General features: G+C 45.5%; 1 protein-coding gene across 7 annotated transcripts; it reads right to left on the reverse strand.

The window, feature by feature from the left end:
- Window positions 1–83,754: 83,754 nt before the first annotated feature.
- Window positions 83,755–217,305, reverse strand: ZFAT (zinc finger and AT-hook domain containing). 7 transcript variants are annotated; one of them, XM_053248962.1, is made up of 17 exons: window positions 216,936–217,305; window positions 205,767–205,949; window positions 194,323–194,589; window positions 182,363–182,536; window positions 169,444–169,597; window positions 166,853–168,312; window positions 163,615–163,847; window positions 150,252–150,339; window positions 148,407–148,556; window positions 141,156–141,329; window positions 135,775–135,863; window positions 123,935–124,073; window positions 115,346–115,464; window positions 111,218–111,341; window positions 109,926–110,059; window positions 86,274–86,537; window positions 83,755–84,102 (listed from the first exon to the last, which is right to left on the reverse strand). In XM_053248962.1, exons 1-16 carry the CDS (start codon window positions 216,955–216,957, stop codon window positions 86,292–86,294), a joined length of 3,756 nt encoding a protein of 1,251 aa, XP_053104937.1. In that variant the 5' UTR covers window positions 216,958–217,305; the 3' UTR covers window positions 83,755–84,102; window positions 86,274–86,291. The 7 variants fall into 7 exon arrangements, with proteins under 7 accessions (XP_053104937.1, XP_053104936.1, XP_053104939.1 ...); XM_053248961.1 differs by having other exon boundaries at window positions 83,755–86,165; XM_053248964.1 differs by having other exon boundaries at window positions 83,755–86,165; window positions 205,779–205,949; window positions 216,936–217,304.
- Window positions 217,306–259,548: the final 42,243 nt, after the last annotated feature.

Genomic DNA, 259,548 nt, shown 5'->3' on the forward strand with positions numbered 1-259,548 from the left:
CCACCCTGGTTGCATTTGAATGGGAAACTTGATGTGTGAGCACTGTAAGATATTCCCTTCAGGGGATGGAGCCACTCTGGGAAGAGCAGAAGGTTTCACGTTCCCTCCCTGGCTTCTCCAAGATAGGGCCGAGAGAGATTCCTGCCTGCAGCCTTGGAGAAGCCACTGCTAGTCTGTGAAGACAATAGTGAGCTAGATAGACCAATGATCTGACTCAGTATATGGCAGCTTCCTATGTTCCTATGTTCCTATCCTCCTCCTCCTCAGCCACCCATAACAACTGCAGACCTTGCTCCAAGGACCTACTGCTGTTTATCTATGGTCCCTAACCCACCAAACACCCCCTGAGATGCTCAGGGGTGTCTACTATGTCAAGGTAAGGCATCCATCCCCTGACACAAAGGTTGTACAGTACATCATTTCCTGGTGGGGATTATAGGGCTGGAAGTCAATCAACTGGGTTCAATCAATTGATCATTTCCAGCATTCTTTTCAAATGCCTGAAATGCCAGATTGATTTTCAGGCCAAGTACTAACATGCTTGCACATCACTGGGCAGTGTCCAGGCTTTGAAATTGTCTCCCTACTAGCTTTTAGGTCCTAGGTCAAGTTGCTATTGATCAGACATGCATTTCACCTGGGTGGACACTGAGTACTCTTAATTTTCTGTATTTCACTGGTGTTGCTTTTGTTTTTTAAACATTTGTGCCTTTTCCCTCTAAGAGCTAATGGAGACATTAGACTTAAGCACATATGAGCAGATCACTGACGTGTATATTCTTCACTGATATAGATCGCTGTCATGTGAGAAGTTTAGCTGAAGATGACATTCTAAGGTTGTTTAAAACAGAGGAGGAGGAGGAGAAGGAGAAGGAGAAGGAGAAGGAGAAGGAGAGGAAGAAGAAGAAGAAGAAGAAGAAGAAGAAGAAGAAGAAGAAGAAGAAGAAGAAGAAGAAGAAGAAGAAGAAGAAGAAGAAGAAGAAGAAGAAGAAGAAGAAATCCAGCAATGCATATCCTGTTGATTAGGAGGATGTTATCTAAGTTCTTCTTTAGTGTCTGTCCTTTTCCAAAATGGTGTCATTGCACAAACAGCTCCATTACAGAAGGGGCACCAGTACTTTAAGAGGCTGCTACATCTTAATGCCTACATAGTCTCTGTAAGATGAGTAACTCTGACAGCTGCAGAAACTGCTCGAGCAGACTAATAATGTTCTCCTGAGCAGTGTCCCATGTGATCATAATACAGACTATCAAAATGCCATGAGAGAACCTGAATATGCCAGATAATCACAGAAGTCATGATGTAGACTCCTGAGGTGTAAAGCAAAGGACTCAGTACATCTCTTGCCTGTGGTATGCCTTACAAACAAACAAAAATATACTACATGAAAAGACCAGATATAACAAGGTAAATGTAACAGAGCTAATGCAGAATTTTATTTATTTATCACATTTCTATACCACCAAATCATGGGGTCTTGGGGTGAATTACAAAAAAAAAAATTTGGCCTACTGATTTTTAATAGCTATTAGCAAGTGATGGTTGATAGTTCCTTTGAGCATCCCATTTAGGGATGGAAATGTTAGGTATACAGGCTTTAACCAAGCAAGTACAATGCACCACCTGCAATCTGAAGTGGTAAAGTCCAGGGAGAGTTGTACCATGTGATTGTCAAGGTTGGCTCTAAAGCCAAAACTAGCAAGCCCCATTAATTTCAATAGGAATTAGTTATCAGAGCAAACTGTTGCTGGATTGTTTTCCAATGGTTTTGGATAGCGTGCACCCATGATACATGACCACTGATATTTGTATGCTATTGTATGATACAATAAAGTGAGGTCATTCACACAATCAAAAACTGTGTTCTACCTGGGTTTGGGAGCTGTGTGTGCTTCCAATTCTTGGTTGTGTGGCAGCAAGGTAAGAGGAAGACCTGAGAAGAAATGATTGTGTGGAGGAAAACCTGGGTAGCTTTTCCTCCTACCTTGCTTCCACACAATCACTTCTACCTAGGTTTTCCTCTTGCTTCCTTGCAACCGAAAACTGGGAGCACACACAGCTCCCAAACCCAGGTAGAACACAGTTTTTGAGTGTGTGAATAACCTCATTGTATCATACATTGTATGATTAATAGTAGCAGCTTTTTGCACATTTCACTAACTGGCACAAATTTTCTGTTTTGCTTCACTTTGAGTTGTCATTTATTTCTGCACCCAGTATTAAGGTTTCTTTAATCAAGAGCCTTTTCAGATCTTCTAGGTTGAAATTAATCTCCCTTTTAGGACTGCAGCCTGAATTCAAAAGAACGGAGACAGCCCTGTGCTTTAAATTATACAAGCTGAATGTATTAAAAAAAATCAATAATCCAAACTAAAACAAGAAATAAATCATAGGATGAAGATGTAATTCTATAAGACACATTGAGAAATAACGAGAGTAACAATGGATAGGTCCTGAAACTGAAAAGCAATGTGGTACAGTGGATATAATGCTTGACCAAAAGAGAAGCAAGGGTACCTGGGAAGGTCATGGAGCTCACTGGATGGTCCTGGGCAAGCGTCAGGTCTATGCAACAATCCATGGACAGACACTCAGTTTCTAGGACCAGAGGGTGACATTTCGGTGTGCACCAGGACATGGGCAGCACTGGCGGTGAGGTACCAGATGCTGCCTTGCTCCACAGCCCCGATGGGGTGGCCCCCTTTCAAGACTGGCCTTTGCAAGCTTTGAAAGTGGCAAGAAATGGGCAGGAGGTTGACCACAGCCTCCTTTCTCCTTCTTCCAAGCTTTGCAAGGGTTGTGAGGAGAAACTCTCATTGCAAAGATAGCAAGGGTCAGATTGGTCCCAAAGAGATACCTTGATGGCAGTGGTTGGGGAGTGGGGGTTGGGGCACAACCTGCCAGTGCTCCAATAATCTGTTGCCTGAGGTAACTAGACTGCCTCACCGAAGGGCCATCCTGGCTGTCAGTCCACATGGTCCAGAAGCAGGTGGTGCAAAATGGACAAGGCTTACGTTCTAAGGCAGGTGTGAGGGAAATGGTGCAGAAGGTCCCAGGTTTGATCATCAGCTTTTCCATGGAAAGAGACTCCAGTGGGAGGGAAAGACTTCACCCTGAAGAGTCACCACCAGTCATCATATTGGACAAGATGGATCAATGATCTGAATCCATACTTCATTTTTTAACCCACTGGTACCACTTCATACTTTAGACCAGTGGTTCTCAACCAGGGTTCCTCCAGAAGTTGCTGAACTACAATTCCCAGCATTCCCAGCTACAGTTTATTGTGGTTGGGAATACTGGGAGGGAACCAGGCCTGTAGCCCCTTGGTGGCATGGTGTGTACATGCCACACCAAAAAAATCTCTTTCCTGCCCAGCCTCACTGACAGGTTTCATTGAACATTTTACTGTATAACCTGCCTCCCCTGACTTCTGCAATCCACCACCCCCCTCAAAATTTCAAGGCTGGCTATAGGCCTGGAGGGAAGCACTGCCTCATGCCTTGTGAGCTTCCAAAAGTATCTGGCTTGCTGCTGCTGGAGATGGAATTCTGGACCTGATGGACCACTATTTGTCTAATCTCAACAGGCAGTTCTGATGCTCTAGACAAATAGTGGTCCATCATGTCCAGAATTCCATCTCCAGCAGCAGCAAGCCAGATACTTTTGGAAGCTCACAAGGCATGAGAAACAGCTCTTTCTCAGTTGTTCTAGCAGGCACAGGTATGCGCCCTCTGAACATGGAAGTCCTCTGATTCTGTTTTCTGCCTCTCCTTTCACTGGGATTGCAGAGTTGAAAAGTACCATTCATTTCCACTTTGACTCCCCGTTTTGACCTTGGAAAGCTACTAGTAGTCATAATAAACCGTGCTGAGCTGGATGGAGCCATGTTTTGACAAAGCGCAAGGCATTTTTGTATGCTCATTATGAGGACAAGGCACTTAGACAAGGCTGCATACTCAGTCCACTGCATCTTCAGTGGCAGTACAATTATCTGTCAATTGTTGATGCCAGACAATATGACTCTTGTCAATGGCTGTTGGTAGGTACTCAAAACCACTTGAATTTGTGTAATATCCAACCTGCCTGGAGAGATGGAAGAATGAAAGGAACAGATTTTTCAGTCTTGAATTTAAGCCAAGAAGAAAACAGTTTTTGAGTCTGAATCTGGACTGGGAAAGGTTGCTAAGATATTTCTGGCAGGGAGAAGCAAGTTGCCAGGATACTGAGATGCTGATCCAATGTTGGTCTGGGACTATGAAACCGCCTATGTGCATGTTTGCTTTGCATCTGTTCAGCCTGTATATTTGTAAATGAACAGATATTACAGTGCTCTCTTCTCAGAAGGAAACAGACCTCATAAAGCTGCTCTGGGACTCTCTAATGCTGATGGAAGTGGGAAGTCTTATTATTTTGCTCTGTAGCGCCATGCCCTGGCAGATGACCACTCTACAACCACCTTCTGCAGCAGGACAGATGTACAGCCTGAATTAGCTATTAATTTGTAGCACATTTATATACTACCCTATATAAAATCTCAGAGCAGTTTATGGTCCAATCAAACAAGATCCAATCAATGATCCAATCAAACAGGGAAGGAGAGCTAATCATGTGGTAGCAAGCATGACTTGTCCCCTTAGCTAAGCAGGGTCCGCCCTAGTTGCATATGAAAGGGAGACTAGAAGTGTGAGCATTGTAAGATATTCCCTTCAGGGGATGGAGCCACTTTGGGAAGAGCATATAGGTTCCAAGTTCCTTCCCTGGCATCTCCAAGATAGGGCTGGGAGAGATTCCTGCCTGCAACCTTGGAGAAGCCGCTGCCAGTCTTGTAGACAATACTGAGCTAGATGGCCCTGTGGTCTGACTCAGTATATGGCAGCTTCCTATGTTCCTAAAAACCATATAAAACAGATTAAAATTACCATAAATGAAACTTTGACACATCACACACTTAAAGCCTGATAAAACAGGTGTGTTTTCAAAAGTCGTTTACAAACAACCAGAGATGGAGAGATTCTGATTTCATTTGGGAGTGTGTTCCAGAGCTTCAGGGCAACTCTCAAGAAGGCCTGGGTTTTGGGTTGCCACCAAGAGCACCTCCCCCTATTGTCTGAATAGGCAGTGGGGGTCATGAAGAAGGTGTTGCTCTCTTAAATATCTTGAGCCCAAGCTGTTCAGGGCTTTATCGGTAATAACTAGCACTTTGTATCTTGTCCAGAAACTAATTGGAATTTGGCAGCCAGTGTGGTTCTTTTAAAATAGGAGTACTGTGGTCTCTACGTGTAGCCCTGGAGACCAACGTGGCTGCCGCATTCTGCACCAGTTGAAGCTTCCAGACTACATACAAAGGCAGCCCAATGTAGAGCACATTGCAGTCATCAAGCCTGGACGTTACCAGCATATTCACCACTGTTTTAAGGCCGTTTTTCTCAAGAAATGGATGTAGCTGCCTGGCGTGTCAGCCAAAACTGATAAAAAGCACTCCTGGCCATTGCCTCAACCTGATATATTAGGGAGAAGTTTGGGTCCAGAAGCACTCCCAAGCTATATACCTGATCTTTCTGAGGGAATGTAACCACATCCACAACAGGCAGATCTAAACCACTTCCTAGCTTCTCCCCTCCCACAAGGAGTACCTCTGTCTTGTTTGGACTCAACTTCAGTTTGTTCTCCCTCATCCATCCCATTACGGATTCCAAGCAGACATTTGGAGAGGTTAAGCCATCTTCTGAAGAAGCTGATATGAAGATATAGATATGGGTGTCATCAGCATATTGATAGCACCCTGCACCATATCTCCTGATGATCTCTCCCAGCGGTTTCATGTAGATGTTAAAAAGCACTGGAGATACAGTGGAGCCTTATGGGACTCCATACAATGGCTCTGGCTTTGAAGAGCAACAAAATCCAAGAGACACCATCTGGAATCTACCTGAGAGGTAGATTACCCATGTGAATGGATCTTTGAAAACACAACTACTTACATTACAATATAAATCTATGATGCAGACACATTTGGAATATTGTGTACAGTTCCGGTCACCGTATCCAAAAAGGATCTTGTAGAGCTGGAAATGTGCAGAAAAGGGCAACCAAGTTGATCAGGGAGCTAGAGCACCTTCCTTATGAGGCAAGGCTACAGAATCTGTGGCTTTTTAGTTTAGAACATAAGAACAGCCCTGCTGGATCAGGCACAAGGCCTATCTAGTCCAGCATCCTGTTTCACACAGTGGCCCACCAGATGCCTCTGAGAAGCCCACAGGCAAGAGATATATGCACATCCTCTCTCCTGCTGTTGTTCCCCTGCAACTGGTATTGAGAGGCATCATGCCTCTGAGGCTGGAGGTAGCCCACAGCCACCAGACTACGGATAAATTGCCCTTGGTTTGGGTTCACAACTGTTTTATCTCGAAGTCCCCAGGACTTTATGTCTTTATTTAGACAGCCCTGTTGGATCAGGCCCAAAGCCTATCAAGTCCAGCAACCTATTTCACGCAGTGGTCCACCAGATGCCTCTTGGGAGCCCACAGGTAAGAGGTGAAACATGGAAACATAGGAAACAGAAACGTAGGAATCTGCCATATACTGCATCAGATCATTGGTCTATCTAGCTCAGTATTGTCTTCACAGACTGGCAGCGGCTTCTCCAAGGTTGCAGGCAGGAATCCTTCTCAACCCTATCTTGGAGAAGCCAGGGAGGGAACTTGAAACTTTCTGCTCTTCCCAGAGTGGCTCCATCCCCTGAGGGGAATATCTTACAGTGCTCACACTTCTAGTCTCCCTTTCATATGCAACCAGAGCAGACCCTGCTTAGCTAAGGGGACAAGTCATGCTCGATGCCACAAGACCAGCTCTCCTCATGCCTTCTCTCTTGCTGTTCCTCCCCTGCAACTGGTATTGGGAGGCATCGTGCCTCTGAAGCTGGAGGTGGCCCACAGCCACCAGACTAGTAGCTGTTGATAGATCTGTCCTCCATGAATTTGTCTAAGCCCTTTCTAAAGCCATCCAAGCTGGTGGACAATACCACATCCCATGGCAAGGAATTCCATAGATTAATTATGTGTTGTGTGAAAAAGTACTTCCTCTTGTCGATCCTAAATTTCCCAACCTTCATTTTCATGGGGTGACCTCTGGTTCTAGTGTTGTGAGAGAGGTAGAAAAATTTCTCTCTGTTCCCCTTCTCCACTCCATGCATAGTTTTATACACCTCAATCATGACTCTCCTTAGCCACCTCTTTTCTAAACTAAAGAACCCCAGGTGTTGTAGCCTTGCCTCATAAGGAAGGTGCTCCAGGCCCCTGATCACCTTGGTTGCCCTCTTCTGGACCTTTTCCAGTTCTACAATGTCCTTCTTTAGATGTGGTGACCAGAATTGTACGCATTACTCCAGGTATGGCCGCACCATAGATTTGTATAAGGGCGTTATAATATTAGCATTAGAAGAAAGGTGCCTAAGAGGAGACACAACAGAGGTTTATAAAATTATGCATGGTGTAGAGAGAGTGGATAACAATAAGTTCTTCTTCCTCTCTCACAACACTAGAACCAGAGACCATCCCATGAAACTGAGGGCCAGGAAATTTAGGACTGACAAAGTATTTTTTTTCACACAGCGCATAATTAATCTATGGAATTCCTTGCCATGGGACGTGGTGATGGCCACCAGCTTGGATGGCTTAAAAAGGGGGATTAGATAAACTCATGGAGGACAGGTCTATCAATGGCTTGTAGTCTTGATGACTATAAGCTACTGCCAGGATCAGGGGCAGGATGCCTCCGAATACCAGTAGCAGAGTAGTAGCAGCAGGAGAGGGGGCATGCCTTTATCTCCTGGAAGATTTCCACACAGAGCTTTTAAAGCCCTTTAACTCGCATCTCATCCAGAACAGAGAGAGTGTGTTCACATATCTGCCAGATTTACCACGAAGTCCCTGTGAGTTATCGAGGAGCAGTTCACACACAATTCGGGTTTTTCACTGCACGTTAGAGTGTAGCTCGATTTATATCCGAGGTTAAAAAAATCCACTATTTGCATCGGGTTTTGGGGACAACTTTGAGTTTACTGTAAAGCCACCCAGTAAACTTGCAGTAAATCCTGCTGTCTGTAAAAGTCAGTCCCTGGTTGTGTGGCTTCCCATGGCACCTGGTGGGCCACTGTATGAAGTAGGGTGCTGGACAGAAAGGCCTTGGGCCTGAGCCAACAAAGCTCTTCTTATTTATGTAATTTATATACCACCTGATATGTGTATCTCTAGGCGGTGTATATAATTTAAAGTACAACAAACGTAAAAAACAGAATAAAAAACAATTAAAACAATTTTACAGACTAAAAACAATTGAAACAGTTTTGTGTTCTAAACTAAGCCACAGATTTGTGCCAGTGGGAATGTTGCCTCAAAAGAACATTAAAAGTCAGACATTCCCAGGAGAAAAAGTATTCTCCTTACTTAGCTGGTCAGTGACAGCAGAATGAACCATGGCTCTAATTCTAGGCACATTACTTAAGAGTAAGCCCCACTGAATGCTGTGGAAATGACTTCTGAGTAGGGATGTGCAAACCGGCTCGAAATCGAGCCAATTTGCACTCATACTGGTTTGGTCTGAGGTCGAGCAGAACCTCACAAGCTGGTTTGGGGTTGGTTTAAGGGGACGGAGGCTTCCCTAAGTGTTATATTATTTAGTGAAATTGAAGTTCTTACTCCCGCAGGTGGCTGCGGTGGGTGCTGTGGCAGCCTCAGGGGGTTGGCTGTGGCAGCTTCCTCAGACAGCCTCCCCCTGAATCTCCTGGGCCTGGTTTGGCCTGGTTTGGGCCTCCACAGATGTGCACAGGCCATTTGTGTGGTCATGCAAATGTGTGGAGGCCAGAAACATGGCCACCCTGCACGCACAGAGGGCCGAAACAGGCCTGGGAGACTCGGGCGGAAGCTGGCAGGGGGAGGGGGAGCCGCTGACACCCCAACCCTCACAGCCACCACAGCACCCCCGGTGGCTGTTGGAGCTGCCACAGGAGCAATTTAAAAGAATTTTACATTTTAATGTGTGTTTTTATCTCTTATAATTTTTATCTTTTTGTGAATTTTAAATGTTTTATATATTGTGTTTTAATTCTGTACTCTGCCTGGAGATTCTGATTTTGGGTGGTATATACATTCAATAAATAAATAATTAAATAATAAGTACTTCAGTCTGACTAGATAATATACCCTTAGGGAAGCCCCCTGCCCCTCCCCCCTGAACTGACTCTCGAATTTGAGCTGAGTCCTGATCCGGAGGGGGCAAAACTGATCCGGAAAAACTGGTTTTGTGCACCTCCCTACTTCTGAGTAGACAATCCATGGACTGCTCATAACGGTGCATGATGCAGCCATGTGCTTATAATTTCCTGGCTGAACCAGATAAATTGAGACACAGAGGAACCAAACTAACGAGTCAAAGGAATGCCAAAATAGCATGGCAGTGTTCTGCAGCAATCTATCCTGATGACAGACGCGAGCTGCCATAAAGTCTGTCCTTGTCAAGATGCCCTGTAGCTGAGGCTCTCAGCAAATGATAAGATTATCATCCTCCTTTCATTAAATGCACAATCTCCTTCAAACCTCCAGGCCTACAGCAAGCGACGTTCTGGCTTCTTTAATTTCCCAGCTACAATATCTAAGTCACTATGTACAATCAATAAGGTTATTGATCAGTTTTGGATGGTATCCGTAATAAGCTCTTCGCAGAATGCATTGGCAAAGAGCTTTCCCTCTACAGCAGGCCGCATTAAAAATGTAGGCCACTTTAGCACTTGCTCTTTCTTTCTCCCTTGGCCCCTAATCTCTTTTTGCAGAAAATCAAACCTCAAGACTCCAAACATGATGATCAAGATATCTCTTTAGTCCTGTTCAGGCTTTATGTTGTACAAATGTTTAGATGTCTATATGTAATGTAGGCCCATTCACATGTCGTGTTGAACACTTGTATTGTGTTGAACACTCGTACAAGTGTACAGTGTACACAGACACAGCCATTCACATTTTATGTCCAACACAGCTACAGAAGTAAAGATAAAGTGTGGCTTTCAAGACAGTGTCAACTCCTGGCCACCACATAGCCCTGTGGTAGTCTCTGGTAGAATACAGAATGGGTTGACCATTGCCATCTCCTGCACAGTATGAATTGATGTCTTCCAGCGTCTTCCTATATTGCTGCTGCCCTATATATATATATGTGTGTGTGTGTGTGTGTGTGTGTGTGTGTGTGTGTGTGTGTGTGTGTGTTTCCCATAGTCTGAGAAACATACCAGTGGGGCTCTGAACCAGCAACCTCTGGCTTGCTAGTCAAGTCATTTCCCCAGTACACCTATTTATTTATATTTTTTATATACCGCCTGACTCCAAAGATTCTAGGCGGTCCACAAAAATAACTTCCTATCTGTACCATGCATTTGAAAGGCCTGTATCCCATTTTACTTTTAAAATGAACACAGGTACAGTCATTCACACAAACACATGTACGAGTGTACCGACATCTGTACACCTGTACAGCACAATGCCTAAATCGGGCTTGTATGTGCATGTCTTTGTGTGAATGACCCTATATGCATACATTTTAAAGGGCCCAGGTACAGGCCCTTCCAATGCATGGTACAGATAGGAAGTGTGCTGCTATACCTGTGTTCAACATAACATGTGAATGACTGCACCTATGTACAGATCTGCATCTGTGTACACTATACACAAATTGTACAAGTGTTGGGCATAACATGTGAATAAGGCTTTTGTTTCCAAGCATCGGACATTTGTGTATACTGTATGGACCTAGCATATATGTCTAGTGTGCTGGTAACATAGGACCCAGTTCACACATACTTACTTAGGAATGGTAGATGACATCTTCAGAAGGCCGCCTGGACCTAGAGGCCTTGAACTTGCAAAATCGTGGGGTGGGGTAGGGTGGGTACAGCTTATTAGAAGCCAGCCTGGGCTGCAAGCCCACTACCACGAGAGGAAAACATTGTAAAGCATTCCTGAGGGAGCAATCTGTGCTGGGCAGGGCAGGGCACACTTACTTGCCTGGGGCACACCCGATAGCTTAACTTGCAGCAGACTGGGGCCTTGAGGCCTTCCTGCAGCCTGCCCTTTTCCCAAACTAGATGGAGGCCTTCCCACGTTCCCACCGCCACCCCGCTTCTCATTACTTTACCCCAATGGAGTTGGCAGTGGCTGGGGTGGCATAGAGGCTTCCATTCAGGTTGAGAGGGTGCAGGCTACAGAGAGGCATTCGCCTCCTTCAGGGATTATTAAAAAGCTCCCCCATAGCTATGCACAGTGGGGCAAAGGGGGAGAAGTCCCATCCCTGCCGTGTCAGTCACCCACATGCCCCATAGCTCATGGTTATGATGGAGTCCAGTCTGAAGAGAAAAGAGTCCTCCCCATGATGGTGAGCACTTCCATGATTGCGAGGGTCATGGATGTGCCCACCATCACAGGGAGGATTTCCCCCTCTTCAGATCAGCCCCATTGAGATTGTGAATGGCTGGGCGTGTGGGTGAGCGATGCGTTGGGGGCGGAACTTCCTCCCCCTTTGCAGTGTTGTACATGGCTACAGCAGGGCTTTTGGATAGCATCTGAAACAGGCTATTGCAGGGTTTCTTAACCTTGGGCCCCCAGATGTTGTTGGACTACAACTCCCATCACCCTCAGCCACAAAGGCCATGTGTGGGGATGGTGGGAATTGTAGTCAAACAACATCTGGGGGCCCAAGGTTAAGAAACCCTGGGCTATTGCATTTTTTCACATATACGTGGTATATCAGAGGCATCTGAGTGTCATGGGAACTACAGATCCCATGGTATCTGGTCATCCAGGCTGGATGCCTTGGTGGGAGACAAACCCATTAAATTATTCTGTTTTAGGAATGTGCAGAAAGGTTCGTGAGAAAGTTTATTTATCCTACAAAAACTCATTTGACTTTCCCTGAAAATGCTCAGGTATTTCTCTTCAGGAAGAACCCTGAAGAAGAACCCTTCAGATTTCACTATGTATGAGTGAAGTGTTGGGGCCAACAACTTTTGCCAGCCAGTTTGGAACTGGAGGTGTGTCTGCTCATCACTGACATGTTTGGAAATGCTGCCTAACAATCCCATAAATAGGTCTTTCTACCACATGAATTGCTTTTCATTCTCTCGATAGCATCCTTTGTGAGCTACTCTGCCGTGGTGACTCAAGCACTTCTGGGCATTTTTTTGCCTGCACAGTAGAAATCAGGAGGAGAATGTTACTATGGTCTTAATGAAGCCAAATGAACTCCCATCTGTGGGAAGGCTATGCTGGCCCATATCTTGGAGAGCCTAATTGTATGATTGGGGTCATTGGCCCGAGACAAAGTTCTACCATCCCTGATCATTACTAGCTAATTAGAACTTGGAGTTTAGTGATCCATCACTGGCCAAAGAGAACAGAACAGCCTGGGGTCCCTATTTAAACCAATGCAGGGAAAGGTTTGGATGTATTTATTTTCATCAGCTACCGCTTCGCAGTAATAAGGCACAGAGAGAACTTAGTACTCCGTCAGTTCAAATATTTAGACATGCTGCATTATAGCTGTCAGTTCCTTGACCTGGAAGTTACCGCTACTCACTGATGTTATTTTACTGAGGGCAAGTTGTTCTGGTAAGAAGTGAACTAATCTTCCTACTTTCCTTACATCATCCCTACAACTGGACTAAATTTGGTCCAAATTGGTTAGGCAGTTCACATGTTATCCCACTTGCACCTCAAATGTTTACACATCCGCCATCTTGAATTGGGGTGGATGACATCACAAACTACACCTTTGAGTTTCCCCTGTAGCTGTAGCAAATTTGGTTCATATTGGTGCACACATTGCAAAGTTGATAGGGACACAGACACACATCACACAATGCTGAGTGATCTCATAAGCTTACTTTCCTTAAGGAAAGTAGGCTAATAAAATAAAGTCCCAAACCTGCAGCTGAAGAACATAATAAGCGCCCTGCTAGATCAAACCAAAAGCCCATCTAGTCCAGCATCCTATTTCCAACAGACAATTTTAGGAATTTTACAAGCAGAATATAAAGGCTATAGCCGTTCCCTGTCATATGTCCACAGTATCTATTATTCTGAGGTATACTGCCTCTGAATATGGAGGTCCTACACAACTTTCATAGCTAAAAGCCATTGACAGATCTATCCTTGCTGGCTATCCAAAGGTTTTGGCCCCATCAAGATTGTTGCTAGCAGAAAGTTGGGCCTATAATTTTTGCAATTACCGTAAAAATTTCAATCGTACAGATCCCTATCCTACAGACTTTGGATTTTACAGACAGCTTCCAGGCTGGTTTCAGGGAGGAGGGGACTGGAGCTGCGAGGCAGGGGATGGAGGAGGAGGAGGGTTGTTTCCCACTGGCAGCAGTATGGATGAGCATGTGCTTCCTTCAGAGAAAGAAAATGCTTCTCAAGGGCATGCACTAAGCAAGCAGGGATAGGCAGCCCCTCACAGGTACCCGACAACAGCCCCTGGCTCATCCAACCATCTCCTTCCACCTCAGCCATCAACCCCCAGAGCTTTCAAAGTCTGCTTTGAAAGACACAATGCACCCCTTCCAACTCCTCATCAATCCCCCCACTTTAAAGGAGTATCCGATCACTCAAAAATGACAGCAAAATGAGCAAAAATGACAGCAAAACTCCAATCTTATGGACTGCCACCTAATACTGATATTCACCCATAGTCTGCAGAATCAAGGTTTGACTGTATTCAGATATTCCTAAATATATATTCAACCAAGGTCTTTCATATTGCCATACTTTAAGGCTGAAGAGTAGATGTATCATTCTGTTCATCAATTAAATCTGTCCATCTCTTGCTAGGTTTGCCAACTAACCACCATTAGGATTTTTCAAGGTCTGTTTGCAGGACCTTAGATCAGGAGCCCCACCAAAGGGATGGGGTGGGGGCAGTAAATGAGCCTCAGGTGTCTCTCATTCCCACTCAGTCTCCTCAGACCTTACTTGTGTGTAGCAGGGCCAAGCAGCCTTGTCCAGACCCAATCCAGAGCCCACATTAAGTTTTCAGGCACCCAGTGGAGATTCAAGAAATTAATCCAGTTCCAGGGTACTATTTCCCAATGGGAAAGGTTGCCCAATTATGTTTCCACTATGTCCCTTCGAAAATGGGAGGGGGGGAGAAGAGAAATACAGCAAAGGCATTCCAATCCTAGTCTAATCCACCCTTGATATGGACCAAAAAAGTGTGCGAAGTCAGAGCAACAACAAGTCAAAGCACTAAACTCCACCTCCAGGTCACCTCCGACTTGACTACTGCAATATGCTCTGTGTGGGGCTGCCTTTGTACATAGTCCGGAAACTGCAGTTGGTCCAGAATGCGGCAGCCAGGTTGGTCTCTCATCTCAGAGAGACCATATCACTCCTATCTTAAAAGATCTACACTGGCTGCCAATAAGTTTCCAGGCAAAGTACAAGGTTTTGGTTATACCCTATAAAGCCCTAAACAGCTTGGGCCCTGGGTATTTAAGGGAATGTCTTCTTCGCTATGAACCACACCGCCCATTGAGATCATCAGAAGAGGTTTGTCTGCAGTTGCCACCGTCTGGTCTGATGGCTACTCAGGGATGGGCCCTCTCTGTTGCTGCCCTGAGGCTTAGGAACACACTACCTGCTGAAATAAGAGCCTCCCCATCTATAACAACTCTTTAAAAGGCAGTCAAGATGCATTTGTTCACCCAGGCTTTTAATTAGATATTGTTTTAATTGTGCTTTTAATAGTTTTAACGTTTTACCTTTTAATTGTTGTAATGTTTTAATCTTTTTATCGGTTTTTATTGCTTTGTTGTAAACTGCCCAGAGACTTGCATTTTGGGCGGTATACAAATGTGTTAAACAAACAAACTAGGCAGTGCAATCACCTACCTGCAACCAGCTATCTTTGTCCATTGTAGAAACTGTGATTCAAAATGCTTGCAGAACAACTTAAACAGGCGACATTGGCTCTCTAAAAGATATTACCGTCAGGCAGGCACATACATTGCACTCGGAAGATCTTGTAGGGCAGCCACACTGAACCTTTTGTTCTGGTGGTGGTGCTGCGAACAATGTTGTAAGGCTTGACAGCTCAAGCAATGTGGCTCTCCGCCAAGCTGCAGCCATGTCCTCTTCCCTTCCCAACAGCAGTGCTTCCAAGTACTCTCCAGAAGTACCACAATGTCATTACTGGGTAGTTCATAAATCCCAGAGTTGTTGGCATTTATTGATTAAAGCTCCAAGGTAAATTGATCAGTGGCTCTCTCTTGCCAGCAGGTTATTAAAATAATACACTGGGATGTAATAAACACCGTATCAGTGAGTCATGGAGCGAAGACTCTGGGTCCGGTATTCGCATTGAACCTGGGCCAACAAATGGTGAGAATCTCCCCTTTCATCTTCTATTTTTTCCATAAGAATGGGTGACTTGCTCTTGCTTTTGGTTCACAACTGTTTTATCTCAGAGTCCCCAGGACTTTAGATAAGGACAGCCCTGCTGGATCAGGCCCAAGGCCGATCTAGTCCAGCAACTTGTTTCACACGGTGGTCCACCAGATACCTCTGGGGAGCCCACAGGCAAGAGCTGAGGGCATACCCTCTCTCCTGTTACTCCCCTGCAACTGGTATTCAGAGGCATCCTGCCTCTGAGGCTGGAGGTGGCCTATAGCCCTCTGAGTAGTAGCTGTTGATAGACCTCTGCTCAGTGAAGTTATCCAGACCCCGCTTCAAGCCATCCAAACTAGTAGGCAACACCACATCTTGTGGCAGAGAATTCCACAAGTTGATTATGCATTGTGTGAAAAAGTACTCCCGTTTGTTGGTCCTAAATTTCTTGGCAATTGATTTCATGGGATGACCCCTGGTTCTAGTGTTATGTGAGAGGGAGAAAATTTTCTCTCTATCCACTTTCTCCACACTATGCATGATTGTATAGACCTCTATCATGTCTCCCCACAGTCCTCTTTTTTCTAAACTAAATTGCCTCAGCTGTTGTGGCCTTGCTTCATAAGGAAGGTGCTCTAGGCCCCTGGTCATCTTGGTTGCCCTCTTCTGTACCTCTTCCAGTTCTACAATGTCTTTTAAAGATGTGGTGCCCAGAATTGTACGCCGTACTCCAGGTGTGGCCGCACCATAGTTTTGTATAAGGGCATTATAATATTCACCGTTCACTTGTATCCAACATCACACATGAATAACTCAATTCACAGAGAGAACTGTATGCATGTATGTACACTGAACACAGATTGTATGTTCATTGAATATAATGTGTAAAGAGGTACAATGTGTATGTTCATCCTGGATAGGGAACACATTTTTGAGTGCTCCAATTAAAACACACTCCTTGCACATAGAAACTAGCAAATCGAGGGAAAGGCTAAGCTGGAACTTGATTCCCTGAAGCGCAATATAGGCTACCTCTAGGCTCAGAGGCAAGATGCCTCCGAATACCAGTTGCAAAGCAGCAACAGCAGGAGAGCTGGCATGCCTTCATCTCTTGCCTGTGGGCTTCCCAGAGGCATCGGTGGGCCACTGTGGGAAACAGGATGCTGGACTAGATGGACCTTGAGTCTGATTCAGCAAGGCTGTTCTTATGTTCACTGCTAGCTTGGGAGTTTGCTTCTTACTTGGGGAGGCATTCAAGACATTATTCCCCACTTGCAGTCTAATGTGGTAGTCCAGGAAGGACTCCCCAGATGATTTTGCTGGATGTGTAGCTTGACCTTTGACATTACAGCTAACTTTCAGAACTCTTATCTCCTCCTCTCTTCCTGCCCATATTCTATAATTACCCTCATGCGTAAAGTTGGGTAAAGTTGATCTAGAGGTTGGGGTGAGCAGCGAAGTGGCCAAATGTGCAGATGACACTAAACTGCTTAGGGTGGTGAAATCCACAACAGATTGTGAGGAGCTCCAAGGAGATCTCTCCAAACTGGGGGAGTGGGAAATGTGGTTCAGTGTAAGCAAGTGTAAAGTGATGCATATTGGGGCAAAAAAAACCCACCCCAACTTCACATATATGCTGATGGGATCTGAGCTGTCTGTGACTGACCAGGAGATAGATCTTGGTGGACAGCTCATGGAAAGTGTTGACTGTCAGACAGCTGTGGGAAAAGGCCAGTTCCATGCTAGGGATCATTAGGAAGAGGATTGGAAATAAAAATGCTAATATTATAATGCCCTTACACATATCTATGGTGCAGCCAAATCTGGAGTACTGTGTACAGTTTTGGTTACTGTATCTTAAGAAGGACATTGTAGAACTGGAAAAGGTGCAGAAGAGGGCAACCAAGATGATCAGGGGCCTGGAACACCTTCCTTATCAGGCAAGGCTACAGCATCTGAGGCTCTTTCGTTTGGAAAAGAGGCCATCTCTCACAACACTAGAACCAGGGGTCATCCCATGAAACTGAAGGTCAGGAAATTTAGGCCAGACAAGAGATAGTACTTTTTCACACAGCGCATAACTAATCTATGGAATTCTTTGCCATGGGATGTGGTGATGTCCACCAGCTTGGATGGCTTTAAAAAGGGCTTAGACAAATTCATGGAGGACAGGTCTATCAATGGCTACTAGTCTGGTGGCTATAGGCTTTTATACTGCTCTAATGTTCTAATATTCTTATGTTCCTATCTTGGTCTGGTATTTCAGCGGGGCTGTACACAGGCTCATTTTCCAAATGAATGCAGGTACAGAAATTCACACAAAAATATGTATGTGTGTATAAATATTTGAGCACAATTATTGTGTACTACCTGAATAGGGTTAGAGTCCCCACTGAATATAACAGATGCATCCACTGAATATGGGACACAACACACAACTTTAAAAAAAAAAAAAGACCTATAGGTTTTATTGTGTTGTTTTAAAGTCTCTGTCTCTTAAGGATCATTAGGAAAAGGTTTGAAAATAAAACTGCTAATGTTGGGTCCAGGCTACTTTAGAGAGCACCTTCTTCTGTATGATCCCCATCGCATGTTGAGGTCATCTGGAGAGGTCTGTCTCCAGTTACCACCGGTACGTCTGGTGGCGACTCGGTACCAGGCCTTCTCTGTAGCTGCTCCTGGCCTATGGAATGCACTCCTGGCAGATATCCACAGTTTAGGCTTGCTGTTGGGCCTTTAAGAGAGCCCTAAAGACTTACTTGTTTGGCCTGGCCTTCCAAGGTGTTTAAATTGTTTTTAAAAGTATTTTACTTGGTTTTAAATGGTTTTAAATGGTTTTTGAATTGTTTTAATATTGTTTTTAGCATCTCACCTCTAGAAGATATTGTGGAGCTGGAAAGGGGGACCAAAATAGTTTAGGGGGACAGAGCACCTTTCCGATGAGGAAAAGCTAAAATGTTTAGGACTTTTTGGTCTAGAGGGCTGGGGCATGACAGAGGTCTATACAATTGAGATTGATAGGTTTTCCTCTCTCTCCCTTATCTCAGAACACTAGAACTAGCCATCGAATGAAATTGATGGGAAATAGATTCAGAAGAGATAAAAGTAAGGACTCTTTTCACACAACACACAATTAGTCTATGGAACCCAATGCCACAAGATGCATTAATGGCCACTAGATTATATAGTTTTAATTGGGAATAGGACTTTCAAAGGCTATTAGTCATAATGGCTATAGGGAACCCCCATATTTGGAGACAGAATGCAATTGTGTGAGGCAGGGAAATAGTAGGGAAGCTCTGTTGCCTTGGTTCCCTGCTTCCGGGCTTTCCAGAAGCATCCATTTGGCCACTGTAGGAAACAGGATGTTGGAGTAGATGTATTTTTGGTCTAATCCAGAAGGGCTTGTCTTATGTTCTGCCTTTGGGATGGTTTCAGTTAAGAGCCTTTAATAACTAAATCAACATTGGCTCTTTTGTCTTCTTTTCAATAATGATCTGAGATTTTTAGGTTTCCCAGGTTATTTTGCATCAGATACCAGTCCTCTGGGAATGCTCTGCTGGGTTTCTACCTCTTAATTCCACATTTATCATAGCATCTTGTTGTATTAAGCAGCTCAGCCGCATGTGAAACGGCATACCGTGAGACTCTGCAGACAAGCGACAGAGTTGAATAAGTCAGTGTTATGGGGGAACCGTTCTGTTTTCCAGATTGTTATGTCATCTTCTTGTTATTGAAGAGCAGAAATTGGAAGGCTTTTTTGTTTGTTGGTTTTTAAAGGATTTAGATAACTTAGTAATCATGCACATTAGCAATCATTTCCCTTTCGAAGGATTACATTGGGGAGAGCGACAGCTCCAGCTTGGGCAATGTGAATCCCTGGCTAAAGCAAAGAGAAGCTTTTTATCTCTGCAAGACCCTCCTAATGAATTGGGAAGAATTGGCTCATTATGAACACCAGGGCATACGGGAGCTAAACTGCTTCATTTGGCAATATATTCCGGGACAGAAGAAACATACCGACGACCGTATAACAAAGCAGACCCCGCCCCCCCCCTTTTTTTTTTGCAAGCAGCAGGGCTTATGTAACTGGATTGGGGAGGATCTTAAACCATTCTCAAGGTGGGAGGATGGAAAAACCTATTTCTCTTAACTTGGGATGTTCCTTCATACAAAGCCTAATTAATTTAGGGATTTCACTGCTGCAGGAAATGGTAATGGTCACTAGCTTAGATGGCTTCCAACAAGCACTGGGTAGGTCTACTAACAGCTGTCAACCATGATAAAACCTTCATGTTCACAGGCAGTCTACCTTCATATACCAGATGTTAGGGATGGACAACAGGGAAAGGCTGTTACTCTCATGCTCTGTTTGCAAACGTCCCAAAAGCATTGGTCTGGCTAGTGAAGAGCACAGGATGTTGGACTAGATTGAAGGATGGTAACCTTGATGCTCCAGCTGTTGTTGAACTACAACTCTCATCATGAATTGTGGCTGGGGATGATGGGAGTTGTAGTTCAACCGCTGGATAGCCAAGGTTGCCTTCCCTGGTTGCCTAGACCCTCAATCTAATCCAGCAGGTCACTCTTGCCGAAATAAAAAGCAGATGTTAGATTTTAAATACAATCACAGTGGGTTCTTCAGCAGAGCTTCACAACTTGCAATACAGGCACAAATACCAGCATATTAATGGATGAATCCACCCTCAATCATGCCCCTTCTCTAACATACTCCATTTACCTGAATCCAATAATAGGTTTTTTCAAAGTTTTTTGATTTTAGAAATTGGGGGTTGGGAGTTGTCTTAAATTCAGAATCCTGACCTTTGGGTAAACACAAATATAAAGGTTGTGCCATCGAGTCGGTGTCAGCTCTTGGCGACCACAGAGCCATGTGGTTTTCTTGGTAGAATACAGGAGGGGTTGACCATTGCCTTCTCCCCAAAACACAAATATAATCTGTATTTATATTTTTAAGTGGGTCGTTTCTTAAATTCAGAGTCATCTTCTATTCTGGTAAATACAGTACATGTCAGACTGTCTGTTAAATTAATTCTTAAAGCAGCACGTGCACTTTCATCTACATGCTATCTACTGTATTTATCTGAATGGAAGATGACTGAATTTAAGGTAACCCTCTTTAAAGATACACATTAAATACCGGTTATTCCTATATGTACTCGAAAGCAAGTGGACTCTGAATGACCCCTCAGTTTCTAACATCAAAGAACTTGGAGAAAACCTAGCTTTGGATTCAGATAAATATGCTTATTTTTACATTCATATTATACAGGCACAATAGTGCTTGTCTGGTTAAGGTGAGAAATAAAATCAGCATTCTACCATTATAAGCCCTGAGTATTCCACTCCTCATAAAATCTTTCATATCAATCCATCCAAACCCACCCCCACGCTGAAATTTAGTGCACAGCTCTTAAAAATGGCCAAGATATAGCAGTTTTAAAAGCATCTCCTAAAAAGAGGGAGTTTGACTGTTCTCAGCCATTTTTTTGAACATACAATGAGGTGCTTCACATGTTTAGTGTGAAGGGCCTTACCTCTGCGGGGAGAGATAGCTATGTATGTATGTATGTAATGGATTTTTATACCTCCCTTCCGAAATAGCTCAGGGTGGTTTACAATTAAAACGAAACCATTAAAATCAGTTAACAATTAAAACAAAAATTATAAAACAGTATAAAACAATTAACAATTAAAACTTCATAAAACAATTAACAATTAAAACATCATAAAACAATTAACAATTAAAACATCATAAAACAGTAATTAAACAATCACAACAATAAAAAAAACCCTGAAAGCCAGGTTACAACATTAAAACCAATTACAACTATTTAAAAACCCTGGAAGGCCAGCCAAACAGATAGGTCCTAAGGGCTCTCCTGAAAGACAGTAATGAACTCAAATTACGGATTTCTGCAGGGAGCGCATCCCACAGTCCAGGAGAGGCTACAGAGAGGGCCCACCTCTGAGTTGCCACCAGACAAACCGGTGGTAACTGGAGATGGACCGCCTCAAATGACTTTAATGTGCAGTGGAGATCATGCAGAAGAAGGTGCTCTCTAAGATAACGCAGACCTAAGCCATTCAGGGCTTTAAAGGTAATGACCAGCATTTTGTATTAGTGCTTTGCCCACTCTCCCCACAGATGATCAGGCCTGCAGCCCTGGGCAGACAGATCGGCCGCCCACACAACTACCGGCTCCGTCACAGACCCAGTGGGGGCTGCGGGGATCCGGGGTCGCATGGCCCCCAGAAGTCCCATGATGCATTCTGGGGGGACCCCAAGACTGGGAGGCTGCTTGTAGCCTCCCGGTTAGGGATCTACTCATGTGTCGCCGTGCACCACAGCAGCACATGAGCAAAAAACCCAAGGTTAACGGAGCGCTCGCTCGGTTAACCTCATTGGGGGGGGGATTTTGGTGGGCTAGCTGCCTTGGAACCACCGGGTTTGCCGGTGGTTCCGGCGATCACTGGAAAGCCGGGTGGACTCCCTTAGCCCACTTTCCAGTGATCGTGGGAATAGGTTCATAATGTATCTTTTAATTCCCCCCCCCCTTATAAATATAACCAGAAATTCACATGCACCTTGGATTCATACTAGTGCTTTTGGTTTGTTTAAAAAACACTAGTCTAGCATTTTTTAAATCATCAGCATCCAAAGTCCAATAATAACAAGTAATCATCTAAGGCAGGCCTGCTCAACTTCGGCCCTCCTGCAGATGTTGGCCTACAATTCCCATAATTCCTGGCTATTGGCTGCTGTGTCTGAGAATTATGGGAGTTGTAGTCCAAAAACAGCTGGGGGGCCTAAGTTGAGCAGGCCTGATCTAAGGGCACAGATCACAGATTCTAACTGTTGATGGATTTGAAGCCAGAGTTGGGAGAGGCAGGTTCTGGCAACATATATGGACTGAGGTTTCACAGCGGGAGGCATGCTGTAGTTTGTTCAAGAGTACCCTGTTGCCCTGGTGCAACACTGGACTGAAATGCAAGCTCCTAGCCCAGCAGAACTAGCTAGTGCAGCATTAGTCTGGATGTCAGGCACTGAGACTGAAAGAGAAGCAATTAGTCTAAGGCCAGATGTGGCAGAAATTGTGTTTCACTTGCAGTGTTACCGGCTATTCTTAAATGATCTGGATTCTGAAACCCTTACCGCAAATCTCCCAAAGATCTACCAGTAGAACCCAATCTATTTCCTGCCCTCTCTTGATCTGGATCCTGAGAGGAGTATAGCATGGACTTGAGCTTTCCATATTGCTCTTGATGCTGGCTCAGGACCAGTGACCTTTGAAGCATATCTTGGCCCATCTGTCTTAAGCTTGATAGGCTGCCTTCCTGCTGTTCTGGTCCTTAGCTTGCAGGCTGATGGATTAGAAACTTCCAATTGCATTTCATTATGCCCAGACTGCTTAATGGCTTGGAAAAGAAGAAGGGGAACATTTTCCCATAGCATCTGGAATCCCCACCAACATGCCTTCAGGACACCAAATCAACTGTCTCAAGTGCCACTCTGCTCCACTTCATCCTGTTCTTGGACATTTCAATGTGGATTATTTCTAGGACCCTTCTGAATAATAAAACTGTAGAAAGGCAAACTATGGACACTAAAATACAGAGTCATCTTCCTATAAGACAAGCCTCAGACAACAGAAACATTGCTCCAACAGGAGTTGGCTAACAGATATTGAAGGAGCTTTACTGATGTTTAGTGGGGAGGCACACAAGCGATCCTCATTTATCACAAAGACACTCAGCATGAGGAGAAGGTAAGTACTACCCCACTTTTGTAATTTTCTTGGACGACAGAACTTAAAAGCTTTACTTAGCTGACAACTGCCACTAAGACCTAGCTTTCAAGTAAACAAGCTCTATATGGCCCTATCCACCCCCAAGACAGCACCCCTCTGGTGACTGTTGCTGGTATCTATCTTTTTAGATTGTGAGCCCTTTGGAGACAGGGATCTATCTTTATTTATTTATTATTTCTCTATGTAAATGCTATGAACTCATAGATATAGTGGGCATAACAGAAACCTGGTGGCACAGTGAGAACCAGTGGGACACTGTTATTCCTGGATACAAACTCTACAGAAAGGACAGGTAGGGGGGATTGAGAGGGGAGTAGCACTGTATGTTAAAGAAGGGATAGAATCCAATGAGCTTGAAAATGTAGAAGGAACAGAGTCCTCCACAGAATCATTATGGGTGACAATATGAGGACTGAAAGGAAATGTGTTACTAGGGACCTGCTCTCACACTCTGGATCAAAATGCTGAGAGTGACCTGGAGCTGGAGAAGCACATCAGAGAGGCATCAAAGAGAGACAGAGCTGCAGTAGTGGGTGACTTCAGTTACCCTCACATAGACCTGGCAAATTCACATGTGGGTATTGACAGGCCAAGTTTCTAGACATGCTAAATGACTGTGCCTTAGAACAGTTAGTCACAGAACCAACCATAGAGAAGGCGACCTTGGATTTAATCTTGAGTGGTGCCCAGGACCTGGTGTGAGATGTCAGAATTAGAGAACTATTGGGGAATAGTGACCATTGTGTAATCCAATTCAGTTTATATGTGAGTGGAGCATTGCAAAGGCAGTCCAACACAAATGCCTTTCTCATGGCTCTAATCCTGCACCCAGCCTTGGCCTATCTGAATCTGCTCTTTAGAAAAGAAAAAGCCATCAGAAGTTCCCACATGTCTAGTCCACACCTCAAGCAATCCCAGGGAAGGTGCCCATATAACTTCACCCTAATTGCACCAGCATTTAAGCTCCGAGCTACAAACATCTGAGTGTAAGGTCTGCTCTGTCCTGCAGAATAGGTGCTCAGAGGACAACATGGCTACTCCCAACAAACTGGGGATCAGGTGACAATGAGGAGAGCTGGTCTGGTGGTCACAAGCATGACTTGTCCTCTTAGCTAAGCAGGGTCCACCCTGGTTGCATATGAAAGGGAGACTAGAAGTGTGAGCACTGTAAGAGATTCCCCTCAGGGGATGGAGCCACTCTGGGAAGAGCATCTAGGTTCCAAGTTCCCTCCCTGGCTTCTCCAAGATAGGACTGAGAGACATACCTGCCTGCAACCTTGGAGAAGCCACTGCCAGTCTGTGAAGACAATACTGAGCTAGATAGACCAATGGCCTGACTCAGTATATGGCAGCTTCCTATGTTCCTAACGGCCAATAGGATTCTGTCATGTCCAGTAACGGGCTCCCAAATTTGATTCCTTAGACGTTGCTGGACTGCAACTGCTATCATCTCCAGCCACAATGACCAAAGGGATGATGGGAGTTGTCATCCAACAACATCTAAGGACTCAAGGTTGGCAACCCCTGTCCTATAAAGCTGTTTATTCCGGCCTGGCTCATTAGTCCAGGCTCATTAGTCCAATAGTCCTGGACTATTTTTGGACTGCCCACCCATGAGCTTGCTTGCTTGACCAGCAGCCTGTTCACCTCTAGACCACCAACACTGAAACTGAGTTCAACCCACATTCCAGTTCACATATCTTCTCTACATATCAGTGTAACGATAAAAGGGGGAGGGATACAAAATCCTGCATGTAGCTGTGAGGAGTCTTGGGTAGATTGCCACCATCCACTCTTTATGTGAACAGTTGTGCATGAACAGTTAGTTGCCGAACTGGTTCATCTTTAACCAGACCAGTTCAGAGGTACGATTGCGGGCCGAACCGGGGGCAGTTTGGTCTGCAGTCACACTGAGCCAGGCCCGGTTCAGGCAAATTGGTTTGGCAATAAACAAGTGGCTGGTAGTAAGATCCTTACCTGGCTGGTGCAGCCACTGGTGCCACTGCTCGCCCTCTTTGGTGTGGCCTCAAGCATGTGCTGTGCCTTCTTTAGGAAACTGCCTGAACAGCGGGAGAGTGGTTCCATCATCCGTCATTTGCATGGCTATTCTTAATGGAGGCAGAGTGCATGTTTGGGGCCGTGCCAAGGAAAGCAAGCCGCAGTGCCAGCAGCCATGCCAGCCGGGCAAGGATCTTACTACCTCCCTTGCCCAGCTGACCTTAATCATTGCCAGGGTCCCCCACCCCTGTAGGTGTAAAGGGGAATCCTTACCGGATTCCCCTTTGCAAGTATATTAGCACCCCAAACCACTGAACTGCTTTGGTTAAATGGACTGGACCAGCCAGTCAGCTCAACTGAACCAGTTTGGCAGCACTATTCGAATTCAAGCCGAACCACGATTTTTGGTTCATGCACATCCCTAGAGCAGATTCACCATTCCACAGGAATATTTTGGGAGAGTAAAGAAGCAAAACCCTCCCTACAAGAAAGGCTTGAGCAGTTTTAAGCCTTCACGAGTGTGTGGCTACTGTTGGAACCATTAAAGAACAACACTCTTTAGCACAAGGATTTATTAATAATTGGATGATAAGGAAAACTATAGGGACATCAACAAGTAAAACTTCAAGCTGCTTCAAGTAAAACCCTTCCCCAGGGAATACAAGAACCATGCAGTCAGTTCTGAGCACTTAAACAAAAATAAATGTTCTGGTGCATCTAGCTAAACTGGTCCCTATCCTTACTTCAAGTTGATTCCCAATCCCAGCCCAAAGCTGTTAGTCTTCCTTTTGTCCTACAGTAGTTGCTGATCAGACCTCACTCGAAGGACGTCAGGGAAGAACTTAACTCTAACACGTCGCTCCCCTACTCCTCTATAGGCTGTTGTCCAGTAAACCCTGCCCCTTACTCTGGATTAGGCCCAAGGGATTTGATTTTCCCAGGCTCTCTTACTTATTTGGAAAGGTCCACCCTACAAGCAGTTTAACTGAGCGAGGGTTCCCGACAGTCCCACACTGGGCAGGACATCCTGTTTTGGAGCCAAAATTGCCCCATATGGGACACTGGTTTCCCCACATTTTGGGAGCTCCCTGAACCTCCCTCTCATCCCTTGCCTCCTTTTCCTTTCTCATCTGCATCCTCCCCATTCCTCCCTCCCTCCACCTCCTGAGACCCTCCCACAAGGGCAGTCAGTGCCAGCCACCAATCAGATTCTCTCCTTCTCTCTTGCCTCTCCTGCTTCCAGCCCTCCCCTGAGGAAAGTGGCTGGAGCGCAGAAAGAGGGAGGGAAGGCGGGAGCTCAAGGGCTCTTCAGCGGGGAAAGAAGAACTCACCAGTAAAGTTATGTATGTGTGTGAGTAGCACTGAGCTGGGACAGGCCCTCCCCTGCCCAACAGTTCTCTCCTGCAAGGATCAAGGACAGAGGAGCAAGCAGGGAGGCAGGCTGGTCTCTTCTGCATTCAATTGCTTGTCCTCTCTCTCCAGGCAGACCTCACCTAGACAACCCCATTCTGCTGGGCTCTGCCTTGCCCTGCCGTGCATGAGGGCATCCTGAGGAGACTTCACTGCTCTCTTCACCAAGCAAGGTGGAAAAGGAAAGTCTCCTGCCCTCTTCCAGACTCCCTTCTCAGTTCACTTGCTAAGGCCAGTGGAGAGACGCAATTGCCATAAAGCAACTCTCCCTTCGCTTTGCCAGGCTGCCCAAGTCCCAGCCGCAGGCACAGCCAGACATGGGCGCTTTCCAGGTTAGCCACTCAACAGCGATAAAATGCTTCCGTTCAAGCAAATTGCATTCAAAACATAAATAGCAAAGTGCCCATCAGGGGGAGCAGTCTTGCGAAAACTAACAACCCGAAAAAACAGCAACCTTTTTACGCTGGACATACAACGTTTTATCAATAAATCGCAGCGATTAAATTCGAAACAAGGCATTGGAAATATGAACAGCACCCTGCTGTCAGCGTAGGGACTGTGGTGTCACAACAGAGGAAGTGCGGAAGCACACTTCAGAGATACGTCATGACCTCATCGCAGGGTCTAATCTGGAAAGCGCCAAGATGCCATAGAGTCAGACATGTGGCATGGGGTTAGACAAAGGCGGCCTGGGTGAGGAGCTTCCCAGTTCTGCGTGGCTGTGCTTCCTCACACTGGCTGATGACCCCAGGGCTGGGGGGAGGCAGCAGAGGGGTCTCTTCCTCGCCACTTCTCAGGGTGGCAAGTAAGCGGGTCCCCTTGCCTCCCATGGCCTGCGTTGCATGCCTCCCCACACGGGCCTCTCATTTTCTCCTTCCCTAGCCGTCCACAGTCCTGCCCCAGAGATGGCCTCGCCTGCAAGTCTCCCCCCACCTTGTGGCCCACATTCAGGGAACATAAGGTTGCTGGCAACCCTAATCCTAGTCCTCCCTCCAGCCTGACTATCATAACAGCCAGGTACAATGGGAAAACATAAATCACATTTCTGTGATGAACGGCATCTCACATTATGCCGCTTGTTTGGCAATGGAATGAACCTCCATTGAAACACAATCCCGATCTTGCTTCATCCGACTTTCTTTTCTCCCGGCCACCCTTAAAGTCAGTCTGCAAACAAAGGCAGGTGATTGCATTCACAGTGGGGATTATCAGCCACCTCCTTCCAACCCATTAACCATGGGCTCTAACAAAGAGCACATAGCTTGTTGTAATACTGGATTTGTGTAATCCATCAAACAAGTCAAAACACAGAACTCTGGAAAATCTCCTCCAACGGAGTCACCCCCACTGAATTATAAATGCAGGAGAGCAACTTGAACTTGAACTATGGGAAGCTTAGGATGCATTCCAGGGCATCATTTCCAATTTCAACAGAAGAGCAAGATTCTCATGTTTAGAAGCCTGCTTGTGGGTACGTTCAAGATTAAACTGCAACATCAAAATGCATGTTGGTACTTGTTGGGGTTGCCAGTACTGAAAGGCGTACGTGCGAATTCAGAAACTGAACTCCCCCATTTTGGAATTCTCCCTCTAATACAACCAAGAAAAGCATGCTCCAAGGTTTAGGCAGTGCAAAGGGTATTCAATGCATGCCTTTAGGGGATCCAAGGGCGTATATATTGCATAACCTCAGCTGCTCAGCAAGGTCACTTTGGACATTCATAGCTCATGATATATGAGCTGGGAATGAGGACGATATCAGTCATAAGAACATAAGAAGAGCCCTGCTGGATCAGGCCCAAGGCCCATCTAGTCCAGCATCCTGTTTCACACAGTGACCCACCAGATGCCTCTGGAAGCCACAGGCAGGAGTGGAGGGCATGCCCTCTCTCCTGCTGTTACTCTTCTGCAACTGGTACTCAGAGGCATCCTGCCTTGGAGGCTGGAGGTGGCCTATAGCCCTCCGACTAGTAGCCATTGATAGACCTCTCCTCCATGAAGATATACAAACCCTTCTTAAAGCCATCCAGGTAGTTGGCTGTCACCACATCTTGTGGCAGAGAATTCCACAAGGGGATAATGCACTGTGTGAAAAAGTACTTACGTTTGTTGGTCCTAGATTTACTGGCAAACAATCTCATGGGATGACCCATGGTTCTAGTATTATGTGAGAGGGAGCTTTTTAGTTTAGAAAACTAAACTTTTCTTTTTAGTTTAGAAAAAAGACGACTGCAGGGAGACATGATAGAGGTCTATAAAATTATGCATGGTGTGGAGAAAGTGGAGTGAGAAAAATTCTTTTCCCTTTCACACAATACTAGAACCAGGGGTCACTCCATGAAATTGATTGCCAGGAGGTCTAGGACCAACAAACGGAAGTACTTTTTCACACAACGCGTGATCCACTTGTGGAACTTTCTGCCACAGGATGTGGTGACAGCCAACAACCTGGATGGCTTTAAGAAGGGTTTGTATATCTTCATGGAGGAGAGGTCTGTCAATGGCTACTAGTCGGAGGGCTGTGGGACACCTCCAGCCTCAAAGGTAGGATGCCTCTGAGTACCAGTTGCAGGGGAATAATGGCAGGTGAGAGGGCACGCCCTCAACTCCTGTCTCTGGCTTCCAGCGGCATCTGGTAGGCCACTATGCAAAACAGGATGCTGGAATAGATGGGCCTTGGGCCTGATCCAGCAGGGCTGTTCTTATGTTCTTAGGGAGAAAAATTTCTCTCTATCCACTTTCTCCACACCATGCATGATTTTATAGACCTCCATCATGTCTCCCCGCAGTCGTCTTTTTTCTAAACTAAAAAGCCCCAGGTGTTGTAGTCTTGCCTCACAAGAGAAAGGTGCTCTAGGCCCCTGATCATCTTGGTTGCCCTCTTCTGCACCTTTTCCAGTTCTACAATGCCCTTTGTTTATTTACAACATTTGTACACCGCCCCAAACTTTAGTCTCTGGGCGGTTTACAATAGTATAAAACAAGTTAAAATATATACAAAAACTTAAAACAATTTAACAATTTAAAAATTAGCCACAAATTAAAACCTTAAATTTTTAAAGAACAGAAAAAGCTTGGGTGAAGAGGTGGGTTTTCAAATGCTTTCTAAAAATTGTCAGAGATGGGGAGGATCGTACCTCAGTAGGGAGCACATTCCACAGTCTCGGGGCAGCAACTGAGAAAGCCCATCCCTGTGTGGCCACCAGTCAAGCTGGGGGCAACTGGAGATGGACCTCTCTGGACGACCTCAATGGGCGGTGGGGATCATAATGAAGATGACGTTCTCTTAGATACCCAGGGCCTAGGCCATTTAGGGCTTTATAAGTTATGACAAGCACTTTGTATTTTGCCCGGAAACCTATTGGCAGCCAGTGTAACTCTATCAACAAAGGAGTGATGTGGTCTCTCCAAGATGACCCAGAGACCAACCTGGCCACCACGTTCTGTACCAACTGAAGCTTCCCGACTACGTACAAAGGCAGCCCCACATAGAGCTCATTGCAGAAGTCAAGTCTGGAGGTTACCAACATATGTACGACTGTTTTGAGGTCGTTCATCTCAAGAAACGGACACAGCTGGCGTATCAGCCGAAACTGATAGAAAGCACCCCTGGCCACCGCCTCAACATGAGAAACCAGGGAGAGGTGTGGATCCAGAAGTACTCCCGGACTGCAAACCTGTTCCTTTTGGGGAAGTGTGACCCCATCTAGAACAGGGAGATCAAAATCATCTCTAGAGTTCTGACCCTGCACAATAAGTACCTCTGTCTTATCTGGATTCAGTTTCAGTTCATTCTCCCTCATCCAGCCCATTACTGCTTCCAGGCAAGCATTTAGGGAAGCTATGCCATCTCCTGAAGAAGTTGACATGGAGAAGTAGATCTGGGTGTCATCAGCATACTGATAACACCCTGCTCCAAATCCCCTGATGATCTCTCCCAGCGGTTTCATGTAGATGTTAAACAACATTGGAGACAATACAGAGCCCTGAGGGACACCATACTTAAGCTCAGATTTCGAAGAGCAACAGTCTCCAATCGACACCATCTGGAATCTGTCCAAGAGGCAGGAGCGGAACCACTGTAAAAGATTGCCTCCCACCCCCAACACCCTCAGACATTCCAGAAGGATACTATGGTCAATAGTATCAAAAGCCGCTGAGAGATCCAAAAGGACCAACAGAGTCACACTTCCTCTGTCAATTACCAATTGGAGATCATCCATCAGGCTGACCAAGGCAGTCTCCACCCCATAACCCACCCAAAAACCAGTTTGAAATGGGTCTAGATAATCTGTTTCCTTCAAGACTGCCTGGAGCTGAGAGGCCACCACCCTCTCAATTACCTTGCCCAGCCATGGGAGATTGGAAACTGGCCTATAGTTGCTCAGCTCTGAGGGATCTAATGCAGGCTTCTTAAGAAGAGGTCTAATAATTGCCTCCTTAAGACAAGGAGGCATCCTGCCCTCCCTCAGGGAAGCATTTATGATTTCTACCAGGCCGCCTACAACAGCCTCCCTGCTAGATAGAACAAGCCATGTTGGACAAGGGTCAAGAGAACAAGTGGTAGGCCTCACTGTTCCGAGCAGCTAGTCCACGTCCTCAGGAGTCACAAACTGAAACCAATCCAGTCGAACCACATAGGAGGAGTTGCCAGACACCTCCAGTTTAGACATCGAATTAATTGTGGAGTCTCCATCTAGGTCGGCCCGAATCAGAGAGATTTTATCTGCAAAAAACTCTTTTAAACACATCATAGCCGGTAACTGATGGCTCCAAATTCTGATTCAAGGAAGGGGGGGCACATACTAGTCCCCTCACACCCTGAACAACTCCGCTGGACGTGAACTCGCAGATGCAATACGGGCAGAAAAGAACCGCTTCTTTGCTGCACATATTGCCTGAGCATAGATCTTTACATGTGCTCTATGTCATAATCTGTCGAATTCGAGTCGAGTCTTTCTCCACTTGCGCTCCAGTCACCTACCTTGCCAATTCTGCCCCCGTAGATCTTCCGTATACCAAGGGGCCTGTTTTGAAGCGGGTTGGAGAGGACGCTTAGGAGCAATCGTGTCTACTGCCCTGGTGAGCCTGTTATTCCTGTTTTGCACCAGGGCATCAACAGGATCACCAGCAGAGCCAACATTAAATCCCCCCAAGGCTTCTTGGAAACCTATTGGATCCAACAACCTCTTTGGGTGGAGCATTCTAATAGGCCTCTTGCCCCTGCAGAGATGGAAAGTGGTTGTAAGCCTAACCTTAACCAGATGGCGATCCGTCCATGACAATGGGGAAATCACAGGAGTCCCCACCCACAGAACACCACCCTGATCAGAGTAAAAGACCAAATCAAGTGTGTTACCTGCAATGTGCGTCAGTCTGGAGACCACTCGGGATAGGCCCATAGTTGTCATGGCCGCTATGAACTCCTGAGCTGCCCTGGACAAATTGGTCCCAAAATGAACATTGAAGTCCCCCAGCACCAAAAGTCTGGGAGACTCCAACACAAGTTCGGCGACCAAGTCCGTGAGCTCAGTAAGGGATTCCATCGGGCAGTGGGGCGATCGGTACACCAACAGAAGTCTCAATCTATCCCTGGTCCCAAAACCTAGGTACACACATTCAATATGGTCAGATACCTTGACAGGGACCCTGGTAAGGGAGGTGTTATCCATATAGAGCACAGTCACTCCACCTCCCCGCCCATTCCCTCTCACCCGCTCCTCTACAGAATACCCTGGAGGAAGAAGCTGGGACCAGACTGGGCCACCAGCCTCCCCCAACCAAGTCTCGGTGATCCACACCAGGTCAGCCCCTTCATCCATAATCAAATCATGGATGAGCTCAGGTTTATTTTGGACTGACCTGGCATTGCAGAGGAGCAAGGTAAGGCTATGTGAGTTGTTGGCAGTGCTCCCCGAGGTCATAGAGCTGGCGGGACAGCCGGAAGGGGAGACAGCTATTAAATTTCTGACTACTCTTCCCCTGGAACAGCCTGCTGACCTGCAAATGTTTCTTCTTCTATTCCCCACCACCACCGGAATAGCTGCCTCCACATTCAACCAAGGTGCCCCCTGTCTCCCCATCTCCAGACGAACCCAAACACATAACTACTTCAACCCAATCTCACAAACAGTGAAGTGAGCAAGAATCTCCTCTAACCGTTCAAGTTAGTATGTCAGCCCCAGTCCTCAGTCCCACCTCTGAAGTTTGGCTTTGGCGGCCGCCTGCAGGCAGCCTGCACCAGTGGCTGTGCCTCTGGCTGCAGCCCACTCTAACAGAGGCGTAACTATAGGGGGGGCAGGGGGGGCACGTGCCCCGGGCGCCATCTTTTCTGGTCACGTGGGGGGCGCCGCCATGACCAAATTTTTTAATTTTTTTTTTTAAAAAATTCTTAATACAAATGTTTCCTCCTCAGTGCAGCAGCACTGCAGCAGTCAAGGGAGCGCGTTGGTGCCCCCTTCCCCACGAGCGGTCCCTTCCGCGCCGCCTGCGGGCCCCCCCCCCATTGCTTTGCTGGCGCCTGGCGGCCAGTCAGTGGCCTGGCTTGGCGGCGGCGGGCGCTTGTGAAGAAAAACCTAAGTATAATGTAGTATGTTGGGGGGGCCGTGGGGGGGCGCCATTTCAGTGCTTGCCCCGGGCGCCGTTTTCCCTAGTTACGCCTCTGCACTCTAACAAAGGCCAAGATCTCAGAAGCCCAATGGGTGAGTCTCACATCCACACCAATCAGGCAGTTTGACCAGGTGCAATATCTGAACACAGATTTTTAGTTGTGGTGACCAGAATTGTACGCAGTACTCCAAATGTGGTTGCACCATAGTTTTGTATAAGGGCATTATAACATTAGCCATTTTATTTTCAATCCCCTTCCTAATGATCTCTAGCATGGAATTGGCCTTTTTCACAGCTGCCACACATTGAGTTGACACTTTCAACGAGCTGTCCACCACGACCCCAAGATCCCTCTCCTGGTCAGTCACTGAAAGCTCAGATCCTATCAGTGTATACTTGACGTTGGGGTTTTTCGTCCCAATGTGCATCACTTTACACTTGCCAACTCTGAACCGCATTTGCTATTTTGTCGCCCACTCCCCCAGTTTGGAAAGATCCTTCTGGAGCTCCTCACAATCTGTTTTGGATTTTACAACCCAAAAGAGTTTGGTATCATCTGCAAATTTGTCCACCTCGCTGCTTACTCCTGCTTCTAGATCATTTATGAATAAATAAAAAGCACCAGTCCCAGTACAGATCCCTGGGGGACCCCACTTCTTATTTCCCTCCATTGTGAAAACTCTCCATTTATACCCACCCTCTGTTTTCTGTCTTCCAAACAGTTAGCAATCCACACGTGTACTTGTCCCCTTATTCCTGAGTTTCCTCAGGAATTTTTGATGAGGAACTTTGTCAAAAGCTTTTTGGAAGTCCAGGTTAGACTATGTCAACTGGATCACCCTGATCCACACACTTGTTGACACTCTCAAAGAACTCCAAAAGGTTGGTGAGGCAAGATTTAAGAGAGTGGGGCAGGAGGAAGGGGGAGGGGGCAAGAGAGAGTGGGGCAGGAGGGAGGGGAGGGGGCAAAGAGAGAGGGGCAGGAGGGAGGGGGCAAGAGAAAGTGGGGCAGGAGGGAAGGGGCAAGAGAGAGGGGCAGGAGGGAGGAGGAGGGGGCAAGAGAGAATGGGGCAGGAGGGAGGGGGAGGGGGCAAAGAGAGAGGGGCAGGAGGGAGGGGGTAAGAGAGAGTGGGGCAGGAGGGAGGGGAGGGGGCAAGAGAGAGTAGGGCAGAAGGGAGGGGCGGGGGCAAGAGACAGTGGGGCAGGGGGGAGGGGCAACCAAAGATGAAGAAGGGGGGACAAAAAGGGAGACCAATTTCCTTTTCCCCGCCTCACCTTGTCCTCAAACTGCTTCTGTGTTGCAAATCAGCTCTCAGCACTGCTTTATCTTATCAGAAGCATCTGTCGGGATTGTGCTCCATGACTTCTGTATAATGTTCATTTTGAACCTCAGAGAAAGGGCCTTTGGTACGAGGTCTATCAAGCAGTCCCCGGAGAACTGTCGCTAGTCAAAATAGACAGAACTGGGTTAGATGGGCCATTGATCTAACTGGGTATAAAGCACTTTTCTCAGATCCTTTTATATATTGCTTATATTGGTTACAACCTTCATAAAGAGCACACACAATTGGATAATATCTCCTCTGATTCCCATGTACTTGAAAAACCTGGCTTCTATTTATTTATTTTTTAAAGGAAGGAAGGAAAGATGGGGGGGGGGAAGCTGAAGCAATTACCCTCAGGCAAACATTTAAAATCCTATCTTGCTCCTTTATTACAATTCCAAAATGAATGGCTGTGAAAAAGACCTGTTACACCACCGTAATGCTAGATACAATTGGCACATTCTCCACCTTTTGAATACAGAGACATCCAGTAATCATTCTCTCTTTTCTCTTTTATCAGAGCAGTCATTGCCATAAGCACATCCAAAGACCGTTGCTGGGCCAGTCCAAAGGCTGACCAGCATCCTGCTTCCCACAGGGGCCAGCAGATACCTTTGGGAATCCACAAGCAAAGCAAAAACCCTCCCCCTGCTGTTGCTCCTCAGCAGCATTTAGAAGTACACTGCCTCTGAACATGGAAGTTCTATAGAGCCACCATAACTAACAGTTGTCAATTAGCCTATCCTCCATGAGCTCTAAAAGGCACATGCCATGAGAGAATTTGTAGTGTGGGGTGGCAATAAATAAAAACAATGAAAAGTAAGGAGTTGGGTCAACTGACCAGAAACTAAACTATGCTTTCAGGGGCATAGCTAGGGGAGAAGGGGGCTATGTTCGCCCCTCACCCTGGGGGCCCCTTGGAGTGAGGGAGATAATGAAGAAAATAGGGAGTGGTGGAGCTGGGGGCGGCCCTCAGGAGCTGGTGGCCCGGGTTCTTTGAACCCATCTGCTCAATTATAGCGACACCTCTGTGTACTTTCACTGAGGTTTGCAATTCAGAAATAAGCTGGCTGAGATTTTTATGGCATGGACCTAAATGTTCTCACCTGTGAAGGGCTTTAGATCAGCTGTTATCAGAGCAGCTACAGAGGCAAGAACAAAAACTGGCAACAGCGCCCATGAACCCCAAGCCCCAACACTCAGAGGAAGAGCCTGCTGCATCTGCATGACTCACTGGTACAGCTTGGCCACCTTCCAGTCAGTCTCCACTGTGGACAACCACATCTTTCTAAGAAGTGTGATTATTGTTGTGAGGGGGAAAAGGAGAGAGAAAGCCATATGTATATCTGGAGCTGCCTGTTGGGATCACATCATACCCATTTTGAAAGAGCTGCACTGGCTACCAGTTTGTTTCCGGGTCCAATCCAAGGTGCTGGTTTTGACCTTTAAAGCCCTTAACGGTTTGGGCCCGGGATACCTGAGGGACCGCCTGCTCCCAAGGGTTGCTGCCTGCTTAACGAGATCATCGGAGGGGGCTCTGCTCCGGGTGACGACAATGAGCGAGGCTCGGTTGTCGTGCACGCGGGACAGGGCCTTCTCTGTTGCTGCCCCCAGACTCTGGAATGCTCTCCCGGTGGCTATTCGCTCCTTGGTCTCCATCACAGTTTTTAGAAAGCATGTTAAATCTTGGCTTTTTACCCAGGCTTTTATAGGATTGTCTCTGCTGCTGCTCCTTTGTATGTTGTACAGTTTTTATGCTTGTATCCTAAATCTTTGTAGTCAGATTAGTTTTATATTTTAGCTTACTATTTTAATTGTCATTTTTATAGTCTGGTTTTAAATTTTTGTGTAAAATGTCTTTGGATTGTTTTCATGAAAGGCGGTATACAAATTAAATAAATAAATATGTACCATTGTGAGCTCCTGGGAAGAAAAGTGGGATTAATATACCCTTGCATACCAGAGGCCCTAGGTTCAATCCTTGCCAGCATCTCCAGGTAAGGCTGAGAAAGATGCCATCTGGAATCCTGAAGAGCTGATGCCAAGCTAGACAATGCAGAGCTAAATGGACCAGCAGCCTGAACTCAGTAGAAAGCAGCTTCATATATTCAGATACAACCAAATTTCATTTTGGCTGAAGTTCAGCAGGACTAATCCAGCATGGATCCAGCATGGGTGTCTGGTAGAGGGCAAGGGGGGGCAGCCCCCCACCAACCCCCATATTGAGCCAGTTCCCATTAAATTCAATGGGGCACACTTCCAGGAAATGGGGGATAGCACTGCTAGCTTTGTGCTCTCAGAAAATGTCCTGTGGATGCCTTTGGGCCAGAGGGGGGGTGCCTGCTGCTATTTACTGAAAGTAAGCCTTTTGGGGTATATGAGGGCCTCCTGGTTAAAAAAAAGAAGTGCCTCATCAACCAGGCATTTGGGAAACAAATTTCTATCAGAGAAATATTTGCAGTCTGAGGTCCTTCAGGGCAATTTTCTTGCGCAGGGATGGCCAACAGAAGATCCTCCAATGTTGTTGAACTAGAGCTCCCATAACCCCCAGTCATAATTTATTGCCTTTACTGAGAAAGGCAAAGCAAGCAAAATAAATAAATAAATAAATAAATAAACAAACCCTAGAGTGGGCAAAATGCCACCTGATGTTCCAATAAATACAAAGGTTCTAGCTTTCTAAAACAACCTAGGGTTCTAGCAGAACCCTACTCTGGCTTTCCCTTTTTCTCTAAAGGAAATAATATGGGTTAGCTTTATCATGCAAATCATGTTCCATAAGTAAATTCCATAACTCTGCAAGTGTTCTATAATTGTTTACTTTGAACATTTCTTCGTTCTTAGATCTTTCTTTTATTTAAATTCACTTATGTGCAATTGTGACAAACTCATTTTAACGATATTGAATGTGATAGATTATTACTTCATTATTTGCCTATTAAATAAACAAATATAAAAATGTGCCTGAAACATTCATCATCCCCAGATCACCTTGAGCTTCACTCTCACCTGAAAGATCCCCAAGATCAGCCCTAGATTATTCTTTTATCTGCCTCTGTGTTAGCAAAATGAAAACTCAGAAACTGGCCTGCTGTCCATAAATAGGAAACTCTACCTCTGTGGTACAGCAGGATGCAGGTTATAATCAGTCAATCAAGTTTCATAACTGAATTTGACTGGCACAGGTGCAACTTCAGGTTGACAAATAATACACACCTCATTTTAATAGCTGTTAATTAAAGGAGGAACATTAACATGTGGAAGCCTAATTTACCATATGTCCTGGCAATAATTGAAGGTCAGGGAAAGGGTAATTGTGCATTAGATCATAGGAATGGGGCTTCTTATCCCTAATAAAACGCATTCGTATCATCAGAATTCCTTGGTGTATTTACTATAATGGTTGCCACAATTCCAGCAGCATCTGCAGGGATTCAATCATGGGAGGTGCAACAGTTCTGTTAATATTGTTTCAGGCTCATCTTGGCTCAGCGTTGTAACCAGTACAGATTTTACAAGGTGATCAGGATGGAAATGGGCAGAATGTTTTTCAGAAGCAAAGTAATTAGAAGCTAAAGAAAGAAAGAAAAACATGCAAAAATAGAGCTTTTTAAAAAGGATATTTTTTTCAGTGCAAAACAAAACACTTATTTGTCAGTCCCATTATAGGTGGTATTATTAGTGGATAATATCTAGGCTAATTAAGCACTTGTACAACAAAGTTGCACATCTGCAAGATAATTGCATAGCCATGGGCTTCTGCAGGACTTTTTCTGGGGGTGGAGCAAATATACACATACAAACGATGTAAACAGAAATCAGGTTGTAATGTGGTAATATTACTTCAGTCCAGGGAGAGCCCCTACCCTAGATGCCCAGGCACACTGGCGCTTTCCAGACTAGCTGCTCATGAGCAACAAAATGCCTCCGTTCAGGCAAGTCGCATTGAAAACTAGTGGTGTGCACGGACGCTGGGCGGGGATGTTGCTTTAAGGGTGGAGGGGTTGTACTCACCCCTCCTGCCGCTTTCCCCCCTCCGGTGCTGTCATTTTTGGCAAAATCTTCGGGGCGGTAGTGGTCCTCCCTGCCTCCCCTACCCGCTTGTTGGTGCTCAATTCCGGAAGTAACAGGTGTGCATGCACCTGCCACCACGTGTGCCGCCAATGTGCCCCCCCTGCCCTTAAAGCAACACCCCCACCCGCCAACGGTTCGTTGGACCGGGCAACATGCGAAACGGTTCGCAGGCCTCCAACATGGCCTGCGAACCGGTTCGTGACATCCCTATTGAAAACGTAAACAGCAGGGGGAGCAGTCTCGCAGCAACTAACAACCCGAAAAAACAGCAACTTCCATATGCTGGATATACGACATCCCAGCTCTATATTACAGTGAATAGATTCGAGACAAGGCAGTAGAAACATGAACGGCACCCTGCTGTCTGCATAGGGACTGAGGTGTCACGATGCAGGAAGTGTGGAAGCTTACTTCCAAGATCCAACGTGACCCTGTTGCAGGGTTTAATCTGGAAGGCACCATAGCCACACAAAATTATGCTCTTGCACTCTTGAGTTATTGTACACTGAAGAGGGGAGGGCAGCAGGACAAGAGCCCACATGGCACAGTCCACAGAGCAGCTCTCCTGCTGACCAACTAACCAACTGGAGCAGCTTTCAGCTGCTTTCAGCTGTGGGTCGGTTTCCGTGGTAAACGTGACAGCCTCCAGTGATCTGCCTGACTGCTGCTGAGCCATCATCATCCTCCTTTATTATAGTCATAGACCAGCATAAAAATACATGTTCGAGAATACGAGTAAATAAAAGTGGAAATGGAAGGTAGTTACATATGTGATGATGCATACTAACATTAAAAGAACTAATAGTACTTAGAATTTTTATTTATTTATTTATTTATTTATTTATTTTTCATTTATATCCCGCTCTTCTTCCAAGGAGCCCAGAGCTCCTCCTACATACTTAAGTTTCTCCTCACAACAACCCTGTGAAGTAGGTTAGGCTGAGAGAGAAGTGACTGGCCCAGAGTCACCCAGCTAGTTTTATGGCTGAATGGGGATTTGAACTCGGGTCTCCCCGGTCCTAGTCCAGCACTCTAACTAAAAGAGCTAAACATACTAAAATACTAAAAATGTAAATGCATATTATTATTATTATTATTATTATTATTATTATTATTATTATTATACTATTACTATGTTTAAAAGTCATAATTTGCTGAGCCATTGAGCCAAAGTCATGCAACGATTCTTCTCACCTTAATTTGACCAATTAACACAAAGCCTGCTGCTTTCATTACTCCCAAACGAGACATGATGGTGGCACAAACACACTTAGCTCATGACAAATCCCTTGTGGGGTGTCGGTGGGGTGGGGAGGTCCACATGTATGGAAGGATCTGAGGTTTGTTCAAGGACCCTCAGCCACGAAAGAACATGCTCTCCACAAGAGCCTCGACTTCCTGTCCAAGTGCCAATAAGCCGAGATTGGTCTTGTCATTCCAAACCCACCACCCTTGACATATCCTGCCCTACTTCCATCAGGGAATCCAACATCTGTAACTTAATTCAAATCTCGGTTACAATAGGGCAGGATATGCCAAGTTGGAAGTAGGGCAGGATATGCCAAGAGTGGTGGGTTCAGAGGACATGGCCAATCTCAGCATATCAGCACCTGGATAATTGAATGAATGTTCACAAATATCCATTTGTGATTACTGTTCATTGTTCACTAACCATCTGTGCCATTTTCAAATGAACCAGTGCACCATCATTCACACAAGAACATGGACGTGTCTCAGTATGCACATACAAAAAAATTTCTAAATAGCACTTCATAAATGAGCACATAATGCAGCACACTTCACCATTTTTCAAGTGGGGGCATTTTGGCAAAACATCTTCAATTTGAGAGCCATTTCTTGTGCAGATCTCCACAGAGCTACACTTTTCCCAGTGCCAGAAATGGAGCCCCTTAAGAGAACTGAACCCTGTTGAGCTTCAGCAACATCTTGGAAGGCATGCAAGGAGGAGCATTGGGAAATGTAGTCCTTCCCAGAACATTCCCCATCGAGCTCTATGGAGGAAGAGCTGGGAAGGATTACACTTTGCAGCACTCCATGAGTACCATCCAAGACCGCACTGGAGCTCAAGAGAGTTCTGTTTTCCTTACAGGAGCTCCATCAGCCCTGGACAGAACACAACACTGCATGGTGGAAATGGTCACCCTCCAGTGCTTGAGCAGAGCTGTAGTTGTGTGCATGGGTTCCAATAACCCATGCGCAGTTGCTGCCAGGGCCGCCATGACAGGTTCTTGGCAGCGGCCCCTCCATTCCTCTTCCCTCTCCACTGTGCACAGGATGCCCTTTTTCTTCCCGCCATGCGGCAGCGGCCACAGCAGCAGCCTCCCCGAGGAAGCAGCCTGGGGTAGGCTGCCCTTCCCCTGCCGCTTAGTTGGTCACCAGCATGAACAGCCAGCTGAGTGGTAGGCACGGCCCCCAGCTGCTGTACCAACCACTCAAATGGCCGTTGTGGCAGCCAGCTGAGTGGTGGGGGCAGGACAGCCTACTCTGGGCTGCTCCATGAGGGAGAGAAAGGGACAGGGGCGTAGCAAGGTTGGAGTGGGCCCAGGGACAAGATTTTAAAATGGGCCCCCCCTCGCTGAAGCTCAGCTCATGAAGTAAAGAAATCTTAAATGAGGCTGAATAGTGGTAACAAAAAGCATAGTAAAATGTTTTATATACACACACACACACACACACCCCTATGTGCCACAATAGAACATCATCCTAAATTATTATTTTTTTAAGGTTTTGTAAATTGTGGATGATGCAAGTCATTTAACGGTACTAGAGAAAGACATGCTGTTCTGGTAGCTCCAGGTCTTAACACTCACATCAGTTGTGGAGGATGAATACAACTGAAGGAAGCCCGGGCGGGTGCACGGCTGGGGGAGTCAGTCATGTGACTTTCCTCTGGGGCTCCCCCCCAAGGCAGTGGGCCCCCAGGCAACTGTCTTCCCTTGCCCTATTAGGGTTATGCCCCTGGAAAGGGAGCCGCAGGGGGCCTACTACCACTGTTGCCACCACCAAACATGGACCACCGATGCCTTCTCTATGCCCCTGCTCCAGTGTTAGGGGGGCTGTGCAGAGGGTTCACTTTTGACCTTCACACCTGGGCTTCACACACAAATAAACCATTCATCAGGAAACCACCACTGGCTCCCAGGCCTTGTAGTGAAGAACATTGACACATAAAATAAAAATAAAATAAAATTTAAAAGCCCACACAGAAACGCGTAGCTCTCTCTGATGGAAGTACAGAAGCTAGTTTTCTAATTGTGGAGGAAAAGCTGTGAGCTTCTGAGGCGCCCTCCTTCAGTGTTACACTGCTCACCTGAGTAGACTACTCGCTTGAGCAGTTATTTGGGGTAACCGTGACATCTGTAATAGCCTTTCCAAAAACAAGAATGAATCTTCCCAAACCCTATTCATCTGAGGACAAAGCCTTGAAGGAAAAGAGAATGGATTTGTGCTACACTGAGCCTTCTGGCTGTTAATGATTCAGTGCCAGAATAAATAATCTTGGCTATATGTCCCGATTTAAGATTGATGAGTTGCCGAGCTGGTATTAAAGATATTTAAGAATTACCATCTGTAATATAAATCATCCAGTCGCTACCCAGGATGTCACCATGCATAACAAAAATGGGGGTGTGGAAAATGAGAAAGGAGATTGATGTCATGTGCTGATACTTTTGACCTTAAAGCATTTGATGTTTAGCATCCACCTGGCTTCATTTTCCCATGCAAAAGGCAAATTGCTTTATGGAACACCCAAATGACATGTAATGAAAGATTAGACACTGTAAACATTTAAATTACTCTGTCTACTCAGTGTGTCCAGAATCAATACATAAATATCAGCCATTAGCATCTGAAAGTTGATTACCCGTCTAATGAGAATCTTACTTTTAATGTTGTTGCAGTTGTTTGTTGGTCTTCCAAACAGCCACACCTGCTATCAACATTCCAAATTACATGGGGAAAATCTCAGTGCATTAAGCTCACACTTGCAGACACCAAATGCACAGCTGGGGAGGGGGAAGTAGTGGACACAGCTGGGTGCATGTCTAGCAGGTTTGAGCCTCCTCTGCTCTTGCTCATTTGTTGAAGGGAGGGGTGTGGTCCCCCAAAGACTCATGATTGCAACATCAAGTGACGGCTTGCACATAGACCTATCCACAGACAGAACTTTTATGTTGCCTGGTGTCACCTGAGATGTGGTACTCTTCACTTGAGTCAGTTTTCAGTGTTATTGTGTTTTTTTAAAAAAATGGAAACTGCCTTTTGAAGATCTCATCTTAAAGCGCAGTATATAAATATTTAAAATGCTTATATACATAAGAATGTAAAATAGCCATTTTACTGTCAGAATATCGATTCATGTTGTATTCTGTCTAGTAATCTTTTATGTTTTGTTGTTGAGAAGTTTGTCCCAGTGGGGATCCTATAGAGAGTGTGGGGGATGGAGTCAGAAGGGAAGGAGGAGAAAATGGAATTACTTCTTAATAAACTCTTCGCTAAATCTACATAGGATTACTTTGTGTTTATGAGGGAAGCAGCTACAAAACAGTTAATTTAAGCCAGAGGCTCCAAATCTCAAGTCCCCAGAAACTACTGAACTACAACTTGAACTACAGTTGTAAAACTACCACTTCAGCCATTGCGGCTGGGGATAATGGGAATTGTAGTCCAACAGCACCTGAAGCCCCAAGATTGGAAGTCCCTGATTTAAGCCACTGTTGCAGCCATTTGGTCTGTTGCATTTCAGTGGGTATTTCCCAACCTGTTTTTTACTTAGGGACTTGACCTGGGGCAATTACCAAATGAATCTATGCTTTTTCATTGCACTAAGGTCCCTCCGTCCATAACCTCCTGGTTTTCTGGGGTCAGGGGGAGAAGCTTTGGTGCCTATAGTGGTCTACCCCTCCCGTTTGGCTGCCCAACTCAAGACCTCACCTCAAGCCAATGTCTTTTTCATTAGTGTTATCAGGGGCATAGCTAGGGGAGAGATGGACCATTAGAGTGAGGGAGGTAATGAAGACAATAGGGAGGGGTGGAGCTGGGGGGCGGGTTCTTTGAACCCATCCGCTCAATTATAGCTACACTCCTGAGCATCACCAAAAGGCAAGGGAAACTGTATTTCCAGGTGATGATGTGACAGATATGTTGTACTCTTGAAAAATAGCACCACCACCCCTCCCCACTTCACAAAAAGTTCGTGCCTTTTACTTTGTACCTTTGCTGGGATATATTCTTCCCATACATTTAAATGAAATGCATTTCAATTAAATGAAATAGCCAATTAAAGAAAGCTCTCGAGCCCTTTCCCTTTCCAGATGCTTTGCCTTTTGCACTGGTTTTGTTTTCCAGTGGAAATATGCTAGTAGAAGTAGAAGTTGCCAGGGGCAAACTGGGAGCAATTTTCAAGGATGATACAATGGCCTTTCTCATCTGACTTAGACCTGCTTGGATTTGTAGCTTGAAATAAACGGGCCATTAGGTTATGTGACATGGCTAATGAGACGATTGGTTTAATTACTTGAGAAAATAGCTTCTAATCATCAGAGTTTGTTTGTTTGTTTGTTTTAAATATTCTTTAAGAAAAAAACACATTAACTGGGAGCAACAGAACTGCTAATTTTCTTAGCATGGAACAGTTTCTAATAACTCTCCTGTGTTAATAATCAAAATGTTAACAGAGGAATGGCATAGGACAGGAGATCTCAACCTGCAATATCTGGAGGACGGCAGGTTGGGAGCCTCTGGCATAGACTGATACCCAGCAGAACTGGTTGATGCATGTTGACCGCTGCTAACTTGGCAAAGAGGCACTGTTTAACATGGTGATTCTCTTTATTTAGCAGGGGGAGAGTAACTGGCCCTATCCACCCCCAGCACACTACCGCCAGTGACTGTTGCTGGTGTCTATCTGATGTTTCTTTTTAGATTGTGAGCTCTTTGGGGACAGGGATCTATCTTATTTATGTATTATTTCTCTGTGTAAACCGCCCTAAGCCATTTTTTAGAAGGGCGGTACAGAAATCAAATGAATGAATGAATGAATGAATGAATTAGATGTATGCAGCCTTTCAGCATGTGGGCAAAAGCACTGGTAGGTGTGACAGGGCACCAGGCCATGCCCATGACAGAAAGCATGTGCAAAATGCATGGGTGTAGGCTCAAAGGCCTTCTGCAGGTCTCTTGTTTGCATCAATGGTTGAATTAAACCAGCATTTCCCAGTGTGCCGTATTGACTCCGCTCCAAACATGAGCCATTTTAAACACCCTCTTTGGGAGCCAGCTCAGTCCCTTATGCAGAGGTGCTCTTCTCCCCGGACCTTGGGGCACCGGCCCGTGGCCTCCAAGGTCCGGGGGGGCCTCCAAGGTCCGGGGGGGCCTCCAAGGTCCGGGGGGGGGCCTCCTGCTGCCACCCCACACCTGCTGCTGCCACCCCACACCTGCTGCTGCCGCCCCGCCTCGAGGCCGAACTGCCATTTTCCCCAATACTTCTAGCCAGTGTGGGGTGAGCCGAGCAGGCCTCCCCCCGTCACCATGGTGGCGGTAGTGGGTGGAGCACAGACAGCTGCTAGGCCTGACCATCCAGCCCAGCGGCCCCTGAGAACGGCGAGGTCAGGCAAGGCGGCTGCCTCAGGCAGTTCTCAGCACTGGCTGCTGTGCTGCTGAGATCTGGCCCATGGTTCCCCACTCCAACTACCAGCTGCCATGTTCAAGGCCCTGATACCAGATTCCCCATGTTGAAAACTCTGGTGCCTTACCTTGTATAGCTGAGAATAATCCTGGGAGCTGGGTGCAAATACAAAGACAACAAATATTCATCTACCGCTTTTCAACAAAAGTTCCAAAAGCGGTTTACATAGATATAAGTAAATAAATAGTAGTTCCCTGTCCCCAAAGGGCTCACAATCTTAAAAAAGAAACATAAGATAGACACCAGCAACAGCCACTGGAGGGATGCTGTGCTGGGGATGGATAGGGCCAGTTGCTCTCCCCCTGCTCAATAAAGAGAATCACCACTTTTAAAAGGTGCCTCTTGGCTCAGTTTGCAGGGGCTAACTTTAAGGTCTTCGTGGCTCTTCGTAGATTCAAAGAAAGATGGCAGCTGGCTGCAGGGTATGGGATAGTTCTTAGCATTTTGTGGACTCTGAAAGTGCTTCTGTGGCAAAATGTAAATTAAATTAAAATCCCCTTCAGCACCATGTATTTCGCCCAGCCCCCCAAATTCTAGGTTGCCAACTGGGCAAGCGATTCGGGACTAGTCTAGACTCTCGAGAAATCTGAATCTCATCTGCAGTGGATCTGAGGTGGACAGATTCCAAAATCTAGTGCCCAGCACAAACACTGCCCCAATTTCACCCCATGCCTAGGAACATCACAGAAATGTCAATTTCATTCACATCTTCTGCGCTGACAGTTCCTCCAAGGGCCTGTCTTGGCTAAGCTCCCTTTAATGAGCTCAGGTGCTTCTTGCGCCTTCATCTGCTCTCTCTAGGAACACCATGTAATTAACTGCCTGAGCAGCATAGGGTGCTGCGAGAAGGCAGCATTAAGTGATGTGACTCTGTGGATGCAACTTGTGCAAAAAATGATGGTCACAATGGGGGAGTAAGATCAGATTGCCTTTTATGTCAGCGCTGAAAGCTTAAATGAGATCTAAAAGTTTAATTGGCAGGTGGGGTGGGTGGAGGCCTTTGTAGATAGACATCAGCAGTACTAGAGGTATGAAACATATTTGGAAATGGATTGCAATGCACCATTCCAGGAGCTTGGCAAATCAGTCATGGAGGTTTTCTGCCGACTCATGCTCTCTCATTTCCATTGTTGCACACCGCCCAGAGTCACCTTAAGTAGCGCAGAGGGGAAATGCTTGACTAAAGCAGAAGGCTGCCGGTTCGAATCCCCGCCGGTACTATATTGGGCAGTAGTGATATAGGAAGATGCTGAAAGGCATCATCTCATACGGAGTGGGAGGAGGCAATGGTAATCCCCTCCTGTATTCTACCAAAGAAAACCACAGGGCTCTGTGGGCGCCAGGAGTCGACACCGACTTGACAGCACACACCGCCCAGAGCCTTTGGATGGGGCGGTATATAAATGTAATAAATAATAAATAAAATAATAATAACAATAACTACCATATTTGGACATAATGCATGAAGTTGCCCCATGCTGAGTCATTGGCCCATCTTACTCAGTAGTGTCTACAGCAGGCCTGCTCAACTTAGCCCCGTCAGCTGATTTTTTGGACTACAACTCCCAGAATCCCCAGCCGCAGTGGCCAATAGCCAAGGATGATGGGAGTTGGAGGCCAACATCTGCAGGAGGGTCAAGGTTGAGCAGCCCTGCTCTACACTGACTGGCAGCAGCTCTCCAGGGTTTCAGATGAGGGTCTTTCCCAGCCCTATTCTGAGATGCCAGGGACTGATCTTGTGAGCTTGTTTTATTATGCATTATTTATTTATTTAACATATTTTTATACCACCCAAAACGCAAGTTCTCTGGGTGGTCTGCAAGACGATTAAACAACCAATAAAAAGATTAAAACGTTTCAACAATTAAAATTTTAAAAGTTAAAAGTATTAAAACACAATTAAAACACGATTAAAACAGTATCTAATTAAAAGCCTGGGTGAACAAATGCATCTTGACTGCCCTTTTAAAAGTTGTAAGAGATGGGGAGGCTCTTATTTCATCAGGGAGCGCATTCCAAAGCCTCGGGACAGCAATGGAAAAGGCCCGTCCCCAAGTAGACACCAAACGAGCCAGTGGCAACTGCAGACGAGCCTCTCCAGATAATCTCAATGGGCGATGTGCTTCATAGCGAAGAAGGCGCTTAAATACCCAGGGCCCAAGCTGTTTAGGGCTTTATAGGTTATAACCCAAACTCTGTACTCTGCCCGGAAACAAATCGACAACCAGTGTAGATCTTTTAAGATAGGAGGAGTGATATGGTCTCTCCGAGATGACCCACAGACCAACCTGGCTGCCGCATTCTGGACTAGCTGGAGTTTCCTGGACTGCATTCTGGACTAACTGCAGATAAAAGGCACCTCTGGCCACTGCCTCAACCTGGGATACCAGGGAGAGTTTTTTGTCCAGAAGCACCCCCAGACAGTGTACCTGTTCCTTCTGGAGAAGTGTACCCCACCCAGAACAGGCAGATCAAAATCATCTCCTGAGTCCCGACCCCGCACAATAAGTATTTCCATTGTATCTGGATTCAGTCTCAGCTTGTCTCTCATCCAGCCCATCACTGCATCCAGGCAGGCATTTAGGGAGGTTATGCATTCTCCTGATGATATTGTCATGGAGAAATAGATTTGGGTGTCATCAGCATACTGATAACACCCTGCACCGAATCTCCTGATGATCTCTCCCCGCGGTTTCATGTAGTGCAAAATATGTGTTCTACCACTGTGCTATAGCCCCTTTTCATAATTAATATTATTTAAGCCCCACTTCTTTTATGTGTTTCTGTCCCCCTACCTCACTTTTTTTTCTTTCTTTTTAACAATATAATGGAAAATAAATATAAGCCAACAAAATGGTGGAGAATGGGGATCTAAATCTAGCACAATCAATTGAGCAAGATTGGGAAACTGGAGAATGTGATGGTATGGGGTGTGGAATCTAGATTCAGATTTCCAGTTTATATTTTAAGGAAGGAAGTGTATAAATGTGGGTCAAAACTGAATCTATGAAACATGTTTAGGTGGAGGTGGAACTTATTGGACACAATCCTGCTCCTCTCTGTAGTAACTGTAGAGAAGGAAAGGTTGTGCCATTGAGTCAGTGTCGACTCCTGGCAACCACAGAGCCCTGTGGTTTTCTTGGTAGAATACAGGAGGGGTTTACCATTGCCTCCTCCCGCGCAGTATGAGATGATGCCTTTCAGCATCTTCCTATATTGCTGCTGCCCAATATAGGAGTTTCCCATATTCTGGGAAACACACCAGTGGGGATTCAAACCAACAGCCTCCTGCTCTCTAGGCAGGTTACTTCCCCACTGCACCATTAGGTGGCTTGTTGTAACTGTACATGCTTAGAATATCTGCATGGGGCAGGTGTTATGAGACTGTGGATAATGGTTCCTATTAACACCGCAAATGAACCCTTGGATAATTAGGCTCTGTAGAGAACAGTGCAGCAAAATCAAGGCCCAAAAGTTGCGTTTTAAAAAAATTGAGGGAGCTGAATATTCATATGGGGAGGATTGGTTGAATCATCCATTTCAACAAGCTCCTTATTGTTTCAAGTGGCCTTTTTGATTAATCTTACATATTCAGCCAGGGACTCGCCATTGCACTCATTTGCCGACGGCTGTGATCTGAAATACATTCTCAGAAGGGAAATGCAAAATGCACTGATTGTGATTTAATTAGAGCTTGAGCATATTTGTGGTCATTTAGAATAAAGAGGATTGGAAGGCGGGGGGAACAATACAAAAGTTGTATTGTGTACAAAACTTGTTTTGTTAATTCCACAGAATGAAATTTAATAGCCGCAATTCAGCCACGAGGATTCCCACATGGAAACAGATTTCTGCAAGTGGATTCTTCCTATCATATGTACAAAAGCTTGCCAGGCAGGAGAAGGAGGCCACCTTTGCACATAACACAGAACCGGAGTTTCAGGGACCAGAAAATTTCCTAACGTTATGTCTGAATGCCTGAAACTCTGATCCGAAGTGATTTGAAGCTTTGCACAGTCCTACTAATTAAATGTTTGGCCTTTGCTGCCACAAGATGTGGCAATGGCCAGTAGCTCAGATGGCTTTAAAAGGGGATTAGACTCTCTGGGGGATTGATCAGTGGTTGCCACTAGCTATGAGGATGACTATTTGCTGCCTACTGGTTCAGAGACAGCACACCTCCAAGTACCAGTTGCATGGGAGCAGTAGCAGGAGAGGACCTGCCTTCATCATCCACTGCTTGTGAGCTTCTCAGAGGCATCTGGTGGGCCACTGAGGGAAACAGGATGCTGGATGAGATAGGACTTGGGCCTGATCCAGCAGGGCTGTTCTTGCATTCTTTGATGCCAGGTAAGAAATATTTTTAAAGTGCAGTGTTGGCCTTGCCTGGTCTCTTTGAGATAAGAGTGGAACCTCAGTATAATTGTGCTCCATATTTTGAAGTGAACTGGGTTGCAGTCAGCCTGTCATACCCAGTTCTGTAGAGTTTACATCTACCATGCATTGTCTGGTGCATGAATAATGCATTGTACCTGCTTCGTTTGCCATTATCATCATGGCAGTTTTAATTAGAGAAACAGTCTGCCCTGTTTAGGCGCCAGTTACAGGTGATGTTTGTATATATTTCCAGGCAGCCCCTAACAGTGGAGTTAAATGGCCTGGAACAACAATTCCACATCTCACTCTGAGTGGAGGATATATGAAATGGTGGCATCTACCGGCCATGTGTGAACAAGATACATATAGGCTGCCAATAGGTTTCCAGGCAAATATCAAGTGCTGGTAATTGCCTCTAAAGCCCTAAACAACTTAGGATTGGGTTACCAGGGAGAGGAGAGCTGGTCTTGTGGCAGCAAGCATGACTTGTCCCCTTAGCTAAGCTGGATCCACCCTGGTTGCATATGAATGGGAGACTAGAAGTGTGAGCACTGAAAGATATTCCCCTCAGGGGATGGAGCTGCTCTGGGAAGAGCATCTAGGTTCCAAGTTCCCTCCCTGGCAGCATCTCCAAGATAGGGCTGAGAGAGATTCCTGCCTGCATGCTTGAGAAGCCGCTGCCAGTCTGTGAAGACAATACTGAATTAGATAGACCAATGGTCTGACTCAGTATATGGCAGTTTCCTATGTTCGTATGAGAGCGCCTTCTTCAGTATGATCCCCACTGTACATTAAGGTCATGAGGAGAGGTCTGTCTTTGGCTGCCACCGACTCACCTTCTCTGTAGCTGCTCCTGGACTCTGGAATGTGCTCCCAGTGGATATTAGAGGCTTAACTCTTTTAGCAGGCGTTAGAAGAGCCCTAAAAACATATCTTTGATAGCCTGGCTGTTAGTGATTACTGAAATAATCTTAAACTGGTTTTACTTTTATTTGTTGTTATGAGTTATTTATTTTGCTTTTATCTGTTTTTATAGCCTTTTATAGCCTTTTGGCTAAGGTGGTATAAAAATAAATAATAATAAATTGGAAAATGAGCAATACAGGGAAAGAGAGAGACAGGGCTCTAGTTCAGTGGGAGAGCATCTGCTTTGCATGCAGAAGGTCCCAGGTTCAATCTTCAGCAGCTCCAGGTAGGGCTGGAGAGAATCTTGCTTGAAACCTTGGAGAACCACTGTCAATCAGCACTCTTCATTGCAAGTGCTGGGGGCCAGTGGTGGCCCCCATCAACCCTAAGTGCTGCTCCCTGACTAATTGTTTATTGGACCTGTATGAAGCTTTGGCCCAAGCGGACTACTCTGCACAGTCCTGCTGGCACCATGAAGAGATGGCCATTCCCACTTGCCCAGCGCTGGTGGGGCTCCTTTAAGGGAAACGGAGCCCTTAACTTCAGCCCTTGCACCCTCTTGGAAGGCATGCACAGAGTGCTGGGAAGTGTAGCCCTTCCCAGGGCTCTCCAGACAGGCGCTTAAGAGAGGGCCGCATCTCTCTTAAAGGGCCTTCCCAGCACTGAGGGAAGCACAGTACTGTGCAGAGGTCAACACAATGGGCAATTTCTCTCATAGGAACATAGGAAGCTGCCATATACTGAGTCAGACCCTTGGTCCATCTAGCTCAGTATTGTCTTCACAGACTAGCAGGGTCTTCTCCAAGGTTGTAGGCAGGAGTCTCTCTCAGCCCGATCTTGGAGATGCTGCCAAGGTGGGAACTTGGAACCTTCTGCTCTTCCCAGAGCGGCTCCATCATCCCCTGAGGGGCTATGGCGGATTAATGTAGTAGCAAATGTAGCATTTGCTATGGGCCGCACGTTTTTGAGGGCCCCGCACCCCTGGCTTCCAGCTGGCAATTAAAGTTAAAACTTTATCTGTTTTATTTGGTCCATGTTAGATAAAATATCCCTTTTCTGCTAAATGTGCCTTTTAAGAGAAGGCCCAGTACAGCATATGTCTAGTGGCTGTTGCTGGTGCCTACCACATTTTTCTTTTTAGAGTGTGAGCCCTTTGGAGACAGAGAATCATTTATCCACTCTTTATTTTTCTATGTAAACCACTTTGAGAATTTTGATTGAAAAACAGTATTAAAATGTTCACTGTTGCTGTAGTAAGTGTGAGTTTGTGGCTTGGTCTCCCGTACTCCAAAATATAGCAAATGAAAAAATTGAATTACTTTACTATGCAAGTAAATAATGTATGTTTTAATATTTATGTGCATTTTTTTAAATTTAGGGCCCCTTTCTAACATATGCTACAGGCCCCGGACTAGCTTAATCCGGCCCTGTGCTTAGCTAAGGGGACAAGTCATGCTTGCTTGCTAGTACAAGACCAGCTCTCCTGTTTCTTCACAGTTCACAGAAGGTTTTTTGCCCAAGTGGCCCCTGACTGGGAAAAAAAATGGCGAAGATCGCTGGGGAGGCAAAACTGAGCTAGATGGATCAATGGCCTGACTCCGGATAAGGCCATTTTTCTTGGAGATGTGATCTAACTTACTGCACACCACCTATTCTTGTGGTAACAGTCTTCACAAAATACAACCCTGTTCAATGCAGAGAAATGTTATTCTGAGGTCTGTTGAGAGATATATGAATGAGAGTCTGGCATACTGGAAAAATGGGGGGGGGCATTCTATCTCTACGATAAATGTGAAAGAGTCACAGAGATTGGGAGGGGAAGGAAATGAAAGAGGCCACTGGGTACCAGCCATAGTTCCTGAAGCACAGTCTAATTTAAAGGCCATGAACTTCACCTCCTCCTGGATTTGCTTCTGAAGCAATTCGAAGTTCTCCTGGGCTCTGTAAATCAAGCTACTTGGACTTATAAAGTATACCCAACCACCCTAGCCGAAGGAAAAACCCCAGGTGGGTGACTGGCATATCATGGATAGCAGATAGGATGGCATTGATTTTAAAAAATATATATGCACCTTTTGTAGCAGAAAATCATTGTAAACTATAAGGAGCCAGTGGCAGACAGTACTATTATTACGGTCAAATGGTTTCTTGAAATGTGATGGAAACGCACTGTGCTCCCCGAAAGGGAGAGTATTTTAAAATACTTTTTTCAAAGTCTCCAACCCCTAAAATAAAAGGTAGTTGCTGCAAAAGTATGTCGGTGCAATCCATAGGAACAGAAATTGATTTGCCTGGGACTCCTAGGGTTGTGACCTGACCTCTTGCGGTGAATAAAGAATAAAGGGGAGGAGCGCTGGTAGCAAGCATGAATTGTCCCCTTTTGCTAAGCAGAGTCTGCCCTGGTTTGCATTTGAATGGGAGACTACAAGGTCATTCACACAATCTTTGAGAGCGTGGGGAGGGTGGGAGGTGGGCAGGCAGGATAGCACTTAACTCCCCCCCCTCACAGATGATCAGGCGTGGTCCCCTGCTGCATGGCTCATGCACCCACATTATAGGGTTGTGAACGGAACTGGCTGGTACGGTTTGGTTCGAATCCGAACTGGACCCGAACTGGACCAGGCCCCAACCAGTCCGGTACGGGGGGGGGTTTCGTGGATTTGGGGTTCCCCCCCTCTTAACCCCTCTGGGGGAGTTGTTCAAGGTGGCAGGGGGGTGTTGGAGGAGGTTCCGCCTCCCCCCGCTGCCCTCCCTTGAGCCATACTTTGGCCGTACGGCCGCTCTTCAGCTGCTCGTCATCCCTCATCCCTCGGCGTGGCCATTCTGGAGGCCGCCACGCCTGCGCAATGGGCCTCTGCATGGCCAGGGTCATTATTATGGCTTAAGGGAGGACAGCAGGGGGAGGCGGAACCTCCACACACACACACCCCGCCACTTCACACAACTCCCACGGAGGGAGTAAGTGGGGGGGAACTCGATCCAGGGTTGGACAGAACAGGGGGTGGTTCGGTTCGACCCCAAACAGTTGAATCGAACTGGTTTGACGTTGAACGTGTTTGCACATCACTACCACACAGCCAGCACTTTTGTGAGCTGTGCAGCATTCTGGAGGCTGGGAAAATGCATCCTGGCCTCCAGATATCTGCCTTGATCCTGGCACTTCATATGAGCAGTGCTATCCAGCTAGGGTTGCCTAATCCTGGGTGGGGCTGCTCATGTGAACAGCCTCTATATGTGCAAGCAGTATAAAATATTCCCCTTAGGAGATGGGACTGCTCTGGGAAAAGCATCGGCATGCTTATATGCAGCAGGTTCCAGGTTCCCTCCCGGGCTTCACTGGATAGGGCTGAGGGAGATTCCTGCCTGCAACCTTGGAGAAGCTAATGCCAGTCTGTGTAGACAATACTGAGCTAGATGGACCCATGGTCTGACTCGGTATATGGCACTTTAGCTTCTTACATTCCTGTGGCTTTTGATCTCTTGATGCAGCAAAAGACAAGTGGATGTAGCCCCTTCCTTCCTTGTGTCCCCTGCTCCCTCACCTGCTGTGTGGCACACCTGGAGATCTGCTTGCTGCAGCAGGTGAGGGAGGGGAGCAAATGACATTCACAGGAGTGTAGAGGGAATGGGCTGAAGCAGGTGTACTTGGGGGCTTGCAACACTCTATTCTTACTGCGCAGGCCTGCTGGAGCGCCTCGCAGTTCTCAAATGCTGCTGGACCAAATGGTCAAGGCCAAAAGCCGCGCCTGCTCCACCTGCTGGTGCTGCCAGCAAGGGGGTGGGGAAGGCCTGCTCAGCTTACCCACTCCACACACACACACACCTTGGCTGCACACATTGCGGCTAGATTTCTTGAAATTTTTGGTGCCACAGTTCGGTGCCGTGGTGCAGTGGCAGGCAGCAGTGGGGCGGGGCAGCAGCAGGAGGCCCACCTGAGACTTTGGAGGCACCCCTGGATCTTGGAGGCCATGGACCGCGCTCCCCAAGGTCCAGGGGTAAGAGACACAATGCCGCCTTCAAACTTGAGTTTTCAGTGGTGAAACGCAAAGAAAACCAAAGGTTCCAATTCAGGTTTGGGGTTGAAAACTGACCAATGGTTCAGTGATGAAACTGCAGGTAAGGATTGCATGAATGACTCATGCAGGTGCAGGTGAGGCAGGCATCGGTTCCCTTTAAAAGCAGGTGAGCAGGTTCTCACCCGCTCCGCTGTTACCTTACCACTTTTTCGGGCGCAGCACTCACTCTACCAAAGGCTGCACCTTTGGTAGAGCAAACATCATGACTAGAAAAGCAGCAGGGCAGCAGTGGAGCAGGAAACAACCTGCTGACCTGCTTTTAAAGGGAACCACTCCCTGGCCCGCCGAACTGGTTTGGCACTTCCCAAAGGAGGCACCGAACCAGTTTGTACACATCCTTAACAGTGGGTTCACAGATTTGTGGTCATCTTCAACCTCTGGCACGATTGCCTCCGGTTTGGCGTTATGTCCGAAGGCAGCCATAGTTTAGGTCCTCAGAATGTCATAATCTGGCCCTGATTGCAGGAATTGGGTGGGGGCTCTTCTGCAGACAAGAGGTTTCCTGGTCACTTGCCCAATGCTATTGAATCCCATATGTATCCAAGCAGAGGAAACTGGGGTTACTATAGCTTAAAGCTGTAGCAATTTCCTCTTCAGCATGCTTATATTTCTTGTGATCCCAGAGAAGGTGAAATCTCATATTCCTTCCTTTATTTCTAGCTAAGATGCCCTATATAGTACATTTTCCTTTTGACAATATTTCTATTCACATCATTTATATTCACCTGCATTTTCCCATCATCTTCTTATTCAAGCCACAATACCGTCTTCAACAATTTAAGATGAACAGTGATAACATCTGTCTTTCCTTTTTCCTCTTTGATCTCCTGGCTCTGTAAAGTCAGTCCTTTCAAAAGGTTCATGAATAGGATATTTTTCATCCATGGACATCAAAGCATTTTATTAGCCTTTATTGATTTAAGCCCCACAACTCCCCTTTGAAGAAAGTAGATTTTGTTACACCTGTTTCTTTTTCCTAAGACAAAAAAACGGAAAGTAAATTTGGAGCCAATGAGACGTTTCTTGTGCTTTGAATCCCAGACACTTGTGGCTTATGCACTCACAACTCTTTTTGAAGCAACTTCTACTGGGCAGCTGGATGAATTTTCAACGTCTCAAATTAAAGGGCAAGCTCTCATTGGCCCACTGATGATCGCAGCCTCACTGTATCCCTAGAAACTCATGATGGTTCCAACGACAAGTCTCAGAGAATGTAAAGATTGCCTTGCTGATTCGGCTAAGGAACAATTCAGAAGTAGTGCCAAATTATGATTTAGCATCATGTGCATGAAAAGGCATCAACTTCAAAGTCAGATGGATTCCACCTTCCTTTTCCTCCCTTCATCAAGCATGAGGGGAAGAGGTTTAAAGCTTCTGTTCTGTTCATGCCTTAAAGGAAACTACAGTTTCCTGTTTGTCCAAACCTGTGCCAGGCAGGTCAATCTCTGGAGACAGAAGCTCTTAGGGGAAGGGTTGAATGAACAAGGAGCAGGCAATGATAGCAGGAGGGTTATGGATAGCAGGGCCTGCACCCCTGCTGGACCCCTAGGGCAGTCCTTCTCCTAAGGAGAAGACTGGTCATTTGGTGGCACCAGGAGCTTTCCCCAGACAGCGAAGCTCCAATGCGCAATGAAAAATCCAAATCGTGTATGGAGTGCTCTCTGATAACTCACAGGGGCTTCTTAAAGCTGGATGAGATGTGAATGCACACTTGCCCTTCCATGGTTAAGCAAAGTAAAATCGCCATGGTGTTTGCCCCCTTATCCCCCACCCCTGGGGCCACTCTAGATCAGTGTTTCTCTACGTTTTTGGAGTCATGGACCGGTACATCCTTTCTGCACAGTTTCCAGGACCAGCAGTTAGTAAAGGGGTCATCCCCCCTCACCCTCACCCCCAGGCACCCCCCAAAACAATTTCAAGCCGGAGGGGCACCGCCACTGTGAGCTCTCCAGAGCTCATTTCTAGGCAGGCAGCCCTCGCTGCTGGGATAACACTCATTTAGCTTCCTCAAAATGAATGTTATCTGAGCAGTGAGGGCTGCATGCCTAGAAGTGAGCTCCGGAGAGCTCCCAGCAGCAATGGCCCCCACCGGCTCAAAATTGTTTCGTGGGGGGAATAATTCCTAATGGACCAGCATGGATCGGCACTCAACACCTCAGGGACTGGCACTGGTCCATGGACCAGTGGTTGAGAAACACTGCTCTAGATGCTGGCCACCCCCTCCTCCTGAGGAGACCCATCACCAGGGTCTTTTACATACAGCAAGCTTTACCGTGAGTTTACTGGAGGCCTTACTGCAAATTCGAAGTTGTCCCAAATAACCAACGCAAATAGTGGATTTTTAAACCCAGGATATAAATGAGGCTACACTCAAACACGCAGTGAAAAAACCAAATTGTGTGTGAACTGCTTTGGGATAACTTGCAGGGATTTCGGGGTAAATCTGCCTGCTATGTGAATGCACACCCTCCATTGTGAGTTAAATGTGAGTTAAAGGGCTTTAAGAGCCCCATGTGAAAAACTTCCAGGAGAGAGCAAGCCCAAGCAGCCAAGCATGTGCTCTGTCTTCAGAGATGGAGTTTGGTCTGGGCTTGGTGTTGCCTCTGCTCCTGGGGACCCGGGGACAATGGAGGGTAGGGGCTGGAATTGCATCAATGGTGGCCAGGCTCTTCTTCAGTGCTCCAGGCTCTGGCTGCTCTGGTTCTGGTGATTCCAGGGGGTTGTTGCCAGGGATGGAGACCCAGGCAGGGGTGGATTCTGTTGGAGCTAGGACCCTGGCAGCATTAGCTCTCATCTGCAATGTCTCATAGCGACCACTGGGGTGTGTGTGTTTAGGGTTATGGATAAAAGTGCTGGACTCTTCCCCTCCTTGTTCTTCCAGTGTTAAGCTCCATTTTGTCCCTCCAGCAATGGCTGTTTGTTTTGGTCTCTCTCTTCAGCCGCGAGCTACAGCTGAAATTAAGCTGCAGGCTTATTCACATTTGTTTGTAACCTTTTCCTTAAATAAATCCTTGTAGTTCTTCAATCCTAAAGAACTGTCACCAGATCTCTTGCTTTGCTGCTTTCTCACCAAACTGGCTTTGCTCTGCTAATGGGAGCTGAACTGCCATTCTTCCCCTACAGATTCCCCCTTGCCTCAGAATCAGACACCCCAAGGTCAACTCAGGCACCATTTCGCCCAGATGCTAGCAACCGTGGTTTGCTCAAATGACAATTAGTTAAGAAATGAGGTTAAGATAAAATGGAAATTTGAAATCTCTTCTCCTCAGAGGTAAAAGAGGGAGGGAGGGAGGGAGGGAGGGAGGGTGGGGAAAGTGTGAGAGCCCAAATCATGGTTTAACATTGCTTCTGAACCAGGCTATTGCATAGTAAATGAATAGAGCATACAACAGACAGAGGAGAAACCCTTTAACAATGTATGATGCTCATGTGGGTGGGGCAAAGCTCAGCTAGTGATCTTTGGTATGGCAACCAAGGTGTTAAAAGTATGCCCTTATTTTCATCTGTGAAATATTAAGAGGTATTGTAAAGAAAAGAAGCTAGAGACATTGAGTGACATCCAGACTAATGCTGCTTCAGTGCCATGAACAAAGATTTACCCACGCGGAGGTCAAAGCTGCACAGTCTCTTATTGTCTCGGTCCACTTGTGCGAGTGTTGAGTGTGTGTAGCAAGGACAATGGATAGTTTGCATTCCCAGCAACATATATGGACTGAGGAAGAGAATTTCCAGCAGGAGGCATGCCACAGATTGCACGAGCACACCCTGTTGCACTGGGACCAAACTAGTCTGGAACGCAAGCTCCCAACTTAGCAGAACTAAGGAGCGCCACATCCTCACACCAATGCAAAATGTTTGCATGAATGCAGCATCTGGATGTCAGCCAGGGGAAAAAAAAAAGAGAAATAGCATCCTAGTCAACCCTTGACCATTAACTATGTGACTGCTACGCAGTTTGTGTCACATTAAACATGGGGATGGGAGGAGGAGGAGGAGACAGGGGGCAGAGCTGGTCTTCTTCTTATCCGTTCACCTGTGTCCGACTCTCGGTCACTCTATGGTTCAATGCATTCCATGCCATTCTATCTTGTAGACCTTTAATTCCACCATGGTCATTCTGGTGTCATTTTTAATAATATCCAGCCACCGAGTACAAGGCTGTTCCCGTCTCCTCCTTCTGCGGCTCATTCCCAGCATAATTGTCCTTTCGAGTGAATCAGCTCGCATGACATGACCAAAATATGTCCATTTTGTTTAGTAATCTTGGCTTCTAGCGATATTAATGGTTTAACTCAATCTAAAACTTCCTTATTTGTGACTCTCGCTGTCCATGGGATACGCAACAGTCCATGGGATACGCAACAGTCCATGGGATACGCAACTTTAGGTAGGAAACATGACTTGTCCCCTTTGCTAAGCAGGCTCTATCCTGGTTTGCATTTGAATGGGAGACCACATGTGGGAGCACTGTGAGCTATTCCCTTTAGGAGATGGGGCCACTCTGGGAAGAGCATCTGGGCTTCCAAGTTCCCTCCCTGGCATCTCCAAGATAGGACTAAGACAGCTTGGAGAATCCGCTGCCATTCTGTGTAGACAGTACTCAGCTAGATGGAGTAAAGCTCTGATTTGGTAAAGGCTCCATCATCGGCATGCAGAATGAGTTTTGTTTGGGGCGGCAGTATCAAGGCAGTGTGTGCATATGTGCATTCAGAGTGAGGCCTTCTTGATTCAACCTGAGCGGGATCTAAAATTAACTGAACAGACATCAAAAAACTTGTGAGCGTGTGCACTTGCGCACACTGATAGGCACATAGGAAGCTTCCTATGTTTCTGTGGGGGTGAGGCACAACAATTTAATTTGCTTGCAGCAGCAAAAACCTTTGGGCTGGCCCAACTCTGATCTCTGTTAGGCCTAGGCTTGGTGAAAAAATGTCTAATCTGGTCTGATCCAACCTGAGAGGGAAATTATCAGGAGGGCTGACACGGTCTCCCCAAACTGTCAGGTTGGAGTCAGAGCGGATGTGACATTTCTCTGCCATTATGTTGGACCATTCCCCTCCCCCACTGCCCTCTCTCCACCCTCCTTCCTTCTTCTGCCTTCCTTCACCCTTTCCTGGCCCTGTTGCCCTCCCCACTGCGAAACTCATTCCCTTAATGCCAGGCAGAAGGCATATCAGATATGACGACATGGCTGGTGCTCTAGTTTCTGGTGCAGAGTCTCAGCATCTTGAAAATCAGATGTAATTATGCTATGAGAAGGTCCGCCACCTTAGGGTGTGCTCAGAGGTGCTCTTACCCCTGGACTTCGGGGCTAATGTCCAGGGCCTCCACAGCCCCTGATTGATTGATTGATTGATTGATTAAGTGCCGTCAAGTTGGTGTTGACTCTTAGCGACCACATAGATAGATTCTCTCCAGGATGATGATCTGTCTTCAACTTGGCCTTTAAGGTCTCTTCATGGTGCATTCATTACTAGCGTAATCAAGTCCATCCACCTTGCTGCTGGTCGTCCTCTTCTTCTCTTGCGTTCAACTTTCCCCAGCATTATAGTCTTCTCAAGGGATCTGGGTTTTCGCTGCCCCAGCCCCTGGGGGCCCCCAAATCCTCTTTAGTCTGTCCCAGGTGGTGTGGTTGCCTGGCCAAGCATGATTATGCTTAATTTGCAAGGGAGGAGGGCCTCCAAATGCCTTCAGGTCCAGGCTCCAAAATTACCTAGGTGCACCTCTGGGTGTGTGCAATCAGTTTTTACCACAAGAGGTCTACATCTTCTTTTAGTTTTAGTGCAGCATAACCTGATCCAGGAGTGTATTAATGAGGAAGAGTTCTGTTGCCGTTGTTTGCCTTTGTAGTCTGCACTAGAGAGGTGTGAGCCTCTATTGATCAGAGGTGATGTACAGGACACATTTCAAGTTGCCTGATTGATCATGGAAGCTGGGAAGAGTCAGCCATGTCTAGATGAGGCGTTTCTCTTCCGTTGGCTCTTAAATATATCCTGCAGTCAAAGTGTGCTTTTTAAAAGCAGAGACCCTGCAGCAAATTCATATACCTCTATTGAAATCTCTAAGATTTCACTAGCAACAAGAAGAAGATAGAAACATTGTGCAAAGGGTAGGGCTATGCAAGGAAGAAACAACTTTTTTGTTTTTCTTCAAAAGACTGTTTAATTAAGTGAATGAGAAACCGAAGTTTTAAAATGTTGCCCTTATTTTCATCAGTTTTCGTTTCCTTCATTTTTCCCTATAGCACTGCAGTAACCCTTCTTTGGTTTTTACTGCCCTGTATACTGTCCACACTGCCCTGTGATGCTGATGCTACATTGTGAGACATGTGGCTCATTGAATCGGCTGCAGAAAAGCTCTGGCTGGAAGCTGCCTGTTACCCGTATGGAATGCTGGCTTCATCCAGACTAATTTGACCCTCACATTATAATGTTTCTTATGTGCCATGACTTCTACCAACCTCCACTTCTCAATGCCACCCCTAGTGCTTCCTGCAAATATGTCCCTGAGGACTGGAGCATCCTTAGGGACGTACATCCAGGGGCAGCAGGGGGAAGGTGAGGATTAACAAAAATGGTTGTGCATGCAAAACATTCTCCAGTGAGGGCTGCTTTGTTGGTGGTTGTGATTTTTGATTGATTGATTGATTGATTGATTGATTGCCGTCAAGTCAGTGTCTGTCATGGGCATGCTATCAGACTCCGAGGATGAGGAGGAGACAGGCAGTGTGACAGTGGAGGAGGGAGTGCAGCACCCTCAAAGGCAAGAAGTTGCAGAGGCAAGCGGGACCGACTCACAGGACGTTGAAAAAGAAACAGAGCCTAGTACGACAGCTCCTGTGGAGGAGGCGCAGCCAATCTCAGCTGTAGAGAGGCGTTAGTCAAAGAGACAGGAGGAGATAAGGAGATGCACGTGCAGAACGGCTCAACTAACAAGAAGAGCTGCTGAGTCAGGGACCCATGAGTCAGAATCCCTTCCTTTCCCCTTAGAGAGCAGATGGAAACATTTTTCTCTCTCCCTATCTATTCATTATGTAGTTCTATAGATTAGGATTAGGTCTTTCCTTTCCAAAGTTGTACTTTACCAATAAATACTTAGTATTTAGTTCTACAAGAATATCCATGTGTCTTCTCTAAGTAGCTGCGACAACTAAACTCTGCATTCTACTCTGTAACTGTAGGGGGGCTTTAGTGCTCTGCTAATTAACTGGGGGTAAAAATTACAACTGGAGACAAAACAAAACAAGCAGGAACACAGCTGGGTAGCTCACAAAAGCACGATATTGCTACCAGCAATGCGGCTGAGGCGAAGCCGTCTTAAATAGGCTGAAGCCATGTGCTTCGCCTCAGCCGCATTGCTGGTAGCAATATCGTGCTTTTGTGAGCTACCCAGCTGTGTTCCTGCTTGTTTTGACTGTGCTTTGACTCCGGACCATTTGGACTCTGTTTGTGGAATTCGATTTGGACTTGGTTTGACCGACTGGATATTGTAATGACTCAGATTGGCTTTGGTTTGGAAATTGCTTACTTCTTGGCTCTGGCATTCTCCTTTTGACCCTTTGCCTACTTCACACTCTGTCTGCTGATATATAGCTCTAGATTAGCCTGACAGGTTTACGACAGTGTTGACTCTTAGCAACCACATAGATTCTCTCCAGGATGATCGGTCTTCAACTTGGCCTTTCAGGTCACTCCGTAGTGCATGCATTGCTGTCGTGATTGAGTCCATCCACCTTGCTGCTGGTCATCCTCTTCTTCTCTTTCCTTCAACTTTCCCTAGCATTGTAATTTTGTAATTTTGTTTTGTCTCCAGTTGTAATTTTTACCCCCAGTTAATTAGCAGAGCACTAAAGCCCCCCTACAGTTACAGAGTAGAATGCAGAGTTTAGTTGTCGCAGCTACTTAGAGAAGACACATGGATATTCTTGTAGAACTAAATACTAAGTATTTATTGGTAAAGTACAACTTTGGAAAGGAAAGACCTAATCCTAATCTATAGAACTACATAATGAATAGATAGGGAGAGAGAAAAATGTTTCCATCTGCTCTCTAAGGGGAAAGGAAGGGATTCTGACTCTCACAGGAAATACCTGAGGAGCAAATCAGGGGTCATAGAGTAGAGACAGGTAGAACAGTTAGGGAGACCCTTACTCACTATCTCTACTCCCAGTGCCCCTAGTGGTTATTAGGATGGTTGGTGCAAAAGGTCAATGCACTGGAACTCCATCTCCAACATGCTTTAGTCTAGATCAGTGATTCTCAAACTTGGGTCCTCAGGTGTTATTGGACTTCAACTCCCATAATCCCCAACCAAAGGCCACTGAGGCTGGGGATTATGGGAGTTGAAGTCCAATAACACCTGAGGACCCAAGTTTGAGAATCCCTGGTCTAGATGCTGCCCAATGTTTCTTATTTTAAATCAGGGCTGTGCAACTTCAATCCTCCAGTTGTTGTTCAATGCCAAGTGTTGAATATATTTTACATAAATAGATGGGCTTGTAGAATTTGTGTTTTTTGAGGACAGATCAGACATTTCCTTGGCACAGATATAACAACTGATCTCTTGATATGCAGCCTACATTTCAGTGCTGTCCTGCGATTTCCCTGCTGGTGTGCCTTCTTTTCAAAGCTTCATGTCAAAGTTTCTCCAAACGTATTGAATTGTTGGTACATTCAGCCCAGCAGGGGAAAAGATGCTTTAAAGCTTATCAGAATCGGGAGTGAAAATAATGTCTGGTTTGCTTCCTATTTCAGTAGCTACTGGTAGATAATACAATACTGGCAACTTGCAAGAAATCATTACAGGAGGCACCCCCCAGCAGAACCCCCTCCTCAGGTAGTTATTCTTTCCCCCATGTAAACAAAGTCACTGTTTAATGGTGGAGACAGATGAACAGTTCTTTCGCGCCTTACTTATGGGAATTTGGAATGTTGATTTTTTAAAAACGTAATTGTTAAACACTTCTACTCCACTTTTCTGCTATAAAAGGTCCTCAAGGCAGTTTAGAACACAGATGACTAATGGACAAAGATGTTAAGATAGACCAAGATGGGGGAAAGTCCAACAACCCAAAAGATTTTTTTTTAATGGACGTATAAGAAAATGAAGTGAATTAAAAGCAGCAGTACCATTTTGTGAAACCAGCAATGCAGAATAATAGCAGCAGGGCGGTGGGGGGGAACAGTAAAACCACTTTAATTAAAAGCTTCGGCAAATAAACTCAGCCTTTGCCTGGTGCTGAAAGGATAGTAAGGAGGTGGTTACATAAGAGAATACCTTTTATTGAGTCAGACTGTTGGACCGTCTAGCTCAGTATCATCTACTGAGGGTCTTATGGTAGCAAGCATGAATTGTCCCCTTTGCTAAGCAGGGTCCACCTTGATTGCATTTGAATGGGAGATTACATAATAAAAGTGTCTCCATCGCTGATTGCTTTTATAAAGACGCTTTACACACAGTTTTCTCAGGCTTTTAATTAAAACTAATTTTAAACTGTTTGTTTTACTCTGTGAAAATGTTTAGATAGATAGATAGATAGATAGATAGATAGATAGATAGATAGATAGATAGATAGATAGATAGATTCATAAGCCTGTTAAGATGTTCCCCTGAGGGGATGGGGCCACTCTAGGAAGAGCACCTGCCTGCTTGAATGCAGAAGGTTCCACGCTCTCTCCCTGGTATCTCCAGATAGGGCTGAGAGAGAGATTCCTGCCTGCAACCTTGGAGAAGCCGCTGCCAGTCTGTGTAGACAATACTGAGCTAGATGGACCTATGGTCTGACTCAGTATATGGCAGCTTCCTATGTTCCTATGACTGGCAGTAGTCCTCCAAGATTCTGAATGGATATTTCCCAGCCTTAGCTGGAGATACCAAGGATTGAACCTGGGACCTTCTGCATGCCAAGCAGATGCTCTGCTACTGAGCTACAGCCAGGCAAACAGTGCTCTTCTTACAGATGCTGGAAGAGGAATGGGACTGTGCATTTTTAGATAGCATAGTTTGATTCCAAAATCTGATGGAAGGCCCTATAGTTCCCTGGCAGCATCTCCAAGATAGGGCTGAGAGAGATTCCTGCCCGCAACCTTGGAGAAGCCGCTGCCAGTCTGTGAAGACAATACTGAGTGAGATAGACCAATGGTCTGACTCAGTATATGGCAGCTTCCTATGTTCCCAGTTTCATGTTGTTTACGTCACTCCTGGTTTTTTGCTGGGCCCTCCCAGTCTTGACTTCAGGCTCTGACCTACCCTCCAGTGTCTGCCAATGAATCACTGCAGACATCGGCCTGTTATTAACACATTTATAACCAAGGCATCGCTTAGCCATAATGGGATCTCATATCCTATAATCAGTTTAATAAAATTAAGAATATTGTTCCTATTCTCCTTCCATTTTATAATCCCACCAGATCTGAAAAAAGTTCCGTATAACATTTACGTCTCCAGGAAATATCATGAACATTTCCAAAAATCCATTGCAACACACTTACTGCTCTTGATTAGATTATTTTTATCTTCCAAAAGTTGACCATTATTATTTCAACCCTACCCATCGATGTACCCAGTTAATGAAATTAGTATTAATGATATGACACTCATGCTATTGATCTATTTATTGTTCATGGGGTTCCAGAGTGTGACACTTATTTCCAGCCAACTTAATGGATGTCTCTGGTTAATGAAGTTAGTCTTTTTATTATTGTTATTAATGGCATTAAATCTGGACCGACCGAATATACGTGTGCAGCCTGCCTCTCTCTCTCTCTCTCTCTCTCTCTCTCTCTCTCTCTCTCTCTCTCTCTCTCTCTCACTCTCGGAAAAAGCCATGGTGACATTTTAAAAATACTACCGTACAGCTGCTCTTTTAATAATTCATGGTGGATTGAAATGACAAGAGAGCGGATGCCGGCGTGTATGTGGGCGGACGGCCAACCACGATTTACTCTGCCTGAATGACAGCAGTGGCTCTGACACCCAGCCCGTATCTCTGACTATCTGCCCACAAGACACTTTGCTGTCCTTCTTTTGTCATTCAGAGCCCGAGATTGCAGTGACAAGTGTGACACCACCTGTCAGCCTCTCCACCTTCTGATAACAAACGGATGTCACAGCCTGGCAGATGCCTTGCACTCCTGTCCTGCCCCCCCACCCCCCAAACAATGCTCTGTATGTTAATGAGACTCGGTAGTCATGGTCTGCTCCTAGACAGCGCGTGGGCAAAAGCACGGTCCTTTCCCCCCTCTGGCTCTGTATCCGGAGTGACCATTTTGAAAAGTCCTCCCTGGAAACCGTCCCTGCCAAAGCACCACCAGAAGCCTGCGGCATAATGATGCCCTTGTTGGGCGGGAGAATGAAACACTCCCTTTTTGCTGGCAGCGAAGTATGCAAAATAGAACTCAGATTCAGAAGACAAGCAACTCTGGGTTGGTTCACAAAAACGCAGCAGTAAAACCCAAATTGTGGACAGGGGGCTGCAGCCCATCCTGGCTTGGTTGAGGGCAGGTTGGTTGCCTTCACATGTTACATTTGTAGTGGTATGCCCAAAGAACATAATGCGTGAAGTGATCCTCAGGGTATGCTCATTGTCATCTCGGACTCTGGCAGCTAAACATAAAAAGAACATTGCCGGTTCTTACCAAAGTGGGCAATCACCTGTGCCTTGCACAGCAGCTTTGGTAGGAAATAAGTTGACTGCCAGCATGGTGGAGTTATTAGCGTGTTGGACTCCAACCAGGAAGACCGGGGTTCAAATCCCTGTCCAGCCATGAAACTCACTGGGTGACTCTGGGCCAGTCATTTCTCGCTCAGCCTAAGCTACCTTGTTGCAAGGTTGTTGTGAGGATAAACATAACCATGTACACCACTTGGGGCTCCTTGGTGGAAGATGGGGACATAAATGTAAAAATAAATAAAGCTGAGCTATTTTCCCCAAAACTAGAAAGTAATTTGGCTTACTTCCAAGTCAAAGCTGAATTCACACCCCTGTGAAGCCCCATCTAGGATGCTGATTCCTGAGCCCTCCTCCACCTATCTCTTAAACTCCACTTACCTTCCAGGCCAACAGTGGTGGCACTCTGGTTTAAGGGTGTGAGAAGGAGGGAGGTAGCAGGGGAAAAGGCCTCGAGGACCCCTGGGAAATGTAGTTCCCAAGGGCCATTTCCTAAGGGCCACCAGGACTTTCATCCTGGTGATACCTTTTGCTGGTTATTTTATTGTGTATGCTGTTTGATTGGTATTGTTTATTGGATGGCTGTTAGCTACCTTAAGAGGTTCCTATGAAGGACAGAAAGGCAAGGATAGAGATATATAAATAAATAAATTACTTTGCACGTGCAAAAGGATGCACACGTAGAGGCTATGCTCACGATCACATGGGCGGGGGGAGGCTGTGCAGACCTTACCTCCCCCCCCCCCCCAGATGATCAAAAGACTTCTGCTGGGAGCTCAGCTTGTGCTCCCAGACAATCTGCACTGCTTCACGCAGTGCAGATTGCCAGAGGCCAGGATGCATCGTCCTGGCCTCCAGGCATCCCACAGTGCACCGTGCAATGAGTGCGGTGCATTGGGGGAATACCCCTGTGGGACAGGCAGTCTAGGCCCCCATCTCTATGTCCACCTTTATCTCTGTGTCTGTCTTTATATTCTGCATAGAGAGACAAAACGGGGGGGTGTTTCCATGCCAATACACCATAGAAAATGCTCAGGGAGGTGGCCAGCAGTCCATTGACGTGGCTAGCCAATATGCTCCCATTCCTCCCTCTCCGGATAACTCAGAGAAGTGTTGAGTAGGAGAGTCCATGGCTAGATAAACTAATAATGAAAGGAGCCAAGACTGCTGGGTGATCCTGAAGGAGGAGGTACTAAAGACACAGTGAAAGAAATCCCCACAAGAAAGAAAAATGGGAGGCATCTAAAACAGCCAATGTGGCTGCACAGACGACTTAGTGATGAGCTGGGGGGAAAGAAAAGAAGTGGGAGTTAAGACAATCACCAATGGCAGTCTAGACCTATAGGGAAAGAAGGCTGGTGAGGGATGCCAAGAGCAACAAAAAGGGCTTTTTCTGTGTGTGTTTGAAGGGAGAAGAGGAGGAAGGAAATGGTAGGCCAGCTACTCAATAAAGAGGACAACATGTTAAGAACTTAAGACGTGATAAAGAAAAGGAGAAGTTGCTCAATCCCTATTTTGCCGTCATCTTCTCACCAAATGGAAACTGTCCAGTCACACAAAAGCAGCATGGAAGCAGAGGACTCAGAGCCGCAGACCAAGATGGACAGTAGTTGGTCAGGTGGTGCCTCTCTGGGCAGCTGGTAGCCTCTATCCTTTCCAAGAAATCCCCTAGGAAATAAAAATGGTGGCTATCAGCCAGTGACCACCAGGAAATGCACTGCCACCACAGATATGACCCCCTTTTAACTCCTGCCCCTGATCATCATAAAAATGTTCCCCATTACCACCATCTGTGAATGGGACAGCAAAACTGGGAAGAAGGGGGATGAGTTTCATTCCAACCTAGTACTCAAAAGTGGGGATTTTGATGGGTTGGAAACTTGTCCTGAAAGATGCTTAGGTTTCTCCCATCCCTGGTCTCACTGCAGCCAAGTCTGTGGGATAGCATTTGTTCACCTTCAGTCCTTCTTGTCCTCATCTCTCTCATCCTAGCCTTCCTTTCCCATTATCTTCTCTCTGTTGTAAAACTAGGGCCATGCCCTAGTGTGCAAAGGAGCCCTAGCACAGAGACCTCTTTGCATGCCGAAGGTCCCCGTTTCATTCCCCAGCATCTCCATTTAAAAGAACCAGAGGTTCTAGGATGGGGAAAGACCTCCACTGGGGACCTGAGATAGTTGCCCCCAGTCACAGAAGACAATACTGAGTTAGGCAGACCAGTGTTTGACTCTGTCAACTTTAGACTGTAACCTTCTTGGGGAAGGGACCTGGTCTCTAAGCTAGATGTCTTTAAAAGGAAACTAGCTATACCCAACAGAGCTCTTAAGTTCTTTGAGTCCCCCCTCCAATAATAATAATAATAATAATGATAATAGAAAGAAAAACAAATTAAAATAATCGACATAGCAACACCAGGGGATAGCAGAACAGAAGAAAAAGAAATAGGAAAAAAAATCACAAAATACAAAGATCTACAAATTGAAATTGAAATGCTGTGGCAGAAAAAGACCAAAATAATCCCAGTGGTAACTGGCGCCCTAGGTGCAATTCCAAAACAACTTGAAGAGCACCTCAACACCATAGGGGCCACAGAAATCACCATCAGCCAATTACAAAAAGCAGCTTTACTGGGAACAGCCTATATTCTGCGACGATATCTATAATAACCAACAGTACTGATGATAAAATTCAGCCATCCCAGGTCCTTGGGAAGGACTTGATGTCTGGATGAAACAAACCAGTCAATAGCACCTGTCTGACTGTTTAAACAAGAAGTAATAAGGGGCCACAGAAATCACTAAGGGGCCACAGAAATCAGCATCAGCCAGTTACAAAAGGCAACTTTACTGGGAACAGCCTATATTCTGTGACAATATCTATAATAATAACAACAACGATATTGATAATAAAATTCAGCCATCCCAGGTCCTTGGGAAGGACTCGATGTCTGGATGTCTTTAGTGATTTCTATGGCACATTATTATTATTATTATTATTATTATTATTATTATTATTATTATTATTATTTCTTGTTTACACAGTCAGACAGGTGTTATTGACTGGTTTGTTTTATCCAGACATCGAGTCCTTCCCAAGGACCTGGGATGGCTGGATTTTATTGTCAATTGTTATAGATATCGTCGCAGAATATAGGCTGTTCCCAGTAAAGCTGCTTTTTGTAATTGGATGATGGTGATTTCTGTGACCCCTATGGTGTTGAGGTGCTCTTCAAGGTCTTTTGGAACTGCACCCAGGGCGCCAATTATCACAGGGATTATTTGGGTCTTTTTCTGCCACAGCCTTTCAATTTCAATTTGTAGATCTTTGTATTTTGTGATTTTTTTTTCTATTTCTTTTTCTTCTATTCTGCTATCCCCTGGTATTGCTATGTCGATTATTTTGACTTGTTTTTCTTTCTTCTTGACTACAGTTATATCTGGTGTATTGTGTGGCAGATGTTTGTCTGTTTGTAGTCGGAAGTCCCATAATATTTTTACATCTTCGTTTTCTTCAACTTTTTCAATTTTATGGTCCCACCAATGTTTGGCTACAGGTAGCTTGTATTTTTTGCAGATGTTCCAGTGTATCATCCCTGCTACCTTGTCATGCCTTTGTTTGTAGTCAGTCTGTGCGATCTTTTTACAACAGCTGGTTAGGCGGCACACTGTTTCATCTGCTTCTTTACAAAGGCGGCACTTGCTGTTTGTTGTTGACTTTTCTACTTTTGTTCTTATTGCATTTGTTCTTAGTGCCTGTTCTTGTGCAGCCAGTATTAAACCCTCAGTTTCTTTCTTCAAGTTGCCATTCTTAAGCCATTGCCAGGTCTTGGTGATGTCTGATTTTCCACTTATATTGTGCAAATATTGACCATGCAGGGGCTTATTTTTCCATTTTTCTGCTCGGTGCTTGACTTGTTCTTTCTTGTAGGCCTGCTTTGTTTCATTGGTGTTGAATAGTTTTGCATTATTGACCATTTGAAGTGCATCTTCTTCACTGTCCTTTATATGTTCTTCAAGGCCTCTTTTCTCCTCCTCTACTGTTTGATGGATGATGATGATGATGATGATGATGATGAAGAATTTGCTTTCTATACCACCCTTCCAAAAATGGCTCAGGGTGGTTTACACAAATAAATAAGATGGCTCCCTGTCCCCAAAGGGCACACAATATGAAAAGAAACATAAGATAGACACCAGCAACAGTCACTGGAGGTACTGTGCTGGGGGTGGACAGGGCCAGTTGCTCTCCCCCTGCTAAATAAAGAGAATCACCACGCTAAAGGAGCCTCTTTGCCAAGTTAGCAGGGGTGTAATGGTGCATGGTGCCACATATATTGACAGCTCTGTGTGAATAAAATTGCACTGACCAGTATTTAAAGCACAAAGCCCTTACAACTTACATGTGTATATCAAAATCACTAGCATCCCTGGCCAAGCCTTACTTCACTACTTTCTGGATCACAAACGTTTTGCCTTTTCCACTTTTGATTCTTGCTCCAAGCAGTCGGAGGCAGGTGGCAAAGGTTCACATTCTGTTATGAACAGTCGATTAAAGCCACTGAGGTTCCTGTTGGCGTACAAAGATGCTTGTTGCCCTTTGCGCAGGGGGCTTGCAAGCAGAAAGGTCACCCGGCCTCCTGAGTGGCGAGATGAACCTCGCCGAAGTCGCACTTTGGCAGTGGCCTGGCGTAATTACTTTTGCGAGCCTGCGAGAGGATTAAACTGACCTCATTAAGACGACTCCAGCATGAACCAACCATGGCCATTGTTTCGGAATCATTAATATGCAGATTAGCGCATATAAAGTAGGATTTATTTATTTCTTTTGCATTAATGCAAAGATTTCCTTTCAAAATGCCAAGAGAATTTTGTGTCTTATTTTAGCACCTTTCTAGTAACAACTGTTTATACTGAGTGATATTTGCTCTGGGCAGAGTCTAGGCGGCTTGCATGTTTTTTTCCAGGCCTTTTAAGAACATATCGAGTCCTTTCTCAGTTGTTGCTGGCTGTGCAAATCACATGGCAAGATGATCCACTGCTGTCCCAGGCGGTGCAGAGCTGCAGGGGTCAGGATATGTTGTCTCAGCCCCCAGAAATCCCACAATGCACCACACAAGTGTGGGGATCCCTCCAGCAACGGGTGGGCACCCATCAGTGTTCCAGCGCTGGCTGAAAGCAGCTGGCACTGACACACGGTCACGTAAACGGGAGTGCTTGCTCCCGTAACCTCGTTTAACTGCCCTAGCCCGGTCTTGGCTGCACGTGAGAACAGCCTCATTCTGTGCCGTCGCTCTACTGAAGCTATAGCTTACTGGGGTCAGGAATAGCGTGGATGGGCCAAAATAGGGGCTGATGGATAAATGACATGGAGAGTAGAGGACAGCTGGTCTTGTGGTAGCAAGCATGACTTGTCCCCTTAGCTAAGCAGGGTCCGCCCTGGTTGCATCTGAATGGGAGACTAGAAGTGTGAGCACTGTTAAGATATTCCCCTCAGGGGATGGAGCTGCTCTGGGAAGAGCAGAAGGTTCCAAGTTCCCTCCTTGGCACCATCTCCAAGATCGGGCTGAGAGAGACTCCTGCCTGCAGCCTCGGAGAAGCCGCTGCCAGTCTCTGAAGACAGTACTGAGCTAGACAGACCAATGGTCTGACTCAGTATCTGGCAGCTTCCTGTGTTCCTATGACATATGCCAGGAGTCATCAAACTGGAGCCTCCAGATATTTTAGACTATGACTCCCATCATCCTACCACACTGGCCTCTGTCATTGTGGCGAGGGATGATGGGAGTTGTAGTCCAACAGCATCTGGGGACCCAAGTTTGAGAATCCTTGGCATATGGAATTCATTGCCACAAGATGTGGGGGAATGGCTGTTAACTTAGGTGGCTTTTTTTTAAAAAAAGGTCCCAATTCATGTAGGAACATAAGGATATCTAAGGCTATTCACCACAGTAGCTACAATAGAAGGGCAAGTTTCCTACCCGTGACTTTGAGTGGTCTTTTGTGCATTCACACTTACTTGTGCATCCAGCAGTTTCTGTGAAGAGGCAAGCTGCTATTTGGATTAAGGGGAGGAGGAAAAGGCTTTCCTCTTTGGCAGTAAGACCAGCTCTAGAGGAAACTTCTAAAACAAAGTTTGAGTTATGCAAATCCCTTACTCACTGCAAGTTACTTTTCTGAATCACAGACCATGAACAGTGCCAATCGAAGGGAAGGGCTATATTGAGGCCAGTGAGGTGGTGAGGGGTTGGTGTGTGTGAATGGGCAAGGACAGAGAAGTACTCACAGCTTCTCAGGTCTCCTCAGGCAAGCAGTGAATTCCTGATAAAGCACTGATAAAATGCCTCCTTGACATTTGCACCAGAAAAGGCTGCTTTTCTTCCCAACAGCAAAATGCTTTCTTGATCAATAGGAATACACCCAGTCCAGTTGTGGGAAGAATTTACAGCATCACGGTAAATTAAGGCCAGGCCCCAACACAATGGCTGGGAAATAATTTCCCCTTCCGTCCCGTATTTTGAGGAAATGGGGATATAAAAGTAACTTTTATGGAGGATATAAAAGCATCATTTATAACTTTGTCCAAAATGTCCATTTACTCATGCCCGTAAGTTATTGCCAGGCATGATTCAGTTGTGGCTCAACACAGGAATATCCAGGGGTGAGAGGCACTGCTCTGTCTGTAGAGGTCTGTACATTCATACACGTTTGTGTGAATGATTGTACCTGGGTTGGTTTTTAAAATGAACCTGGACACAGGCCCCTCAAAAGCATGATATAGATCGGATGTGGTTTTGTTGGTCTTTTTGTGAACCGCTTGGAGCCTTTGGAGTCAGGTGGTATATTAAATAAATAAATAAATAAAATAAAATAAATGGAATAATAAGTGTACTAGCTGTACCTGTGTACAGATCTGTATCTGTGTACACTGTATACTCGTATGAGTGTTGGATGTAACCTGTGAATGGGCCTCTAGAATCCTAGAATTGGAGGGTTTTGCAGGCCATTTAGTCCAACCCCTGCTTGATGCAAGATATCCAAAGCAAGAGATTGACAGGTGGCTACCCAAATTCTGCTTGAAGACCTCCACTGAGGAAGAGCCCACAACCTCCTGAGGTAACTAGGCAGAGATGCTTTTCAAAGTGGTGATTCTCTTATATTTAGCAGGGGGAGAACAACTAGGGATGTGCAAACTGGTTCAAATTCGAACTGGTTCAAATTCAAACCGGTTTGGTTCGATGGTTCGAATTTGAACCAAACCAGCCATCAAGTTCGAGCTGCAGGTTCGAATTCAAACCAAATTGGGGGTGGTTCATGTTGAACCGGTTTGAACAGGTTCAAACTGGTTCGAACCTCAAAAATGGGTGGGGTGGTAGCTGGTACCCATGGGTACCTACCACCCAAACCCCAAAGCAATCGGAAACTCGTATGATATTTATGGATTTTTGAATTTTATTTTTATTTTTTTCTCATAGGGTATAATAGGTATAATAGGACTTGAACCAACCCATTATTCCCTATTGTGGAGCACCCATGGGTGCCAACAACCATCCAAGCCCTGAAGCAATCGAACACTCCTACGATTTTTAATAAATATTTGAAATATTTTTAATTATTTTTCTCATAGGGTATAATGGGACCCGAACCAGCCCACTATGCCCTACTGTGGAGCACCTAGGGACACAAAAGTAGGGTGGGTGGTAGGCACCCAGGGGTACCTACCACTCACAAAACCCCAAGGCAATTGGACACTACTCCGATTACTGGTGAAATTTTAAAATTATATATAGCTTCATGTCGGGGGAAAAGGGGCGGGGAGAAAGGGGTGGCCTAGAATGGAGTGTGGTGGGTGGTAGTTCCCAAGGGGGCAAAGAAGCTATCAGAATTATTTGAAAGGGATTGGGCAAAGGGCTGGTTTTTAAGTGATTTTTGACGTTTAGGCATCTTTAAGATTTTTTCCATAAAGAATCATGGAGGTGTTAGCAGCCCCATAACTGTACTTGGGGGGTGCTGGGGTGGCCCACAGTGAGTGGTGATGTAGTGCACAGAGAGTGCCGACCACTCCCATGGGTTGCTAACCCATGAGGTACAGGGTTTTTTTTTCCTGAGGTCTTCTGAGTGTAGATTCTGTGGTAGCAAATGCGAGTGGATTCATGGTTTGTCATTGAAAATCCGATATGCTACCAGAGAATCTACACTCAGAACACCTTAGAAACAACGAAACCCAGTACCCCATGGGTTAACAACCCATGGGGGTGGTTGGAACCCTCTGTGCACTACAGCACCACTCGCTCTGGGCCACCCCAGCACCCTCCAAGTGCAGTTATACCCTATGAGAAAAATAATTTAAAATATTTCAAATATTCATTAAAAATCGTAGGAGTGTTCAATTGCTTCAGGGTTTGCGTGATTGTTGGCACCCATGGGTGCTCCACAATAGGGAATAATGGTCTGGTTCGAATTCCATTATTCCCTATGTGAAAAAATAAAAATCATTTTCAATTTCCCCCCCAAAATTCATAAAAAATCGTACGAGTGTCCGATTGCTTTGGGGTTTGGGTGGTAGGTACCTATGGGTGCCAGATATCACCCCACCCACTTTTGGAGGTTTGAACTGGTTCAAAGTGGGTTGAAGGTTTGAATTCAAACTGAAGGGGGGGGGGGTCGAGCAAAACCAAAACTGAACCTCCCCCTCCTGGTTCGAACCTGGTCAAAATTCTAATCTAACCAGGCAAACTGGTTTTGTGTACATCCCTAAGAACAACTGGCCCTATCCAACTCCAGCACAGAATCCCTCCAGTGGCTGGTCTCTACCTTGCATTTCTTGTGGCATATAAATAATAATAGCACTAGGCAGTAGGTTCAATGTGCTAAAATGTTCATGCTTGCGGATTTCTGTGCAGGTGCACACAGTTTGGACATATAGCCCCTCCTTTCATGTTACATCCATTCTCTTTGCACAAGTTATATCCTTGTTGCTGTGTTCCGATCCTGGGAGATATCCCATCCAGTCTGTTATACCTATTAAGTGCAAGCTCAACTTGCTTATTTCTTGTACGATTGGCAACAGTGTATAGACATCACGAGCCATGGCTATCATACTTCAAAGCAGGATAGATACTGTTTTACTGTGGGGTTTGCTAGACAACACACCATTTCCCCAGTTTAGCACTTCATGTTGGGCTTTTGTCTCCACCTGGTCTAGTTTAAAGCCCTCTTGATCAGGTTCATCAGGCTTCTGCCAATGAGTCTTCGAGAGGTGCAGTTCATCTCCTTCCAATAATCCGTCATTTAGAAAGCTTAGACCAGGGATTCTCAACGTTGGGTCCCAGATATTATTTGTACTTCAGCTCCCATAATCCCCAGCCCCAATGGCCTTTGGTTGGGGATTATGGGAGTTGAAGTCCAATAACATCTGGGGACCCAACATTGAGAAACCCTGGCTTAGACCATGACCCCAGAAACTCACCATCTGCATAAGCAGTCATTCACTTGAGGTATTCTTCTCTCTCTTTGTAGCCCTCTATCTTTTACAGAAAGAATTGACAAGAGCTCTACCTGAGCCCCCCGAGTCCTTCACCTTCCTTCCCAGACCCCCATCATCAGATGCCATCCATTCAGTGTGTGCCTGCCTGGCAGCAGTGCCACAGATGTGCAAGGAGGAATAATGATCAATCAGCTTGATATAGCCAATTGTCACGAACCCTGTCACCTATTAAGATCTTCTGGGCCGGTCCGGTTACGGTTTCCGCCGGCCCGTTTGGTGGCAACTCAGGACTGAACCTTCTCTGGGGCTGCCTTGGGGCTTCAGAATATGCTCCCTGTTGAAACAAGAGCATCTCCTTCTCTGCTTGCTTTTAGGAAGACCCTCCTAAAACACATCTGTTTTCTCAGGCTTTTAGCTGAAATTAATTTTAAACTGTTTGTTTTTATCTTATATGAGATTGTCTTTACTTTACTTAGTGAGATTATAACTGTTTGTACTCTGTTTTTATATCATGTTTTATATTTTTGCATGCCACCTAGGGATATACATATCAGGCGGTATATAAATATGATAAAATAAATAAATACATATATCTGGGCAGCCTGTCTCTCACATTCCGGATCCGTGTACTGGGGAGGCAGCACACATCAAGAACCAGCCAGTCCAACCACCTTCATCCCTCTCAGTAGGATGTCACCAACCATGACTTCCTTCCCTGCAGATGGTGGTGCAGTCACCTCACTACTGTCTGCATCACCCATATTAACTACCAGGTTTGCTTTATTATTATAAGCAGGGAATTCTTTGTTAAAGATCAGCTTTCTATTCTAAGAACAAAGGATAGGGCTGGTTTATTAAGCTGTGACTTAATGTCTGCCAGTGGCCAACATCCAAACAAAGCCCCATGGTTTTGTGAGATGTGATGGTGAGATTTCATGGTGTGAGATGTGTGGGTGAGTCCCCAACTAATTCAGCACCAGAGCTCATGGGGGGTGGACCTCCCCTTCCCTCTGTGTCACCCAAAAATGAGTCCCCAAGGGCTGCGTGACCCTTAGGGACATATTTTCAGGTGACATGGAGCTCTTCCAGGGGAAGGAAAGGTCATTGTAAATCAGTCCGTACCCCCACCAACGCCGGTGCTGAGTTAGTTGATTGGGTACATCTCACGGAGCATCGACACTTTTGTTAGTCAGAATATTGGCCAATATCTCAACAAGGCACCTCTTTTGAGAATGTGCCAGTATGTAAATGTTTTTAATTTTAATTGGTTAATTACTTAATCTGGGAGACCAAATGACTGATCAGTCATAGCCGCTTTATCTATACAGTGATAAAGTAGATTAGGTGCAAAGACAGCCTGACTGATTGACTCAGTGAGTTTCTAGCCCAGTGCGGATTATAACTCCGTTCTCCCTGCTCCTAACTATTACTTCACACTGGCTCTCAAAGTTGTTAGTCTTTACGATTCTGCAGAACTCTCTGCCATCATTGTTGCAACAGACTAATGAGGCTCCCCCCTGGAAATTAAAACACAATGCTAGTGTGTGCATGGACATGGCAGAATTAAGTCGGCAAGGCAGAAGTTATCATGGGACTCAAATCAAGAGCAGAGGAGTTCTCTGCAAAAAAACAGGCCAAATGTTATTGCTGAATTCAAAACAGCTACCCAAAGGTAGCATTTGCATACATTTACTGTTTGGTTCTGCTACTGTAAATTTCATCACATTTAGTCAGAAGAAGACAGTAATTTCCACACTCAATCGGCAGGAAGCACAACTACTGTTATCAGGCTCAAAACAAGCCAAGCCTTAAATTGCAGTAGGTGTGCATGACAGTGATATATTAGAATTTTTCTTTTAAATTACACCTGTCACGGACAGTGGAAGTGCAGAGTCAATTTGAAAATAATTTACTCGAAAATTTGTAAGCGATGCATGGCAAATTAGTTTTCCCATTTCCCCCCCTGCAGCCAGATATTAACACAAGCAATTGCTTAATTGATTCAGAAAGGCTTGCCTGCTAATAGCGTGAATCTCGCTACCGTTTGCAGAGTGGCTTTAATGGCAAAGAGGATGCAGATAGAGTTGCTGGAGTTATATATATATACAGCCAACACATTTTGCAGCTGTTCCTCCTGCTTTTCTGATTATGGCAAAGAGTAATCTCTGCAAATGAACAATGAAGTTTAATTGGAAACCACAATGCACATTCATTTGCTACATTAGACCTGGTTTTCTCTGTGCCGTTCCCAAACAGAAATGAACAATCCCTGACTACATCTATTGAATGGGGAAGCAGTTTCCCGCTTGCAAAATGTTCGTTTTGTCCACACTTCCGCAAACTAATTGGCATCTGTAACAGCAAGCAAAGCCTTTTCCAAGCCCAAACAGCCACGTTCGCTGCCCTTGTGCTTAGATAAATGTTAAGTGTCTCCCCAAAGTCATACAAAAGCCCCTGCTATGGTGAACCTCATTCGGGATCCTGAATGGCAAAATCAGTGGAGCAAGCCAAAGAATTCGCTTGCATATGAAGTGTCAGCAACAGTCACCTGACATCTGTAGATGTTCATACATGGCTATTTTTTAAAAAACATTTGAAAACCCTTTTTTTTTTTACCCAAGCCTTCTCAGGTTTTTAATTAAAAAGTATTGTTAATTTTATGGTTTTAAAATTACTGTATTGTTTAAACTTTTATATGTGTTATATGTTTGTTTTAACTTTTATATGTGTTTTAATTGTTGTTAGCTGCCCAGAGATGTAAGTTTGGGCGGGGTATAAATTTAATAAATACATACATACATACATACATACATAGGAAGCTGCCTTCTACCGAGTCAGACCATTGGTCCATCCAGCTCAGTATTGTCTACAGACTGGCAGCAACTTCTCCAAGGTTGCAGGTGGGAGTCTTTCTCAGCCCTATCATGGAGATGCCAGGGAGAGACCTGGGCACCTAGATGCTCTTCCCAGTGCGACTCCATCCCCTAAGGGGAATGCCTTACAGTGCTCACAGGTAGTCTACCATCCAAATGCAAACCAGGGTAGACCTTGCTTAGCAAATGGAACAATTCATGCCTGCCACCGTAAGACCACCTCTCTTCCTAAGCAACTGGAGGTTGCTTAGCAGTATGTGGAGTTGCTTCAGAGTATCACTGACAGTTCATAGCAGTAAACCTATATCAGAGAGCGGCACACTGGACTACGACTATGAGCTAGATAGACCAATGGTCTGACTCAGTATATGGCAGCTTCCTATGCTCCTATGATCCGGTTGATCTAGGTCAGTGATCTTCACCATTTTTATAGTGGGGGGCACATGGCCAAAAATCAACAAACCAAAACGTCACATGGGTGCAGTGCTCCCTCTAACAGGGACCCCCAAATGTTACTGACTACAACTCCCATAATCCCCAAGCAAAAGTCATTGCAGCTGGGGATTCTGGGAGTTGTAGTCAACAACATCTGGGAATCCCTGTTAGAGGGAACACTGCACGGGAGGCATTTCCCACTGCGTTGATCTCTGCATGGCCCTGCACTTTTCTCAGTGCTGGGGAGGCCCTTTACCTCTTAAGAGCTCTGTCGGGAAGTTGCCTGGAAGGGCTACACTTCCCAGCACTCCATGTAGGCCTTCCAAGATGGGGCAGGGGCTGAAGAGGGCCCTGTTCTCCTTACGGGAGCCCCACTGGCACTGGGCAAGGCACAGCACTGTACGGTGGGGTTGCTCACCTGCTACCGGTCCCAGGGGGACTGTACAGAGATTCAGCTTTGGCAAAGCTTCACACAGGCCCAGTAAACCATTTGCCAGGGAGCCACACGTAGGGTTGATGGAGGCGAACGCTGGCCCCTGGGCCTTGCAATGAAGAACACTGGCCAAGGTGGAAATCCCTGCATGGCTACGAAGCTCAGTCTGGGACCCTGAGCCAGTCCTTTACTCTCAGCCCAACATACCTTGCAAGAGTGTTGTGGGAATAAAACAGGAGGTGGCAGCACAGGTCACCCTGAGCTCCTTGCAGAAAGGTGGGACAAACATTTAATTAATAGTAACGATACATGATCTGCATGTAAATGCAGAGCCAGTGTTCCTAAAAGGGGATTGCTTAAATGTATCATTTTAAAGTCAGGCTCTCTTCCCGATTCTCCAGCCGGGAGCATATGAACAACTGTCCCTCGCCCCTACGCTACGTGAGATTTAAAATTTTAAACCTTAAGAGCATGTATTGACTGACTCTTAAAGTGTGTCTTCCGATTTTATCACAATTTTTTTTGAGTCTCTACTTATGTAGACATTTCAGTGGCTGACATCCGGACTACATTTACTCAAGGAAGTCCTATTGCAATTAAAAGACAGTTAGGCATATCCTTTTTTCATGGAGACTTCGAGTATATTGAGTCAGATGTCAGCCACTGTATCCAATTTGTATTGATTATATTGAACAGATTTATTAAAACTCTGTGATCTACATACTGTAGGTTTCTAACACCAGACTACAATGTATGGAGGAATTCTCTCTCCATTGATGTCTACAATTTTTCTTGTTTAGAGTGTAAGTTAGCATTAGTTTCTGCCTATTAAAATGTTCTCTATATATTTTTTAAAAAGTATGTATCTCAAAAGACCTCAAGTCTTCATAGACTTGTCAGGGTGACCATTTTGTGGTTCTCTGGAGATAGTTGGGGTTTGCCGTCTTCTTCTTCCCCCTTTTTGTAGAGTCATCCCTTGCCTATCGCGGTTTTCCCAATTGCAGATTTGCGTATCCACGACTGGGAAATTGTGACCGCCCTCACCAACTGCAACCTGAGTATCAGTGGTTTGGCAATTCTTTTTTAAAAATGGACTTTGGGGGTAATTTCAGGGGTCAAGGGGTCCTTTCCAGGGTTCAGGGGATGATTTTCTTGGTGTTTGGGTGCAATTTTAGGGGGTTTGGGGACACATCTTTTGGGTCCGGGGTGATAATTTCCAGGGGTCAGGGGGACATTTCTGGGGGTCGTGGGTTCCTTTCAAAATTTTGCCTTTTTCTGGTCGCTTCGTGGCCACAGCTCCCCATATCGTTTGCCATTGAAACCAATGGCTCTCCAACCGCAAATTCGCCAACCACGAGAGTTTCCAGGAAAGGAACCCTCATGGTTGGTGAGGGACAACTGTAATAGACTTTGCATTCAACAGCATCAAATTTTGTGCTCATAACCAGTTTTTTAAGCTATTATAATCCCTTTTATGAAGCGACCATTGATGGTGAAGCAATTAATTAATAATACAAATTAATTTAAAAAAATAAAATTAAAATAACAGCAGCAGCTCAGGCACTTACCATACACATGGTGGATATTTTAAGTGTTAAACTTTACCTTGCTCCTGCCTTGAATTTCATTGTATTATATACAGTCTCCAGATAAGTGACATCACTTTGTATTCCCTCCCAACTTTGTGTCATATTCAAATTTGATAAGCATACTCCATGCAAAATTACTGCTGGAAGTTATCAAAGAGCACTGGTCAGTGTGGAATGCCACTAGATATTTCATTCCAATCTGACATCAACCAATTTTTATTGCAAGAGTGTGAATTGAGTCTCACCATTTCCACACCTGTTTATGTTGCTAGTCCACATTTCTGGAGCTTACCATTATTGTTCTCAAGCAGACAGTAACTCTACCAAGCTCAAATGGGCTGGTTCTGAGAGAGGAAGAAGCTTCCAGAGAGAAGGTTTTCCAGATTAGGTCTGCATAATTGCAAAACAACATCCTTCAGGCAATGGAAGACGGAAACAAGGATTTATTGGGGGCTTTAATGGGGAAGAAAACCTTGTTCCACCCATCTAATTAAAAATGCACTGAACAGAATGTGACACATTCACTTTAGTAATTTTTATAGCTCTGATACAAAAAAAAAGAAAGAAAAAAAAATTGTCATCCCAGAAGTAACTGGGTTGTACATGATGAAGTTGTGGTCACAATCCATTAGGTGCACTTCAGCCCACTGAAACCATGCTTGACTCTGTAGGATTGTGGCCACAGAGAGCAACGATGACAAATCTCCCAATTTATATTCTCTTAAGTACAAAATCATTCGAGTCGCCAGATCATTATAGTTAAGAACCTAAGTCCATTTCTGTACATTCAAACGAGAACAAGTCCTTGGGGTTAACATGGCCGGCTTCACACTGACAGATGGCATTTAGCAGAATTTTTTAGAAGGCTATGCACATTTTTCTCCATTTTAACCCAAACATGTTTAAAATCACAGTTTATCAAAGATTTTATCAGGGATTCTTCAGGGAACAGCATTATTATTCTACATTCTGCAGAATATCTGCTTCCATCTGCAGTTCATGGGTATAATGTTCTAATCAAGTCAAAATGGAGAATTTATTTTTATTTTGCAAACACTAATTGGGCCAATCAAATGCTGCGCTTAGAACATATACAGAAAAAAGTCCTGAGTTGGTATAAAATAAATATACACACAGTGCTTTATCATGGGGACACAAGAACACACACCATCCCCCTCCAAAAGGCTCATTTCAAAATGGGGTCCTCCTCCATGTTCCCCCATGAGTGGGGATGGTCACAAGGGGTGGGGGGGCGGGGTTCCAGATGTGGCACTAACCCTATGAAATGCGCTCCGAAGGGAAACCCACCTGGCCCCCAACTATTAAAAGGGTTTTAACTGCCTGGCCCAAACGTAGATTTTCCAGTTCTTGCCAGTTACAGTTGCTTTTTGCTGTTGCTGTGATGGAACTATGGCTACACTTTTGCTTATTTTCTGGGTTGACTGGGGTGTGAACTGGGTTGGAGAATGGGGGCCAACTGGCATCGTTTACCCAGCATTGTACTTTAGGTGGAGGAAAAGCATGTCCAGCCCATTCCTACTCAGTCCATGGCTAATACACGATCACTTCCCCATCCTCCTATCTTGATTTTTGCCAGGACGTGATTGCTTCTCAGGAGTGCACATGGAGCTTGGAGTCTCATTGATCACTCCTTCTACCCAGCTTTTGGTTGTGAGAATGGCCCATTAAGTTTGCTCAAGGAATGGGAATAGAGATTTCAAAGAAGTCAGTCCTAGGGCCAGGGCCGATGTGGTGGTGGTGGGGAAGCAGGTACAAATTACCTGGTGGTCCAGAAGGGGCCCCGGGGCCCGACTATGTTGCATATGTTTTTGTCTTGCCTCCTGCTGCCACCCCACCCTGTGCTTGTGATGCCAGCGCAAGGCCAAACTGCCAATCTTTAAAATAATTCTAGCCGCCATCTGCGTGGCTGGGAGATGGGAGTGAGCCAAGCACCCGCCCTGCATGGCAGCGGGCAGAGCACGAGCAGCTGCTGAGCCTGTCCGTCCAGCCCAGCGGCCCTTGAGAACTGCGAGGCACTCCAGTGCGCCTGCGCAGTTTGAATAGAGCGTCAACATGCACATGGTGGTTTAAATTATTTTAAAGATCGGCAGCTCAGCCTCGTGGTGGTGGTGGAGGGTGCTTCACAGTGGGGAGGCAGGCCTCGGGCAGGGGCCTGAAATTTTTTCCCCACCAGGGCCCAAACCTGCTCTTGGCGGTCCTGCCCAGGGCCACTTTGCACATCAGATGATAAAGAGACAAGCTCACTCTTGTATATGAACACAATATGAAAATGCATATTATAAGAATGCCAATGCACACACAAACTCATTGGACAGCAGAGCAAGAAACCAGGAGCTGCTTCGAGTCAGGCTATTCCAGGGTTTTGGAAGGGCATGCTCAGATTTTCAATTGTGCCGATTTCTCAGACACTGTCACAAAAGTAATGCCAAGTTCTTCAAATTTAATATGACAAGGAGCCCACAGAATCAACATGTAGCCTGGAAGTGATCTTGAATTCTAGGGAGCCAGGGTCAGTTCTTCTTGCCATTTTTATTTGAAAGCGATGTAGCTGACATTTTCCAGTAAATTCCAAGACACAAACTTTTATTGTAAATGCTCTGAGATGCGGTCCAGATCACAATTCAACATATTAAAAAAACAAACCTTCCAAAAGCAAATGAAAACAGGACATTCAATCAGAACATGTACCAGAGGAGGGCAAAATTCTTTCAATAGCTCAAAGCCCACTGACAAACAGGCATGCAAACAGGCTCTTGTCCACGTTCACAACCGTGTTTCTTCAACTGAATGCAGAGTGCTGAGTTCTTCATAAGGGCTAGGCTTGTAGAACTATTGACAGCATGGTTCTTGTTTCCACCCTTGGAAGGAATCAGAGTGGATCTTACACCAGTTAGGAACTTAAGGTAAAATCATAAAATGTTGTATTTGGTGTTCTGAAACTCCATGTTCCAGGTCAGGCTCAACCTTAGTGAGGTTAAGTGCCTTGTGATGTTTCATCTACCACCTCTTGTAATGTTGTTTAAAACTGCCAGCCCCTATTGCATTGCATGGGAAACAGAAAGTACTATGCACTTACACAGTGCAGGGATCAAAGCGACCCCACAAAATGCTGTTGTAATAAGGTAATCTCTCTTTATGTCTACAGATGCTTAGACCAGAACCTGTTCCTTTCATTTCTTGGGGGACAGGGGCATAAAAGCTGAACACACAATATCTTTTCTACATTTGCAATAGACCTAGTTCTCACTTTTCTCAATATATCAACAAACAGTTTGGAGGGCAAATAGTACCCCAAGGATACTACGGATGTACTGGATCAATCCATTTTGGGAGTAACAAGCACCCCGAGTTATTAATACACTTGAAAACCTGGCAGTTGCATTAGGCATGACACCAACTGGAAAGTAAAAAAATCAACACCTTATTTACTATTCAACGTTTTATGGGAAGGAGTACAATAACAAAGAAGGCACTGGGGTCCGTTTGTCTCTACAGTTTTATTAGCATTACTAATACAGCAGAGATATTGTGCACTCAGTCTCTATGCTCCTTTTCCACAAGACATGGAAGGAAGAAATTCTGCTCTAAGCATCAATAGATCTAAAGAGTGATTACATTGTTACAGCAGCATATTGTGGGGTCTTTTTGACCCCAGCACCGGAAGTGAATATTTCAGTTTCTATGCAGAGTAACAGCTGGTAATACTCCAATATCTGTATCGGTATAAACTGCAATTTTATTACCGCTACACCAAACATAAATTTTTATTTCCCCCCCTTCTCAAATGGGGTACAATCTAGGGGTGTGCAATTCGGATTTTATGTGTTTCGATTCGGATCCGAACCGAAACACCCCCGTTCTGTTTTGTATCCGAATATGGCCCATCCGAATCACTCCTGATTCGATTCGGATCCGAATTAATCCAAATCGATTTGGATTAAAAACGGGTCCTGGGGCCAAAAGAGTGGGGTTGGGTGGTAGTGCCCAATGGGTGGAGGCTATCACCCAAATTTCAGGGGGATTGGGCAAAGGGCTGATTTTTGGTGAATTTTTGAAGTTTTAGTGTCTTTGGGGCAGATTGGGGGCATAACGTGGGATCTGGGCCAAAATAGTGGGGTGGGGTGGTAGTTCCTAATGGGTGGAGGCTGAAAAGACACACAATGGCAGAAGCCTTTCACTTGTGTGTCGCATTTGATCCCATCTGCAGAAAGCCCTGGCATGCTGGGAAGGCACTTGCCGATTCAGAGTCCTGGGTTTGAAATTCAAAGGGTACATGATCTTCGGGTAATCATTGTTGACAATTCACTGTGACAAATAAAACGCAAGTCCCCCTGAAAAAGTTAAAATGCTGAACACTGTGAATGGGAAAGGGGGGTGGGGGAACCATGCAGAAAGAAGCAATGAAGAACAGCCAACCCTGGATGGGTCAAGGGCCAATTCAGATAACTGCCTTTTCAGACTACTAGGCAGTCACCTCCAAACTGATTCCAAAAGGGAGGCCTGTTCTCGTCAACAGCTCTGCCACACAGCCTGCTTTTTTGCCTCCATCCCCTCACTAAGCCTCACATTTGAACTTTCCAGACAGACATTAAAAGGGTTTTTAGCCTTCTTAAAGTGCACAAAAGACACACAGCATCCTCAAGTGCTGTCCAAGATCATGACCACCAGTCTTGGTTTTGGGGTTCGCTTCTTATCCACACACCAAGGTCTTTATTCATCCCTGAAGGAAGTGGTTATAACCATCCACATCTCTGCAGAGCTGAAGGCCGTGACTTCAGGAATTCCTTATAAGAAGTGGGGAGTGTCTTCAGAGGAGTACATTTTAAAAAGGAAGTTGTTTCGGCATAGTAGATATCAGAACATTTTCTGGTAAAGAGCCACCAGCCCAGTCGACAGCTACCACAGACGCAGCTGCCAAATCCTAAAGGAACAAGGAGCCTGCAGTTATATGAAGCTCTCCTCAGGCCTATCATTAAACAGACACAGATAATAAAGTGTGTTTCTGATTTGGCAGGACCAGAAGGCTTACCTCCTTTGGGAATTTTATCTAGATTTTCTGTGCAGGTTGTTCCAGCTCCTCTGCCTGCTCCTCCACAGGCTGCATGGCTTCTTGGACATAGACAATGAGTTCGGAGGCTTCCCCACCTTGAGTGTAGACTGTCACTGTCCCAATCCCTTCTACCTCATTGGAGGAGACAACCAGATGGTGCTGCTCCGCCAACTCGATCGAAGCCTGCTGCAAGGTCTCCTGGATCATTACGGTGTGGTTGGCCGACTGCTCTTCTTCAGTCACCTGGAAGGGGATCAATGGGAATTGCTAAATGGGCTCCTGAGCTTGAGCTTTGGGGGGTGACGCTGCATTACTGCTAAAAGAACGATTGCAACAATCACAAGGACAGATGCTCAAGTCCCACATGTCATAAAGCAGCATTTCTTCAGCAGAGTAGACATGCAGAGGTGACCCCCCTATGCCAGGGCACAACTTTGGCTCTCCAGCTGTTTTGGACTACAACTCCCACAATCCTCAGCCACAAAGGCCAATAGTTAGAGATGGTGAGAGTTGCAGTCCAGCATCTGCAGAAGGCTCAAGTTGTGCAACCCTGCCCTGCGCCAAATGCAGCCTTCCGGCGGCCTTATATTACAACCTGCTTGACAACCCACACGTGGAAAACACCACCCCAAACAGATTAAATGTCTTGTGGGTGGGTGATGTGAATTGTCAAGTACCTGCCAAACCCTAAAACACGGCTGGAAGTCTGTGAGGGAATCCTGGGGAGGGGGCAGGAAAACCCGGAGGAATGAGACACACCCTGCGACAGGGCCCCTCCCACAGAAGGCTTAACTGGCTCTACCCAGCTTTTTGCTGGGGAGGGCGGTGGCAGCAGCAAAGTTCCTGCCTGGGACACCTTAAACTGGCCCCGACAGGGACTGGACAAGATGTCGCCGGGCAATGGCATAGTCTCACAAGACCTCACCTCGAGATCTTGGCTGACACTCTGAGGGTAAGGGGGTATTTTAAGAAACTGCCATATACTGAGTCAGACCATTTGTCCATCTAGCTCAGTATTGTCTTCACAGACTGGCAATGGCATTTCCAAGGTTACAGGCAGGAATCTTTCTCAGCCCTAGCTTGGAGATGCTGCCAGGGAGGGAACCAGGAACCTTCTCCTCTTCCCAGAGCGGCTCCATCCCCTGAGGGGAATCTCTTCCAGTGCTCACTCTTCTAGTCTCCCATTCATATGCAATCAGGGTGGACCCTGCTTAGCTAAGGGGACAAGTCTGCTTGTTACCACACGACCAGCTCTCCTGCCAGAGCAGCTCTTGTGAATAGAATGGGCTCCAGCAACAGAGCACAGATCCCTCCCAAGGCAAAACTCTGAGGACATCCCGACGCCTGACAACGCAGGAGGGCAGCAACCCAAGAGGAGAGCCTGCCAAGGGCTTAGTGAGTTACCAGTTGTGCATGCCTGTCTGTTTAATTGAAACATACTGTATATTGTAATCTCCTGAAGAATCCCCCAACGGAGCTCTGATTGTGGGGTTCTTCATACACGGATACTGGGCTGCGATGGTTTGGTAGGTCATGAGTTGTGCCTATGCTGGAAGATGAACCATGAAATACCTGACAGGTGTATGGCCATAACCAAAGTACAAGCGTTTCCATACATGCAGGCACATGGCTCCGATTTATGGCCACGAAGAAGCAGGAAAGCCCAGCAGGTCCTAACCAATAACAGAGGAGTTCTGTTTCCATATGCAATGGCCCATGGTTGGACTGCCTTCCATAGCGCTAAGCCACTGGTTGCCAAGCTGTGGCACCAGTGACGAAGGATAGTACATAGGAAGCTGCCTTATACGGAGCCAGACCATTGGTCCATCTAGCTCAGTACTGTCTACTCTGACTGGCAGAAGCTCTCCATCGATTCAGGTAGGTAGGAGTCTCTCTCAGCCCTACCTGGAGAAGCCAGAGACTGAACCTGGGACCTTCTGCATGCAAAGCAGATGCTCTGTCCCTGAGCTACGGCCTCATCTGCAGTAGGGGCTTGTGGCACATTTGGACATTGTTCTCCAGTTCAATAGATTAGAGGCCATTCCACATCAAAGCACGGGGGCACTATCTAATATTTTGGATTTGACTTGTGGCACACTTGCCAAAAGGACAGGCTACTAATGGTGTGATGTAATTCCACTTTTTAATCCCACTTTTCTTCTTGCTCAGGGTTTCTTAACCTTGGGCCCCCAGATGTTGTTGGACTACAACTCCCAGAATCCTCATCTGCAATGGCTTTTGCTTGGGGATTATGGGAGTTGTAGTCCAACAACATCTGGGGGCCCAAGGTTAAGAAACTGTTCTACCTGGTTCAGGGCTGCATACGTAGTTCAGTATATAAGGTCAGGCACGAATGCTTGCTTTGCTGGCACCCCCTCCCTCTCCACAAACTGTTAGTAGGGTAGCTGGTCTTGTGGTAGCAAGCATGACTTGTCCCCTTAGCTAAGCAGGGTCTGCCCTGGTTGCATATGAATGGGAGACTAGAAGTGTGAGCACTGTAAGATATTCCTCTTAGGGGATGGGGCCGCTCTGAGAAGAGCATCTAGGTTGCAAGTTCCCTCCTTGGCATCTCCAAGATAGGGCTGAGAGAGATTCCTGCCTGCAACCTTGGAGAAGCTGCTGCCAGTCTGTGAAGGCAATACTGAGCTAGATAGACCAATGGTCTGACTCAGTATACAGCAGCTTCCTATGTTCCAAACTGCTATGATACTTTGCAGTCTGCCACTCATGATTGCCGGGACAATCACAGAGGACAGTAGCAAACTGCAAGGCTGTATTAATTTAAGGCATGATGTACACAAATGGAAGTAGAAGTATGGATCCGCAACAAAATGGTGCAGTTTATCCTTGGTGTGCATTGAGCCTATTGCCCAAGAATGGTGAATATTTTGAGCACCTTTTCCCCTCCGATGCCTCTCCATACCAGTTGCAGGGGAGCAACAGCAGGAGAGAGGGCATGCACATACCTCTTGCCTGTGGGTTCCCCAGCGGCATCTGGTGGGGCACTGTGTGAAACAGGAAGCTGGACTAGATGGGCCTTGGGCCTGATCCAGTAGGGCTGTTCTTATGTTACAGGTGAAACTAGGAAAATTAGAAAATCGTGCAAAAGTCCATTAATTTCAGTAATGCAAATTAAAAGGTGAAATGGATATATGAGACAGACGCATTACATGCAAAGCGAGATAAGTCAAGCCTTAATTTGTTATAATTGTGATGATCATGGCGTACAGCTCATGAAAACCCCAAATCCACAATCTCAGAAAATTAGAATATTACATGGAACCAAGAAGACAAGGATTGAAGAATAGAACAATATTGGACCTCTGAAAAGTATACAGTGTACTGTGCTTGATTGGCCAGCAAACTCGCCTGACCCGACCTCATAGAGAATCTATGGGGCATTGCCAAGAGAAGGATGAGAGACATGAGACCAAACAATGCAGAAGAGCTGAAGGCCGCTAATGAAGCATCCTGGTCTTCCATAATAGCTCATCAGTGCCACAGGCTGATAGCATCCATGCCACGCCGCATTGAGGCAGTAATTGCTGCAAAAGGGGCCCAAACCAAGTACTGAATACATATGCATGCTTATACTTTTCAGAGGTCCGATATTGTTCTATTCTACAATCCTTGTCTTCTTGGTTCCATGTAATATTCTAATTTTCTGAGATTGTGGATTTGGGGTTTTCATGAGCTGTACGCCATGATCATCACAATTATAACAAATTAAGGCTTGACTTATCTCGCTTTGCATGTAATGCCTCTGTCTCATATATCAGTTTCACCTTTTAATTTGCATTACTGAAATTAATGGACTTTTGCACGATATTCTAATTTTCCGAGTTTCACCTGTATGTTAAGCAGATGGGGATATGACTGTCTTGAGGGCGTATCCCTCAAGCTGAGAAATCTCCTGTTCTTTTTGTTCAAGCCCTCCTCCCCCCTTTAAGTTCCTTTAACCCAGGGATTATCAGCGTTGGGTCCCCAGATGATATTGGACTTCAACTCCCATAATCCCCAGCCCCAGTGGTCTTTGGTTGGGAATTATGGGAGTTGAATTCCAATAACATCTGCGGCCCCAACGTTGAGAATCCCTGCTTTAGCCCCACCCCCCTGGTTATCTGTCAACTGCCCTCTGATGCTGTGAACATTCTGCTCCACGTATCTGTATGTTACCTTGAGTCTGCCAGTACCCGCCCCCCACTCCAGTTATGCCTCCATAAGGATCATAACGTCTGCAATTCTTTCAGAAATAGGTAAGATTCCTCTAGTGTAATAATGGACCAGTTTTTCATTAATGGACTATTTTAGGTTACAAAACTAAAACCTCTGGATCCCTCAACCCATTTCATTCTGGATTCTTAGCAATGGCTAAAACTTTACACCTTAAAACAGAGGGGGAGAGAACATCAAGTCCTCCAACAATACACAGCTTGCAAAGCTCCTATAAACTATATCAACTTAGCCCATCAGGCCAGTAATGGAAATATCAGATGGCCCACAGCTCCCTTCATTTGCAGTGAGTTTGGTTGCTGAAATAGTAAAAGCAGTGAAGCATGAACATGGGGGGAGAAGGGAAAGAAGAAAGAACGGGAGTCGGCGTCATTTTTCCGGAGAAAAGAAAAATGCAATTGTTTTGTACCAAAGCTTTGTTATATGACACAGCTGTGCTCAGCAGAAGGCTATTTTATGTGTACGTTGATCAGTATATGCCGAGCTAACTGTGCCGTTTAATTGATTTAGGCTGGAATCTTCTTTTGCTCAGAAAATGAATCTGCTATCCAGGTTTGGTTTCTGGTTAATTTAATCTGAAGCTGTGTGTGTGTGAGGGGGGGACACACAGTGTGTTGGAGCTCTGGAGAAATCTAACGTGACGTGTCACAGTTGACAGGAGGTAAGTGATAAACTGTGTGCCAGAGAAGGCACTCCATCTAAGATGAGCACCCCTTGAACTCCATCAACTTGCTTTGGATTCTCTGCTACTAACCCCAGCGAGAAGCAGCAGAGCTGGCAGATTGCTGGGTCACACGATAAAGAGCAAATGCGTGTGGCAGGCCAGGAAAGTATAAAGGCAGAGGAGGCAAATTATTAATATGTAGACACTAGCCCTATTCATACATTATGTTGTACCTGTGTTCAGCTGTCTGTACTCACATGCATGTTTTTGTGTGAATGTCTGGACCTGTGCTTATTTAAAAAGTGAGCCTGGGTACCCCTGAAATGCAGGATACAGACAGGAACTGTACCTGCATTCAACATAATATGCCACAGTCCTTCATTGTGCGGCCTGCGAGCCTGCACAGACCCCAGTGGTGGCCCCTGGCTTCCCACTCCTCCACCTCCTCCTGCTGCCACTAGCCCCACCACTTCCCTGCTGGCTGACTTGCCCTGGCTTGCAGTTGTCTTCTCCCTACCCCTGTTCCTCACTGCTACTTCTTGGCTGGTTCATGTGGAGCTAAGCAACTGAGAATTAGCCCTTTCCTCTTGCATGTGTGTGAGAGGAAAGGACACGTCCACCCCATTACCACCGCGTGAGCAGGCCAGAAAATGGCAGTGGTCACAACACACAGTGTGGAGATGGATGCAACCTTTCCTCTCACCCACGTATGAGAGAAAAGGGGCCCATTCAGCCGCATAGCCCCACATTAAGCAGCTGGGAAGTGGTGGTCCCATTGTTGGCAGGAGAAAGAGGGGGAGGAGAAGCAACAGAAACAGCTAGAGTGTCAAGCCAGGGGCCAGGCCGACGCTGAGGGAGAAGCAACAGTCCAGACCGGTGGTGGTGAGTGAGCAGGGCCTTGGCAGGTGGGGTGCTTGGTGGGGCAAGGGAAGGCACCTTGGGCATCTCAGCGATGGTGGCCTTCACTTCAAAATTAGTATCACGATCACTGAAAAATGTGAATAACTGTACCTGCATACAGATCTGCATTTATGTACACAGACTGTACAAATGTTAACATGCGTGAACAGGGTTATCATTACAGAGTAGAGCTTACTACTGGTTTCAATTTATCACTGGCCAGGATATGCGCTAAGGTTGGGGATAAGCTGGGAGCGCACCTGACCTGACGTCACAGGAGAATGTCCTGAAGTGCTCCCGGGAAATCCCTTACTTGCCTGAGAAGAGTATCCATCTGAAACCCACCCACCCACCCATGCAATTAAAGGACGCCCCAAGTGTGTTAGGACATCCTTCGGTGACATCAGGGCAGGTGCTCTCTCCGTGCATCCCCAACCTTACCATTTGTGCTGGGCAATCGTCTGAACTGGCCCACTCTCGGCCAAGTACATTTAGCTTTTATTGATTTAAGAGCATAAAGAGCAGCCGAGCAGACCAATGTTCACTCTTGTACTGCATCCAAAGGCATGCTGTATGAAGGCCAAACTACTCCAATGGAACAGAATGTTCACAAACTCAGAGGGCAGTTAACAGACAACCAGGCATCAGCTGAATATACACAATCCCATCCCTGTGCAGACATGTGGTGACTGTGGAGGTAGGAATGGCAGGTGTGCTCATGCTCCTTCTCCATGCTGGATCAGTATTCATGCATTTTATTATTTATTTATATAATCTGTATGCTGCCCCAAACTTGCGCCTCTGGGCGGCTCACAACAAGATAAACAGTTAAAAGATAAAAACAAAAACCTTACAACTGTTTAAAACCACAATTAAATTTAAAAAGCTTGTGTGAAAAGGTTAGGCTTGCAAAATCTGGCAAAAGGTTTTTTAAAAGTAGTCAGAGATGGGTAGGCTCTCATCTCGACAGGGAGTGCATTCCAGAGTCTTCGGGCAGCAACAAAGAAGGCCCGTTCCTGAGTAGCCGCCAGATGAACTGGTGGCAGCTGCAGACAGACCTCTCCGGATAATCTCAATGGGCGAGGGGGCTCACTGTGAAGAAGACTTTATTTTAAATAGACCAGTTCAGATCTCTTCTGCCATCATTTGAGAAATGCATATTTAATCCATCACTTTGGGCTTACCAGTTTGTCGAGGAGAGGCGAGCTGGTCTGAGGAGAGGAGAGCTCGTCTTGTGGTAGCAAGCATGACTTGTCCCCATAGCTAAGCAGGGTCTGCCCTGGTTGCATATGAATGGGAGACTACAAGTGTGAGCACTGCAAGATATTTCCCTCAGGGGATGGAGCTGCTCTGGGAAGAGCAGAAGGTTTCAAGTTCCCTCCCTGGCTTCTCCAAGACAAGGCTGAGAGAGACTCCTGCCTGCAACCTTGGAGAAGCCGCTGCCAGTCTGTGAAGACAATACTGAGCTAGATGGACCAATGGTCTGACTCAGTATATGGCAGTTTCCTATGTTCCTATGTCACTGATGAGCCTATAATAAGATACAAGATTACAAGGGGGCCCCAGATGAGACAGCTAAATGCTCTGCTCAAGAGAGGTGAAGGGGGCTACTGATGGTGGTTGTGGGGATAATGTCTGGTACATCATGGCAGAGAGACAAAGAGCCGCAATTCTGCAATGTCAAATACATACCATTAATTAGTCAGCACATGGAGGTGGTAACAGAATGTAAATCAGTTAGCAAGAAGCTACTCTTGGGCAAGGCGGGGAAAAGGACCAGAGGATGATTGCGTCCCTTGGAGAGACTCAGTGGGTGTGATGTGGCCCATAAGCTGCCCCGAGACACAGGGCTATTCGAGACAAACACTAAGAATTTCACAGGCTACACATACACCACTATTTATACTAGACCAGGCCTGCACAACATAAGGCCCGGGGGCCGGATTCGGCCCGCAATGACTATTTTACTGGCCCCCAGGTCTCCTGCAGCAACACAGGAGTTGGAAACTGCCTTATAGTGCCATTCTGTGCACGCCTTTTCAGAAATATGCTCCATGGTGTGCCCAGTGAGGCTTACCCCCATTTAAGCATGCCTAACGTTGCAACCTGAAAGCAACAACAATTGAGGGAGAGGAGAGGACTTGGCATTTGTTTGGGGCTGGCATGCACTCTTGGGGTCCCACTGATTGAGCAGGGACAGGACCGATTCTCTGGCCTCTATCCTTGATTAAAACTATAGGTCCACTGACAGCGGGAATAGATCCACAAGTAACTAATAATATTTTTAATTTTAATGTAAACATGTGCTAAAAATTGACACAGCCCCTGCATGCCCATTTGTGGATGGTTCCAGCCCACCAGGGCATTTGAGTTGTGCAGCCCTGTACTAGAGAGTCAAATGGAAACACATAGATTATTTTAATGAAAAGTGGTATAGGAATCGAATACATACATACAGCCACTGAAATAGGTGCAAAAAACCTCTTCCGCTTGCTACTCATTTTGGATACAAACAGGTTTGTTGCTGGTGCAGTTTCAACGTATTTGCTCAGATGGAGGGGGAAGGGAGCACGGTTTAGTTTTATATATGGTATTGCAACGCAGATTAGCCATTCATCCTGCAAATGACACTTTGCAGCACACACAATCCCTACGGCAACAAAGCTCACAGCTCAGGAGAGCGACATTACACTTGCCAAGACCCTCAAGCAAGCATAATGCAGACCAAATGGAAGTCAAAATTGGCTTATTTTCATTGAAAGCCATACATAATTTTAAATGTGGTTGAGATGTGCAAATAAATAACAAGGAGGGGTAAATAAATAAGGACACAGCTGAGACAAAAGTGAAATGAAACCAGAAACTCGCTTGGTGCAAGGGCGCCAAACGGAATGCTTATTCAATGTTATATTCTCCGGGAATGAAAATGGCCAATAAAGAAAGTTAACAACCTCCCTACCTGCCTTTATCCATATGTTTTTATTGGCTTTGTCACTCAAGGCAAAATGATTAACTGCCTTTCCTGTTGGAACGCCTTGTTTCTCTTTCTCTCTGGTGGACATCTATCTATAATCCTCTTAGCGTGACAAATTGCTGCATTTCTTGAGGTATGCACACTTCGGATCAGTTTGGCACTGACACGCCTGCTATTTGATTTCTATTGGATTGATCCACTGGGTACCATCTTCCTGAAATGTGCCTTTTATATCCTTCCAAAAAAACGCAGCAGGATGGCGACTGCTACCAAGCCAAATGGAGATACCCTTCCAGTTCTATTTATTGGCATCTCAATTCTTTTCCAGGCTAGCAGCTGTAACCTTATTGCTCTCTCACAAGCACTTAAACAGTCTTAATGCTTTATTAAAGTGAGGATGGGCAATCATTTTTGTTCATCGCCCTACTCGAAAGGGCTTGGAAAAAGTTGCAATGTATTCTAAACTCCTAATTGCAAAGGAGGTCTGTGTCCTCAAGGAGATCATTGCTGAGAAGGAATGGGAATCTTTGCCCCGCTCTTGCACCACATGTCTTGAAGCCCTTGTTCACAGACCGCAAACTCACACTAGGAACCTACAAATGAAAGTGTTTTGTTTTTAAAAACAGTGAGTGGGTCCTAAAAGAAGAGTTGACAGTGGGCCTTTTCAGAAATGGATATGGCCTCAGCAGGGCTGAATAGATGGAGGGGAGAGTACAAATAATTCATATGTGAAGAAAAAGTATGCCATCCCCTCAGGAAAAAAAAGACAAGACAAGACATAGAGAAGGACAATATGAAGAGGGCTATTCTACTTGGCAATAGGCAAGTTTCAGAAAAGAGGAAATCAGGGTGCATCTTGTTTCAGGAAATCCACCTGGTCTAAACTCTGATGACTCTGAGCCAACCTGGATGTGACAAGGCAGCTGTTCTGCTGTCTGCCCTCTTCACATATAAATGCAGGAGTTGAGTGGGGAAGACACCTTGCCCTGTCCATTGCTTTACTTTGCTTGCTGTATTGTGTGGGTTCACACAATCAATCTGATGTCAGCTCCCCAGGAATCTAAAGATTCCCACAACACACACACACTCCCAGAGAGCAATTGTGTAAATCCAGACATTTTCCTCAATCTCTGCCTGGCAATGTGTCAACCCAACATCAAGCTGAGCTCAAATCAGCTCCGTGTTGGGTTGGTGTATTGCTAATTGGAGATCAAGCAAGATGTCTGGGTTTACACAACAGTTCTATGAGATTCAGATGAATACTCAGGCAAGTAAGGGATGTCCTGGGAGCACATTGGGACATCTTCCTGTGACATCAGGTCAGGTGCACTCCCAGCATATCCCCTATGTTACTGCATATGCTGGCCAGTGATAACTGAAACCAGTAGTAAGCTTTACTCTGTAATGATAACCCTGTTCACACATTATGTTAACATTCGTATAGTCTGTGTACATAAATGCAGATCTGTACGCAGGGTTGGTGTGCTGCCAACTGGAGATCAAGGAAGATGTCTGGGTTTACACAACAGGTCTACAAGAATCTCTAGGTCCCCGCAGGGTAGACTGATCATGTAAACCCGCCTGATGCTTTAACCAGTCTTCTCCCCAATCCAACTCTCTCTTTGTATCAGAGCTGGGCTGGGAGAAAACTACTTAAACCAATGGAACAGAGCAAGATAGGATTGTGCAGAACCAGTTTGAATCAAACCAGGTTTGATTTGAACCACCTTAGTTCAAATTTGAACCTGAGTTCGAACCAAGCCAGGCCCAGTTTGGACTGTACCGGTTCAGCTCGGTTCGACTATGCCCGTAACGGGGAAAATGGTAAGGATTCCCCTTTACAAGCAAAGGGGATTCCCTAACTATAAAAGGGTTCAAGGAGCGGGCAGGCGTGAGGGTATCATACTGCCACTGCAGGCTCCACAGTGGTGGCCCCTCTCGGCCCCCCAGCTGGTGTTTCCCCCTGCACCATGGGCTGGCAGATGGCTGGTCTCTGTGCATAAGTGGAAGCCATTTGTTTTACCTCTGCGCATGCTCAGAGGTCATTTACATCATCATGCAAACTTGTGTGGTGATGTAAATGGCATCTGCACATGGGTGGAGGTCAAGCAAATGCACGGAGGCCACGGGGGGCGGGGGAGAGTACTGGCAGGTCCGAGTGGGGCCGCCAATAACATACCTTCTTGCCCACCCCTCCAACCCCTTTATAGTTAGGGTATCCCCTTTGCTTGTAAAGGGGAATCCTTACTGGGTTCCTGGTACTTGAATGAGGTTGATTCAGTTTGACAGCAAGCAGCGGCTGGTTCTTACGAACCAGTTCATGGAACAGCAGTTTCATTCGAATACAAACCGAACTACCAAAGATAGCTCCGTGCACACCCCTACAGCAAGATAAGGTAGGGGAGGGGGGCAAGTTTCACTCCCCTCTCCTGCATATTCTTTATCACAGTAAAACAACAACAACTATACACCTTGTCATGCCCCCATTTTGTTTATTTATTTATTTGATTTCTATACCGCCCTTCCAAAAATGGCTCAGGGCGGTTTACACAGAGAACTAATAAATAAATAAGATGGCTCCCTGTCCCCAAAGGGCTCACAATCTAAACAGAAACATCAGATAGACACCAGCAACCAGTCACTGGAGGTACTGTGCTGGGGGTGGATAAGGCCAGTTACTTATGTTCTTATGGATAACTTCATGGATAGGTCTATCAACAGCTACTAGTCGGAGGGCTATAGGCCATGGATTCTCAATGTCGAGTCCTCAGATATTATTGGATGTCAGTTCCCATAATCCCCAACCAAAGGCCCCTAGGGCTGGGGATTATGGGAGCTGAAGTCCAAGAAAATCTGGGGACCCAACGTTGAGAATCCCTGCTTTAGGCCACCTACAGCTTCAAAGGCAGGATGCCTCTGAGTACCAGTTGCAGGGGAGTGACAGCAGGAGAGAGGGCATGCCCTCAACTCCTGCTGTAGGCTTCCAGTGGCATCTGGTGGGCCACTAAACAGGATACTGGACTAGATGGGCCTTGGGCCTGATGCAGCAGGGCTGTTCTTATGTACTCACCCCCTGCTAAATAAAGAGAATCACCACGTTAAAAGGTGCCTCTTTGCCAAGTTAGTAGGGGGTGGACACCTAGAAAGAACTACACAAGGCTGTCCCATCATGTTGAGTTTGAGCCTGAAAACAGGAAGCACATACAAATATAAAAAACAGTTTCCTAATGTGAAGTATAGTGAAAGCGAACCTTAGGAGCACATGAAGTGCTACGCAGGTCCTCTCCGAGAGAGAGAGAAACTGTTATGAGAGACTACGCATACAGTCCCCACTCCCTAGCTCTAAGTTCTACTCTAGTAGAACTTGCCCACATCGTGATGTCCTGTGGTCCCACAGCAGGCCCACCAGCAGCTGCCAATTATGTGGAGCAGAAAAATGCTGACCGCCATGATGTCAGCAAATGGGCACATTCTGCTAGACATTATTGAGGGGACAGGTGGGGGGGGGCTATACATGTGGCTGCAGTTTTCAGGAGGTAGCTGTGTGTTTAGCATAATGCCACGTTTGACCCTTAGAAACAGTGCTGACACCTGAAACAAGTTTTGTTCAAGAGAAACAGGACAGATGCTGCTGAGCAAGGACTCAGTGAGGCAATTAGAGGACAAGGGTGGAGATGCAGAGACAGGCGACACTGATAGATTGTAGAGCCCTTGAATATTTTTTTGTTCTTGCTATCTATTAGTCTAGCTGAAGGTCACAGGGCTAGGAGAACACAGTACTGTTCCAAGAGGAAAGTCAGATATACTACACATGCCTTAAAAAACTATCATATTGAACAATGAGAAACCCAGGATGATTAAAAGTGGACAACACACCCACTGAATTACATTCCTCAGGGTGGAATTAGTAAAGGGCGTTTTCCCCCCTTTTCCTCTATATTAATTTTTGCCGGTGAACAAATTCAATTTCCTGCTGCACTTTAGAATTAAAAACCCTCAAAAGTAATATGAACGCTAAATAAAAGTTGTCAAAAACATAAGGGCAGAGGATTCAGATGAATAGTTCTCCATGTCATCTAGACTGAAAAGAAAAAAGAGAATTTCTTACTGTTAATTCCTGTTGTCTGAAACCCCCAAGGCTCTGTTCAGACATTATGTTGCATCTGTGTTCAGGTATGCATGTACAGGTTTTTGTATGAATGAGCATGCCTGAATCAATTTTAAAAGCAAATCTGGGCACAGACCCCATGAAATGCAGAATACAGAAAGGAAGTGTACTGCTATACTTGCACACAACATAAGATGTGAATGTACCTGTTTACAGATCTGTACCTATGTACTGTACACTCGTTGTACAAGTGTTGAACATACCGGGAAACAAGGCTCCAGTTGTGTTTTAAACTGCGAGTCCTTTGGGGTCAAGAAACCATCTTCTTTCTTTTTCTATATAAACCGCTTTGAGACTGGTTTGGTCGAAAAGCGGGATATAAATTAATAACAATACCACCAATACATCAAATGGGGTATATGGAGAAAGTTCTAAACATGTTAAAGTCGTCCACTAACAATCTGTATAGGATCACATGCATGGCATTTCTTACAGGGCATGAGGTGCGAAATGGAATATCAGGGGATTTACGCTAAGGACACGATGGGGTCCTTGCAGGCTCACCTGGACAAAGGTCTGAATATAAGCACCCTCAAGTGGCCGCTCCCAGTAGCATCCTAGGTTGCCAGGGGAGTGGCTCCTTCTCATCCCATCCTGACCTGAGAAAGCGTGGACTTATTAAATCCCCTCATGGTTCACCATTTCCCTATGTGGAATCTGATTCTCACTGTTTTCATGGGAGCACTCTTTGAATGATGGCAAAATGTGAGCTCAAAAGACAAGTGTGAGACCACTTTCCTAGTGGCTGTCAGTTGAGCTAGGAGTGAGCTGGCGGGTAGTGGGAGGTCTTTCTGATGGTCCACAGCTCTGCATTTCTTCCAAGGACAAGGCGGTGCTCAGACCTGATTTGGATTTTATCCCCAAGGTTAATTCAAGTTTTCCACAGATCCCAGGACATTTCTTTTCTATCCTGCTGTCCCCAGCCAGTTCATTCACAGAAGAAATCGGCACACCACAGATATAAGGAGGACTCTTGATTTTTATCTCAGTAGGACAGTGCCCACTAAGCCTTGTTTGTGTCTTTCTAAGACAGGACTTTGGGGTGAAGGTCTCTAAAGCCACCATCTCTGACTTAAGCAGTGCATAGTTTTTGTTGACCACAGCCTGAGAAAACATTATCTGGAGAGAGTCAGAGTGGGGTAGTGGTTAGAGTGCTGGAGTAGGACTGGGGAGACCTGAGTTCAAATCCCCATTTAACCATGTTACTAGCTGGGTGACTGAGCTGGTCACTTCTCTCTCAGCCTAACCTAACCTACTTCACAGGGTTGTTGTGAGGAGAAACTTAACTATGTACACTGCTCTGGGCTCCTTGGAGGAAGAGTGGAATACAAATATTAAAAACAACAACCACTAACTGATATCACAGCCCATTTCTTATGGGGCGGGGGCAGTCATGTCAACAATATTCAAGGCTAGTTTTCAGTTGAAGGTTATTTGTAAATAAAAGCAGATACTTGAGCTTCTCTGCACTCTTTCACCAGGCATTATGAGATTAAGGTTTTCTCTTTTGTGAATGTAGGTTTTTGTAAATGAGTTTTACAGAAAGTTATTTCCCAGTGTCATGGCCCGGTCTCAACCAGCCCCACAAAATTAAGCTTCACCTCTGCCACCAAGTAGACTTTTATTTCCTCCCCTCGCTGGGTCTACTGAAACAGGCTTCCAAACCTCTGTTTCAATTAATGTTAGGTAGAGTGAAAAGGCTTCTAAGTGTGGGGGTGGAGAAAACAGACAGAGGCTGTAGTTTGTTAAATTCAAAAAAAAGGAGAAATTTGACTTTGAAACAGTTCAATGTAAAACAGTAGCTCTTTTGGAAAATTTAGTACAAAACAGTAACCATATGAGCACAAGCAACAAATAAAACATGAGAAAAATGCATCCAGTCTAACCTGCACCTAATACTGTGCCTTAACCTAGATACCTTACCAGGAGTTTTCTTATATCCAGCTCCAATTTCTCCAATCACAGCTCAGCTTCTGCAGCAAACCTGGCCTTTTCCTTTTCTCAGCTTCAGGTCTTGATCTTCCTTTCCAGTACTGGGGGTTCAATTCCAGACTGGTCCTTCTCTTTGTTTAGCAGGGGGAGAGTAACTCGCCCTATCCACCCCCAGCACAGCACCCTTCTAATAACTGTTGCTGGTGTCTATCTCATGTTTCTTTTTAGATTGTGAGCTCTTTGAGGACAGGGAGCCATCTTATTAATCAATCAATTAATTATCTAAGTAAACCACTTTGGAAACCTTTGTTGAAAAGCGGTATATAAATATCTGTTGTTGTCGTCCTTCAGCTGCTTTGAGGGTGATTCGGTTCTCAGCAGGGTTTATCAGCCTAACTCTCCCAGTGATTTCTCAGCTCTCATTTCAGCAGCGCTTCTCTCCTGGCTCTCCAAGACTCCAAATCCAACGAACTGACTTCAGCTTTTCAGCTCTCCCATTTTTCAACTCTGGCTCCAGCTTCAACTGCAACTCTGACTCACTCCCTGCTGCAAGCCAGCCTCCTTTTATTCTCCTTTCCCCCTCCATTTTTTTCCCTAAACAAACCAATCAAAACAACTCAAGCTCCCTCCATTCTTTTAAAACCGAGCCAGTCAAATCAAACCCCCTCTTCCCTCCAAAATTTAACCAGTCCAACTCTTCTCCCTCCCAAAGCAAACTGTAGGACAGGAGCTGTGGACTTTTGACCCCAGCACAGCTTTTTAAAACACAGCACACTGGGAGTAAGCAAATACATACTCAATACAGACATCTTTAACACAAAAAGAGGAAGTTCAGGCCTCATTATTTCACACCCAGTGATAGCTGGTCTGTGTTGGAATTCTGCACGGGGAAGGCACTGCTCTTACAATTCTTGAATATCTTCCAGGAGCCTCAGGAAAAGAGGACATTCCTCACTGTGAATTCCTTTCAGAAAACATTCCACTAGGGATGTGCAAAAAATTTCGGGCACAGATCGCTCTGTGCCCGAAATGAGCAATTTCGGGTGATTCGGGGCCGAACCGAATCACCCCCGATGTCCCCCAATATTTTTCGGGACCGAGCCAAATCACCTGAATTTCGGGGCCGAAAAATTCGGGTGATTCGGCTCATGGCCGATTTTGGGGGATTTTTTGAAGTTTTAGTGACTTTGGGGCAGTTTGGGGGCATAGAATGGGATCTGGGCAAAAAGAGTGGGGTGGGGTGGTAGTGCCTAATGGGTGCAGGCTACCACCCCAATTTCAGGGGGATTGGGCAAAGGGGTGATTTTTGGGAAATTTCTGAAATTTTCATGTCTTTGGGGCAGTTTGGGGCAGAAAGTGGGGCCTGGGGCAGAAGAGTGGGGTGGTAGTGCCTAAAGGGTGGAGGCTACCACCCCAATTTAAGGGGGATTGGACAAAGGGGTGATTTTTTGGGGATTTTTGAAGTTTTTGTGTCTTTGGGGCAGTTTGGGAGCAGAAAGTGTATCTGCCCCAAAAGGGTGGGGTGGAGTGGTAGTGACTAATGGGTGGAGGCTAATACCCCAATTTCAGGGGGATTGGGCAGAGGGCTGATTTTTTGGGAATTTTTGAAGTTTTGGTGTCTTTGGGGCAGATTGGGGGCAGAAAGTGGATCTGCCCCCAAAGAGTGGGGTGGGCTGGTAGATAGTGCCTAATGGGTGGAGGCTACCACCCATCCCCAATTTCAGAGTCATTGGCCAGAGGGCTGGATTTTGGTGAATTTCTGAGGTTTTTCTTCATAAAGTGCTTTGATTCATTCATCATATTCATAGTAAATGAGAGTGTGAAAAAAGTGAAAGTGGGGTCATGAGAGTTCTTTAATTGAAAAAAATCTCAATTGCTATCATTGAATGAGAATTCACACCTCAGAAGTTTTTCTGAAGGGATGTTATTCCCTTATTTTCTGAGGTGTGAATTCTCATTCAATGATAGCAAATGAGATTTTTTTCAATTAAAGAACTCTCATGACCCCACTTTCACTTTTTCACACTCTCATTTACTATGAATATGATGAATGAATCAAAGCACTTTATGAAGAAAAACCTCAGAAATTCACCAAAATCCAGCCCTCTGGCCAATGACTCTGAAATTGGGGATGGGTGGTAGGCTCCACCCATTAGGCACTATCTACCAGCCCACCCCACTCTTTTGGGGCAGATCCACTTTCTGCCCCCAATCTGCCCCAAAGACACCAAAACTTCAAAAATCCCCAAAAAATCACCCCTTTGTCCAATCCCCCTTACATTGGGGTGGTAGCTTCCACCCATTAGGCACTACCACCCCACCCCACTCTTTTTGCCCAGATCCCATGCTATGCCCCCGAACTGCCCCAAAGTCACTAAAACTTCAAATATTCCCCAAAAATCAACCCTTTGCCCAATCCCCCTGAAATTGGGGTGGTAGCTTCCACCCATTGGGCACTACCACCTCACCCCAAAATTTTGCCCCTGGGACCTTTCCCCCCCGAATCGATTCGGATTAAATCCGAATCCGAACCGAATCAAGGGTGATTTGGGTGGCCCATATTCGGGCACAAAACAGAACAGGGGTGATTCGGTTCGGGTCCCAAACCGAATCACCAAAAATCTGAATTGCACACCCCTACATTCCACCCCTCTCTTCAATTTTCTCCAAGGCACCAGCTGATCTAATGCAAAAACCTTAGCTGATCAAGCCTCCACTTTTGCAGGACACATGGGCAAGGCAACTAGGGACTTGTGGGGGATCTCTCTGCCCTGTCCTCTCTAACGTTTTCCTCCCATCTAGTTGTTCAGGAATATTACAGTGAGCCACCTAATAGCACAGTAGGGGTGTGCACGGAACCGCCAATTGCGGTCCAGTACTGGGGTGGGGGTGGGGTCCCTTTAAGAGGGGCAGGAGGTTTTACTTACCCCTCCCGCCGCTTTCCCGATGTTGTGCCATAAAGTTTAGAGTAATTGGGGCGGCAGGACACCTCCCTGCCGCCCCTTCCCCGACGTTGCTTCAAAAGACTCCCAGGAGTCCTTTGCGCGCGCGCACACATCACAGAGACGTACACGCGCCCGCAAAGGACTCCTGGGAATCTTTTGAAGCAACATCAGGGAAGGGGCGGCAGGGAGGTGTCCTGCCGCCCCAATTACTCTAAACTTTACGGCACAACATCGGGAAAGTGGCGGGAGGGGTAAGTAAACCCTCCCGCCGCTCTTAAGGGGACCCCCCAACCCGAACCGGACCGCCCAGGTCCGGACCGGAGGCTATTTTAATGGCCTCCGGACCGGTCCGGGCCCATCCCTATAGCACAGCAGGGGAATGGCTTGACTACCAAGCCAAAGGTTGCCAGTTCGAATCCCCGCTGGTATGTTTCCCAGACTATGGAAAAGATATGGTTTCCCAGACAATAGTTTCCCACACTATGGGAAACACCTACAGCAGTGATGTAGGAAGATGCTGAAAGGCATCATCTCATACTGCAAGGGAGGAGGCAATGGTAAATCCCCCCTGTATTCTACTAAAGACAACCACAGGGCTCTGCCAGGAGTTGACCCTGACTCGACGACACACTTTACCTTTACCTTTTATTTCCCAATAGCTATGAGGCTGGGGGGCAGCTTCTGCTCTAGGAGGGCAAGTCGGCCCTTCCCCTGAAGAATGCTGCTTTGTAGTTTGACCCTACCTACTCAGCCAGGGAGAGATGCCATCCCATCTAATCAAACTTACTGTTCCAGTCATACTCTTTTATGGGCTTGGGGAATCTGGGATACAGGCATGGCCTTGCCCCTGCTTGCAAGCCCCTTTGCATGCATTTCAGTGGAAGAGCCAAGACCTCCATTCCTTTGTGCGGCTGCATCTGCCTCTTCTTCAGTGAAATCAACACAAGAAAGCTAGCACATGCAGCACCTTGGCACATGCGCTGGTGCATGCATGAAGTTCTTGGCTAGAGAGGTAGAATTTTGTAAAAGTTAATCAGAAGGACTAACTCTCTAATAGAGGGGTTTTTACAAGCTTCAGTGCATGCATCTGAGCTGGCAGCTGTCCCCTTGGCAGAAGGGTAGTGGAATTTTAAAGACGCTGCAAAACAGAAGACTCCACAATCAACAGGTGCACAGAAATATCTCCAGTTTAGATATCCCAGCAGCTGCATTTAGTAACACTGCTGCATGTTGCAGGGATGTGGTGGCTGTGCAGATGTTGAGAAATGCATGCATCTTGTGTTTGCAAAGTGGCGTCTGAAGGGGAATTTGCACATGCTCCCTTCAGTGAAATATATGAACTCTGCAAGTATTTGGAACTCATACACCACATAAGGAGATGCGGAAGTGGCCCCTTTCAAACGTTATACAGGAAGCGCAAGCAGAAGATGCATCTGTGTTTCCGCTTGTCACTTCTTCCTAAGTTGCATCCTGTAAGGACAACCTGAAGCTCCCCAGCTATTGTTGGACAGTAACTCCCATCATCCCCATCATGTATTGAATTCATTGTGGCTGGAGATGATAGGAACATAGGAAGCTGCTATATACGGAGTCAGACCATTGGTCTACCTAGCTCAGTATTGCCTTCACAGACTGGCAGCGGCTTCTCCAAGGTTGCAGGCAGGAATCTCTCTCAGCCCTATCTTGGAGATGCTGCCAGGCAGGGAACTTGAAACCTTCTGCTCTTCCCAGAGTGGCTCCATCCCCTAAGAGGAATATCTTACAGTGCTCACACATAGTCTCCCATTCATATGCAACCAGGACAGACCCTGCTTGGCTAAGGGGACAAGTCATGCTTGCTACCACAAGACCAGCTCTCCTGGGAGAGAGTGTCCAACAGCAGCTAGAGATCTTTGGGCTGGCCACCTCTGCTGAAAGGCGTTTTACCTTTCACGGCACCCTGACAAAGTTGGTTGGCATGTCTTTGCTTTTTCCTCTCTGGTTCCTCAAAATGCCAGACGGAATGCAGCGACTCACATTTCAACAGCATATTTTAGAAAGCTGAGCTTCAAGCAACAGAGAATATAGCCTGGGCATTTATTTAGCTCCACTTAATTGAGTTTCTGCAAGGCTAGTCAAGGAATTGTTCAAGTCCTCCTCAGCTAATTTGGTTCTCTCGGGCTGCCGACCCAATTCCCTGACTCATCAGTTCTGCTGAGCAGAGACACCCTGGAGATCCAGATGGCATGTGAAGAGAAGAGGAAGAAGAAGAGCTGAGAAGTGGGAACGGATGAAGGCCAGGTTTTGGCCTGCTTAAAATCCTATGCCAAGAGTTCTCAACCTTGGCTCTCCAGGTGTGGTTGGACTACAACTCCCATAATCCCAGGGATTATTGGAGTTGTAGTTCAACAACACCTGGAGACCCAAGGTCTGAGAAACGCTTTCCTACACCATTGTTAAACTGCGTGGCAGGCCAGCTTCCCCTGATGCCCTAAGAGGAGAGACGTTCCTTGTAGTGGCATATGGAACTGGGCACCAGCAGCCACCACAACTAATATTACCATACGAGCCACTGCCATGCAACCTCTGGCAGTGCTGCCATTGGGGCCGTCACAACAGCTCCCAACCAGGAAACAAAACTCTACAGCAGGCCTGCTCAAATGGGCCCCTCAGCTGTTTGGGGACTACAACTCCCATAATCCTCAGCTACACTGGCCAATAGCCAGGGATTATGGGAGTTGTAGGCCAACATTTGCAGGAGAGCTGAAGTTGAGCAGGCCTGCTCTATAGGCATGGGCTTCCTTGCTGGGGACTTCTCACAGCCAGCACCACCTGTCATAGCAGCATTGCTGATTGTTGCTCAGCAGCTAAGCTGCCTGGTCTCTGGACTGCCAGCAAGCCTTGTGTTTGCAAAAACTGAAAGGGCTGAGGGCAACAGCATAGTGTCCTGCAGTCCTGTGTGGTGCCACACAATTGTAAATCCAGTTCGTACACATCCTTTGAGCTTCATACCAGTCTGGTTTCTAAATACTTGATAATGGCTTTCAGTAATCTATCTATACTAGCTGACCCAAGTGCGGCCGCCGCCACCAGCCGCCACCTCACCTCCGCGGCCAATCCCACCGCCTCGCCTCCGCAGCCGGGCCCGGCCCAGCCAGTCCCGCTGCCTCGCCTCCGTGGCCGGGCCCACCTGGCTCCCCGGCCATGGCCGCCGCCGCTGTTCTCCTGGGTGCGCCTTACCCAATCAGGCGCCCCCGCAGCCCAGCCAATCAGCTGGGCTGCCGGGACGCACGTTCGAAAGGCACACCCAGGAGAATCTATCTATATATTTAATTCTCAAAGGCATACCCGTGGCTAATCCCATGTGTGGCAGCTCTTACAAGCAGAAGCACTATGGTGATTGGGTAGTGGAGATTCCATATGCAGATGGGGGGAGGAGCCTGTGGCACCGTGGTGACTGGGCAGTGGGGGATCCATGTGCAGATAGGGAAGAGGAGCCTGTGATGGTTAAGGACAGTTGGAATGCAACTGTTATTGGTCGGATCCTTAACCATCACAGGCTCCTCCTCCCTATCTGCATGTGGAATCCCCACTACACAATCACCACAGTGCCCCAGGCTCCTCCCGCCATCTGCATATGGAATCTCCACTACCCAATCCCCATGGTGCTTCTGCTCGTGAGAGCTGCCACACATGGGATTAGCCACGGGTATGCCTTCAAGAATTAAACAGATAGATAGATAGATAGATAGATAGATAGATAGATAGATAGATAAAAGGATGGTGGGCAGTGGTCTGAGAAGAGAGTGGTCATGAAGGAGGAAAGAGCCCCTTCAGGAGAAGGAGGCTGCTGTTGTGTGAATTAGATGAGGAAACAAGATGAACAAAATCTGTTAACTCAGGAAGGGAGTGAGAGAAAGAGAGAGTGGGGAAAAAGAAGGGAGGGAAAGAAAGACAGTGGGGAAGAGCGAGTGGAGGAGAGAGAAAGACAGGAGGGGAAGAGAGAAAGAAGGAAGGGCGAGGGATGGGCCCGAGCCTGTCAGTGGCCTGAGGGGAATGAGCGGCCATAGCGGTGCCTATTGGCAGCAATGAAGGGACCAGTCAACCACTACTGCTGTTTGGGGCTACCAAGGCCATTGGCGGAGGGGGGCAGGCAGGCAGGGGACGAGCCTGGGCCAGTCAGCGGCCTGAGGGGAACGAGCGGCCATGGTGGGGGTGGTAACGAGGAGGGGCCTGGTCAACTGCTGCTGTTGCTGCTCCTGTGGGGAGGGTCTATAGCTGCAGCCACAACCAAGAGGGGTGAGGGGGATGAAAGCAACGGGATGGAGGAGCTGGAACAGGAGTTTGGCTCAGGTGAGGGTGGAGAGATCTCTGAGGTGAGGGGGGCTGTGGCAAGGGGTGAGGGGAGCAATCAAGTACTAGCACACAGATGCTCTGCGTGGGTTAAGCTAATCTGAAATATTTCTCCTCACTCTTGGTCCTGTACATGAGTTTTGCTCTGTTACATGCCTCTATCCAGAGCCCCTCTTCTGCACAAATAGAGTCCCATAAAGATTTAGCAAAATGTCACCAACACAAAGATTCAAAGTAGAAGCTGCAGAGAAAATAACTTGGCAATTAACTGAGTTTTTCTTTCTTCCAGTGGGTCTACACAAAAGAGGAGCCAACAATTTATCTCAGGGGATTGTGTTATGCTGTATGCTTGTGGATATCTGCAGACATACAATCAACTGAAACATATTTTTATGAGCAAACCACAATCGCGGGGCTCTTATCTTTATGAATAATGAAAGCTCTCCTATCACTACACACATACAAACTAATCTTTCAACTGCCTCCACAAAGCCTGTTTGTTCACAGTCCAGCAAAGTCCTGCAGATCAAATACGCCCTCAGCAACATGTCTGCAACCTCGCTGCTGCAACCAGTGCGGCTGCCAACCACTTGCAGATGGCTACCTCATTACCGCTGGATGCTCAGAAGTGGAATGAAATGCAGGTCAATTTTCTCCGCTGTCTTGCCTTAGGGCTGATTTAAACAGGCATCTTTACCACAATGCAGTCACCTTTATTTGGAAGAAATGTAACTGCTCTGAACACAGAGGCAGGTCAAAGGAGCCAGGAGGCTGCATGTGACTGCAGGTTTCCTCAGGATGCATGTGGAAACAGGAAGCCAACATACATGAGAGAGAGACAACTAAGCAGAGGGCCTTCTTCCTAATGAGTCAGCACTTTGCATTCAGGGGACTGAGCTAAGGAGGTCCTTTGCAGGCAAGCTAGACCGGTCTTCCCTTCACATTCACTGAGCTGGCACAGCCTCACAAAGAGACTGCACCAGGAATACGCTGACTGCTTGAATTGGCCGCCAGACCTTGTTGGGCTAGTACAAGGGGCTCTCTTGTTGTCGGACTACAACCCCCATCATCCCCAGCCACAGCTGATGGTAACTGGGGATGATGGAAGTTGTTGTCCAGGAGCAGCTGAAGAGTCTTGGTCGGCCACCCCATCCTGGCATAATAGGCTTGCATTAAGGATTTTGATGTCAGACGCTGAAAATATCCCAGCCCCACTCCCCTTTATATACAAATAACCAACAAGACTATGTGCTGATTGAGGCACACAATTCAAAACTTTCCAATGGCTGACTCCAAAAACAAATGTTACAGAGAGTGTTGATTAATGAGCTGCACAGACAGAGATTTTGTCCCAACTTATTTCAAATCTCTAAAAATATTTATTCACAGCAATGAAAGATGGGTCCCTGCGTACAGAGTACATATTTGGTTCAAAAAGATAACAGGCATGCAAACACACACAACACAGAAAATTCATGTTTACCTGCTTCACGACGGTAACCGTTCCCGGGGTCATGGCAACCACAGAGGCGACGGCAGCTGCGTCGTGAGGCTCTGAGCCCAACTCAATGATTTGCTGCAGAATGTTCACAGCCGTGGTGGGGTCAAGGCGCCCTCCTTATCAGAGAGGAGCAAAGAGAACTACATTATCAGAGCTAGGTCAGTTTTGACATGAACTGAGATATCCCATTCCGTTCAAGTTTCCTTTCCAGGTTCCCTTTTCCATTTGGCACATTCTGCCATGGTGTGCCTGAGATCTGCTTACAGGAATCGAGTACAGGAACAACTAGAGAGTCTTGGCACCCTGAAGGCCAACATATTTATTATGGGCAGCCGCACGATACGTGGCAAGTCTGGTCCTCGGCACAAGCCGCGAGTTCTTCCGGCCCCAGTGTGCCGTGCGAACCAGTCCAACATCCATTCCCCCAGCTGCCTTCCCCTCCACCCCCCGACATCCACCACCCAACCTCAAATCCTGGTTACAGATGTTGCCTGGCAAGGGAAGTGTGGCTGGGGAACCAGAACATTGCATGTTCCCCTGACACGCTGGGACTGAAACTAGCAGCTCATACTGGAACCAGCCCTTGCCAGGAACCAGCAGTCCATGGCAACTGTACTTGCTGCCAGATGTGAGAAGCTGCCCTATGTCATCAGCTTCTGCAGGCCAGAGCCGCATTTATCCGGTGCCCTTCGGTCTGTAAGCCCTTTCTTGCATTTGTGGTGTTGCCCCTTTTGCTGATGCGGCACAATGCCGGCACCTCACTGAAACAGAAGTCCCAGTAGAAATCTCACCTTTGCTATGAACTCACAGGGTGGCTGCTTAGGAAAGCCTCTTGCTCTCTTTCCGCCACCCCACACTCTGAGTCTGACTCCCATCTACAATGTGGGCACAACACAGGCCATCCTTACAGGGATGTTGCACATTTCTATAATGCTCCATATACAAATCTGCGGCCAGTTTACAAAATAATAAAACATCAACACACATTAACACAATGGAAACCACTTAAAATATTGATTAAAAACTCAAAACTGTAAGCCTGAGTAAAACAGGGGTGTTTACAGATTTTTCTTAAAAATATCCAGACGTTGAGGCCCTGATTTTGTTAAGGAACACATTCCAAGGTCCTGGGGCAACCCTAGAAAAAGCCTGGCTTTGAGTCACCATTCCAGAATACTGAGATAATGTAGAAGATGCACTTCTGAGCACTGAGTAGTTATAGACAGTGCCGCTTCTGCTAAGCTTTTGTCTTCCCCTTGAGGATAATATTTTACCGTTATCTGAGGTATATCGTAGGTCCTGCAGAGCAGCGACAGCAGCCTGTGTTCCTTGCACATCTTCAGTGTCTGCGATATGGAGATACTGAGCAGAAGTTTCTTCAGAAACTTCTGTTGTTGTCTGCAAAAAAATAATAGGGGGGGAGGATGATTGGTTACCAAATGGGGGGAAATAAAAGTATCATAATTAGCAGACACATCACAGATATTCCAAAATATTTATAGCAAGAAAACTGCAAACTAAGCACCAGATTAATTGGAATTCTTGCTTTGTCCCAAAAATTACTTGTGTGTTTCTTACAGACAATTTGCATCAATAGTTGAAAACGTACCGTATTTTACGGAGTATAAGACGCACTGTTTCCCTCGAAAAATATCTGCCCAAATTCAGGTGCGTCTTATACTCCGGAAAAGGAGGGAGGGCAGAGGGGAAAGCGAAGGCGCGGACGGGCCCTTCTGCGAAAAGCTTGACGCTGTTGCTGCTGCTGCTCCCTGTACCGGCTGCTTCGCCTCTAGCCCCGTCCTCCCCTCTCCACTCGCGCCGCTTGGTCTTGTCTGCTCTTCACTCCCTGCCATGTTGGATTGTGCGGCTGGAGCCGGGGAGAAGTTGGAAGTTTAGGGCTTGTCGGGAAAGAGGGGGGGAGGAGGAGGAAGGGCAAGCAGGGAGGATTCGCTTACCACCTCCCGTCCTCTCTCGCCGGGGCCTGCCGGGAGCGGCCTAGTCAGCCTGCCTGCCACCCCCCTCCCCGGGCTCCCTCCGGTTGCTGCCCCGATGCTGCTGCAGTGAGGGAGGCTGCTGCGCCGCCGCCCTCTGAGGGGACACGGGGCCCGACCCGGAGATGAGCCCGCGCAGGTGAGCGCCAGCCTGCAGGAGCCGCCGGAGGCACAACAGGAGGTGGAGAAGGAGGGCAACAACCAGCAGCAGCCGCCGCGGGTCACCAACGTCGGCTCGCTGCTGCTGGCAGAAGGAGGGAAAGGACAGAGCGGGGCGCAGTGGGAGGGCTTGGAGGGGAGATGGAGGCAATTAAGGTGCGTCTTATAGTCCGTAGCGTCTTATAGTCTGTAAAATATGGTAATTTTAAAATTACTGTTATTCATTTAGACCCCTAATGATTGTGAGCCCTTTAATTTAGATTGTGAGCCCTTTGGGGACAGGGATCCATCTTATTTATTTATTATTTCTCTGTGTAAACTGCTCTGAGCCATTTCTGAAAGGGCGGTATAGAAACAGAATAAAATAAATAAATAATGTGCTTTAAAATCCAAATCCCTATCTTATTTACCTCCATAGATGTTTCAGCCTTATAATTCCCCCAGCCTTATAATAGGGAAAACTGAGGTTGCAAACCTGTGTACACTTTCCTGGTAGTGAGCCCCAACAAAAAGAGGGAGACTTATTTCATTGTAAGCACGCAGGGGATTGCGCTGCACAATGAAAGCATACAAAATTGCCTGTAGCCATTCAAGAAGTCCTGGACTCAGGCATCATTTGAACCCAGACACTAATTTGACATTTGACAAACACTTTATTAATTAATTTCATACATTTGTATGTCTTTAGGCAGTTTACAGCATGAAACAAACAAAAAATAAAAACAAACCAAGAATTTAACAGTTAAAACATATAAGAACCAGATTAAAATATCCATAAAAACACCAACTAAAAAAGCTTGGCTGAAGAAGTGTGTCTTTAGTGGTTTCCTAAGAGCCAACAGGGATGGAGAAGCTCTAATCTCAGCAGGAAGTGTGTTCCACAGTCCTGGGGCAACTACAGAGAAGGCATGCCTTTGAGTCATCACCAGACAAGCCAGCAGCACCCTCAGACGAACTTCTCCTGAAGATCTTAATAGGTGGTGGGGTTCATAACAAAGAAGGTGTTCTCTTAAATGCCATGGGCCCAAGCCATTAGTGGCTTTATAGGTAATAACCAGTACATTGTATTTTGGCCGGAAACCTATTGGTAGCCAGTGTAGATCTTTTAGATTGGAGTAATATGATCTCTACAGGACATACCAGAGACCAATCTGGCAGGAGCATTCTACACCAATTGCAGGTTCTGGACTACATACAAAGGCAGCCCCATGTAGAGTGCATTGCAGTAGTCAAGTGTGGAGGTTACCAGCATGTGCACCACTGTCTTAAGGCCACTCACTTCCAGGAAAAAGTGCAGTTGGCGAAGCAGTCGAAGTTGACAGAAAGCACTCCTGGCCACTGCCTCCACCTGAGGTATCAGGGAGAGGGTTGGGTCCAGAAGTATTCCCAAACTGCAAACCTGTTCCTTCTGGGAGAGTGTAACCCCATCCAGAACAGGCAGATCTATCCCATTTCCTGAACCGCAGCTTCCTACAGTGAGCACTTCCATCTTATTTAGATTCAGTCTCAGTTTGTTATCCCTTATCCAGCCCATTACTGCCTCAAGGCAGGCATTTAGGGAAGTTATGCCATTGCCTAATGAAACTGACATCAAGAAGTAGATTTGGATGTCATCAGCGTACTGATAACACCCTGCACCAAATCTCCTGATGACTTCTCCCAGCGGTTCCATGTAGATGTTAAAAAGCATTGGAGAGTGCAATGGTATGAGCACCAGTTAAGCAAAACACTCTAGGGCAGGGGACGGTGGGGGCAGAAAGTGATTTGAAGATCAGCAAAGGTTTCCAAATTCCAATATTTTAACATAGCACATAAGATGGCAAGTCGGGGAAAAACCCCTCTGCCATAGCTACCACACGAACAAAGCTAATAACCTGTCCCTAGGCCTTCAGTGTCCCTCACCTGAACAATACAAGTAATAGATGCCTTGAAGAGGTATTTAGGCAGTTCTTCTAATTTCAGAATTGTGGGTTAGAACCTCTGATCAGATGTATACTTGTTCCTGCCGGTCGTCTCTGGAAACGGCTTCACACAGAGCGGCAGCCAGTAAGCAGGAGAAAATCACCCAACTTTAAATATTAGTTACAGATGTTGGACAGTGGAAAGGACCCAACATTGTCAACCTGACACTTCCAGATCCAAGCAACATGGAAAGGGGTGGAAGTACCTGTGGTGAGTGCCGGGAATGCACGCTAACTGGGAACCAGGTTTTCTCTCCTACTTGCTTGCTGTCATCCTTTGTGAAGCTGCCCAGTGGATGGCTCATCAGGTACAGAAGGTTGCATTTGGCTCTTCCCCCATCCCCACCTCGGCCACTGCACCTGGCTCTGGCTAATGGATTTTGGGGTTCCAGCAAAATAAAGCAAAGGGGACTTTGTAAGCTTGAAGCCTACCCACCCTGCTCTAAGTCCTCACCGCCCTTCTCTTCCCACCTTAGCAGGCTGTTCACGCAACATGCAGAGTTCCTGCAGACGTGCCCAAACTGAGAAAACGGCACCTGAGCCCATGCAGTCCCACTGAGAGATGGTGACTCACAAGAGTGAAGCTGATAAAAAGGACAAGGGGTGTGTGTGTGTGGGCCCTGTGCTGGGTAGGTGGGCCCTGTGCTTGTGGCAAGGCCAATGAGAAGTGGCTTTCAGCAGTGTGTTCCTGGGTCAGCCATAACTCAGTACACGAGGATGCTCTGCGCAGAGGGCTTCAGAGCATCTAGACTGGCCTAGAGACAGAGTTTCTACAGAGGGTGGGATGGGGTTTAGCTATGTATATTCCCCCTGCCATGCCTTAGATGCTCTGCAGTCCACACTGATGCAAGTACAGAATCAAGAAGCATAAATAAATAAATGCTAACCAAAAAAGGACCCTTTTGCCGGATATGAAGAGGCACACAGAACAGAAGAAAGTAGACACAGTAACCCACTTTTAGCCTATTTTTTTCCATGGAAACTACCCTTATGAGATTGCCTTGCTGTCCGTGTGTGTCCCCCCTGCCACAACAACTTTGCAATGCCTGCACTGATTTGCACCCAGTTTGGTACAGATGTTGTGCCACACCTGAACGGCATAGTCTGTGATGATGTCATGCACTCCAATCCAAAATGGTGGCCACGCGGAAAGTAGGCATACCTCTTGTGTGCTACCTCACAAGGCAGCTCATGCAGTACTATTCATGTTTATTCCAATAATATTTATTTTCCACACCCACTCCATGGAAGCTCTGTATTTGTAGGACACAAGGCACAGTTGAATTCTTACCTCCCACTTTGTCTCCCCATCCTGCTCCACTAATTTGAGTCCATGCTTGTTTTTGAAGTGTCTGTTGAATTCCCATTTCGTACCGTACACAAACTTGCAAACTGGACACTTCATACCACCTGTTGAGGGGAGGGGGGAGAACAATTATTTAACAGCTACACTATCTGCTTTATGTTCAGGAAGTGCTGTAGACTCAAAACCTCCTTCACCCTCTCAGACTCTTTTTGGGCAGGCTCTCTCTCCCCTCTGGGCTAGCTCTACCACTCTGCAAGTTGAATTTAGGCACCATTAAAAGACAATCAATCAATCAATCAATATTATTAAAAATATTTATACCCCACCCCTCCAGTACAATACTGCTCAGGGCGGCTCACAACAGTAAAACAATAAAAGTAATATAAAATTTAATACAATAAAACAAATAAAACACAATGTAGAATAAAAAAATTAAAACAAACCCAATTAAAATTATAAACCCACCAGGCTGTAGTAAAACACATTAAAAGATATCTAAGCAAGTTTTAAGATCTTTTTTAAAAACGCCCTAAGGGAGGGAGTACTGGCAAAGCTCTTCTGGGAGAGCATTCCAGAGCCGAGGCCACAACCAAAAAAGCCCTTTCTCTTGTCTCTGCCAACCGAATCTCAGTCACTGTTGGGGCCGGAAGCAGAGCTCAAGATGATGAGCAAAGGGCTCTGGCGGATTGATATGGGTGAATGCAGTTCAACAGATACCCTGGCCCCAATCCAGTATAGCGCTTTAAGAGTCAAAACCAGCACTTTGAATCCAGCCCGGGAGCAAACTGGCAGCCAGCTAAGCAGTTGCAGGACGGGTGTAATATTTGAGCAGTGACTAGCACCCACAAGCATCCTTGCGGCAGCATTCTGGACCAGCTGAAGCTTCAGAACGGTCTTCAAGGGCAGCCTCCACTGTCAATGCTGCCAGCATGTTGATAGTTATGCATTTTTACTGCCAATGTGAGACTTAATGCCCTAGGCTAAAATTGGCATGCCAGGTTGCTGAATGGCCAAATATTATCAATTGACTATGTATTATTTGACAGAAATCAGCTATTGCCAAATACTCCATGAAGCCAGGAATGCCACTGGGTAGGTGGAAGTCCATCTTTTTTTATGACAGTGGGCTAGTGATAGCAGAAACTTGGATAAAGCCAGGCTTTGCACCATGTCCTTGGGCTTCGGGAACATGTGCTTCACTCTCCCATCCCCTTATGAGCATTAACTTCCTATTTAGGTTAAAATATGCAGAGATTGGTTGTGTTGTCTGAATCAACCAATCTTGGCTTACTCTAAAACCTACTTGCTTCATGAATGAATCTCAGGGTGGGGCTGGCTCTCCCCCCGCCCCCAGTTATCTTCTCTCTTGTGTGAGAGGAAGCGTAAAAATTCTGTTTTCATGTTAGAACAAACTAGGGTTCCATGTTATGTATAAAATCAGGGAACTGTGGTTTCCTCTAATTTTACTTTGTTAACAAATCACAATATTGTACACTGTCCAGAGCCTTCGGATGGGGAGGTTTATAAATGTAATCAATCAATCAATAATTAAAAAAACCATGAGTTGATATCCTGATTTATTTTTAGCACGTTAAAGTTAGGGATGGGACAAAACTGAAATTACCAGTCAATCTTTATTTTTATGGTCCAAGAAGAGCCAGATATTACCCTTTCATTTCCCCTCAAGAAGAACTGATCTACCATTTTCTACTCTCTTTTCGAAAATCTTTAGTAACTTTATCTTACATTATTTTTGTTCCCTGACTTTTCCATTTTTGCCCTGCTTCAGAAGAAGCCCTGAAAACTTGCAGTGCAATCTCATGAGAACAGGGTAGAGCACAATGCTGAAGGTACATCATGTTGTGCTCTACTGAATATTAAAATAAACCATAGTCCCAAGATATTGCCTAACCTTTTTCATGAGAACTGACTGCAAGAGCATGATGGGAAAGGTCATTTGCAACAAGTACTGAATCAATAATGAAGTTGGAAAAGCGGAAAGTGGCACCAAACCAAACTAGTTTGGTTGGGCCTTCAGAAAAAGTTCCCCAAAGAAAGGCAAACCTTTCAGGTATGCAGGTATGAGAGATATGAGGAACATATGGAGGTGACTGTGGGCCACCTCCAGCCTCAAGGGCAGGGTGCCTCTGAGTACCAGTTGCAGGGAAGTAACAGCAGGAGGGAGGGCATGCCCTCAACTCCTGTCTGTGGCTTCCAGCGGCATCTGGTGGGCCACTGTGTGAAACAGGATGCTGGACTAGATGGGCCATGGGCCTGATCCAGCAGGGCTGTTCTTATGTTCTTATGTAAGAGATGTCCTACATTCCTCTACCAACCAAGGACAAATCCTGGCACCAACAATGCATCTTCTGATTAGTTTTAAGTGCTGGGATGCCTATTACTCTTGGAAAACCCAACAACCCCTTCAGCCTGGAACAGTTTGCCACGCAGAAGGCTGCACATTACAAGATAGTTCAGACACACTGCTGAACCATGGTTTGTTGCGATGGCTCAACCACTGCTGTCTGCCTTAATACCTGGAACACAAATCATGGGAATCTAAATTATGGTAGCACAAACCATGGAGGAGTTATACCTGAGCTGACCCCATATCTCCATATTCCCACTCCCCATCTATATATATATTTCTCCTGGGTGTGCCCAGGAGAAATGCGTCCCGGCAGCCCAGCTGATTGGCTGGGCTGCGGGGGCGCCTGATTGGTCCTGGCGCACCCAGGAGAACGGCGGCGGCCATGGCCGGGGAGCCAGGCGGGCCCGGCCGCGGAGGCAAGGCAGCGGGCCTGGCCGGGCGGCACTCTTGGGCCCGGCCGTGGCGATGGGCCCGGCGGTGGCAGCAGCACTCTCCGGCCCGGCAGCGGGGGCACCCTCGGGCCCGGCGACGGTGGCGGGGGCACCCTCGGGCCCGGAGGCTGCACTCTCGGGCCTGGCCGTGGAGGTAAGGCGGCGGGCCCGGCCGCAGCGCAGGCGGCGGTGGGCCCGGCCGCACTAGAGGCACAGATGCTCTGTGCCGGGGCCCACTAGTATTAATAAAAGAATGTAAGAAAAGTAATCAGATCAAAGATCCATATAGCCTATCACAAGGCTTGACAAATCTCAGGCACCAAGGAGCCAGGGCGCCTAGAGTTTTAACCGTTGCTCCTGGAATAGGATAGTCAGAGGTAGAGTTATTTGATAAAATATTCCTGTGCCCAAAGCAGTCCTGTTTCTGTTCTAAGTATGTTACTTGCAAAGGGAGTAAAGGGAAGCCCATTTTCCCTCCACAATGTGCTCCACTGAGTCCAATAATTTTATCAAGTGCCCGTGGTCTGGTTCCCAAATGTTTGGGTTGGCTCCTAGATCCAAAGAAAATGTGTCAAGGTCTGGCCTATGATCTTGCGTCCCACATAGTGGGCCAACTACATGCTCCGAGGAAGCTCATAAGCAGGACTTGGTTCCCAAATGCTGCGGGAGAGGGCATGGAGATTCCTGTCTGCATGGCAAGCCACTCTAAATGTGAAGCCAGATGGTGGAGCCGTTGCCACTGGGACATTTCCAACAGCATCTTGGGGGCTACTTTAACATGTGCTCCAAACTCCCACCCAAGGGGATTTCATCAACCAAGCCAAAGTTTCACACAATGGGATTTCATCAACAAGGCACTTAGAAAGGTGGAGGCTGAAGAATACCACCACCACCACCCAATTTTGTTCCATAAACTGAATTCAAGTGAGGCTCCTTCACTGACATTTATTAAGCCTCAGAGATTTCCCAAGTCTCCTCTGTTATTAACTTTATTTGCCTTGTACAGTGCAGGCAGCCTGACTTTATGCTAAACTGGAATTGCGTCTCTGTTAAAGGCCTTAGTATGCACAGTGCATGACAGTCAAGTACCTTTGGCGCAGGATAGGAGAAAGATATCATCAGTTACCCAAACTGAAATGAAATATTCATTCCCCATCACCCTCTTAATAAAAACTCAATTAGAAAAAAAGACCTTTCTACATTTCTTTTAAATTAAAATTACTGTAACAATAATACCCTGTTAATTAAAATGGCCACCTTTGTCATTACGACTTTAATTAAGGAACAACAAATGGAAATACGCAATTGAGTTGGTAGCATAAAACAGCACATTGGTTAATTGACATCTCAGCTAAAGAAAATTAATTTCTATCCAATTCATTAAATGCTTTGGCAATACAAAGAAAAAAAGGTCACTGAATGACACACCTTATCTGCTTTCAACTCTAGTGGTGAACACAGTCAAGTCATATTGGAATATTTCATATTTTTGAAACACCAACTGAAAAAGCCCACTGCATTTCATAAAAGATGGTTATTGATTGATTGATTGATTGTTAAATTTATATACAACCTTTCATTAAAACAATTCCAAGGCGGTTTACACAAAAATGAAAAACAAGACTATAAAAATGACACAATTAAAATATTAAGCTAAAATATAAAACAAATCTGACTATAAAGATTTAAAATACAAGAATAAAAACTGTACAAAATACAAAGAAGCAGCAGTAACAATGATCATATAAAAGCCTGGGTAAAAAGCCAAGATTTAACATGCTATCTAAAAACTGTAATGGAGACTGAGGAGCAAATAGCCACCGGGAGAGCATTCCAGAGTCTGGGGGCAGCAACAGAGAAGGCCCTGTCCCATTTGCACGACAACTGAGCCTCCCTCATTGTCGGCATTTCATCTTTTACCTTGGAAATCACTTTCCATTCTTATATTGCATTAATGATATGGGGTTACAAATGAGACAGCTGAGTAACCCAAAATACCCATTCTGAGTAGCCCTGCATTCAGCTGGGAATGTCTGACACATGCACACCTTCCATTCCCAGCTCGCTTTGGGGCCACTGATCAGGAGGCGAGCAGTGCTCGAGCTGGCTGGCAAGGCACTGGGCGGCAGCATGGATGGCAGGAGCTGCTGTGATGAGTGGGGGAGGAAGGGGAGCAGGCAGAGGTGGGCAGAGGTGGAGGCAGCAGGAATGGCTGAAGGGACGGGGAGCAGGATTGAGATGATGGAGGCAGTCCTTGGGGACGGAGCGGCCCGTGTTCAAAGAACACTTCAGATCACTAGTCGCTCCCGTCCCTGGTCTTGACTCAGATTATGGTATCTCTACTGTCAGGATGTACTATTTTATCTTTGGTCTCACCTTTTTTGTTGTTCTTTTGTTTTAACTAATGTTTTACTTTTTCTGTTTTTACTTAGTTGCAAACTGCCCAGGGCGGTAGAAAAATATGTTAAATAAAAAATAAAATAAAATAAAATAAATTAGGCTTCTCTTGCCACTGCATTCAAGTTCATAAAAACATACTTATACACCTACCAATCAAGCCAGCGTGCATTCTGTGAACACTGGTAAGTTACATAAGAACAGCCCTGCTGGATCAGGCCCAAGGCCCATCTATTCCAGCATCCTGTTTCGCATAGTGGCCCATCAAGTTGCTGGCTACCACTAGGTAATCTTCTCTCTCCTAATCCACATGGATGGATGTCCCATTTTCAGACTTTTGTTCTTGTCTGCTACTGCACTGGTGTGTACAGACACAAACACTCCCCTTTGTTGTTCATCCATTTGATATCAGATAAAGTAGGCTATCGCCCATGAATGTTTATGCTGCAATGAATGCGCTAATCTTTAAGGGAACCACAAAACTGTTTCCCCCATTGTATTCAGGACTCAATCCTGCTTCACAGCCCCAATATTTGGATGCAACCTTTATGCTAGTTCTGTCTCCCTTTCCCATCTGAGAGACAGCGAAAGAGGAGATTCCGCATAAACACTTTCCGTTTGTGTCATCATTTCAGTGCTGTTGGAACATGGGTTAGTGACTCCAACAGACATGAATTCTGTGTGTGTGTGTGTGTGTGTGTGTGTGTGTATATATATAAAGAATAATTTGGAAATGCTTTTAGAAGTGTCACGCTTGGGAGGATTATGTTTTATTCATTATCTAGAGCTGCAGCATTATTCTGGCATCTATTCTAGTGCAACAAAAAGAGAAAAATTTAAATCCCCACAAGATGCTTTTAAAGGGGGATGGAATCTGTACTTTACCATTCAATGTGGGGGTAAAACTTGGAAACTCTCAGAAATAAAATAAGAAAGTCACGCTCACACCCCCACCCCCGCCCAAAAGCTCAGCATTTTCAAACACAATGCAATCCAATTTGGTTTCCTTTATTTCCCCGCTTGCAGGAGTGTGCCTTCTTGTGTCCTGAATCTTTAAATCCATTCCATACTCCACAAGCCATTGGATTGTGCTGTCAAATTGCCAAATGTACAACAGCAGAACATCCCTCAAGAGATAAGAGAGAAGCATACATAGCTCCTGCGGCTGCATCCAGATGCTGTGTACTTCTATAATAAGGAACTTAAGAGGAGCTCTGCTGGATCAGACCAAAGGACGATCTAATTGGGCATCTGTGATCAGTCAGTTGCTTCTGAGAAGCCCACAAGAAGTGAATGAATGCAACTGGACACCTCTACTACTACGACAGATATTTATATACCACCGTTTTACCAAAGTTCTCAAAGCGGTTGAAATAGAAAAATAAAGAATACATAAACAAGATGGTCCCCTGTCCCCAAAGGGCTCACAATCTCAAAAAACCTTCTAGGTTTCTTGAAAGTGTCGACTCAATGTGCGGCAGCTGTGAAAAAGGCCAATTCCATGCTAGGGATCATTAGGAAGGAGACTGAAAAAACTGCTCATATTATAATGCCCTTATACAAAACTATCATGTGGCCACACCTGGAGTACTGCGTACAATTCTAGTCACCACATCTTAAAAAGGACATTGTAGAACTGGAAAAGGTGCAGAAGAGGGCAACCAAGATGATCAGGGGCCTAGATCACCTTCCTTATGAGGCAAGACTACAACACCTGGGGCTTTTTAGTTAAGAAAAAAGACAACTGCGGGGAGACATGATAGAGGTCTATAAAATCATGCACGGTATGGAGAAAGTGGATAGAGAGAAATTCTTCTCCCTCTCATATAACACTAGAACCAGGGGTCATCCCCTGAAATTGATTGACAGGAAATTTAGCACTAGCAAACGGAAGTACTTTTTCACACAATGCATAATCAACTTGTGGAATTCTCTGCCACGTGATATGGGGACAGCCAATAACCTGGATGGCTTTAAGAGGGGTTTGGATAACTTCATGGAGGAGAGGTCTATCAATGGCTACTAGTCGGAGGGCTATAGGCCACTTCCAGCCTCAAAGGCAGGATGCCTCTGAATACCAGTTGCAGGGGAGTAACAGCAGGAGGGAGGGCATGCCCTCAACTCCTGCCTGTAGGCTTCCAATGGCATCTGGTGGGCCACTGTGTGAAACAGGATGCTGGACTAGATGAGCTCTGAGCCTGATCCAGCAGGGCTGTTCTTATGTTCTTATGACTGTGAGCCACTTTTGGGACAGGAAATAGTCTTCTCATTACTTTTGCCATGTAAATTGGTTTGTGGTATCTTTTGGACAAAGACGTACTGTTTAGCATTTGTAAAGTGCATTTTAAAAAGTGTTCCAAGTGCCTCGTGTGTGGAAGGGATCCTTTCCCAAGAGTTCTCAAATCTGGGTCCCTAGATGTTGTTGGGACTACAAATCCCATCATCCTGAGCCTTTAAGCCATTGTGGCTGAGGATGTGGGAGTTGTAGTCCAACTACATCTGGGGACCCAAGTTTCAGAACCCCTGACATACATTATTGTGTCACAACCCTCACAACAGCCCTTGGAGGTAAATCAATATTAATATTCCCATATTGGAGATGGAGCATGTGATGAGGCTGAGTGGCTTGCCTAAAGCCACATGGCAGAGGCCAGATTTGAACCAGAGACTTCCCAATTCATATCTCAGTCACTAAGCTGCACCAACTTCCATATGCAGGACAAACATGTCCTGGGGAATTTCAATAGAAGGGATGCTCAGAGTTCAACAAAGCACAATTTAACATACATATCAGATCCACGAGTTAACATGGAAGAGACCAGTTCGGCTTCCCCAAAAATGAGTTCACTTGCTTGCGCCATCAGGTGCATCTCGTCAATGCAAAACCTACTATCCTGTGCAACCAGTTCCACAAAGCAGAAGTTATTTCCCAAGACAGAATGTTTAGGACTGGAGATGCCAGAGCCAAAATCGTGGATTCAGATTTTAAAACCTAAGAAGGTAGGACAGAAAAATAACCATTTTGCAAGCATGGCAAAGACAGGGTGTTTTTGACATCGTTCCCATGAAGGAATGGGCAAGCACATTATGCACAAACAGAACACTGCACAGATTTTCCCAAAGAAAGTCACGAGAGGATACTAGATTCCTTCCAGTTATAACTCTTGTGGATTTTCAATTCCTACATAACATTTGCTACATACTTTTCTGTCATGGAAGTGGTGCCAAAGGCATTTCCAATTGAGGAAAAACATTCCATCAGCATCTGCCACTGGAAATGCTATGCCCTCTAAATGCATGTTCTCTATAAGAGAAATAAAGGGTTTCTTCATTCAAAATGGTGTATGTGCACGATGCTTGTAAAATAGAGGTTACCTTGTTGCAGAAGGGCTTCAGCAGCAAGTTCTCCAGAACCTGCATTAACATATTCCTCATTAGGATGCTTCCTGTTGTAATGCCTCTTTAGGGAACCAGATATATTGCAGGAATAATGGCAGTGCGCGCACCGGAAAGGCTAGAGGAAGGGAAAGGAAATGAATTAGCCATCCACATTTCCTGTCTGTGAAGAACAGCACCCAAGTTACAATGCCCAGAGATCTGACCTTGTGGCTGAGTAATAATAAGATTCAGATCAGTCTTGATATGTACATTAACAAGCTAATTTGTTCCATAAAGTAACTCTTCTAAAGCAACACATGCAAACCCATGTCTTAGCAACTCTTATCTTGAGTTTTATTGCCTTTTTATGCCCTGCAAAGTTTTACAATAAAAGGTGGAAAAACATCAACACTGAGCAGTTCAGCGAACTATTTATTTGCCATGGCTGCTAAATTCTGGTCTCCTCCATAAAAAGATGTATTGCCAAGCAAGGTAGCATCACTCACTCTCAAGTCGCAAAAACAACTGCGGCATTTTTAGTGAGTCTGTAAATTATAGGGCAATAAAATTAATGCCCTGTACTAATTTAGTGGTGTACTTCTTAGTGCAGACAGGGAGAAAATCAGAGCTTATGTCCCATTCAAAAAAGACTACTAAAATAGATTAATGTGAGGGGAGAAGTGTACAACACACAAGGGCCGCAATGCAATGCACAGTTATGCGCACAACATTTACAGCAATCCCTCTGATACTTTAGTTGGAATTCTGCAGTTTTACAGAGGTCACTGAATTCCAATGTTGCAAATGCTAATACCATAAGCCCTGGGAAGACCCACAAATGAAAAAATTCACATTTCCATTCTCAAAGAACATATACACAGGGCTTGCACCTAATAAAATTCTATGTTCAGAATGAAGCAGGTCTAAACATATTTAGTCTTGTTCAATAGCTTCAGATGTCTCACAGTATTCAATGGAGTGTGTAGTTGTGTTAGTCCAACAGGTGCGTTGGACCAGATATGCCCTCTCTGTAGAGTTGCCATGCCTCCCAAAATTCTGGGTTTCACCTGGATTTTAAGCATCTCACCCAGACTGCTTAGCCCATCCAGATTCGCCTGGATTTCAGCTTTTATTTAAAAATAATAATAATTAAAAAATCTAAGCTTGTAGAAGTGGAATTACGGAGCAAAACATGCAGTCACTATTCTGCTCAAAAATTATTTTCAAGCCAATTTACATAATATGCAAATTAGACATCCAGATTTGGAAAGCCAGAATATGGCAACCCTATCTCTGTGGCGTAAACAGAAGAGGTTCAGACACAAAGCAGGGAGTCCTGAAAGTCAGAACCTCCAACTGAACTCCCCACAGGCATGTCTGAATTCTCTCGTGGTCTGACCCAAGTCGAACGGCCAGCAAGCCACCTCTTCGCTGAAAGGTGGCTCATGGGCCATTTGAAAGTTAACTTTCAAATGGGCAGTCTGGTGCTCTCAGGTGAGAGGCAGCTTGGTGGCCAACAGGAATGTTGGGAAATCTCCGGTTTCTAATCCAACCCAACCTGACACCTACACCTTGCTGCATGCAAATGGGGTGGTAAAAATGGGTGGAGGGCATTTAGCTTCAGTTATAGTCTCCATCCAAGGTTTCAAAGTTCCTAAAGTTGACTGCTTGCGTGACTTCTTCCCATTCCATTCCCCAGATTAACCCTGTTCACTAACATTCATCTAAAATAAGATTTTAAGGTGCTTTAAGAAGATGCTCAAGTATATACGTTATGAAGCTCCATAAAAACATAACAAGAGCCCCGATGGGTCAGACCAAAAATTCCCCTAGCCCCACCACCCTGCTTTTTACAGTGGCCAACCAGATACCTGCAGGAAATCCCCAAGCAGGACTGGAAGGCAAAGCCACACCACTACTGTCTGTTCCACCACGCTTGGTACTCAGAGGTACACAGTCTCCAAACGTGGAGGTCCCATTTAGTTATCACACCCAACTTCCATAAATGAATCCAATCCCCATCCAAAGCAGTGGCCATTACCACATCTTGTGGTAAGGAATTCTGAAACTAATTAATCACTGTGTGAAACAGTACTTTCTTTTGTCTCTTCTGAATCTACTTTCCATATAAAGATACAATACTGCTCACCAACAGCAGGACGTGTTTCTTTGTTATGAGAAACAGCCGTGCTGGAAGCTGCCAGGCATTTGTACAGGTTATTTTCAAAGAGTTTTCTGAACAGTTTTCCTTTCAGAGTAAACCATCCAGTATCTCATGAGCTAATTAATGACTCTGAACAGCTCCCCCACCCTTTAAAAAGCCCTTCCAGAAGAAACAAAAGGACCATTCCTTATAACTAGAGTGATTCAAATTTTCTCATTTGCAACAGAGATTCTGAAGCGGAACTGAAGTGATACTTAGGAAGTGTGCCTTGTCCTATCCTTAAGGAAGACATATACCTTTTGAGTCACCAAGGGGCCAACTGGACATTACATGGGCAGCCACATGTGATGTTCATGTGTCGGTCCCATTCACATCTTAAGACAGGTGTAGCAGAACGATTGTCTAAAACAAAAGGGGTGCACAGGGTGAGGGGACCCGAATCCTCCCCCATTGACCATCCCATGCTCCACTGCTACAGGCCCTTTCCTTCCCAGCTGGGCTCTGATACCAGAGGTAGGCCGGGCTGAGGATAAAAGTACTTAAAGCAACAGAGAAGGGAGAATAGCAATAGCAATAGCAATAGCACTTACATTTATATACCGCTCTATAGCCGGAGCTCTCTAAGCGGTTTACAATGATTTAGCATATTGCCCCCAACATTCTGGGTACTCATTTTACCGACCTCGGAAGGATGGAAGGCTGAGTCAACCTTGAGCCCCTGGTCAGGATCGAACTTGTAACCTTCTGGTTACAGGGCGGCAGTTTTACCACTGCGCCACCAGGGTAAAGGAAGGTGGGAGGGGAGGACAGAGTCCAGCTCCTTTCATCCACATGCCCATCTCAATGTAAAAAGTAGACAATTCCCCCCTCCTGTTAGACATGAACAGGACAGACAGACAAACAGCAACAAACCCTTACTGGGGCATTTCATTCATCCAGGACAAGGGCTCCTCGGCAGAAATGACATCCTGGAAAATAGCACGTAGTGGGAAAATATTCCTCCCTCTGAGTAGAGCTGGACAGCTGTGTGAGCTGCTAGAAAAATAAGAGGTTTTGCTGGATTCCTGATGAGCATTCAAAAAGCAGCCTGGACCTTGGCCAAATAGGGAGAAAGGAAACAACATCTACTTCCCTGAGCAGATAGTCTGTCTTGCCTTGAAAGTGTGCCTTCTTTGATCAAGTATAACTTGGGAGAGGAGGATAGGCAATGCCTTGTGGGAAGCCAGTTCTCCCTGCGTCTGGGGTAGGGCATCCCAGAGGGTAAGACAGGTTGGCCTGGTTGGTAAGACCATCAAAGCTACTTTGCGAGAAAGTCAACAGAGTTTCTGGCTTTGGGGCTCCCTTCTACTGCTCTCCTCTCACACATAACATTCAAGGTGGATGTACTACTCCTTTATAGGAACATAGGAAGCTTCCATATACTGAGTCAGACCATTGGTCTATCTAGCTCAGTATTGTCTTCACAGACTGGCAGCGGCTTCTCCAAGGTTGCAGGCATAAGTCTCTCTCAGCCCTATCTTGGAGATGCTGCCAGGGAGGGAACTTGGAACCTTCTGCTCTTCCCAGAGCAGCGCCACCTCCTAAGGGGAGTATCTTACAGTGCTCAAACTTCTAGTCTCCCTTTCATATGCAACCAGGGTGGACCCTGCTTAGCTAAGGGGACAAGTCATGCTTGCTACCACAAGACCAGCTCTCCTCTCCATCTTATATCTGAGCAGCATCACTCTGACCTCACAATATGTCACCATCTTCAAATCTGGAGGCACATCAATGCAAGGCACACTAGCCTTTCTTATTGTGCTGGCTTACCAGCAAAATAAGTTCTACCTAGATTAGACCTGGGCCTCCTAGAGTACCTCTCCACACCCTAGGGCAGGGCTCTCAATTTCAGACCTCCAGCTGCTGTTGGACGGCCACTCTCACCATTCTCGGCCCCAGTGGCCAATAGGCAGGGATGATGGGAGTTGTCCAAAAACAGCTGGAGGGCCAGAGTTGTGCAGCCCAGTTCTAGGGAAAGGACTGCAGCTTTGTGGTAGAGCATCTGCTTGGCATGCAGAAGGTCCCAGGTTCAATCCCTGGCATCTCCAGGTAGTGCTAGGGAAGACCCATGTGTAACCCTGGAGAGCTGATGCCAGTCACTGGAGACAGTCTCCATCTAAGCGGAAATGGCTTGACTTGGGGGCAGCTTCCTATCCAACCACACTTATTTTCACTTTGTTCCTTGAAATTCAGTGTCCTGATATGACAGCCTCCACATGGAGGCTGCCGAAAAGCACTTCTGTGCAGCAATGTTCCTTGCAGTGGATGTAGCACTTGAAAGACCCTCACCATGATGTCTGCCACACTACTTCCCCATAATAGCACCACACATTGGTCTGGAAGCACATAGGACAGAGTCAGTGTAAATGGCTGTCAAACATCACACCCACATACAGAGGGCCGTAGCACTTAAATCAGTGCTCAAGGGGAGGGAAGCATTATGCTCCAGCTACAGATTTGAAGGCTGGTTTCCCGAAGGACACCGAGAAATTCTTTGCCAAGGAATTAGAAAGGTGTTTTCAGAGCTCAGAAATGCCATTGTTCCCTAACTGAACAGAAGCACTCAGACCTCCGTGCGAGTCCAACTAAAATGGAATCTTATGCTTTGCAAAAATTAATCACTTTGCAAAAATCTATCAGTACAGATGTCCTACAAAATTCCCTTTAGAGACCTCAAATAAACCCATGTAAATAGCTTTGCGGATGAGAATACTGAACAGAACAATGCATTAGCACTTCTCAAACATGTTTTGGGTACCCAGCTGGGCGAGGTGGTTATTCACACTCCCAATTCACCATTGGGGAACTGAGGGCAAAAGGTGCCCAGTGAGGTCACACGCTGAGGAAAGACTGCAAAGGAGGCCTTTCAGAAAGGTTAGCACTGGACCCTATTAACTAAGGCACATCAGAAAACAGTACACTGTGATCATTTGGGGGAATAAACAGCCCTTTCTGTAAAACAGCTGGCTGCACATACATTAAAGTGTTTTCTAAAAGGAGGGATATAGCCAGAACTTTCTATATTGGAGTATTTCACTGTTCAGAACCTGCATGCATCCCTTGGGAGAAGAACTGGTCTTGTGGTAGCAAGCATGGATTGTCCCATTTGCTATGCTAAGCAGTGCGTGTGTGCATGCATGTGTGTGAGAGAGTGAGAGTGAGTGAGAGAGAGGAGACTACATGTAAGACATTTCCCTTAGGACAAGGGACCACAGCTTAGCTACAGAGCATCTACTTTGCATGCAAAAGGTACCAGGTCCAAACTCTGGCATTTCCAGGTAGGGATGGGAAAGACTCCTGCCTGAAGCCTTGGAGAGCCACTGCCAGTCTGTGTAGACTGTACTGAGCTACATGGCCCAAAGGTACGACTCCGTATAAAGCCGCTGACCTTCCTATGCTCCTATGAGATGTGCAAAAAAACTCTTAACAAACAAATTAACAACAGGCCATATGCTGTGTGCAGCAGTAGGGGTGGAAGAAGGGCTGCACATTAACAGGGAGCCTTCAGCATCCCCGTGAAGGCTTTTTGTGCCACCAAGTGGGAGTGGGGGGGGGGTGGATTTTCAACACAAAGACCTTTCTGTGTGCATAAATACATCCTCGGGGGCTGCGCAGCCCTCATGATCATACTCCTGAAAATTGAAAAAAAGTCTTTTGCAGCAAGGGGAGAGCAGTGGGAGAGTACCCACGTTGGAGGGTATAAAGGTAACCAGTAATAATAATTTAAAAATTGTGCTTCTGAAAGTCATACTGAGGAATGCTAAATATTACATTGGGCTTTCTTAAGACCTGGAGCTTTGGAGCAACTTTTGCTGGGTCTGGCTCCTTTGGAGGAAAAAAGCACTGAAGAACCCTGTGGTGTGATTTGTCACAATCTTTTTGGTTGCAAATACACACGTTGAGAATGGGCTGTAGGGAACCAGCAAGCCTTCCTAGTCCAATTGTCAACAATCTGGCCACCCAGAAGGGAAGTCCAGGAAGATAGTCCATATACAAACTGGGCTGCAGAAACGAAACACGGCTCAGAATAGTTCTCTATATCAGGCTCGGGCTGAAAGCTGTCGACAAATGTTGTCTTCCAGCAGCTAACAGAAAGCTGTTGATGTGCTTTATAGTCCAAGCTGATACCTCTCAGCTGGTAGGGATTCAAGGCTTATCAGCCCTCTGCAAGAGGCGTTTACTCCTCCTGATAGTTTCCAGCTGTGCTCTTCAGCTTGTGACACACCGTTGCTGTGGAGTCAGTGGGGGTTGCCCGCACAGCTCATCCTCTAGTCTGTCCTGTCTCTGCTGCCCCAGACTGCTGTGCCTGCTCTGAAACACCAGCCGGACCCTCCTCAGCCATCTCTTGGGAACTGGCAGCTGGGCTCTGCCCCTCAGGCACCCCTGCATCGGCTGAAAGGCTGTCAGCTTCCCCTTCCTCCTCGTTATCTGAGACCGAGGGTGTGACACTAATAGACTCTGAACACAAAATGTGCTTTTGTTGAAATCTATCATTCCACCGCTTAACACAGGTAGAACAAAGTTCCCTTTCCTTGCCAATTTCTGCTTGAAGCCCCCCCCCCACTGCATCTGGGAGTCTCTGCATTCCATCTGGCTCAACGGCCTATACAGGTTGAAGGCAGGGGTTCTCATACTTAGGTCCCTCAGCTGGACTACAACTCTATAACTCCTACAATCTAGAACTCCCTTCAGCCATGGTGGGATGCTGGGAGTAGTCCAACAGCATCTGGGAATTCAGGTCTGAGAACCCCTGGGGTTGAAGGGATGCTGTCAGAAAAACCTCACCGGAATTGCTCTGATTTTTTTCCAAGCATTCTACACTTCAGAAGGGGCAAGCAAGGCTCTAGACAGACAAAGCTGGGCTACTGCAATGTTTCTGAAACACTGAACTCTCCCTCCCCCACAAAAACCAAACCAAACCCGGACTCTGAACTGTACTGAATTCTGTTTTAGGGTGTTGATGTTGGGTAATAGAAAATGGAAGACATTCCAAAGAGCAAGCTGGTGCGTCCTATTTGAAATGAAAAGAAGGCCTTATGGTACTTTTAAAAAATACAGACGGGGAAACCAGGAGTGCCGTGCTGCAGGGATGGGCAGGGGCACCGGTATTCCCCCCCCCCCCAGGGTCTCAGAAGGGATGCAAAGCTCTTAGCTTTCTACATGGAAATAATATTCTGCTCTTGCTATTCCAGCCATTTATTACCATTCTTCCTGTCTTAGGAATATAGGAAGCTGCCTTATACTGAGTCAGGCCTTTAGTCCATCTAGCTCAGTATTGTCTACACTGACTGGCAGTGGCTCTTCTAGGTTCCAGGCAGGAGTCTTTCCCAGCCCTTCCTGGAGATGCTGTAAGGGATTGAATCTGGGACCATCAACATGCAAGTCCTATAGTGGATTAGTTTCATGACATCCTAAAATGAATGACAGGGAATACCCACTGAAATGCACTACCTCCTTCCAAATGGCCATAGGAATGCATGGAATTTCTGAATGGCTGTTGCCCCCCCCCCCCCGCAATTATTGCATTTATGTGAGGGGAGTGGCTATGGGGCGTGACTGTCAGGGTGGGTGTGGCAATGGGAGCTGTGAGGGAGAGCACCTGAAGTTTTGAATTTGTAACTACATCACTGTGGGAATGAGTAAAATATCATGTACTGTACAACCGTTATTTCGGGGATCAGGGTCATTTTGGGGGGGCTCCTTCACTCCTCTTACTGACTCCTGGTGATGGGGGGGATTTGGAGGGATTTTCTTTCTATTTTTAACTGTATTTTGAGCTCCTTTGGCAACCACGATTAGCCTGTTTGCCATTGATTTCAGTGGCTCTCCAACTGCGAATTCGCCAACCACGAGGTTTCCCCAGAACAGACCCCTTGTGGTTGGCGAGGGATAAACCTAAAATGAAAGGGTGCAAGTTCCTACTTTGGTGTGCACAGCCCTTGCGGAGGTTTTAACCTCTCTGTTTCAAGGTATCACTTGTAATGCCATAATGGCATTTCCTGCAGCAGACAAGCTCTACAGCTCCCCTCAGCCGTTCTTCTCTCATATCTTTCCCAGCTTGTCCTGTCTACAAAACCCCTCTTGACTCCAGCTCCTGTGCCTTGCTCCTCCTCTCCCTACAAATCCTGCTTTACCTTCTTGTACAACATTTCAACATAGACTAGACCACATCGTTCCAGCTCACTTTCCACTCTTTTTCATTAGGATGCTGGACACTCAGGAGCCTCCTTTCCCAACATGCAACAACCCTTCGCACTCAACCCTGACCAGTCAACAGAGTACATCACATCCTAGCCATTTCAATAGTTCACAATGCCAACAATCAGTTCAAAGAACTCTGAATGCAACTTGTCCATGAAGCATCCTTCTGCTAAAAGGAATCATGTACAGGTATGATTTTATGTGCTCTATTGTGGCCGGATGGAATATACAGCTTCAAAAATTATACAAGAGCATCAGAACTTACAATACTTTATGCTGAAATGTACAAGAGAAATAGGGTCTTGTTTCAATTTGTAGCAGAGTAGTCATTAGAGCAATTAACCGAATTACTTGAATGAAAATATCAACTTGATTGTAAATATGGATGTCTACAAAATCTGTAAATAACAGATGTCAAGAATTGTTAAGTTGTATTGATAACTGCAGCTGGAATTGTTTACCCTGAGATAAAGAGAAATCCCCACAACTGAGGCATAGGAAAATAATTTACATGAGTATGCAACCATTCCTAGATTACAGTGATGCATTATTTAAGGACCAAGGATGATGAAGATAATTGGTGAACAATTAACCAATAATTATTGGAACAGCAAAGTGCATATTCCAATTTACATTTTAAAAATCCTTCTTAATATTGTATAAAATGATGACAACGTGTCTTATAGTTAATGAATTACTTACAAGTGTGTGCGTGTGAATTAAATCCTTTTCTGTTTAACGCCAAACAGGAGCAAATGGGAGTCACACAACAGAAAATGCATGCTGATGCCCGAGTCCCAAGTCCTTCTCAGGGAGAGGAAGGGCAGGGTTCCCGATGGATAGTTCCTTCGCCACGACAGTGATAGCCGTTTTCTTTTTAACACCAAACATTAAATCTCACCTTAAGCCACAAACAACCCAATTTTTCATCTTCTGTATAATTGATAAAGGTTTCGGCTGGCTGAAAATCACTTTATCATTGTACAATTTTATTGGCCTCGAAACTTTGAAGACGGGCTAAGTTAAAAATCTAAATAAGTAATTTTCTGTCAAATCCTTCCTGTAGTGGCTGGGTAATACCCATGCACTTCTGGACTGAAGGTCATCATCTCCCCCACTTGACCACAAGAATGCAAAGAGGAAAGCGCTCAAGGTTAATGAACCTAGTTTCCTTTCTCGGGGTCTGCTACTTCCTGAGCCTTTGTCTGATCTTGTTGCTCACCTTTAAAATACGAATTTCTCTCTCTAAAATTCGAGTTTCTCTCTCCAGCTTTTATTTTAGCAACAAGGAGGGTGACAGGAGGTAAAGGACAACAGGACTCTATATCTTTAATCTTTTTTTTAGAAGAGAGAATTTCAGCAGTTACAGGATTTTCTCATCCCTGCCAGAAAGACTATACTTTTGCAACAAGCCTTTTCACACAGGGCATAGCGATAACTGAACAAGGCGGGGGTGTTTCCACTGCCTGAGTGACAGCTCACTCTTTGCTCTTTCTTTTTGATGTTGTATGAATATATGGAGTGATTGTGGTAGGTATATATGTTAAATAAATGTTTCAGAGCCAGGGAAATGTGTGTGCACAAGTCAGTGTGTGTGTGTGTGTGTGTGTGTGTGTGTGTGTGTGTGTGTGTGTAAGTGTTTGCGTTCTTGGGGAGTATATGATCTTGCAAAGGAGCAAGAGAAAGGGTATGCTGAGAATGCCCAATAACCCATTTTTGCTTCTTGTCTCAGGACCACTGTTCCCTCTAAGGCATGTGAACATGCATGCGCTCACAAGATTTTTTTATGTCCGTTCTGTTAATTTTAGATCCCGCTCAGGTTAAATCAGGAAGGCCCAACTCTGAATGCACATGCGCACACACTGCCTTGATACAGCTGCCCAGAACAAAACTCATTCTGCACTGACATGAAAAAAATTACAGGGCAGGACCCACTCCAAACTTGCTACACTCCTGATTCATACAATACTCCTTAGACCTCAACTGAGGACCTGCCCACGTTTTGAGGTCAGCTGTTTTTTGTCCCACTACTATCCAAGATTTGGCAAGCGTGCATGAGAGACAGGACCTTTTCTGTAGTGGCATCCAGATGATGAAATGTCTTCTCAGGAGAGATCTGTCTGGCTCTACTTACTACTGGCTGCTTTTCACAAGGCAGTCAAGATTCATTTATTTCAACAGGCATTTCTCTGTTCTGTTGAATATACTTTGTTGATGCTACCAGTGCTGCTGTTTTTAAGCAGTACTCCTTTGTGTTAATATGCAGCTTTACAGACTTTGTTTCATATTCTTTTTTTCTTCCAATATTGTATGCCACTTCCACCCTCATAGTTAAAAGAGCAGAATAGAAATTCATTGAACTAAGTAATATAGCTTTGTTTCTATCTGCAGCCTTCTTTGGAACAGCCTTCACCAATCTTACCCTCACCTAGATTCTCTCCCCCCATTCCAGCCCTCCGCAACATACTCCAGCTTGGATTCTGAATTCTGAAAACCACTTCCAGCACTTCAAACTCATCGAGTGTCTTGACTCTGATTCAACTTCTAGCTTTTTATAATTCAAAATCAGAAACTTGAGATGGGCAATATCTCCTTAGAATGCTGGACTTGGAAATAAGCATGCTAAATCCCCAAAGACCGGAAACTGCTAATTTCCACTCCCAATTCAAATTCACTCAGACTACAGGAAGGAGCTCTTCTCTCCAGCACACTTAAGGTAGACCAGGATGAAAAGCTCCAGTGGATCTTGGGAAAAGAAGCTTTCCCAAGAGCTAGTGCAGTATCTGTAACCTTGAGAAAGCTATATTTCTTGAGGGTGACTAGAGTCTTTTTTCCTGGCATGATAGCAGCACACTGGAGTGGAGTGGGGTCGGGGAAAAGAAACTACTTCCACAGCTCTTCTTCTCTGGATCAGATTTTAATCCAAGCTAGAAAAGAATTTGGGGCTCACAATACTTTCCATTTTTTTTGAGCCCAGAAACTCCTATCAGAGCCCAAATATGGTGAGCTTTGCTGGTATACTAGAACATTAAAACGTCATGTAGACCATGTGATTTTCAACCCCAAAAGGAAACAACATAAATTCCTCTTTTGGACCACATAAAACTGACATAAATTTAGAGCAAAGAGGTTAAATTTATCATTTGATCTAATAACAATCAGACCAGGGGTAGGCAGTGTGTGGCTCTCCAGATGTTGATGAACTACAACTCCCATCATCCCCTGCTGCAATATATGGTGGCTGGGGGTGATGGGAGTTGCAGGTCAGCCATATCTGGAGAGCTGCTTGTTTCTTACCCCTGAATTAGATCCTGATCCTGCAACCTGAGGCTCATGTTTGCAGAAGTTATACCAGTGCAGCAGTAAACACACCGGACCCATGACTGTTTATGATGCAGCAGCTTACAGAACTAGTCCAGGGGCAACTTCTTACCTTGAATGAAGCATGCTGTTCCATATGACGTAGGAGCTGTGGCTTTTGGGCAGCAGTATAATCACATACAGTACACTTGAACTGTTTTCCTGAGAAGGGGAAAAAACCACATACACAGGCAATTCAGATATAAAATGGAAGTTCATATTTAAACAGTGAATAATGGTGAAACAAATAAACTGGGTGGGAGGGGACAGGAAGACTGTGAACCAGTTCTAACAAGTGTATATAGTCAGTTTCCCTGGGATAATATCCACCAAAGACATTTGAACTGATTTAACTAGACAACAGATGAAGCTGAGGCTGAATTGTCATGAAAGGGTCCTCGCCCCTGGCAAGATCAGGGTTCTTATCCTTCTTCTGGCTCACAGTTTCAAAAGTAACCATGTTTTCCTTTGGATGATCCAAGCACTAGACATGATGCATGAGATACATGATCAGAATTCTGGAGGATGTTTTGGTTTTTTAAAGGAACCAGTGCAAGAGGGAGGACAGAGACAGGATCCTAGGAAGCTTCCTTACACCAAGTCAGATGAATGGTCCACTCGGCTTAGAGTTGCTATGCCCCCTAGAATTTCAGGTTTCACCCGGATTTCAAGCATTTCACCTGGATTGCTTAGCCCACCCGGATTTCAGCTTTCATTCTTTTTAAAAAAAGGCAAGCAGTAGCCCTTGTAGAAGCAGAGTTGTGGAGCAAAACATGCAGTCACTATTCTGCTCAACCGCTGGACTTGGATTAAGAGAGGAAGAGCATAGGAGGCTAGCTGGGAGGGTTTCACTTTCACAAGTACAATAATCCCCTGAGGAATGTTGCCTTGTTTGTTATCAGCTGGGGATCTCTATCAGGCAGTTGAGAGGATAGCTTGCTTTTGATGTGAATCACTGTCTGCCTACCAGGCTGTCTATTGTAATGTTTAAGGACTTTCTTGGTTTTACGTTCAATGCATGCCTACTTAGAAGTAAGCACCCTTGGTTTCAATCAGATCTTCTCTCAAACAAGTATGTACAGAATTGCAGCCTTAATTAAAGGGCTGTGCTGCTGCTGCTGTTGTTCTATTGCTGCTGTTAATATGTCAAGGAAAATGGTCAGGCAAAGATATCTTCCTCAACTATAGTTGGTAGATATCCAGAGAAAATACAAATCAACTTGAAAATGCAGCTGCTAATTTGCACATGCAAAATTATTTTCAGGCCAATTTATATAATATGCAAATTAGGCATCTGGATTTGGAAAGCCAGAATGTGGAAATCCTAACCCGGCTTAGTATTGTCTACTATAGATGAATATTTTTATCAAATCAAATCAAATCAAATCAAATAAATCTCTCCAGGGTTCCAAGCAGGAGTCTTTCTCAGTCCTACCTGGAGATATACCCAGGGCCTTCTGCATGCAAAGCAGATGCTCTGCTACTGAGGGCCCATTCCCATGATGAAGTGCCACTGGGAAATGTTTTACCCATGTTATATCCCCCAATCTAGACAACCCTGCTGTTTACCAGAGGGGAAGATAGTTGCTTTGCCAGGGATAGATTTAGCAAAATCTCTAGCAAAATGGCATATGACAGGAAGGGTTAAACATCCTTTCCCCCAGCACCGCCTCCCTTAACCTATCACCTGCTTCAAACTTTTTTTTTTTTTTTTAAAGAGAAATCCTGTATCTCCTACATCAGTTTTCCCAACCTTGGGTCTCCAGCTGTTGATGGACTACAACCCCCATCATCCACAGCCACAATGCCCTTTAGCCACTGTAGCTGGGGGTGATGGGAGTTGTAGTCCAACAACATCTGGGGACCCAAGGTTGGGAACCCCTGTACTACATCACTAGTTTGACTCCAAGATACTCAAAAAAGGAAGTTGTGCCTGAAACAACTTAAAAATTTTCTTTACATACATTGGGAGCTGTTACCTCATCTTCTCAGAAAACCCAATACCAAAGGAACAGCTTCTGAATCTTGCTGAAGCAACCCTACCCCACTCCAAGTCACCTTAGAACATGTCAATACGCCTAGCAAGCCACTGACTCCCACGCTGACCTTTTTCATATTTCCCTCTCCATTGGTTATTTATTTGTTCAGTTGTAGGCTCCCCGATCCTGTTGGCCAAAGAGCAGATCATGACGCTTCAGCATTCATCTTGCCTCTTCTTCGACATTTAATTGGTTTCCCTTCTGTCCTCACGCTCACCCTTCTCAACAAACGGAGTCAGAATTTCAGTGTGAGGAGGGCATATTTAAACCTGCACAGAAATATGTTCTGCTCCCGCTCTTCCTTTATAACAAGGACAGAGAGCTGCTGTTTGAAATGCTTTCAAAAAATAGCTGTCAAGGATTTTAAAAAGGGAACCAAAAAGCACACTTCGAAAAAGGCAAGTCTACACTAACTTGTCAAGAAAGCAAGTTTGCTCTTCTATATTCTAAGTTGCTCAAGAAATTTGGGAGCCGCTTATCTGGAAAATGACAGTTTCCATAAAAGATATCAAGGAAAAGGTTTGATGATGGAAATGCCTGCTGTCTAATTAAACTATGGTGACCGTCAAGCTCTAAACTTCCTCAGCTACCACAGGCAGCTGGATCCTGGGCTGCTAAACCATTCAGAAATGCAGAAAGGTGGAAGAGAGAAGGGTTAGGCGCGTCCTCATCTGAACTATGGAAATGGCTGACTGTTCAGTATTAGGAGATAGTATGTAGGACTACAGGTCTGATCTATCAAGGAAACTCTTACCTACTTGTACTGGTATTCTAAGGGTGCTCTAGAGGCATTCTGTGCTCCAGAGGTGTATCAGATTTCATCAAACACACTAGTAGGGCCGCCCCAGTGCTGAGCAATGTAATGCGGTGGGACTCTGTGCCCCTCCTTTCTAGGGCTCAAGGCATTGTTATTATTATTTACATTTCTATTCCGCTCTTCCTCCAAGGAGCCCAGAGCGGTGTAGATAGTTAGGTTTCTCCTCACAACATAAAGCAAGTAGTTTCCAACAAGAATTGGCAACCACATAGGTTTAAAGTCCAATTAACATACATTTTATTGAATATACAAGGAGGCATGAGGCATTATTAAATCACGTGAATACATAGGGCATTCCTACACGACGCAGAACATGTTAGATTATACACACACACACGACTGGGCATTAATAATTAACCTTTACTACAGGCTGTTGTGACTAGAGAGGATTTTTGAATATGTTGTAGACTTCTGGATTCTCCAGTATATATGTAAACTGAACAGTTAGGCATGCAATTGTCTAGGTGATACATCAATAACTAACGAAATAGAAGAGTGAATTAAGCCATTAACTCCGACGAAAGGTGGAAAAGCAGTCAGGGACATGGGATGAAAGGAACATACCACCGAGACCAAAGAGAAAATCGGTATCAGAGGAAGGGTCAAGGAAGATGTCTACGGGACTAATTGTCTATTCTAAAAGAGAAGGGGGAAGTTCAAGTGAGACAAATGAAGGATGGTGGTCAAGGAGCTAAGGGACAGGTTTAGGTCAGTTGAAAGAGCAGACTCGGAGTAAGTGACAGAAATAGTTTAATCAAAAGAACGGCCTAGGCACAAGAAAAGTCAGTGTTAGGGAGAGGAACCTACAAGGGGAGAAGAGAGAGTGTATCACTAACAGACAAATAGAAATCTGGAAGGAGAACAGGAAGGGATGAGCAAAGGACCCAAATTCATTCGGGTAGCAAAATCTGATTGATCCCCATCTGGACTTCTGAGGAGGGCAGCAGGGCTGATCTGAAGCAAGAGTCCAAATCGGCTCGGGGAGAAGGATCAGGAAAAGTCAGGGAGAAACGGCATCATTCAAAGAGGGGAAGGTCGCTAACTGGCTTTCCTGCTAGGGAGAGATTCTAAGGTGGGGCTATGTAAATGACAGGAGAGTGATGAATTCTGGGGCTATGAATGCTGAGTGATGAATTCTGGAATGAAAGGCAGTTCTTGGCTTGCCAGGTGGGTGCCACCTTTGGAGCAGAGGACCATTCCGAAGCTCTGAGAAATTTAGCAATCAAATACGAGCTTAAGGCGTGTGGAATTGGGGGAGGGGGAGGGATGTGTCTTGAATTTTGAAAGATATTGCTCTGATGCTCTTGGGAGAGAAAAATTGGCTGAAAGTCATCCTTAGCCAACATGGACTGTCAGTGGATGCCAAATACCTCTTTGGCATCTATCATGATCAGATTCCCATCATAACTGGGTTTCGCTCCAGAAAACGGTCCAGATTTTCATGATCTTTGGACTGACCCAAGAGTTGAGGGTCCCTAATGTATTCTCTTTTTATTAACCACCCACCCCTTTCCACTTAAAGAAAGAAGACTTAAAAGGTTTCTGGGCGGGCTGACTAGAACTTTTAAAAAAGAAAAACCACACAAACACACTCTCATTCATGAATGCTTAGGACGGGAAGGGAAAAACACAGACTCCCAAGGGTTGTGGAAGGAAGGGATGCCCTCTATACGCATTGCAAAACAGATGTGGCAGACCAGATCCTTGGAATAGCCCAAGGCAGCTCTGCTCTGGATCTTTTTGGGTTGGAATAGTTATACTTACAATAACTTGTTGAAAAAGGGGCCATCTCTGGCTTCCTGTGCTAATAGTAGCCCATTGACACTTCCAAAACGAAGGCGATGGGCATACTTAACGAAACAAAGGAGTTTCCAAAAGGGTGTCAGACAGGAGCCATATGAGAGATGTGGATTCCATGGGCAAGTCAGGAATCTGCTGAGGGGGTTTCCAGAGATTTGAGGACCCCTGTGGCTTTCATGTGGATCTGAAAGGAACTTGGCCATTTGCACTGGTATGCACTGAGCATGGTAAGTGTGCTCTGGATGCTTTGGGACAATGGAGATGGAATCTGGGAAGGTCTCAGATTGTGGGGAAACAGCCATACCGTTAGCTTCGTCTGGAACATTGGGGAGTCCTGGGCAAACTCTTAAAGGGATGAAATGCATTATGCCTGCTTCTTTCTCCCTGTTAGCTTCCTAGGCTAGCCCTAGCATAAGTTCCTAGGCTAGTCCAAGCACTAGGCAAGGAACATACCACTCCTGGACTACTTCCTTTCAGACACATGTCACCCATGCCCAGCACCTCTGTAGAGGTGCAGAATGAAGATATGGGGTGTACTGCCAGGCCCTAAATTAAAAGCCTGTAACAACAGGACTACAGTGTGAAGAGGAGGGAAGATTAACTTTTCCTTCGCATTGTTTTTCTGCCAAACAACTATCTCAAGTGGTTATTTGCCCCTGAAGCAGCAGCTTCCTGGAAATCACAGATTGGAGGCTCCAGAGGTTTGGGAGCTGCCTGTGGGGCTGCACTCCTGTGTCAGAGCAAGGCCAATATTGAGCACCCGGCTCACAATTTCAGAGGGGATAAAAGGGAACTCACCATCAGCAGTGTGAAGAAGTTTGTGGGTCTTCAGGGTTCCTTTAGATTTGAACTTCTTCCCGCACATATCGCACAGGTGAGTCTTCTCTGTGCTGTGGCGGTTCATGTGAGCTTTCAGGTTGCTCTTGCTGCGAGTGGCATATTCGCACAGAGAACATTTGAATGGCTTGATGCCTATAAGGAGGATTAAAAAATGGATATAGCGTTTCATGAAACTGGTCAGTCAAAAGTTTAGCTAGTGAAGAACAGACACTAATTGGAAGATAAGACATTCTAGGGCAGGGGTGGCCAGTTGGAGGCTCCCTAGCTGTTGTTGGACTACAACTCCCAATAAATTGGGCCTGGGGATGATGGGAGTTGTAGTCCAACACAGCTGGAGAGCCTCAGATTGGTCACCCTTGATCTAGGGCCACCATCTATTGCAGTGATGTTAAAAAAACCAAAAACACCACACCAACAACTTCCATGTGGTAATGCTCCACACATGGAGAGAGGGGGGAAAGAGACATTGGAAAGCCCCAAGGAGAAGGCTTAAGCTGGTTGCAACCAGCTCCTCTGCCTAAGATGTGAACTTGCATCCATTCACAGTGGAGACAGTGGCTTCGGAGAGGAACTGAGAGGTCTCATCTAGCCTAGCTCTAGCCAGCCTTTCTTCAAGGAGCCTGCCTCCTAGTGTGCCAATAAAAGGGTCATCGGAGGGGCTCTGCTCCACGTGCCAACAAGGAGGGAGGCTCAGCTGTCCTGCATTTCTGTGCATGATGGAGGGAGTCTTGGCTTGGTGCGGGGGACACATAGGAGCTGAGGAAATTGATGAAGGATGTGTCTGGGAGAGTGGAGGATTGGGGAGGGTCTGGGGGCAGTGACTTCTAAAGTAGCAGGCAGAGGGGAGATATGGTGGTGGGAGTTGAGCAGGCCATTACAGGGGGAAACGGTCCAGACAACTGAGGTATGTTCCTTTTTCTGGCTCTGTTCCCAAGCTGGCAGCCCCAGGGAGCTCTGGGAACACTCCCTCAAGGATTAGGGTGTTGCAGATGAATGCCAGGTCAGTAAATGATAAACAGCTCTAGTCCACAATTTGATTGTGGATGAGCATGCTGACCTGGTATGTGTGATGGAGACCTGGTTTGATGAGCTGGTTGGGGTTGGTCTCTCACAGCTTTGTCCTCCAGGTTTCCTGATCCTGCAGCAGCCCCACCTTGGGGAGGGGGCGTTGCAGTCATCTATCGTAAGACCTTTTCCCTTTTCAGGTGCCCGGTTAGGCAGTCTCCAGATCTTGAGTGTCTGTCCTTGAGGATGGGCCTCTGAGACAAGCTGGGAATTCCTATAATCGGGCAGCAGCGATATACTGCGCTGAAAGGCATCATCTCACACTGCGCAGGAGGAGGCAATGGTAAACCCCTCCTGTACTCTTCCAAGAAAACCACATGGCTCTGCGGTCGCCAGGAGTCAACACTGACTCAACAGCACAATATTTCCTTTTTGATGTACCAACCACTTTGCTCCACTTCAGTCTCCCTACCTGAGCTGAACAGTGGTGGCCTCAGTGGTGGCATTGGGTTCCCCCAGATTAATTGCCTTGGGGGACTCCAATGTCCATGTTGAGGCCCTCCTATTGGGGGTGGCTCAGGACTTCATGGCCACCATGGTAACCATGGGCAATTGGCATCATGCCTAACTACGTGGCAGGACTTTGGATCTGGTTTTTGCTGAACAGGAAATGAATGATCTGGAGCTGGGGGAGTTTGAGATATCTCCCTTGTCATGGACTGATCATAATCTGTTCGGGTTTAGTTTGACTGCTCCATCTACCCTCTGCAGAGGTAATGGACCAATTTGAATGGTCCGCCCCCAGAAGCTTATGGATCCATTCGGTTTCCAGACAGCTCTCGGGGAGTTTCCAGTGTCTAGAGCTGGAGACTTTTGTCAAGGCCCTAGTGAATCTATGGAATGTGGAGGCAGCCCGGGCTACTGATTGCTCCTAAATGCCCTCTCCAGCTTGGTGAAGCCCGTTCTGTTCCTTGGTTTTCTGAGGAGCTTAGGGCAATGAAACAACTTGGATAATAGCTGGAACAGTGCTGGGGTAAGAGTCTTAACAAATCTGACCAAAGATGGGCTAGAACCCATTTTCGGGACTACTCCATGGTGATGGGGGTGGCGAAGAAACGTTTTTCTCTCTGCCTCCACTGCGTCTGCTCAGTGTGGGCCTTTTTCATGTAGCAAAGTTATTGATTCACACATCCCCCTGTGTAATGGGGGAAGGAACTATCTATAGCCCGCTGTGACCAGTTTGCATGCCACTTTGATTTTGATCAGGGAAATCACTCCTTGATTTCCGAGATGTTCAGGGCTCTAGGACCTCAGAAAGGGCCTTTTCAGTTGCTGCCCCGCTCCTTTGGAACTCTCTCCCCTACAGATCCGGCTAGCCCCTTCCTTACAGATCTTCAAATCGCTATTGAAGACCTTTCTTTTTCGCCAGGCTTTTGCCCTGTAGTTTATTTTTCTGTTCTTTGGTAGTTACTTTAGTTTTTAATTCAGAACGTAATTTTTAATGTTGCCTGTTTGCTTGTTATTGTGCACCGCCCAGAGTCTTTGGAGTGGGCAATATATTAATTGTCTCTAATGAATGAATGAATGAATGAATAAATAAATCTTTGCAGATAAATTTTCTTGCATCCATGCCAATTTAAATGCCAGGATTTTGGCAGTTCCGGCAGATGTGCCTTGGGTACCATCTGGTCCAATTGTGTTGGATACTTTTCAGTTGGTGCAGCCTGAGGATGTCGACAAGATCCTGGGCAGTGTGCGGGCAACATCGTGCAATCTAGACCCTTGCCTTTCATGGCTAATAAAATCTGCTAGGGAGGGTATGAGCAGGTGGTTGGAGGCTACAATAAATGCTTCATTAAGGGAGGGCAGGATGCTATCATGCCTCAAGCAGGTGGCAGTGAGACCATTATTTAAAAAGTCCTCCCCTGACCCCTCCAACCTGAATGACCTGTTTCTAACCTTCTCATTTTGAGCAGGTGATAGAGTATGTGGTGGTGTCTCAGCCGCAGAGGGTCTTGGATGATTAGATTCCGTCCTGGATGTGGGACTGAAACTGCCTTGGCCTAGTGGATGACCTATGCCAGGAGCTTGACTGGGGGAGTGCATCTCAGTAGGCTCTGTTGGACCTCTCAGTAGCATTCAATACTATCAACCATGGTATTCTTCTGGACTGTGTCTCACGTATAGGGATTGGAGGCACTGCTTTGGAGTGGCTTCAGTCTGTGCTGGGGGACTACTGCTTGGCTCCTTGGGCACTGACTCATGGGGCACCACAGGGTTTGGTTTTGTCCCCCAAGCTGTTCAACACCTACATGAAACCGCTGGGAGAGATCAACTGGGAACTTGGACTAAGTTGTCAGCAATATGGAGTTGACACTCAGCCCTATCTCTCCTTATCACCTGATCTTAGGGTGGCAGTGAATGACTTGAATCAGGGCTGGAGGCCGTGATGGGCTAGATGGGGGCTAGTAAACTGAAGTTAATTCCAGACAAGATGGAGGAGTTGTAGGTCAGTAGGAGAGTCAATTGGGATGAAAGGATTCGACCAGTTCTTTCAAGGGCAGTGCAACCCCATCTAGAACAAGTGCACAGCTTGGGGCTATTCCTGGACCCGGCTCTGCTTTTGGATGCTCAGGTGGATGCAGTGGCCTGAGATGGTTTTGGCTCGTGCCACAGCTGCCTTCCTTTCTCGAGAGGGCAGATCTGGCCACAGTTAGTCACATCACGGCTGGATTACTGTAATGTGCTCTATGCAGGGCTGCCCTTTAATATTTTGAAAATGCAGCTAGTGGAAAATGCGGCAGCTTGGATTTTATCCGGAGCTGCACACTGGGATCATATTACACGCATTCTGAAAGAGCTGCACTGGCTACCAATTTGTTTCAGAGTTCAATTCAAGGTGCTGATTTTGACCTTTAAAGGCCTTAATAGTTTGGGCCCTGGATATCTGAGGGACCACCTGCTTCAGGGGTTTCTGCATGTTTCATAAGATCATCAGAGAGGGCTCTGCTCTGCGTGCCGACAGTGAGGGAGGCTTGGCTGCTGAGCACACAGGGCAGGGCCTTCTCAGTCATTGCCCCCAGGCTTTGGAACGCACTCCTGGCTGGCATCCACTCCTCAGCCTCTGTCACAGTTTTTAGAAAACAAGGAAAAATGTGGCTCTTCACCCAGCCTTTTAAATGAATGTACAGTTTTTACTGCTGCTGCTTTTTGTTTTATGTCTTACTATTTTATATAGGTTACTGTTTTATATAGGTTTTTAAAACTTTTAAATAGATATATATATATTTAATATCTGTACTTTTTGTATTTTAATTGTGCATTGTTTTAATTATATTGTAAACCGCTTTACAATTATTTTAATGAAAAGCAGTACAGAAACCGAACAATAAATTAGATAAATAAATACATTATAGAGATATCTCTCCTCATGTAAACTTGCCCTAAGATCTGCAAGTCAACGATCTAACCTACTGTGAGCCAAGAGCATGTCCAATATGCAATGATGAAGCACTGATTTTTATGATCATTAAAAACTACTTATAGATTAAGGTGCCTAATTTCAGCCAGAATCCACATATGCTTGACTTTGGCTTAGTGTATTTTGGGCACATAGGCCATGGAGGCTGCTTAGCTGGGGCAGGGAGGGTGTCTGGAGCCATCCATTTTGGGCCCAGCTCCACGACTGGAGGCTTCTTCTCTTGCCAAGCGTTTCAGGAGGGGCACAGAAAGGAAAGGAATGATGCCTCTCAATACCAGTTGCAGGGGAGCCACAGCAGGAGAGAGGGCATGCACATACCTCTTGCCTGTGGGCTCCCCAGAGGCATCTGGTGGGCCACTGTGTTAAACAGGATGCTGGGCTAGATGGGCTTCCTTGGGCCTGATCCTGCAGGGCTGTTCTTATGAGAGAGCAGAGCAGTTCCTGCCTGCAGGGTCACACTCCAGTGGACCACATACCCACAGGAGAACATGCAACTTGGAAATGGTGGGGTAGACCAGGGGATGTGGCACAACAAGGTCCATGGATTTTGGCTTCCCCAAGGCCTTGGGTTTCTCTTCAAGTGTCTGGGATAAAAGAAGTATAAAATGTGGTATGTGGCACATTACGTTGCACTCTGACACTTTCAGTGTTAAAGAACAAAGGGAGGCTCAAATCCCAATTTGAAAGTGTGCCAGCAGCAACTGCTACAGGTGTAGACATCAGATGAAAAACATGGGCAGGAACTCTTCTCTTTCTGGCTCAGTTCTCTTCTCTGAGACTTTTATTGTTCTTTCTGCTTTTCATATCCTTGTATTGTCCTGTCTCTCTGCCTTCAGCCCCAACTGGCCTTGCCCTTTTCCAAGTCAGGTCCTTCCAAAAACTCTCAAATGATAAATAATTTTAAAAAATCTGAAGTTTCAGAAGGAGAATTAATCATGATTTGTCTGTAGACCAGAAGAAGCAGATGGGTTCCAGATGTGAAGTCTGCAGGGTTTGGGGATCTACAATTTGGTTCTTTCTTTCTTTCATGTATAACCTGCTCTTCCTCCAAGGAGCTCAGAGGTTATTTATATGGTTATTTTTATCCTCACAACAACCCTGTGAGGTAGGTTAGGCTGTGAGATACATAACTGGCCCAGAGTCACCCAGTGAGTTTCATGGTTGAATGGGGATTCGAACTCGGGTCTTCCCGGTCCTAGTCCAACACTCTAACCGCTACACTTTTGGTAGCAAGTATTTATGGAGCTTTACCAACATCCGGGAACTGACAACCATAAGCCTTACTTAGACAACAGTAATAATTTAATCTACCCTTCAGTGCACAGATACTATTATGACTGCTGCTATGAAATATACTAGATATGTTTTAGGAGAGAACACTTGCTTGATAACAGTGATGCACTAATTCATAACCAAAACAGATGGAAAATATTAATTAGCAAAATGAACATGTGGTTTGAAACTAGAGGAACTACAAATAAAGAACATATCAGCTTTTGGAAATCTCCCACTCTTAACTTATTTTGGAGATAAAGCAAAGTTCATGTAAATCAGTTGTCTGCTTTCAGAATACCGAAGCAAAAAAGGAAAACTGAAGGAGCACAGAGAGGGCAGGGAGATTATTTCAGGGACAGGTAGAAGGGCACTGGCTCTAATCAGGAGTCAGGAACCCTGACAATTGATTTAGGTGAAGGTTATATGAAGCAGTGAGAATGAAAAAGGAGAGTTAAAAGCAGGAGGCGGCCAAGGAGGAGGAGAACTGAAGCCAGGAGCTGTAAAAGCGTGTCCCAACTAGGCCACTGGTGAAGGTTCCACGGGAGAAGAGGAAGAAGTGGGTGGTGAGAATAACCTCTCTCATCCAAACTAAGGCTTCCAAGGCTGAGGGGAAGCCAGGAAAACTCTACATACATATATTAAAAAACCCGCTTGCATGGATAAAGGTGCTGGGACAGCAGCAGCCTCACAATTAATTGTTCTGCTGGCATGAATTGCCAGAATTGTGAGACTCTTGCATGCCTAAAAAATGATCTCTGCGCTGGTCAGGTTGGTAAAAGGAATGTGCAAACAGGTTCGAACCTGTTCAGTTTGATGGTCCAAAATTGAACCAAATCCCAATTTGGTTTATCGGAATGACACCCCCCCCACACACACCCCAGCCATTGTGGGGCTCCCCCCCCCGGTGAAAATCTTCCTTAAAACTTTTTTTTTACTCCCTCCAGGGGGCTTCTCCGAGGCCATGGGGGAGGGGTCTCCAGAGGTTCGCCCTCCCCCTGCTGGCCTCCATTATGGATCAACCTGGCTCAGGCAGTCTTCGGCCTGTTCCAGGCCTCACCCCCATGACGGTGACCATTTTGGAGGCTGCCGCGCATGCCCAATGGGCCTCTGTGTGACCTGGGTTGGGCATTTCGGAGGCCTCCACGACAGGGGTGAGGCCCAGAATGGGCCAAAGACTGCCCAAACTGGGTGATTTGGCACATAATGGAGGCCAGAGGGGGAAGGGTGAACCTCTGGAGACCCCCTGCAGCCTTGCAGAAGCCCCCACAGAGGGGGTGAGTAAACAAAAAAAATCACGAAACCCCCTCCCAAACCGGGGGGGGGGGGGAGTGTGAGGGGGTGCAGTTCAGACTCGAACCCAACTGGGCCGATCAGTTTGTGCACATTACCTACAGGTAATGTGTTGTGTAAATGATTGCCCTTTTTAAATACAGCTCAGCCACACTTACCTTCGTGCGCCCAAATATGACGCTGAAGGTCCGACCCATTCTTCATGAAGTAGAAATTGCAGTAAGGGCATTTCACAGCTCGCTTCCCTATCAGGCCTTTTAGTTGAACCCTCCTGCCAAAAATCTCGGAGATGGTGTTCATAGAAACTTCTGGGGCAGAAAAGCAAAATCGGTGCATAAGAAAACAAACAGCTCTAGCCTCGTGGCACACATGCCAAGAATAAATGAAATACAGATTATTAAGACTGTCCCCTGCCATGACTTTTAAGAAGCTTGCCTTTTGCACTTTCTTCCTCCCTCCCAGGTGGGGTGTTACAGTCTCGGGAAATTGCCTTTTTAATATATGGCTCTTCCAGCGCTGGTCCTGGGGCTTGTGCACTGTGGGCCTCCACAGCAACTTACTATTTTAGTGACAAATTAGAAGCTGGCTGTGCCACCGGGTCAGACTTCCAGCAGGAAGCCTTCTCAGGGGGCCAATACCTAACAGGGCAGCTTTGCTAACCAAATATTTATGGGCTGCAAAACTCTCCGAGAGGCGCATAACATTTGTTTAAGGTTCCACCCGGGATTTCTGGAGAAACATCTGAGCTGTCAACTCATTAACCACTGCAAAAGGCTTCAGAATCCAGATGTGAAGCGGTAATAGCTAGAAATAATGAGGTGATGAGGTTGTATTGTTTAATCTCAACCATGTGCAATAATCCAGATAACTGTGTATATTTTAAAAGTTGCATGTGTATGATGGATTATATGGGGAGGGAAGGGAATTCAAGACTAGATGTGGGAACCTCGTCGGCTGGTCATTAACTCAGGCCTTAGAGCCCACTTCAGAGGAGAGCTGGTCATGTGATCGTGATCATGAGTTGTTGCCTTTGCTAAGCAGGGCCTGCCTTGGTTTGCATTTGGATGAGACTACATGCGAGCACTGTAAGATACACTCCTTAGCGAATGGGCCATAGCTCAGTAGTAGAGCATATGCTTGCTTGCATGAAGAACCCAGGTTCCCTCCCTGGCATCTCCATGTAGGGGAAAGAGAGATTCCTGCCTATAACCTTGGAGAAGCCGCTGCCAGTCTGTGCAAAGAATATTGAGCTAGATGGACCAATGGTCTGACTTGGTATAGGTGCAGAAAGGAATAGGGGCAGGCGACATCAGTTCCTGTGACTGGCAGGCTGTATAAAGCCTCTGGATTGGCCAAGCTTGGTACTAATAACTAACAGAGCAGTGCTTTCTCCCTGCTGCAGTTCACAACATCCAGCTTTCCTATAACTGTGGTTCTTCAAGTGGATCATCTGGACATTCACACCAATGGCGCTTCTGCACCTCATCAATGGAAAGATGTTTACTATCAGAGATGTGGATTTTTCAGGGAAAGGTCCATTGGAAAAATTTCTGGATGCATTTAACAGCACAGGAGCTAGGCCAGTTAAATAAGCTAGCAGCCCTGGAGTTTTGTTTTTACCTGCTTTTGCCTATAAGTGGCATATACAATGTAAAGTAAAGGTACAGTCGTGCCACTGAGTCGGTGTCGACTCCTGGCACCCACAGAGCCCTGTGGTTGTCTTTGGTAGAATACAGGAGGGGTTTACCATTGCCTTCTCCCACGCAGTGTGAGATGATGCCTTTCAGCATCTTCCTATATTGCTGTTGCCCAAAATAGGTGTTTCCCATAGTCTAGGAAACACACCAGCGGGAATTCGAACCGGCAACCTCTTGCTCCCTAGGCAAGTTACGTCCCCGCTGTGCCATTAGGTGGCTATATAACTACCGTCGATTACCCAGATGCCTTAGGCCACTCTTCCACTATTACACAACATTCCTAACCGTTAGCGCAGCTTATCTTACCTGGGTGGTTTGTCTTTATGTGTGATTTTATAAGTCGGTCTTCAGAAAATGATTTCTCACACACAGGACAAGAATAATTCTTTTTGTCCTTTAGAGGAAAAAGAAAAGATTATATTATCAGTTCACTGAGCTGATTGCTGCACTCATTACACGCTGAAGAATATACAGCTCCCAACAAGGTGATAACTGGAAGGCAAATTTCAGCTGCCATTATGAAGAGCAAGAACAATTATTATGATGAGACATGCCAAAGGAAACAAAAAAATTAGGCTTCGTTACCACTTTGCTGATCTCCGAAGGATTCCTAGCTTTGGTTACAGCACATGAGGGTGTGGGAGTACAACATTTAAAATGTACTTATGGTCTGCCTAGTTCCCGATCTGAACAGAGATGTCTACAAGTTGCATCTAAGTCTAGATCTACACCGATGTGAAGATGAGGTGCCAGAATACTCCATAAAATGGACCATCTGGTGATGGACTATAGCTCAGTGGTAGAGCATCTGCTTTGCATGTGGAAGGTCCCAGGACCAATCCCTGGTGGCATCTTCAGGTAGGGCTGGGAAAGACTCCTGCCTGAAAAGTTGAAAAGCCTCTGGTAGTCAGTGTAGGCAATACTGAGCTAAATGGACCAGTGACCTGACTCAATAGAAGGCAGCATTCTATGCCCAACGTATTAGAGAGAGCAGTTTCACCCCATCGTGAGATCTTCCGCTCTTTCCAACATACGAGAATGAGGAACACGTCTCTCTCAGTGGTGCAACCACAAATGCACAACTTTCAGCAGGTTCTACTGAGGCATCAGAATTATTGTTGAGCAGTACTTATTTTTATGTTTCTTTTTGTTCCATCGGCTTTTGAAGTGTGTGTTTATGGGTACACGGCAAGCCACTTTGGGCTTCTCTTGCTATCCTGTTTGTCGAGCATAACTCAGCACAACGATGTTGATGTTGCTGACACTTAATTTAGGAGGGCATGGGGCTCTCATGCCTCCTTGCTAGTGTAGGTAGGCATTGATATTTTCGGGACTGGCCGCATGCCAGTGGGGTCAATGGAGGGTCAAGAGGGCTGGCAACAACCACACAGCAGGCCCATTAAACTGAAATTGCATTCTGCAAACCAATGTTATATCGGAAAGGAGTTCTGCACCATTTGACTCCCCTGTCATCTCAGAAAACAAAGAAATGGGTTCCAAGTCCAAAGAGCATTCTCCCTGCTTGAATGTGTATATATATATATATATATGCACAATTGGATCGGAATGGTTCAGAAACCAAAGAAAAAATTTGAAGAACCCCAAGTAAATTATATTTCCAGAGCTAATAATGCCAAAGACAAACTGATGAGTTTGAGACTAACCAATTTTGAACATATGGTGTTAGCGCGAGGAGGGCTCTGGGGAACCATAACAGGCTGGAAGAGACTTAATGCTGAACTTCTGTAAATGCCAGTATTTGCTTCCGGAAAAAGTCAAATGCCAAAAAAGGCACAGAGATAAGGATGTGTAGGTCTTGCTGAGAAATGGCAGAGCATGAAGGAAATATCTTCCCACGATATTGGACTTTGGTATGCCAGTTGGTACAACAGCTGTATTTAAATGTCCTTCCTTGGCAGACAAGGATTCTAATGCTGAGCACTAAGAAGAGCAACTAAAACCTAAATGGTCATCTTCAAAGTATCTCTGGATCTGTTCTGAAATTCCTTCCACAATGTGAGATAAAAACTTTTAGCCCAACTCCCCAGCCATCTCCTTGCATTCAACCACATGTGAAAGAATTATGGATGCATTCATGATGAAAAGAAAACTGATCTTGATAGCAAACAGATACACAAAGGTTACACACCTACCTTCTCACATAACAATGCTTTTTTCATGTCAACTAGGCAAAGAGGCACCTTTTAGAGTGGGGATTCTCTTTATATTAAGCAGAGGGAGAACAGTTGGCCTTATAACCCCAGCACAGCAGCAGTTCAGTGGCTGTTGCTGGTGTCTACCTTTATTTCTTTATTGCTCAGTTTTGATACTGCCTTTCATAAGACATCCCAAGGCAGTTTACAAAAGTTAAAATGCAATAAAACTCCATTAAAATCACATTTAAAACCTTGAAATCAGTTTAACTGTAAAAACCATAAACATTTTAAAAAACAAACCTTAAAAAGACAAACAGAAGCAGGAAAGCTGAGAGGCCTGGCAGCCACTAAGGGGTAAAAATGTGAAAAAATGAATTGTTCTGTTAAGAACTAATCTGCCTACTTTCCTTTCACTATTCCTACAACTGGACTAAATTTGGTCCAAATTGGTTAGGCAGTTCACAAGTTAGCCCACTTGTGCCTCAAATGTTCACATGTCTGCCATCGTGACCTGGGGTGGATGACATCATCACAAATTACCCCGTTGAGATGTCCCTTTGTGTAGGGTTGCCATATTCTGGCTTTCCAAATCTGGGTGCCTAATTTGCATATTATGTAAATTGGCTGGAAAATAATTTCTGAGAAGAATAGTGACTGCACATTTTGCTTCATACCTCCACTTCTGCAAGGGCTAGAGCTTAGCTTTTTTTTTTTAAATGAAAGTTGAAATCTGGGAGAATCTGGGTGGGCTAAGCCAGTGTTTTTGGAATCAAAGACCGGTACATTCTTTGTGCACAGTTTGTGCACACAAACTGTTCTCTGTGTGCATGCTTTGTGACCAGCAGTTAGTAAAGGGGTCACCCCCCCTCGCTCCCATCCCTAGGCGCCCCCCAAACAATTTTGAGCTGGGGGGCGGATGCTGCTGCTGGATGCTTTCCAGAGCTCATTTCTAGGCAGACAGCCCTCACAGCTGGGATAACACTCATTAGCTTCCTGAAAATGAACGTTATCCCAGCAGTGAGGGCTGCCTGCCTAGTGGCCCCCACCGGCTCAAAATTGTTTTGTGGGGGGAATTAATTCCTCATGGACCAGTACGGACCGGCACTCAACTCCTCACGGACTGGCACCAGTCCACGGACTGGTGGTTGAGAAACAGTGGGCTAAGCAAGCTGGGTGAGATGCTTAAAATCCAGGTGAACCCCAGAATTTCGGGGGACATGGCAACTCTACTTTTTGTCACTCACTACTACTGCACCAAATTTGGTTCAAATTGGTTAGGCAGTCCACAAGTTAGTCCACTTGTGCCTCAAATGTTTATACGTCCACCATCTTGAATTGGGGTGGATTACATCATCACAAACTATGCTATTGAAGTGTCCCTACAAGTGGACACAATTTGGTTCATATTGGTTGAGGCATTGCGAAGTTGATGGTGGTGATGTGGTGACAGCCAACAGCCTGGATGGCTTTAAGAAGTCTCTCAGTGGCTACTAGTCTAAAGACTATAGGCCACCTCCAGCCTCAGAGGCAAGATACTTCTAAATACTAGTTGCAGGGGAGTATTAGGAGAGAGGGCATGCCCTCTGCTCTTGCCTGTGGACTTCCCAGAGGCATCTGGGGGGCCACTGTGTAAAACAGGATGCTGGTCTAGATGGGCCTTGGGCCTGATCCAGCATGGCTGTTCTTCAGTGTTTATGGGACACATACTCATACACACACACACACACAACCAGGTGATCACATAAACTTACTTTCCTTAAGGAAAGTAGGCTAAAAAGGTCCTTTGTTGTTTTTTTAAAAGCAGACACAGATGTCAAAGAGCAATCATTTACTGGGAAAGCATTCCCGAAAGGATACCTTGTGTTTCTTTTTAAACTGAGAGTCCTTTGGGGCCAGGAAACCAGCTTATCATTCTTTTCTATGTAAACCACTTTGAGAAGGTTTTCATTGACAAGCAATGTAGTAGTAGCAGCAATACTAATCGAAGTACTGAAAATCCATAGGCTTAGATGGTCTTAATAAACCAACTCTGTTATTTCCCCTTTTAAATGCTAATTATTTTTATTTTTCATGCAGCACAAATAAAAATAAAATTATCAAGAAAAAATGTATGGGTGGGGGGAAGCAGGCAGCACTCATTTCCTAAAATCCCAAACTGCTTCCGAATGAAGAGGAAAACACAGAAGGGCAAAGGAAGAGAGACTGGAACATTTGAAGTGGGGGAAGAAGCTGATAGATTCGCAAGGGAAGGGAAAGGTCAGGTGCACATAAAGAGTACAAGACAACACCAAGTGACTGACCACATTATTAATGCAACATTGAGAGATAGGTACAATGTTCCTTTTCAAGCAAACATACCCTTCCCTTGATGACTGAAATATCAAATGACAATCTGCACGCGTGAACTGATTTTGTGGGGCGACCTGAGCAGTACTGTATTGGAGGGGTGGGGTATACATGTTTTAGATTAAAAAATAAAATAAAGGGGGAGGGGGGAATCCCTCAGAGATGAAAGATGACAAGCAAGGACTTCATACAAATACGACGAATACTTCCATATCTTCTTATATCCATCACAGTTTTTAGAAAGCTTCTTAAATCTTGGCTTTTTACCCAGGCTTTTACACGACCGTTTCTACTGCTGCTTCTATGTGTTTTTACTTATTTATAGTTTTTATGCCTGTATTTTATAGTTTTTAAATTAGATTTGTTTTATATTTTTAGCTTAATATTTTAATTGTCATTTTTATTGTATGTTTTTAACTTTTGTAAACCGCCTTGGGGTTGTTTTTAATGAAAGGTGGTACAGAAATTCAACAATCAATCAACCAATCAATCAATCAATTCAACTCAAACATGGTGGGTCACCTTTTGCACAGTCCCTCCTCATTAGTAATGACCACTGTGGCTGGGCAGCAACACAGCGCTCCTTCCCATTGGAAAGAGGTGTTGGGCTGCTGCCCAACAATGCTTTCATGGCATTCCACAGCAGTCGCTCGCTACGTCCTTTGACGTTGCACAGCAGCCCCAGAAGGTCACTACTGTCAATGGGGGACTGCATGGAAAGTAGCTCCGTTTCCCCCCCCTCAAATGAGGGCATTTCATGCATTCCACTAAGAGGCATCAAGCAATGAGAAACCAAGAAAGGTACAGACCAAAAACTGTCTCCAAGCTGCATAAATTTGTATGTGTTTTTTCTGGTCCATATGCAAATAGCATCTGGTCTGGTCTGATGCAGATGCAGATGGCAGAACAGCCTTCTGTCTTCCTTCTTTTGGCCCCATTGCAATGCTTAAGAACAAAGAATGACACCCACTTTACACCATCACCAACAGAGAGCGCCCCTTCTCAAAGGCCTTCCCACAACTATGGAGCTTCGCCTCCCTTGGAGATTCTTCAAACAAAGCCAAAGCTCTTTCCAGGAGCTTTGTAAAACTTTCCTTCAGATAGTTTTTGGGGTTGGACATGAAGCTTGGAGAGGGCTAGAACCCTGATGGCTCTCAAACAGATTTCAACAAAATATTTTACAAGGACACTTGATCATCTTTCACCTACCTTTCTCTCTTGGAAACGGGATAGCCTAAGCATTTAAATCATGAACACAAGGGGTCCCCCTCACCAAATGAACGTAAGAACAGCCCAAGGCCTATCCTGTTTCACACAGTGCCCCCCGCAGATGCCGCTGGGGAGCCCACAGGCAGGAGGTGAGGGCATGCTCGCTCTCCTACTTCTGAATGAAGAAGAAGAAAACCCTAAAGGGAAACCTCTTTTTCAGACCATTTGAAAGTCACCTTTACCAGTTCTACAGCTAAGAGATCATCAATAATGATGTTCCTTGACTGACAACCATTACCCAACTGCGGATATGCGATACTGCGGCTGCTGGATGCGCAATTAACAAGGCTCTCCTGTATTGTCAACACTCACTGGCAAAAGCTCTCCAAGGTTTCAGTCAGAAGTCTTTCTCAGCCCTATCTGGAGATGCTACTTTCCATAACCTCCAGCCTCCTCAGAACATACCCGTGAACCACACAGAGAAGGCACAGCCTTCTGGAAACGTTAATGTGGCATGTTTTCTCAATGGCTGTTTCAGTTGTTCGTGTTCCTGCAGAATATTCCCAGTGCGGCCTGTAGAACTTGTTACTGCCCTAATCCTTCAAAGTAAACCCTGTCACTCCTCCTGATGGCTCTTAGGGATTCTTTGATCTGAGACTTTGCAATCCAGAGCTCATCCAGGCCATAAACTGAAGGTCCCAGAGAAAGCTCCCACCACAGATCAGGGTATGTCAGACTGACCGTCTCATATGAGGCAACAGCGCCTCACTTAAGGACTCAGAGGGGGGTCCCTTTACAATACTCTCTGTCACATTCACAGTGCCGGCCTTTTCTCTTGGCAAGGAAAACAGCAATTTATTCCATGCTTTACAGAGTTTCTGCTTTTTTAATGCCTTTGGAGATGTTCTGAAGGACATAACAGAGGCAAGAGGCCCTTCAAGGGCTACTTTCACTGCTACAAGTGTTGACAGTTTTTACAGCACTTTGCTAAGCACTTTCAATCTTTACTTTGTTTCTTGCAATATATAATTCAAAAGGTACAGATGGGAAACTGAGGCTGGGAAAGAATGGGAAGCCCAGAATCACACAACAGATGGACCGGGCCAGCCTACTGTGCCATGGCGACAGCTTCAAATCACTACTAAGGCAAGTAAAGAGAGTCTCTCCAGCTGCTGTTCTCTCCTGGCAGAACGCTCAAGGAGGAGGATTGCGTATCAGCATATATGTTGACCAGGAAATCTGCAATAATCCAGCAACTCCCTCAAAAACACAATTCTCTATCCTTGTCAAACAACTTCACGGTTTGGGTGATATTTACATAGGTCTCCTCCCCTAATCCAGACCCCACAGATTTGCTGGCAAATTTGGGCTCATAGGGTAGAATCCTGAAAGTCATAGGAAAACAGAAAGTTTCCTTAATGGAGTCAGAGCTTTGGTCCATCTAGCTCAGTATTGACTGCCCTGACTGGCAGTGGCTTCTCCAAGGTTTCAGGCAGGAATCTCTCCCAGCCCTCCCTGGAGATGTTGCCAGGGAGGGAATCTGGGACTTTCTATGTGCAGATGATCTTCCACTGAGCCATGGCCCCTTCCTTAAGGGGAATATCATACAGCTCTCACATGGAATAACCCATCCAAAAGCAAACCAAGGTGGATCCTTCTTAGTAAAGGAGGCAATTCATGCTCCCTACCACAAGACCAGTTCCCATAAAGCTAGCTCTTCACAGGAACTTGTACCAAGTTAGATCATTGGTCCGTCTAGCTCAGTACAGGAGAACCCTGTTATTCGCGGGGGTTCCATTCGGGATGGGTGGGCTGCAGATAGCGAATCTGCAGACAATGGAGCATTAGGACTACGGGAATCGGGGGTTAGGTTCCCAGACCACCCAAAATCATCCCCCAAACCAGTAAACAGGCCAAATAAGGTGCTCTACCATACTCCAGAGTCACCCACGTGCGAAAATGACACAGAAAATTGCCCTCCCCCCCAATTTTTTAAAGTAAACGAGCCATACAATGGCTCCCAAACACAAAATGGCAGCCAGAAATGACCTCTGAGGTCATTTCAGCCACCCTTGACCTGCAGATACGTGAAGGATTTAACCCTCCCCCCACTGTTTTTTCCTATGTATACCAAGGTCAGGGGTCCATTACGCAACCTGCGAAACTGTGGGTGCTGGACCCGCGATTAACAAGGTTCTCCTGTACTGTCAACACTGACTGGCAATGGCTCTCCAAGGTTTCTCAGCCCTATCTGGAGATGCCAGGGATTAGACCTGGGACCTTCTGCAGGCAAGGCGGATGCTCTACCTAAGCATGCTAGCGTTCTCTATACAGAAAGTTTTTTCTTCCTATAGAAGAGAATTAAATCATAAGAGCAGCTCTGGTAGATCAGACCAAAAGGCCATCTAGTCCAGCGTCCTGTTCCCTGCAGCTAGGGATGTGCATGAACAGGTCTGTGTACTCCTGGGAAGTGGGGGAGGTACCTTTAAGAAGCAGGGAGGATGCCCATCCCCCCTCCCAGCACTGTCCCCAAAAATGCTGGCGTGGGGCTGCTGTGTACCTCCTTGCAGCCCCGGTCAACATCATGCCGGAAGTGGACAGGATGATCTCTTTCGTGATAACTGGATCTAGGTTTATTACTTACTGGTACACTGGAGGACTAGGCCTTCGTAACTGGCAAACCCTTGCACAAATCTTCATGCCTGTCTTAGGAGGGGAGATGCCACATAAAGTCTTTTTAAAAAATTGTCTAGTGTCACAGCATCCTGGCACAAACAACAATGTGATCCATTGATTCACTTTGGCAGAGAGTCAAGCTGCTAATCAAAGACTCCAGCATGTCAAACATTCCATCAAAATTCAGTTTCTTCTATTACACTTCCAATCCCATCTCCCTTTTCAATGCTGCATTGATTTCCCTGCTGCCTTAAAATATTCGGTTACTTTTGTTCCTTACAGGTCTGAAAGAGAGAAGCCTGTTAATGTTAACCTGCTGAAACTAACCCACGTGATGAAAAAACTGCAAAAACGTGTTATTTCAGCCTAGCAGTAGATCTCCAAGAGGCAAATCATTAGGTCTGATTTTGACATTGCATTTCCATCCTTTCATTTTGAACAATCTGGTAGGAAAGCAAGCAACAGCCTTTGTGATATGGATGAAAACACATGCAAGTTCCACGGCCTTCAGTACCATCTTTGCTTCTCAGAGTATTTTCATACACCACAATAAAAAGCTCAATTGAACCTTGTGTGGAAAGTGTGAAAGAAACCCATCCTTACAGAAAACCTTTTTACCCTTTGTAAACCCAAATTTTTACCTCTCTTCAACGTGAACCCACGGGGGATCAATCACTGCATACAACACACATGTTGTCTTACATTGCTCCCTTGACTTAAATGAGAGCCATGCTCACTTTACAATGAGCTATGCTCACTTTAAGAGGGACACATTACAAATAACTAGTGTTGAGTTGTGGGAGGAAAGCAAGAAGCTCACAGGTGCCCAACTGTGGACACTGCCTAAGAATCCAGTCATGGTATGAAAACAGTCAGTTTCTCATGTATGTGGATGCACTCCTTGATCATCAGGCACTGGCCAAAGGTTGACATGTTGGCAATAGATCACGTACAATGTACAGAGAAGCACCGATGGAGGTTTTCTAGTCATCAGGAAGAACCTATGAAATAAGCTTCTAGGTACATATTCTAGAAGAGTACATAGGAACATGAGAGAGATCTCGGCCTAATGGCTAAGATCAAGTGTAGAGATCTTGGGGTAATGGTGGACAGCTCATTGAAAGTGTCGTCTCAGTGCATGGCAGCTATGAAAAAAGCTAATTCCATGCTAGGAATCATTAGGAAGGTGATTGAAAATAAGAATGCTAGTATTATAATGCCCTTATACAAATCTATGATGCGGCCACATCTGGAGTACTGCCTACAGTTTGGTCACTGTATCTTAAGAAGGATATTGTAGAACTGGAAAAGGTGCAGAAGAGGGCAACCAAAATGATCAGGGGCCTGGCCTGATGAGGCTAGGCTACAGCACTTGGGGCTCTTTACCGTGGAAAAGAGGTGACTAAGGGGAGACATGACCGAAGGGTATAAAATTACGCATGGAGTGGACAGGGTAGACAGAGAGAAATTTTTCTCCCTCTCTCACAACACTAAAACCAGAGGTCACCCCATGAAACTAAAGGTTGGGAAATTTAGGACCGACAAGCAGAAGTACTTTTTCACACAGCGCATAATTAATCTATGGAATTCCTTGCCATGGGATGTGGTGATGGCCACCAGCTCAGATGGCTTTTAAAGTGATTTAGACAGATTCATTGAGGACAGGTCTATCAATGGCTACTACTCTGATGGCTGTGGGCCATCTCCAGCCTCAGAGCACAATGCCTCTCAATCCCAGTTGCAGTGGAGCAACAGCAGGACAGAGGGCATGCACATACCTCTTGCCTGTGGGCTCCTCAGAGGCATCTGGTGAGCCACTGTGTGAAACAGGATGCTGGACTAGATGGGCCTTGGGCCTGATGCAGCAGGGCTGTTCTTATGTAACATAGGAAGCTGCCTTATATCAAGTCAGACCATTGGTCCATCTGGCTCAATATTGTCTACACTGAATGGTAGCAGTTCTCCAAGGTTTCAGACACGGACCTACCTGGGGTTGCTGCCAGGGATGGAACTTGGGACCTTCTGCATGCAAAGCAGCTGGTCTACCACTGAGCTACAGCCCCATCCTTAGAATAGTTGTGCAAGGTTTATCATAGCATAACCAACATAGGAATCCTGCAGCACCTTTGGCATGATATTGAGCAGTGAGCTTTTGTAGACAAGAGTAAGCTTTATCAGAGGTGTCTGACAAAGCAGACTCTAGTCCAAGAAAGCTCATGCAACACTGCTAGCCTTTAAAGAACTACAGGACTCTTCACTGTCCAGACGGTTAGGCTGAGCTACAATCTGCATCATCCTTTGTGAGATGTGACTGGATAACAACGTGGTTTTAAATGCAAAGATGGTCATCGTATTAATTTGCTGCAAGAATTCTGATGGAATGTTACATTTTCATCAGAGACAAAATTGCTGTGTGATGGGTCGGTCATAAATACAGCCATTTTAAAAATATATCCTGGGGGTGGGAGGGGAAAGAGAAAAGTGAGAAATAGGAGGCAGTATTCACTGCCAGCAACAGAGGTGAGGTGGTTTCATCTTGCCTTTTCTCTACATGGCAGTTGTAGAAATCTTCCTTGATATTTTCTACTAACGCGCTAGGTTTTTAAATCACATATAAGCTGCGGGTAACTTTCTTACACACACACACACACACACAAATGCATACCGAGCACAGCACCTTGCAAGAACACATCCTAAAAACAAGCATGCATTTTCTCTGCAAAACAGAATTTAACAAAAAAAAAAAATACTCTCCTCTAAATCACAAGATAACACCAATAAAAATAAGACTATCTTGTGGGTATTTGGAGAAGGGTCCCTTCTCTTTGTGCCAAGCTGCCCGCTGCTTTCTGAAAAGCCATCCTGCAGCTTCCGAAACCACAGTTGTTAGTAAGCGTAGGAGGCGAACTATTCTGTTCTTTACCAACTCTTTTAAAGGAATTCTAACTGCTGGAGTTATTGGCCAACAGCCTGCCTCCTGTCAGCATCAAGGAGATCTGAAAAAATTAAAAGCATCATGTTTAACTCATGCTTCTAGGGAGGCTGCAGAAACATAGAGTGGAAGCAGAGGATTTTATGCCTTTCTTTATGTTTTACACACACACACACACACTCTCTCTCTCTCTCTCTCCCCATTTCTCTTGATAGTTGACTACCTTGTTCTCCTTGTCTGACCCCTCCACATACCCCCTTGATCTGATGCCCTCCTAACTTTTGGCTGCCATCTCCCCCACCATTATTCCGTCTCTCCATCATAATACTCCACTTTTCTCTCCTCCAGCTCCTACCTTACATAATCCAAACATGTCACTGTTTCCCCTACTCTCAAAATCAATAAATAACAGCCCATCCTCTCCCTCTAATTGCTACCCAATTTTCCCCCAACTTTTGATTTACAAATGCCTGACAAGCACTGCCTTCTCCAGATGCCTCCATTTTCTCCCCTCTGATTCTGATTCCCCCAGACTGCTTTCCCTGGAACTGCGCTCACAGAAGCCACCAGATCCTTTCGCTGCCAAATCCTGGTCCTCCTCGACATGTCTGCCATCCCTGATACAGCTGATGATTCTCTTTCCCGACTCCCGTTTTGCTCCAGGTCTCCATAAATCTGTCCTCGTCTGGTTTCCTTCCTCCCTGTCTCTTTCAATAGTTTTCATAGGGGAAAGCCATTCCTGTTTCCTCTCTCTCAACCTTGTTTGTTAGGGCTTTGTTCTTGCCTCCCTTCTATACAGCAACTCTCTGACATGTCCGCTTGGATGCTTCAGGATAATCTCAAGCTCAGGATGTCCAAGACCAAATGTCACATCTTTGTGTATGTTCCTTCCAGTAAGTTTTTTTTTCTCCACCTGTTTTATCGGCCCCTGTAGGGGGTCTCAGTATTTATATATATATATTTATTTATTTATTTACTTGGATGCAAGGGAGAGGATTTCACATCACATCATTCCTCTTCTACTCACTGGGGATCTTTGTTTCTGGGCTGGCCCAGTGACCCTTTCTTTGCTGTCTCCCTTGTGTATTTTCTAAACTGTAAACCCCTTAGGATAGAATCCTTTCCTTTCATTCTTTGTAAAGCATAAAATACACAGATGGTGCTATAGATACAGGTACATGGTGTGTGTGTGTGTGCGCGCGTGCGCGCGCGTGTGTGTGTGTGTGTGCGCGCACGCATGCATGTACAGAGAGAAAGACAGATTAGCAGAGAATGAATGAATGAATGTTCTCTTTCTCTTCTGAGAAATAATGCAGAAACTGCAGGTCCCAAAACTGACAGCCAAGTGGAATAGAGAGGATCCTACTCCAGAATGAGGTTTACTGCTGTAATTCTAACCTGCCTTATTCTAAGGCTTTGTGGAAGGCACCAGTCCTTAAATGCCCAGTACAATGTAAAACACTTATCCATCAAAGGTGATTAAAAGAGATCTAAACGGTCTTAACCCCAGCCATTTTAAACACCTGTTCAAATGGGAAGGATTGATAACATTTTCTGAAATATGGTACAGCTTGGACTTCCAAAGGGAACAGAAAGGGAAAGGGGGGGAAGGAAAAGTGTGTGCCCTTGCTGTGCACATTTGGTACACTGGCGATCCTGCCAAGGGAGCACTTCTGGCTGATCTTAAACACTCTAGAGCTCTGGATAGTTTTGTCCTTCTCCCACCCCATGCAGCAAAAACTGAATTATGCACATTAAACCAATGCAAACACTCTTCATTTGCATAATTTGGGATTGTTTTAATGAAAGGCGGTATATAAATCTAACAATAAATAAAAATAAAATAATTATTCTGGATGCAAAATAAAAGGTAACCTCGTGCCAAAGTGCAGCAAATCCACAACCCTGTTGAAAAGGTGCTCTGTTCCACAGTGTCAATGGTGTTTACCTTTCTTAGTTTATCAAGCGGTTTCTACTCTGCCTTTGGGTTCTCAACTTGAGTGCCCAGATGCTGTTGGGCTACAGTGCCAGCATCCTCAGCCACAAGGTGATAAAGGAGTTGGGGATGATGGCCTTCCTGTAAGGTGGCTAGGGATGATGGGAGATATAGTCTAACAACACGTGGGGACCCAAGTTTGAGAACCCTGTCTTAGATAAGCAAATCCTGCTGCAAATAAGGTGAAGGCAATAAATTGGAGGAGTTTAAGAACAGATCACGTCAGAACGGCACACACATCCAGCCTTGCATTCAGAAACCACGAACTCATGCACCATGGCTTGCTATTCTTCCTGCAGAGAACGCGCCCGCAACAATACTTAAACAAAAGTGCTGCCCAGGATTCAGACTCACCAGCTCAGTGTGCACCTTCAGGTGTGCCTGAAGCTTGTACTTGTCCGGGGTAGAATAATCGCAGTCTTCTGTGGGACATTTCAGCAGAATGTTGCTGTGCTTCTGGATGACATGTCGTTTGAGGCAGTTTTTGGTGATGGAGGAATAGCTGCACTGGGAGCAGTAGAAGAGATGCTCCCGTGTATGAGTGCGGACATGCATGTCGTAATGCACCTGGTACCAAAACAACTTGCCTGAAATATACAATTCAAAACGCAAAACAAGGTAGGTTAAATGTATCTAGCTATGTCCCACAAATAAGTATTGTCAATGGAAAGAATGGCAGATGTGGTTTGGGGAAACTCAAATACATCTCACAGGAACCTAGGAAGCTGCCTTATAACACCTAGCTCTGTATTGTTTGCACTCACTGGCAGTGGCTCTCCAAGGTTTCAGGAAGGAGTGTTTCCCAACCCTTCCTGGAGATGTTGCCAGGGATTGTGACCTTCAGCATGCAAAGCAGATTAGGGATGTTCTTGAACTGGTTCGGCACCTCCTTAGGGAAGCGCCGAACCGGTTTGGGCGCCAGGATTCGAACCGGTTCGGCAGGGCAGGGTTCAGTTCCTTTAAAAAGGGGGTAAGCAGGATCTTAACTGCTCCTCCACTGCCCCACTGCGTTTCTGGCCATGTGCATGCCGCCACCACGCACAGGCTGCTGGGCACAGTGCTGCAGGAGCATGTAGTCTTTTGAAGAGCGAAGCACCACGCATGGAAAGGGGGGTGGGGTGAAGGAGCAGATAAGGTCCTGCATACCTTCTTTTTAAAGGAACTGACCCCTACCCTGCCCACGGCAGCATTAGCCATTCATGCACCTCCCTAAATGCTCTGCCACTGAGCTACGGCCCCATCCCCGAAGGTGCCAGTGGCTGTTTTCAAAAACAAGAAAAATCATTGTCTACTCAGATGCATGATGAGGAGGAATGAAGTAAGAATGATTGCTCATATGAAAAAAAGCAATGCCAACCTTAGGCCTTTGGGACAGGATGGACAATGAAGCTAGGCCATGAATCTAAAAGGCTAAGCACACGCAACTGCTGTAGACCCTGGCCATGGCCAATAGGCCTTCACTGCAAACCTAAGCCACAGATCTAGCCTCTGCTTAATTCAGATTTAGTGTCTTTACAGGAGTGAACAAAATGGTGGTTTCTGCTTGTGGCTAAACTATTTAGAAGCGGGTTTGATGTGAACTAATTTGCGCTTCCAGTGCAACCTGAGCTCTGGGACCTTTCGCATCCCAAGCAGAATAAACACAAGTGGTGTCCATTTGAGGAGGGAAACTTGGCTTTGCATCTGTAACAACATTTAAATGAAAGCCTGTCAGCCATAAACCGCCTCATGGGGCAACGTCCCGTTGCCTCCAAAGAGGGGACCAAAAAAGGGGAGGGGTAGAGAAAAATTAATATGCAAATAGATCAGGCAGAAGAGAAATGTATATTTTAAAAGGAGGAAGAAAGAATAAACCAAAGTAATGAAGGAGAGATAAAGAAAAACTTTGCTTTTTTGTTTTTAGGAAGGAGGAGTGAGTGCACCGACCAGCCAGAGGCGATGAAGAATGGTAGATGACGATGAAAAACTAAGGAGGTAATGTTGATCATGTGGTATTAGGCAGAAGTGGGGTGGGGTGGGGTGGGGTTTATGAGGGATAAGAAAGCTTGCAAGAGTTCCCGATTGTGCCTTCATTGGAACGCGAAGCCCCAATCGTGTGAGGGACAGGGACCACAAAAGAACCAATGACCCCAGAGCACTGACAAGGGTAGCATACTCTAGGAGGCAGCCTTTTTGCTACAGCAGCTAAAGGAGGGGCCGGGTGCGAAGTCTGGGAGGCCCAGGATTAAATATTCAGATGGCAATGGGCATGCAGAAGCAGTATGTTGGGCTCACTGCAAGGCATGGAAGGCTGCAGCCTCTGCAATGAAAGGGCGCCTGGGGGCCATAGCAGTAGCATCCCTGCTTCAGAACCACAGAGGCTCAAGCGGGGAGAGGGAAATCCTGGGAGCAAGGGAGTGAAAATCACTCGCCCTCCCCCACAGCAGCATCTGAGCTTCCAAAGTGGGTATCCTACCATTGTGGCTAGGCATCCTTGCACCGTACAGATGCAGTATTAGTCAGGGTGTCATCCATGATCGCCTCACTCAAAGGGAGTGGCTGGAATGCTTTCAGTGCTTCTTCCTAAGCCCTAGACATTTCCAAAACATTGCTCTGCATAGGTACAGAGCCTATGTACATGCCTGCTCAGAGACCACTATGGTCCCACGGCTGAAATCCTGGCTCCTCCTTCCATCAAAAAAGCTCAAGTATCAGGGCCTGCAAACTCCTTCACCCAATGACTGCTGCCAGCCAAGGCTAAACTTGAGTGGTCACTGCACTGACGACAAGAGAAGTCCTATGCTCAGAAGATGTTTCAGTTCTCTGCAACTTGCCCTCATTGCCTCTAGTAACATTTCTCTGCCCCAACTTCTCCTTGGGGAAATGCCACATTCTGCAGATACTCAAGAGCAGAACAGGGCAGACTTGAATCCCAGGTGTCCAAGGAGCCAAGACAGAACACTGGCTGGAACTAGGGCTCATCAGCTGTGCCCAGTGAATCTCCTTTGGCCCAGGTAACATCACTGGCTCTTTTGCTCACTCTGGCCTTCCCCATCACATTGACTGTTGCCCCTTCCTGTCCATACACCAACTTTCCAGGACTGTAAATGTCCTGTCCACCTCTTTTGACTGTTCATCCATCCTGCTCTTGCCTGCTTTTGCTCCTCTCCTTAGCTTCACTGGTTTTGACAGGTCTGCTACCTGGCTCCTTCACATTCTCCTGACCCACTAGCTCGTCTTCACTAGATTCTGACCATGACCTGCCTCTCAATTTGCACCACTTGTTTTTCCCTCTCCAGATGCTTATAGCTCAGCTTCCTTTGCTAGACAGGAACCCTTCCACTTCCCAAATGGGAGCAGAACATTCGCCTCAATTTTATTTGTGCTTTCCCTTGGAACAAAAGATAAATGGCCTCACCAGTACCAAGCAGACCTTGCCATGCTGAGCTGCATATGCTTGGAAGACTGGGCCCCATGTAGTTCCACACTGCCCTCACGTTCTGCATACCCCTTATCATTACTGCTTTATTTGAAAAGCACCTTGGGGAAAAACTTTATTTGGAAAGCAGTAAACAAACCACTTAAACAAACAAACAACAAATGTGAAAAATACCACAGTATTCGCACTCCAAGTCGCCATACACTTTCCTGATCTTCTCACACAAGGCTGTGTTCATTTGTCTTTTCTGCAAACCGTTCAAAATCTGCATAAAGGCTGCAGCTCCTGTCCGATTATCCGCAGGCAAAGAGCAAGAATCTGAACTCTCACCAATGGCTGCACTGGGGCTGAGAAGGGAGAGTGGGGTTGAGGAGCTTGCCTTTTCAACTGTCGATACATCCACTTCCTGCTCCTCAGGACAGATGGTCTGGCCCTTCTCTTCAAGATCAGAAGTGCACTGGGGATCTTGCAGGCTCTGATTTAGATTGGAGTTACTGTCCCCCGGAGGCTGAAGGCCTCCACATTGTTCATTGACTGGAGGGTCGCAAGAGACTTCCACTTCCTTCTCAGGAGGACACTTCCCCCCCTCTGAACTAGGAGGAGCATTTTTCAGCAGAATGCTATCTGAAGTACTAGGTGAGCATGCATCAGGGGTGACAAGTTCTGCTGATGGCTGGCATGGTGGATCCGTTACACTGTCAACAAAAGGACTTTCAAATTCTAAAAGAGAGGTTGTAGACACTTCCAGGTTTTCAGCAGGGTTTTCATTAGGGCTTTCCTCTGGGACATTCAATTCTTCTGGGCAAACGGGTTTCTTCAGCACACAAAGTGCCTTGGAGTTTAAGAGCGAGAGTTCAGCTGCCGTCTGCGACAACTGTTCTCCAAGTGCTTCCTGCTGGATATCCCCTCCCGGTTCCAGCAAGCAAAAGCTCTGATTGATGGAACTGTTAAACACAGAAGTCTCTGGCAAGTCCCCGTGCACTTCTTTGATGTGCGAACGGAGCCTGATCGAGCTGACGAATTTCTTCAGGCATTCAGAGCAAACATATACAAACGGGTGCTTCTGGACATGGAGCTCAAGTGCCTGGTATCTGGTGGCCCCATGGCCGCACAGCTCACACGCAAAAGGCCTCTCGTCCCCGTGGACCAGCATGTGCCTGTCGCGATCTAGCTCGTTCTTGAACTTGCGCTCGCAGATGTGACAGTCGTACAGCAGCTGCCTCTTGCCTTCCCGGGTCATCAATCGGAGCTCGTCACACACATCCTTCACTTTCTTGTCTTGCAAGTCATGCGCCTCTTTGATATGCTTGATCAGGTTCTTGACGTCCGAGTACTTCTTCTTGCAGAAACGGCAGTGCTGCTTGATCTTCTTGTGGACCCTCTCCACGTGGACCTTCAGGTGACCTTTGCTCAAGCAGGTGAAAGGGCAGTCCCCACACGCAAACTTCTCCCCCGTGTGCTTCCGCAGGTGGACGTTCAGGTTGGCTTTGATGGCGCTGGCGTAGTTGCAGAAGGAGCACTTGTAGGGCTTCTCGTTGGTGTGAATCCTCAAGTGGGCTTGAAGGGAGTGCTTAAATTTGAACACCTTGTTGCAGTATTCACAGGTAAATATTTTTAACTGAGTTGCCCCTAACCTAAGGAGAAACAGAATGGAGATGCATGTCATTAACATCACTAAGGTAGACAGGCAAACAACAGTGACACTGAGCTGGCCCTGCGTGTGAACAGATGCCCGCTCTTCCCATTTCCACCAAGCCATGCTTGTCATCAGTGAGAAAGGGGAGGAGACACTCCCCGCCCCCCAATCTTGCTTTGCATTTTATCAAGACCCAGGCGTAAGTGAGTAGACTTTGCTGTTGCTCAGCAACTGTCTAGCAAGGCAACAGGTAGGCTCTCAGCCATTCCTGAGTTGAGGAGCATTGTTTTGCATGGGAATGGTAAACATAATTCTGACAATCTCAAAATCCCTATAATACAAGTCTGCTTTCAGCCTTTACAGTTCTGAAAACATGACCACAGGGACTATACTAAGTAATGTCTCACAAATGCAGCTGCTGGTTTGGCCTCTGACCAAGAATCAAGGCAGCAGGGTTGGCTTGTGAGGACAGAGGAGCCCGGAGTACAAGAAAGACACAGAGACAAAGGCCAAGAAAGCTGCTATATGCAGGAATTTCCTGGGCCCTGACTGGCTCCCTAGTTACGATTTCTGATTGGATGGGAGTCCTACATGCTCCTTCCTGGATCAGGTAAGTCTATTCTTGACATCCTGCTGATGGCACAAGGCCACTGACTGATTTGCTGACTTCAGTTCTGCATTCTCCTCTTGCCTTGGGCTCCCTTCCTTCCTCTTACTCACACCCTCATCCTTTGCCTGCAGATTACATCACCAGACGTAATCCCCAAATTGAACCACCTCAACAAGGCTAATTGCCTGGAAAGTTGTGCCACACAATTCCCTCCATCTAAATGGTCCATTAGTCAGTCCCAGGAGGGATACTACCTTGCAGACACAATCCTTCCTGGTATTTAATTGCTGCTTGGCCTCTAGAAGGAGAACAACAAACTCTACTGAAAGGTGGATGGTGGGAAATGTTTAATAAGCACATTTGAGAAGCATCCTTTTTTAATATATTGAAATCAACACTAGCCCCAGAATCTTTCTGAAAACCCATTGTCTTAAGTATTGATTCCTCTCAACCATTTTTGGGGTTATGCAATGTTTCTGCATGGCGTGAAAAAGAACCTGTTTTTCAAATGGAAGTTACCTGCTTGATTTCATTGGTTGTTCATAAGGAGTTTGCTGGATGGCATATTCCTGATACCCTCGTCGCTGGGAAGAGTCTGGTGCAGTTGTCTCTGGATTAGTCGCTGGCTCAGTTTCTGGAGAAGCAGCTTCAACTGGAACTATTTTTGTAGCTCCTGCCACCAAAACAAAAGCATGCAGGTAATTAAAACAACAACTGTACTATGACCAGGGATCCACAAATTTAGGCTTAGCTCATTAGTCAGCCATTATTTGTGGCCACTACAAATCCTTTCTCTTCCCTCAAATCCTTTGCTGGCACACAGGCTTAGCAGAGGGCTTAGGAGAGAGGCGGGCCTCCTGTCATTTGCACAGGGAGACAAAGATGGGAAGAAACAGTGGGAGCCCTCTCCTGCTGCTCAGAAAGGATTCCTGTTTTTTCTTACCTTCTCAAAAATGGCAGTAGAAATGAGACCTCTGGGGAGGAGATCTGTGTGGTGCTGGATGCCCTGCACGCTAGAGGGCTGGGGGCATTTACTACTGGCAAGTGGATTTGTAGATACCTGACTAAGGTAGGGGTGTGTGTGTGTGTGTGTGTCTTATGATAATGAAAAAACAAAACACAGAACATGGAAATATTAACTGAACGATTGTTAGAAAATAAATATAGTTATAATATATATATAATTTAAGAGAACATCTTCTTTGCTATGAACCACACCGCCCATTGAGATAATCAGGAGAGGTTCGTCGGCAGTTGCCACCGGGTTGTCTGGTGGCTACTCGGGGACGAGTCTTCTCCGCTTCTGCTCCGAGGCTTGGGAACACGTTCCCTGCTGAAATAAGAGCCTCCCCATCTCTGACAACTTTTAGAAAGGCAGCCAAGACGCATTTGTTCACCCAGCCTTTTAATTAGATACTGTTTTAATAGTTGGATGATTTTTAATAGTTTTAACGTTGCTTTAAATTTTAAATTGTTGTAACGTTTTAACTTTTTGACTTGTTGTTTTTATTGTTTTGTTGTAAACCACCCAGAGACTTGCGTTTTGGGCGGTATACAAATATATTAAATAGATAAACAAACAGATAAACAAACAGATATTAAATGACAGTTGGATAGTCTACTATCATCTCTCTTTAAAATCAGGATAGCTCAAAAGAGAGAGATCTTTTTTGCTCACTTTAGTCCTCAAAACGGTAGTACTAATAAAAAACCAGGCTTTGAGCTTTAGCTAAGGGCAGAACTACACATTACAAATAAAAACCTCTCGCTTCTAACATGACGATGGGGAGGGGTGGGGGGTTGCAGGGGGAAACTGGCAGGCTGGTGGAGATGCTCCACCCTCCCCATGCCTACTGATTCTACCCAGCAACCACCTGCACATAATTTGTAAATGTTTCCCCCACACACACACCAGCTCACTTTCAATCACTGAAGCAAATTCAGGTAAAAGGAAAAAAGGGCTGCTCCATCCCAGATGGCTTTTAGGAAACAACTTGAAGGCACATCTCTTCAGCCAGGCTTTTGGTTGAATTTTAGTGATTTGTTGTTTTAATCTGAATTTCATATAGGCTTTAGTGTTGTTTTTAGAATTTTTGGTGGTTTTTATTTTTTGCAAATATATAAAATTAAAATGAAATGAAATGAAAAAAAGTGGTTTCAGGTATACTTGCAGAGGAAAACCGGTGGGCATGAGAGGGGTTAAAGCATCTTCAGCCAATGGATTCTCTTTTGTATTGAAAGTGCCCAGCCTGGGATTGGGAACCGGCAGAGACAACACCCGCAGCCCAGACCTAAGACAGCTTCCCTTGCTTCACTGGCAACTGGTTTCTGTAAGTTTAAAACCAGATTCCCCCAGGTGGCCTGCATCAATATTGCACCACATTTCAATTTACAGCACTAGAGGCTTATCTAGAAAGGCCACAACAGTTTGTTCTCTTTTATGTGGAGGAAACGGAGCAAACAGAAAGGAAGGGTGAATGATTAAGAAGACACCATGGTAGAGAGACACTACCTGGCAAAAAAAAGATAAAGCTGACATTTAGGCTAGAACAAAACAGCTATTTAACAAAAAATGGGTGATGTTTTCCTCCCTATTTGTGCGAAGGTTGCCTCCCATGTCTCTTTCCCTGCTTCTTGTCCATCATGCAGTTGTAGATCTGTCCGTTTACTATAATCTGCATCCCGATCCTTAATGGTAACGGCATTCTTCTAACTAAAGAAAGAGGGTGGACAGGTGGAGAGAATATTGGGTTATGATGCTCTCTGTTCCCTCACTGTTTAATCTGTTTTGTAGGTTTTAAAATACCTTTTAAAAGACTGATGTTGGGGACATCAGGCTGGCCTTGGGATAGGAAGGAGGAGTCCTGAAAAAGGACTGGGTTTGAATTAGGGATGTGCACAAAATGGGTTTTGCCTTCTGTTTTAAGCACGAAATGAAACACAGACAGCCAAAACATTTCATCAAAACAGTGATTGACCCCGACTGTTTCAACAGAACAAACTTGAAATGTTTCGAGTGCTTTGGCCATAGGGAACAATGGACAAACTCAAAACACTCCACTGTTCCTAGGGACACCAAAGTGGCTTGGGTGTAAGGGCATTATGTGTGCTACCTACTACCTGACCCACAAAAGAAATGGGCACGCAGGCGATTTTAAACAAAATTTTAATCTTTCAACAAAACCCCCCACAGGTTCCTATGGGGTTGGCCAGGGTGAGGCAAAGTGCCAGTGGTGTTGCAGTGGGTGGAGGTGACCATGAATCACTCACCCTCCATGGCCAGCATGGGGCAGCCCAGCAGGGGAAGGTTGGCCTTCAGGAAGACCAGCTGCTCCCCCAAGTCAGCCTTCAAACGTGAGTGATGGGGTGTCACCACGTCCCCGGCCATGGGGGAACACCCTCCCGCTCTGGACACTTGCTTGGTGGGCATGAGAGCCACCGTTCGGCAACCAATACTCCCTCTCCCAGCCTGCAGCTGGCTCCTGCAGGTACTTCAGGACACAGCACTGCTGCAGGGCTCAGTGGGCTCCTCCCGTACCCCGGCAAAGTGCCAAGGAAGCCCTCCGTGAACCATCGTGGGGGAGTGCTGAGGCAGAACTACCGGCTCCCTTGGCCCTGCCACAATGCTGGACTGGGAAGCGGTGGTGATGCTGCTGCTAAGGGTGGGCTCCAGCACCTCCTCCTGGTTGCACCCCAGCCTCCTCTCCTAGGCTCGCCAAACCTCTTCAACCAGGAGGGGCCTCCACCTGGGCAGCTGGGCAGGGGTGGCAGCTTTGTCCTTCATCCTGGGGTCGCATAGTCACGACAAAACATGCTCTGCCGATGCACCCAAAGGTGTCCTGTGCTGATCCCTCACTCCATTGCTCAGCCAACCTGCCAAGGCAATTGCTTCCTCAGTGTTCAGCATGGACTAGAGCTCACCCAGCTATCATCTCAGCAATGGCCCCAGTGATGAGATGAGGCTTTGGGCGATCAGACTGCTGACCCACCGACTGCACCCACTGCTCAAGCTACTTGGGAACAGGGGCAGATGCCTTCCACTAATTGAGGGCTCACCAGGCCTATTGCTGCCAGCAGGAACAGGGCTCCCTGGGTAATAGGGATGTGCACTGAACTGGCGTGGGGAAGTTCAACGGTTGGGGGGGATAACTTTAAGGGTAGGGGAGGGTGCACTTAGCCCTCCTGCTGTTTTCCCCACCACCACCACCACCACCAGTGCTCCATTCCAGTGGGGCGGATGCGCACATGCACTGGGTACTCCCACTTATTTCCAGTCCGGCGAGGGGACGGGGAAGCAGGGAGGTACGCTGCTGCCCCACCGGACTGGTTTACAATGGAGCGCTGGTTGGGGGGAATTGGCGGGAGGGATAAGTACGTCCTCCCCTGCCCTTCAAGACATCCTCCCCACCTTCAAACCGATGGAATTGCTGTTCATTCAAACCGATGGAATTGCTGTTCATTAGAACCGATTCAGAGGCCCATAAAGTGCCTCTGAACCAGTTCCATACACATCTCTACTGGTAATGCAGTTGCAGACTGGGTAATGCAGTTGCAGTTGCAGACATCCCCGATGTCCCAAGATGCTTAGGGTATTTCCCCCTGCTGATCTGTGCCCTGCAGTGAGTACAGACAGCAAGGGTTGGATCACCAGGGCACAGCTCAAAGTGGTCCAACACCATGCTGCAATCAGAGCTGGTCCAGCCCCATTTTGGTGGTGGTGGTGGTACTGGGGCTGCTGGTTCCTTCTGGGGGCCACCACCAGCACCGCCCTCGGTCTGGGCTGAGAAGGTCCAGGAAGTGGAATGAGTTCCTCCTGCTCATCCTCAGTCGGGGGGGGGGGGTGTCACACTGACAGAGGGGATTCGGGAGGATGGTGAGACTGACGTGGTTCGGCTAGCAGCCAACACAATCACCTCCTCCTCTGCTGCCATGGGAAGAGCTTATGCCCTGACAGGGATGGACCTTCCCGCTAATTCTAGCTCAGCCACCACTGCAGGACCTCCCTCCTCCGGAAAGGTGAGCCTGTGCACAGCAGTGCGGACGACGGGGGGAGTCGGCCCCTCTTGTCGTTGCCCACCATGACCAGCATCACCCCTCTCTCTGACTGCCACTCTGCTCCTGCCTCTGCCTTTCACCCTCCTGGACATCTTGGGCTTTTTTAAATTCAAGCCCTAACTCTGATGGGACAGGGGGTGGGGAGTAGAAGCGCCTTTAAGGCAGTTATGTTTAAAAGGGGTATGTGGTCGGGAGTGGTCTGTTTGTGTTATGTGTGCCCCACACACAGCGCTATCTATAGGAGGGATGTGCAGGGAACCATTTGGCATTCCATTCTAGGAGTGCCAGACTGGTTCCGTGGACTGGCGTTTGAGCCAGTTCAAAGGTGGAGAGGGGATACCTTTAAGGGTGGGGGAGGGTCCAGTGGGGCACCAGTGTACCTCCCTGCTGCCCTGTTGGACCAGAAATGATCGGGTGCACGCATGTGTACCCAGCACTTCCGGTCTGACGAGGAAATGGGGCAGCAGGGAGGTACGCTGCCGCCCCACCAGACCCTTTAAACTGCAGCGCCAGTGGGGGAGATGTGGCGGGAGGGGTAAGAGCACCCTCCCCCCACTCTTAAAGGTGTCCCCCTCCAACCTCGAGCCTCCCCCTGCCGGTTCTGTCCACATCCCCAATCTATAGTACTGGAGTATATACACAGAAGCCCCAAATAAAGAAGCTGGCTTTATGAGGGGTGGGGGACGAGCAACAATGGGGTAAGTCAAAGGGAAGGGGAAGGAATTGCCGTGGCCTCTCATAAGTTAATTCACCTCTCCTATTAGTACCTAATCCCTTCTCCAAACTAGGCCCTATTTAAAGAACTCTAACCTGACTGTGGGGAGGGGGAGGGCTTACCTTCTGGCATCTTTTGCTGGAGTCCAGCTGCTCTCAGAGGCACTTGGGCCGAGCAGCCAATGGGACTCAACAACTGGGGACAGGGAAGGTGGATAACAGGCAGGCAGGCAGGCACCCACCCACAACTTCAAAAGAGAAATAGCTGGTGGAGGTGGGGGAGAACCCCCCTCAAAACACCAGGGAAACAGAGAGGCTGGCAGGCTGGACACCAGACAGAAGTCACAGAATACACCAACCTACAAAAAACAAAAAATGAAGTCCAATCCAGGCATACAGCAGCAGCAAAGGTGCAGCTTAGGGCTGCAAAAGAAAAGAAGAAAAATAGTCAGCACAGCACACCAGTTATTAAAGCCACTGGCGGCTGGCTGCACAAATAGAAGAAAAAATCCACAGAAGAAGAAAAATTCCACAACAACAACCAGTTAAAGCCACTGGGGCTGCTAGTACAATTAAGAAGTGGGTGGAGGAGGGGAGCAGTTAGCACTACAAAAGGGGGGGATATAAACTAGCAGGCACTCTCTGTCTATCTCTCTCTCCACTGGGACAGGCACTGGGACAGGCAGACCAGGTCTGCTCTCTGCTGTTGCAGTCTCTGATGATCTTCCCTCCTCTCCTGATGCTTCCTCTTCAAAAGAGGCACACTATAAAGGCTCTCTCTGCTTCCCAGTCCCTTTAAATACATTTTGAAACCCTCTCATTTGGCCTCCCTCCTGCAGGCGCACAGTTGCCCATGACAACACTTGATCTGTACAATAACAAGCCAACCAATCAGAAAGGGAAAGACAGACCTCCAAAATAGTTTTCAAAACATTGAAAAGTTTTGATCGAAACTGAGTTGTTCTGCTCCAAGCTTGAAACAGGCTCTTTATTTAAAGGGTGTTCTGTTTTGAGCTCGAAACATTCAAAATGACCTATTTTGATACAAAATGTTTCACCATTGAAACATTCTACACATCCCTAGTTGGAATAAGTTGAGTTATTAACAAGACTGTCCATCAAGATGAATGGGCAGGAATTTGTTTGCAGTTTTGCTACGTAGAATAAGACAGAAAGAAAAACCTTTGCAAAGGTATTGTTGTACACTCACACAACACTGAATCTATGTGACCTTGGCCTGAGACCAAATCTACAACTAACACAATCAGCTCTCAGAATCAATCTCTAGTTAGTTTCAGTGCACAAACAAACATAGTTATCTCATCTACTTCATTTGAGCAATGGGGAACCCACTCATGTGGGAAGTCTAGATCTGGGCATACATTCAACCAAAAACTATGAATGTATTTTCTACTGGTTTGTCCAATATTCCAATAGTGCATCATATGGACATCAAAAGGTCGTATCCATGAAGTTCATAGTAATCTGAGGCAAGAGAATGTTATGGTTACAGTGCAGAACCCTTCCAAGACTTCCAGGGAAAGCTGATAGTTTATTCTATGGATTAATGCTACTTCTCACATCAGCCAACACCTTCATACGCATTCACATTCATCTTAATAACAGGAACGAAGTCTGACTTCTTTGCACTGGAAAAATCAAAAGCATGCAGATTTGCTGGAAATAATTTGACTGAAACCCAGTTAAGAACATAAGAACAGCCCTGCTGGATTGGGCCCAAGGCCCATCTAGTCCAGCATCCTGTTTCACACAGTGGCCCACCAGTTGCCACTGGAAGCCTACAAGCAGGAGTTGAGGGCATGCCCTCTCTCCTGCTGTGGCTCCCCTGCAACTGGTACTCAGAGGCATCCTGCCTTTGAGGCTGGAGATGGCCCTCCAACCAGTAGCCGTTGATAGAGGGCTACTAGTTGCTAGTAACCGTTGATAGATAAAGAATACCTCTAAACACAGCCCTACGTAGCACTGAATGAAAGTGGATAGAACAGCTAATATAAAAGTTTTGCAAGCGTCTCACTTTTTTAGAAGTGGAGACATGCTGTCGGTGCAGGATACCCCTCTCAATATCGGGGGGGGGGGGGAAAGAGGCCTCTAATAATATTCTGTCTTTTTCCCGTCCGTTCTTCCAATTGATAAAACGCTTACATGGCATTTTCTATGAGGGTTTTATTACAGAACATCGGAAGAATAAAGGGGCATTTGTGAAATGTATTCATCTCAGATGAAAGCTTGCCACGGAGTGTTAAGGCATAATAAAAATTCTTGCAGCTTAAACAAGATGAACCTGCTCTTCTGTTCAATTTACCTATGATCTAGTATAGTCAGGAAGAGGAAAAAACATGATTTTAGATTACACATGCCAACAACAAACTGCAAAGAATAAACCTTGTTTTCACTGAGTAGAACTCTCTAGGGTAAGGAAGTTATTTAGGCAATGTCTTTATGGGTTTATGGAAGGAAAAAAGCGATAGCAGCCTAAAAGTCTCTAGACACATCAAAGAAGCCAATGAGAGTGAGGGACAGACAGCCTTTGGATCCTTGCCAAGGTGTGCAAAGGCTAACCCATTTCTTCGTTCCTCTGACACAAACACTGGACCTGAAGACCTGACTGACACTGAGCCAACAGCATGAGACCTAACATTGCATGGGGCGAGGGAGAGGGAAGCACTGCACTTCTTCAAGGGATGTGCACAAAACGGATTTTGCATTTTGTTTCAAGACAAATGGCCAAAACATTTCATAGAAACAATGTTCGAATCGGTTGTTTCACCGAAACAAAACTTGAAACGTGCTGAGTGTTTTGGCCAAAGGGAACAATGGGGAAAACTGAAACATCCTACTGTTCCCTTTGGGTAGCCCCTAAGGACACCAAAGTGAGTTGGGCGGTAGGGTATGATAGGTGTTACCTATCACCCAACCCACTAAAGTAATGGGCAATCGGGGAGTTTTTTGTTTTGTTTTTAAACCTTTCCCCATAGGATCCTATGAAAGGTTTGGGAAAAGGTTAAAAATGTGTTAAGAATCGCCTGCTCGCCTATTTCTTTTGTGGGTTGAGTGGTAAAGAGCACTCATCATGCCCTACCACACAACCACTTTGGTGCCCCTAGGAGCTACCCATGGGTAACAATGGGGTCTTTTGAGCTTTGTTCCGTATGGCTGGAACAAGCAGCACTTACAGAGTGCACTGCACACAAGTTCTGCATTGCAATTGCATTTTGCAACCCTGCCTTGAAAAACACTGCAGAAACATACAGTAGAATGGAATCTGTCCCTCTCAAGACAGAGCACACATTTCAAACACAGTCCAAAAATGGCCAAAAAAAGAATCACTGACCCAGAATCCACTTCCAGCCACAGTGCCTGCTCTGCTCTTTCACACACACAATTATGACTACTTTCTAGTATTGCAACAGCTGCCACAGCAGCACCCTCAGCAGCAACAAACCTAGCCATAAGCTCTACAGCAACTTTAGCCACATTTCGACTGAGCACACTTTGCAATGCAGATTGCAGAGCAGACCAGAGCAGTGAGTGAAGCACAGGTTAGTCTCAAGGCCAGACATGGAGCTCATCACAGCAATCAACAAAATCTCTCTCTCTCTCTCTCTCTCACACACACACACACAGCTGCCACTGTCAGTTTCTCACCTCAACTCTAACTCACAAACAAAACAAACCATAACTCAAGGCAGACAGGCACCAAAGTTCTGTCTTTGTCAATCTGAGATCTAGCAAAACCAAATACTTACAGCAGCAATAGCACATCATATTACAAGTGATAAGTGATGAGAAAACCACAAAATCAAACCTTGATTCCTTCCTCCTCTCCTGATGAATCCTCTTCTAAAGAGGCAAACTATAAGGGCTCTCTCTGCCCCCACCCCAAGTCCCTTTGAATACATTTTTAAACTCTCTCTTTTATTGTATTCCCCTTCCCTCCTCTCTCCACCCCCAAGCCAATGGGGGCACAGTAACCCATGACAACACTTGATTTGTATGATAACAAGCCAACCAAGAAACAAGGAGATGCAAGCCAATTGGAAGCCGGTGCCAGAAAACCAATCAGTGAGGGAAGACCAGACCTCCAAGATGGCACTCGAAACATTCCAAACTCAAAACAGGCCCTTTATTTAAAGGAAGTTTTGTTTCAAACTCAAAACGGCCCATTTCGACTCAAACCGTTTTGACGTCGAAATGTTTTACACATCTCTACTAGCCTCAACTTCCCAAAGGCCTAATGACAACACACAAAGATCTGGAGGAAGGAGTTACTGTGGCACTGGTCTTCATCTCTCCTCCACATTCCAAATTTTTCAGCAAAGATTTAAACCAGTGTTTCCTATAATTTTTTTCATCTGTGCACAGAATGAGGTTTGTTCTGGGCGGCAGTATCAAGGCAGTGTGTGCGCACATGCATTCAGAGTGGGGCCTTCCTGATTCAATCTGAGCAGGATCTAAAATTAACTGAGCGGGCATCACAAAACTTTGATACACATGCACACACCTTAGCGGGGACACTGTTTAAGACTATGCATTATTCCACACAAACTGCTGCTTCTGGGGCTGCGCAGAACCAACACAAGTGAGTGCACACATCTGCGTTCACAAGCATATTATAAGAGACTTGCACATCTTTATGTCTGGGACAAACCCTGGAGGTCACCCTGAGTTCTGTGGAGAAATGATGGGCTACAACTACAATTTTATACTATACTACTATAATGCTATATTAAAGGATTAGTACATATACTTTTTAAAAAGGAATACATAATAGGTACATGAGCTACCATCCAGAACCTTCAGAAGAGGGGCTGGATAGAAGAGGAGATAGACAGACTTTCCCCACTATCTACACACTAAAATACAGAGGTGCCCAAGGTGGGTTTCAGGCATTGTTTGTTTGTTTATTAGAAACATTTAATTTACTTCCCACTCTAAAGACTCCTGGTGGTGTACAAAAACATGTAAATAGGGCAACATTAAAGATTGCATTCTAAATTAAAAACTAAAGTAGCTAACAGAAAACAAATAAAGTCAACTACAGGACAAAAGCCTGACAAAAAAGAAAAGTCTTCAATAGAGACTTGAAGATCAGTAAGGAAGGAGCAAGAGGAACCTGGTTGCCCCCAAGCCCTCCATTCCCCCTCCCCACACCTGCTGCCACTTGCCATCTTTACAACGACAGGCTTCCCTGAGCAATGAGTTCCAAAGGCAGCCGCTGCTATTGTGAAGGCCTGACCACATGTCCTCTCCACACCTAAGTAGGCAAAAAGGTGCACTACAAGGCCCTCTCTGTTGACCTCAGTCTTCAGACAGGTTCATGCAGGGAAACACTGCTCACAAATAAGCCAATGGTTTTGCAGCCGCCTTCTCTCTTTGCAGTCTTGATGGCTAGCAAAAGAGAAACCATGGTTCTCAGGATGCTGCAGCATTTTTGTGCTTTGGCAATATTTTTGCAATTCAAAGGCCACACTCTGAAGCTATTCCCACATTCAGGAGAAATTGGGCTAGGGGAGCCTAGCCCGATTTCTCCTGACTGTGAGAACCACCGGGTTTGCAGGTGAGCCTGGTGGCCTCCAGGCGGCTAACCCACCAAAGTAACCCTCCCCTTAAACTGGATTTGCAGAGTGAGCACTCCGGAAACACATTTCTTTTTGCTCATAAGTTGCCACGGCTACTCATGAGTAGACCTCCGGCCAGGAGGCTCAAAAGCAGCTTCCCGGCTTGGGGGTCTCTCCAGCATGCCCTGTGCGCTTGCGTAGGCCATGCTGGAACTTCTGGGGGCTGTGCGGCCCCCAAACTCCCCAGCCGGCTCTATGACAGAGCCAGCAGTCGTGTGGGCGGCTGCTGCAGCTGCCCAGAGCCGACTGCTGCTCGTGTGTGGGGAGAATGGGCTAAGCCCGCTCTCCCTCCCCAGGCAGGTCTCTTTGATCATGAGTAGGGGTGTGCATGAAACAATTTTTTGTGATTCGATTTGTACCCGAATTGAAACACCCCCACTTTGATTTGTGTCCGAATCTGACCCATCCGAATCAGCCCAGATTCGATTTGGATCCGAATCGATTTGGATCAGAAAAATGGGTCCTGGGGCCAAAAGAGTGGGGTGAGGTGGTAGTGCCTAATTGGTGGAGGCTACCACCCCAATTTCCAAAAAAGTGGGCAAAGGGTTGCTTTAAATTTTTTTGAAGTTTATGTGTCTTTAAGATTTTCCCCAGAGGGAATAATGGGAGTTTCAGCAGCACCATAACTCCACTTGTGGGGCACTTGGGTGGCCCAGAGAGAGTGGTGGCATAGTGCACACAGAGTGCCAAACACCCCCATGGCTTGATAACCTATGGTGTACTGGGTTCTGCTGTTTTAGAGGTGTTATGAGTGCAGATTCTCTGCTAGCAATAGCAAATGAGAGTGGATTCATGGTTTCTCATTGAAAATCTCATATGCTACCAGAGAATCTACACTCAGAACACCTCCAAAACAACAGAACCCAGTATACCATGGGTTATCAAGCCATGGGGGTGGTTGGCACCCTCTGTGCACTACACCACCACTCGCTCTGGGCCACCCCATCACCTCCCAAGTGCAGTTATGGGGCTGCTGACACCTCCATGCTTCTTTATGGAGAAAAACCTTAAAGACGCGTAAACTTCATTTCAAAAATCAAATAATATTGAGCCCTTTGCCAATCACTCTGAAACCTAGGTGGTAGCAGGCACCCATTGGGGCACTACCACCCAACGCACTCTTCTCCCCCCAAAATAACATCAACATCACACATCTACAACACCCGCAGAGCTTTGCAAAGAACAAGTTTTGGTCACGCACATTCACATCCCCTTCAGAAATGCAATTTATCCACACACAACAGTGTGAAACAACAACAAACCACAAACAACACACATAACTTTTTAAATTCAATTGCTGCAACCCCAAAGCCCCGCGCTGCCCTGCTGCAACCCCAAAGCATGGCATGGCATGGCATGATCATCATGGCAAGCAACCTGAGGCATGCAATATAAAGAACAGCTGCACACTGAAACAGAAAGGCAGAATGGCGACCTGAAAAGCCCACCCAGCCTTGCCCCTTCCCCCGGCCAATGTGGGGTCAGCAAGGAGTGGCAAGAAGGAGAAGAGCCAATAGGGAACAAGGAGAGGGAGTCATCAGCTGGTCAGATCATGCCTACATGCACCACTGGAAGGCTGGACGCGCGAGCAATTTAAAGAGATGGCAAGGAAACAGAAAGCAGAGAGAGACTCAGAGATCACCACAAAATGGAGTCCCGAAACTACAAATACTTCGGCATCGAAGCAGGGGTGATTCAATCCGGGGACAAATCGTTTTGGAAATGCAATCAGGTGATTTGTTTTGTTGACAAATCACCTGAAATGGCCATTTTCGGGCACAAATCGTTTCGGGGACAGAACATTTCGCTCATCCCTAATCGTGAGGCCCGCCTCTCTGTGTTTTGAAGCACAACTGCCAAAACACAGAGAATCTAAGACACCTTCACTTAGTTAGGCAAGAGGAAAACCATAAAGAGAATAACAGGAGCGCCTTTAGATCCCAAATGTTTGTAGCTCTCCGTCATAGTCTAAAAAAACCACCTTCGGAATCAATAATATCCTGTTTCTAAAAGTGAACAGTTATGGTTACCTGGAATAGCTTCGTGGGCTGTCAAAACCACACTTATAATAGGATTTTTGGCTCCTGAGACCTGGTCTGCTTCCTTTGCGGAAAGGCTCTTTTCGTTTCTCTGTGGCCGCTGCCTCTTGGGTGCTTTTTCCCGCTCATCTTCCCTCCTGTCAAGGTCAACGTCAGAATCATTACCTGAAGAGCAAACAGAAGCATACATAAAAAGGGGATCTTCGGTATTCTTCTTCTTTACAGCAGCTTACACCATCAATAGAGTGGTGGGATATATTCCATCATTTTGTCAAAAGGGAAACCGACTTGCAAAAATTATAAGTTTCTGTCTCTTGTGCACTTTTTTGTGTCTGATGGTGCTGGTGGGGAGCTGTAATATCAAAATCAAGAAACAAGAGGAAGCAAATTTTAGGACCAAAAAAAAGGGTTTTTAATTCAAAGGCTGCAGTTCAAGCCATGAGTAAGGCAGCAAAGTGATGCTATTTTTATGGAAATGCCATTTGAGAGTGCATTAATAAAAGCAGCGGCAGAGGGGAAGGGAGGACGACAACTGCATTGCTATTTGGGGTGTGCAAGGGATATTAGGGGCAGAAACAGGAGTAGAGGGGATCATGGGCCTGGTAATGGCTGACAGCCGCCCTGCCACACTTGTGCAGCAAGTCTCTCCCACGATGCATCACATAGTGGCCCAGTTTGGACACAACGTAAGAAACCACGGTTTTCCCCTAGGAGAATAACCCTTGGGGGGTTGTGAGCTTGTGTGCTCCCCCTTCCCTCCATTGTCATAGGAACATAAAAAGCTGCCATATGCTGAGTCAGACCATTGGTCCATCTGGCTCAGTATTATCTACACAGACTGGCAGCGGCTTCTCCAAGGTTGCAGGCAGGAGTCTCGCTCAGCCCTATCTTGGAGATGCTGCCAGGGAGGGAACTTGGAACCTTCTGCTCTTCCCAGATCGGCTCCATCCCCTGATGGGAATCTCTTCCAGTGCTCACACATCAAGCCTCCCATTCATAGGGTTCGCTGTTAAGAAACTGGAACACATGAATAGCAAGAACATCCGGGGACTCTTTGTATGTTTTCCTTATTTTTATTGTGAACAAAACAAGTAAACCATAACATCTGTTATGTTCTCCTAAGACCCACTTATTTCAGAGTTTGAACATCTACCCTGAAATCTGGAGCAGGCACAGGTGGGCTGTGACAATACAGTTAGTTTCCTCAACAAAAGCTAGTCAAACATGCAGTTTTATCCAATGCACATGGCCCTAGATAGAAGTGACGCCAGAATGCCTGGCTAGGAGATAGGTTCTCCATGTGATAAGCTGGATCACAGTGCCAGCGGCAGCGTGGTGATGGTTTGGAAGTACAGTAGAACCTCGTTATCTGCGGATTCAATATCCGTGGTCGGGAAAAAGACACCCAACCTCAGAATACATTGGGGCGGGGGGGCCGTCATTTCCGGCCATCATTTTGTTTGTAGGAGCCACAAAATGGCTCCCATCAACCCAAAATTGGCGATTTGGGTCAATTTTCAGGCATTCCGAGGGCACCGCGCATCTCAGGGAAAGCAGCAAAGCACAATAAGCAGCTCCCCCCAACATTCCCCCCCCCTAAAAAAATGGGGGGGCATAACCTAAGATTTAGATGTGTGTCTGAAAATGTAAGACATAAATCTTGCAAAAAAGCGCCTACAGATATGAGAATAGTATCTCATATCTTGAAGAGGACGATGTCAAAACAGTGGTGCACCAGGTGGTAACCTCCCGGCTTGAATACTGCAATGTGCTCTACGTGGGGCTGCCTTTGTACCTAGTTTAGAAACTTCAGTTAGTTCAAAATACAGCAGCTGGATTGGGCTCTGGGGCAACCCAGAGAGACCATATAATTCCTGTTTTGAAACAGCTGAACTGGCTGCCGATATGTTTCCAGGCAAAATACAAAGTGCTGGTTATTACCTTTAAAGCCCTGAATGGCTTAGGTCCAGGTTATCTTAGAGAACACCGCCTTCTGCATGATTCTCACCTCATGTTAAGGTCATCGGAGGAGGTCTGCCTTCAGTTACCACCGGTATGTCTGGTGGCGACTCAAAGGCAGGCCTTCTCTGCAGCCGCTCCTGGACTGTGGAATGCACTCCCCTACAGAAATCCATGATTTGAATTCTTTATTGACCTTCAGGAGAGCCCTCCTTTTGTTTGGCCTTGCCTTCTAGGATTTTTAAATTGTTGTAAATGGTTTTAATATTGTAACCTGGTTTTTAAACTGTTTTGAATGTTTTAATTGTTATTGTTTTATGGGGTTTTATAATCTCTGTTTTTAACTGTCAATTTATTTTAATCGTTTTGTTGTTGTTGTTTTTAATGTAAACCGCCCTTAGCCATTTTGGAAGGGCGGTACAGAAATTGAATAAATAATAATAAATAATAATCATACAGGTATGCTCATGAGAGAACCAGGATTGGTTGCGGCTTCTTGTTGAGAGTACACTCAGTAGCAAACTTTGGCTTGTTAATGTGTAAAATGGCTCTGCTGGATTCACCAGCTTCCAACCTACTCTCCTGCCTTGCCAAAAAGGCAGTCTCTCCAAGACCTACCAAAGTCTGCCAGCACCAATCCATGATAGGGATTGTGCTTCTAGCACATGATCAAGGTATGCCATGGTGCCTTGACAAATTCCAGCTACCAATAATTATCTTTAACACTGATTGAGTCTAATTATCCAGGAAAGAGACCTTGGGGTCACAGCAAAAAGCTTAATTTAAAATGTCTTCTCAGTGTGCTGTGGCAGCAGTGTTAAGAATTATTAGGACAAGAATTGAAGATAAGCCATTAAATAAACCTACTGTGCACCCACATTTAGAAGACTTTGTGCAGTTGATTCAACCTCTCTCAGTTAAAAAACAAACAAACCACAAACCTGTAAAAAAAAAAATCTAGAAAAAGGGCAACTAAAATAATCAAGGTCTTGCAACGTTTTCCTATGACAAAAGCATAAAGAAGCTGAGGCTTTTAAATCTAGGGCAGGGGGAGACTAAGGGGAGGCATGATAGAGATTTATAATATGAAAAGCAGAGGGGTATGAAGAAGGTGGGGGGAAAGAATGTTCCTCTTCCTTTCTCTCAAAATATTAGTTCTTGGGGCCATCCAATAAAACTGATCGACAGCAGGTCCACTATTGACTTTTTTTTTAAATGCAGAGCCTAATATATGAAATTAATTGCCACAGAAACCAGCATTTGATTATTGTGCTTTATTGAGCTCATCTACTCTGACCTCCAGCCCTAACTTCCTGCTTTTGCAAAAGTTTGCCATTATATCTGAACTGAACTGAACAAACCATACTTCGAAACTGGTTTAAAGCAGCAATTTTCAAAGTACAGGTCACAACCCAGAACTGGATCATGAAGTTTTAGGCACTGGGTTCCTTGTTAATTAAAATTTTTATGATCTCTTAAACGTGACAGTTAAATGTTAAGTACTTTAAATAGCATATATTGCCCTTCTGTGATCTTATGAAAACTCTTATGAGAATAAATTATTATTTTGGGTCACAGGGATAAGTGACTGCTTTCAACTGGGTCATGAGAAAAGAAGCTGGAAAACCGCTGGCTTAAAGCACAGTTCTAATGCTGATTTGCAGACAAACTATGTTTTGTCCACACTACAGTTTGCTTTGCTTGGACGCCACAGAAAATATGAATACGATGAATATTTATATACCACTTTTCAACCCAAGTTCCCAAAGCGGTTTAAATAAATAAATAAGTAAATGAGTAAGTTAGTTAAACGGTTCCCCGTCCCCAAAGGGCTCACAATCTTTTTTTAAAAAAAACATAAGAAAGACACCAGCAACAGACACCGGAGGGGTGCTGTGCTGGGGTAGGATAGGGCCAGCCACTCTCCCCCTGCTAAATAAAGAGAATCACCACTTTTAAAAGGTGCCTCTTTGCTCAGTTAGCAGGGAACAGGGGACAGAGAACTGTAACTGATGTTCTTGATGAAGGACATTAAGGAGGAAAAGAGAACATGATGGGACCAGGAGGGAGTATACGAGCCCAAGGGTTGGAATGGATGGGTTGTTAGGTCTGCCCTTTTTTCTTTTTAGCTATGACGGCTTAATAGGAAAGCCAGCGTTCCCAGGCTTCAGGACTCGGGTTATTAGTTACTGAAAGTAAACAAGGGATGGCCAACTTCATTTTGCTTTGCAAGAGAGCTTCCCAGTGCGCGCTGGCTGCCTACTGTTGAAAAGAAATGGCTAGACTAAATGGACCTTAGACTGGATCCAGCAAGCAGTTCTCATGTCGCTGGACCCAAAATGGGCTTTTTCAAGGCCTACATGAGTATCAGAATGTTTGATGCACTCAGCTGAAATATCTCCCACTAGCTGAGCTGGGCGCAGAGCATCTGCGCCTCCGGCAGGCCCACCTACCACCGTTGCTGCTTCTGCCGCGCCCCGCCCCCTGGCACACTAACCGGCCGCTTCCCCCCTGCCCACTTCTTCTGGCCGTCAGGCCAGCCGGAAAGCCAGCCCACCACCTCCTCCCACCCACTCCCGGTAGTGGCCACCTCCTCCTGGTGGCCACGCCGGCCCGCCACCACCTCCTGCTCCCTCCAGCCACACCAGCCCGGCCCACCTCCTCCTCCCAGTGGCCGGGCTGCCCACCAACACCACCTGCTCCTGTCGGCTGGACCGGCCCGCCGCTGCCTCCTCTGGCCGACCGGCTGCCACCGCCACTGTCTCCCCATCCCAATCCCCCAGGCAGCTGCTCGCAAACTCTCGCGAGAGCTGCCACACATGGGATTAGTGATGGGTACATTCAGGAGAATTATAGAGAGAGAGATTTTTGTCAGAGAAGAGGGCTTGATCTGGTAGTAACTGCAGCAAATTCTCCCTCTCGCTGATGGGCTGCATCTCTGCCCACCAGCCAGATTGAATTTTTAGCGTTTCAAAGGATGAATGGTCAACGTTCATGAATTTTTTAAAAAATGAAGAATGGCTCAGCAAATTACAACAGTTTTTTTTTTAATGACAACTTGTTGCTACTTAGCTGACTGATGATGATTAGTATTCCTTTCATATTTATTCACTGCAAGATTGGTTAAAACACACACCCACAATCCCCACAATGTTTAATGCAAAGAGGAAACAATACAGGAAGCTGAAGGGGGCAGGCAGAACAGGGCAAGCATGGGGAAGCTGCCCAAATCCTGGCCCTACAGCTGCCAGCATCCCATGCATGAACGGGGAAAGGAGATGAGAGCAGTCAAGGGAGGAGAAGCAGCTATTCTGCAGAGGCCAAAGCAGGAGTTCAGCAGCTTTGCGAAGCCAAGAAATTACCATATGGAACAAATCCATGACAAGACAGAACGAGCAGTTCAAATTGCTCAGCAAAGAGGAGCCTGTTGGGGTTTGTGAGGGGGGCTTGCCAAAAATAACAGACAATGCAGTGACGGCCCAAGTCTGTGTGAAAGGAGAGAAATAAGCAAATGGCAGGCACAAAAGCAAGCCACTCATCAGTCAGTGAGGTTTTCCATGGATTCAGCTCCGCAGCTGAACTCTGAAAGGAGGAAGCTACTTCGCCCTTTCAAAAACAAGGGACAATGGGAAGAGAAAGCAGGATTGCAGGGATGGGACACCATCACTCTGCAGGCAGCCCACCCGATCAGCAGTAGACCTGGCAGTTGTATCTTGTTGCCCAACTTTCTTTTGCCTAGGAAAGCGTCCCCCTCTGTCTCCCAGGGCAATCAGAACATAAGCAGAACTGGCTGTGTGTGTGTGTGTGTGAGGGTGGGGGTGAATGGGGCTGATGGAAGAGCCTCGACAGAGGAGATACAGCATAAGGGCACTTTAAAAATGCATGCCGCCCCACCCTGCTTTTCGCCAGACTATTTGATGGCTCTCACCTCCACCCACCCTCCAGTTCCCGGCCCAGCAATTTTAATGCTTTAAAAGCAGGTGAGTGGGACGACCTCTGGATCGCTCAGCATACCTCACCAGTGTGTTTTCATGTCACCCCATAGTTGAGACAGACTGACAAAGGCAACCAGGCTTGACGCGACATGTAGAAAACCAGTGCTGGGAACACCTGGTACCATAGGTCCATGGCAGAGCACACGCTTTGCATGCAGGAGGTCCCAGGTTCTGTCCCCACCATCTCCAGTTAAAAGACTGAAGCAGCACGCTGATGGCAGGAAAGCTCTGGAGAGCAGACACTACTGGGCAAGATGGACCAGCAGTCCGACGATAAGAAAGCTTCATACATAGAGTTCAATGTCTTGTAGGATTGCAATGAAACATGCCCTTCTCCAAAAAGGTTTTCTGGTGCTTTTGTTGTGTGGTGTGTGGTTTTTGTTTTGTTTTGGTTGTTATTTTGCATGGGAGGAAAAGCTACAACTTGGATAACACATGAAGGCAGTTGCAAAAGGTCACATCGTATCAGTGGGTGCCAAGTTGGTCACAAGTCAAATTCTTCTGCCTACCTTACCATTCGCCAGCCTGATCAACGGTCTGATAGAGACAACCAGCGTCAGCCTTCTCATCTGACACTCAAAGCCACATCTGTTTGAGTGCTTTGGTTTCAACCAACTGGATTTCTCATGGCCTCCGCGGCTCTCTGCCTCTCTTTGCAAGCTGTTTGGGGTGAACATCAAACCCACAGCTCCACTGACAATGACTAAAACAAACATTTTTCCAGGACAGGGGGGAAGCATCTGCCTCCCCGCGATCGCCTGATTGAGATGAATAGTCTTCACTCCTGCTCTTTTCCTTGCTAAGGAACATTAAGCAATCCGTTTGAACAGCTGGCACTTTGATTTGGCAAACTAATAAACTGACCTCCTGTATCCAGATCTCTGCAATTTAATTCCCAGTGCGGCATGCACAGAGTAATTTGATGCTATGCTGCATCTGTATTTAGACAGCATTTATGGGATGTTCACATCTCTATTGATGAGCAAGGCGGCTGTCAATGACAGTGAATCAGTATGTTTGACACACTGCAAGCTAGGCTGTTCCAGCCATCTAGATTCTCTCATCGGGGTCCCTAATTGGTGCTTCTGCCATGTGATGTTGTGCGGTGCATTCTTAATCGGAGGGGCTCCCTGGTGAATCTCCAACACATCTATCGGTCCCTTAATTGGCAAGCTTTGGACCTGCTCTCCATTGGAGCATTATTATTCTTTGTTGCTAATGCTACCCTCTTTACTTCTGGACCTCTGACGGATGCTAAGCATTGTTACAATATAAGGGTGGTGGGGGGAGAGAACAGGGCAAGCAATTATTTTGCAAGATTTGCACAAAATCAGGAGTGCTTTTGCCTGTAATGGGACTGCAGAAGTGGTCTGTGTGAGATTTGTTGATGGTCACCATTTCCTTCTGCATCTTCCTGCCCATTTATTCAGCTCTTCGGGACAGACTTTGCCTTCTGGCCTACCAACCACACATACACTTGGCAAGGAGAGGGAGAGAGCTTTGCAACTCTTGGTGCCCGGGCTGTGGAACTCCCTACCCCATGAGATCAGGTGGGCTCCTTCCCTTGCAGATACTGCTTTTGTGCTGTCAGGCTTATGGTCTGGTTTGCGCTTAGCATTTTGCTGCCCATCACTTGTGCTCCCCAATTTGCCTTGTTGCCTTTTGTTTTTAATCTCTCTGAGAGCCACCTTGAGCATCTCATTTGTGAGCCGGAAAGGCGGGATATCAATATTTAAGTAGAACAAGTTTTATTTATTTATGTGCCAGCTCCGCGGGAAACGCCAAGGAGCAGCCGCATGCTGAGCACCCAGGCTACGGATGCTGCTACCACGGGTGGTAGTTTCAGAGCTGGCCGGCCAGCCAGCCATTTGGTTGCCTGAGAAAACTGACTGCAGCTTGAGAATGGCGATGGGCGAGCCTCTTCCCTTCCCTTCCCCAGCTGAAGCAGAGCTGCAGTGCAGAAGAGGGAGCGCCACCATACAGCAGCAGAGGACACGGTCCGGGTGCAGAAGATCCAAGGAGCCATTCCTGGCATCTCTAGGCTACAGGATATCAGGTACAAGGTCTGGAAATACACAGCTGCCGGAAGATCTAGAGAGCTGCTGCAAGCCAGAGTGTTTATCTATCTTTCTATCTGTCGTATTTTTATACCACCTGACATGTACAGCTCTAGGCGGTGAGAGTAGCCAGTTATTAGCTTGAAGGCAAATGGTTTGACGTGGTACAAGGCAACTTGATGGGCAATGAGAAAGGGGAAACAGCACAGGGACTTGTGGGAGGAGAGCAGGGGCCCCAAACTGTGGCCCTCCTGCTGTGGTTGGCCTGTAACTCCCATCGTCTCCAGTCGCAACGGCCAATGGTCAGGAAGGATGGGAGTTGTAGGCCAATATCTGCAGGAGGGCCACAGAGAAGGAGGGGCAAAAAGTGTTCCGGTTTGGTGGTGCTAAATATGTTTGATGACGACAGAAGAAGAAAATAATAACAGAAAGACAGCAAAGCCCATCTAGAGCTTCCAAATGCCTAAAACCAATCATTTTATTATGGAGCAGGAAAATGTCAAGTTGCCACAGAGGAGAGCTGAGAAAAAGTCTAGTGTGACTGCCTACAACTGTCAGTTCCCCAACTGGTACACCATCTTCAAGATCCCTAAAAAATGTGCCAATATGCCAGTGTGTTCTGGCGTGTACACACTGGTGAAGGTATGCACACACCTTCAAGTCCTCTAAAAATAGCTTTACACGTTGCATAGACACAATATCTGCATGATGTTGTTGCTGTTGTCTTTTAGTGCAGAGATTTACATTTGAATCTGGGTTTCCACAATTAAACTTCAGGAAACGGGTATAGCTCAGTCGTGAAAGCTCTTCTGATTTCCATGCAGAAGACTCCAGGGCTCAGACCCTGGTGTTTTCAGACAGGGATGCAAAAGACTCCTGTCCAAAAACTGAGAGTGCCGAACTCAGTATTATGAAGTCTAGTGACTATAGGTCACCTCCAGCCTCAGAGACAGGATGTTTCTAGATGCCAGTTGTAGGGGAGCAAAAGCAGGGGAGAGGGCATGCCCTCACCTCTTGCCTGTGGGCTTCTCAGGGGCATCTGGTGGGCCACTGTGTGGAACAGGATGCTGGATTAGATAGGCCTTGGGCCTGATCCAGCATGGTTGCTTTTATGTTCTTAAGGATATGAGTCAGAGAATTATATGGCAGGAGACAGAAGAGGTCCCAGTCTCACATCCTAATTTAAATTCTAATCTAAACCTAAATTGCTGCCTATGGAGCTCATCTAGGGAGGTCCATCCGCAGTTACAGGTGAAACTCGGAAAATTAGAATATCGTGCAAAAGTCCATTAATTTCAGTAATGCAAATTAAAAGGTGAAACTGATATATGAGACAGACGCATTACATGCAAAGCGAGAGAAGTCAAGCCTTAATTTGTTATAATTGTGATGATCATGGCGTACAGCTCATGAAAACCCCAAATCCACAATCCAGGAAAATTAGAATATTACATGGAACCAAGAAGACAAGGATTGAAGAATAGAACAATATCGGACCTCCGAAAAGTATAGTGTACTGTGCTTGATTGGCCAGCAAACTCACCTGACCTGACCCCATAGAGAATCTAATGGGCATTGCCGAGAGAAGGATGAGAGAGACGAGACCAAACAATGCAGAAGAGCTGAAGGCCGCTAATGAAGCATCCTGGTCTTCCATAATACCTCATCAGTGCCACAGGCTGATAGCATCCATGCCACGCCGCATTGAGGCAGTAATTGCTGCAAAAGGGGCCCAAACCAAGTACTGAATACATATGCATGCTTATACTTTTCAGAGGTCCGATATCCTATTCTACAATTCTTGTCTTCTTGGTTAAATGTAATACTCTAATTTTCTGGGATTGTGGATTTGGGGTTCTCATGAGCTGTACGCCATGATCATCACAATTATAACAAATTAAGGCTTGACTTATCTCACTTTGCATGTAATGCGTCTGTCTCATATATCAGTTTCACCTTTTAATTTGCATTACTGAAATTAATGGACTTTTGCACGATATTCTAATTTTCCGAGTTTCACCTGTACCACTGGCTCTGTCTGGAGGCTACTCAAGGATGAACCTTCTCCATTGTTACCCCGAGGCTTTGGAAGGCACCACCTGCCAAAATAAGATCCTCCCCATCTCGGACAGCTTTTAAAAGAGCTGTTAAGACACATTCATTCACCCAGGCTTTTAATTAGACTTACAGAATCTATCAGTGTTTTAAAGCTTTAATTTTATTTTTAATCTCTGTTGTTTTACCGTAAACTGCCCAGAGACATGAATTTTGGGTGGTATATGGATATGCTAAATAAATCTGAGCTGCTAAATTTCATCCAATATGGAGCCACCCCTGAACTGCATCCATGTCAAGCACATTCACAATAATGCCACTTTGAATAGTCTGAAGGCACATGATGGAGTTTCACTGATGGAAGCAAGCCAATCCAGCTCTGGGAGCCATACATAAGCCATTCTTTAGGGAAACAGCAGACTTGGGGTCCGAGAGGCAGAGATCTATGATCCCCTGTACCATGTGCTCCCTGCGTCCCAGAACAGTTCCTGAGTCCCCGTGGCATTTCCAGTGCACAGGCAGGAGGAGCCACCAGGGTGAAGTATCTGACCAACAGAATGAGGGAGCAAGAAGCACTATTATAGTCAGGAACATTGAGATGGAAAGAACAGTGCGAGCCACTGCTGCCGAGAGGATCTGCATATATTTCCCAGAATATATGCAAGTAAATGAGTTAGGCTTCTGGTCTTTAGAGTGCACTCAAAAACTGATGATCACAGAGGGTCTTTCCAGACAGCAATTTAAAAAAAAGTGCCATCTTACTGACTGTACATACTTGCACATACTGTACATAACTGGACATACTGCACATGACTGTACATACACTCCTGTCGGCTTCTGCAATTTTTACAGCACTACCTGCGGCCAGCACTTGCATTCTGAAAAGAACTCACCCCTTTTCAAGATTCTGACAACTGCTGGTTCTTTTCAAAATGCAAGTGGTGGACAGCAGGCGGAGCTGCAGAAACTGTACAAGGTCTCTGATCAGTGTATGGCCAGAGAGCAAGATTCCGATAGGAAAGAGTGCAGAAACCTATGGAAGTGTGTGTACAGTCAGTAAGATGGTGCTTTGAACTTGTGCAGAAGCTTTCAACGTTATGCAATTTATTGCTGTCTGGAAGGACAGGGAAAGACAGGGAAACAGTACTGAAAGGGCATTTTTCATACATTTGCAGTTAATATACATGCATGCTACCCAGCCATATCTGGTTAGGGTTAGGCAAGTTAGGCAGACAGGGACACAGCAAGCTTAAACAAAGAGACCTAAAAAAAACAAAAGGACACCAATATTCCAATTTTTAAAATCAGACCAGACTTTTTCATAAGGAGGCAGTGGCCCACATTACACATTTTTACTGGACTCAGAGAAATGATGCCTGGCAACTCAGCAGCGAATCAACATTGATGCTTTGCCCCAACTGAAATTATTCCACTAACACAATTTCTTATCTATAAATGAGGTGGTATCCCCATTTTCAATATATGACTATGCTCTTGCCAAGCGGTGCAGATTTACTATCTCTGCCATGTTATGCATTTAGGCTCCATTTTCTTTCTTAAGCCTACTCCCTTCCCAATACAGATGTCACATTGGAAAGGCTCATGAGCAAGCTAGGTGAGACCCAAGCACAGATTTCCTCTCTTTCATCTAGTCTGGCCCCAAGACCCATCCACTATACAGAGACATCAGGGTTACCAAAGCGATTTCAGCAGAAGATGCCCAGCTCTTGAAACTCAACAGCAGCTTGTCTGTTGGGTAACAGGAATGGCAGTGGTAGAAACCGCAAAGACTCCACCTCTGGGTGCAGTTTGCTCAGTGGGTAGCCTTCGCTCCTCTTTGTGTCCTAGCCAATCCTTCAACAACGCCCGTCACGCCCTGGCTTACCTGTCTCACCCTCGTCATCCGCGTCTTCTTGTTTAACAATAATGCAGATGTGTTTCCTCAGCTGTCGAGAATTAGAGAATTTCCGGCCACACTTCCGGCATTCCAAGTTGTCGGGGAGAACTTCTGCCAGCTCCCCTCCTTCCTCTGGTCCCGGCTGAACATCCTCGCTTGGAATGCAGTTATTGCTTTCTGCCAGTTCTTCATCGGCATAGAACTTCTTGGTTGAGCCTTTCGGCCGGCCTCGTTTCCTCTTCACTACAAGCAGCTCTGTGAAGAAATATTACAAAGAGGCGATAAAGCAGCGACGTGTGGCTCTTTCAGGGCTTAATTAGAATCTACATGGTTCTTTAACGTGGAAACTGACAAATTCATTCCAAGAGTGTCTAACCAGAGAAGTCTGTTCATCCATCAAAGTATTCCAAGGCTGGCATTTATTACAAGGTTGAGGAATAGTGTTAAGCTTGTTGGTCTAGGGGCAGGATTCTCTGTTAGGGTGTGAGAAGATCCAGGTTTGCATCCTGGACAAGTCCTTACAACTGGGGTGAAGGGAGCTGTACCTTTTCAAAAAGCCATACCTAAGTGGTAGGGCACTTGCTTTGCATGCAGAAGGTCCCAGGTAGGGCTAGGAAAGACTCCTGTGTGAAACCTTGGAGAGGTGCAACCAGTGTAACAGGCAATAGTGAGTTAGATGGCGCAGTGGCACAACTAATATACGGTGGCTGACATACTGCTCAAAGATAAGAGGGTCAAGCACTGCCTTGCACATCAATGCTGGGGTCAATGAGGCAACCACCCATTTTTCTCCAGAACTGACTGTTCTGCTATGGCCTCCTGGTCAACCTCCTACTCTTTTTGTTTGATTTCTCCCTCCTTAGGTTTAGATGGACAAAAAACATTACCATACGAAATGTGCCTATCTACTAGAGAGAACTGGCCCCAAGGCTGGACTTGGGCAGGCTGGCTACAACCAATTTGGAGAACTCCTACTGCTCGAGCAACAGAAACATGAGGGAAACATCCCATTCTGTCTTGACAGATATCCACAGAGATGACATTTCTAGAAGAGATGGTGAAATAATCTCTTTCCTGAGAGAACAGTCTTTACACTGTTTTCTCCAAAACACATTTCTTAAGCCAAGCTCCATGCAATTATGTATTTTATTTTATTTTATTTAAAAACACCTTTAACATGCACGCATGGGAAGGGGGAATTAAATGTTTTTGCTGCAAAGGAGCAAAATCCTGGCAACTGCACTGGAAAAACTACACTTTCATTATTCCCTTGAGATTTGCCCAACATATGCTTGGATTTTACAGCACCGAGCTTCATTAATTATTTGGTATTGATTCAGAATACATAGGAAAAATTGACAAACACACACAAATATGGTCCTCCCAGGAACAACTCTACCTCAATTTGCACACAGAAGGAATAGCAAAGTATTTATTATAAAGATTTAACTTTTATCAGGCTGTGGCTGTAACTACAACATTTAAACTGGTTTATCTGCATCAGATTGTAAGCCTGTTGAGTTTACCTTTCTACGTGCATCGGAAATAATCAACTATGAGGATCACACAAAATCTAGATATTATGAGAAACAGGAGCTATCCCATCAGCCCATACACACAGGCACAACAAAACATCCACAGAAAATCTGAAGAATATTTTGCCAGAGGTGGAAATATATATATTACTAATAGGTGAGGCATGTCATTGTCCAGGTATAGTCATTTGCGTAGAGGACACTTATCAGAAAGTTCAAGAAATTAAATATATGTACCTTAGTGTGTGTGTGTGTGTGTGTGTGTCTGTGTGTGTGTTATTATTATTATTTATTATTATTATGCTTGCAACAGGGAGGTAAAAGAACAGTTTGAAATTTGTAGGATTTCTAATTCAAACATTATTCATTTTGTTGTGTAATGACCATATGTCGAAAGATTATTTAGTTAAATGAGAGAAAGAACAGAAACCATGAACTCAAACCAATTAGACGGAACTAGGGAACATTCTTGGAAATGAGGCCTTCAGCCTTCTGTTAACTGTACTCATAAAAAATGCTCCAGATAGTTTCCCCCTAGAATCTGATGCAGAACTACAGGGCATTTTAATGTCCTAGAACTCTGTACAAGTTTACTGTCCCCTTAATTTTAGCAAATTGAGAAATGAACAGTCATCATTAGAATTTGACTGCCAAATTCCAAGAAGCCTTGGAGGGATTCAATGTTGGCTTTGCCGGTGATCCTGTGGATGCCCTGGTTGAGAATCGGAACAACTTGCTCACCAGGGCAGTAGACACGATTGCTCCCAAGCGTCCCCTCCGACCCGCTTCAAATTTGGCCCCTTGGTATACGGAAGATTTACAGGGACTGAAGCGGCAAGGTAGGTGACTGGAGCGCAAGTGGAGAAAGACTTGACTCGAATCCGACAGATTGCGACATAGAGCACATCTAAAGATATATGCTCAGGCATAAGTGGGGCAAAGAGGCAATTCTTTTCTGCCCTATTGCCTCTGCGAGTTCAGGTCCAGCTGAGTTGTTCAGGGTTGTGAGGGGACTAGTATCTGCTCCCCCTCCCTTGAACCAGAATTTGGAGTCATCGGTTACCCGCTGCAATGTGTTTAAAGAGTTTTTCGCAGATAAAATCTCTCGGATTCAGGCCAATTTAGATGGAGACTCCACAATTAATTTGAAGTCTGGACTGGAGGTGCCCAATAACTCCTTTTATGTGAGCCAACTGGATCAGTTTCAGTTTGTGACTCCTGAGGATGTGGACAAGCTGCTTGGAGCAGTGAGGCCTACCACTTGTTCTCTTGACCCTTGTCCAACGTAGCTTGTTCTATCTAGCAGGGAGGCTGTTGTAGACAGCCTGGTGGAAGTCATACATGCTTCTCTGAGGGAGATCAGGATGTCTCCTTGTCTTAAGGAGGCAATCATTAGACCTCTTCTAAAGAAGCCTGCGTGAGATCCCTCAAAGTTGAGCAATTATAGGCCTGTTTACAAGCTCCCATGGCTGGGCAAGGTAATTGAGAGGGTGATGGCCTCTCAGCTTCAAACGGTCTTGGAGGAAACTGATTTATATAGACCCATTTCAAACTGGTTTTCAGGCGGACTATGGGGTGGAGACTGCCTTGGTCGGCTTGATGGATGATCTCCAATTGACAATTGACAGAGGAAGTGTGTCTCTGTTGGTCCTTTTGGATCTCTCAGCGGCTTTCAATACTATCGACCATAGTATCCTTCTGGAACGTCTGAGGGGGTTGGGGGTGGGAGGCACTGTTCTACAGTGGTTCCACTCCTACCTCTTGGATAGATTCCAGATGGTGTTAATTGGAGATTGTTGATCTTCAAAATCTGAGCTTAAGTATGGTGTCCCTCAAGGCTCCATACATTCTCCAATGCTTTTTAACATCTATATGAAACCGGTGGGAGAGATCATCAGGGGATTTGGAGCTGGGTGTTACCAATATGCTGATGACACCCAGATCTACTTCTCCGTGTCAACTTCTTCAGGAGCTGGCATATCCTCCCTAAATGCCTGCCTGGAAGCAGTAATGGGCTGGATGAGGGAGAATAAACTGCAGCTTAATCCAGATAAGACGGAGGTACTTATTGTGCGGGGTCAGAATTCTAGAGACGATTTTGATCTACCTGTTCTAGATGGGGTCACACTTCTCCAAAAGGAACAGGTTCGCAGTTTGGGAGTACTTCTGGATTCACACCTCTCCCTGGTTTCTCAGGTTGAGGCGGTGGCCAGGGGTGCTTTCTATCAGCTCCGGCTGATACGCCAGCTGTGCCCGTTTCTCGAGATCAATGACCACAAAACAGTGGTACATCTGTTGGTAACCTCCAAACTTGACTTCTGTAATGTGCTCTACATGGGGCTGCCTTTGTACATAGTCTGGAAACTTCAGTTGGTTCAGAATGCGGCAGCGAGGTTGGTCCCTGGGTCATCTCGGAGAGACCACATTACTCCTTTACTGATGGAGCTACACTGGCTGCCAATAGGTTCCTGGACAAAATACAAAGTGCTAGTTATACCTTATAAAGCCCTAAACGGCTTAGGCCCTGGGTATCTAAGAGAGCGTCTTCTTCACTACGAGCCCCACTGCCCATTGAAGTCATCTGAGGAGGTCCGTCTCCAGTTACCGCCAACTCAACTGGTAGCTACACAGAAACGGGCCTTTTCAGTCGCTGCCCCAATATTGTGGAATGCACTCCCTGCTGAGATACAATCCTCCCCATCTCTGGCAATTTAAAAAAAACCCTGAAAACCCATCTTTTTGCCCAAGCTTTCTCAGCTTCCTAAATTTTTTAGGTTTTAAGCTCTGGTTTATTTTTAAATTGTTAAATTGTTTTAAGTTTTTTGTATATGTTTTTAACTTGTTTTATGCTATTGTTAACTGCCGAGAGATGAAGGTTTGAGGCGGTGTACAAATCTGATAAATAAATAAATTCTTTTTTAAAAATCTTGACTTGTATCCTGACTCCAAAAGTTAAGAAATTTGTTCATTTTAACTTGCGTTTGGACGCAGCTTCACATACAATCTTGAGGTCTGCAAGCCATCCCTCAAAGAAAGGTGTATGGGACAGCCTTTGCCCTGGCTCTATGTTGTACAGGCGGGAGTTGTTGGACTTGGGCTACCAGGCACAATCTAGAAAAAAAATAAGCACTTGTGCAGTCAATTAAGCCCTTATTCATGTTTGTTCCAAAGTAAGATCAACTGTGCTCAGTGGCACTTACTATCAAGTAAAGATGCACAGGATTGCAGCTTTAATCTCACCGAAATCAATGGAACTCATGCATACCCAGCGGATTCCTGGCTATATCCACTGCATTCACCTCTAAAGTAATACAAGGGATCCATCAAATAGCTCTATGAACTACACAATAGCGTTTGACAATTCTGCAGGTATGTCAATAGCCACTTGTATGCCAACAGCTGCCTATGCCAAGCGAAAAATACTTTCAGGTGGCCAGGCAGGACAATTTTGCAGAAGTTGGTTAGTCCCTTTCTCTTTTTTAGGTCCCAGATGTCTATACTGGCAAATTCTTCTTTTGTCAGGCTGCAATAATATTAAACTCTAATTGCCCAACAAGGTTCTGAACGGCTTGATAATTACATCAAGCCTGGATAATTCTAGTATCAAGGCCAATATTGTTCTTAGAAATGAAAGGAAGTTGTAATAATCATCCTGTCGATATAGAATAATCACCATTAACTAAGCCATTCCACCTTTGCTATGTGATTTTCACTAATAGCATAAGTCTTAATTTTCCATTATCCACAATGAATTGTCCCACTTCTGTCTTTGTGCAAAATGAGAGCTATGATCTGAATTGAATCGGTGAGAATTTTTTGGCAAATATCAAGGTAACATTCAGCCAAACAGCTTGCCAAATGATTGCAGGGGTATAATTTTTTGATGTGCTGGCTGCTTTCAAGAAAAGTTCAACTGTTCATACTCTTGGTACCAATTACTCACAGAGCACCACATTAAAAAAAAAAAAAAGCTCAGGTATTTTCTGAGTAACCCTTTCACAACTCGCTGGTATCCCAGTAATCCAGCGAGGGAGCTAGAATTTGAACGAGTGTTTGAAAAAATCCCCCTTTCCAAAGCGAGGTGGGGATATTCCAAAGTACAAGAAATGAGGCAACTTATTTTGCCTACAGTGTAACAATGGAGGCTCCTCATCTGGGGTAGAGGGGGCGCTGTCCCCCTCCTGGCCAGCCCCACAATCTTGCCAGCCTTCCATTTTCTCACCAAACATACCATCCCTTCCCCTCTGTCTTTCTCTCTCAAGGGCCACATTCACACATAACACAGAACTGGAGGTGAAGGGGCCTCCGGTTGCAATTTCTGTACCTTCGAATGCGGGCAACTGCAGTTTTGCCAGAAAATGGACCCACGGTTTCCCTCCCCGGACTCAGATTGTACCTTCAGTTTGTAGTGAGTTTTGCCACCTGGATCTCCGGTTCTGTGGTGCCAGCGTTACATCTGAGCACTGCCCCACAGTCTGGCTATTTCACAACCAGAGCTGGGAGAGGAGACACCTCCCTTACTCCAGCTGCTATTAGCTGCTGGGGCTGTCTTTCAAACAAGAAGGAAGTCCTGGCAGCCAGTTCCCCCTCCTCTCGAGGGGAACGGAACTGTGGGTCCATTGGACTGGCAGTTCAGCATTGCATGAACCGCGGCCTACGTCTCTCTTGCTTGAACATTGCTCTTGCATTTCCACTGCTTGCCAGTAGATGGCACTGGCTCTTGGTCTTTTTTCTAAATTCTTTTGTAAAGCAGTTTCCTCCCTCTTAGGCTGCTCAGTGGGATCTCTTGATCTCAAATGAAGTAATTATCATACTTAGTCATTACCCAGACTGCATATTCAGAGCTTCAGGAACAATCAGGCTCTGCCTTGCTTTTCTCCCTCCTCCCCTCACACCCCGCAAAGGGTGGGCAAGGGCTAGCCCTACCACCAACCAATCAGAATAGCTTAAAGGCACCTATTCTGACCAATAGCCAGCAAACAAGGCCAGCCCAGACATCTGGTTTCCCAGGGTCTTTCTAGGCAGGCTCACTTGGCAGTGTTTAATGACTGGCACATCCTCTGTGTAGTTATTTTACTAACAGGCAAACAAACAAGAAGCCCCCTTCCTTTCCTCTTATTTTGGGACTTTAAGTAAAGCCTCTTGCTAACTTGCTTATATCTCTCTCACACACACTTCTCTTGAGGGTGAAGGAGAGGGAGGGGGTCACAGCTTGCAAATAAAGCAAGGCATTTTAACTGAAACTACAAATGGATAATTTCAGATTTATCCTGTTTGAAATGTGTGTGTCATTAATGCAGAATATATATATATATATATATATATATATATATATATATATATATATATATATATGCACACACACACACACACTCATACACACACACAAAAAATTTCTGAAATTATTGCCTTCTCTTCATGGGCAACCTACTAGGCACAGTTTGGAGTCCAGTCTAGTCCAGTCCAGTCCAAAACAGTTAAGTAATCCTTATGCCAGTTTTTGTTTGCTGTTGGTGGGTTATTTTGTGTTTTACCGCATTTTCTTTTTTTGGTGAGTGTATTGAAAGTATTGGAAGACAAGGTCCTCAGCATAAGTTCTTTGGACAGGTTTGTGATTTAGATGTTTTAATTTTCAAATCTGATAAAGGATTATCTCAAGTAAATGCTACACAGAACTGCAGCCAATTCTATACAGTTTACTCCAAGTGAATAAACTTAATGAACTCATTGGGGCTTACTCCCAAGTAACTGCTGTGTGCATAGGACTGCAGCACACGGACATATCCCAGAAATGTTTATACTGTGAGAAAGGGAGAAATAATGCTTGCTTAAAAAACAGAAAAAGAGCCGGTCTCATGATCAGTGAGATCTGGTTTGGGGAGCTGAGCAGGGAGAGCGGGCTAAGCCCACTCTCCCCGCACACGAGCAGGGTGGGAGCCCTGGGTGGCCGGATCTGCTGCACACACGATTGCCGGCTCCATGACAGAGGCCGGGGGGGAGCCGGGGCCGATTGCAAGCACGCAGGGCATGCTGGCGAGACCCCCAGAGCCAGGAGGCAGCTTTTCGCCTCCCCTCCGGGGGTCTCCTCGTGAGTAGCCACGGTGCAGAGCCACAGCTACTCACGATTAAAAAAACTGGGTTTGCGGAGCGCTCGCTCTTGGTCTAGTCCTGCATGGGGTGAGGACTGAGATTGCAAGGATGGCGGGGAAACGGGGGCAATGCTGATAGGAGGAGGAATGGAGCTACTGAGAAGAAGAAGAGGCATGGGAACTTCAGAGAAAAATAGGGCATTGCTACTTTCTACACAGACACCCACCATGAACCACTCTGAGGGAGGATTCCTTTACTCTCAGCCAACCAAGGGGCAAATTTAGCACTAAACAGCCAGCTGCCAAGTGCTAGAATGATGAAGATTTTGGTTGAGACAAGTAAACAATGTTACAGATGCAGAAAACCATGGGCTGATTCTTTCTAACTTAGGACTGAACCTGCCTAATATTAACCTCGCCTATTGTTACCCTTGGAGCCGTTCCCTCTCCTCTACCCTCCCCCCCCCAACAACCCCAGCCCCAAGAGGCAGACGCCACCATTGCAGTATAAGAATTGATTGTGTTAATTCTACAAGACATTACTTACTGAACACTCTGTTCGCCATTAAATTTTTAAATAAATTATTCATAATGGGTTTTTAAAATAGTAAGAATGGATTCTGCCTCTAGAGTATAATCATCACCTGATTCTCCTTTGGATTTTGCAGCTAAAACCGAACGAGAATTAAAAGCCCAGGCAGCTGACCCTCACCACGAAGGGACAGCTCATAAGGTCTCCAAGAAAAGTGTTATGCTTACACTTGTATTTAAAGGTCAATGAAATGGAATAATCCATTTTGGACACTGCTCATTTACTTTGTATATGTACTTATATTTATTTATTTACATCTTTATATAACCCAAACTTACATCTCTGGGTGGTTTACAATAAAACACCACGAATTAAAACAATGTTGGATTCTATAAGCCTAATTAAATGGATCATAGGACAAATCAATCAAGAATTTTCACTTGAGGCACAAATGACCAGGCTCCAACTATCATACTTCAGACACATTATGCGAAAACTCAGCTCCCTTGAGAAATCCATAATGCTGGGGAAAGGGAAGAAGGGAAGGGAAGAAAAGAAGAGGACGACCAGCAACAAGGTGGATGGACCCAATTACAACAGCAATGAATGCACCACTGAGAGACCGAAAAGGCCAAGTTGAAGACAGATCATTCTGGAGGGAGTCTATGTGGTCATTAAGAGTCAACACCGACTTGACGGCACTTTATCAATTGATCAATCATTTAAAAACCTGGATGAATGTTTAAAAGCTGTTAAAGATGGGGAGGCTTTTATTTCAGCAGGGAGCACATTCTAAAGTCTTGGGGCAGCAATGAAGGCAGCCCATCCTTGAGTAGCCACCAGGCGAGCAGGGAGCAACTGCTGACGGACCTCCCCATAATGGAGAAGGCATTCTCTTAAATCCCACACAATCCCATGAGCTCAGAGCAGCTTAAAGCAAATATGCCGCCTGGCCACGGCTAGAGGAGCATTTGCCCAGATTTGCTTGGTGTGCCGGCTGCACCCTCAAAAAAGCAAGCATGGCATGGCAACACATGCTTTTGTTATATCACACGTGGATTGCTGCAACACACTCTTTGGGTGGTGCTTTTGAAGAGTGTTTGAAAACTGCAGCTGGTCCAGAAGGGTGTGGTTGAACTACTGAAGGGAGCTGGTAATTGGAACATGTATGTGACTCCCTTCCTAGCTGCTAGTCCATATTCAGGCTCCTTCTGAAGTGCTGGTCTTTAAAGCCCAACAAGGCCTGGGACTGGGATACCTGAAGGACTCCTTCTCCCAGAGGAAGCCTAATGAAGGTCTTCAATGGAATCCACCAGTCTCTACGTTAACTTATTGCTATTCTGCTCCTCCAGCACACTACTATTTGAGAAGACTGGTAGTAAACCCTCCACTATAGACAATAATACCACAAAAATGTAAAAACAGAGATAGCAAGAGAAAATGGCGAACAGTATCAGGTCTAAATCCGGAAACCTGAGGCACAGCTGGCTGGGATGTGGGAAAGGGCCTTTTCAGGAGCCGCACTGTTTATGAAATTTCCTCCCAAGCGAAACTCAACTTGCCCCTTCTTTGGCAGCCTTCCTTCCAAAGGCAGCGAAAACTGCTGTTTTAAAGCAAGTTTCTAAAAGAGTTATTCCCTCCTAACTATACTGTTTTTATTTGTATTCTCTGTCCTCTGTGTTTTTCATGTTAATACTGGACATTTAACTTATTATTCTTGTATGCTATTTTAGTTGCGAGCTACCTTCAGCACTCTTGTGGGAAGACAAGATATAAATTGCTTTATAGACAAATAGTGTTGAGCATGCCATCGTGTAGAAAGCCTCCGTGTCAATATGGGTTACTCCTAGCAGTTGTACGGAAGATTGCCATCATGTGAACAGTTTGCCACGTGGTGAGCTACTCTAGATGTTGAAGTTCCTAACCCATGTGCTAGCCCAAGCTGGCCAACCTGAGGTTCCTCAACTGCTATTAGACTACATATCCCATCATCCCCAGCAACAACAACAAACAGTAGCTGGGGATGATGGCAGTTGTAGTCCAACAACAGCTGGGAAGCCTCAGGTTGGCGACCCCGGGCTAGCCCTTTTGCACCCAACATGCTCACACAGGCTATAGGCATGCAAAAACTGAATGTGAAAGGGCTGAGATATAGATTTTTAAAGAAGCCAGACAAAAGAACATAAGAAACTGCCTTACACAGAGTCAGGCCATTGGTCCATCTACACTGACCAGTAGCAGCTCTCCAAGGTTGTGTCCCTCACCCCCGAGCTAAAGACCTGTGCAAAATGACCTATGAAAAGACCTATAGGGTCTTTCCCAGCCCTACCTGGAGATGCCAAAGAGCGACCCAGGGACTTTCTGCAAGCATGCAGATGTTCTTCCACTGAGCTACAGCCCCAACTCTTAAAGGGAACATCTTACAGTGCTCACATGTAGTCTCCCATCCAAATGCAGACCAAGGTGGACCCTGCTTAGCAAAGAGAACAATTCATGCTCACTATAATGAGACCAGCTCTCCTCTCCAAAACAGATGCTGTACCACTGAGCTATATCCCATCCCCTGGATGTGTTAACTGCTTTTTGCACACCCCAAGTCTTTACATTATAAACTGTCCCACAGTGGCAGCCAGGGGTGATTGAGAACATAGGAAGCTGTCTTTTACTGAGTCAGACCACTGGTGCATTTAGGTCAGCAACAGGCCTGCTCAACTTTGGTCCTCCTGCAGACGTTGGCCTACAGCTCCCATCATCCCTGGCTATTGGCCACTGTGGTTGGGAATTATGGGAGTTGTAGTCCAAAAACAGCTGGGGAGGGGGCAAAGTTGAGCAGGCCTGGGCAGCAGGTCTCCAAAGTTTCCGTTGGTGGTCCAACCCCACCTGAGATGCAAGAGACTGAACCTGGGACTTTCAACATGCAAAGCATGTATCATGCCAACGATCTATACTTGCAACTGGATTTATGAAATTGCTTAATGCATGCCTTCTTAAAGAAGGGGGAAGGGAATAGCACAACATGTGATGTCATATGCAATGTCAATACTTATAATTCGTGAAACAAACAAATCCTCTTGCAGACTCATGAAGCCATCAAAGCCTTCTACACCTTACAGAGAGACATTTAATCACTCTATTCGGAAGGTTTCATGAATTAGGCAGAAGTCTTTGCTGCTGTCATGAATTAGGCAGAAGCTCTGGTTGTTTCAAGATCCAAGTAAGTGTATAAATTTAACATAACACAGAACAGCAGTAATAACAGCTTGCATCCTTGCCAACCTCCGCGGGTACCTTCTCCACTTTTGTTTAGATTTGCCGGCGTCGTGAGAGGCCGGAGCGGAATGATGATGTCATCCACCTTAATCCCTTCCTCTGTATGCTTCTCGGAGACATGAGACAGCAGCTCCAACTGACTTGGGGAAAATAAGTTGCAGAGCTTGCACATGAAGATGGACCTGTTCCCTAGAAGATATAAAAGAAATTAAAATAGATTATGAAGAGAGAGGAACATAGGAAGCCAGACCTCTCATCCGTTCAGGTCAGACTTGTCTGCACTGACTGCACAGCGGCCCTCCAAGGTGTCAGGCAGGAGTCTTTCTCAGCTGAAGTGCAACTGAGCTGGGACTTCCTGCATACAAGTAAGAGATAGTAAGAGTCCATTGGAAAACTAAAGGCATTATTCACGTGGGACTTCAGAAAAGAAACTGAGTGAACCACTCAATACATTGCCCAATACTTTGTTTAAAACCCACAGGTGACTTCACAGTTCCAACAGAAGTTTGCAGGAGTATTGCTGCTGCTGCTACTTATATACCGCTTTTCAACAGAAGTTCTCAAAGCAGTCTACATCTCCAGCAAGCAATGTTGTTAAAACAACTCAGCTTGGCCAACACAGAAGGGAATCAATGGGCACTTTTTGCTGCATTAGTCCATGTTTGAGACCAAGAGTAGAGGAAACTACTGTTTCACTAGGGAAATAGTATGCCTCGATTCTGCAATCCATACATTGGATCAAAATCAGGTGACTTTCAAGTGATGACACAGTGTGACTGTCGCTTTGGAGAAACAAAATAAGAGTCCTTTAGCACTCAATCTGTGCATTTTGGTATGAAAGTTTAAACGGCTTTTTATTCTGCCCTATTTAGTCCCAGCTAGGGATCTGATACAAAGCAAGCTTACCGCTCCGAGCTACCAGCTTGGACAAACATGCACCTTATGTGTACAAAGAAGCAGGAGTCTAGAAAAAACTACACTTTGGTCTAGCAAACTGAGCTCATGGACAGACTACCTTAATTGCCAGCAACCTTCTTTGGAACATTTCAGGGAAGATGAAACCAGCTCAAACAAAGGCAATGTGGGGAGCTTAGAGTGGAAAAAAGGAGTCAAGATCCTAAATTCAGGCATCTCCTGCCGAAAGCAGAAATTGTGCAGATCTGGCTTGGCCTTTGCTTGTAACTCTCTCTCTCTCTCTCTCTCTCCTACCTGTAAAGTGAGGGCGATAATGAGCTGCTTCACAGGCTGAATGGAAACGGGGGACGGGGGGACTGCACAGTGTGTAAATAGTTACCAATTATGATAAAGGTTGCTGCTGGTCCCTGTAGCAGCTACACAAATATGCAATGGGTAATTGATAAATCAGTTGATAATTAGGGTGGGAATCAACAGGACAATAACTGAAACAGCCAATTAAGGACAAAGAATCAAACAAACAATATTCCACATTAAGCGTGCAAGGAATTGATGAGGAGGCAGTGGGCAATTAATTGGTAGGAAAGTCAACAGAGCAATTAATGAGACAATGAATTAAATATACAGAGAATCAAAGAGGCTGTTAATCAATTAAGTATGCAGGTACACTGAGAGCAAGTGAGCATGGGAACGGGGAAATATTCCGCTTGCTGCATGCAATCGTTTCTTCAAGGCCTAATTTACTATTCAGGCACTTTCTGACTTGACATAAAAGCATCTTGAAATTAAAAATAGCCAATCAATTGCATTTTTAAAAACGAAGTTCATCAGTTGCTCTTACCGTATGAGAACTCTCCCAGTCTTTACCCTTCTTAGGTCTCTTTCCCACAGCTGCTTCCAAGGGGTCTCAAAACTATCACCATTAAGGCTTATTTCACCAAGAACAATAAGGAATGATGCAGTGTTCCCTCTAAGGCGTGCACACACTCCTATGTTTTTTTGATGTCCGCACAGGTTGAATGAGGAAGGCCCCACTCTGCACGCACGTGCACACACACTGCTTTGATACTGCTGCCCAGAACAAAACTCATGCCGCAAACAGATGAAAAATATTAGAGAGAACACTGGACAGGAGGCCATGCCGCAGTCCACAACTTTGGAATATGAATACAATGGATATTTATATACCGCTTTCCAACAGGAGTTCCCAAAGTGGTTTACATAGATATACATAAATTTAATAAATGGCTCCCTGTCCCCAAAGGGCTCACAGTCTAAAAAAGAAACACAAGACAGACACCAGCAACAACCATGGTAGGGATGCTGTGCTGGGGATGGATAGGCCCAGTTGCTCGCCCCCTGCTCAATAAAGAGAATCGCCACTAGGTGATAGGAGGAAACGTTAGGCTGGCCGGCCTACTCTACAAACAGGCAAGATCTTAGTTTCTCAAACTGTGGCTCAGAAGGACTGGGCAGGGGGGTGGCAGCGGGTGGGGGGGGTTGGATATCAGACGACACACCTGCCAGGGCAGGTAGCAAGTGTTGGGACCTTCACCAATGCCTAGAGCAGCTGGGCAAGACGAAGCAGCTCCTCCTCATCTTATTTTCTCCCTCCCAGAAGCATGGGAGATGACTGCCTGCCTAGATGCAGCTCCTCCAACCTTCCAGCCATCAGATGCTCCAAGTGAGTAGCTCTGCTAGCCTCCCCCTTGGCATCAGTGCCAGCCGCAGGGGGCCCCATCCAGTCCCTCCCCGACCCTTGGCCATCGGATTAGGAGTCTAATGACACCGAAGATGGGACTGGGTTCAGGAACCACTCCAGGAAAGAACCTCTGACTCACCAGGGACTGCAAAAGGAGGCAGCTCTGGCCCCAGTCTGACTCAGAGGTCTCATTCCCAGGACCACCTGCAGTGTGGGAGGGCACCCCTCCACTACCAGCCCACATCCAATCATCAACAGGAGGCTCCTCAACCCTGCTAGTGCCAGCTAGTGGTGTGCACGGTGTTGGAAATTCTCTGTGGTGAGAGAATCCCTTTCTCATTATAGCAGAATGCACAGAGGCACAACACAGCAGAAATTTAGTTAGGCATGCGTGTATGCTGAGAGTAAAGTAACTTGGAGCCAATTCATAGTTTCCAATCAATATATAAGGCATTTATTAAGGAACTCCATTCTAGATAGGAAGTGAGGAGTTAGGATCTCTAATCTATCTACCTAGCTGGATGCACATGGATTCTGCATCTCTGCACACATGGTGCAGGGGAGAGGAGCTTGCATGTTGCAAGGTAGAAGGAACAGGAAGAGAAGAGGGAGAGAGGAAGTGCAAAGCAGGAAGGAAGGAAGTGTCCCTAAGAGTAGCAATCTACATTCCAAAGGGATAGTGTCAGAGCAGTGGAGAAGGGATGACCAATGTCTTGACCCTCTAGCCCTCTGACTAACTAGTCTGTCCTCCACTGTCTGAGACAAGAGACAGCGCAAACACCCTTTAACTTCCAACACATGGAACCGCGGAGGTGCGGTTCGTCGTCGGGGAGGGGTCCCCCTTTAAGGGTGGGGCAGGGTGCACTTACCCTTCCCGTTGCTTTCCCCCCACCAGCAATGAGACCCGCTGCACGTCATGCACGCAGTATGTGTGACGTGCACACACGACGTGTGGCGGGTGCACACATGTGGCGGGGGCACACAGCAGCAAACACACACACAGCCCATACTTCCACCAATTTCTGGCCAAGGATGGGGGAAGGAGTGGCAGGGAGGTACGCTGCCACCCCATTGATTTTGCAAATAACGGAGTGCTGGCAGGGGAAAAGTGGTGGGAGGGGTAAGTGCACCCTCCCCCGCCTTTAAAGGAGAACCTCCCCAGCGTCGAACCGGTGGAACCATCAGTTCCATGCACATCCCTAGTGCCAGTGCCTGCAGAACAAGGCATGGTCTTTTGAAGTCCAAACAGTTTGGGGGGAGGGGCTTGAGATACCGATCTTAATGCAGAACCCATTAAACTTGCAGCTGGCTCCAGACTATTGCTGGAGCAATGTTCCAAGCCCTCTGTCTCTTGTCTGCCTTGTATCCAGCACCAAGTGAGCTGACCATGGTCCTGACCTGAAACCTGCTGAGCTTGCTGGTAAGTCCCTATAGGCCCCATGCTAGAACAGGACACCCTGCTTTTATGGCCACTTGCAAATGATGAACACAAACATGTGCTCCCCTCGTCTCCTCTTTTACTACAAGCCTGACAATCCCCTGCTAGCTGATTTGAGTGAGTGAGCAACTCAGACTGGAGCCAGACAAAAGAGTAGTGTGCATGCATGGCGGAGGGGGGGGGTTGTGTGCTTACTTTCCCCTCCTCCCAATAAATTCTTCTCTACACAATCAGCTTGTATAGTGACCAGTCTCCCCTCCCTCTAAGAGTTAACAGGAAGTTAACCCTTGTCTTGATTGACAGGCTGGTGAACTCCAGGGCTCAACCAATCAGTACACCAAGTGGGTGGGACCTAGGGAGCTGTTGCTGGGAGTTCTGGGATGAAGAAAGGAAGTCTCTGCAGGAAGAGCAGAGGACATGCAACAATGGAGTTTTGTTGCTGCAGGATGACTGTAGATCCTGGGAGGACATGATTGCAGGAGGCTTGATTCTCATCAGGAGTCTGGTGAGTTCAAGGGAAGGAGCCAAGGCTTATGGCTTCAGGAAGTTTAGTCTAAGGAAGAGTTTCTTTAGTCAGATGTTACGTTGGAAACTTTTATTTCTTTGTGTGTGTACTTTGTATATCCTTGATACTGTTCTATTATTGTTTACCTGCAATGTCATCAAAATAAGAAACACTAGCCTACGCTCCACCCATCTAGGGCATTGCAAAAGACTCTGTAAACATCTAAGCATGCATAAATGCAACCTAAAACTGAAGCCTAAGACAGCCTATTTTTATAACTTATGAAGTATTTTTGAGTGTATCTAAAGGTAAAAGCCTCAGACATAAGCAGTCTGTAGTAACTGAATAAAAGGGCTCAGCAGCTATCAATTTTCTCATCACGTGTAGGCATACATGTGGAAGGGTTTTTTTTGTACTTGTCCAATAGCAAAATTAAGAGAGTTTTCCAAATCTCAGGGGAGTTCAGGCTCTGTCAATAAGGGGTGTGTGTGTGTGGCAGCATTTTAAAACTACTGAAAATTCAGAATAGTTTTATGAGAAGCTCACCCAGGCAGCTCAGCAGGGATGACGCGGCATTTTCTTTCCCTCACATGAGCTAGCTCTGAGACAAAGGCTTTAATCCGCTACAGCTATCAAAAAGAGATTGATTGTTACTGGATTGGAGTTGGGGTGGTGGGGGAGCAGAGAAAGTCTCAGAAAGGAAACTGAACTTCTGAATGGTATTTAGAGGTAGACTGCCTCCAAACATGGCAGTTCTATTTAGTTAGTTAAACTAGGTTTATCTGCAGTTCGCTGCCTTCAGGTGCTCTGTGTGTGTGTGTGTCTGTGTGTGTGTGTGTGTGTGTGTGTGTGTGTGTGAGAGAGAGAGATGGATTGATGACTAGAGCAATTCTTCAGCCTGGAATTCTTTTTTAGTGCTAGAGTCCCAATGCAAGGAACATGTGAAGTAATAATACAGACACTGGCCAGGATCCAGAATAAGTTAGTCATGACTAAGCTATGTTGAAAGTAATGGGACTCAAGCTAGCCATGTCACATTTATTTCAATAGTGCTCAGTAATGATTCACTTGGTATGGATCCCATCCGGTCCTTTTAATATGTTTACGCCAGAGTTGGCAGCCTGGAATCAGACTATGTAAAAAGGAGATAGGAAGGGGAGGGGGAAGTGCATTAACCCATGGCTTGTGCTGGCACATTCAGCCAGTGTGGAAAAATGTTTGAGTGCGAATCAAAAGGAATAAAATCTCTTTTAAAAGGTCCGCCGCCGCCGCCCCCCCCCACTCTGGGGATAAAGTACAGACAACGGCAGTGACTGAAAAAAGGTCAACTCATGAGGTAATCATCAGTCGGTCTTAACTTTGGTGCTCAATTTGTCCCAACACTGAAGGATTCACTGGCACAGTTACCAATTACTGTGCAAACCATCCACAAACTATCAGTTGCCTGACAAAACTTCTTCCCCCACCATACATAAACCACAATCTTATCAATCTGACTACAAGCTTTGATCAGTAGATTTAGATGACTAAAGTGTTAATTGCTCAATTGGGGGTGAATTTTAATTGGCAATAGCAAATTTTAATTGGAGGAGGGAGATAAAAAAAAGTAAAAATCCACTTTATTTGTTGAGAGTATTTTGATTCAGGGATGTTGTAAGAGGAAACAACAACAACAAAACCCTAATAAAATCCAGCAGTCGCTTTTGCATTAAAAGTTTGATCTTATACTTTCCACACTGCCAGTGCAATGGGGAATAAGCTCCTTGTATTTGTCATGGTGGGCGGCCGGCACCTACTGAGATGAAATAACAGCGAGTGGTAGGCTTCGTTCCATAATGATGCATTTGCACCTATCCTCTTAGAAAGAAGTTGTTGAATAGCAGCAACTTCGGCAGCTAAATACTTCATCTCAGTTCATGCACTGCACCAAAGCAGTGAGAAGAAGCATCCTCACTGAACTGGGAATGGAGGAGAGCTGGTCTTGTGGTACCAAGCATGCATTGTCCCCTTTGCTAAGCAGGGTCCATCCCGGTTTGCATTTGGTTGGGAGACTACATGTGAGCACTGCAAGATATTCCCCTCAGGGGATGGGACTGCTTTGGAAAGAGCACCTGCAATCCTGCATGCAGAAGGTTCCAAGTTCCTTCCTGGCAGCATCTCCAAGATAAGGCTGAGAGAGACTCCTGCCTGCAGCTTCGGAGAAGCTGCTGCCCGTCTGTGTAGATAATACTGAACTAGATAGACCAATGGTCTGACTCAGTATAAGACAGCTTCTTATGTTCCTAATGTGGACACTACAGGAGATCAGCAGTAAAATATTTAAGTTACTGCAGGAGTAAAAGATGGCTCTTTCAACAGGGCTGGATTATGACATGCTGAGGCCCTAAACTATGTCAAGCTTCAAAGGCTTGAAATATATTACAAATACATTACAAATATATACAAATACATTACATATATATATATATATATATATATATATATATATATATATATATATATATTTCTAACAAAAAGAACAAAGAAAATAGGAATAATGAAGCTTTATTTTCACTTGGCAAAGATGCAATGAAAAACTAATAATCTAACAGAAGCAGTTATCTTGCAATACACCTATTTGCATTAGAAATACCTTTAAATGAAAATACATAATGTAGAACCTGTCAATTTTATTTTTTCCCAAAGGTCCCTCATGATGTGAGGCCCTTTACTTAGCTTGTGCCTAAATCTGGCGCTGTCTTTGAGATTCAATCATACTTACAAAGACACTTGTAAATGGGGTTCTAGCATTCTATGAAATTTCCTTAAATGCAATTGATCAACTGCCTTTCACTCCACCAATCAACTGAAGTTGTTTAATTGGTTGACGAGCCCTGGTGATCAAACACACTCCTAGCAGATTAAGTGCTCAACTCAGACCTGAAAAGACAAGTTGGGTGTGAAAACAGCAACCTCTAGTGGCCATTTACAGCAGCTGAACGGTAAAACTCAAGGAAGGAGACTCAACAGGAACGTTACTTTTAAGAGAGGGAACCGACACAAAAGGGGAGAGTGGTTTTTGGCAAAAAATAAATTGGCAGTGTTGAACAGATGGAATCTGAGCAGTCGATGACTGACCAGGAGAGAGATCTTGGGATTCTGGTGGACAGCTGACGAAAGTGTTGACTTAAAGCACGGCAGCTGTGAAAAAGGCAAATTCTACACTACGGATCTTTAAGAAAGGGATTGAAAATAAAAATGCTAATATTATAGTGCCCATATACAAATCTATTGTGTGGCCACATTTGGAGTACATAGGAACATAGGAAACTGCCATATACTGAGTCAGACCATTGGTCTATCTAGCTCAGTATTGTCTACACAGACTGGCAGCGGCTTCTCCAAGGTTGCAGGCAGGAATCTCTCTCAGGCCTATCTTGCAGAAGCCAGGGAGGGAACTTGAAACCTTCTGCTCTTCCCAGAGTGGCCTCATCCCCTGAGGGGAATATCTTGCAGTGCTCACACTTCAAGTCTCCCATTCATATGCAACCAGGGCAGACCCTGCTTAGCTATGGGGACAAGTCATGCTTGCTACCACAAGAGCAGCTCTCCTCTGCGTACAGTTCTGTTCACCGTATCTTAAGAAGGACTTTGGATTACTGATATGTGTTCCTTGTCTGCATTTATTTATTTATTTATTTATTTTATTTGATTTGATTTGATTTGATTTATATACCGCCCTTCCAAAATGGCTCAGGGCGGTTTACAATTAAAACAAACTTATAAAACAATGAAAAGCTAAAACAAATTAAAAACAATAAAACAACAAAAATAAAAACAACTAACAATTTAAAAACATTTTAAAACAAAAATTAAACATTGTCCCCAGACCCCAGCTCAAGAAAACACATAGACTTAGTATGGAAGAAAAGGGCCACAACTTTGTTAACTATTACACAAGGCATGGCAGACTGGAACACCAGGTGATTAATCACCCTTAGAGAACAGTGAGGGCCAATAGAAGCAGGTCAGAACTCTGAAGTCCTACCCAGCACCCTACTGGGCGACACACCCTGGCTCGGGAATGGGCAGGTACACCCCACCCAATTCCTTCAAAGCCAACCCCCCCTTCTGTAAGAGAGGATCTGGATACTTCTAGGCATTCGTCCACCCCGGACCGCACAGCCCAAAGGTTGGAGAAGTCCTGAAGCAGGGTTCATGGCAATCATTCTCCCCGTGCCGCACAGGCTACAAAGGAGCGATTAACCAATCACCCCTTTTACATATCCAAGGGTGCTCACCGATGTTCTAACCCTCAAATTACCACCCCGCCCGCACTGTTCCTGCCATTGTGGCTGACCTAACTCTAACTACGCACCCAGGACACAGAACGGAATAGGCGAAAAAAAACCCAACAACCCCCAACATTTGAACTGTTGTTGTTTTTCCCCATTGCCAAGAAAAAGAATTCTTAGTGATTTGGTCAAACTTCAATGAAACTTAAGCCAAATATCCTGAAAGGGGGTGTTTTTCTTCTTCTCCTGCGTTGGTTGTATCTTATCATGTTTAGCTGTGTTAAGGGGTTTTCTTTTCTTCTTTTTATTTTAGTTATATTACCTATATTATCATCATCCTTGATGCGTCATATACGGTAACCTTATTGCAATAAAGAAAAAGGGGGGAAACATCTTTTTAAAAGACCTGGAGTACTGCGTACAATTCTGGTCTCCACATCTAAAAAATGACATTGTAGAACTGGAAAATGTACAGAAGAGGGCAACCAAGATGATCGGAGCCTGGAGCACCTTCCTTATAAGGCAACTCTACAACATCTGGGGCTTTTCACCTCAAGGAAAAAAGACGAATAAGGGAAGACATCCTAGAGATATTTAAAATTATGCAAGGTGTGGAGAGAGAGAAATTTTTCTCCCTCTCTCACAACACTAGAACCAGGGCTCATGCCACAAAACTGATTGCCAGAAAATTTAGGATGAAAAGGGGCACTTTTTCACACAGAAATTGAATTAATAATAATAATTATTAATAACAACAACAATAATAATAATAATATTCTCTGCCACGGGATGTGGTGATGGCTACCAGCTTGGAAGGGGTGGTGCCCCTTAAAAGGGGCATAAACAAATTTAAGGAGAAGGCATGTCTATCAGTGCCTAGAAGTCTAGCTGGCTATAGTCGGGCATGCCCTGGGCATCTCCTGCTTGTGGGCCACTGTGGGAAACAGGGATGCTGCACCAGAATGGCCTTGGGCCTTATCCAGCAAGGCTGTTCTTATGTTCATCTCCTCCTCCAGTAATGCTTTGGATTACATATTTTAAAATGATGTAAATTCACAAAGAAGCTTGAAAAGGCAGCAGGGATTACAACCAGCAGTTGCTAGAACCGCCTCTGAAGTCGATTAATCGACAGGTTACGAGCTAGTGAGTGGAGTCACACATGGCAGTAGCAGAGGTGCTCTTACCCCTGGACTTCTGGGCCAAAGTCCAGGGCTTCCACAGCCCTTGGGGGCCTCCAAATCCTCTTCAGTCTGTCCTGGATGATGTGGTCACCCGGCCGAGCATGATGATGCTTAATTTGCAGGGGGGGGTGCTGGGCGGCACCAAAGGCCTCTAGGTCCAGGCTCCAAAATTACCTAGGTGCACTTCTGGGCAGTAGGGTAGAAGGACCAGGCAAACATCCTGGAGAAAGCCACGCACAGGAAAGTTGTGACAAAAGGTAGATATAACAGAAGCACACGAGAGGAAATGTGGTGGAAACAGTTAAAAAAAACAACCCAGCAGCAGCATAGGAATCTGGTGTCTCATATCAGTAAAAAATTGAGCTATGAACCATCAAATCCCCAAAGAAATTCTTGCCTCTGTTGTGAAGTCACTAGAGGGCTGTATGTATGTATTTGATTTCTCCCTTCCAAAGATCGCTCAGGGCGGTTTACATTAAAACAAAACTCAAATCAATTAACTGTTAAAACCAAATAGTAGGCAGGGGGTTCTCTCTCTCTCTCAGCCCCCTAATCAGTGTTCCCAGATGTTGTTGACTACAACTCCCAGCATCCACATCTGCAACAGAATTGGCTTGGGGATTATGGGAGTTGTAGTCAACGTCCTCTGGAAACCCCCTCTTATTTAGAGGGAACACGGCCCCTAACCTGTCATATACACTAGTCTACTTCGTGCGTCTCTTGCAAGGGCTGCAAAACAATGCCTGTGAGCCACTTTGACCCCTTAAATGCAAATACGGGAGGAGGACGGGTGCTGAATCCCGTAGGGATAAGTAACCGCCTCATAGACACTTCCGGGTTCCAATCGGCCGCCGCCATTTGCGGGACATACACTCGAGCCCTAGACGCTGTCTGGGGCGGGGCGGCCGACCTGAGGCTCTCTAGCGGTTTGGGATTAGAACGCCCATCATCCCATACGGCTGCGCCAAGCCGCCCGCGCTCCAGCTCCCTCCGGCTGGCGTCTTAGCTGCCCCGCACATTCGGCGAGGAACCGGAAGTGTCGCTCTCTCCTTCCGCCGGCTCGGCCCCTTCTTCACAAGCCCCGCCTCCCGTCCTCCATCTTGACTCCCTCCGCGGCCCACAATGCCCCTTGGCCCTCGTCCCTTCGCCCTCCTACTCACCTGCTGCTGAGGGAACTTCCATAGCCGAATTGGGAGGCGGGGGGTGTTGTTGGGTGCGCAGATGGTCGGGGGAATGGGAACAATTTTTTGCTTCCTATTAAAAATTATAAAAAATACGGAGGTGGGGCGGGGAATAAGCAGTTTCGTCCTTTTGAAGAAAGAGCCCGTCCCCCCTTCTTCCGCTTCAAGATACCTCTGTGAGAGGCGAAGACCCTTTTTAAAAAACCGAATATACATATATATATATGTAGGAGAAAAAAATATTATTAAATGGCGGCGGATAGGCCAGCAGGCAACGGTTATGGCGAATCTGCGGCATCCGATATGGCGGCGGCTGCTTCGTCCTCCAGTGACGTCAGGGGAACGCGAGGAGGGAGGGGCACGTGGCACGCCTCTGGCAGGGCAGGTTCGCGCGAGCTGGCTCCGCCCCTTGACTGGAGCTTGTCTGCCCTGCTTCTGCGCCGGCGCAGAGCGAGGACCCACACCTATAAAAGGGCTGTCCTTCGCCGGCAGCATGGAGGTTGTAGTGGAATGAAGATGGTCGGCAGCGTGTGGATGCATGCCAAGGAACAGGCTTCATTGACAGAACGTTTCCATTTAATTCCCTTTTAAAAAAAAAAGCTTCTACCTACATTTCCCTCTGTTTCCTTCACTTTTCCCTCTCTTTTTAAAAAAAACTTTGTAAACACAGGAAGCTGCCATATACCGAGTCAGAGCATTGGTCCATCTAGCTCAGTATTGTCCACTCAGACTGGCAGCAGCTTATCCAAGGTTACAGGGAGGAGTCTTCTCAGCCCTGTCTAGGTGATGCTGCTGGGGAGGGAACCTGGAAAGCATGCAAATGCTCTTCCCAGAGCAGCCCCATCTCTTAGAGGGAATATCTTAGTGCTCCCATTCAAATACAAACCATGGTGTACCCAGCTTGGCAAAGGGGTCAACTGATGCTTGTCAGCTGTCTAATGGCACAGTGGAGAAAATGACTTGACTAGCAAGCCAGAGGTTGCTGGTTCCAATGCCCACTGGTATGTTCCCCAGGCTATGGGAAGCACACCTATATTGGGTAGGAGCTATATAGGAAGATGCTGAAAGGCATCATCTCATACTGTGTGGGAGGCAGCAATGGTAAGCCCCTCTTGTATTCTGCCAAAGACAACCACTGGGCTTTGTGGTCACCAGCAGTGTTCTCTCTAAGGTGTGTGCATGTGCCTGCACTCAAGTTTTTTTGATGTCTGCGCAGTTAATTTTAGATCCCACTCAGGTTGAATCAGGAAGGCCCCATTCTGAATGCATGTTTGCACACTCTGCCTTGATACTCCCACCCAGAACAAAACTCGTTCCGCACACAGATGAAAAAAAAATTAGAACACTGGTTGCCAGGAGTTGACACCAGCTTGACGGCACGGGCACACTTTACCACATGGTCAACTCACCATATAGAGAGATGATACAATAAGAACTAAGAAAATATTTTAGCGTAGGAACGACCAGCCCGAGGCACTGTGGCTGCTGTTGGACTACAACTCCCATCATCCCCCAGCTGCAAAAAATGCACATGGGGATGATGGGGCTGGTAGTCCACAGTGGCATAATGAGGTCAGGACAGCCTATGTTCAATATATGATCAGGTCCACCACCACCACCACCCCTTAACAATTTCATGATGCACATGTGTGCCTGCCACCATTTCCTGGCTGGCTTTTTCCATACTAGGCATGGTGTTTATCTTCTCTGCCGCCAGCACTGCAAGGGCAGTGGGGCAGAAGCCAGAGGCAGCTAAGGAGAAGGTGGTGGCAGTCTGTGTGGTCAAAAGCTGCTTCTGACTCCACAAGTCCGATGCTAAGTGGAAGTGGGTACCACCAGTGGGGAGGGGCGCGGTGTGGGACGGAGGCGGATAAGAGGCCCACGGCGGCACAGCCCAGCGTTCTTGGAGGGCCCATGTTCACAAAACACGGTACAATACCACTAGCTCTGCCCTCTGGTAGTCCCAACAATGGCTGGAGAGCCTCAGCTTGGCCACCCCTGCTTTAAACTAGAGCAACTCGGTGGGAAAATAAGGGTGAAATTTTACACATTCGCACTTAGAAAAAAGACTGCATGCCTCTCTGAGCTCATGAGGTGCGGCAAGATGTACATCAAATAAATAAATTGCTACTTGAGGGAAAGCCCCATTGGGACGGGAGCAGAACGGAGCTGATTTCTAAGCAAAAGTCTGTAATATCATTTAATTATCATATTTTTATACCGCCCAATATGTATATCTCTAGTCAGTGTACAAAATTTAAAATATTTAAAAATCACAAATTAAAATGCATGACAATAAAAACAATAGAATGAAATTTTTAAAACAAGTTTTTAAAATTATTAAAATTAATTTTAATTAAAAGCCTGAGAAAACAGGAGGGCCTTGGGGTTTTTCCTGAAAACAAACAGAGAAGGAGACGCTCTTATTTCAGCAGGAAGCTTATTCCAAATCATGCTGCAAAGTACAGGGATATTGGTATTAGGTGGGATATAAGCAGATGCCAAGGACAGTAAAAAGCCAGTGCTCATTTGAATGTGCTAAACAGCCTGCAATAATATGCCATCTCTCCTAGTTTGTTTGTTTATTCATTCATTCTATTTCAATACTGCCCTTCCAAAAATGGCTCAGGGCAGTTTACACAGAGAAATAATAAATAAATAAGATGGATCCCTGTCCCGAAAGGGCTCACAGTCTAAAAGATAGATAGACACCAAGACAGATACCAGCAAGTCACTGGAGGTACTGTCCTGGGGGGTGGATTACAGGTGAAACTCGAAAAATTAGAATATCATGCAAAAGTTCATTAATTTCAGTAATGCAAATTAAAAGGTGAAACTGATATATGAGACAGACGCATTACATGCAAAGCGAGATAAGTCAAGCCTTAATTTGTTATAATTGTGATGATCATGGCGTACAGCTCATGAGAACCCCAAATCCACAATCCCAGAAAATTAGAATATTACATGAAACCAATAAAACAAGGATTGTCAATAGAACAATATCGGACCTCTGAAAAGTATAAGCATGCATATGTATTCAGTACTTGGTTTGGGCCCCTTTTGCAGCAATTACTGCCTCAATGCGGCGTGGCATGGATGCTATCAGCCTGTGGCACTGCTGAGGTGTTATGGAAGACCAGGATGCTTCATTAGCGGCCTTCAGCTCTTCTGCATTGTTTGGTCTCATGTCTCTCATCCTTCTCTTGGCAATGCCCCATAGATTCTCTATGGGGTTCAGGTCAGGCGGGTTTGCTGGCCAATCAAGCACAGTAATCCCATGGTCATTGAACCAGGTTTTGGTACTTTTGGTAGTGTGGGCAGGTGCCAAGTCCTGCTGGAAAATGAAGTCAGCATCCCCATACAGCTCGTCTGCGGAAGGAAGCATGAAGTGCTCCAAAATCTCCTGATATACGGCTGCGTTGACCCTGGACTTAATGAAGCACAGTGGACCAACAACAGCAGATGACATGGCTCCCCAAATCAACACAGACTGTGGAAACTTCACACTGGACTTCAAGTATCTTGCATTGTGTGCCTCTCTATTCTTCCTCCAGACTCTGGGTCCTTGGTTTCCAAATGAGATGCAAAAGTTGCTCTCATCAGAAAAGAGGACTTTGGACCACTGAGCAACAGACCAGTTCTTTTTTTCTTGAGCCCAGGTAAGACGCTTCTGACGTTGTTTGTTGTTCAGGAGCGGCTTGACAAGAGGAATACGACATTTGAAGCCCATGTCCAGGATCCGTCTGTGTGTGGTGGCTCTTGATGCACTAACTCCAGCCTCAGTCCACTCCTTGTGAAAGTCCCCAACACTTTTGAATGGCCTTTTCCTGACAATCCTCTCCAGGCTGCGGTCATCCCTGCTGCTTGTGCACCTTTTTCTTCCACACTTTTCCCTTCCACATACAGTGGGTATAGGAAAGAATCACCCCCTTTGATAGACCTTAAATTCTGGTTCCCTTACATCCTGAAATGAAAACACAAAGAAAATTCCCTTCACCAGCTGTACTTATCCAATGCAACCTATAACATCCAACTGAAAAACATCACAATTACAGTCCAGAAAAAGTGTCAGAAATAAAAAACAAGAATTACTGAGATTGAAAAAGGATCACCCCCCCCATGTCAATATTTTGTTGAACCACCTTTTGCTTTAATAACAGTTCTGTATGGAGGAGTGGGCAAATATTGCTCCGTCTAGATGTGCAAGGTTGATAGAGAAGTATCCCAACAGACTCAAGGCTGTTATTAAAGCAAAAGGTGGTTCAACAAAATATTGACATGGGGGGGTGATCCTTTTTCAATCTCAGTAATTCTTGTTTTTTATTTCTGACACTTTTTTCTGGACTGTAATTGTGATGTTTTTCAGTTGGATGTTATAGGTTGCATTGGATAAGTACAGCTGGTGAAGGGAATTTTCTTTGTGTTTTCATTTCAGGATGTAAGGGAACCAGAATTTAAGGTCTATCAAAGGGGGTGATTCTTTCCTATACCCACTGTAACTTTCTATTAATGTGCTTTGATACAGCACTTTGGGAACATCCAACTTCTTTTGCAATTACCTTTTGAGGCTTTCCCTCCTTATGGAGGGTGTCAATGATGGTTTTCTGCACAACTGTCAAGTCAGCAGTCTTTCCCATGATTGTGATTCCTAATGAACCAGACTGAGAGACCATTGAAAGGCTCAGGAACCCTTTGCAGGTGTTATGGATTGATTAGCTGATTGGAGTGGGACACCTGGAGCCAAGACTGTTGAACCTTTTCACAATATTCTAATTTTCTGGGATTGTGGATTTGGGGTTCTCATGAGCTGTACGCCATGATCATCACAATTATAACAAATTAAGGCTTGACTTATCTCGCTTTGCATGTAATGCGTCTATCTCATATATCAGTTTCACCTTTTAATTTGCATTACTGAAATTAATGAACGTTTGCACGATATTCTAATTTTTTGAGTTTCACCTGTATTTAGCTCCCCCTGCTAAATAAAGAAAATCACCACGTTAAAAGGTGCCTCTTTGCCAAGATAGTTATGTTTTATTGAAAGGTTTCCTTCCTCCAGAGAAAGGAAGTCTTAGGATACATTCTGTGTTTAAGAAAAATTACATCTCACATTTCAATTAAAACATTTCCAGGGTACTGGCAGATAAGTACTATTGCGGTCAGCGCAGTATCTTGAGTAAGCATGCCTAGGATCCCATTCTACACTTCTGCTTCAAGTATGAGCAAAAACTGATTTGCAGACAGGCACACTACTGTTATGATCTGTTGATCCAACAAAGTAAACTATCAGACATGTTGGCACCTGAAGGAAGTCTGAATAGCATCGTCAACACTAATGAACTTACCTTGTGATTGATCTGGTTCTGAAGGCCTTCCATTTGAAACAGACACTGTGCAAAAAGCAGTATGCAGGCATTCAAGTTACACTGCACCATTCTTCAGGACAGATATTGAAGTGGGGGGAGTATTTATATGCAGATTTATATGCCCTTTTCACCATGCAGGTCTTCCAGGTAGCTCATAAGAGATCACCTTCTCCATTATGAGCCTAAAGAACATTGAGAGAGGTTCATCTGCAGTTGCCACCAGCTCCTCTAGTGGCTGCTCAGGGACGGGCCTTCTCGTTTGCTGCCCCGAGTCTTTGGAAAGCACCCCCTGCATAAATAAGAGCCTCCCCATCTCAGACAGCTTTTGAAAGGGCTGTTAAGACACATTTATTCATCTAGGCTTTTAATTAGATTTGTAGAATTTGTCATTGCTTAAAATTGCTTTGATATTTAACCCTAGGACAGAACAAGACTTCCTAAGCTTGTGCCCAGTGCCCAGTGCCCATGCCACAGGACCAATATCCTCTCCCACCATGACGGTGACACCACAACAAAAAGCAGAATCCCCCTCCTTACTGGGGAGGGTGAGTTATGAGATTTTTTTAAACAAAGCACTTAAAGCTACCAGAGAGGTATTTATAAGGCAGAAAGGCTTCTTGAGTTAGCATTAAGTCATTGCATCCTTCAAGAAACAAGCCCCTCTAAGGTCAGGAAAAGATTTAAGAACGTAAGAACATCAGAACAGCCCTGCTGGATCAGGCCCCAGGCCCATCTAGTCCAGCATCCTGTTTCACACTGTGGCCCACCAGATGCCGCTGGAAGCTTACAGAAGGAGTTAAGGGAATGCCCTCTCTCTTGTTGTTATTCCCCTGCAACTGGTACTCAGAGGCATCCTGCCTTTGAGGCTGGAGATGGCCTGTAGCCCTCCGACTAGTAGCCGCTGATAGACCTCTCCTCCATGAAGTTATCCAAACCCCTCTTAAAGCCATCCAGGTTGTTGGCTGTCACCACATCTCCTGGCAGAGAATTCCACAAGTTGATTATGCATTGTGTGAAAAAAATACTTCCGTTTGCTGGTCCTAGATTTCCTGGCAATCAATTTCATAGGATGACCCCTGGTTCTAGTGTTATGGGAGAGGGAGAAGAATTTGCATGATTTTATAGACCTCTATCATGTCTCCCCACAGTCGTCTTTTTTCTAAACTAAAGAGCCCCAGGTGTTGTAGCCCTGCCTCATAAGAAAGGTGCTCTAGGCCCCTGATCATCTTGGTTGCCCTCTTCTGCACCTTTCCCAGTTCTACAATGTCCTTTTTTAAGATGTGGTGACCAGAATTGTACACAGTACTCCGGGTGGCCTCACCATAGTTTTGTTTAAGGGCATTATAACATTAGCAGTTATATAATATATATGTAACTTTCTACCCTGTCTCCAGTTCATTTGCTTGTGGGCTTCCAGAGGTAAGAAGATACAAGTAGATTGACTGAGCAGTTCTCTCTTAAAATAGATTCCCAGTTCTGAAGATTTCCTTCCAGTCTTCAAGCTTCTGAACGTCGTGGATTGTACAGCATCAGTGGTGGTGCTTGAAGGAGTCTACATATTCAGAATCACAGTACACCCATAATTATGTTTAGAGTTTAATGATATCTACCCTTTCTACGCTCCAGAGGGCTGTCAAAGTTTTCCGTATGTTTTAATGTGTTCTTGTTAGTGTGCCAGAATAGTCAGAAGTTTTAGGGTATGGAGAAGGGTGAAGGCATGGTATAGAGTTCAGCTGATTGTGAACTGAACTCCGTAATTGCTATCAGAAACCCCATGTCTTTAAACAATGAGAAGTCTAGGGGAGATCATTACAAGTGGAAAGCTATTCAGTGGATCCTGCCTAGAGTTGATGCTTGCAGTTAGCAATTTGGTAGACAGGAGCCTGGTGTGGGGACAGGGGCAGACGGGTCTGAGGCCGCCTCGAACACACAGAACTGCATGGCTCTTTGAATCCCTGCCAGCATGTGTATGTAGCAGCACAACCTCTAACACAGAAGTTACCCTACTTTATGCTATCTCTCAGGAAGGACAGAGAGAGGTTGGTTCCTTAAACAGATTACTTAAGAATACTCTCTTGGTGGGTAAGGAATGAAAAATTGGGCTTCCTGTCAAGTGTAAATTCCTGCATATTTAGAGACTCATGTTAGAGGCTGGCAAGCAACCAAGCTCCTTCCGTCCATCCTGAGAAAGATCAGCAATTCTGCTTTTTACAGCCGTTCCCTGCTATGATGTTGCTTCTTTCCACAGAGCGTTATGGGGTAGCAGCCAGGGAGGAGAGCTGTGTTTCTAAACTCCACTGCTGCCGCCTATGAAGACAGCAACTTTTTGAAGTTAAATAAGTGAGCCCGCTGTGTTGCTGCCAGGCAATTCCAAATTGGTAATTCCAAACAGAAAACACTAGTCCTCTTACTGATGAATTACAGAGGAAAAAATAATCATAGTGTGACAAGACCTACAAGATATGCACCTTCTTACTTATATATTCAGTAATACAGGGGTTCCTAAACTTTTTTAAAAAAATGTACCCCTTCTTTTGCAAATCTTTAGCTCAGGTACCCTATAGAGATTGTGTGTACATGTGTACAATGTTACGGTTATGACAAGTAAATTTGTCTCAGATTGCTTTTTTTTTTTTACATTTTATATCCCACTCTTCCTCCAAGGAGCCCAGGGTGGTGTACTACATACTTAAGTTTCCTCTCACAACAACCCTGTGAAGTAGGTTAGGCTGAGAGAGAAGTGACTGGCTCTGAGTCACCCAGCTAGTATTATGGCTGAATGGGGATTTGAACTCGGGTCTCCCCAGTCCTAGTCCAGCACTCTAACCACTACACCACACTGACTTATGAGTACCTTAATATGGATGTAACTCAGTAACTAGAGTAGCCTGTCTCATACATGTAACATTTGAGAGAGTACATACATGCATTTTTTTAAAAAACAAAAACAAATTTAATTTTACAGTTAAGAAAACAGGCTACTACAGTCACTGGCTCAGATCCACACTAAATTACTCATACGTAGCCTTATTGAAATTAATGGGCCTATTAAATTTCAATGGGAGTACTCAGTGCTTATTTTCTGAAGCCTGTCAGGCAGGCTGAGGGAGAGGCATGCTGAGCTTCAGCATGTAGCCAGCCAATCAGCAGAGGAAAGTCTTTAGCCTCTCCCTCCTCTTCTGCAGTAGACTCATCACTGAGGACGTGTCGGCTTCAAGCCGGTGATAGATTTGGGGGGGAAATAGCATGGCTGCAGTGCAGGGAGGCAGGAGGGCTCCAAGTAACCCCTGGGAGCCCTTCAAGTACCCCTGGGGTACTAATACCCCCTGTTAGGTACCCCTGCAACAACAGATTGCTTGGTGATACATTACTGTATATCAAGAGTGTGGCTATAGCACATGAAAGAACAACATGCATAGTGTTACACATTCTGCACTGCCCAGAGTGATGAACAGAGGTAACACTACAGGGTTTCATTTCCTTTGGGTTGGGTAAAAGAGCACTGGAGGCTGGTGGTGTTTCTGGAACACTTGCTTTATTTACACTCATGCAAACAGAACACAGTGGAGGCAAACAGTTTCCTCCTGCCCCAGGGAGAGTAACTGGGTACCCCAAAGATGCTTCAGCCAACTCAAAACTCCCTACTTCTCAGGAGTTTTGAATATTCGCTTGGTATTGCCGGAGAGCTGAAGGAGGCATTGGTTAGGCCACTTTTGAACAAGTCATCGTTGGATGTCTCAGAGCCAGCTAACTACTGCCCAGTATTGAAGTTGCCTTTTTTTAGGTAAGGTGATAGAGCGAGCAGTAGCAGTACAACTTCAGGCATTTTTGGAGGATGCAGCAGTTCTCGATCTGTTCCAGTCTGGGTTTCGGCCTGGGCGTGGGGTCGAAACGGTCCTTGTCGCCCTGGCTGATGATTTCCGTCGCCAGCTTGATAGGGGAGGGTCACCGCTGCTGTTGCTGTTAGATCTCACAGCAGCATTTGGCCAGTGGCGGACTGGGTCTGAAAATATTGGTTGCCAGGAGACAAAGGGGGCCCACCTACAACTATAAGGCTATCATTTACTTTTTATAAGAAATAAATAAAATTTTCAAACAAACAATCCCAGAGACATCAATGCAGACAGTTTACTGCAAGGGGAGCATGCTGCAGAATTCCTTGCTGAACAAAAGCAGGATGAATCCTTGAAGGGATTGTGGCAGGAAGCAGCAAGGACCTTCACACAAGATGTCACCATAGAGCAGCTGTGCCTGTACAAGGTAATGGAACAGAGACTGTACCGGGTTGCAAGATTATAATTTTGACATAGTACATATAAAAGGGAAGGAGAACGTCATGGTTGATGCACTCTCCAGAAGGTTTACCTAAAGTTCAGGTAATGGGACGTGATGTCCATAAAATGTATTTCTGAACATAACTATGATATGTGTATTGATATTGCAAAGGTGATGAAAAGTGTGTATTAATTTTTATAAGTGTAACTGGTAAAAGAAAATGGTAAAATATTAAATGTACTGTATATTAAAAACCACATGCTTCACCCATTGCCTAGGAGAGGTTTGGGGAAACCGCCCCTGAAGCAATGAGAGAAAGGGTGGGACGTGTGACGGATCCCACCAATGGGAGTGAAAAGTAACGCCAGAAAAATGTTCTGTCTGTGAGTCACCCAGCAGAACCTGCCCAGCAAGAGTGAATGGCAGGCAGCATCAGAGTCTGCGACTGACAGCCAGAGAAGGGGCCAGTCTGGAAGAGACACATCAGGAAAGTTCTGGAGGGAAAGAGGGAGCTCTGAGAAAGCCCTGCTTGGGTGCAGTGGTGTTCTCCTCTGATCTACTGAGAACAATTTTAACCATCACACTAATTTTTAACACTCCACAGTAAATGATAGCCTTATAGTTGTGGGTGGGCCCCCATTGTCTCCACAGTATATTAGGGCCACAGTATATTAAAAATACTAATTAAATACATATCTTTTATAAAACACAGCAAGCACGAGGTGAAGAACTGACGAAGCACACTCAAACTGAGGAGGCCGACGCAATGAAAAATATTTGCTGTCTGTGCAATGTGGGCATGGGCAAGAGCTCGCAGGTTGGGAGCGTAGGGGCTGAGCAGCGACTCGCGGAGGATCTGCTCGAGGGCCAGCTGCATGGGGTCGCTCAGCGGGCGTGGGCCGCGGCAGGCATGCTGCCGGAAGCTCGCCAGCGCCCGCTGCCCTCTGCCAGGCGCCCCCGGCTGGCTGGGCGTAATATTCTTAAATATAAAGCATCCTCGAAAAATGATTTTAATTTAAAAAAATTAAAATAATAATACGACGTAGATTTTAGTTGCATACAGTAATAATATTGGAACTTCTATTATATTTTCAAACTACTAAAAGGTCATTAACATTCTAAACATATTGTCTAATGTTTAAGGGGGCCCACTTCATCAGGGGCCCACAGGGCCCACTTGCCATTGGGCAAGCTGACACCCTGGTCAGTCCGCCACTGCGTTCAACACTGTGGACCATGATATTCTGACCCACCGCATGGCTGATGCTGGGATTCGAGGCGTGGCCTTGTTGTGGCTGCGTTCTTTCCTACAAGACCGGGGATATAGGGTGGCAATGGGCAGTGAGAGGTCTTCACGTCATGTATTAACATGGGGCGTCCCCCAGGGGGCTATTCTCTCGCCCTTGCTGTTCAATATTTATATGTGGCCTTTAGCAAAGCTGGTGAGGAGATTTGGGCTAGGGTGCCATCAATATGTTGATGACACCCAGCTTTTTCTGCGGATGGACGGCAGGACTGAGGACACCATGGCCCAGCTGAACAGGTGCTTGGAGGCAGTCGTAGACTGGCTGAAGCAAAGTCGTCTACGGCTTAATCCGGATAAGACTGAAGTTCTGTGGCTGGGCCCGAAAAAGTCAGGGGGCAGTTTCCAATACTTACCCTTGATCATGCTTGCTTGATACCTCAGCCTACAGTGAAGAGTCTGGGTGTGATTCTTGATGCCTCTTTGAATATGGAGGCTCAGATCATGGAGGTCACTCAAAAGGCCTTTTTTCAGTTACGCCAAATACGGCGGCTAGCCCCTTATCTGTCCCCTCTGGATTTGGCCACTGTGATCCATGCGACAGTCACTTCTAGGTTAGATTATTGCAACTCGCTTTATGTGGGGTTGCCACTGCGCCTAACTCAGAGATTGCAACTGGTGCAGTATGCAGTGGCCAGGGTCCTCACTAAGGCACCTTGGCGAGCACGTGACACCATTGCTCTTTCAGCTGCACTGGTTGCCAGTTGAGGCCCGGGTTAGGTTTAAGGTATTAACTTTAACATTTAAAGCTCTACATGGTATGGGCCCTCCATACCTCCAGGACCGCCTTGTTCGATATGTCCCTCACCGGGTCCTGAGACCGGCCACAAGTAATACCTTGGTGATCCCGGGCCCTAGGGATATTAAACTGCAATCAACAAGAGCCAGGTCCTTCTCAGTGGTGGCTCCGGCTCCATGGAACGGTCTCCCGGATAATATCAGAGCTCTCCATGATCTGTTGGCCTTCCACAAGGCATGTAAGACTAAAAATGTTCCGTCGGGTGTTCGGTCGCTAAGATAGCTGGTCGTAAAGTGATCTTGTAATCCATGGTTACTATGTCATGTGGAATGAGTACTGTATGGGGTTGGGGTTATGTCACTATGTAAGATGTATTTTATAGAATTGTGTTGCTGTATATGTTATTGTTTGTAAGCCGCCCTGAGTCCTATGGGAGTAGGGTGATATATAAATCTAAATAAATAAATAAATAAATAAATAAATAAATAAATAAATAAATAAATAAATCTTAATTCAAGACGCAAACACTTTGTCTCTCTCCTTCCCCTTCAGTTTCAAGGGGTGTCCTCCTTCTGAACCTTGGATTGCAATGCTATGTTCCCTCTAAGGCGTGCACGTGGTGTGTGTGTGTGTTTGTGTGTATGTGTTGTACACTCTCAAGGGTTTTTATTTTATCTTTTAAAATGTTCACTCAGTTAATTTTAGATCCCACTCAGGTTGAATCAGAAAGGCCCCACTCTGAATGTGCAGACACTGCCTCGATATTGCCGGGGGGGGGAAATCATTCCACACACAGATGAAAAAAGGTTGAGGGAACACTGATTACAAACCATCAGAACAACTTAACCAGTGGTTAAGGACCATTAAGCTTTTATATTAAAATCTGGATTATCCCCTGAGAAATTATCAGCTAATAATTTCTGCCCTACCATCAAACTATCCACTAAACATAGCTACGTTTCCCAGCATACTCAACCCCACTAAAGGACAATGTCTTAGAATTTTATCGAATACAATAAAATTGCTCAAAAAATGCCTGCTGGATAACATCATCAGGTGTTGATGCTTCTCTGTTCCATCATCACTGGCTGCTCTGAACCTCCACAGGAGGAATCCGGGATTCAATGCAGAAAGCACAAATTCAGCCTGCACTGATAAAAGCAATGAGATTTCAAGAAATGTGGTTCAGTCTCTTAATTGTACCCACAAGGAACCAAAGTACAACTGTGACACCCCTGTCAACAAGAAATACAATTGTCATGAATACATAACTTATTCCCTGCTGGAAGCAGAATCTGCAACAAGGCCAGATTTAATGCATGTTGCCTGAAGGTTACACATTCATTCATCCATTCATTCTTTCTTTCAATTTATATACCACCTGACTCAAAAGGCTCTAGGTGGCTCACACAAACACAAACAAAACAGCTATTAAAACAATATAAAAACAACAATTTACAATTTAAGAGTCAACAATTACTAAAAGCCGGACTAAAAAAGAAGTGTCTTAAGGGCTCATGACAGTGTTCCCGATGATTGCATTTCCCTAGTAATTCAAACTGTTTGCTCATATTAAGGTGCAATGACAATATTTAAGTTCAATATTTAGGCATTATAAATTAATGTAGAGGTATTACCCAAAAAAGTGTGATTAAGCTTGATGGTGTAGTTAACAGCACCAGCATTCACATTTATGCATGCAGTTTCAACAAATTGTACGGTACATAATTTCTCTGCTGCTGGGTAGTGTCAAACTCCACCTAGCCAGAGAGGCTATAGAAGGGCTAAAGCCATGTCGTACATTTAAAATAAGAGGCGGCAAAGCCGTTTGAGAGTCTGCCGGAAAGTGGCCTTGTTTCTTTCATTTTTATCTCACCCGTCGTCCCAAGAGTGCTCAGGGTGGAACACGTTGATCTCCCCGTCCCCAGCCCCTACCACTTTATCCACAACCTCCTTCTGAGGCAGGTTGTGCCAACAGAGAGATTGGACCAAGGTCATTCCATGTGCCTTGCTAGCTTAGTGGGGACTTGAACTTGGGTCTCTCTGGTTTAAATCCAGCATGCCAACCATTACAGGACACTGGCTCTTGGCTGGAAGAAGTGAGAAATTTAAGAACACACAACACAAATTGTTCTCCCGCTCCCCTCATCTTGGTGGGCATGTTTATGGTATTTACTCAGCTGCTGAAGTTTTATCACTCTTGGGTGCACAGATTCAGCTCAGAACCTGCCTGGCTGTGGGCAGAGGAGGGAATTGGCGGGGGGAGAGGGAGAGAGAAGAGAAGAGAAGAGAAGAGAAGAGAAGAGAAGAACAATTGTCTCCTTTATCCCAGACAGAGGATTGTTAAGAGCATAGCCTGTTTGGAGACTCCCATCAGCACCCCTTGAGGGCACATGGTTTGGTACTGCAGGCTTGTGTTTTCAATTTTTGGACTCTCTGAACTCACAGGATTGTGGGCTCACCATTTCCTTACATGAGCTAACTCACAAGGGTAAGTCACTTAGCAGGCAGCATGGGGAAAGGTAACTCCAGGTCAAACCTAACCCACAACTGAAAGAGAACTATTCCTCGTCCTCTCCTCTCTGATTCAAGAACAGCATGACCACCATCAGGAGAATTACTGGGCAGCTTCACATGACCACTGCAAATTAAGCTGGCCAAATCACCAGTTCCCAGCAAACATGCACTCCCATGCAAACCTTTACTTCCGCCCCTTTCCATGTCATCCAAACCTAACCATGTCAGGTTGATGAGCAGTGGTGCTCTTACCCCTGGAATTCGGGGCCAAAGTCCAGGGCCTCCACAGCTCCTGGGGCCCCCCAAATCCTTTAAAGTCTGTCCTGGGTGGTGTGTTCGCCACTGGCCTGCACTGTGCCGGGTGGCCAAGTGTGATTGTGACCTGTGCCAGGTGCTTTAGAGACAGTGGGGGGAGGGGGAAAAGAAATATGTGGGAAGGGAATTTGTTAATTTGTGTTGAAATGTTTCTCCTAATGCATATTTGCATTGATATACCTGTTTTATATTCCAACATTCTTGAGTTCAGTTGCTGTTTGTGCCCTCAAGAACCCATGTGTTAAAAGTGTGTGTGTGTGTGTGTGTGTGTGTGTGTGTAGGGGGATGATGCTTAACTTGCAGTGGGGGAGGGGAGCTCCAAAATTACCTAGGTATACCTCTATCGATGAGCCACATTTTCCTCTGGGAACTCGACACCCATAACCTACATTTGAAGTTGCATGGCGAATGTGAGGTGGCAGAGAGAAGTGAAGCTTGACAACCCAATATTAGCAGGTTCAGGCAACATGGAAAAGAGCAGAAGCACTTGCTCACTCTGAACCAGCAGTTCCCACCAACCCCTTTTTGATGGTCATGTTCAGTCTGAGGAAAGACTGAAAACTCAACATTCTCCTCTCTTTAAGGGCAGGACTAGGCCTGGCGAATTTATGTACCCTTTTCCTGTCTCAGACTTCCAAGCCAGCCCAAATGGTTACTAAAACCAATGGTACAAAACCAGCTTTGGGCTTATAAATATGTGCACTATTACATTAGGACACCTTAGGTAATACATTTAAATTTAGAGGGGAAGATCAATAACACTGTTATTTATTTAAAAAAAGATAGAGGTTGGGCAATGTTCTGTAGGCAATCCAGATAAAAGCTTCCAATATTTCTATTTCGAGAAACATACAGGCTCTTGTTTAAATGGTCCAGGGTAGATTTATCACTCCATCATGATTTTGGATCAACAGAGAAAGTGGGCAGGGAATTCCCCCTCAGCCCCACAGTTAGGGCAGCATCCCAAGGGTGAACAACTCCACATGGAGATCAATTATGCTCAAGAACCATTCTAAAGTTAGGAGGGGAGGAAAAGGCGAGACCCACAAATTCTATGTGCTGTAGACAAAATTAAAGCAGAAAATTTAGAGGAGTGTGCAAGATTTTGGGAAACAAGCCAGGATACTCTCAAAGCAGGTTACGGGGGAATTACAAATGCTTTGTAAATTGGCAAGCAAGTGGGCATAGGACTGCAGCTGTTTTGTACTTATTGTTCAACATTTGGGAATGCTGGAAATCAGAAACACTTACTGATTTACTACAGATCTCCCAGAGATCTACCAAGTAGGTCCCGATATACACTGTGTGTTTTTAATTTAAGCAAAGGCATGATTCATGAGTATCAGAAAATGGTTGCAGATTGGCATGTGCAGCTGTCCATAAACACACACTAGTCCAGAGCACTACTGCAGAGATTGAAGCTTGGGCGTTAACCCTGCAGTTGCCAAAGATACAAGCATATATGGAATGGATTTGGAGATATGCCAGGCAATTAAAAGTGAACATGTGGTTCCCAGCTCTTTCCAAATATCTGTCTCATTTCACTACACACATACACACAATATATATTTATAATCTGATCTATAATTTATATCTAATTTATAAACTCAACTAGAGTTGAGCGATCTGCATTCCTCCCAATCTGATCAATCCGCCCTGCTTTACCGGTGTCAACATAACAGTGGATGTGTACCTCATCTCAGAGAAGAGTTTTCCAGGTTCCAGTCTTAACTTGTTTCTCGAACCAGCTTAGTGAATGGGTTGCGAGAATGTAATTATGATTTCTCAATATATGAAGTTACATAAAATATCGTATGAGGTCATCACTCCCAAATCTCCTTGCAACATTAGGACTGGTATTTCCCCTAAATGGCATGATATGGGGGGAGGGGAGGGGGGGGAACAGGGAACAAACGTGTTTGCAGGCAGAAAAATACATTAGAGAATCACATGATTGAAACAAGCGTCATTTAATATGGTACTTTTACACAGTATTTCTAATAATTCTACTCTTTTTTCATCTGGCAGCTTGTACATTTATGTAGCACTCCTAGTGTGCTAGAAGTGTTACCATTCTGAACTTGTTTTGCCACCCAACAACCCTGTGAGGTAGGTCAGGATTACTTTTATTCTACAGATGAGCAGCTGAGGCTGAGAGAGATTGGCTTGCCCAAGGCCATCCAGTGGACACGTGGCTGAGATGCAAGATGGCCACTGGTATCCCAGGTCATTCCAACACTAAAACATCCTGGTTGTGGAGCTTCTTGTAATAGCCTTATATGCTACCACTAGTCCCGTCCCTCACTAACCCCTTGCACCTCCGCCATATGCATACACACTCCACCACTACAGGACCTCAGCCAGGGAAGGTACTGTGAGGCTGTCTGTACCCCACAGAGCTCTCCTCTACAGTGGAGGACTTATTCCAATTTCTTCTCCTGGTTTAAAGAGCCAGGAAAGGGAGCTGTGCAAATTTTACAAAATTGTTTTACATAATTGTTGCCAATTTTACAAAATAATTGTTGAGATGGGGGACCCGCCTTTTTTTCTTTTTCTTTTTGCTGGACATAATCTTGGAATCTTCCCAAGCTGGACATAATCAGCCCCAATCACAGAGTACCAACGACTGTATTTATTTATTATTTATTATTATTATTATTATCATTAATAATAATAATTAGATTTTTATACCACCCTTCTAAAAATGGCTCAGGGCAGTTTACACAGAGAAATAATAAATAAATAAGATAGCTCCCTGTCCCCAAAGGGCTCACACACTAAAAAGAAACATATGATAGACACCAGCAACAGTCGCTGGAGGTACTGGTCAATGGCTACTAGTTGGAAGGCTGTGGGCCAGCTCCAGCCTCAAAGGCAGGATGCCTCTGAGTCCCAGTTTCAAGGGAGTAACAGCAGGAGAGAACATATGCCCTCATCTCCTGCCTGTGGCTTCCAGCGGCATCTGGTGGGCCACCACTGTGCGAAACAGGATGCTGGACTAGATGGGCCTTCTTGGGCCTGATCCAGCAGGGCTGTTCTTATGTACTGTGCTGGGGGTGGATTGGGCTGGTTACTCTCCCCCTGCTAAATAAAGAGAATCACCTCTCCCCCTGCTAAATAAAGAGAATCCCCCTGCTAAATAAAGAGAATTAAAAGGCGCCTCTTTGCCAAGTGAGCCAGGGCACGAATGTAACGAATGATGCAAGCATGGCTTCAAACTACTTCCACCCACAGTCCTGAAGTGCTACCCCTGCCAGCCTGGCAGGGTCACCTATTAGCAACAGACAGCCCCAGACAGGCAGACTGAAGAGGAATGTCTAGAACGCTATGGTGAGAAATGAGATGTCTCTGGTATTTACAGCTGGGAAGGAGAAGTTCGGCTGTGCACCAATCATGCACTCCTGCTGGAGAGAGCACTACAGCTTCACTGCACTGCGACTCACTGGTGCTGTTGCCCCTCCTAGTCTTCAGTTGAATTTTATGTCAAGGGTGGCTGAACTTGTTCTGCAAGTTTGTGAACCAACCAAGTTCCAGTTTACAGCTGGAAGGCATCTTAAATCACACTACTTGCATTTGCCTGCTGCAGGGACTTCGGCATATAAAGAAACATTTATGGCACTGATTCCCTTCGCCTGCCAGTCTCAATGGGGGCGACTTAAGGTCATAGATGTGCTTCTGACATCCCCTCCTCCTCGCTAGAAGCATTGCTGCTTCGTAACAATTAAAACAGCTAACAGATAAAAGACACAATATTAAGACAAATAACCACTTAGATGGAACTTTTTAATGCATAAAGTGCTTTAGTTTGTCCTCTCCATACTCCCTGAGATAAAAACGGGAGCTGGGGTGATTTATCAAGACAGGACAAGTACCACATTACTAGGTTCCTACGGCAACACTACAGACAAAAGAGCTGCAATAATCCACATGACCAAGGGAGTAAACTACTTAAACACATCTGCATCTCGTCAATTTAAAAGTGATAGGAGGTAACTTTGATTTTTAGGAGTTTGTCAGAGTAGGACATTTATTATGACAACCCAAAATGCTGTGCCAGTGTCAACCCAACTGCAGACAATTGAGAGTTAAGGACTTCTTGTTAAGTCCCAGGGCTGGGCCTTCAGGCCAGATGTGTGCCTTGTTCAGGGATGAATGAAATGCATTCAGTGATGCTGCACTGAGCAAGGAATTGGACTAGATGATCTCTAAGGTCCCTTCTGACTCTTAACATCCTATGATTCTATCCAGCCAGCTTGCAAATACAGAGCAAAATCAGCCTCAGTTAATGTCAGACTCAGGTTTCAGAGTTTAAGACTAGCGTATGTTTCATACGCCAGAACATATATATATATGGGTGAATGCTATGGACAAATGTCACAGAGGTGGCTTTCCTGTTACTCTAGCTATCACAGAGAACTAGCTGTGTATGAGCTGAAGGATGGCATGTCTCTTCGTGGGAACCAACTTCTAGAATCGATGGCTTAAACTATCTTTCATACTCCAATCCATAATCATCTACACAACACTGAAATGAGGTTTTTCCTGCTGTGCTTCAAGTATTTTGAAACCCACTCCTCTGCAGTTCTCCCTGGATGATTCCAGCTTCGTTCATCAACTCTCTCCGCTTCATCCTTCCTTCCTCTTTATCTTGTTGTCTTCCTCTACCTGGTATTTGTCCATGTACCGTTAACTACTACCTTTAAGCCATTCATTATTTGTGTTCTGCTGAAACTTTAGTGTTATGTTGATATCAAGTACTAGCACTTGTGGATAGGTCATGCCTCCAGTTTCCTGGGCTTTACCTCAAATTCTGTGCTTACTGGAGATAATAAGGGCATTTCTGGACAGGAGTGTTTGCATGTGTGCCAGGCCTATCCACAGAGTGACTGTGCTGATCCTTTTAGTCATCAAGCTAGCAAGCGTAGCAAAGGGGGCCATAGCAGCCACAATGCAGGAACACCAACAAACCTCCCCCAGCGCAGCTCCTCTTTGGAGGTTGTTGGGAGTTTCATTTCCTGTTTTGGCACTGCAGAAAGTGCCATCAGGAAGCTTCCTAAGCAGAACTAGGCACTGGAAAGGAGAAAGTGAGTAAAGGTGGCCTTCGTTATCCGCAGTCCTGGTACCTGTGGCTTCATGTATCTGCAGACAAGTCTTAGAGACCCAGTTTCTTTATCTGTGGTACAAGAATAGGTTAACTTCTGCCTATTTGCAGCTGCTGAGTGGCCAGGAATGACTTCTGGTGTCATATCCAGTCACCATTTTACAGCATGGAGCACTTAAAAAAAACCCTTTTTTTGGCAAATATCTTTGTTTTAATTTATATCAGCCAACTCCGCGCAGAGCATCTGTGCGCTCTTTGGGGCCAGCGGTTACCTCTTTTCCCACTACCTTCTGCCCCAGTCTCCGCTTCCGGGCCCAGCCGCCTCTCCTCCCCACCGCCACTTCTGCCCCTGCACCTTCTTTCCCCCCCTCCTGGGCCTTGCCTCCATGGGTGGGCCGGACCCGCCACCACCTCTGGCCTCCGCGAACAGGCCCGCCGCCACAGTGACCAATCCTCCTGGGTGCGCCTCAGCCAATCAGGCGCGTCCACTGCCCAGCCAATCAGCTGGGTGCTGGGATGCACATTCCAAGGCACACCCAGGAGAATTAGTATCATAGATATCTCCTGACTCCAAAGGATCTAGAATATAAGCCAAATATTCGGCCAATTTGGGGGCACTCCTGTACCAAATTTGGTACAGTTGTAGGGACAGATAGGGACACCTCATAGACAGTTTGTAATGATGTCATCCACCCCGATTCAAGATGACGGATGCGTGAGTGTTTGAGGCGCTAGTGGATTAACTTGTGAACCGCCTAACCAATTTGAACTAAATTTCCTACAGCTGTAGAACACATAGGGACAGCTCAATGGCATAGTTTGTAATAACATTTACCCCAATTCAAGATGGCAGATGTGTGAATATTTCATTTATTTATTTAAATATTATTTAAATATTTTATTTGAAAACTTGTGTCTCTGGGCAGTTTACAATTAAAATAATTTGAAACAATACATCAATTATTAAACAATTAAAATCGTTAACATGAAAGTCATTTAAACATTAAAAACCAAAACCATAAATCTAATTAAAAGACTGGGTGAATAAATGTGTCTTCAGCGCCTTTTTAGAATTTGCCAGAGATAGGGAGGCTCTTATTTCAACAGGGAGGGAGTTCCAAATTCAAGGGTTGGCAAAGGAGAAGGCCCGTTCCTGAGTAGCCGCCAAATGAGTTGGTGGCAACCGCAGAAAAACCTCTCCAGATGATCTTAACAGGTGGTGGGGCTCATGGCGAAGAAGACATACACTTAATACCCAGGGCCTAAGCTGTTCAGGGCTTTATATGTAATAACCAGCACCTTGTATTTTGTCCGGAAACATATCGGCAGCCAGTGTAGTTCTTTCAACACAGGAGTAATATGGACTCTCCTAGATGATCCAGTAACCAACCTGGCTGCCGCATTCTGGACCAACTGCAGTCTCCGGACTACGTACAAAGGCAGCCCCACATAGAGTGCATTGCAGTAATCCAGCCTAGAGGTTGCCAGAGTATGTACCACCGTTTTGAGGTCATTCATCTCAAGAAATGGACGCAGCTGGCATATCAGCCAAAGCTGATAAAAAGCACCTCTGGTCACCGCCTCAACCTGGGAGACCAGGGAGAGGTTCGGATCCACCAGACGTACCAGTGGTAACTGGAGATGGATCTCCTCAGATGACCTTAACGTGTGGTGGGGATCACGCAAAAGGAGGTGCTCTCAAAGGTAACCTGGAACTAAGCCATTCAGGGCTTTAAAGGTAAAACTTTGTATTTTGCCCAGAAACATATTGGCAGCCAGTGTAGCTGTTTCAAAACAGGCATAGTATGGCCTCTCCGAGTTAACCCGGAGACCAATTTGACTGCTGCATTTTGGACTAGCTGCAGTTTTCAAACTACATACAAAGGCAGCCCGACGTAGAGCACATTGCAGTAGTCAAGCCTGGAGGTTACCAGCTGGTGCACCACTGTTTTGAGGTTATCCTCCTCAAGGAATGGATGCAACTGTTGAATCACCCAAAGTTGATAGAAAGCACTCCTGGCCATGGCCTCCACCTGAGAAACCAGGGTGAGGCCTGGGTCCAGGAGTACTCCCAAACTGCACACCTGCTCCTTCTGGGGGAATGTAACCCCATCCAGAACAGGGAGATCTAACTCACCCCTCAAATTCTGAGCCCCCATAATGAGAACCTCTGTCTTGCTTGGATTCAGTTTCAATTTGTTATCCCTCATCCAGCCCATTACTGCCTGCAGACAGGCATTTAGGGAATGAACACCATTTCCTGATGATACAGATGAAAATGAAAAGTAGATTTGGGTGTCATCAGCATACTGATAACACCCAGCACCAAATCTCCTGATGACATCACCCAGCGGTTTCATGCAGATATTAAAAAATATTGGTGACAGAATGGAACCCCAAGGGACTCCATATAACAGCTCCCGTTTTGAGGAGCAACTGTCACCAAGCTCCACCATCTGCAACCTACCCGAGAGATAAGAATGGAACCACTGCAAGGCAGTGTGTCCTATCCCCAACTTCCTCAGGTGACCCAGAAGGATACCATGGTCGGTAGTATTGAACGCCACTGAAAGATCCAAAAGAACCAACAGAGTCACACTCCCTCTGTCAATTCCCCGGTAGAGGTCATACATCCATCCAGCTGACCAAGGCTGTCTCAAACCCATAAGCCCGCGCTAAAGCCCATTTGAGATGGGTATAGATAACCAGTTTCCTCCAAAACCACCTGGAGCCACCTGGAGCCACCTCTTGATCACCTTGCCCAACCAAGGGAGATTGGAGATTGGCCTATAACTATCCATCGCTAAGGGATCCAGGGAAGCTTCTTAAGAAGAGGTCTAACTATTGCCTCCTTCAAATATGTAGGCACCCTACCCTCCCTCAGCAATGCATCTATGGTATTAACCAGGTCACCTCTAACAATCTCCCTGCTATACTGAAGCCGCCAAGCCGGACAAGGATCCAGAAAACAAGTGGTAGGCTGCACTGCCCCAAGCAGCTTGTCCACATCCTCAGGAGTCACAGATTGAAACTGATCCAACCTAACACTGCAAGTGGGATTGTTGGACACCTTCATAGAACCTGCAGAAATAGTGGAGTCCAAGTCAGCCCGAATACGGGAGATTTTCTCCACAAATAACCCTTTAAAAGCATAACAGGAGAACACTTCCGGTGACCAATTTGAGACAGGAGCAGAAATTATACTCCTCATGACCTGGAATAGCTCTGCCAAACACGAACCTGCAGACGCAATGCATGCTGAACCAAACCCCCTTTTTGCCGCATGCATCGCTACTGCGTAGGCCTTCAAATGGGTCCTATTCTGCATTCTGTCAAATTCAAGCTGAATTCTCCACTTTTATTCTAGTCGCCTACCCAGGCGCTTCAGCCCTCTCAGCTCCTCGGTATACCAGGGGGCCATTTTTGAAGCAGGTCGGGAGGAACGCTTAGGAACAATTATGTCTACTGCCCTGGTGAGTTCCCTATTCCAGGTTCCCACTCATGTTAGCCTTCATCCAACCCATTACTGCCTCCAGGCAGGCCTTCTCCCAATGATGTTGACATGGAGAAATAGATTTGGGTGTCATCAGCATATTGATAACACCCTGCACCAAATCTCCTGATGATCTCAAAATGATGATCTGTCATCATTTGAGGGGCAAGTGATTTGGACCAAATTTGGTGCAGTTGTAGTGAGTGACACAAAGGGAGACCTCAATGGTGTAGTCTGAGATGATGTCATCCATGCTGATTCAAGATGGCAGACACATGAATGTTTGAGGTGCAAGTGGGGCCGATAGGGACACCTCAACAACATAGTTTGTAATGATATCATCCACTCCGATACAAAATGACAGATGCGGAAACATTTGAGGTGCAAAGGGGCTAACTTGTGAACCATCTAACCGATTTGAACATTTTCTACAGGTGTAGTTTGTGATGTCATCATCCACCCCAATTCAAGATGGCATGTGTGTGTGAATGTTAAGGCTGAAGTAGGCTAACTCACGAGGATTATAATTATCAATTAAAATTATAGTGAAAGCAAGGTAGACAGATTAGTTCTTATCAGAACAGCTTGTTACTTTTAATACCTGAACACACGTCACAAGTATGCATAAGACATGCTTATTCTACCTATCCCAAATATTATGCCGAATACAAAATCTTACATACAGCACTGCTTATGTCGTCAGCTATATTTGGTATTTAGGAAACTAAATAAAGGAAGAATCTGAAAATCTTTTACAACATATTGATACAAATCTTTAAACAAACCATTCATGCAAAACATTCAATGCATTCAATACAAAACATTGCTAGGGCAAATACACACAGTATTAAGACTGATTATTCCCAACTGAAGAGGAAACTTAGCTACAGTCATGATTTCCACATGTGCGAAGCTACTCATAGGTTAAAATTTATCTGGATGGGATGGATTCAAAGCAGCTGACCGGCCTCTCACCCCAATTCATTACTTGATTATTCAGGAAGGTTGCCTTTCCAAACCAGTTAAAGTAAACATCCACCTCCCAGCCACGGCATGTGTTAGAGCTGAGTGTAGGATGTTTACATGAACTAAGAATCAGTGGCGACAATACGAATACAGCAGTAAGGCACTCGAAACGTGTCCGTGACTCAAGATATGGTAACAGTCAACTGCATGCAATGGAGTTGTCATATTTCATTCTTAATTTCTTTCTGCTCAAGCTCAAACCCTTCTAATCAAATCAGATTATCTAAATTCTTCAGCACAAATGACTGAACTGGAAAGATCCCTTTTGAAGCATATTCTGTATGTACGCAGTAACAAGAGGTTACAGTAGTCCATAAAGATGTAACGCACGCCTGTGTGTCCTGATGGCCTTTCCCTGAAGTTTCATTTCCTCTCTGCCCAGTTTCTCTAAGAGAGATTAGTTTCACACAGCTAATCTAAAGAAGGGTTTCTTAACTTTGGGTCCTCAAATGTTGTTCAACTCCAAATCCCATCATCCAAGCCACCAAGGCCGTGGCTGGATGATGGAGTTGCAGTCCCAAAGCATCTGGAGACCCAAGATTAAGAAACCCTGATCTAAAGTGTAACTTCAGGGGCATCCCAGAGCTTGGGTTTGCCTGCCGGGACTTTTGATTTCCCCCTTTAAATAGTGGGTCCCTGGGACATCTTAGATCCCTCCCATTTCCAAAGTAAAGTTCTTTTCAAGAAGCACAGATTCACTGGCTTTGGACATACAAAACGAGTTGCATCGTTTGCTGGATCCCAGCTAGCATGTGCATGCAGAAGTACAACTTCTGATATAGACATTACCACACACACTATAAACCACAAAGCACCTTGAAGCAGAACGCTAAAGGCGACTCTCTTGGTAGGTGTGAAACCTGATACATTGGGCTGGCTGTCAACTCCTCCACATGGAGATTTTTGTATCTGAAGTGAGGAACTAATCTCTCTTCATCCATCCTGGGAATGATCAGTCATTCTGGGCTGTTGTTGTTTTAAGCCTTCCCCCTATTACACACAGCCCACTTCACTAGTTCAAGTCATCTGAGTTTTTATTAAATTCAACCTCAGAGCCCTGCCAGTCACTCCCTTGGAACACTACACTCATTAGCCATGTGCTCGGAGTGTTTGAGAAGGTTTATGGAGTCTGCGTCAGCGTAGGAGGTTGGATCAAATCACCTCCAGTCTCACTCAACGACACAGTTTTATTATAAATTCTGTTTGTTCAACAAGAAACCCTGGTCTACCCTGTCAACTCGCAATTACACAGCTTATTTATTACATTTATATTTCATCCAGGCACTGATCCGATCCCACACCCGTTCTGCTTCATCAAGCTTGCTGCATCATGCATCTTCAGACCATACTCAGCAGTCCTAATCAGATGTTTTACAAAAGGCATTCTATCATTTTAGAGCCTCTAAAGGACCCCGGAAAGGCTGCCACCACAGCTGTGGCTTTGCCGCTTCAGATGAATGCCATTCTAACCACGAGCAGGGTGCTAACGGGGATGACCGGGGTGGGCCTTCTGGGCCCGTTTCAGATGCCCTAGGCATGCAGCGTGCCTTTTGTATCACGTCTGAAGAGGGCTTGTTTGAACAACACATTTTCACAAATGACTGGTAAGTAAGTATGTGCAGTAACTGATGTTGTACACTCCCAGCGGCTTCAATTTTAGATGTATAGCCACTAACACCAGTGCTTAAGTACTGGCTCAGCCAACACTCGTAATTTAAGAAGAAGCAGTAGACTAAAGCAAGCCACAAAATGCATTTAACTCATTAGTGCAGCCAGAGAGCTGGCAAACATAAGGGAAAACTGGACAGCATAACACAATGGCCACAACAGCTATTAAGAACATATGAGAGAATAAAGAAACCCAATACGATCACTTCAAAAAGAAAGGAGATAAAAATATTGTTTTAGAAAAGTGGTAAGTATCACATTAATACTTAGAAATCTGAAAGTGGGAGCACTTATACACAGTGATTCAGTAAGCAATATTATACAACTATTTTTAAATCTTTATTGTGGATAATATTCAGAACTATCAGCAAAAGTAAAACATGCTTTGATAAACAGAAGATACAATTTATACTGTCACAATTATAATAAAGCGCAGTTACTGGCCTACTATAGATGTAATGTAGTATGTATGTATTTGTTTATTTCGGCCCAAGGCCAGCATGATGTAATGTAGTTATTGTGAGTAGAAGTAATGTGTAGGAAAAAAGGGTGACCAAGGAGGCCTTATGAGCACAAGGTCCTCTTCCTCAGCCTCTATCCAGTCAATTGAACATTGGCAGCAATCTCTTCGGGCAGGGAATAGTCTGTAAAACATATGCGCACTAGTGGCATTTAAACAGATAAGTTTAGGAGTGGCAGCAGTCAACGTCACCATAAGTCACATAGAAGAGAACAGTTCCTGGGCATCCTGCCTTTCCTTTCCCTTTTGTGCCCCATCTTTTGAGATCTTTAGTTTTAAATTTGATTGCACAGCTCCAAGTTAAAATTTTCAGAAGCTAAACAAATAGACTGCAAACAGAGGCAGCGCATGTGACAAGGCAAATACTACTGATCTAATAGCTGATCTAGATGTAGTTCTGGAACACACCCCACCCCCAAGTATTCTATGGTGTCAGTTCAAAATATTTGCATCTCTCTGTATACTTCCACTTGGGATTGTTTTTAGAATATGGCAGAAAGACAGCAAAGATGATTTGGGAAAATCAGGCAGGGCACAGAGTGGTAGAATACATACTCGCCACATAGAAGGCTCCAGATTCAAATCCCCCGCTAAATAATCTTAGTTAGCAGGATTGAAAAGGACCTCTGCCTGAAGCCTCAAAATACAATGCTGCTGCTGCAAGTCAGTGCAAACAGAACTAGACGAGATGAACCAAGGAATAAGGCAACTTCATATATTCACACTGGTGACTGCAGGGGAAGTTCAATGAAATAACCACATATGTTTTATGTATGTGCTTAAGAAAATGGACTTTTCTCCTAAAGCAGAAACATGGAGTTCAGGAATCCTCATTTCCACAACTTATTTTTCACCAGAGGCTTCAGTACAGATGGTAAAGGCAACAGTTAAACATACAACCCCACCGCCCGCAAAACACCTATCAGCGTCAAAATAAAATATCTCTTTATAATGAATCTTCTGGTCCCAGCGTTGTTTATGAATAGCCGGTGGCAGCAAACATCTGACTGAAAGCTACAGCTTACAGCTTCCAGTCGGGGATGTTTACAACAACAGACTACTGTGCATCTGGAGCAAGAAAGTCACCTTTGAAAGGAAGAAGAAAATAAAAGTAGGTGAAGCGCATTTCCATACCTCCTTTGAAGCACTTTATGGCACCAATTATGATAACACTGCAATCCATCACCCTTGATAACGCAGCTGCTGTGTGTTAAGACAGCAGAGCAGTTGATCACTTGAAGACAACGATGCAATTTATGCACAAAGTCTCGCTCAAAACATTTGTGTAAGCAAAGCTTCTTTAAAGAGAGGATTCAGTTACATCAACATTTCAAACATCAGGAAATATGTTTTAAAGCCAGATGCAGAATGTTCGGAAGTAAACCGTCACAGAAACAGCTCATTTTTCCCTCCGGTGGGAGGAGAGAAAAGAAGCAGACGAAAGGCAAGATGGTGCAAGAGTCCCCGACAGGATCCTGAATCCCGATTCTCACGGCCTCACCTCAAAGCCCCTGCATTACTGACAGCAGCCTTTCCCAACCAGTGTGCCATGGATGCTAGTGTGCCACAGGAGACTGGCCAGGGTGCCACACTGACTCACTCTGAATCAGCTCCAGAAGTGGGGAGTTTATGTTCTCCAGTCTTGGAGCTGACTTACTCTTTTGTACATCAGGTGAGATAAGTCTTTCCATGTGCATTTGGGATCATAAGAACAGCCCTGCTGGAACAGGCCCAAAGTCTATCTAGTCCAGCATCCTGTTTCACACAGTGGCCCACCAGATGCCTCTGGGGAGCCCACAGGCAAGAGGTCTGTGCATGCCCTCTCTCCTGCTGTTGCTCCCCTGCAACTGGCACTGAGAGGCATTGTGCCTCTCATGCTGGAGGTGTCCCACCACCACCAGACTAGTAGCCATTGATAGACCTGTCCTTCATGAATTTGTCTAAGCCCCTAAGCTGCAGGGGGGATGGCTACGAAGAAGAATAAACACTGAACAACAATGAAGAGGAGGAAGGAGCATAAACAACAACAACAACAACAAAAAGGGTGGCAGCTTTGCAAGGAAGCAGATTCAGGCTAGACATTAGGGAGAATGTCCTAACTTTAAACTGCTGTTCATCAGCGGAATCTGCCTTGTGCAGTGCTGAGTTCTCCTTCTCTAGAGGTTTCTAAGCAGAGGCTGGACAGCCATCTATCAGCGGTACTATGGCAGTTTTCTGCACTGAGAAAGGGGTTGGACTAGATTAGAAGACTGCCAAGTTCCCCTCCAACTCCAAAATCCTATGATTCTATGAAACCTACCAACCAGGCAGCAGATTCCTGTGATGCTTCAGTGTGAACTGTGGTTTTTATCATTAGAAATCAATCTACTACTTTTCCATTGCTTTATTTCCCCACAAAAACAGCTTTCCATTCTAAAAATGCATTGTTTTATAACACCATTATTAATGTCCATTAAATTAGGCAGTTTCAAATTGCATTAACTTTTTTCAGGCAACTTCTCTCTATAAAGCATATGCATCTCTCTCCCTCTCTCTCATTATTTGTAAAAGTGAAGAAGGGGTGAGAACAGGGAGGTAAATTCAAACAAAAAGTACATATAATCCAAGCCAAAAAACTGTATCATCTGTCTGTTTGGAAGTCTAATAAAAAACTAAAACTAATATCCTGATTTGATCTGCTAGACTGAGAGTGAAAGCAAAACCAAGACTGAAACTGTGATTGCACCAAACCATATGAAGCCTGCTTTACTGATTCCCCACCTTCTAATAAAATATTTCAATTCAACTACATTTGCTCCTTTAAAAAAATTTCAAAGACAATTACAGCATGTAAAATATGGAACATGTTTTTAGTTTTGTTTACTAAATAAGTCAAATATGTGTCATAAGTCAAATCAGATCCCAAATGATTTTGGGAATTTAAAAGAGAAAGAAAAGGGTCTACTCAGATTTTTCATCCAGACCATAATACAAGAACTGAGAATACAGTGAATATCAAAGCTGTTTATCTTACAAAGCAGAATCTGAACCCACCCATGATAATCTCTCCACTTTTCTGGTGGTAAATGAAGTTGCCGCAGTCTTGTTCAACCAATGAGAATAATAAAGTAATATGTGAGGAAAAGTTAATCAATCTATATGTTATCGGAGTTATAAAGTCTATATTGCTTAAGCCAAGCAAAATTTTACAGCAGTGAGGGAACTGTATTCTTTAAAAATCCAGAATGTATAGCCCCTAGCTGAGTCAAGAGGCAACTTTCATTCCCTTATATTAAGCAGGGAGTGAGCAATTTGGCCCTATCCAACTTCACTACAGCATCCCTCCAGTGGTTGTTGCTAGTGTGTGTGTGTGTGTGTGTGTGTGTGTGTGTGTGTGTGTGTGTATATATATATATGTATATATATATATATATATATATATATATATATATATATATATATACACACACACACACACACACACACACACACACACACACACACACCCCTTATATTTCTTTTAGACTGAGCCCCTTTGGAACAGGGGACCATTGTATTTATTTATAATATAAAAGATTCAAAACTTTTGTTGAAAAGTGGTAATAGGAATAGTATGCAGAAATTATGGATACTGGGGGATTTTAATTTACTCTGGACATCAAAAGTGATCAGTCTAAAGCATTCAGTAATACAAGAAAAACAAATAACCAGATTGTGTGGGTGACACTTGGGAGTCCACGACTGGAAGGGGTCAGCAGGATCTCTACTTGTAGCTCCAGTGACAAGATGGTCAAATGAACCAGTAAGATACAAGAGGAATAAATCTGCAAATAGTGTCAGACAAGGTTAGTTCAGGCAGAAGTACCTTCTGCAAACACTGTATATCCGTTGAAACAAACCTTTTAGCCATAGGGAATAAGAATAGTTTGGTCAGTGGCAAGTTTTTAGTACCCTATAACTCACTTTTAAAAATCTGTTAATTGGTCAACCAATAGGTTTCTTTTTACAGAACAAGAAAGTACTGGAGGCAGATTGGTCATGGCCATTCTCAGTGAAAACTCTTCCCACGTTTACAGAGGAACAGCCCAAGGGTTTGGAATACCAACACAGAGCCCATGAAAGTGGGGGTGGAAAAACAGCAAAAGTGCTCTGAAGGAAACCAGATCAAGACTAAAGAGATTCTTTGATCATTAGAAGCTCTGCTCAACTCCTAGACCCTCTAGCACACAGTTTCCAGTATTTCTTCCTTGCAACATTAATGAGAGACGTGTAAATAATAATTATATAAGGTAGTTAAAAGCTTATGATTTGGAAAACACCATATCCCCTTTATACAAGCCAGAACTGTGGTACTCTCAGCAATGCATAAATAGATTCCAAAGAAAAAGCTAATAAAAGCCCTCAAAGACATATCAAGTGAACAAGTATGATTTGTACAATATCAAAAGGCCATTGGCTCGGACTGCTGCCTAACAGTGAACCAACTATGCCTGCATTTTCAGATGGAGGATGGTTTAGGTGATGGGCAAAGGCCCATTCTAAGCACTGCCTTGAGCACCCCTCTTAACTCTTCTTAGATTATGAGCCCTTTTGGAAGCGAGAACCATCTTATTCCTTTTTCTATGTAAATTGTTCTGAGAACCTTTTGCTGAAAAGTGGTATATAACTATTCAATAATAATAATGATAACAACAACAACAGCAACAACAAATCTGCCCGTAGCTATTTACAACTAGACACTCCATGGGCAATTTCAGAATTGGAAATCTGGAAAGAATTGAAGAGAGTTCACGCAGAGGTAGGTACACTCCTCTCTCAACTCCCAGAGCATGAGCAGCTTTGGCCGAAGTGCTCCATATAACCACTGTCAGAAATTGAGGCAGCCACCATTTAATTTACAGGTGTAACATTCACTACAGCACTGAGTCACCGATCCAATGAATAGTTTCTTCAACACTAACCAAACTGAGATATTTACAAGATCTGCACAAGGAGACTTGTACAAAAATAAATCTGAAAGCTAAGCATTTTCTAGGTGAGTGATCACATCTGCATTAGCACCGGGTTCACTAAAGAACACAGGTCTAGTGGGGGGTGGGGATAGAATTGTCTTGCTTTCCTGAGAAAACAGAATGAGGAGGCAAGTAGACTCCTAAGTTATGAAATGGAGCAGTTATTTGCCATTTCAAACAAAAAGACACATTCTGTTTAAAAACCCATTTTCTGCAAGGGGTTCTTGTTGCAAAGATACTCGGGTTAGAATGAGGAAGTTATATGCAGACTCTATGAACAACAGACTGACCTTCCTGGTTTTTCCAGGACAAAGAGTTAAGAAGCCAGTAGTTATTTACAACTAGACCCTGCATGGGCAATTTCAGAACGGGAAATCTGGAAAGAAATGAGAGATTTCACGCAGCGGTAGGCACACGGTATTTGACTAATTAGGCTGCTGAGCATGAAGCTGGTAGTGGGACAAAATAATAGCTTTCTCCTTTAACATGAAGAAAAAGGTTACTGCAAATAATGTGTCACTGGAGAAGCAGCCACTACTTTCCGACAATCCTTCTCTTTAGTTAAGGCTGCAGTCCTATACACACTTGTGCTTTCTTCTTCCCATGCTATCAGTGGTAAATTAGACATTAAACCTTTAGCAAGATTTTGTTCCTTCCTACTTACAGCTGAGTAAATATCCTGACAACACAATGTTTACACAAAAGCAAGTCCCACTGTGTGAATATGGGGCATGCTCCTAAGTAAGCGTACATAAAAATATAAGAGCAGCCCTGGTGGATCAGGCCCAAGGCCCATCCAGTCCAGCACCCTGTTTCACACCGTGGCCCACCTGAGTTCCAGATTACCCAAACTGAAAATGCAAGACAAAAAAAAGGTAATGCCCACTCAGTGACTTTTTCTCCCACTTCTTGAAATTGAATTCATTAAAGCAAATTGAATCCATTAACCAAAGTGGCCAGACAGTGGTCACAAGGCTATGGACAGAAAAGCTACAGCTGGTGTCTTATATGCAGGGCTGCCACAAGACATTCTGCCACCACTAGCAGCTGCAGGACACTGTCGGGCGGGGGGGGTGGGGTGGGGGCTTCAGGGTCACATGACCTCTCTGAGGACCCTGGAGCACAACTCTGTTCAGTGACACAGTGTCCAAGGCAAGAGGCTCACCTCCACATCCTCAGCCACACTGCTGGGGATCCTGGGGTGAAGCCCAGGCTTATGTATCACAGCTGCCCCCTTGTGACTGGCAACCTCACTCCTCTCATCCCAAGTGCAGAACAAAAGCCTGGAATTGTGCTCCAGGTTGTGCAGATCTTGGGGTACACCTCTCCCAGATTTCACTTCACACAAGGCCATTTCTCCGCGAACTGGGCAAAGAGGTGTCTTTCAAAATGGGTGCTCTCTTTATATTTAGCAGGGGAGTGCAAGTGTCCCTATTCCGCCCCGGCACAGAGTTTTTCTAGTGACTGTTTGGAGGTTTCCCTTTGTCTCTCTTTTTAGATCGCCAGCCCCTTTGGGATAGTGAACTCTCTCTTCATTTCATTTGCTGTGTAAACTGCTTTGAGAATTTGTTGTTGAAAAGCAGTATTTATAACTATTTTTCCTAAAACTGTGTTTCCCAAAATGGTTATATGGATTTATCTGCATACCATTCTCACTGGCATGCTAAAGAAAAAAGAGAGAGAGAGAGCGCGCGTGAAAGAGAGAGTGAGAGAGAATATTTGAGAATGAAACATACACAGATATAATTCGAATGGGAGGAGGGAGTGAATTATTCCAATTACTTAGCAGCAGCAGACCAAGTGGCTTTCCATAAAGTAAGACTTTTTCTAAGAAAACACAGAAAACTGCCTCTATATCTTCCCTTTGATAGCGAATAGTGGTTTCAGGAGAGCAACTAAAGTCAGAGAATCAGTTAAAATCCCCTTCCCCCATAGCTCCTATCCAAATCCAACCCGCAAACAGTTGGTTTTTGAGAAACCTGGAGCTCCCAGGTTGGCCTTCAGAGGAAGATAGTTCTAGGCATCCTATTCCTGCTTTAGCCCAAAAAAAGCAGGGAGAAAGAAGAAGGTGAAAGTAATGTTTGCAGCTAACTCTTAATACAGTCAAAGTTCATTCCCACATTAGATCTCGCTGTGAAGCACTTCTGGCTGGTTCAAACTGACACTTCAGCGTGGGTTAGATGACTGTTGTTCCCCTTTGCTTTTCCTCCAGAAAAGAAAAAGGTCATACCGGATTTCCTCACTCAAAACAAGGACATATGGCGGATGATCTATTAGAAAACAGTACTTTACCCAGCTACTTCTGGCTGGGAGAATCAAACTAGTTGCACACTACTCCAAATTCGTTTGTGTTCCTGCCTTTCAAGGAAGAGGGAAAGCAGGAAGATATTTACTGGACCTTTCAACTGTAGATTAACACACCACACGGAGCTAGAACAGGACCATGATGCAGACAGAGCGTTAGAGCTCCCGTCTAGATACATGCATCCCCTCTCCACAGCTATTTAAGAAGGGAAGGGATAACACAAAGGCCGGTCAGAGGTTTAATTTAAGGCAGGGCTGCACAACTTTGGCCCTCCTATAGATGTTAGACTACAATTCCCATCATTTCTGTCTGACTGGGAATGACAGAAGTCGTAGTCAAAAGCTAGAGAGCTGAAGTTGTGTGGTCCTGATGTAAGGTGTCGTTTGGTATAGTTAATGAGTACTCATAGAAATACAAATGAAGTCGAAGGTCAAAGGCTTATCCCATATTTCAGCATTTCTCGGAAAACTGCCTCAGGCAGTTATAAACTAAAGTACTCAAACCTGAATCAAAGGCGACGGTGTTAGAAATTGTGATTTAGAAGGCATTTTTGTTCAAAGAGTTCTACCCAATGCCAACTTTGGGGAAAGGGGCAACACACCCTCTCCCATCAATGATATTTCTTGGCTCAACTGCAAGAATGGGTACTTTCTTTCGTTTAGGCATTTTTCATACTTCAAGTATGCAGACAAAAGTCTGCCAGAAGTACAATAGCCATAAGGTAGAAATATGCTATCAAACAACCAAGGCAAGTTCTTTGAAATCTTCTCTCGCTAAGGACTTGGCTCTCAAAGGAAGCAAGTTCCTTTCACATGAAAGGGTATTTATTGAACACTCTATGTGAAAGATGCTTTCCAGATAAAAGTGCTTTGGTTAATGTTTGTACAGTGACGCACAATGTTAGAAACATTCCCCCAGTGATCTGTAGTTGCACCAGCTGGTCTCTGATTGGTGTACTGCCCATTATGATAGGATAATATAGAGAACTGTTTAGACTGTTGTACACCACTCTGCAGTCTTAGGACTTAGAAATGAAAACAAAGAGCCAGTATGGACAATATACATCCAAGTACACGTGATAAGGAAGGGATGAGGTCAAGGACATGCCCACCATGACATTAGCTGAGGGCATCTCATCACGCTTCCTGTGAGTCCCTCTATCACTTGGGGAGTCATTCATGTAAATTGTCCCTCTACGCATGCATTAAATACATATTTAAACATGGAAGCATGTTGAGATAAGCTCCACTAATGTCATGGTGAACATAGTCTCAGCACAATCCCTTCTAGGGAAGTGCACGGACCACGGTTCAAGCACAGTTTGAGAGTGGGGCCTGGGAGCTTTAAGAAAGAGAACAGGTCCTTAACTGGTCTCCACTGCCCCATGCAGCTTCCTGTTCGGGTGGCGCAAGTCCCAAGAATCTTTGTGCTGCACCAGCATGCACATCGCGCCCGCGTCAGGGTGTGTGTGTGTGCGCATGCCATTTCACATTTCCCCCTTATTTATTTATTTTGAAGTAACAAATGTGGTGGAATGCCTGGAGATGGTTTTTTCCAACCAGCAAGAAATCAGCCCAGTAGCTGGAGAAAAACATCTTTGATGTGTATTTTGTTTTCCCAAATGAAGATGAGAGATGGGTAAAGAAGAGCTGAACAAGCAGCTAAGGAAGCAAAACAAAGCTGGCACCGGAAAGTAAGAAGAAATGCAGCTGAACAGCTTATCCCGCAGGAAGCCAAAGGAGGGGAGCAGTAATGGAAACACAAGTGAGACCGGGGGCAAGGTCTTGAAGGGATATACGGAGTGATTCCACAGTAGCATATTTTGGTTTTAACAGAAAATGGGTATAAAATAAAAATTTGGATAAATGTCTATAATAGAAAACATTAAGCTACTTGGACCTCACCCAACATTAAACTCCCAGACCAAACAACAAAAGCTAGAGATATGCCGTTTTCGAAAGTAGGTTCCAAACCTTGCCCAGACTACATCGCCCACCAAAAAAACAAATCCCTGAAAATTTTTATTACTTTCCCAGAAAAAACTCTCCCATTGGACAGCATAGGTCATGAGACCTCAGAGCTAAGAAAAGACTAGAGTCACCGCAACACATTAACATGCTTTCAAACTGCAAGCTGTTTTACTAGTAATGCTTATAGGTATAAGACTTGGTAGTATGATTTTACTTGTTATAGTGGCTTACATGATGCGCAGTATTACGTCTCTGCAACACTCCACCTAGGGCCTGCTGCAAGCTCATTAGCAGCCCGACACTGTTCAGAACTAGTTGTTGTACAAGTAGTACTGCTGCAGTTTTGTACAACCGCCGACACTGAACCACACTGGGGCTGCTTACGAGTCTACAACAGCCCTGGGGCAGAGCAGAGCATTACAGAGATGTAACACATCATGTAAGCCAATGTTGTTAACTTTTTCTTTAATAATTAAATTCAGCCTCTTCTGCGGCAGTGGCATAGACTGCTAGTTCCTATTCATATCAGACTAATTAGCACCTGTGTTCATTAGTAGCTTGTTGGGAACACTCATTTTGTAAAAGTGTTATGGGAACTGGCCACAATAAAGAAAAGGTGTGTCAATTTTAAAAAAGTTCTGGATCACAGAAAAGTTTCCATAATAGACATTTTGCTTTAGATTGACAAATTTATTTATTTTATTCATTATTTCTTTATTAGATTTGTTTACCGCCCTTTCAAAATGGCTCAGGGTGGTTTACAGTGCGATAAAAACAATTTTAAAAAGTTAATTAAAATCAAACTATTAAAACACAATTAAACCAATTAAACAACTAAAAACCCTGGAAATCAGAGCAATAATTTAAAAAAATTTAAAACAGTCAATCATTTAAAACCCTGGAAGGCAGGCCAAACAGATTTTAAGGGCTCTCCTGTAGGACAGCAATGATCTCAAATTACGAATTTCTGCCGGGAGTGCATTCCACAGCCCAGGAGCAGCTACAGAAAAGGCCCACCTCTGCGTCGCCACCAGATGAACCGGTGGCAACTGGAAATGGACCTCCTCAGATGACCTTAACGTGCGGTGGGGATCATTTACAAGAAGGCGCTCTCTTAGATAACTCAACCTAAGCTGTTCAGGGCTTTAAAGGTAATAACCAGCACTTTGTAACCAGCCCAGAAACATTTCGGCAGCCAGTGCATTGAAGTAGTCGAGCTGGGAGGTTACCAGCTGATACACCACTGTTTTGAGGTCATCCTCTTCAAGGAATGGGTGCAGTTGTCTAATCAGTCGAAGCTGATAGAAAGCACTCCTGGCTATAGCCTCCACCTGAGATACCAGGGTGAGGCCTGGGTCCAGAAGTACTCCCAAGCTGCACACCTGCTCCTTCTGGGGCAGTGTAACCCCATCCAGCATAGGAAGATCTAACTCACCCCTCAGATTCTGAGCCCCCACAACGAGCACCTCCGTCTTGCTTGGATTCAGCTTCAATTTGTTATCCCTCATCCAGCCCATTACTGCCTGTAGGCAGGCATTTAGAGAATGAGTGCCATTTCCTGAAGATGAAAATGAAAAGTAGATTTGAGTGTCATCTGCACACTGATAACACCCAGCACCAAATCTCCTGCTGACCTCACCCAGCGGTTTCATGTAGATATTAAAAAGCATTGGTAACAGAATGGAGCCCTGGGGGACTCCATATAACAGCTCCCGTTTTGAGGAGCAACTGTCATCAAGCTCCACCATCTGGAATCTACCCGAGAGATAGGAGCGGAACCACTGAAAAGCAGTGCCCCCTATCCCCTACTCCCCCAGGTGATCCAGAAGGATACCATGGTCAATGGCATCGAACGCCACCGAGAGATCCAGAAGAGCCAGCAGAGTCACACTCCCTCTGTCGATTCCCCGGTAAAGGTCATCCGTCAGGCCAACCAAGGCTGTCTCGACCCCATAGCCAGGTCTAAAGCCAGTTTGAAATGGGTCTAGATAATCAGTTTCCTCCAAGACTGCCTGTGGCTGGTCGGCCACCACCCTCTCAATCACCTTGCCCAAACACGGGAGATTGGAGATTGGCCTGTAACTGTCCATCGCTAAGAGAGCCAGAGAAGGCTTATTTAGGAGCGGTCTAACCAATGCCTCCTTCAAATAAGGGGGCACTCTACCCTCCCTCAGTGATGCATTTATGATATTAACTAGGCCATCTCTGAGTACCCAGAATGTTGGGGGGCAATATGCTAAATCATTGTAAACTGCTTAGAGAGCTTCCAGCTATAGAGCGGTATATAAATGTAAGTCCTATTGCTATCTCCAACAATCTCCCTGCTAGAGAGAAGCAGCTCTCTTGGGAAGGGAGGTAAACATGTTACATGAAAAAGCAATCTTTCTGCCTGATATTATTCAGATACCTACAGAAAGTTGTGTAAAAAACCCCACAGTTTTCTGTCCAAAGAGCTGATTAGGAATGGCCAACAGGTAGCCCACCAAGCATATCTGGCCTAAAGGCAATTTTATATAGGCACTAGAAACTCTGCCAAATTCTAATCAAGGTGAGCTAGCAGCCACAGTTCCATAATTTCACTTGTGAAGAAAATAAAAATCTAACCAAGTTAAAAGAAACAGAGTTATCTCTTACTTTAAAGTTGCATCTCTTATACATACAAATATAAATATTTGCATTTTAAATCTAAATGTTATGCCTAAGTGCATGCACTTCATTTACTTTTAGATGCTGTCAACTTTATAATTGAGCCCAACAACTCACAAAGAAGTTTGTTTGTACATCCCTGGCATGAGCCAGTGTGGCATAGTGGTTAGAGTGCTGGACTAGGACTGGGGAGACCCGAGTTCAAATCCCCATTCAGCCATAAACCTAGCTGAGTGACTCTGGGCCAGTCATTTCTCTATCAGCCTAACCTACCTCACAGGGTTGTTATGAAGAGAAACTTAAGTATGTAGTACACCGCACTGGGCTCCTTGGAGGAAGAGCGGGATATAAAATGTAAAACTAATAATAAAATAAAATAACAACACTTCAGAGGAATACAGCAGGTAATAGTCAAGATAATACAGAATGTTGTCCCTGATCAACATTATCCCAACCTAGTCCCTAGTTATAGCCTGCCTTCAATACTTAAAAAAGGAAGATGTTTGCTGACAAAAAAAAAGTTGGCGAGATGGATCATTAGTGGTTGTACTTAATGGCAGCTGATGTGCAAGCTTTGTGCAGAAATTTGGAAAGCTGATTTCTACCTATGTCCCACCTGTCCAAGCTTTAGGGCTCTGAGGCAGTAAAGAGCAGTGTCTTTTGCAGTGTGGTCTCTCACTTACTCATCTTTCCTTTCATGGGTTCAACAGTTTGCCAGTAAAAAGAATAGCACGCAAAGGGTGCTGATGACAGTAAATTAGTGTGATTCCACCAAAAAGGCATTTGTATTCAAACTGTTTTAGGAAGAGATGAGTCAGCCACTTTTGAGCTACTGGCTACTGATCTGAGCTGCAGCTGAAGAGCATCTCTTAAACTCTGGGTCAACAAGCAAGGAAGCAGGCCTTCAGCAGCCATGTTAATCAAAGCTGGAAAATTGAGTTCCAGTAATTCAGCATCAAAGACTGCTTCTATGCAAGTTCTGAAGAGATCAATACATATTCATCTACGAGAGGCCATTAACACGACAAAAGATGCTGGGAACGTCATTATGCCCAAGCACACCAATTAAAATCTTGCTGGCTTCAATTAAGACAGCTACTTCCAAGGAGGGATAGTGTCACGATCATCTGTTTCTGGCTTTACACAGCAGGCATTCATCCTACTTATGCAAAATTTCAATCAAGGCTTTATTCTGTTAGCTACCAGACAAAATTTCAAAAGCTTAAAAGGCATATAACTTAAATACAAATGTGGAAACACAAACAGGGCATTTCCTGCATTTTCTTAAGGGATCCCAAATGCCATTGAATAACCTGTGCTGATAAAATCCCAACAGGAAGTAGTCAGGGTATGTTGTGCATGTGCACAATTATCCTGTTGATTATATTTTGCCAAAGAGGTCTTAAAATACTAGTACAGCTGCAGAATGTAACATGGAGTTTACTACAGTGTTTTTTTAACTAACTTTTTTTTAAAAAATTGAAAGTTCTGTACTATGAAAACCAAAGAACAATACTGGTTATATTCCGCCCCCTCCCCACCTTTTTAAAAAGCTGCTCTGACTATTCCTGTTCAACTGTTTAAATACACTCACTTTGATCTTATGCTTGTAAAACTACCCTGTGAAGTAGATATGACTGAGAGGACAGAGCTGCATGGAGGCATCTGGTGGACTACTATGGGAACATAGGAAGTGGTCTTATATCGAGTGAGACCATTGGTCCATCTAGCTCAGTATTGTCTACACAGACTGGCAGCGGCTTCTCCAAGGTTAGAGGCAGGAGTCTCTCTCAGCCCTATCTTGGAGAAGCCAGGGAGGGAATCTGAGACCACCTGCATTCAAGTATGCAGATATTCTTCCCAGAGCAGCCCCACCCACTTAGGAGAATATCTTACAGTGCTCACATGTAGTCTCTCATTCAAATAGAAACCAGTACCGATCCTGCTTAACAAAGGGAACAATTCAGACTTGCTACCACAAGACCAGGAAACAAGGTGCAGAACTAGATACCCTTAGTCTGATCCAGCAGTGCTCTTCTTATGGGTGGGTATGGATCTGAGTTCTAACTTCCCTAGTAGAAATCAGACACTCTAATCTCGACACTGACTCTTTCAGGAAGTTAAAAGCTATAAAACTCTTAGGATTATCATTTAGTGGGAGGAAAGGTCACTGCTCTGCTACAGAGGGTGTGATCTGCCCGCAAAAAGTCCCGGATTCCATTCCTGGCATCTTCAGTTAAAAGGAGATCTGCTAATTGAGCAGAGAGACACCTTTTCAAGAGGTGATTCTCTTCTATTTAGCAGAGGGAGAGCAACTGGCCCTATCCAACGCCAGCACAGCATCCCTCCAGTGGCAGTTGCTGGTATCTACCTGATGTTTCTTTTTAGCCTGTGAACCCTTTGGGGACAGGAGACCATCTTATTTGTGTATTGTTAATTTTTCTATGTAAACAGCTTTGAGAACTCTGGTTAAAGAGTGGTATATCAATATTCGTAGTGGGGGGGGGGCTAGGCAAGACTTCTGTATGAGACCCTGGGGGGCCTTTTGGAACAAACGGTACAGTCATCCCTTGCCAACCACAGTTTTACCAACCATGGTTTTGAATATATGTGAGTGGAAAATCGTGACAGGTCTTGCCAACTAAAACCCACGTATCCGTGGTTGGAGAGGATTTTTTTTTGTGATGGGGGTGGTGGTTTCCTAGAGATTTTTTTTTGGGGGGGGGGGTTCCAGAGGTTCAATTTGCTCATTCCTCTTGGTGACCCTTGCTGTCTCTTGCCAATTCACAATGTTTTTGAGTGGGGGTTTTTTGGGGTGTGTGTGTTAATTTTTCCCCCAGAGGTTTGACTAGGGATCTGCACGGAACCACGGTCTGGCACTGCTGTGGGGGGGCTCTTTAAGGGCGGGGGAGGGTGTACTTACCCCCCCCCCCGCCGCGTTTCCCCTGCCGGCGCCTTCGTTTAGTAAAGCTTTTGGGGCGGCAGGATACCTCCCTGCCGCCCCTTGTCCCAGTCGTCGGCAAAAGGCTTCACAAAGCCTTTTGCGCATACGCACACATGCACAAAAGCCTTTATTAAGTGTTTTGCCGACGACTGGGGCAAGGGGCGGCAGGGAGGTATCCTGCCGCCCCAAAAGCTTTACTAAACGAAGGCGCCGGCAGGGGAAACGCGGCGGGGGGGGGGTAAGTACACCCTCCCCCGCCCTTAAAGAGCCCCCCCACAGCAGTGCCAGACCGCCCTCAAGTCCGGACTGGTTCGGAGGCCTTCAAAATGTCCTCCGGACCGGTCCGGGCTCACCCCTAGGTTCGATCTGCTCATTCTTGTTGACGCTTGGTGATATTACAGGATATTTTAGCATTTCTTGGAATTTTTTTCTTTATTTTTAGGGTTGTTTGCAGTCATGATTCCCCTAACCCCGTTTCCCATAGACTTTAATACCCCACCAACCACAAATCTGCCAACAGCAAGGTTTTGCCAGAATAGAACCCTCGCAGTTGGCGAGGGATGTCTGTACCGGGATAGACAGACCAATGCACAGACTCAGGATAAGGTAACTTCATATACTCCAGACTGTTCTTTCCTCATGTAAACTTCTGTATGTTATTTTCAAGGGAGGTGTCCCAACTCTGACTAGAGAATTCCACAGGTTCTCTTTTTTGCCCTACTGTATCCATAGTACTTACAGAGAAAAGAACACAGTAACATTCCCGTCCAACTTCGACCCGCACTGTAAGGTCATCTCAGGTGGGCCTTTTCAGGGTTCCGGGCCCAGGGGAGGTATGTGGGGCCCAGGGTCTTGGGAGGGCCTTCTCTGTGGAAGCCCCCTCCTTATGGAACACTCTGCCTCCTGAGATTTGTAATGCCCCTCTCTTCTCTCCTTTAAGAAGTGCCTATTTTGCCAGGCTTTTAGTTTTTAACATGTGGGAGTGGGGGTTTCTTTCTTTTCCCCCTTTTCTTGCTTCCCCCACTTTTTCTCTTATCTTTGTTATTGTTTTAATTTATGTAAACCACCTTGAGTCTAAGGTAGTCAGGTGGTCAATAAATTTGCTAAGCAAACAAACATTCCTCCAGATAATTCCAAGTGGCTCCTACACAGGAAAGGAAACGTTGTGCCATTGAGTCAGCATCGACTTCTGGCGACCACAGAGCCATGTGGTTTTCTTGGAAGAATACAGGAGTGTTTTACCATTGCCTTCTCCTGCACACTATGAGATGATGACTTTCATCACCTTCCTATATCACTGCTGCCTGATATAGAAGTTTTCCATATTCTGTGGAAACACACCAGCGGGGATTAGAACCAACAGTCTCCTGCTCTCTAGGCAGGTTGCTTCCCCGCTGCACCATTAGG

Source organism: Hemicordylus capensis, chromosome 4 (assembly GCF_027244095.1).
Source record: "Hemicordylus capensis ecotype Gifberg chromosome 4, rHemCap1.1.pri, whole genome shotgun sequence".
NCBI lineage: Eukaryota > Metazoa > Chordata > Lepidosauria > Squamata > Cordylidae > Hemicordylus > Hemicordylus capensis.

What these genes read in the sequence shown, in the direction of transcription:
- ZFAT (XM_053248962.1), bottom strand. Translation starts at nt 216,957, where the DNA reads ATGGAAGTTCCCTCAGCAGCAG. An exon ending in AACAGCATGCTTCATTCAAG is followed by an intron (nt 124,074 to 135,774) that starts GTAAGAAGTTGC and finishes CCCTTCCTCTAG; the next exon opens with CCTTTCCGGTGCGCGCACTG. An exon ending in ACGATATACCTCAGATAACG is followed by an intron (nt 110,060 to 111,217) that starts GTAAAATATTAT and finishes CTCTCTGATAAG; the next exon opens with GAGGGCGCCTTGACCCCACC.